The sequence below is a fragment of the Schistocerca serialis genome, chromosome 2, assembly GCF_023864345.2.
Source record: "Schistocerca serialis cubense isolate TAMUIC-IGC-003099 chromosome 2, iqSchSeri2.2, whole genome shotgun sequence".
Taxonomy (NCBI): Eukaryota; Metazoa; Arthropoda; class Insecta; order Orthoptera; family Acrididae; genus Schistocerca; species Schistocerca serialis.
In genome coordinates this window covers 465,234,572-465,522,929 of record NC_064639.1, presented here as the reverse complement: position 1 = coordinate 465,522,929, position 288,358 = coordinate 465,234,572, and the positions used below count along the sequence as shown (strand labels likewise).

General features: G+C 43.4%; 1 protein-coding gene across 1 annotated transcript; it reads right to left on the bottom strand.

The window, feature by feature from the left end:
• Positions 1–136,080: 136,080 nt before the first annotated feature.
• On the bottom strand, positions 136,081–272,132 carry LOC126457375 (sodium/potassium-transporting ATPase subunit beta-2-like). Its single transcript, XM_050093626.1, has 7 exons — positions 271,840–272,132; positions 178,649–178,789; positions 176,596–176,715; positions 169,327–169,508; positions 162,002–162,106; positions 141,930–142,098; positions 136,081–136,976 (listed from the first exon to the last, which is right to left on the bottom strand). The coding sequence occupies exons 1-7, from the start codon at positions 272,030–272,032 to the stop codon at positions 136,873–136,875; spliced, it is 1,014 nt and encodes a 337-aa protein (XP_049949583.1). The 5' UTR covers positions 272,033–272,132; the 3' UTR covers positions 136,081–136,872.
• Between the last annotated feature and the right edge of the window lie 16,226 nt (positions 272,133–288,358).

The following is a 288,358-nucleotide window of genomic DNA, read 5'->3' as shown; positions in this document are numbered from 1 at the left end:
TTAACCACGGTTTGGATTGCACTAGGGCAATCTTCATCAGAGTAAAACGTTACTTGGAACACAACATCACCCGTCACACCAAAGCCCCGACCTAACAATTCTACGGCAAGTCAAGCACTTTTCGCTCATGATAAACGTAACAGTTTATTAAGAATAAGTCAGGTACATTACAGATAAACACGAAAATATGGTTCCACAAATTTCGCCTATACGCAACTGAGTGTAAACAAAAACAACAGTGCAAAGTTTCTGAAACAACAACTTATACTTCACGCTGCTTTCCGGAAATGTGAGTTAAGTAATGAAGAGATACGCTACAGTTAAACTTCTGGAGAGAGCAAAGAACAACTAAACGACATTCTATAGATTTGCTGCGGCAGAAGGTATACAGAAAATACGACTGTACGATCTTTTCGCGTTTTCTGCTATATTACGTAAAGAAAAATGAAACCTTTAATGGTACGCTTAAAAGGCACACTAATACACCTATTTACCACGTAAACAGTACTAAACTATATATTTTCATAATCTAAAATGACTTATCTTTCCGAGACCACGAAAACCCGCGCTAGTTTCCTGGCTGCAGGGCTGAGATATTATATACAGTTTAGTCTGACGGTAGCGGATGTATTATTCCGCTCTTGGCCCTAAGCGACCTTGCAGTTGTCATTACAGGGTTATTACAAATTATTGAAGCGATTTCACAGCTCTACAATAACTTTATTATTTGAGATATTTTCACAATGCTTTGCACACACATACAAAAACTCAAAAAGTTTTTTTAGGCATTCACAAATGTTCCATATGTGCCCCTTTAGTGATTCGGCAGACATCAAGCCGATAATCAAGTTCCTCCCACACTCGGCGCTGCATGTCCCCATCAATGAATTCGAAAGCATCGTTGATGCGAGCTCGCAGTTCTGGCACGTTTCTTGGTAGAGGAGGTTTAAACACTGAATCTTTCACATAACCCCACAGAAAGAATCGCATGGGGTTAAGTCGGGAGAGCGTGGAGGCCATGACATGAATTGCTGATCATGATCTCCACCACGACCGATCCATCGGTTTTCCCCTTACAGAGGCATCCAGAAGCTTTAAACTGCGGATACCATCGCCGAATGGAGTTAGCAGTTGGTGGATCTTTGTTGAACTTCGTCCTGAAGTGTCGTTGCACTGTTATGACTGACTGATGTGAGTGCATTTCAAGCACGACATACGCTTTCACGGTTCCTGTCGCCATTTTGTCTCACTGCGTTCTCGAGCGCTCTGGCGGCAGAAACCTGAAGTGCGGCTTAAGCCGAACAAAACCTTATGAGTTTTTCTACGTATCTGTAGTGTGTCGTGGCCATATGTCAATGAATGGAGCTACAGTGAATTTATGAAATCGCTTCAATCATTTGTAATAGCCCTGTATATTCCATGGAGTGTTTTATCTGGTTGACAATGATGTTTTATATTTAAGTTTATATTCCTATGAAATTTCTGTTGGACGAGAGCACTTTTGCTCAGACGTTTTAAATCATGGTGTGATTACATGTACTCCAAGTAACGTTTTACTCTGATGAAGACTGCTATAGGGACGTAACGCGAGTCTTCCTGATCTGAAAAATAGCATACAACGACACATCGCCCTGATTATAGCAGATATGCTGCGAGCAACTGTCGACCATGCCATGTTATCGATGCAGCATCTTGCTGAGTCAGGAGGCCATGCTGAAATCATGTTGTGACTATCCTAATAAATGTGCCACGATCACTGTTATCATGAGATTGTTCCTCCCCTTTTCCTGCACCCGCACCACATTCTGACTGTTTACAGTGCCATATTTTCACCTGTTCGCAGAAAATGGAACTACTACTTTTTTCATGTATACAGGCTGCACGGCAGCACTCGTAACACCTTCAGCTTAATTATAACTACTCGGCATTATCTTCTAAAAAAGCTCGCCAAACTCGACTCTCACGTTAAACAAACTCTCCAGCCAGCTAGCTAGTTTCTCCTCACTCTGCTGTGACTCCTTCCTAAAGAGCCCGTGTACAACCATCAAACAGTAATTCCTGCCTTCAAACAAGCAGACGTGTCTGCCGAACGCACGGCCACACATGGCAATACACTTGAGAACACTTTCGAAATTTTCCACGTGCGGAGAACAAGTTTATTGTTCGTTGAAGACTACTGACTACCGACTTTCGAAACAATACCACCACCCAAGCGGCATAAATCTTGCCTGCTGCACCCCATGGGGAATGCCGGGCAGCTTCAGATTTTGTGAGCTCCTAAATCACTAAACGAAGTTATATGAACATTCAGCCCTGTTGGCCAATCAGCCTCAATATCAAAAATCAAATAATTCCAACTGCCATTTCCATTTCTCATTAACAGAACTCAACAATGTACTGCTTCCTGCCCGAGTATTCACACAACCTTGAAAAGAGCAAAGCTGGCACACACCACCAACCATTTAGCAGGATTAAGGGAAGACTGGAAGATGCTCTGCTGGTAGGACAAAAATCTTCCTTCACTTGGATCCCAAAATCATCCCTGGGGATACAGAGTGCCTACTGGATGAGTATAAATGTGCACGCAAGAAATGCTATGTTACACAACAGAAAGGCAACTGAAATCACGCAATAGAGGAAGGGTCACTGGGCCTGATGGGATACCAGTTTGATTCTACACAGAGTATACGAAAAAACCTACTCCTCTTCTAGCACCTGTGTATCGTAGGCCTCTAGAAATGGCGAAGTGATCCTAATGATATGGATATAAGCTCAGGAGGATCGAAAGGACGCGCCCTATTCTCTGACGTCTATTTGTTGTAGAAATTTGGAACATGTTTTAAGCTTACGTATATTCTAATAACTGGAGACCAAAAATATCCTGCGTAGGAATCAACATATTCCGAAAACAACAACTGTGTGAAATCCAACTCACTCTGAGAAAGCAGTCATGTGACAATATTAATAAGGGAAACAAAAGTCAAGATTTTTCTTTGTTCAAAACACCCGGCGTCACTGAACCACGTGGAAGTGTCATCAGCCACCAACTGACAAGCCTAAACACTTCAGCACTGTTACCGGGTCAGGCATAATAGCCACCTCATCGCTGTTAAGAGAGATTGTGAGCAATTCAGCACAAATTGTTAGAGCAATGCTGACAGAACCACCCTTCTTACTTTCAATACCTTGTGCCTCTTTTAGATCCTTCTAAGCTTTCATCCAATCACAGCTGCTAGAAAACTAGTCAGGGTTTGACTTAGACGTAAAAAACATGTAACATATTCGTTAAGCAAAGTTAGAGGAATTGAAGACTGCTGACGACTGGGAAAGGTTTCTTCTCGGTCACATAAATACACTGCCCCCCCCCCCCCCCCCGCCCTCCCTCTAGGATCTGGCTATCGATCCTTAGGATCGAGGGCGTACATGTCATTCACATCGATTCTCTGGTTATGGGGTTGGTTTAGAGCTGATCTTGCACTTTCTGCCTACGAGACGAACTGTAACTCCGATTGATGGAGTCCAGCATCCAGTACTGATATCATCACCACAGCCAGTGCTGGTGGGTAGACCGAGAATCTACCAATATTACTTGATCCAGGATGGAAGTCGCTCTGAACTCCAGTGTCGCACAGGTCTGATGTGCGAAGCAAGTCCTCCAAAGGGACTGGTAGTAGCTACCCTACAGGTACTTGATGAAGAAGCGATTGATGGGTCAGTATTAGGGTACAAGTCAGGCAAACCATCAGCACGTTTGTGTTATGTAACAAGGTTAGTCATATAAAAGGTAATGATCCATCAGTCAGAAAGTCATTATTAGTTTGGTACAGAGATTTACTTAAGTCAGAAGGTCCTTTACCAGCCACACCCATAACACTGTATTCCAGCAGGTGCACCATAGGGTTACCAAAACATCTCCAGCCATGAGTAGAATAGTTCACAGATCAACAGCTTAAAGAAAGCGTAAAAGAACACATCTTGGTTGGCAAATATAATAATACTGCTGAAGAAGTCACCAGATGGAACAAGAAAACATATATTGTACTGCGATTATAGGTTTTTAAATGAATGTTCAATAATTTATGCATATCTGATTGCAAATGTAGTAAACTTTGGAAACTGTCACAGATCAAGGAACAAATTTTATGTATGATCTAATGGAACAGTTATGTCGACTACTGAAAGTAAATAAATTGCGAAGTAATCTGTTCCTCCCAGAAGCTAATGATCATCCACAACAAGTCAATCGTACCATAGTGAAGCTGTTAATTCACTATGTGAACAGTCAATATTAAGACTGGGATGTCTATTTAGGCTGTGTGTTGAGTGTGTATAACTCAAAAATTGACACAGGAATAGGTCTTCCACCGTACAAAGTTGGACATGGGTGAAAGATGCTATCAACTTTTGATTTAGTGCAGCTTAAGGCAGGAACGCAGGGCGAACACGCGAAGCAGTCCGCAAAAACATTAAAAGAAGTTTCGCATTAAGTGAACTGAGCAATCGCAAAGGCATTGGATCGTCAAGGGTAAATTGGGCAGGTTAAGGGTAGATTATCACATTACTAAGTAGGACAGTGGGTTCTACTTGCAAATCCATACACTACAAAGAGTCAAATGAAGAGATTCGTGACGAAGTTTGAGGGACTGTACCAGTTAGTGGAGATGACTTCATCGGACAATGTCAAGTTGCAATTACCGACGAAAACATCGGCTGTATATGTTATGCGAGTTAAACCATTTTTTTATGGGTAAAGTTGATTCCTTATCACAAATACCTGCACCGTTACCACAGGGAATGAAATTACCACATGGAACGAGAGTAACACAAAGATGTCGGTGGGGCGTTAAACACTAATCTCCTCCCCCTCCTCTCAGTAACACAAAGTGTACCTTATGAGCGTAGGTCTAGGGGTGCGTGATAAAATGCAAGTGTACTGTATTTAATTTTGTATGGAATTATCTAGATTAATTTTTTTTAGTTTCCTTCAATAGTTTACGGTGGGATACGTTTTCCCTAAGGATGGAGGGGGTGCATGGCAGTTCCTGTCTTCTAGGCGGTGTCAAAGATGACTTAACAATGTATTATCGTGGGTATAATGTTCTTGCGCGTATGTGAAGCGAAGGCGATAAAAATACAACAGTTTCTGTTGGGATTACAAGTGGTTAAAGAATTTCCTGCAGCGATACAACACGTTGTACCACTAGTGAAAAGTAATACAGCATCCTTCTTTCATGTTTTTACATTAAGGTCTGTTCACATCAAGCTAGAATATGAACTAACATACAATTTCTGGTTGCCTGTTTAAATTCCTGTTACCAATGTTTCACGATCCAGCCATATCCTGTCAAATGGAAAATTATCGATTAGTCGGTACAAGTGCAAACTAACGAAATGGCACTTGTTTCAGAATAAGGAGATACACATGTTGTTACGTCAATAGGAAGCCTTATCAATCGTGTGACGGAGCTAGTCACCATTTTCCGGCACAGATGGTTCGAAGCGACCAGTGATCATGTGAAATTCAGTTGTTCCTAACGAATATGGAAGCACCAGAGAGTAAAAAAAAATAGTATAGATGCTGCAGCAACAATTTCAGCAGATTGGCAGTCACTGGTTAAATTCTATGCTTCCCCTGTAAACAGTAGTTATAACCTGTTACAACAATAGGACATTTATGGGTATGGCAAAGTTGGAGGTAAAACAAAGTGGATTATTTGTAAATGAAACCACGTGTGACATAGCCAGAACGAAGTTTCACCTTCCTGCTACTGTTACAGGTACCACATTGAGTACAGGAACTCGACCAATGTTGTACTGGCCGGAGAAACCTTTTAGTGTATTGCTCATGCAAAACGTATTTGAAGCAAAGACGATAAAAGTACAACAGTTTACATTAGGATTACAGCAAGTGGTTAAATAATTTCCTACAGGGATACAACACGTTGTACCACTAGTAAAAATAATTCCTTAGATGCCACTTTGCTACGGACAATACATGAACTACACATAGCAAAAAAAAAAAAAAAAAAAAAAAAAAAAAAAAAAAAAAAAAAAAAATGAAAAAATCGGTAGATCGAATGTTACAACATGTTCGTAGCAATCAATAGAAGCGTCAGCAAAACATCGCGACAATTAGCGTATCAAGCGCTAGTGTTACAGTAATACTAATTTTTATTTGTGCAGTTTGCTTTTGCCTCAAAAAAAGGATAAATGATGCATGCAAAGGAACAACAGATCATAAAATTCCTTTGGAATGGATTCATACTAGGAAGTAAGATATTTTAGAGTAAAATGTAAAAGAAGCAAGCAAGGAAAACAATCTTAAGCTAGAATTAGATTTTTTATGATCAATGGAAAAAAGTTTGGAAATTGAAAATTTGTTCCTACGGGGCCAAACTGCTAAGGTCATAGGTCATAGGTCTCTAGGCTTACACACAACTTAATCTAACTTAAACTAACTTAAGCTAAGGACAATACACATACCCATGCCCGAGGGAGGACTAGAACCTCCGACGTGGTCAGCAGCGCGAACCGTGGCAAGGTGCTTGAGACCTCGCGGCTACTCCTCGCGGCAGAAAAAATGTTCAAAGTTCAACTGTAAGATAATTAATCAAACAGATAGATAAGGGCTAAAATTCAGGACGAATTTTATTTAAGTGGAACGGGACGTTACACAACAAAATTAGTAAGAGAAAGCGAAGTAGAAAGTTCCCTGAGTTCAGGGATTACTCATCCACTGCTAAGAGAGGCTGTTAGCAATTCAGCAGAAAATTGTTGGAACAGTGCATACAGAACCACTTTCATTACTTCCATAATGTTACACAAAAGACACTAGGTAGGAAGCACCAACGACAACCGAGAGTTTGACTAAGCATTAAAGACCCTGTAACAAATTCTTAAAGCAAATATAACGGAACTGAAGACCGGTGACGACTCGGGAACATCAGAATCTATTCGGTCTTTACGAAAGTCGTCAGAGCAGAGCGTTTACTCAGCAATACAGATGCTGCAGCCCCACCAGCTTTTGGGATCAGGAAAATCGATGGATGTCGTGTCGTTCGCACTCGATTTTCTGTATGATATGGTAACAAATTGTGAGTGACATTGATGTTGCGTTGATCTTGCGTTTGCTGCCCTACGAGATGATCAGAGAACCGAAGTCCGACGGATGGAGTACAGCATCCAGTACTGATGTTAGCACCGCAGCGTTCCGTCGTGGGTGGACTGAGGGTCTACTACCAACACCCCGGTCCAGCCTGGAAGCTGCCCTAAACTCCGGCGTCACATGGGTCTGATGGACTACCGTACCGGTAGGCCATTTTCACCAATGATCACGACTACACGGCATCTGTCATCAGAGTCCACCTGAGGAGACAACCCGGGCAGTGATCTGGGAGAGATCGAGAACTCCACAAAACGGAGTGTGCATCAAACTTACGCAAATGTAACGTATTGCGAAAACATACACAGAAAGACCTTTTATTGTATGATTACACGATTTCAGAACAATCATTGGAAAAAGCATATCGGGGAGTACGGGCACGGAGCATTTGAGATGAAATGATCAAATCAAATTAATCCCAAAAAAAGCAGAAGCCAGGCTGAGATTCTTTTGAAGAATCGTTAGGAAATGCATTCCATCCAACAAGGACGTAGCTTACAAGACACTCTTTCGGTCAATACTGAAATATTGCTTGTCATTCTGTGATCCTTACCAGATAGGACTAATAGAGAAAATGATAACCAAAGAAGAGCAGTGCTTTTCGTTACAGGTTCGTTTAACAAGTGCGAAAGCGTCTCTGAGATGCTCAGACAACTAGAGCGGCACACGCTGGAAGAGAGGCGTTCAGTATTACGGTATGGTCTGCTGTTAAAATTCCGAGGGTGCATATTCCTAGAAGTCAGCCAACATATTACTTCCTCTTATGTATATCTCGCGAAAATACTATGAAGTAAAATTAGAGAGACTCAACTCAAGCCCACACGACGACTTACCAACGAATCATACGCGGCTAGAACAGGAAAAGGCGCAGGTGGCAGAGGTACACCATGTACCCTCAGTGTACACACCGAAAGGTGACTTACGGAGTATAGATGTAGATGTTGATATAGATATTGTTTCACAAATGAAGATTTTAACTTCACTCCACATGTAAATTTTAACAGAAATAGATCTGTTGTGATTAGGAATGCAGCAGTAGAGTATGGGAGAAAAAATAGGAAGGCTCTGTTTAATGGCCTGAAATTCCACACTTGTGCCTCATCCAGAGTAGCAAACTGAGAGTATCACTTAACGGCAGAAGGTGGCAGTTTCTGAATTGACACATCTTGTAAGATGTATTTTTTTAAATTGTAGTGGCACGGAGACATTTAAGGAATGTTTCGACATTTGTAGGGTTCTAGCGTTCTTTCATTATCAACTACAATGTCAGAACTACTTCACTGGTTCCTTTACCTTTCCTGTAACCAAACTGATCTTCATCTTTCAGATGGGACAAAAATTTTTAATCGGCTCTGTTCGTGAATCATCTTCTTCCCATTTCGTCCCGCGCATATTTTCTACCCAAAATGTGAACGGCACAGGAATCGTCGTGCGAGAGCGTGAATTTTGGTTCGCCATGAATACGGAAAAAACAGCACTTTTCGCTCCATGACCTTCATCGCCCAAAAACCACCCAATCCACCACATTAAAACACTAAAGACCCAAGGAATAAGAATGAAGTACTAATTTGGAATCCCCCTACTACTAAACATCAGAAAGAAACCCGACAGCAGACTCGCCATGAATACAGAAAAAACAGCATTTTTCGCTCCATGTCGTTCATCGCCCAACAACCACCCAATCCATCACATTAAAACACTAAAGACCCAAGGAATAAAAATGAAGTACTAATTTGGAATAACCTACTACTAATCATCCGAAGGAAACCCGACAACAGACTCCCCACGAATACAGAAAAAAACAGCATTTTTCGCTACATGTCTTTCATCGCCTAGCAACCACCCAATCCATGACATTAAAACACTGAAGACCCAAGGACTAAGAATGAAGTACTGATTTGGAATCCCCTACTACTAACAATCCGAAAGAAACCCGACAACAGACTAAAACTAACAAACCATAGCTACCAGGTTCTACGGCTTTTATCATTACATATAAGATCCTCATGAATATCTCTTCACCGAGGCAGATCTTGTACAGACCTGGTTGTTCCAACAATTTACTACTCCCATGAAGTCCACGAATGGCATGCATTCTGCCTTGTTTTTGGAATGTGACTATCTTCCTCTAAACTCTATCCAGACCCTGTTCATTTCGTTCTCATATCTCTTCGAACACCTTAGTCTATTTTATCATAAGCTTGAAACCCAACACCTTCTTATATTCCTCAAGCTTTAAAATTCTGGCCTGCTACTCTGGCCTCCTACCAGACAAATATCAGCATATACTGTTTTCTCGTAAACACTCCACATTCTCTTCCAGAGTAATTTTAACTGCATTTCCTCCCACAAACAAACCTTGAATCTGCTCATGCTATCAACTGCAAGCTGTCCAACACGTCCATTCGCAGACGAACTTCCCAGACCAATATAATATATTGTTTGTGAGTAAATTGGAATCCATTGGTTCCTGTGTGCACAGCACTATTGAATACTACTATGAATATTTATTGTGTGTTAAATCGTCGATACTAGGTGGATGGTGCCTCTCACTTGTAAACAACAAAAGCTATGGATTAAAGTAAACAATTTAGTCGAGACGAGCTTTTTAACTCATAGATTTTTCTTTTTGTCTTTGTGACTTTTATAAATATTTGTTTGTCATTATTACTTGCAAAATTTTCTTCGTATGTAACAGTTATGTCTACTTCCCACACTGTCAGAGAAAAACTGCTCTCTTTTCCGTGTTTCCACTTGGACCATCAAAGTTCTTTACACAAACATGAGTGCTAATAAATTTACTTGAACAACTCTGCGTTGTTAGACATTCATAATCTAGTATCTTACCAGTTTCAATAAATGTGGCAGTTACAAATCCATTCGGAGAAGTATGACCTCTTTTCTGCCAAGATAAATCAAATGCTGCTACAATGTCTGTATTCTCACACAATGCTACTGCTTCTTCTGCTGCTCTTTACATTGAATGTTCGCTTACACCACATAAACCTCATTGGAGATGAAGGTAAATTCTTACTGGCGATGTCATAGTATCACTGTGCATCTTACACGAGTTACAGCAATCACTAACCGACTTGAAAGACCCTTCCTTCCTGAAATGTCCACAGAAATGTTATTACTGTCTCCACAATTGCAGTACTACACTTCACAGCACTCTTCAAAAGTCTGGACAGCATATTTAGGTTCACAATAACATTCCCGTCGTTATTGCTGCTTACAATACTACTAGGTTTGTTCTTATTTAATTCAGAAAGCGAAAGTTTACGTCTAGAAGCACTGCTTGCAGACACAGTTACTGTGGGCGACTTTTGAAGCAACTGATGTGTATTATTCGGTTATGTTTGGATCTGTTTGCAGCGAAACTTTCATTTGGGGCTGAATTCCTTTACTCATGGCATTTGTAGCACTGGAAACACACACACAGAAACAAAGCAACACACAATAACTAAAAAACCACACGCGTATGAAATTCCGAAATCATATATTCTCAGATCTTTGTTTACATTCGAACCATAGCCTGCTAGACATGCCTGTACTTTGGTTCCGGGAGTAAGTGCCTTCTAGAATACACAAGTGTTAACAATCCTTAACAAACGACAGAAAAAACGGAAGAACAAAATAATGCATCTCGTATTCCGACGCACTTCAAACTGACAAATGGATGTGGCCCCTGTGCAACATTAAGTTCGACCTCAATTTTAGAACGAACGGAAAATTATAATGCCCATAAACTATACATTTTTGAAATCAACATGAAATGCTCTTTTCTGTAGACCAAGAAAAAGTTTTTCAAATTTTTGGTCATTTTCACGAGCATGTCCCCGTAAGGTCTATGTTGGATTCTAGTAGACATTTCTTGACCAGGAATGCCCTTTTTGCCATTGGTGGACTGCTTTTGATGTCCTCCTTGTCCCGTTCATCATTGATTATTTTACTGCCTAGGTAGCAGAATTCATTAACTTCATTTACTTCGTGACCGTCAATCCTGATGTTAAGTTTCTCATTCTTCTCATTTCTGCTACTTGTCGTTACTTGCGTCTCTCTTCGATTTACTCTCATTCCATTTGCTGCAATCATTAAATTGTTCATTTCGTTCAGCAGATTATCTAATTCTTCTATACTTCCAGTCAGAATAGCAATGTCATCAGCGAATCGTATCATTGATATGTTTTCACCTTGAATTTTAATTCCATTCCTGAACCTTTCTTTTATTTCCATCATTGCTTCTTCAATGTTTAGATTGAACAGTAGAAGAGAAACACTAAATTCGTGACTTACACCATTTTTAATCCGAGCACTTCGTTCATGGTCCTCCAGCCTTATTGTTCCCTCTTGGTTCTTGCACACATCGTATATTACTAGTCTTTTTTCTCAAAATATCAAACATCTTGCACCATTCGACACTGTCGAAGGCATTTTCGAGATCGACAAATCATATAAACATGCCTTGACTCATTTTTAGTTTTTCTTCCGTTATCTGGTGCCTTTACCTTTTCTGAAGTCGAGCTGGCCAATATCTAACACGTCCTAAATTTCCTTTTCCATTCTTCTGTATATTATTCTTGTCAGAAATTTGGTTGCATGAGCTGTTGAGCTGATTTTGTGATAATTCTCGTACTTATTGGCTCTTGCAATCTTCAGAACTGTGAAAGTTGATGGTATACTATGTGATCAAAAGTATCTGGACACCTGCCTGAAAATGACTTACAAGTTCGTGGCGCCTCCCCACCAGTGATACTGGAGTTCAATATGGTGTTGGCCCACCCTTAGCCTTGATGACAGCTTCCACTCTCGCAGGCATACATTCAATCAGGTGCTGGAAGGTTTCTTGAGGAATGGCAGCCCAATGTTCAAGGAATGCTGCACTGAGGAGAGGTGATGGTCGGAAGTGTACTAGAACTCCGCTTCTCGTGAATGTGAGCTCAGCAATTTCTCGCGTTCATGCTACTCCAAATGTTTCTCACATGTCCACTCCAATTTAAGGTTCCTGTGGATCCGCTACACCCCACTGGATGACTACCAGTATTGTTCCTTCACCAAGGTCATGGTTCGTAGGTTTTCCACTTATTTTATTTCATTGAATAATTGGGCCGAAACAGAAATTGGATCTCTAGATTAACGTGTCTTCTTCTGGATAATTGCATCATGGAATGAATGACATGTACACTATGTGATCAAAAGTATCTGGAAACCTGGCTGAAAATAACTCGCAAGTTCGTGGCGCCCTCCAGCGGTAATGGTGGAATTCAGTATGGTGTTGGACCACCCTTAGCCTTCATGATAGTTTCCACTCTTGCAGGCATATGTTCAGTCAGGTGCTGGAAGGTTTCTTGGGGAATGGCAACCCATTCTTCACTGAGGATTGCACCGAGGAAAGTTATCGATGTCGGTCTGTGTCGCCCGGCATAAAGTCGGCGTTCCAAAACTTCCCAAAGGTATTCTATAGGACTCAGGTCAGGACTCTGTGAAGGCCAGTCCAATACAGGGATGTTAGTCTCGTGTAACCACACCGCCACAGGTCGTGCATTATGAACAGGTGCTGGAGCGTGTTGAAAGTTGCAATCGACATCCCTGAATTGCTCTTTACAGTGGGAAGCAAGAAGGTGCTTAGACATCAATATAGGCCTGTGCTGTGATTGTGCCACGCAAAACAACAAGAGGTGCAAGCCCCCTCCATGAAAAACACGACCACACCATAACACCACCACCTCCGAATTTTACTGTTGACACTACACACGCTGGCAGACGACGTTCACCGGGCATTCGCTATACCAACACCCTGCCATCGGATCGCCACATTGTGTACCGTGATTCGTCACTCCATACAACGTTTTTCCACTATTCAACTGTCCAATGTTTATGTTCCTTACACCAAGCGAGGCATTTACCGGCGTGATGTGTGTTTTATGAGCAGCCGCTTGACCATGCTGTATGTGTCCCTTCACGTTTCCACTTCACTATCACATTGGAAACAGTGGACCTACGAATGCATAAGAGTGTGGAAATCTCGCGTACTGACATATTACACATGTGACACCCAACCATCTAATCACGTCCGTGACTTCCATGGAGCACTCCGTTCTGCTGTATCACAATGTCTAATGACAACTGAGGTCTCTGATGTGGAGTGACTGGCAGTAGGTGGCAGCACAATGCACCTAATATAAAAAACTTATGTTTTGGGGTGTCCAAATACTTTTGATCACATAGTGTATCTCGCCAATCTCATACATTACACACGTCAATGTGAATAGTCATCCTGTTGTCACTGCCCTCAATGGTTTTAGAAAGTCTATGGAATGATAACTATTTCTTCTGCCTTATTTGATAAGCCTTCCAATGCTGTTTTAAATTTTGGTTCTAATACTGGATCCCCTCTCTCTTCGCTGTCGATGCCTCTTTCTTCTTCTATCAGGTCATCAGACAAGTCTTTCTCTGCATAAGTATTGGGGCAATCTATGTACCACCCTACTCTCCATTGTAGCAGATGTATCCAAGATAGCAGCGATGATGTCATGCAGATGGCAGCGTGTGGATTCGGCAACAGCGCATGACTTCATGTAAGATGGCGGCGATGACGTTTTCCAAGATGGCAAATTTAGGCAGGAAGTTTCAATTTTGACAGGAAGATAGGGCAATTAAGCTACCTCCACTAATCTAACCCCCTCCACTCCCCTCCCCCAGAAAAATGCTGGGAAGTTCAAATTCCAACAGGATAATACATCACACCATGGTTATCTCTACTAACCTATGAAAATCGCGGGAACATAGGTCGCTTGGGCTACCTCCACTAACCTAAGTCATCTAACCACCACCTCATCCTAGGAAATGGCTCGAAGTTTGAATTTCGAAGGTAAGGAAAGATCACTTGGGCTATCTCTATTAACCTGAGAAAATGGCGAGAAAGAAAGGGCAGTTGGACCACCTCAACTAACCTAAGTTATCCGACCGCCACCTCTTCCTAGGGATTGGTGGGAAGTCTGAATTTTGGAGGGAAGATAGGTCAATCGGGTTATCTCTACGAACCAAAGAAAATGGAGTGAAAGAAAGGGCACTTGGGCTACCTCCACTAACCTAAGTCACCCGACCGCCACCTTGTCCTAGGAAATGGTGGGGAGAGGACTCAACCTGTGCTGGACATAAGTCTTTATTTTGCATGCACTATTTAGTTAAACAATTATAGGCACTACCACCTTCCAGTGTAGCCACCATGGGATCAGGAGTCAAACTGACCTAGTACACAGTACCACCACCAGAGGAAGCTGTTGTCCACTCCGTGACATAATCCAAGATGGCGGCTATGATGTCAGCTGATGACACAAGTACCATTATCCAAGATGGAGGGAAACAGTGTGTTTGCCACTAGGTCCAGGCTTAGTACACAGAACTGCCACCAGAGAGAGATATCATCCATTCTATGATGTAATCCAAGACAGTGGGGGAAAATGGCAGGAAACAGTGTGGTCGCCATGAGGTATGGACCTAGTTCTCACTGCTATCACCAGAGAACCTAAGAATTCGGTCACATATATATTTTGTCCCTGTACTTACAACTAAATGTTACGATTGCATTCTCAGCTGAACGACATTCGACAATGAGCGAAGTATCGGAAATACACCCTGCTGACAGCTGTGACTCTGTAAACAGAAATATCTAACATCATTATCACTTTAGATACTCTTCAATCTGCTATCACAGTATCCCACGTCAATTCCATACCTTCCTTTTTGCACATGTCTGACCTAAAAACACATACTTTATAATCCTGATGCTCAAGGCGAACCAATCATGCACCCCCTACTACTAAGTATAATACTTCGTCAATAACTGATCGCTGGCGATACGAAATAATACTGAGATAAAATCAGCGATGAGTGGACATGTCTCATAAGTTTTTCTTGCGAGTGATACCACTATGTCTTAGAAAGATGGGCGTAATCGTTCAGATGTTAGAAAACCCGAAAGCAACAACTACTGCATGTTACTGTCACAAGTGGTCTTGGTTCTACAGGTGCACACTAGTATCCATATTAAAAGCTATACTTGCTTTATAAATCTAGGTGCGACATTACCTCTGAATGAGGTGGTTTTTCTATCCATACAAATAGCGAAATGGTGATCGCTGAAGTGTATATTATCAGACCAGCGGTCCGATTACATGTAGCCCACGATGCAACCTCGTAATAAAACCACTGAAATTTGAAAGTGGTTCAGATAAGGAACATGGTATGTAACTGGTATTTGCAACCCCTTCACGCCGCCGCCACTAGATATTTTTCCAGTATTTGTAATGCATCCTGTCTTGATGCAATGTCAGAGGGTCGGTGAAATGTACATGGGGCTATAGACAATGGTTGATTGAGAAGGATCACAAACAGTAGTAGATGGTTTGATGACTGAGGTCGTAAGAAATGTACACAAGCTTTTCAGATCTCTATTGCCATGCTATCCGTTAGAAATGCTGTCTGGGATTTGGAATTAAGTCTTTCCATTCAAGCGCATATCTTCATTGGATTCTATGGAGAAGTCCATTAATGATTACAGCCACTAGTGAATCAAATTTCTGGCACTCACATGTCTCGAAACGAGTCACCTTTCTTGAACCTATCTACTATAGTAAAATTAGGTAGCCCCTATGCATCCTGCAACTGCCCCCTCAGACTCTACGCTACCATCCCTGCAGCTTTGCGCACGCGATGGTTTCAGTGTAAGTCGGAACTGAGTAGTGGTCAGAGGAAACTATATCTATCACCTCCTGCAGTCCGTGTAGAAACAGGTGAAGCTGAGTTACTGCGACAGAACTGTGTTTTGACCATTCAACGGAAACGAAGCCTGCTCCTGCAACACGAAGTAGTACAAAAGACAAATGGTTCAAATGGCACTGAGCACTATGGGACTTTACATCTGAGGTCATCAGTCCCCTAGAACTTAGAACTACTTAAACCTAACTAACCTAAGGACATCACACACATCCATGCCCGAGGCAGGATTCGAACCTGCGACCGTAGCAGTCGCGCGGTTCCTGACTGAAGCGCCTAGAACCGCATGGCCACCGCGGCCGGCTATAAAAGACAGTACAGGAACTGGGGGAAGGACATGGATTTTTGCTACTGCGTTGTGGTGCTTCTCAAAACTACATAAAAATACTACAGACCCACGTCCATTTACATCTATCTCCCCAACATGGTAACTTGGTTTCATATCAGCGCACACTCCACTGCAGAGTGAAAATCTCATTCTGGAAACATCCCCCAGGCTGTGGCTAAGCCATGTCTCCGCAATATCCTTTCTTCCAGGAGTGCTAGTTCTGAAAGGTTTGCAGAAGAGATTCTGTGAAGTTTGGAAGGTAGGAGACGAGGTACTGGCAGAGTTGTTGCTGTGAGGATGGGTCGTTAGTCGTGCTTGGTTAGCTCTGATGATAGAGCGAAAGGCAAAGGTCCCGAGTTCGAGTTTCGGTCCGGCACACACTTTTAATGTACCAGGAAGTTTCGTAAATCATATTATTATTGTGGCTACCATAACACCCCACAAACACCAATGATTTTAAATAAAAGAGAGTTCCAACATAAGCAAATTGGGGGGAGTTCTGTGGCGTTCTGGATGGTTTCCAAACTACAGTACGAAAGTGATTCACGAGCTCTACATTTAAACTCATCTGTCATAGTCATGGAATAGCTGATGACTCTATGTTCCGTTTCGACTCATTCATCATATTGCAGCCCTGTACGCGATCGCTGTTTCGGTGCTATCCACCCCAGAAGGTGTTGTCCATCCACCAAAACTCTTTCTCCAACTCAAACAAGCGATGTCAGTGAATGATTATGTGGTAACCAACGGAGTGCCAGTGGACGGATTGGGTGGAAAAGACACCATCGATGAACTCTAATAATAAGCATCAAAGTTGATAGTGCAAGCAATTTTAGCAATTTTAGAATAATTTCAAAACTGACCAATGATGCGACAGCATGCTTCCCAATTTCAGTATCATAGCTAAACACCCCTTCACCACTTTGCGAGTATCATGGTGAACGTGGATAGATGACTGTGCAGTAGGCCATTCATTGTTAATTCTCAAACACATACACCATCAATGTATATCAGACAACGCTCTACATATTTCTAAAACCTCGAGCATAGTGCTTAATTTACGATTTATCTTTTTGCGTATGGGAGTCACAGAGAATTCTCGCTGTCTTTGGGTAAAATTAGAGTGTGAAAGACCCTCCTCACTCTGTCTTTGACCAAACAGCCCTTTAGCACTGTTACCGATTTAATCTGCAACCGACCAGAAGAAGGTCGCTACACTCCGCATCTCGTGAATGAATGAAGCTTGCCTAGTTCTCACCCATCTAAGTGCACAAGATTTTTCTAGATGCGCCCATGTCGAGGAGGTTAGCACTCCTTATCGATGTAATAGCAGACGGTTAAGAAGAACAAGAATCGGATGATTATTATGCTTGATGGAGCTCCAGACAGACAGATTTCGAAGCATTTTTTCGTAAATCGACCAAGCTATCAATTTTAAAGTATTATTCCGGAGTCTAGGATCAGGTCCTGGAAGGTATTGCTAAGAGAAAGCATAAACACACCCACTCCTAAGACTACAATGTTCTGCACTTAAAACGGGCTATAATGTTAGATCGCTTGCGTTTCCGACCTATCAGTCGTATGGAATGTAGCGCTGTTAATATTCCTAAACTATGATACCGAATAGTAAAACGAAAAAACTACTTCAGTAAAACATTTACTCTGCGTGATACGAGCACAATATAGCGTTCCATAGATGTATAGCGTCTACTGTTCACATCCGATCACGGTTCAGAAATTATACGATGCCTGCATCAGCCCTATATAAAATAATCGTTAGTAACGGGGGATACCTCTTACAAGGAAACCGATAAACGCATAGCAGCAGCGTCCGACATGTGAAAATTACATATCATTCAGCCGCTAACTCTGTAAACACCACATCTGTCAGGCAAATGTATACACGGGAATTGTAGTGCCTCACAAGCACCCATCGCTGACTTAGTTATGAAGCTGAATTCTCGATTTTACATCCAAGATGCGACAGGAGGGATGGAGTACATCACATAAATCAAAGTTCGTTTAGAGTAAAGTGTCACGTTTCATCACACATGAGATGGAAGTCTTCTGATGACCGACAGGTTTACCGTTAATGATCGCAAGTAGACAGTGCTTTAAATCACATACAGAAGACGTGGCTCTATACAAGTTGAACGCAGGTTATGTCATGTGACTGATGCATCCTGACAGAACAGTGGAAAAATTGACCTGTAGCAACTTCTCCTCTCTAGAATGCATCATCAGTCTACCACTAAATCATACCTCGTTACAGCTGCATCTCATTCGATCAGCCCGTCCACTCTCTGTTAAATGCAGATGCAAGTAGGTTTAGAGGCCGGTGTTTCTGTCTTCCAGAAAAGTGTCAAATACAGTAGTCAACTCGCGTGTATCACTGGTACCTCAATAGGCATACACTATAATGATACCTCGATGGAGAAAAAATTGACTGCTTCCCTGATTCCCTTCGCTTCCATGTCGACGTTTCCTCAGATACCTATTGCTGCCGCATACTTGTCCCCATGTGTAAATTGTTCTGTGCGAACCAAAAGATATGCAAGTACTTCCTCAATTACCCCACATTTTGCAGTATATTCGGCCAATTTATACCTATTGCCCGTCATTTTTTGCAATTCTATCGATTTTTTTACTGTCAGTTCTATCAATGCAGTCATGACATAACATCTCGTTCAATGTTCTAAAACTGCTTGTAAATGTAGCACAGCTGCCAACGCCCAGCTCAAATGCAGTGATCAGGAGGCGTAATATAACACTGTACTCGACTGTATCCAGTCACTTCCACACTTGGAGAGCGTTTGTTCTGTTTTCTGTATGTCTGTGTATAAGCACGTGTCGTGGACGGCTCCCAGTCCCCTGCGCTTGTGGACCAAACTTCGAACATAGAATACGTGTTCGGAAGTAATGCATGGTTGCTCGACCTGCGAACCCTACACCAGATGCGACTCCTTCTGCACATATCGCACCTTTATTTAGTTGAGAGAAGATCGATTTGGTGTGTGCATCTAGCATGTGGAAGACACTATTGCAAGTTCTCTAGACATGGGAAACATCTTAGTTGACTTTGTAAATTATAGGGACGATTTGGAATCTGTTACATCACCGTCATCGGTATTCACGAGTGGAAATATCTATTTCCTCTTTTTGTTTCGAGTTCTCACGTAAACATCTTTCTAGATGGGATAAGTTTCTAGTTAATCAGTGGTTTAGAGCACGTCCCATTTAGCTAAAGTTCCGGGTTTGTTGAAAAATAGTTCCCAGTCTGCATCTTGGGAATTATATTGCGTGAGCGATCGGTAGGATACTGCTGTATGCACACCATGCAAAAATATACTTCTTCTTGTAATCCCAGACTCTGGAGATGGATGTAGAAAAAAGAAAGCATGGAAGCAGGTCAGGACCAGAAGCAGTAACGCGTTTCTGTCGAGGGGGAACGAGCCCGAATTTGTAGAACATTTCTGAGAGTGACTTCGGCCCGCTGAGGGCACTCTAGTCACCTGTTGGGAGTGGATAACTGCCGACCTCGCAGGAAAATATCTAATGCCGCGAGTGTATCTACGGTGGTGTTTGTCTTCGGGGTATATGTACAAATGATGTAAAAGGGGCGATTTCTGTATGGCACAGGATACGAATTACATGTTTACTAGATCGATACAGTATGTGGTGATATATTGTTAGGTTGGAGATCGGTTTCACGTTCTAATATTCAACCCCTGTCCTCAGTGAGAGAGCAGTGTAATTGAGTAAGAGTCTTTCCATATTTGACGATAACTAAGGCACATTGCGATGTTTAGTTGTCGTTGCAATATGGCGATCAGGGTGAAATCGTTTTTTGCCACAGAAAGTCTCATCTGCAGAAAGAAAAAGATAAGGCAGACTGTGCTTACACACCAGTGGCATCAGGCACGTAAATTCGATAAGAGCCATTCATAATCCCCGATTCATTCACAAGACATCCTTTGTGCTGGGATATAGGTGTCTCTACATAGCGGTGAGAACGTTTGTGTATGTTGAAAGCAGGAAGGGTAACATGTGATGGACGGGGTGCCATGTTAGGACAGCTAGGACGAACGAATTCGCATTTTCCTTGTTGTTCTATCGATAGTGATGATAATTAAAGTACACCAACCCACGTTGGGGATGTCTTTCCAAGCATTACGTCTGCAGGTGTGGTATTCATTATGACACATAGCGACTGATGCCTGCCCTTCATAACATTTGTTTGAAAGAAACTTGGCTGGATGCAGCACCTTCCAGAAGCGCAGATTCTAAGACTTTGTCAGATGATTTCCTAGGACTGAGGGGAATCGAGGCATATAGCTGGTGTGAGTGTAGGCATACAATAATTTTTTGGTGCTGTACAGATATAAGAGACAATCACTGTTTGTGTAGAATGTGTAGATATTGCATTGTAAAGTTACTGTGGCTTATGTTGTGGCATGGCCAGAGAAGATGAGTGTGTGTCCTATCGTGGGGGATGTACAGATTGAGCACATCGATAACTGCGAGGGTATAAGAGAGGTTTTTTATGTGGAAAATTATGTGCACTATAGATATTGAGATTCATTCCAGAACCACAGCTGTCAAGAGGATACATTGCCTGTACATCGATCGGCGTCAGACTATAGCAGCAATCATAATATTTAACTGTAGTTACACTGGTAAATATGTTCTTGGCTTCCAATACTCTTGTGATTCTTGTATGTATTTGATGATCCATAGACAACTATTGCGGGGTTAAGTGTCAGTGCAATTTAGCGAACTGCGCAAAATAATTTTACCGCTGAAAGTCTCGTTTGCAAACAATGGTGAACGGTGCTCCCATTGGACCTGCCATGCAGCTATACATCATCTCGCCAGAAACGGTAAACTTTCACCTGCCGTCGGCAGCGGAGTGAGAGTGATGGCTCGCACTGGCTTGCATCCGGCGTCAATGGGCTCTGCAAATAGGCCTTCGCTCCCATCCGGTCTTGTCAGCAATGGTGCCTAGGTGATCACGTATTTCGAGAGGAATTTCTCAGGTACCAAGCATGAAAGGGATGTAGCTGCCTCATGCTTGCGGGCACCTGTGTGTGGCTTGGCAGTTGAAAATCACATCTCTTCTCAGGGGCTGCTGCTAGCCTCCTGTGCTTTTCAATAGTCAGGAGGCGGCTGGTGGCATCTGCGCGTTTCTGTTGCATTATTTTGCGAGTGGGTCTGTAGGCTGTGCTACGTGTTATTTGGACAGTTTTCGAGTTGATTTCATGTCCGCACATCAGTGTACTGCATTATTTAGGAGGAGTTTGCGTATCTATACTAAAAGTATTTGGGTAATTTAAGAGTTGTTTTCATGGTTGCAGAGTGTTGTTTAGGAGTAGTTTACAGCATGGTTGCAGAGTGTTGTTTAGGAGTAGTTTACAGGTCTGTGGGCTGTGTGGCATGACCCCAAGCAAGTCGGAGCATGTGTTTTGTACCAGTGTGATAAATATACCATCTCAAATCCATCCCTAAATAAACTGCTCCAAAATAAATACAGTACACTCCTTCCTCTCTCCAGCAACCCAATGCAGGCTGAGTCATTTTCTCCTCCAGACAGTCATTTTGGGTTATGTCACGGAATGGACGACAGTGCACTCTGGTGACAGTAGTGTGAATTAGGTCCAGACCTCGTGGTGACCACACTGTTTCCTGCCGTTTTACCCCACTGTCTTGGATTACGTCACAGAATGGACGATAGCACTCCCTGGTGGCAGTACTGTGTACAAGGCCTGGACCTCATGCTAAACACACTGTTTCCCTCCATCTTGGATAATGGTTCTTGTGTCATCAGCTGATGTCACAGCCCCTATCTTGGATTACGTCATGGAATGGACGACAGTGCCCTCTGGTGGTGGTACTGTGTACTAGGTCAGTTTGACTACTGATCCCATGGCGGCTACGCTGGATGGTGGTAGTGACTATAATTGTTTAACTAAATAGGGCATGCAAAATAAAGACTTACGTCCAGCACAGGTTGAGTCCCCTCCACACCATTTCCTAGGACAAGGTGGCGGTCGGGTGACAGGTTAGTGGAGTTAGCCCAAGTGCCCTTTCTATCCCTCCATTTTCTTAGTTTAGTAGAGATAGCCCAATTGACCTATCTTCCCTCCAAAATTTAGGCTTCCCACCAATCCCTAGGAAGAGGTGGCAGTTGGTTGCCTTAGATTAGTGGAGGTGGTCCAACTGCCCTTTCTTTCCCACCATTTTCTTAGGTTAATAGAGATAGCCCAAGTGATCTTCCTTTACCACCAAAATTCAAACTTTGCGCTAATTCCTAGGATGAGGTGGTGGTCGGATCACCAAGGTTAGTGGAGGTGGCCCAAGTAACCTATGTTCCTGCCAGAATTCATGCTTCCCCCCAAAATCCGCCATCTTGGATGACGTCATTGCCGCCATCTTGGATGACGTCGTGACTGTTGCCATGTCTACACGTCACCGTCTTGGATGACGTCAGTGCAGCCATCTTGGATACATCTGGCAACAATGGAGAGTGGGGTGGTACATAGGTGGCCCAATACTCTCATAGAGGTCTTCAGTGTACTCTTTCCACCTGTGCACTCTCTATGTAGCATTTAACAGTAGAATTCTCGCTTTTAATTTCAAGGAAGGATCTTTTGACTTTTTTATGTGCTGAGTCTGTACTTCCGACAATTATTCCTTTGTGATTTCTTCAAATTTTTCATGTAGTCATTTTGCCTTAGCTTCTCAGCACTTTCTATTTCTTTCCTTCCTAAGTGACTTCTATATCAGTATTCCCAAATTTTCCTGAACATTTTTGTATGTCCTTCTTTTGTACGTCCTTCTTTTGTCGACCAACTGAAGTATTTCATCTCTTATCCACGGTTTCTTCGCGGTTCCCTTCCTTGTACCTAAGGTTTCCTTTCCAACTTTTGTTATTGCAGTTTTTAGAGATGTCCATTCCCCTTCAACTGAATTGCCTATTGAGCTATTCATTATTGCAGTATCTATAGCCTCAGAGAACTTCAGCGTGTTTCTTCATTCCTTAGTACTTCTGTATCCCACTTCTTTGAGCGTTGATAATTTGTGACTAGTCTTGGACTTCAGACTTCTCTTCATCGTTACTAAACTGTGATCTGAGTTCACATCTACTCCTGGATACGCCTTACTACCCAATATCTGTTTTCGAAATCGCTGCCCGTCCACGACGTAATCTAACTGAAATCTTCCCACATTTCTAAGTATACCTCCTCCTCTTGTGATTCTTGAACAGAATATTCACTATTACTGGCTGAAATTTATTGCAGAATTCAGTTATTCATTCCCCTCTCTCATTCCTACTACCAAGCCCATATTCTTCCGTAACCCCTTCTTCTATTTCCTCACATATAACCGCATTTCAGTACACGTAACTATTAGATTTTCGTCTCCCTTTACGTACTGACTTATCCGTTCAACATATACTTTCTCTGTCCCTTCATCTTCTGCTTGCGACGTCGGCATCGATACTTGAACTGTTGTTATTGGTGTTGGTTTGCTGTCGATTCTGATAAGAACAACCCTATCGCAGAACTGTTCACAGTAACTCACTCTTTGACCCATCTTCCTATTCAAGAAGAGTCATATTAACGTTATACCATTTTCTGGATGACTTCTTGTGACGGAAGTCATCGGCAATTATTTTTATTCAAAATTTAAGTAGTGATGAGGTTTGAAGCCGGGATTGAGGACGTTTTGATTTGTAGTTAAAAACTATGCTCATAGGCCACGGGGGGAAGGTGTACGAAGTGTTACACCACTTTCTCCTGCCTTACTAGATCTCACTCACTCTCCGACGACCATGTCCGCCCTATTATATTCTTCCCCTAGACACACTCCTCATTATTTTTATATAGTATTCAGGCCTCACTTATCCGCATACAAATTTATCACAGTCATCCCCATTGATTATAGAACCGCATACACACATCTGCATCATGGTCTGAATTTCATCAAGTATTCGCTTGTTTATATCTGAAAACTGCCTTTTCAATGCCTGAAGAGCAGCAGCCAGGCCACTGCCAATTCGATCTGAACGTGATTGAATCAATGTTTCTGTGTATTCCTTCATCGTCTTTAGGGTGTTTCAACACAAGGAAGCTGCAAAAAAATTTACAGAAAAGCCAGTTTTTGTGCCCGCTTTTTATATGTTTCCGTCTCCATGACTGGTAAGTATCATTAAAGAGACAGATGAAGATATCATTATATTGTTCTATAGAGGGTACGCATTATACAGTGTAGAAGAAAGAACATCTGCTAAAACACGCAGTTGTAGCATAAAAGACAAGGAATCTTGCAGCTCAATGCCTCGTATATGGAATGGTGACAATGAAGGGATGTAATAAGGTCGTATTTGGAAGAGCATAATTTCTCAGTTCAAATAGGAGAGCTTGTTAACGTATGTAGACAAATATCTACAAAGACCCATGTGAACCTGGAATCTGCCTTAGTGAAACTACGGTTACATTAGTACAGAACAGGTGCATCCACATGGATAATTAATTTTTAATTAGGAAACAGTCTTTTACGGGCAACGCATATGGAACGTAGTGCGTGATGTTGACTGAGGAGCACAGAGGGACCTCGCGTGCACTTGCTGTTTATGACGTCACTCCGACGGTGACGCGCCGTATGGTGTGCCTGCGAGTCACACGCCTATAGTGTTCGCGTTTTTCGCTAGCTCTGTTCATAACAAGAGTTATGGCTGCATATGTGAGACTTACGCTCTCTCTGTGGCATTCGCCAGAGAGTACAATGTGCACAGCGGTATGCGACTACCTACCACATTCTTAGAGAAATCAATTACCTGTATATTCTTTGACACAGTTAAGAATAAATAGTTCCGTAGTCGGGATATGAGGATAGAGAAAACATGCAGGAGTCATTGAATACCCTTCATGATATGGTCCTAGTCGAGGTGGTTTATCGCGGCCCTCCTTCGACCTGTAATGAAGTGTTAATTGTGTATCTGTGTCGTGTGGATGATTGTCTCTTGGGTTTGTTATGGATGAAAGCAAGGGAGAGAGGGCGCATCTCGGTGCCAGCACACACCCTAATTCTCGCTGATAGTACGAAGGGGACGGCGAGCTTAAAGTCCCCATCCGACGGACGACTCATCATCAAGTCACATGCACTCACTTCATGAGACTGTGCGGAGACGCTTGGAACAAAATCCAAGACATCGGCACAAAGATAGGTTATCAGAAACTTTACACCACCACTTCTCTTCCTCTTGCCGACCAAATACCAGAGGTGTACAAATTCCCCCTTTAACCCGCCCATGCTTGCCTGTTAGCCAGGCAGCCAAGCTGCAGCACGTTAGCAGCGGGACGGGCAGGCTGCGTTACTTCCATCCAAGCCGAGCTGTGCCCAACCCAAGCAGGCTAAAGGAATCATAACGATAGAATGAAAGCATTCACGATTGGATGACACTGCTGATGGTAAACCTTTCGGGGTATAAGGTCGTGGTCCACAAAACTCTTCTCTTCATCCTCCGTTGAGTCTCAACGCCTCAGAAGATGCCCAGCGCATTTCTGGACGAAACGTTAGGAACAGAAGAGTTTCGTGGGTCACCATCTTATACCTCGAAAGGCTTACCAGCAATAAAGGGATTTTGCTTGGGTGCTTATCTACCGTCAGCGCTACGCTATGTAGTAATTTATTCTGTACACTGTTATTGTAGCGTTATGAGCAGGTTTCGAAAGTTGATGAAAAGTCTTCCTGAGTATCACAAAACTTGGCTCAATGAAATCTATATACATTTTTGGTGATTGTAGGCCAGGAGATGGTGGATTATATGGGACCTTTTTTTCCTTTTCGAATTAATTTAACTATTTCGATATGAGCCGTTTTCTCCGGAACTTCACCCTCTTTCAACAGATACTGGCTATTCTATCCTCGGGTTATCTCTAGTACATGTCTTCTGTAGTAAGTAGAACCATCTCTGAAAGTCGAGATTCTTTGCACATAAGAGCCCGAAGATGTCTATCGTACTGGAATGCCAACTAAAATAAGGTTTTGGAAGTCTATTTTCTGTACCCACGGTGTGTTCGAGCCAAATGTTACCCCAGTTATAGCCATTTTAATGACTTTTTCCAAGATATGTATTGCGAGTTCGCAAAATTAATTCTAAATGGCCAAAATAGTACATTCTAAATTCCCCAAATGCATTTTAGCAAAAATGTAGTGCGTTTTTCACATCATGTTAATCTAAAAAGTACGTGTCTGAAAGAAGAAGCTTTTCTTTCATGAGAAGCTTTCTTCGCACTACGCTGCATATCAGCAGAATGTGTTTTTTAATATCCACTGGGCTATACTTGTTCCCATTTCAATCAATGATTGTCCTAGATTTATAACGCCTTTATACTGCTAACTGGGCTCAAATCCTTAGCACACGTTTCCACACACTTGTCAGCCACTAAGTCTTTGACATTTTCATACCACTTACGGTGATAGGTGACTGCTGTTTAAATTTACAAACATGTCGTAACATGCTCAAGGTTCCTGAATGAGTGTATAGTAACTTTTTATCAATTTGTGTTGGGAGACATATAACGATTTATTTGAATCTGGCTCATAAACACACGACAACTTTTCCCCTGCTGGACGTGTGCTCCTCCTCAGTCTCGTTTAAGTTTGATTTGTTTATCTTGCTGCTGCCACCGTTATGATAAATGAGTTGCAGTGAAGCTACCTCTGCAACCTTATATCGGGCCAGTTACGTTGGACGTATAGCGCAACCTGTTATCAGCTTCAGCAGGCGGCACGGGTCCCCTGAAACATGCCAGGCTTGCGGAAACCCAAGTTGACCTGCTTTAACCACTGTGTTTCAGTACTCGTGTACACTTTGGTCCCCGTTGCATACCACCAGAACGTGTTGCTTTAATGGCTGCGGCGGAGAAAAGGGCAGCCAGGCTGGAAGGAGAATTTGTACACCCCTGCCAAATAATGGTAGTGAAAATTTCATCCATCACCAGGATTCGAACCGGCTTGCTACCGAGTCGAGAGCCAACGCACAAACATGCAAACATGTCAACGACCTGCCCTCGGAGGGAGCGTTGTTTGACAGAAATGAAGATAGAAATGGCTGCTAGAGGTGACATAAGAAGACAACTTTTTACCGTCATCTCTTCTACACTATTGTATTACAGAGTAACACACCCTACGCATTCTGTTGATAAGGACGATATACTCTTTAATAAAAGTCGTTTTACTGTGGAATTTGAAAGTGCTTTTCGCTTTCTCGTGAGGTACGCGTTATCTAGCTCGACAGGCCGAACAGAGCTTAATTTTTTTCGATGGAAACCGAAACAAGGAAGAAGAGGAATCAAATGTTTCAGACGAAGAACACACCAAAGACGGAATGATTTATGCAAAATACCATTTTTACCGCAGGGGTCGAAGTCAACATTAATGGCTTTGCTACAAGCAGGATGAAACGGCTAAAGCATCGACAAAATTGATTTCTACAGACTATTACAATCTGCTGTTGTTTACATTCTAAAGACTGCTGTGGTGCAGCTCACCATACTAGCCTATCCTGTGGTACTAGCTGAATCAACATACACTACTAGACATTAAAATTGCTACAACACAAAGATGACGTGTTACAGACGCGAAATTTAACCGACAGGAAGAAGATGCTGTGATATGCAAATGATTAGCTTTCCAGAGCATTCACACAAGGTTGGCGCCGGTGGCGACACCTACAACGTCCTGACATGAAGAAAGTTTCCAACCGATTTCTCATACACAAACAGCAGTTTTTTGGTGAAACGTTGTTGTGACGCCTCGTGTAAGGAGGAGAAATGCGTACCATCACGTTTCCGACTTTGATAAAGGTCGGATTGTGGCCTATCGAGATTGCGGTTTATCGTATCGCGCCATTGCTGCTCGCGTTGGTCGAGATCCAATGACTGTTAGCAGAATATGGAATCGGTGGGGTCAGGAGGGTAATACGGAACACTGTGCTGGATCCCAACGGCCTCGTATCACTAGCAGTCGAGATGACAGGCATCTTATCCGCATGGCTGTAACGGATAGTGCAGCCACGTCTCGATCCCTGAGTCAACAGATGGGGACGTTTGCAAGACAACAACCATCTGCACGAACAGTTCGACGACGTTTGCAGCAGCATGGACTATCAGCTCGGAGATCATGGCTGCGGTTACCCTTGACGCTGCATCACAGACAGCAACGCCTACAATGGTGTACTCAACGACGAACCTGGGTGCACCCTTCATTCGATCCCTGTGAAACCCTACATTTCAGCAGGATAATGCACAACCGCATGTTGCAGGTCCTGTACGGGCCTTTCTGGCCAGCACATTCTCCAGATCTCTCACCAATTGAAAACGTCTGGTCAATGGTGGCCGAGCAACTGGCTCGTCACAATAGGCCAGTCACGACTCTTGATGAACTGTGGTATCGTGTTGAAGCTGCTTGGGCAGCTGTACCTGTACACGCCATCCAAGCTGTGTTTGACTCAATGCCCAGGCGTATCAAGTCCGTTATTACGGCCAGAGGTGGTTGTTCTGGGTACTGATTTCTCAGGTTCTATGCACCCAAATTGCTTGGAAATGTAATCACATGTCAGTTCTAGTATAATATATTTGTCCAATGAACCCGTCTATCACCTGCATTTCTTCTTGGTGTACCAATTTCAATGGCCAGTGGTGTATATCAATTTGGACCTGCTTACTCTATTTGACCTTCGGTCTGTTTCTCTCCACTCCCCCTTCCTTTCCCATCTACATTATAAATCTACGTTCTGGTGTTTTTCTGCACGTACCTTACATTAGAATGGTCCCATATTTCTGTGAGCTTGTTTACAGTATTTTAGTCTGTCATCAGTAGTGAACTCTATTGCTATCTACACATTTTATCTTGGTGTTTTCTAGACAGGACCTTTTTTATCATTTGTACCATGATAGTGTACTACGCAAACTAAAATGCCACGGATTTAACAGCATCTCCCTTGGAAGGAACGGAGGAAGATTGGATTCAACGCTCCGTTGACATCGAGTTCATTAAAGACGGAGCATACCTGCATTTGCGTGGAGCGATTTATGGAAACAACAGAAAACCTAAATCTGAGTGGCCTGACAAAGGTCTGAACCTTTATCAACTGTCTTGTAAACTTTAATTAGTTGTTCTTTCTGTACACCAGCTAACTAGAGTCAGTATTCGGGAATCAATAATTCGTGTGGCTAAAGATAGGTTATATCTCTATGCTCAATATAAGTGGACCCCATTCCCACTTTCTTCTATATTCGCGTGTTGTCATATATTGCAAATATTTGTCACTGAAATGAAATGTAGATGTCGTGTGGCTAAGGCCCCCCCGTCGGGTAGACCGTTCGCCTGGTGCAGGTCTTTCGATTTGATGCCACTTCGGCGACCTGCGCGTCGATGGGGATGAAATGATGATGATTAGGACAACACAACACCCAGTCCCTGAGCGGAGAAAATCTCCGACCCAGCCGGGAATCGAACCCGGGACCTTAGGCTTGACATTCCGTCACGCTGACCACTCAGCTACCGGGGCCGGACATTTGTCACTGATTCCGTATATTTTGGTTTCTTTTTTTATCAAGGTGTGTGTGTCCCAGTAGTGCCCTAAGGAATTTAATTTCTATGTCCTGTATTTCTCTGTCGTCTTTCTGTCTTAACATCCACGTTTCACTGTCATATAGAATAACCGGCAATGCCATCATCTTTACTGTTTTCGGTCCGTGGTGTTTCAGTTTACTCTAACAGTCCCGCACACTGCCTGGTACCTCTTATTAATTATATCTCTGTCTTAATAATACGAGCAATCACAGCCGAAATAATTAAAATGTTGAACCTATTCTAAAATTACGTCATGCGAAATAATCTTTGATCTTAGTGGGTCTTTGGTCTTAGAGGGTACTGATTTTGAGATAGAAATTTTAAAATCAAATTCTTTACAAATCTTGTGTAGTACACAAATAGCTCTTTGTAGATTATCTTCTACACAATAACTAAGTCATTGGCATATGCAAGCATATTTAAAGTGGTCCTTTTCAGGTTAATTGCAGGTGGTGCTTGATCCTTCCATCAGTGTAGGATATCGTCCAGACTGTATAAATGTCAAAATGCGTGGGTGATAATACACTCCCTTGCCTTACACCCGGGTTAATAGCTATTTTCCCCAGTGTAATTAGATAAACTGAGTCTGAAAGAGGTGCCTTTACACAGTTTTTTTCACATTATTATGTGTTGAAGGTAGCCCCATTTAGCCATTATATTCCAAAGTTGTGACCTCTGCACCTTATCGAAGGCCTCTAGATCGACAAATGCCATATAGGTGGGCAAGTTGTTCCCATTGACACTTACTTAAAATCCCATTTACGTCGAAATGCAGACGGGCTGCTGCAATATATAACTACAGCTTGCGTTACAAAGATGTAGGGACAGTCTGAACGGATTTCGTCAATGTAGCTGCAATGCTTCATTGTTTGAAATCATCGTACGGCTTAGAAACTTAGCCTAGATGTCATATTTGTGCTTGGCCCAGAGAAAAAGTGCCCTGGTGGCTAATGAGGCAAACGTGCAAGTCAACTGATAACATCTTCATGTCCTATCCAGCCAGCTACCTGGAAAGAGCTGAGTGGGCGCCGTCGTGGCCACAACTCAGTAGTGCGCCGGGCACCAACTGTGCTAGTACCACATACATGCACATACTTCAAGTGAAACTCCCTCTAGGAGGTAGCACCTCAGTGAGAAATAGTGCATGTGTTGAGATTTCTTCAGTTAAGGAAGAATGAACTGAATAACCTCCAATAATCGTAGGCTAAACTTTCACGTTTCATTGCCTCTCGAATTCAACTTATCTAGGATTCCAGTCGGTCCGGTAACGCAAATTTAACAAACATTCTACTTTGTAAGATTTGTAAAGGTTGCTTCACAAGTCAATAGAATCCTTAGAAAGATCCTACTGTCCTGACGTAGCATCTAAACCGAGTCACAGAATTCAGTCCTCTATATTGTATTCCAGTACGCTTCCGAGAATAATTCTTTTCGCATTCTCTGAGGTGCGTAGGACTCAACTTGGTTTCCGCAATGCTCGATGCGTTCTGTCCGCCAGGACACGAGCTTTGTCTGGTCTCGATTTAGCTGTGGCTGTTCTTTCGCGTTTCCGCTTCCCAGTCACATCGCCTTCAGTCAACTTGGGCAGCTTTACGAGCGTTGAAATGTCCCCGATGGATGTGCTACTTAGGTGACATCCAATGACTAATCCACGGTCTACTTTACTGAGCTCTCCTAATCGACCCATTTTGCTGTGAGAGCTCTGTTTCTGTTGCAATCTTGACGGAGTGTTGCATTTCTCTCTGGGCTGCAGTAGAGTTCGAACTAAGTAGCTATGCCTCCAACCTCGAGGGTGGGCTGTTGTCTCCTCTGTTGTGGTTGGCCTAGCGCTGTTACTTCTACTGCCAACACAACACTCCCTGCCTCCTTTTATACTGGCGGGTCTGCGTCTAGCGACATTTAGTGGTTATTTCCGTATTATTACGTAGAGGTGTTCTGGTATATTTCATCAGACAGTGTATAGCATTAAGATGTTAAAGAAGAACATAATGTCATGATGAGACCATAAAATTGTTAGTTACTAGCTTCTCACAATTAAAATGCAAGACTTTAGGTTGAAATTTTAGTACGGCATGTATTGGGCGACCGTAAAGTTCGTTGGCGGAATGTAATTTTTTTGCAGTACGACATTGAAGCATCCAGAGACTTATTAGAAAAATAAAGGTCCGAGTGATTACAAGAAATACTTTTTTAATAGCCTTAAAAAGTAAATAAAAATATTTCTCTCCATGTCTTGGGTACTCTCCACACAATGACAAAATGTTGCAGAGTTGATAAATTTGCCATCCAGCGTCAGTGCACTATTGTAGCGGTTTAGTAAGCCCCAGTGGAAGGAGGGGGGTGGGGGTGGGGTGGGAGGGGGACGGGCTCGTTGTGGACGATATTTTTCGTATCACTGGTACAAAGGAAGGCCATGTTCCCTTATCCCACGTTTTATTACGAGACTCTATCGTATCTCGATCTTCGTAAAATTATATTTGTGCTCAAAAGAGGGATAAATTGTATATTCAGTCCGATACACAAAGTATATTCAAATTAATATCAATAATTATGCTGTGAAACTATCCAGAAACCATTTGTTGGTACAGAATTTTTTTATCTGTTCGTATGTTTCGGATACAACGAAAATTACAACCGCAGTCCACTACCTAAGGTTCCTAAAAAAATTAAGAAGAAGATGAATGATTTTATACTAGGAATGGATTTAAGCCTTATTTTTCTGTGGAAATATGCGATCCTATAGTACTGGAATGACGCTTTGTTCTTGTGACAGCGTCCGTGAACTGACCTGCGGAGAAAAACCGCACTTTTCCTGCATTTGACCTATGAGTTGCTTGTTGAAGTTGCATTCTCAGCCATATGGCACACAAAAACTCGTAAAAAAACTAACAGAGGGAAAGCAACAAAGTGTTAGTTTTGCGTCTAGGAGTAGAGAGGGGTGGGGTCATGCCCTGTTAAAAGGAACCATCCCGGCTTTTGCCTTCAGTGATTTAGGAAAATCACGGAGAACCTAACCTTGGATGGCTGGATGGCTATTGCAACCGCCGTGCACTAGAGATCAGAACTGAGCTCATTATACTCTCTTATGGCGTCATTTACGAACTCTCCTTCTCCGTATGTTCGGAGATAAGAGTCACGAATCTGCGCCGCCCCCCATTTAAGTGAATACCGGTCACTTTGTTGTCAGGTAAACTGGATTATACCACCTCAGAAAGGAGAGCGAGTACGCCAGTTCGCAAGTATAAACGAGGTTCAAAAAATGGTTCAAATGGCTCTGAGCACTATGGGACTTAACAGCTGAGGTCATCAGTCCCCTAGAACTTAGAACTACGTAAACCTAACTAACCTAAAGACATCACACACATCCATGTCCGAGGCAGGATTCGAACCTGCGACCGTAGCGGTCGCGCGGTGCCAGACTGAAGCGCCTAGAACCGCTCGGCCACTCCGGCCGGCTATAAACGAGGGATCGCGGCTTTGCCACTCCACATGCAAACGGGAAACAGGTGTGGGAAACAGGAGCTTTGAAGATCCTATCTCGCCCCTCCTTCCCCCCCCCCCCCCCATCATACCGCCTCCCCCTCACAACCACAGAAGTAATTTAGGGAAGACAGGGTAACCTAAATCAGCAATACTGTGCAGGTATATCAACTCCAATGCTTCTGAGTACCTCAATGGCTGAACAACAGTCTCACCGGGTTCGATACCTTACATCATGCTTGTTGTTTAAGCTTCTTTTTCAAATAATAAAAGCCATATGTAAAGTTTTTGTACTTTTCAAGAATCCTCTTCTCGCTGTGGATCCCTACGCCCGGTAAAAAACGGTCGCGAGGCAGGGTTGGCCGTGAGGCCTCGTCTAGGGAAGTTCGGCCGCCAGGTACAAGTCCTATTTCAGGTGACGCCAGACTGGTCGACTTGCGCGTCGGTGATGATGAGATGACGGTCAGGACAACATCACACACAGTGGAGAAAATCACCAATAAGGCCGGCAATCGAACGAGGTCCGCGGCATCATAGGCATCTGAGTTACCACTCAGCTAAGCAGGCGGACCCTACGTCCGGTGCTTTGATTGGATAACTGTAATTGGCTCGGTTTCCACCAGTCAGCCTAATTGCTCTTGGCTGTGGCATATCCTTACACTTGTTGATGGCCCAGCATTATCTGCAGCAATTTGCGGAAGAGTTGCGCTTCTGTCACGTTGAACGATTCTCTTCAGTCGTCGCTCGTCCCGTTGTTGCAGGATTTTCTTCCGGCCGCACAGAGGTCGGTGATTTGATGTTTTACCGGATTCCTGATATTCACGGTACACTCGTGAAATGGTCGTATGGGAAAATCCCCACATCATCGCTACCTCGGAGATGCTGCGTCCCATCGCTCGTGCGCCAACTTTAATACCACGTTCAAAACCACTTAAATTTTGATAACCTGCCATTCTAGCAGCAGTAACCGAGCTAACAACTGCGCCAGACACTTGTCGTCTTATATAGGCGTTGCCGACAACAGCGCCGTATTCTGCCAGTTTACATGTCTCTGTATTTGAATACACATTCCTATATCAGTTTCTTTGGCGCTTCAGTGTAATATGTAACTGTATCCTCACTGACATTAGCTAACAAATACTGTTGTCACGTTTGCAAGATTCGCAGGCGCAGGACACAGTCGTTAGGATTCAATAGTTACATGATCTGAAGGTTGTAAGGATGGAACTGAAATTGACGAAGTATTCTCTGGACGCTCAACTATTCTTCGAACGCCCCGTCGCCCGTACTGCAATAACGAGGATAAGTTTTCGCACCAAATGATGACGACTCTTTTTGATAGTTAATCGCATGGCATCAGTATTGTCGGAGGTACATACAGAACGCAAAATCCCACTAGGCGTTTTTTTGGAAGCGGGTGCAGTCTCTTAAAAATTCTGAACTCAGGTTGATACTGTGTGCAAGTATCGAACTAGTCCGCAGGTCTCGTCATAGTGTTTGCAAAATGTGCTGCTCTAATAGTGAATGGTAAACAAATGCCCGTTACTGCTGCATTATTTGACACTCATTCCTCCCTCCTCCCCCTCAGTTCTGCTATCACTGCACTCGCCAACGTAAACTTCAAAATTTTCCTTCTTCTTTCTGCCACCCTGCATTTCACACCGTGTATTTACACACGAAACATTTGTTAATAAGTTTTTGGAAGCAGAAGATGTGGTCTCTGTTACGGTGACTGGAGCTGATATCGCAATGATTAAGGCACCATACTGGTACTTTGCGGCCATTTCGAAGTACTCCATATGATGTCGAGATAATTGCTTCGACTAGGTCATCATTATTTATTGTAGTATTCTCATCTGGTCTAGCTAAGCTAATCTAAACAGACCCCGACGTCGACAGGTCGTGAAGTTGTATCTTGCCCCCGTCGCTGCCGTGTGAACTATGCGACGTTCCTAAGCACACCTGCAGAGTGCTGCTAAAGTCTTATGGTGACGTCTAAGCAAAGACACTGTTTGCAATCTCCTCGTGCCCTGGCAAACAAGCATTACAATACAAAGCATGCGAACTCGGAAAGAGAATAAAGCCACTGCCAGATAAACATCAAGGTTGGTACCTACAGGCAGTCACAAAAGTACTTACCCACTACTCACGAGAGTACAGGACTATCAAGATTGATTTCCTAGATATAGTTTAGAAACATTCACCCTGAAGGCTAATAGTATTTCAGTGTGAATCTTATACACTACTGGCCATTAAAATTGCTACACCACGAAGATGACGTGCTAACGATGCGAAATTTAACCGACAGGAAGAAGATGCTGTGAAATGCAAATGATTAGCTTTTCAGAGCATTCACACAAGGTTGGCGCCGGTGGCGACACCTGCAACGTGCTGACACGAGGAAAGTTTCCAACCGATTTCCCATACACCAACAGCAGTTGACCGGCGTTGCCTGGTGAAACGTTGTTGTGATGCCTCGTGTAAGGAGGAGAAATGCGTACCATCACGTTTCCGACTTTAATAGAGGTCGGATTGTTGCCTGTCGCGATTGCGGTTTATCGTATCGCGACATTGCTGCTTGCGTTGGTCGAGATCCAATGACTATTAGCAGAATATGGAATCGGTGGGTTCAGGAGGGTAATACGGTACGCCGTGCTGGATCTCAACGGCCTCGTATCACTAGCAGTCGAGATGACAGGCATCTTATCCGCATGGCTGTAACGGATCGTGCAGCCACGACTCGATCCCTGAGTCAACAGATGGGGACGTTTGCAAGACAACAACCATCTGCACGAACAGTTCGACGACGTTGCCAGCAGCATGGACTATCACCTCGGAGACCATGGCTGCGGTTACCCTTGACGCTGCATCACAGACAGGAGCGCCTGCTATAGTGTACTCAACGACGAACCTGGGTGCACGAATGGCAAAACATCATTTTTTCGGATGAATCCAGGTTCTGTTTACAGCATCATGATTGTCGCATCCGTGTTTGGCGACATCGCGATGAACGCACATTGGAAGCGTGTATTCGTCAACGCCATACTGTCGTATCACCCGTCGTGATGGTATGGGGTGCCTCTTGTTCGCATTGACGGCACTTTGAACTGTGGACGTTACATTTCAGATGTGTTACGACCCGTGGCTCTACCCTTCATTCGATCCCTGCGAAACCCTACATTTCAGCAGGACAATGCACGACCGCATGTTGCAGGTCCTGTACAGGCCCTTTTGGATACAGGAGATGTTCGACTGCTGCCCTGGCCAGCACATTCTCCAGATCTCTCAGCAACTGAAATCGTCTGGTCAATGGCGGCCGAGCAACTGCCTCGTCACAATAGGCTAGTCACGACTCTTGATGAACTGTGGTATCGTGTTGAAGCTGCTTGGGCAGCTGTACCTGTACACGCCATCCAAGCTGTGTTTGACTCAATGCCCAGGCGTATCAAGGCCGTTATTACGGCCAGAGGTGGTTGTTCTGGGTACTGATTTCTCAGGATCTATGCACCCACATTGCGTGAAAATGTAGTCACATGACAGTTCTAGTATAATATACTTGTCCGTTTATCATCTGCATTTCTTCTTGGTGTAGCAATTTTAATGGCCAGTAGTGTATCTAAACATTCAGCCATACGATATCCACTGCAGCGTAAAGGGCTCCTGTAGACTTTCCCATGTATTATACTATAACTACAGCCTTAATGTTGGAGTTCTGCTAATTCCTCCACCGAACTTCCATTCGATCGTCGTTGTCGTCGTCGCCGTCTCTTTTCCAATTCATCAAACAATTTTCTCCGTCATTCTACGAGTTATTCGCCGAGCTAAATGTTCCACCAGTTTCCATTTCATTTTCATTAAGTCAAAATTGTTTTGTTCCAGTGTTTTCCTCGTGCTGTTTGCTAGTTTATCTGTCTCCACTACTCGATTAACAACCTTCGGTTTTCGAGCTTAGCTCCCCTTGTTGGTTACACATACTTTAGTAAAATATGCTTCTTCTTACAATTTACGAATTCCGGGCAATAGTAATGAAGTGTTAAAAATACTTTGACGTTGTAAAATACTTTGATGTTATAAATCGTACATATTATAAAAATAGGCGTATGTGTGTGTGAGTATGGATGTTTCACGTCTCCTAAACCACTGGACCAATTGCAACCACACTTGGATCACATATTCCTTACTGTCAGGCACCAAGGGGTGTGTGGCAAGAACTACCTACCTATCATAGTTCAGGACGTATGACGTCATAGACACTGAGATGCGTGAAAACTGCTACATTGTGCATGACGTTTAAACTTTTTACTTCTTTGCCACTAAGTCTATTCGCAACATATTTCGTAGATAGTATCCACATATGCCGCTTAATGTACCTACACAAATATATGATAGTATGGCGCATAGTTCAAAAGACTAGCGTCATAAAAACTGATATGCCTGAAAAAATACCTCATCATGTGTGAAATTCTAATACATTCGTTCTTTACTGCTAAGTCTATTCAACATAATGAAATCTCTGGCACCCGGCAGCACTTTTTACAGCTTTCAGTTGCAAAGCGCAAACGGCTGCAGGCAAAAACAACAGCCATCTATAGAGCTATGAAGAGGCGTTGTCACAGAGACGTTTACAAAATGTTGTTGAAGACACACGAAGGAGCTGGACCCAGGGTGCAGAAACTGTCCGGAATCATGTCACACCGAGACTACTGAACGAATACAGACTCGTACAAGCCTGGTGGGCTTGTGGTAAGGAGCTAGCACAGAAGCCATAAGGTCGCGGGATCGGATCCAGGTCAGAGGCGAGAATTTTTCCGTCATGCTGGCCTTCACCTTTCAATCATGTGGACATATATCAGGAACGACTCGTAGGTCGGATTTCACGTTAAACATTCAGAGCGCGCACGTCGCCGAATTGGCGTCCGGGTGGAAGAACTTGCAAACAGGCGGCTTAATACGTCTTTTTAAGGACTCCAAAGCAAGTATATCACACGAATTTACTTTACTTTACATAAAAATGATTGAATTAAATAGTAATTTCCCCAATAATCGACAATTTCATGTGTTCCTTAACAATACACTATTTTATGTATGCAGATAATTTGGTAAACCTATTGTAACATTACAGTTTCTTTACAAATATTTTCTTAATGTGTGTTAGAAAACTTGCAAATATTTCCGTGGTGAAATATAAAATACGTAACTTTCAATACATATACAGGATGATTTTTTTCCACCGCAGCGTGTACAAACTATAGCGATTGATCGATGAGAGGATATGGAACAAAAAAGGTCTAATGAACATATGTCCGGAAATGCATGGTTGCCATGCTAGAGACTATTTATTCATCATGCTTTGTCACAGAGACTGCGGTCTAAGAGGCACTGTACCATGCAACTACAGTTACAGTATGTGTTGAAGATGGCTTCCATGTGCCTCAACGCATGCTTGTACACGCCGTAGCATGTTTGTCTCACGTCTTCACATCGGCCGGGCTGCATCCGAACAGTGTGAAAAGCAGCAGGAATACGGTGATCCATTGTCTCCACATCTGGAATGGGCTCTGCACACACGATACTTTTGAGATGATCCCATAACAAGAAACTGCAAGGGTTGAGATCCGGTGAACGAGCAGTCCATGCAACTGGACCCTCTCGTCTGATCCATCGACCAGGGAAGACAGACACGATTGAGATGCTTGCGGACGTAAACGGCGAAGTCGGCTGGAACACCAACATCTAGCAGCCACATAACCCTTCGAATCATCAATGGCACTTCTTCTAGCAGGGGAGGCAAAGTCACCAGCAAGAAACGCCAATAGTCCCGACCTGTAAGGCGATGTGGAAGCGAGACTGGTCCCAAAATACGGTCGCCAATTATCCTGGCTCACACATTCCGGCTGCACCGATGCTGATGATTCGCTGTCACCATACCATGGGGATTCTTCATAATATCCCACAGATGACTGTTATGAAAGTTGAAGATTCCACTCGGCGTAAAGGTGGTCTCATCTGTGAATAGGATGGATGACAAAAATTCCGGAATCGTGGTTGGCTGGTGAAAAAACCAGTGGCAAAACTGCCCCCGAGGTGGAAAATCTGTCGCTAGTAAGCCATGCACAAGATGTAAAATATAAGGGTAGTAACAATTGTCAATGGAGAATGATTCACGCGGTCGTCTGGCTTAGCCTATACTGGCGGACCAACTGCCTGGTACTGAAACGGCTGTCGCCTTCCACTGTGTTAATCACATTTTCCTCCAAGTCTGATGTCCGAACATTTCGGGTGCGTCTTTCAAGATTTCCTACTTCCTGAAATGACCCTGTCACTGTCACAAGGCGAAACACTGTTGCAGAACCACTGTGTACAACGCTGTATCGCATCCACTACAAGATGAGTCAGCAGGAGAAGTGGATTACTGTGGCTGGAGAGGGTGCTAGGGCATGACGCATGTGAAACAGTACCACCTACTGTAACTGTGGCTGCATGGCACAGCGCGCCCTAGACCGTAACAAAATATGACTGAATAAATGGTCTCTAGCATGGAAACCATGCATTCCCTGCCATAAGTTCGTTGGACCTTTTTTGTTGCGTTCCTCTCATCAATCAATCCCTTGAGTATGTACACGGTGGAAAAAATCACCCTGTATTAACGCATTTTTCGGACCACACATAGTGTTATGGCAAATATTTTGAAGCTAATGTCTTCGAAAACATAATGTAGCTCATCATAATTTTAATTATTGCAAGTAATTTCGCATTTGTTGTCTTTGTTGAATGGACTATCACATAAGCATTATTACAAGGTAATAGAGCAATTATCTACAAGTAATTAGGTAATCGAGTGAGGTGGCGCAGTGTTTAGCACACTGGACTCGCATTCTGGAGGACGACGGTTCAATTCCGCGTCCGGCTGTCCTGATTTAGGTTTTCCGTGATTTCCCTAAAACGCTCAGGCAAATGCCGGGATGGTTCCTTTCAAAGGGCACGGCCGACTTCCTTCCCCATCCTTCCCTAATCCGATGAGACCGATGACCTCGCTGTTTGGTCTCTTCCCCCAAAACAAGAACAAGAATTAGGTAATCAGTTACAACAAATGCATCACACATTCACAGACGGTGTGAACAAAAAAATTGTACTTTTTCTTTTAATCTTTGATTCACATACCTGAGGGTGAGTGGGGGGGGGGGGGGAGAGGGGGGGGGGAGATGGTCCAAGTGAGAGCTCTCTGGTTCTTAGTGGCGTATGGACTAGTTTGGTGTGTGATGAGTATTTGTACAAGTAGCTTGGGATTATGGAGTTATGGAGGCCCCGGGAGAGAGGGGGAGGAGGAGATTATTCCCAATTTCCTGGAGTTAATTTGTCAGAGGAATTCCACAATTTCACGAGGTACAGCGAGGGGGGGGGGAGGGGGGGGGGAAAGCAATAACAGAACAAATAATCAAATAGTACAAAGAATTAAAGACCAATCGACCAATCAGTTATAGTACGAAGATTTAAAGTGTAGAAGGCACTCAGATGTGTGAATTGTGGACGGTGAGGTTACAGTGTACAAGTTGGGGGGCGGGTGAGGCGGGGAGGGTGGGGGGGCGGAGAAGGGGGGGGGGCGAGAATGACATAAGTGAAGAAGTGAAGGCTGTATAGATTTCAGAAGTAGATCAGTGTTCCGTACCCGGTGATTGTTTCGGGTTACTACGTTATAAGGATCTTTTTTCTTTTTTGGACTTTTTGCTGTTGACAAAGAGAGACGTTTCTAGTATAAGAATGTTTTGCTTGTGTAACATCATGCAACACAGGGATTCTTTTACAAGCGTGCGACAACAACTGACACTCGTGCGTGAGACTCCATGTCGCGCGCTTAAAATGCTGCGCACGAAACGGGAGACAATTTGTTGATGGAGGCGGACGACTACTACACGGCGCGGTGTCAGCCGCCTGGAGGGGACCGTGACGCCTCACGGAGGTGGCTCCAGCCTGTTACGCAACCGCCCGCTCAGCCGGCAGTCACGAAGGTACAGCGTCAAAGGGAAGCTGTTGACTGCGCCGCCGAGACAAACAGCGTTTCATTATCTGGCGCGAGTACCGGCCGGTAAACACGCGCCACCAAGGACTACTTTCAAATGCTCCTGGTTACTACAGTACGTCAGCGTACCGCGAACTGCTCCTATCCGTCTACAAATCATCTCACACGTCATAGCTTCTTTTTCTTCGTTTCGCACTGCCGTCATCGAAGACGTGGAATGGCTGTCAGAAACCAAATCATCGCTCTTAAAGTGCTGCTCCAATGCGGCGACACCACTCGCGCGGATAAACCGTGCGCCTGTCCAACGGCACTCGTTTCGTGCAAACGAATGTAACCGTTTCGTATGGTGCGTCTATAGTCGTGCGACGAAAGATTGAATCACTTATGTAGAACGAGCGTGGCTTGAATCGACACAGCTTCCGTTTTGGGGTTGCATCTTTAAATCTAAACATCCTTCAAGTTTTATAATAATAACAAAGATTAAAATACAAATAAGACAGTTTTCTGCGTTACTTTCATGCCACTGTGCTTTCCAACGGTTCATGCCGTCATCGAAGGAAACAAGACAGCCTTAAAAGATTTAGGGAAACGACGGAAGACTTAATTCTAGAGGGCTAGAAGGGGATTTAAACCGCATCTCTCTCGAAAACAAGCTTAGTTGTTTCTTAATGGGCTTCGTTAATCGGTAAATGAGAATATATAAAAAAGTGTAGTATTTTTATTACCATGATAGTGATAGGGGGAACGAAACACCTGGCCGTTCTACGACAATGCCTTGAAAGTTATGCTGTCTCGGGTAGTATAAATATAGCCACAGTCATAGTCAACGTGCCTTGCTCTCGATCCATCTCTAATGCAGTCGATAACAACAGACACTGGGAACGACTGGTAAACATTTTCTTGCTACATCTTCCTTGCTAGTCGTGCACATTGAGGTACTAACCGGTAAAGTATAAATGTAGATGTAGAAAACACTGTATAACTGTTTTTCATGTTATCACGGCTAACTTGTTCCAAATATGCATAAATAGAGCATCGTACACCAGGTCTAAACAGTATGAGGTAATGCATTTCTTAAGACATTGGCTAAAGAATGGGGAGGACTTAGGACCATCTTCTGTCCAGTCATTCTGAATTAGAGTTTTCGTGATTTTCGTAAGTCATTCAAGGAAAATGCCCGGGTAGCTCCTTCAACAAGGCGACGACCATGAGCCATACTCGTTAAGCGTACTGTATCTTGTGACGGTACGTCACTTAAATATTGACATTTTTATCGGTTGTAAACCGTAGTTAACGTATTTTATGAATATAATTAGTTTAAAAGATACAGTTAATGTTCTTGAAACAGCTGATATGCAGCGATAATTTAAGAGTAACATCTTTATTTAAAAGATGTCTATGAAAATAAAAAAGGATCGAAAAGAGACGCGACTGTACGGCCGAGGAGGAAGGACGTACTTTATGGGACACACACTGGTTTGTTTCGCGATACGGAAAGGAGCCATTAAGCGACTACACTTATTTTACTTAAGTTATTCTGTATTCTGCTAAAATAAACTAATTATTGTTATCATAAAATGAATTTCCTTGTAATAGTTGTCACCTCAAATACTCGCAGTGACTAGTCATTTTTAATAAGCATTTTTTCAGCAATTTGCGCTGCGGGAAGCTCATCTTCCGATGCAGCCTCTGGTGAGCCATTACACGCCGAAGTATTAATTAATTTTTTTAAAGTGTTAATAGTAACTGTAAATGCGAGAGATTTCGTTGTAAGAACCTTTCTAAATTGCACAGATAATTAATTTACGTTGAAGCTCATTTTTATAACTTATACAGATTCCATGAGTTCAGTAAGTTTTATCTTGGCCGCTCCACGGCAACAATCGAAATTCTCTCGAGCCTTGCTTTGCAATCAATGAATAGAAATTAACAAAATTACATTCAATTCAGTTACCGGCAACTATTTTTTAGTCATCACGTTCAAAATCTGAAGTTGGTACATGAATAACAGCGGCCCTTCAAGAACCCGTTTCATGTTTACTTATGCACGTAAGTAAAAGTGATAAGAAAAGATAATATCCCTAAGAGAATCATGCTCTAACAAAAGAAAAATTCACCTGATAGTAACAAATGGCAACAACGTAACAATCTGCATACAATATGTCTGCATATACCACTTACGCTTTTTCTATGCATTAAGTTGACAAATTTTTCATCACTGTAGAGTAGTCGCTGGACGAATAAGTAACGTGTGTGCCGACCCGCCCCACTCTTCGTTGTCTGCTGCCTCCACGTAGCGGGAAGCACTAGTCAGTCACTGCCAGAGTACTCGATTCTTTTCTTGCATTGCAGTCCCCACTAATGCGTATCGTTGAATTCTGCATAGCGCTGGACTAATGCAGGACCATTCTATGGAATAGGCACGAAATTTCACTTAAAAACTGCAACCGTTTCTTACGAGAAACAAACCAACGACTTTCCTTGACACTGTGGGTTGCATGGAACAAGTGAAGATCAGTATTCGATAGCGCTGTCTCCATCTACATGATACAAAAACAAAAAAATGCAAATTTCTTCAAGATTCCAGACAAAGCGCAAAATTTGTATATTTTCAATGTCTTCTTACTCTACGCTATTTGTTCTAAAGTATCTGGACATCTGTTAGTGGACGTTAATAAGGGGGTCCTCGCCAGTCTGTCGAGCTGAACCCCACGGGCCCACTTTCAGTGAGATGTCTGAACGAGAAAAAACATTGATGCTGCGCGCTGGAGTTTGGAACGAAGTCGTCGTTCTCACTCATCCCGAAGGTGTACCGTTGATTTCATGCCGTTAGTCTGGGAAGGTTGGTCCATTTCAGGAATGTTACTGATGCAGATGCTGTTTCATAAGAGGGTGCGTTCACATGCCGATATAGCCTTTATTTCGAACTGTCCCGCTACTGTAATGTAGGTACAATGCTTTAAAATTTCTTTATACCCTACCACATTTAGTTTTTTCTTCAGCACAATGAGGAAAGCACACTTCAACCACGAAAAATGTTTCCATACCGTAACACCATTTCCTCCGAACTTCACTGTTGGCGCCACACATGATGAGGTAACGGTCTCACGACTTTCGCCAAACCCAAACCGTTCCATCGAATTGCCACAAGGTATAGCCTGATTCATCTCTACAGATCACTCGCTCCAGTCATCCACACTATCCATTGGCGCTGCTCTCGGCATCTTGGCACCGCTTCAAGCGTCGCTTAGCACTGTCTACAGAAATGTGTGGTCTATGAGGAGCTGGTCGATCATTACACCCCAATATTTTTGACTCCTTACTCGCGGTAATTAAGCTAGCTGGACTGATGGTTGCACTTTGCAGCTGATGAGTGATTCCTTTCACTGATCTCATGTGATATTTCGCAACCACTCTCCGCAGTGTCTGACGGTCCCTGTCCGCCCATTCATGAGGTACGCCTGGTCTTGTTTTAGCTGTGGTTGTACCTTCGCGGTTCCACTTCGCAGTCGCAGTACCGACAGTAGAAAAGGGCAGGTTTAGGAGAGTTGCTATGTTGTTGATGGACATTGTTACTTAGGTGACATCCACTGACTTGTCTGTGTTCGAAGTTACTGAGCTCTCCTGAGCGGCCCAGTTTGTTGTTACTGGTTCCCCACTGACAACACAGTACTTCCGACTGTCTGTCCACCTCTCGTGATTCCTAGTGGTCAGCTCCGCATTACAAAGGGTGTCGACACACACATACTATGTATGATGAAGGGCAGTTCGTATGTCACTGTGAGTTCCCTTTTTCCAGTTCCATTCACTAATAATGCATGGAGAGACACATTTGACTATGAGTAAAAAAAAAAAAAGATGGTTCAAGTGGCTCTGACCACTATGGGACTTAACTTCTGACACCATCTGTCCCCTAGAACTTAGAACTACTTAAACCTAACTAACCTAAGGACAGCACACACATCAATGCCCGAGGCAGGATTCGAACCTGAGACCGTAGCGGTCGCGCGGGTCCAGACTGTAACGTCTAGAACCGCTCGGCCACCCCGACTATCACTAAACCCCTGAATAAAGGCGAGTTCTTTTTATGTTCCTTTAGCGGCCAAATCGCAGTATCTATGTCGAGGAGAGAAATATATTGCTTGACTTCTCTTGAAATGAGCGCCTTCGGAATTTTAAGAAAAAACCACAATGTTAAGCACAATGCCGATCTCTGTTGTAACGCCTATTACTGGAGTAGGGTTAGCATCTATGGGAAGCACTCGTTTCTACTGTACAATTATCGCTGCTTTGGGTTGGGTCCTCTCTCTGTCTGTCCTGTTAATTCTACCTGTTTAGGGTGCCAAACTGACGAGCAACATCAAAAATCAGTCGAACGAGGATTTTGTAAACTATGTCCGTCATGGGAGAATTGCATGTCCATTAGACTTTTACAAGGAATGTACCTTTACATTAATTTCCCTTTTACCTGAAGTTGGAATCTTGGTTGTGAAATACTGGGTGTATCAAAGGGGACTTTACAACTTAAAAAATTCGCAAAAACTTATTCATACGACTTAGCCTTGCTGTCATCTCGAATCAAAATAGATCAAGATTTGTCTCACATGGTATGCTGGTACAAAACTGCGCCACTCCAAGTATTAGCGGCAGTTGTAGCGAAGACGGTTCCTTTTAAGGCTCCATTGCGTGAGCGCTGTCTTGTGGTTTGAAGGGTCGAAGTCTGTGCTAACTGTGCAACATATTTTGGTAGGCTTACTATTTATGAGTGGTGTAAGTTTTTCATTGAAAATGGATGTTTGTTAAGACATCGTCCTGTGCATCTGATGCGACTGCTACGGTCGCAGGTTCGAATCCTGCATCGGGCATGGATGTGTGTGATGTCCTTAGGTTAGTTAGGTGTAAGTAGTTCTAAGTTCTAGGGGACTGATGACCACAGCAGTTGAGTCCCATAGTGCTCAGAGCCATTTGAACCATTTTTGTGCATCTGACAATATCACAGAGCAGGTGAAACAAAGCCATACGACAGCACTACGAAATCGACTTGGCGTGCTTCTCTAGAGGTGGGCCTCACATATATGACTGTTTGGCATGTGTTAAGGAAACGGTTGCAACTTCTACATCTGGGATTTCCTAAATGTCCGCTTTCCATGTAAGTTGATGGGTCGAAGGTGTACCAATTACATGGCCCCCACATTCACCCAATTTGACACCTCTTGACTTTGACTTTTGAGGATTCATCAAAAATATCAAGAATACCACGTTTGATCCACCCTTACCAAACTTCAGAGCTAGTATCTACTCCGCAACTGAACAAGTTACGCCTGACATGGTGCAGCGAGTTTGGTAACTAATCGACTTAAGATGGAATGTGTGTTGCATAACAAACAGAAGCCACATTCAATCTGTTTAGGTATAAAATAAACTAACTTTATTTATTTTGCTATAAAATGGTTCAAATGGCTCTGAGCACTATGGGACTCAACTGCTGAGGTCATAAGTCCCCTAGAACTTAGAACTACTTAAACCTAACTAACCTAAGGACAACACACACATCCATGCCCGAGGCAGGATTCGAACCTGCGACCGTAGCGGTCGCGCGGTTCCAGACTGTAGCGCCAGAACCGCTCGGCCACCAGCGGCCGGCTATTTTGCTATAAAATGACACCAAACCTGCGTCTGTAAGTTAAATGAACAAATCAATACGTTTACTGAAAGTCGTAAAGTCCTTTTAGATACACTCCAAATTGAAATTAGTCTCACCCACATAAAATTCACAATAAGATCACACAGCATAACACATGGAACAGGCTCTCATCTGTAAGTAAACTATACAAGGATCATCAAACATCGTGTAGCACTACAATAACGCAAAAAAGCAACAAATTCTGACCAAGCAATACCTGTCTTACTGTTCAGTCAGTCATTTTCATTTACTGCTAGTGCTATTGAGCCAACACACTTGTTACCTTGCGCATATCGTCTTCTTCCGCCAACTGGCACAGCTGCCTTCTGTCGCATGCTTACTGGAAAATGTTCAGCGACGTCTCAGCTCAACTGTGACGTGAGTTTGCAGTTATTGTGCCAGCGGAGTAAAAACATGACACTGATACCCATGTGCTTTTTTCACGATCGTTGGGTTGTGGTATATTGATTGGATGTGCAGGTGTCTACTGAACTAACGGTTGTATATCAGTCACCTTCATCTGTTCATGGCCTGCGCTTGTACTTATTACCTTGCTCCAAGGCGCTAGATATTTTACTGTAGTATCTTCACAAAGTTTCTAAAGGAAAGACTCGAGCTGCTCACAACTCGATAATTTAAAGTACTTTCACCTTCTATTCTGCAAAAAAAAAATGGTTCAAATGGCTCTGAGCACTATGGGACTCAACTGCTGAGGTCATTAGTCCCCTAGAACTTAGAACTAGTTAAACCTAACTAACCTAAGGACATCACAAACATCCATGCCCGAGGCAGGATTCGAACCTGCGACCGTAGCGGTCTTGCGGTTCCAGACTGCAGCGCCTTTAACCGCACGGCCACTTCGGCCGGCTTCTATTCTGCAGAAATATTTTAAGTTCTTCAAGTTTCACCCCACTTTGAAGCGTATGTGGTATTTCAAGACCTTTATTAAGTTCGATTAACGGATGTCCAGTATCACAAAAATGAGTGGCTGACATGGATCTGTCGTTCATTCTTAAGGCACGTATGTCCTCATTGTGTCTTATTTTTAAATCCCACCCTTCCATCTCTCAACACAAGGTACTGAAAATTACCTCGAGCAATTAAACGAGAACCGACTCGTGGAAATAACATCTTGGACTTACAGATAACATACAGACCCGAACTTTTCGACTCTGTAAGTGCAGAACAGGGAATCAGTGATCATAAGGCCGTTGCAGCATCCCTGAGTATGGAAGTTAATAGGAATATAAAAAAAGGGAGGAAGGTTTATCTGTTTAGCAAGAGCAATAGAAGGCAGGTTTCAGACTACCTAACAGATCAAAACGAAAATTTCTGTTCCGACACTGACAATGTTGAGTGTTTATGGAAAAAGTTCAAGGCAATCGTAAAATGCGTTTTAGACAGGTACGTGCCGAGTAAAACTGTGAGGGACGGGAAAAACCCACCGTGGTTCAACAACAAAGTTAGGAAACTACTACGAAAGCAAAGAGAGCTTCACTCCAAGTTTAAACGCAGCCAAAACCTCTCAGACAAACAGAAGCTAAACGATGTCAAAGTTAGCATAAGGAGGGCTATGCGTGAAGCGTTCAGTGAATTCGACAGTAAAATTCTATGTTCCGACTTGACAGAAAATCCTAGGAAGTTCTGGTCTTACGTTAAATCAGTAAGTGGCTCGAAACAGCATATCCAGACACTCCGGGATGATGATGGCATTGAAACAGAGGATGACACGCGTAAAGCTGAAATACTAAACACCTTTTTCCAAAGCTGTTTCACAGAGGAAGACCGCACTGCAGTTCCTTCTCTGAATCCTCGCACAAACTAAAAAATGGCTGACATGGAAACAAGTGTCCAAGGAATAGAAAAGCAACTGGAATCACTCAACAGAGGAAAGTCCACTGGACCTGACGGGATACCAATTCGATTCTACACAGAGTACGTGAAAGAATTTGCCCCCCTTCTAACAGCCGTGTACCGCAAGTCTCTAGAGGAACGGAAGGTTCCAAATGATTGGAAAAGAGCACAGGTAGTCCCAGTCTTCAAGAAGGGTCGTCGAGCAGATGCGCAAAACTATAGACTTAATATGTCTGACGTCGATCTGTTGTAGAATTTTAGAACATGTTTTTTGCTCGAGTATCATGTCGTTTGTGGAAACCCAGAATCTACTCTGTAGGAATCAACATGGATTCCGGAAACAGCGATCGTGTGAGACCCAACTCGCTTTATTTGTTCATGAGACCCAGAAAATATTAGATACAGGCTCTCAGGTGGATGCTATTATCCTTGACTTCCGGAAGGCGTTCGATACAGTTCCGCGTTGTCGCCTGATAAACAAAGTAAGTGCCTACGGAATATCAGACCAGCTGTGTGGCTGGATTGAAGAGTTTTTAGCAAACAGAACACAGCATGTTGTTATCAATGGAGAGACGTCTACAGACGTTAAAGTAACTTCTGGCGTGCCACAGGGGAGTGTTATGGGACCATTGCTTTTCACAATATATATAAATGACCTAGTAGATAGTGTCGGAAGTTCCATGCGGCTTTTCGCGGATGATGCTGTAGTATACAGAGAAGTTGCAGCATTAGAAAATTGTAGCGAAATGCAGGAAGATCTGCAGCGGATAGGCACTTGGTGCAGGGAGTGGTAACTGACCCTTAACATAGCTAAATGTAATGTATTGCGAATACATAGAAAGAAGGATCCTTTTTGTATGATTGTATGATAGCGGAACAAACACTGGTAGCAGTTACTTCTGTAAAATATCTGTGAGTATGCGTGCGGAACGATTTGAAGTGGAATGATCATATAAAATTAATTGTTGGTAAGGCGGGTACCAGGTTAAGATTCATTGGGAGAGTCCTTAGAAAATGTAGTCCATCAACAAAGGAGGTGGCTTACAAAGCACTCGTTCGACCTATACGTGAGTATTGCTCATCAGTGTGGGACCGTACCAGATCGGGTTGACGGAGGAGATAGAGAAGATCCAAAGAAGAGCGGCGCGTTTCGTCACAGGGTTATTTGGTAACCGTGATAGCGTTACGGAGATGTTTAGCAAACTCAAGTGGCAGACTCTGCAAGAGAGGCGCTCTGCATCGCGGTGTAGCTTGCTCGCCAGGTTTCGAGAGGGTGCGTTTCTGGATGAGGTATCGAATATATTGCTTCCCCCTACTCATACCTCCCGAGGAGATCACAAATGTAAAATTAGAGAGATCCGAGCGCGCACGGAGGCTTTCAGACAGTCGTTCTTCCCGCGAACCATACGCGACTGGAACAGAAAAGGGAGGTAATGACAGTGGCACGTGAAGTACCCTCCGCCACACACCGTTGGGTGGCTTGCGGAGTATAAATGTAGATGTAGATGTAGATTCTAAAGTATAACTATTTTTCTTTTTATAACTAGTTTTTTTACGTTGTTGTAGTTCTAACTTTTTAAAAATACCCTTATGTATTTTACTTCAAGGTGAGAGCCTGCTCTTGAAATATGTCATGTGACTTGCGATCTTATCGTGAATTTTACGTGTTGACGTAAATGTTAATATTTTACTAAAAATATGTCTTTCCTCTAACAGTTTTTATGTGATCAATCCATTCTAATTCTCTACAGACGCATTTCCTGGTTTGTGTTAAGGTTGTTACTGTTTCCAGTGATTGGTCGCTAATCATAGAATAATGATGAGTTTTTCTCCTAGAGACGCACATTACAGTACCTTTATTTATATTCAAGATCAACTGCTAATCTTTGCAACAAGTGTCGATCCTCTGCAGGTCTTCCTGGTGTTGTACCTTCCATATATACGATAACATCATTTACCTAATAATTTGTACAAGTATGCATCGTACATAATAACAGTCATACAATAATCGCTAGGAATAAACTTGGAGCTACTTTCACAGCTGACAGTTTCTTCCAGTTAAGAATGAGGTGCTGTCTGCTAGAAAGTCGTTAACTGTATCACAAAATTGGCCTTATGTTTTGTAAGCCTATGTAAGGAGCAAAGTTTTCCACTACCGAACTGTAGGTTTCCGTAATAGTTGAAATTAGTGCATAAGTGGAGACTCCAGATCCTTAAATTCGATGAGCGTATTTCACCAAAGTAGGAGGTGACTTGCGGATAACACACAGGGTGAACATTAATAAAATCGACTAACTGCAGGGGTGGATTACGGACTGGAAATGGAGGGAAAAAGGTCCTATGAACATGTGTCCAGGAATGGACAGTGCGCTTGCAACGACAACAAATCGTTTCGGAACACGGTGCAGATCTGCATCACATTTACACCACAACAGATGTTCAAAGTGGCTTCCACGGGGTGGCCTCCACGGGATGCAATACACGTGTTCACATGTCGCATCATAGATTGCCACACTCTTTAGCACGTTCTGGTCTCTCTTTGAATAGTGTCACAGGCGTCATGAACATACTCTTGATAGATCTGCACATCAGGAAGTCGTTCAGCGTACACAACGCTATTCAGATGCCCACACCGGTAAAACTTGTATAGGGCATTTAAGTCCGATGATCTGTCAGGGCCAACACATCCTGGCCAATGTCTGGGAAACATGTTGAGGTGTCGGCGAACTGTAATGTCGAAGTGCGGTAGTGTTCCATCACGCAGAAATCACATAACTTGTCATATTGTCAAAGGCACATTCTCAACCAGCCCAAGCAGAGTATTCTGCAGGAAGCCCAGCTATGTTCCTCCGTCGAGGCGTTGTGTAATGATAAGCAGTCAAGTATGTGGTCGCCAAGAATCCCTGTTCATACACTGAAGCTGAATCAGTGCTGCTGAGATGCCTCAACCATTCCCCAAGAATTGTTTGTGTGGTGTCACCGCCATACACCACACTTGCTGAGTGGTAGCCTTTAAATCGGCCGCGGTCCGGTATTATACGTCAGACCCGCGTGTCGCCACTATTAGTGATTGCAGACCGAGCGCCGCCACACGGCAGGTCTAGAGAGACGTCCTAGCACTCGCCCCACTTGTACAGCCGACTTTGCTAGCGATGGTTCACTGACAAATTACGCTCTCATTTGCCGAGACGATAGTTAGCATAGCCTTCAGCTACGTCATTTGCTACGACCTAGCAAGGCGCCATTATCACTTGCTATTTATCTTGTGATGCATGTACCGTCGGACCGATGTTCACCAGTTATGGATTAAAGTTAAGTATTCCACAGCTACGTCCTGTTTTTGCTAGTTCATTTCCGTGTCCTGTTCCAGACCTCACGCCAGCCTGCGTGAGCTTAAACGCGTGCCTTTCGGCTTCCTCTCTTAGTGACTTGGCTGTCTTGCCAAGTCACAACAGTTTGTAGCCTACAGATGACGATTATGCAGACTGATGATGCCAGTTCTGGTAAAGGTTGCTTCGTTGCTAACAGAATTGATGACAGAAATCCCATAATTGTGACTTCAGGCTTTCCCGGCGGATAAGTTGTAAATAGTCCTCACGGGTGTGCCGCCGGATGACATTGTGCAAATCCCACAATATTTCTTCGGAGCAACTGTCCGATTGACGTCATTCGCACCTAGCCACCAGGGAGGTTCAACCACCTGATGTCGGACAGTTGCTCCGAGGAAATATTGTGGGATTTGCACAACGTCATCCGGCGGCACACCCGTGAAGACTATTTACAACATATCCGCCGGGAAAGCCTGCTGAGTCACATCTGGTACCTTCACGGGGAGGAGATGGCAAAAAACGTATGTGAATTGGACAAGTTACGTCTCAAGAGAGGTAGACTGCTACGCACCCTCGCATTTTTACTGAGATGCCGCGACAAGCAAACCATCCCAGCGTTTGCTAAATTTAAACACCATATAAACTCTAACGCTGCCGTTAGAATCAAATGACGAGCGAGTGCAGCACTTGTGACAGAAAGGGTACGCTATACACGCCAGGAATTGTGCTTGGTGTCCAGACGATTACTATCACTCCAGTTAAAAATCTCGGCGAACCTTTCAGCGGTATCCTGGAACTGGGTAGATAGCGCCACTTGGGCGCTAGCTGATTGGGCTGAACAGCAAGCCAAGGTTCATCAAATGGCAAAATACGATCGACTCGAAACCCGAACGCAAGAAAACATGCCAAGAAGACGCACCGTGTTTAATCTCACAGGAAAGACGCTGGACGACGCTGCAGTTTCGGTGCTAGAGAAAGGTCTGAATTTTGCTCCTACACCTGGGACCATTCCTATCCGAGATGTGATTAGTGGAATAGAACAGGCTGTTTTGAAACTTCCTAAGGAAGCTGCCGAAGAGATTAGGAGTGATTCATGCCGCATCCTGACTCGGGCGCCACCTAAGAAGACCAGCTTTAACATTACCGCAGCTGAAAGAACTGCACTGCAAGATCTGAGAAGAGACCAAGACATCGTCATCTTGCCTGCTGACAAAGGAAACGCTACTGTTCTCCTCTCACGCACAGAATATAACAGCAAGATGCACAAACTGCTCGACGATCCTGCATACAGTAAATTAAAAAGTGATCCGACGGGTAGGATCCAGAGGAAGACTTTGGAACTCATCAGGAAGAGCTCGATCCCAGCGCAAGTCGCTAAGGGTTTACGTCAACAAGCTGCAGTTCCTCCTAGACTCTATGGCCTACCCAAGATCCATAAGAATGGGGTGCCTCTGCGCCCTATCGTGAGCAACATTGGAGCACTTACTTATTTTGTTGCCGGCCGGCCGCAGTGGCCATGCGGTTCTAGGCGCTACAGTCTGGAACCGCGCGACCGCTACGGTCGCAGGTTCGAATCCTGCCTCGGGCATGGCTGTGTGTGATGTCCTTAGGTTAGTTAGGTTTAAGTAGTTCTAAGTTCTAGGGGACTGATGACCAAAGAAGTTAAGTTGAAATTGGTTCAAATGGCTCTGAGCACTATAGGACTTAACTACTGTGGTCATCAGTCCCCTAGAACTTAGAACTACGTAAACCTAACTAACCTAAGGACATCACGCACATCCATGCCCGAGGCAAGATTCGAACCTGCGACCGTAGCAGTCGCGCGGTTCCGGACTGCGCGCCTAGAACCGCTAGACCACTGCGGCCGGCAAAGAAGTTAAGTCCCATAGCGCTCAGAGCCATTTGAACCATTTATTTTGTTGCCAAATATCTGACGTCACTATTGGGATCTCTCGTAGGCAAGTGCGACCATCATATTCGCCACTCTGAGGATTTCATAGGTCGCTTGAAAACTCTTAGACTGCAATCATCGGATCTCTCAGTAAGTTTCGATGCTGTGTCTTTATTTACAAAGGTGCCCTTGCAGGACTCTTTAGAGCTCATTAGTAACAAGTTTGAGGAGGACATAGTGGCACTATTTAAACATGTGATTACTTCAACATACTTCTTATTTCAAGACCAATATTTTGAACAAGCGGACGGTGTCGCCATGGGGAGCCCTCTTTCTCCTGTGGTGGCCAATTATTTTATGGAGGACTTTGAAGATAAAGCGCTGCAGTCAGCCACTCTCAAACCCTCTTGTTTTCTGAGGTATGTTGGCGATACGTTTGTGGTGTGGCCGCACGGACTGGATACTCGACCTACGTTTCTTCAACATTTAAATTCGCTCCATCCGAATATTAACTTCACTATGGAAGTGGAAAAAGATGGCACTTTACCTTTTCTTGATGTTTTGGTACAAAGGAAAGCAGATGGAACCTTGGGACACAGCGTATACCGAAAGCCAATGCATACAGGTCTATATTTGCAGGCCACAAGCTGCCATCATCCAGCACAATGCGGTAGTGCATTACGTACGCTAGTTCATAGAGCGCGTGTGGTATCTGACTCTGAAAGCCTGCCGAGTGAGATGCAACATTTGAAGACAGTAAGACAGTCTTCCGTCAAAACGGTTATTCTGAGAGACAGATACGTAATGCTTTCAGGCCCAAGCGAGTTCAATCTACGGAGCAGAATGAAGATACGAAGACACCCACCATCTTGGCCTTCTTGCCATACTTTGGTGCCATGTCGTCAAGAATCGGAAGAGTTCTCGAAATACACTCCTGGAAATTGAAATAAGAACACCGTGAATTCATTGTCCCAGGAAGGGGAAACTTTATTGACACATTCCTGGGGTCAGATACATCACATGATCACACTGACAGAACCACAGGCACATAGACACAGGCAACAGAGCATGCACAATGTCGGCACTAGTACAGTGTATATCCACCTTTCGCAGCAATGCAGGCTGCTATTCTCCCATGGAGACGATCGTAGAGATGCTGGATGTAGTCCTGTGGAACGGCTTGCCATGCCATTTCCACCTAGCGCCTCAGTTGAACCAGCGTTCGTGCTGGACGTGCAGACCGCGTGAGACGACGCTTCATCCAGTCCCAAACATGCTCAATGGGGGACAGATCCGGAGATCTTGCTGGCCAGGGTAGTTGACTTACACCTTCTAGAGCACGTTGGGTGGCACGGGATACATGCGGACGTGCATTGTCCTGTTGGAACAGCAAGTTCCCTTGCCGGTCTAGGAATGGTAGAACGATGGGTTCGATGACGGTTTGGATGTACCGTGCACTATTCAGTGTCCCCTCGACGATCACCAGTGGTGTACGGCCAGTGTAGGAGATCGCTCCCCACACCATGATGCCGGGTGTTGGCCCTGTGTGCCTCGGTCGTATGCAGTCCTGATTGTGGCGCTCACCTGCACGGCGCCAAACACGCATACGACCATCATTGGCACCAAGGCAGAAGCGACTCTCATCGCTGAAGACGACACGTCTCCATTCGTCCCTCCATTCACGCCTGTCGCGACACCACTGGAGGCGGGCTGCACGATGTTGGGGCGTGAGCGGAAGACGGCCTAACGGTGTGCGGGACCGTAGCCCAGCTTCACGGAGACGGTTGCGAATGGTCCTCGCCGATACCCCAGGAGCAACAGTGTCCCTAATTTGCTGGGAAGTGGCGGTGCGGTCCCCTACGGCACTGCGTAGGATCCTACGGTCTTGGCGTGCATCCGTGCGTCTCTGCGGTCCGGTCCCAGGTCGACGGGCACGTGCACCTTCCGCCGACCACTGGCGACAACATCGATGTACTGTGGACACCTCACGCCCCACGTGTTGAGCAATTCGGCGGTACGTCCACCCGGCCTCCCGCATGCCCACTATACGCCCTCGCTCAAAGTCCGTCAACTGCACATACGGTTCACGTCCACGCTGTCGCGGCATGCTACCAGTGTTAAAGACTGCGATGGAGCTCCGTATGCCACGGCAAACTGGCTGACACTGACGGCGGCGGTGCACAAATGCTGCGCAGCTAGCGCCATTCGACGGCCAACACCGCGGTTCCTGGTGTGTCCGCTGTGCCGTGCGTGTGATCATTGCTTGTACAGCCCTCTCGCAGTGTCCGGAGCAAGTATGGTGGGTCTGACACACCGGTGTCAATGTGTTCTTTTTTCCATTTCCAGGAGTGTATATGACATCAAATGTGTTTTCTGACCATCTGCAAAACTGAGGAACCTGTTAGGTTCGGTTAAGGATGATCTCGGTCTGAGGAAACGTGGTGTGTACAAGATTCCTTGTCAGTGTGGAGCGGCATATATAGGTCAGACATGCCGCACAGTACAAGAACGTTGCGATGAACATCAGCGTCATGCACGCCTACGCCAACCGGAGAAGTCGGCAATTGCAGAACACTGTCTGAACACAGGACATCACATGATTTATGAAAAGACGGAAGTTTTATCCCCAGCATCCTCTTTCTGAGATTGCGTCATCAAGGAAGCAATAAATATCCGTACAGCTGATAACCTTATCAACAGGGATGCGGGATTTCAATTGAGTACAGCCTGGAACCCTGCATTGGCTGCTGTTAAATCACGACGAGAAGGCAAAGAGCTTCCGATAATAGACCCGTCATAACTTTGGCAGCATGTTAGTAAACACAGCGTCAGCGCACGAGCAGAACGACCGCTCTGCGTTTCCCGGCAGAGGGCGTTTGAGTCAGGCGCCATCTATCTCCAAATTTTTGCGCATGCGTGGTTCCCGCGCCTGCGCAATCTTCACGCGCGTGCTCTATATACAGCAGCGTCGACATGCGGATCTTGTCAGTCGTACCTAGCCACCAGCGAGGTTCAACCACCTGATGATGTCGAACAGTTGCTCCGAGGAAATATTGTGGGATTTGCACAACGTCATCCGGCGGCACACCCGTGAAGACTATTTACAATCCCATAATTGTAGCGATCTATTCGACAAAATCCTTCCCGTAGGGCGAAATCCGTTGCTGATAATCTTCGCACTCGTTGCAGGTGATGGGGAGAGGTGTGGTTGTCATGCAGGAAACACATAATCGCACTTTGTGGCGTGAGGGTACTTGTTTTGGTATAGCCGTGTTGTCTCTCGACCGTTTCCATCTGCTTGGCCGTACAAAAACACCATCTCAGCTTATTCCAGACATGAATACCGGATCACTCTGCTTCTTACAGTTAGTTGCATCAGTCACACAGCCTGCAACACATAGGGAACACGCGGCACGTGGTTACAACTGTCATTCGTCAGCGCTATCTACCGTGACAACGACGCATTTCTGGATTCGTGTTAATAGGACCTTTTTTCCTCCATTTCCAGTCAGGAATCCGTCCCTGCAGTTTGTCGGTTTTATCAATGTTCAACCTGTGTATGAACTACTTGTAAATCTCGACTCTGCCTTATTTGTGTCTCAGAGCGTTATTTACTAGCAGATGTATGTCCAGGATTAGCCAAGGTAGTCCTGATTTTTTAATGCTGACCGAAGTTGTAAAAATGTCCGGGGTTTCAGAATTTCATGGCTGGCGAGGACTTTCTTTCTTTAAATTTTAAACCCTTATGTTCCATGTTGCCTTTTCAAACATTTACTTGTGGGAATGCCTCTCTCGACCGACATTGGAGAAAGCGCCGACATCGATGGGGAAACATTATTACCGGTTCCGCCACAACATTAAGTTATTTGGCAACACAACAGGAGCAATGTGTTTAAGTTGTTCCCGTGTGTGAAGTAAACGTTATATACAACAGATATTTGAGGCTTCTGAGGGAGTGTTGAATTTTCAAGTGAAGGACGTCTTCCCAGTTCTGACTGCCCAGTTTTCCGCTCCACAATCGAAACGGTACCAGTCTCAGGCTAAAATAACATGAAATAAATTCTGAGTGGGGATTTTAGCATCACATTCTTGAAAAATAATGTTGAGGGATTTTCTTGAACCCTGCATTCTGATAGGGAAAGTACTCTATCTAACTTGAGTAGATTTAAGTCACAGATAACAGCTTTACACATTATTCTCCAGTTGACAGGCACACTGAAGAATGTTAATACTAATGTAGCACATGGTTTACCAATCAGTGTTCCGCAGAACACTGTGTTCTGTAGGAACTGAATAAGTGCTCCACAAAAAGCTATTAATAACATAGCTTGTTTTCCGGCAATTTTAATTACACTAAATATATTTTTGGATTTTTTAATGATTTCTGTCTTATTAGTTATGTTCTAAAATTGAAGTAATCACTGATTGAAACAAATTTTCTTCATTTTTTGAAATTTTACTAGCCTTCAAAGTACCAAGATTCGAAAACTGTTCGGTCAGAAGAAAAGTTTGAGACTGCTGGTTTAGTGTATCACGATGCTCAAGATTTAACACTAAAAGAAATCAGTGCGGATCCATGTAAACAGACGAAATGCTGTACCTACATTGCTGAAAGCAATTTCCACTGCCACTGAAACTGAAACGTGAAAACTCGTACGCCGGCCGCGGTGGTCTAGCGGTTCTAGGCGCGCAGTCCGGAACCGCGCGACTGTTACGGTCGCAGGTTCGAATCCTGCCTCGGGCATGGATGTGTGTGATGTCCTTAGGTTAGTTAGGTTTAAGTAGTTCTAAGTTCTAGGGGACTGATGACCTCAGATGTTAAGTCCCATAGTGCTCAGAGCCATTTGAACCATTTGAAAACTCTTACAGCTCGCTTAATTTCTCTCTGTTATCTCCTATGGTACCATACTTGGGAGCAATTCTGTTCATTTACAACTAATATTCTTCGTGCACAAAACGGATATTAGAATGATCAGTTCTGGATTATTGATCAAAGAGGAAGACTTTCACAAGTTGAGCAACTCAATAACGCATTGGTCCACCTCTGAGCGTTATGCAAGCTTGGCATTGCTTGATAGAGTTGTTGGATGTCCTCCTGACGGATATCATGCCTAGTTCTCTCCGATTGGCATGTTAGATAGAATCCCGAGCTGGTTCTCCTGCCCATAACGCTCCGAACGTGCTCAACTGGGGAAAGATCTGGCGACCTTGCTGGTCAAGGTAGGGTTTGGCAGTCACGAAAACTAGCAGTGGAATCTGTCGCCGTGTGCAGGCGGGCATTATCTTGCTGAAATGTAAGCCCAGGATGGCTTGCTACTAAGGGCAACAAAGTGGGGCGTGAACTATCTTCGACGTACCACTGTGCTGTGAGGGTGCCGCGGATGACAACCAAAGGGGCCCTGCTACGAAAAGAAATGCCATCCTAAACCATCATCCCTGGTCGTCTGGCCGTATGCTGGGCGACAGTCAGGTTGGTATCCCACCAGTGTCTGCGGCGTCTCCAGACACGACGTCGGCCTGGAATCTCATTGACTGGCGTAGAGTTGTCTTCAGTGATGAGTCCTGCTTCGAAATGAGCTCCGATGACCAGTAAAGACGTCTCTGCCGGCGAGCCAGACAGCAGTGGCATACTAAACCGACTGTTCCCCGCCATACAACGCGACAACCTGGAGTGGTGGCCTGGGTGCCACTTCTTTTCATAGTGAGACCTCTAATGTTGTCGTCCGCGGTACCCAGCAGCACAGCGGTACTTCGACGATATTCTACGCCCCTTTTGTTACCCTTCGTGGCAAGCGTAGCGGCAGCCGCCGAGCCGAGAGGACGCGCAGCAGAGCAGCACCAGCAGCAGCACTTGTGTGATAAACTGCAAATTAATTTAGTCTTTGTTTTTTGTTCACGTGCTTCTGCAAAGAAGTGAACTGTACGTGTGTATTTTACTGCGTAGCCTATTGGTTAGAAAATTTTGCGTCTTGTGAATCTCGTTGTGTAGGGCGGCTTCCTAGAGTAAATTTTCCATGTAGAGACATTTATCTCTGTTTAATAGCTTGCGGTCTCAGAGTTCAGTGAGAATTCTGCACACCACCTTTTAGTGTTACTTTAATCTCCTTTGGTATATTTTCAAACCCAATAGCGCCATTTGAGACCTCATATCTATTTTATACACAATACGACATGGCTAGGGACTGTGCTTGTTGTGATCGGACACAAGGAGAGTTGACTGCTGTCCGTAAACAGCTGGAAGCCGCGTTGGCTACCGTCGACAAGCTTCTATCTAATGCTCGAAACTGCGGGTGCCGAGACCTGCGACACCTTTGGTGTCACTGGAATCCCCTGGTGGCACGGACGTCACGCAACATCTGGCCGGTCAGTGGGTGGCAGACAGTGGTGGGTTCGCGTGTCACTGGGCGGAAGGCGAAAGAGGGAGCAGACCGTTCCGCTGGCTCCCTACGTCTTAACAACAGGTACGAGGTGCTTCCCAGTGCTGATGATAACTCTGGGCCACCACGGGATGCCTCTCCTGTCGGGCCAGCGGTCGATTTTCCAGCCCAGTCCGGACAAGAACAGAGGGTAGGTATGCTAGTCATTGGGAACTTCAATGTTAGGCGGGTGAAGGAGCCCCTCAGGGAGATAGCAGGCAAGGCGAGAAAGAATTCCAGTGTGCATTCGGTATGTTTGCCGGGAGGTCTCATCCGTGATGTGAAGCAGGCCTTGCCGGGGGCTATCGAGGGCACTGGGTGCAACCGGCTGCTTATAGTGGCACATGTCGGCACGAATGACGCTTGCCGCTTAGGTTCTGAGGCCATCCTCGCCTCCTTTCGCCCGCTGGCTGATTTGGCGAAGGCAATTAACAACGCACGTGGGGTACAGGCTAAGCTGTCTATTTGTAGCATCGTAACCAGGGTTGATCGCGGTCCTCTGGTTTGGAGCAGAGTGGAAGGTCTAAACCAAAGACTCAGACGGTATCGGATGTGAATTTCTCGACCTCCACTATCGGGTGCAGAATTGTAGTGTTCCCCTTAGGTCACGCGTGCGCTACACGCAGGGAGCGGCTACTTGGGTAGCGGAGTACGTGTGGCGTGCACATGGCACTTTTTTTACGTTAGACGACCCCTCCCTTTGGAGCAAACACGATTTGCCTGTTAAATCAGCCACAGCGACCTCAGAAAATCTTGGTCCTTGCAGATCAGAGATAGAAAAGATTAATATGATTTTAGTAAACTGCAGGAGCATCCAAGGAAAGGTCGCAGAATTAGTATCCGTTATTGAAGGTTATAATGCACAGATAGTATTGGGAACAGAAAGCTGGTTGAAGCCAGACGTCAATTACAACGAAATCCTAAGTTCAGACTGGAATGTTTATCGTAAGGATAGGTTAGTCACCAATGGTGGCAGCGTGTTTATTGCAGTAAAAAATTCGATAAAATCTAGCGATGTTATCATGGATTCCGAATGTGAATTAATCTGGGTGAAATTGAGTATCAAAGAACGTCAAAGTTGGTGATCGGATGCCTTTATAGACCACCTGGGTAGGGATCTGTAGTTGTAGAGCGCTTCAGACAGAGCTTGCAGAATATCATTAGTAATTTTTCTGATCATGCCTTTGTAATAGAGGGCGACTTCAACTTGCCAGGTATTGATTGGGAGTGTTATGCCATCAAAACTGGTTCCAGAGACAGGGAATCGTGTGGCATTGTTCTAGATGTCTTGTTCGAAAATTACCTTGAGCAGATAGTTAGAGAATCAACTCGTGAGGGTAACGTCTTAGACCTCCTGTCAACAAACAGGCCTGAACTTATCGAATCAGTTAACGTAGAGGAAGGTATCAGTGATCACAAGGCTGTGACAGCATCTATGACGACGGGTCCTACAATGAAGTTAAGAGAGGTAGGAAGATATATTTGCTCAGCAAGGGTGACAGGATACAAATTTCAGAATGACTCAGCAGTCAGCATCAAATATTCGGTGATGAGGGCGAAGATGTGGAGAACAAATGGAAAAAATTCAAATGTATCGTTCAATATGCCCTAGACAAGTATGTTCCAAGTAAGGTTTTAAGGGATGGGAAAGATCCACCATGGTTTAATAGCCGTTTAGAGAAGCGCTAAGTAAACAAAGAGCACTTCGTCTCAGATTCAAGATAAGTGAAAACCTAGCTAAAAAACAAAAGCTGAGCGAAGTGAAAATGAGCTTGAGGAGAGCAATGAGAGAAGCGTTCAATGAGTAAAAACCCTAAGAGATTTTGGTCTATGTAAAATCAGTAAGTGTGTCAAAATCATCTATTCATTCTCTCAGCGACCACACGGCACCGAAACGGAAGATAATAGAGAGAAGGCCGAAATACTAAACTCGGTCTTCCGAAATTGTTTCACCGCGGAAGATCGTAACATTGTCCCTCCTTTCAACTATCGTGCGAACGTCGAAATGGCAGATATTGAGATAACTGATCGCGGAATTGAAATGCACCTACAATCGCTTAGTAGTGGAAAGGCTTATGGACCAGATGAGATACCTATAAGATTCTATGATTATGCGAAAGAACTTGCTCCCCTTCTAGCAGTAATTTATCGTGGATCGCTTGAGCGACGAAAAGAAAGACCATAAGACAGATCTACACAATTATAGACCCATATCGTTGATGTCAATCTGTTGTAGAATTATGGAACATGTCTTAAGACCAAGAGTTATGACGTTGCTGGAAAATGAACAGCTCCTCTATAAAAATCAACATGCATTCCGCAAATAGAGATCCTACGAAACTCAGCTCGCTCTGTTCCTCCACAGCGCAGTGGACAACGGCGCTCAGGCTGACGCCATGTTGCTTGATTTCAGTAAGGCAGTTGAAACTGTCCCGCATTGCCGTTTAATGAAAAAAAAATTCGAGCTTACGGAGTATCGGAGCAGACCTACGACTGTATGCAAGACTTTCTTGCAGATAGAACTCAGCAGGTCGTTCGTAATGGAACTAAATCGACAGATGTAAAGGTAATATCCGGAGTACCAAAGGAAGTGTGATAGGACCGTTGCTGTTCACAATATATATAAATGATGTAGTTGAAATCATCGGAAGCTCTTTAAGGCTATTCGCAGATAATGCAGTTGTTTATACCAAAGCAGCAACGCCAGAAGATAGTAGGAATTTCCAGAACGACCTGCAGAGAATTGACGAATGGTGTAGACTCTGGCAGTTGACCCTGAACGTAAATAAATGTAACATATTGCGCATTCATAGGAAAAGAAATCCACTACTGTACAGCTACACTATTAATGACAAACCGCTGGAGACAGAGTCTGCCGTAAAATATCTAGGCGTAACCATCCAGAGCGATCTTAAGTAAAAAAATGGAAATGTCGTGTGGCTAGGGCCTCCCGTCGGGTAGACCGTTCGCCTAGTGCAGGTCTTTCGATTTGACGCCACTTCGGCGACCTGCGCGTCGATGGGGATGAAATGATGATGATTAGGACAACACAACACCCAGTCCCTGAGCGGAGAAAATTTCCGACCCAGCCGGGAATCGAACCCGGGCCCTTAGGATTGACAGTCTGTCACGCTGACCACTCAGCTACCATAAGTGTAATGACCTTATAAAACAGATAGTGGGAAAAGCAGACACAAGAATCAGATTCAATGGAATAATCTTAAGGAAATGTAACTCATCCACGAAAGACGTGGCTTATAAGGCGCTTGTTCACCCGATTCTTGTGTTCTGATCATCTATTTGGGATCCCTACCAGGTAGGACTGATAGAGGAGATAGAGAAGATCCAACGAAGAGCGGCACGTTTCGTCACGGGATCGTTTAGCTGGCGAGAGAGTGTTACGGAGATGCTAAAGAAACTCCACTGGCAGACGTTAGAAGAGAAACGTTGTGTTTTACGGAGAGATGTACTACTGAAATTTCGAGACAGCACTTTTCAGGACTCGGACAACGTATTACTTCCTCCCACATACATCTCACGTATTGACCACGAGGAGAAAATTCGAGAAATTAGAGCCAATACAGAGGCTTACCGACAATCATTCTTCCCACGCACTATTCGAGAGTGGAACAGGGTTGGAGGGATCAGATAGTGGTACAGAAAGTACCCTCCGACACGCACCATTAGGTAGGTTGGTTGGTTGGTTTGGGGAAGGAGACCAGACAGCGTGGTCATCGGTCTCATCGGATTAGGGAAGGATGGGGAAGGAAGTCGGCCGTGCCCTTTCGGAGGAACCATCCCGGCATTTGCCTGGAGTGATTTAGGGAAATCACGGAAAACCTAAATCAGGATGGCCGGACGCGGGATTGAACCGTCGTCCTTCCGAATGCGAGTCCAGTGTCTAACCACTGCGCCACCTCGCTCGGTGCACCATTAGGTAGCTTTCGGAGTATGTTCAAGATGTAGTCATTCTGGGCTTATATTTCAGCAAGACAATGCCTGCCTACAAACGGCGAGAGTTCCTGCTGATTGCCTTCGTGTTTACCAAATCCTGCGTTGACCAACAAGGTCACAGGATCTCTCCCCAATTGACTACGTTTGGAGCATTATGGGCAGGACCTTCCAACCAGCTCGGGATTTTGACGATTCAACGCGTCAATTGGACAAAATTTGGAACGATTCCATCAGGAGGTCATCCAACAACTCTGTCAATCAATTACAAGCCGAAGAACTCTTGCATAATTAACAGAGGTGGACCAACGTCTTGCTGACTTGCTCAATTCATGAAGCTCTTTCTCTTGAATAAATCACCCAATCTTTTTCTAAAATCGTAATTTTTTGTTTGTCAGTACATTTACATCACCTTTACCGATTTCTGTTCCATTCGGATAATTATTTAGATTACTTCATGATTTTTCACTATTTTATTTTATTTTTTTAAGAGTGTACATTGAGAACATTAATGGGCCTATTATGCTGCCTTGCATTACATACTGTAACTCTCGTTTCTGTTTTTGATGAAAACTTAACGTCTCACATATCCTTTCACGTGTCTGAGATGATAATGATACTTCATATGAAGGATATATTGCTTACTAGTCGACACTGATTTTCGCACATTTTTATTGAAATACAAGTACTTACTGTACCGTAAGTTGATCGCGGCTATGCTCGCAAATCAGCAGTTTTGTTATGACGAGTCAAGGTGAGAAAGGAAGGTAGTAGTTTATAAATATTTGGATATACAGGTACAGTGCTGTAGATATGAATGTGTGGATCATAATCAAGTACAAGCCCACTGAAAGCCTCCCACATTCTACGTGAGCAAACACGACGCCTCTCTGTTTGCGTACCGTTTTTAAACGACGCCATCGCTCTGAGCCTTCAAGCGTCTCGCTCAGTGTCGCTGCAGGCTTGTGACTGTTCCAATGTCTCTCTAGCTCTTAAGGCCACAACACATTCTGCATCTAATTTCCGGCAGATCTGATACGAGGTGCATTCAAGTTCTAAGGCCTCCGATTTTTTTTCTAATTAACTACTCACCGAAATCGATGAAACTGGCGTTACTTCTCGACGTAATCGCCCTGCAGACGTACACATTTTTCACAACGCTGACGCCATGGTTCCATGGCAGTGGCGAAGGCTTCTTTAGGAGTCTGTTTTGACCACTGGAAAATCGCTGAGGCAATAGCAGCACGGCTGGTGAATGTGCGGCCATGGAGAGTGTCTTTCATTGTTGGAAAAAGCCAAAAGTCACTAGGAGCCAGGTCAGGTGAGTAGGGAGCATGAGAAATCACTTCAAAGTTGTTATCACGAAGAAACTGTTGCGTAACGTTAGCTCGATGTGCGGGTGCGTTGTCTTGGTGAAACAGCACACGCGCAGCCCTTCCTGGACGTTTTTGTTGCAGTGCAGGAAGGAATTTGTTCTTCAAAACATTTTCGTAGGATGCACCAGTTACCGTAGTGCCCTTTGGAACGCAATGGGTAAAGATTACGCCCTCGCTGTCCCAGAACATGGACACCATCATTTTTTCAGCACTGGCGGTTACCTGAAATTTTTTTGGTGGTGGTGAATCTGTGTGCTTCCATTGAGCTGGCTGGCGCTTTGTTTCTGGATTGAAAAATGGCATCCACGTCTCATCCATTGTCACAACCGACGAAAAGAAAGTCCCATTCATGCTGTCGTTGTGCGTCAACATTGCTTGGCAACACGCCACACGGGCAGCCATGTGGTCGTCCGCCAGCATTCGTGGCACCCACCTGGATGACACTTTTCGCATTTTCAGGTCGTCATGCAGGCTTGTGTGCACAGAACCCACAGAAATGCCAACTCTGGAGGCGATCTGTTCAACAGTCATTCGGCGATCCCCCAAAACAATTCTCTCCACTTTCTCGATCATGTCGTCAGACCGGCTTGTGCGAGCCCGAGGTTGTTTCGGTTTGTTGTCACACGATGTTCTGCCTTCATTAAACTGTCGCACCCACGAACGCACTTTCGACACATCTACAACTCCATCACCACATGTCTCCTTCAACTGTTGATGAATTTCAATTGGTTTCACACCACGCAAATTCAGAAAACGAATGATTACACACTGTTCAAGTAAGGGAAACGTCGCCATTTTAAGTATTTAAAACAGTTCTCATTCTTGCCGCTGGCGGTAAAATTCCATCTGCCATACGGTGCTGCCATCTCTGGGACGTATTGACAATGAATGTGGCCTCATTTTAAAACGATGCGCAAGTTTCTATCTCTTTCCAGTCCGGAGAAAAAAAATCGGAGGCCTTAGAACTTGAATGCACCTCGTATTACTCCGAGATTTGTTGGGTTTGAATAACCTTAGCAGCTCGACCTTCCTTAGAGCTATACGCTAAATCAGACTTAAGTTTGTGAGGCGTATCGTAAAATAAATAATGTTAATAATACATGGCCATGCTGAAAAGTAATGCCTCCGAATTTTTAATTCTATTCTCAATATCAGTTGACGTATTACATTTGATGAATATTACTCGGTGGATTTTCCCGCTTCGCTGACGTTAATTGCAGCTCTCTACGACTAGAGAGCCCCGATTTTACCGTGTAACGTGGCTGTGTGTAACGTAACTATGTCTGTGAGTGAGAAACAGCGTGCTGTAATCGAGTTTATAATCGCAGGAAACTTGCCTTCAATTGAAGTCCAAGGTATCATCTGGAGTGTCCCAGGGAAGTGAGGTAGGTCTGCTGTTGTTTTCTATCTACTTAAATGATCTTTTGGATAGGGTGGATAGCAATGTGCGGCTGTTTGCTGATGATGCTGTGGTGTACGGGAAGGTGTCGTCGTTGAGGGACAGTAGGAGGATACAAGATGACTTGGACAGGATTTGTGATTGGTGTACAGAATGGCAGCTAACTCTAAATATAGATAAATGTAAATTAATGCAGATGAATAGGAAAAAGAATCCTGTAATGTTTGAAAACTCCATCAGTAGTGTAGCGCTTGACACAGTCACATCGATTAAATATTTGGGCGTAACATTGCAGAGTGATATGAAGTGGGAGAAGCATGTAATGGGAGTTGTGGGGAAGGCGGATAGTCGTCTTCGGTTCATTTGGTAGAATTTTGGGAAGATGTGGTTCATCGGTAAAGGAGACCGCTTATAAAACACTAATATGACCTATTCTTGAGTACTGCTCGAGCGTTTGGGATCCCTATCAGGTCGGATTGAGGGAGGACATAGAAGCAATTCAGAGGCGGGCTGCTAGGTTTGTTACTGGTAGGTTTGATCATCATGCGAGTGTTACGGAAATGCTTCAGGAACTCGGGTGGGAGTCTCTAGAGGAAAGGAGGCGTTCTTTTCGTGAAACGCTACTATGGAAATTTAGAGAACCAGCATTTGAGGCTCACTTCTGTACAATTTCACTGCCGCCAACTTACATTTCGCGGAAAGGCCACAAAGATAAAATAAGAGAGATTAGGGCGCGTACAGAGGCATATAGGCAGTCATTTTTCCCTCGTTCTGTTTGGAAGTGGAACAGGGAGAGAAGATGCTAGTTTTGGTACGAGGTATCCTCCGCCACGCACCGTATGGTGGATTGCGGAGTATGTATTTAGATGTAGATGTAGATAGAAGAATGAAACCTTCTAACGGTATTGATTGCCTCGACATCGGTAATGTGCGATGTTGCGTTGTTCATGCTCGTATTAAAGGGAAAAATAGTGCTAACATCAACATGTCTAACAGAGCTCGGACGTACGGCAACCGACGAGAATCATCACAGAAAATCGTCTGATAAACTGCAGAGCTGCGGTACAGAAAACTGTGTGCATGGTGGATACCTCGGAAGCTCACTCCTGACATGAAACAGAGGAGACTGAACATCTGTCAACAGTTTACTTTGTGTTGTAAGCGTGAGGGTAATGGGTTCCGTAATGGGTAGAACCGCTGTAGAGCCTTCAGAAACTAATTTTTCTATTGGCTTTGGACGTTTTAAAATATGAGGCAAAAAGTCCAATCCCTGAAAAAAAAGTTATTCTATGGAATTCCGAGCTCTTCCTCTAACACCTCGGACGACCCAAAACGGCCTATTGCGCCAAATCGGTACCGTCTGTAGTGTCTCAGTATAGTTAGAAGAATTTCAAAGTAATAATACGTGAGCCTGGCGTCAGACAGCGTCAGTACGTGTACGAAGAAGACAATTCTTTCGCTTCGATTTTGATTTTTGTGTGCAGTACGGACTTCTGATAGTTTATTTGTGATTTTATAGTATGGATGGTAAGAAACTGTACTCGGGCAGAAAAGCTACGATAAATCGTATCCAACGAGGCATCGAAGCAGTATGTCATAAAAGCGTCCAAAGAATTTTTCGAAACAGCTGAGAGCAGTTCGAAAGGCGTCATTGCTTCTGCTAAGAAAGTGAAAGATAGTGATCGCAGTTTTGATGTGAATTACAGATTGCGATATGGGATTATAATTTTTTTTTTTTTGCCGTTTGAGAGGTGGCATGAGCCCCATCTCATATTTCTATCTTACGATTTTCGTCTCTAATTGTATGCGGTGAAAAGTTTTTATTCCTTCACACGCGGACCTCCCACGCAGCGTCTCTCGTCACCCAGGTGGTCCGGTGACAGGCGGGCTCTGCGGATCTCGAGAGGGTTAAGCCGACGAGTGTGAGGGAGTCGAGTGAATGCTTTCCAGACGCCGACATTATCAAAAGACACGCCCACAGGGGCCTGAAGTAGCGGTTGGGCTAGAGGTTCCGTTACTTCGCAGAAACTTAGCGAAAACACTTTCTGGCGGGCTACCAGCGAGGCGTGGGAATGACTTGTGTACCCAGGCAGTTGTGGCGGGAAAATTCCCGCGCTTTCTGAAAAATAGTAACTGTGATTGGCTTGCTCAGGGCATAGCTCCGTGACGTAGCAATATCAGCGCAGAAATTGGCACCAAGAATCTCCATTGGTGGAATGGTAGTGCTCCGGCAATAGAGTGGAATTTTCCGCCGGTTTTCGAGTTGCTGATTGGAACGTTTAACCACGGCCACTGGGAGTTACTGGGTGACTTTGCTTGTTAAAATCAATCACTGTACCGTCAGTGATTGTGTGGCGAGCTTTCTTCGTCTCCCTCAGAGGCGCATTTGTATTGCTAGGAAGTCTTTAGTCTGGAACAACCAGGCCAGGACAATTTGTTTCGGGCTATACGCGCGACGTTATCATCACCACGACGGGCCGTCGAAGCAACCAGCCATCGCCTCCGGTACGCCAAATCGTGTTCTTGCAGTTAAGAAGACAGATTGGTAATGTATGTCCACAGCACCGGCAGACAGGGATTTTCCTAGGTGATAATCAGAGCTCAGCAGAGCGCGCCTGTTCGTCTTTTTCTAACTTTGTTCTGTCTTGGGTAGCAGCAATTAATGTTGGGTTGGCTATGTGTTTTCTCTTAAGATTTGAGTTGCAAGGAACTGGCTCCACATACCACTTCGTCATAATCCTCACAATCTAGTTCAGGGACAACTTCACATTCACAGCGTTTGTTTGAGTACCCAATTTGAGCCAATTTGATGTATTGTAAATGTTTCATGTGTTTTTGTTTATTATTTTGTGTTTAGTCTTAATAAATCATATTGTTATTTTGGACAGAACTTTCATTCTGTTAATCGGTAGAACAACCCTATCATTCCTCACTATGTTAATGAAACCTTCGTTTATTTAACTTATTTATCAAATTAAATTATTGCAGGTGCCAAACTCTCCTCTACTCCACTGGCAGGGTTGATTAGAGTCAGTTCGCGTATTTTTTTTAATCCTTGTGCAACAGCAAAAGTCGGAGTTAGAATAGGGGGGGCTTAGAGCATCATTTACATATGTAGATTCTAGAAGAATTTAGTGTTAAATACACTGCTAGCCCCGGCACCTCGCATAGAATGGCGACCCTTAGCCTCGGATCTTTCCTGTGAATCACTGATTAACAAACAGTATTCTTAGTAGGAACATTCAAATTTTTTTTCTCTACTATTTTTATGATTAGTACTCAAGTTCTTTTTCTTGTAGTTCCGCGATTAGTTTTTATTAGCGGCGCATGATTACAGTTTTTGTTTTCAGTGTATATATTTTTTGTTTGTTCATTGTTTTTTTTGTGTTTCTTTGATGTGCTGTCCGTACCTCATCACACTTTGTCGGGTTTGTGTGCAGTTTCTGGACCACAACAAATCGTGCTTGTAGTTACAGCGTTGGAACGGCGTTGTTGAAATTTTATGTCTATGTGGAAAAATATTGGGAGTAGATGATTTTTATTGTGAATTTTAGATAAATTTGTTTTTTCATGAATGATCACGAGAAGTAAGGCACGACTATTATCGAGCGAAACTAAAACAAAAGAGGATAGCATAATGGACAAGAGGCAGGTTACTGACGAGGATAGGTTCGGAGATGAGATGGGCACATTTTTAGCAGCACAGGACGACAGGGTCATTGATGAGGAAGGTGATTTGGACGCGATCTTAGAGCAACGTCGCGACCGTGATTATGATAGTGAAGTGGAGGATGGAACAGAGACAGGCACACAGGTCGAGACGGTAGCAGAAGTTTATAGTCAAACGAACGAGTGCAGACAGAGGCCAGCTCGGTCACGTCAGAGCTCTAGCGCCCAGGTGTCCAGAGTTACATCGCCCATGTTTGAAGAGGATAAAAAAGATGACGTAAACCCAATACTGAGCTTCCTACGATCATTGAAAGAAGAAGCTGATGAACAACGTAAGAAGGAGAAGGAAGAAGATGAGAAACGACGTAAAAAGGAGAAAGAAGAAGCTGAAGAACAACGAAAGAGGGAGAAGGAAGAAGATGAGAAACAACGTAAGAAGGAGAAGGAAGAAGCTGACGAACAGCGTAAGAAGGACACTCAGGCAATAATTTCTCATATAGGAGAAATTCGAGGGGAATTACTAACAATAAAGAAAGAATGTGGAGAAGTAAAACAAATGTCAATGGCTGCACAAAAAGTAGCAGGCCTAGCCAAAACGGCAGCAACAGGGGCAATGAAAATCGCAAAAGTAACTTCTCAACTCGTACGGCGCTTGCGACGTGCGACACAAGCTCACTCAAAATCCCTAGCGTTCTTAAAAACCCAAGATAGTATCGCGGTTACGAACATCACGAAACGAATGAAAGAAGTAGAGAGTCGAATAGCAAAACTAGAGCGAAACGGGCACACGAGTACTGCGCGTTCGGATACCAGTGATGGAGTACACAGAATTGTGTCTCCGAGGAAAAGCCCGCCGTGCTCCAGCCCAGTAACAGAGTGCGGAACTAACAATGCATACACAGAAACAGCGAGTAATAGCTCCAATAATTGCAGCCCACTTAGAAGAGTGAATGCTGAATGCCACTCCCAGTGTGATACAGAGGTAGCACATCACAGTTATCAGAAAGATAGATCAGGACACTCAACAGACGTGCAAGTATCGGGAACGAGTGACAACATTAGTGCGAGGATCAGACAGGATTTTGATCACAATCACTTCCTGTCGATACTAAAATTCCAAAAGTTCAAAGAAAATGGAGGGTCGATGCATCCGAATAGCTGGGTGATGCAGTTTACAAATTCATTACCGTCATCGTGGCCAATCCTGGCAAAATTAGAATTCATGTGTGGACACATCGAAGGCCAAGCCGCGGAAAGGATGCGGGGTGTGGCAGCGACGTGCCAGACTTATCAGGAATCTGTTGATGCGTTCCTGCGGATCTACTGGTCAAAGGAAACACAAGACAGGAATAAAGAGGAAATAATATTTTGTCCTGAACTGGAAGAGTCCCGGCAAAGGAGCGCAACCAAATTGTTTGATGATTTACTCAAGAAGAATCAATTTTTAGACAGTCCATACAGCAAGGGAGAAATCATTAAATTTTGCTTTTCCAAATTGCCAGTTAGGTACCAACAGACACTTGTCGAGAAGTGTGGATCTGACATAGAAGCATTCAAGAGTTTATGGCGCGAACTCGAAGATGTCTTTGATAAACAAGACGCAAAGGACAGGAAGAACAGGCAAAGTAACAAATACCACGGGCCAGGAAGGGAAGACGACAACAGATCGCATAATCGCACTGGTCAGTTAGGAAACCAGGGTTACGGAAATCAAGGTTACGCAATTCAAGATTATGGAAACCAGAGACACGGAAACCAGAACGTCAGGGAACAGAGACAATCTAGACAAGGACTCTGGGACAGGAGGAATAACGAACGGCAAAGCGACCGTTTTGGAGAGAGCGAAATCAAGGACAACAGGAGAACCAGGAGATTGAAATTAGACCTGCAAATCCTAATGCACGTCAGAGGAGGGGGAGTCTGACAAGGGATTGGCGCTAGTCCATAGGACTCCACCGCATCTCTCACATAAAGAAGTTCGTGGAATAATAGTAGTTTAAGTGGTGTACATAGTAGAATAGGCAAATATATGAACCTTTCTTCGGGGAACAATAATCGTTGCATTAATAGATTAAGATTGTTAAAGTATTAACACGCTGCGTTTTCTCGCATTAGAATTTACTGCTGCTAATTTTTTTTGTTTATGTTCGCGATCTCCACTGTCGATGCGATAGGAGACTCTATCTTTCAATGAGCAATGTTTTAGTCCTTTCCTGTCTGGTGTCCATGTTGAGGGATAGTGATGAGTGAGGAGATGTCGCACAAACGGGCGCATACAAGAACGTGCTCTTAGAAGCGTTCTGAGAAGTCGTGATACGCTCCATAGCGGCCACAACCAGTTCGTGAGACGTTCATACCAATGCTTGCATATACGCGTCAGTGCACTGCAAGATTGTGGTATATTGCGTGATTTCGAGGATGAACATGGGCAGTATAGTTTTTACAGTGATGCGCCAGCATCGTTGTCTTGCAAGTCGGGGTGAACCTGTGAGCGTCTGACTCCAATGGTGCCCTAGACGGTAGAAATGTGGGCATAAAGCCTACCATGCCAATGTGCTGGTTGGGGATATAGCGTGCTGCTTGTGACTGTCACAGATGAATAACCAAGGAATTATACTTGGAGATTCGTGACATACTGTGTAGCTGGTGTGTGGTGGGCGACGGAATCCTCAACAGGAACCAGTCCAGGCTTGGTCATATTACAGTGACTCTGGAAAGGTGTGCTTGGATCGCGAGTACCGCATAACATAGAAAAAGAAGTTGGAACTATAAATTTATTGTCTTGTATAGCCATGGCTAACCTAGTCTCCGGAGTTTCAGAGAGGCATAATGAAAACTCGGAGGTCATGTCGTACGGCGCGCACATCACTGTCGTCAATAGCGGCGAGCAGCGAGACATCTCAACGTAACAGGAATTACGTAAGAGTATTGTATAAGGTAAACAAAAAAAAAAAAAAAAAAAAAAAAAAAAAAAAAAAAAAAAAAAAAAAAAAATGTACGATATACTAGGATAAGTTAAATTGTAGGATTTAACAGTAACTAGATTAATATTGTGGGGGTTTTCTACCACAAGTGTTTGGCGCGCGCCTGTTGGGATGTTATTTTTCAGGTCATCAAATCACAGACCCGAGATGGAGGGACGACTGGCGAGCGAACGTAGAATAGTTGCATTTTCTTTATAGTTCAGTAAAACTTCAGTCTGCATAATAACATAATTTATTCAGAAGACATAGAATGTAGATCGTTGGCATATGGTAGTTAATTCTTGAGCATGTCTACTGTCGATCTATATAAGTAATAGTAATATTGGTGCGGGCCCGCACATTTAGTTGTTCATCCATTACATAGCATCAGTTATCACACACCATGTACAATACTGACATCGGTCTCTACACAAATATCAAAATAAATTATTTCCATGTCTAGATTAGATACACCAAGATTTTGTTATAATGATAGCTACAGATAAATAACTGCAAAATTAGAATTAGAGTGTCTGAAATGACAGACCATCAATGTATCGTTATGTAAATTTATTATAACATAGAAGGTCATGGGGAAAAGTTAGGCATAAGATTTTTGTAAGAATTGTGCAGATGACGAGGATCGTGGCAATGCAGAGGCCAGCCGGAGCAAAAACAAGAGGTCATCGGCTACCTGCAAGAAGAGAGCGTCAGTGCTCCACCTGACGTGAAGGGCGCGAGAGCATCCGGTCCTACAAGCTGACAGTCACCGGGCCGTATACCTGAGGGATTAGGCGGCAGACAGCCCTCGCCGGGCCACAAGCGAAAGTGAAGCTGGCCGTTGACACTGACACGTGACCCACACGCGACAGCCTGCTAGCTCTCCGGACGCGGCAGCCGTTTGGAAGGATTCCCTGCGGCAGACCACGTTGTCGTGAGTACACGAAGAAGATCACATATCGTGTCAGAACCTGCGCCTCATGTGCCTCAGGACAGAAAGGGACGCTATATACTCACCTGTTTGGGTTTTTACAACTCACTAGCATTGGCCGATCTGCATACACAAAGCAGTATCGTGCCACACTAACAAATGAATGGTCTCATTTCTAACTGCTCCTCTCTATTAGAGAGCAGTTGTAGCAATCGTCGCTCCTAGTTCGATCCACTATGGATGACCTCACACGCTTGTGGAGTCACTCCACGTGCCATCATCCCTCGTCAGACTGCAATATTGGGAAACGTAAAGTACTGTCCAGTGAGAGAAGAGACCTAGACTAGTGATGTATCCCAACAAGTAGACCTCAGAGACAATTAATCGACGTGAGGAGAGCCTATCACTGTGTCTTCCTACCGTACTGCCGTGATCATATGCGTGGGTCTTAGTGCAATCTCAACAGAGTACTGCAGATGCTCCAGCACACCCGATTGCCGTTGCAACAACACCCGACGTTTAGCCCTACCTGTATGTGATGTCAGTACTGTGGAATTTGTGAAGTGCTTCAAATATTTCTGACAATGTGATTTAGTGCCTCATTCTCAGCACAGTCGTAAACATTGTGCAATGTGCACGCACAACTTGATGCCCCATGAACCATGTTTTTTTTCTTAAATTTCTTTCTCTAGTGTTGTTTTTGTAATGTACAGGTATGTTATACCGTGTATGTGTTTGTGTTTTACACTGTAATTCTTATTACAAATTACTGTATTGTTCTCTACACCATATTTTTTTTGTATTTTGTATTTATTGTTGTGTGTATGCAAATAGTGTGCCTGAAGTCCACATAAACTGAAGCAGATACCACCACTGTCATTGAGAATGGACCATCAGTTCAGGGAACATTTTGTAAAGGTTATTCTTGCTGCAGGGAGACAGAATGAATAGGAGGTTGTAACTAGATTCTGAAAGCTCGCAAAGAGATTGTTAACTTAACTAGTATCATGTGTGAGTGAGTTCAGGTTAGTTTCATGATTCAAATTGTTGTAACATCTTGGGCATTTAATTGCGGAGCACTCCAACTCTGATTGTAAAGAATAAACTGCTCCATATTTGGCTCAGATGCCCGGGCCATATTTAGAGCGTGAATGTCTGTGTGAATCAGTGTTTGGAAGAGGCTCCCTGGGTATGGATATGTGATGTGAATGTTAGTGTTCCATATTAAGAAGGTGATGTTGGCTACATCATAAATAATCCTCCCTCTACGAGCTACATTTTTCAGTTGCAGTGATTTTCTTTATAGAGTGCGGCATGTGGAGTCAGTTTGCGAGATTGTTCTTGGGCGATTGACTCACTACCTTGCTCCTAAGTGAGCCAACCGCTCACCAATTACAATCTAAAATGGCGTAGGGGCTATGAGAGGTGGCATGAGCCCCCGCTCATATTTCTATCTTACGATTTTCGTCTCTAATTGCATGCGGTGAAAAGTTGCTATTCCTTCACACGCGGACTTCCCACGCAGCGTCTCTCATCACCCAGGTGGTCCGGTGACAGGCGGGCTCTGCGGATCTCGAGAGGGTTAAGCCGACGAGTGTGCGGGAGTCGAGTGAATGCTTTCCAGACGCCGACATTGTCAAGAGACACGCCCACAGGGGCCTGAAGTAGCGGCTGGACTAGAGGTTCCGTTACTTCGCAGAAACTTAGCGAAAACACTTTCTGGCGGGCTACCAGCGAGGCGTGGGAATGACTTGTGTACCCAGGCAGTTGTGGCGGGAAAATTCCCGCGCTTTCTGAAAAATAGTAACTGTGATTGGCTTGCTCAGGGCATAGCTCCGTGACGTAGCAAAATCAGCGCAGAAATTGGCGCCAAGAATCTTCATTGGTGAAATGGTAGTGCTCCGGCAATAGAGTGGAATTTTCCGCCGGTTTTCGAGTTGCTGATTGGAACGTTTAACCACGGCCACTGTCGTGGGGGCGGGAATGTTGTGTGTTCGGCCTGTACGGGTGCTCTTGTGGGTAGTCGTCTCTCGCCTTTCGGTGGAAGTAGGTTACAAGACTGAGCTCTCGCTGCTCGGGTGAGCCTGCCTTCCGTGGGCTGCCTAATATACTTTTATTTAATTGTAACTGTTTGACGAAGTTGCTGAAGTTTCGACTTCAACGTAACTTTCCGTGTACAGTTGGCAATTGAGCGTTCTGTGTACAAGAGGCCTATGTTGTCTGTCTTGAGCAGTTTTGGCTAATGTTGACTGTATGGGAGTTACTGGGTGACTTTGCTTGTTAAAATCAATCACTGTACCGTCAGTGATTGTGTGGCGAGCTTTCTTCGTCTCCCTCAGAGGCGCATTTGTATTGCTAGGAAGTCTTTAGTCTGGAACAACCAGGCCAGGACAATTTGTTTCGGGCTATACGCGCGACGTTATCATCACCACGACGGGCCGTCGAAGCAACCAGCCATCGCCTCCGGTACGCCAAATCGTATTCTTGCAGTTAAGAAGACAGATTGGTAATGTATGTCCACAGCACCGGCAGACAGGGATTTTCCTAGGTGATAATCAGAGCTCAGCAGAGCGCGCCTGTTCGTCTTTTTCTAACTTTGTTCTGTCTTGGGTAGCAGCAATTAATGTTGGGTTGGCTATGTGTTTTCTCTTAAGATTTGAGTTGCAAGGAATTGGCTCCACATACCACTTCATCATAATCCTCACAATCTAGTTTAGGCACAACTTCACATTCACAGCGTTTGTTTGAGTATCCAATTTGAGCCAATTTGATGTATTGTAAATGTTTCATGTGTTTTTGTTTATTATTTTGTGTTTAGTCTTCATAAATCATATTGTTATTTTGGACAGAACTTTCATTCTGTTAATCGGTAGAGCAACCCTATCATTCCTCACTATGTTAATGAAACCTTCGTTTATTTAACTTATTTATCAAATTAAATTATTGCAGGTGCCAAACTCTCTTCTACTCCACTGGCAGGGTTGATTAGAGTCAGTTCGCGTATTTTTTTTAATCCTTGTGCAACAGCAAAAGTCGGAGTTAGAATGGGGGGGGGGGGGGGGCTTAGAGCATCATTTACGTATGTAGATTCTAGAAGAATTTAGTGTTAAATACACTGCTAGCCCCGGCACCTCGCACGTTTTCTTGCTGTTTCTCAACACGTGCAATACAGACATCACACTGCAAGAACGAAGTCTTCGAGGGGCTTCACAATAATTACTGCTTGTTCAAACTACCCAGAAGTTGATATACTAAGTAATAAATGTATGAGGAATGCATGTGAAATCAATCGTAGTCTTCCTAGAAGTAGGGTTAAACGGAACTGTAAAGTTCTATCTGTTTATCGAATTGTAATTACCGATATTTCAATCGTTCTATGATAAGCTAGTGAATATGGTTTGTATCGCAGCGGCAAGAGTACGACAGGTCAGTCCTGGGACAGTTGATTAATGGTAAGAGATTTCTAAAAGCGGAATTTTTTCATTTGTTCATGTCTATAACTTATTTCAAAACTTCAGACACATTTTCCTCGGAGTATGATTTTTGAAAACGGCACGCAGCATAACTCCAACATTTTTCAGTCTATCAGATGATTTAACAACAACTTCGAAATACCTTTTCGAAGTTAACCACATAGGAAATTTTCGATTAGTTAATTTAAATAATATTTATTAACAAATGACTGTCCTTTTTTGGTGAAAATTGTATGACATTATCCAAGCACTCGCCTGTTTTGCAAATACAAGTATTTGTAGAATCCTCTATGTGGTTGACTAGCTACACTCTTTTTTCCAGATTCAAATTGGAACCACTTATAGTGCGTGCCACAGATCGACTTATATTCAACATGTCTCGGGAGAATTGCTGCAGTGACGCCATTTTTGTAATATTTTCCGAAAAAATTGTTTTGTAGTATACTTAAACATATTATCGTCAACTACCCAATTATTATTTCTCCATCACCTTACCTTCCACAAAAAAAGTCAAGAAAATGCTTTTTTTAGGCCGTTTAAGTGGTGTTAACTCTTAGCAACATTTTACAAGTGACAAAGCTGGGTGCACCGATTTGACGTCGAAAACAAGAAAGTCTCAATGAAGTTCCGCCACCAACGATTACCGACACAGATACAGCTCAAGAACATACCATCAGCAGGTAAAGTCATGTTCAAGGCGTTCTGGGATGTTCAAGGTGTGATGCATTTTCAGTTCATGCTTAAAGGCACGGCCATAAATTCTACAAAATACTGCGAGACACCCATAAAACTTAAGGCACGAATTCGAAGAGTTTGTCTACACACGAAGCTCCCGCTCCTTCAGTATGACAACGCCAGACCATACACGAGCGCTGAGACGTCTGCAGCAATCTGATGCCTCGGGTTCTCTGTTATCGCTCATCCTCCATACAGTTCCGACTAGGCCCCATCCGATTTTCGCCTGTTTACAGAACTTAATGGACACCTTCGAGGGCTTCGCTTTGACACAGGTGGAGTTGCAAGCAGAGGTGAGGTTGTGGCTCCGTCAACAAAGTCACACGTTCTACAGCGACTATCAACAAACCATTCTCTCGTCGGAAGAAATGTGTTCGTTGCCAGGGTGACTATTTTGAGAAATAAATATGTAGACATGGCTAATAAATATGTAGAATTTAATAACATTTGTTCTGTTTTACAAGCATTAACAGCTTTTCGGTGCTCCCTCGTACATTTCTTAAGGCTTTCCCGGCCTAATAGTTTTAATACGGTTCTCGGGCTAAGCGCCGTACTTCATTATTTGTCTCCACAATATTTAGCCGTGAAAAGTGTCCAACTTCGCCAGGGAGCGTAGCAATTCTTTTTAAAGTTTCACGTGTAAACACTGGGTTCGCACTGTCGCAGAATAACCTATCACCACTCCGAGTCGCCGACCTCCGTGCAAGCGTCGTCTGCAATCCGACTTCACCCTTCCAGACGTCAGTCGTTTTTTATTTTTACTTTCTAAAGTAGCCTATGGCCTTCCTTAGGCTTCAAGCTATCTCCATCCCCAATTTCATCAAAATCGCTTAAGCTATTTAGTCGTTAAAACGTACGATTTTAATTCCGAATTTATAATATCAGTACGGATTTTTGATAACTGTCCTCTGTGTTTTCTGAGTGGGGGCGCGTCGCAGGAGCAGGCTAACCGGGTGGCTGCCTCAGTTCGCGGCTGCTAAAAGCGAAGTTTACGATCTAGTGGCCGGTCGGTTGCATGGCCATCTCCTCGGCAGCGACCTTTGCGAAAGGCCACCCGATGACCCACCTACAGGTCTCTCACCCGAGCGCACTGCCATCCAGACGACAAGGGCAAAACCGAAAACAAGGCAAAAGTGATGGAGATTTTTTACTAACCGATGCGGATCACTTTTAATGCGCATGTAGTTGGAGTATCTTCCCTTGCAGAGTTTATTTTCGTATGCTGCTGGTGAATAATGGATTCAAAGCGGAAACAATGTGTTTTCATCGAGTTCTTGGCGAATAATGGGTACAAGCTTTTCAATATCCACAGAAGACTACAGGATTTATAGCCTTCATTATCACATCACTGATAAGATCACTGATCAGAGTGGAGGAAGTTTACAAGAGGGGAAAAATCAGCATTACAGTGGAGAACCAGCAATTGCTTCACTGCTAACAAGAAACGTCAAAGACTGAGCGAGTAGATTCGCGCGGACAGTCCGCTTGCTGCAGCAGCGCCATTCAGAAGACTCCTGAAAGCTCAGGGCATGGGAAAGTGTATGCAAAGCGTAGCTAGACTACAAACAGAGGAAGACAATAGTGAGGTTGTGGTCTGCTTGAAACGTTTGATGCCACTGAGGGCAGTTTTGAGATCTGATGACAGATAAAGAACCGTGGACGTATTAGTCTGTGGGATGGCGTCACACCACTTCTCTAACTATTAAGATTGTTTAACAGCCGGGAAATTGCACAGTCAGGGTAACTGTTTAGTGGTATGATGAGGTCGGTATTTGTGGAACGTGGCCGCGCCACCAAGAGAGAAAGAATTACCGTGAGACACCTCAGAAACTTAGGGAATGATGATGATGATGATGTTTCCTTTGTCAGGTGCTCAACTGCGCGGTCATCAGCGCCCGTACAAAGCCCCAATTTTTACACAGTCCAATCGAGCCACAGTCACGAATGATGATGATCAGGAAATGATGAGGACAACAGAAAGATCCAGTCCCCGGGCAGAGAAAATCTCCAACTGGGCTGGGAATCGAACCCGGAACCCCGTGATCCATAGGAAAAATTAAAAAAAAGAAAAGGGCTTAGAGAAGCCATTAAGAGAAGGAGATTTCACAAGGTTCGATATTCATCAATAGTAATGACTGATTGAAAACCTCTCTGGCAACGAATTAGGTGAATGGTAGAAGAGGCAGGCCCAGGCGAATCACATATATTATAAATCCGAAAGTTTGTGAGTGTGATTGCTAGTATGTGTGTTACTCCTTCACGCTGAAATGGCTGGATGTATTTGTATGAAATTTGGAACAGAGATAGCTTATATCCTAAATTAACACGTAGGCTGTCTTACATACGAGGCTAATCCGGAAAGTGTCCGCAGCTCGCGGTCGCGTTCTTGCTTTCCGAGCAATGGGTCCTGGGTTCGATTCCCGGCGGGGTCAGGGATTTTCACCTGTCCCGAGATGACTGGGTGTTTTTGTTGTCCTCATCATTTCATCTTCATTCATGAAAGTGACGAGACTGGACTGAGCAAAGGATGGGAGATTTGTACGGGCGCTGATAACCACGCAGATGAGCGCCCAACAAAGCCAAACATCGTCATAATCCGGAAAGTAATGTGACAATATTTTTTTGAAATAGAAATCATGAATTTATTTTAATAAAATTTACATGCATTGTCGTATAGGTCTTATATTATTTTTCCAGATAACCACTACTTACTTCAGTATAATTTATCATCCATTGGACGAGTGTTTTGATTCCTGTGTCATAGATGTCCCCCACAGCCTTTTTCAGCCAGTTCTTCACTTCGATTTCACCTCGTCGTCGTCGGAAAAGTGTTTTCCACGAAAGTGTTCCTTCAATATAATGAGATCGGGGCTGTGAGAGGGGTATCTTAAAATATCCGAACCAAACAAAGTCAACAACGCTTGTGTTGCATGAGCAGTGTGCGGACGCGCCTTGTCATGAAGGAAACAGACTCCCGTTGTCAGCATCCCGCGACATTTGTTTTGTATGGCTCTGCAAAATTTCTTCATAGCCTCACAGTATCTTGCAGCGTTTATTGTTTCACCTCTTTCCAAAAAATGAACGAGCAGAACCCTTTCCTGTCCCAAAACACAAACACCATGATTTTCCTCGCTGTTTCCTGAGTTTTGAATTTTTTGACGGAAGGAGAATGAGTATGTCGTCACTGCATTAATTGCCTTTCGCTCTCTGGAATATGGTGATAAGCCCAAGTTTCATCTCTTGCAACTATAGAGTTGAGAAAAGCCTCGCCCCTCAAACTGAAAACGGTACAGATAATTGCGACAGGCACTGACTCAGTTTACTTTCTGTGCTTCGGTAAGCATGTTGGGCACCCATCTCGCCATCCGCCCTGGATATTCCATGTTAAGGCTACACGCCTTGCGACCTTAGTTTCCGAATAACTCCGATCAAAGGGATGGCGTTGGAAAAGAAGTGTAGCCCACGACGAGCGAATACCCATACGTTATTCGTCATGTATTTGAGAATGAAAGTACTTAGTGACTTACAATGAACTTGAAAGGTAACGCTGTTTGGACTACACAACAATGATTGAGAAGGTATGCAAAATTTAGTTTACTAACAACATTTATTTCCCAAATCAAAGACAGACATAAATTATACACTACTGGCCACTAAAATTACTACACCACGAAGATGACGTGCTACAGACGTGAAATTTAACCGACAGGAAGAAAATGCTGTGACATGCAAACGATTAGCTTTTCAGAGCATTCAAAAAATGGTTCAAATGGCTCTGAGCACTATGGGACTTAACATCCATGGTCATCAGTCCCCTAGAACTTAGAACTACTTAAACCTAACTAACCTAAGAACAGCACACAACACCCAGTCATCATGAGGCAGAGAAAAAACAACTAGCAGTTGGTTTAAAACTACAGTGGACAAGGATCCTGGGTGGCAGATGTGAGTCAAGTATTGTGGCCCTAAAATGCGAATAACGCAATCTGAATGGATCAGACGCTGGAGTTTCTAATACAACCGAGGCGGCCGAGGACGTGGGTCTCAGGCCTATTTGCAGTATCGGCAAACATGAAAACTTGTGAATTTTTATTAAGCTTGGCTCTGCACACAATGCCGAGTTTACGACTCTACTGTTTAGACGTGTCCCTTCAGTCTATCACCCTTGCCCAGCCTTCGGCTGGCGCCAATGCAGATATAGCGGCACTGTTCTGCTGGAGACCTGTCTCGACAAGGGGCTGCTCTGTCTGACCTGTACAGCTGTGGGCCTGTCTGGCAAGATTTACTGAGGGATGGGCTCGCTGCCAATTGCTTCCAACTCCCAAAATTCCGTTTCTGTGAACTAAGAACCATAAAAATACGTCATGCTTTTAGCGCCCTACCTGGCCCCAACAGTGTCTGCTCAGGCCGTTAACTTTCTTGAGCACGGGTTCCCAACAAAATTCTCTCGAGGACCCCCTCATCGAGCATGATTGGTGCCTTGTCATATCACGGTATCAAGTACCCAAAAAAGCCTAATTAAGAGTCTTTTTATACGTTTACTATTTTTAGTACTTAGAAAAAACATTGACATATTCATTATTGAAAAAATATTGAGCGGCCAAAACAAAAAATCTGTTATCATACGAAATGTATTCAATATATTTTTTATTCTAATAGCGTCTTGCGGACCCCTCTGGCATAGCTCGCGGACCCCTGGGGGTCAGCGGACCACCTGTTGGGAACCACTGTTCTAGAGCCTCAGGTTGTAATAAAATCTTTTATAAATGTCCATATAGGAAAAATGGGAGAGAGAGAGTAACTTGTCCTCTCTCAAACTTTATACAATACCAAACCTTTGTAAAACGTTTTCTCTTTTACAGCTCCAACAAAATAATAAAAAGCATAAAGTTTATTACCTACTACATTTTCACTATTCATGCAATAAAACTGCCACATGAAACGTGACGTTTTAAACTGTTAACTGTATTCATTACAGATTTAGCAGAATGTCTTCTTATGTATCTCTGAATGTATCAGCAAAATTATATCACTATACGACATAGTTCGCCTGGTATGCCGTCATAAACACCGAGTGGCATGAAAATCTGCTGCATGATGTATGATTTTTAAATTTATTTTTTCTTTGCTACTAACTATATTTGCAACACATTTTGCAGATGAAATATGTCGCTGATGGACCTCTAAAATATATCACTGTACGACATGTAGGTTAGGAGACATGACTTCAATAGTACAAAGTGTGAAGAACTACCACATCATGCATTACGTTTTATATTATTACATGTTTACTATTAACTCTACTCACAACACATTTCGAGGACGGTAGCCATATATACCAGTGAATGTACCGCAAAATTATATTATTGTACGATACATAGTTCGAGAGATACGTCATGAACTTTGAACTGCGTGAAAATTAAATTACAGAGGAAATTCGTTAGATATACAGGTGAATATGTGTACAAATGCGTGCGAAATACGTTAAATACGTGTGAAATATATTTAACACGTGCATATGTGGGCAAAGAGGCTAGTAAAAAACTCATCCTAAACCCCTGTAACGATTTCAACTTCATTTCGTGCACATATTAATTACAAGCAGGAAAGAAATACTGTGGAGTTAAGAACCATTAGGTTCCCATTTATATGGGGATGATAACATGGTGTTCGAAGGATGGAAGAGATGAACAGACAGAAAAGGGGAGGGGGAAGAGGTGGATGGACAGAAGGGAAAGATGAAATGGACAGAGAAAAGGAAGAGGAGGAGGTGGACAAAGAGAGGGGAGAGGAAGAGATGGACAGAGAAAAGGAGAAGGGGGAAACTGACTAACAGAAGTCTGAAATAAAATATAAACGAAAATTTTTATAGAAATAACTGTTTAACCACAGGTAACACTGCCGAGAGCAGCTAGGATATCGTAAATTTCTATCTACCTTGAATCTACGAGGTGTAGCTATGATTCCTAGAAAACATCATGCTGCGACAATGAAACTTCAACCACAGTTGTTGAAGTCTGCATCTTAGCTGTCCGTTAAACACTCCACCTCGAAATCCAACGCGCCATCATTGTGGAAACGCCTTCCTCGCCATGTTTTCTGGTGCAGTGATACCATAAATGCATCAGTTCTGATGGTGTCTTCTGTCGAGTGGTAAATTTGTACAGGGGAAAGGTCACTCAAACTACATGTACCAGTTGAACGATCTACATGTTAATACAGAAATTGTGTTCACTTTTGCACAACTCTCAGTAGGGATCTGGTATGCAGCGTTCAATCTTAAATGACTTTAGACGCCTATTCCTAGAAATTTGATGATTAAGACTTTCCTATGGTTATAGTTATTAATTTAAGATGCTATGTATTTTAATTTTTGAAAGATTACCGGTTTAACATAATAACCACTAGTCAAGACATTCAAACTACCCATCACACTTGGTGTATCAATTCAATTCATTTCGCAAGGAAAAGATTGGATAACTAATGATTAAATCTACAGTTGGACTTATGTATGTTGAAATCAATCTACGTGTCAGTGTGACTGTTTAGACGAGTAAATAGTTAAGTCATCCTATCTTTTGAATACCCTCCCAATTTAAAAAGAAATCTGGGGTGGCTAAACAGTATCTAGTCAAGACAAGTCATGGCAGTGAGTCTTGTCTGCATCTGATCCCCTTGCTGTTTCGAATCTGTTCTGCTCATCAGTCTCATTATGGCTTCAGATGGCAACTCGCATTCATTTAGGTGCTGTCGCCGCAACTGCTTCCCACTCGCCGTACCAGGGAGTATTGGGTCAAGGATGATACTGACCCACTTACCATTATTGCAAGATATATCCAAGATGGCGGCGATGACGTCATCCAAGATAGCGTATTGTAGACTTGGCAACAGAGCATGTCATCATCCAAGATGGCAGCTATGACATCATTCAAGATGGCGGATTTTGGTGGGATGTTTGAATTTTGGTGGGAAGACAGGTCAATTGGGCTGCCTCCACTAACCTAACCCCCCTCCCCCAGAAAAATGGCTGGAAGTTCAAATTCCAACAGGATAATGCATCACACTATGGTTATCTCTACTAAGCAAAGAAAATTGTGGGAAGATAGGTCACTTGGGCTACCTCCACTAACCTAAGTCACCCTACTGCCACTTCCTCATATGAACTGGAGCCAAGTTTGAATTTTAGCGGTAAACAAAGATAACTTGTGGTTTCACTACTAAGAGAATGGCGCTGAAGAAAGGACACTTGTACTAACCTAAGTCACTCGGCCGCCACCTCTTCCTGGGGATTGGTTGGAAAAGGACTCAGCCTGCACTGGGCTGAGGGAGAGAGGAAGGAGTGTACTTTATTTGTTTTGGAACAATTTATTTAGGGATAGAGTATATTTATCACAGTGATACAGAACACACGCTTTGACATGCCCCACAGCATACAAACCTGCAAACTACTATTAAATAACTCATGCATAATGCTCTACACACATGCCTGCTAATTATAAACCATCAAAATAACACACTGCACAGCCTACACACATGCAAACCACCCGTAAATAATACAATACATATACGTTCAGAGAGCCAAACAACTCATAAATTGTCAAAATAACAATCCATCTAAAAGACTCTGTAAACGTGCTTGCTAATAGTCAACTCTCGAAATCATGCACCAGTCTTTATTTATTCGATTAGAGGCAGCACCACCATCCAATGTGCTCGCCATGAGGTCCACACTGCAACTGAGGTCTGGACCTAGTACTCAGTATCACGACCATCTGTTTTGTGACATAACCCATGTTGGGGGGGGGGGGGGGGGGGATGGTCGGAAAACGACTCTGGGGAACAAGTCTTTATTTTTAGGCAGTCTCTCCACAACGAGATTTAGAGTCCAACTGACCTAGTACACAGTACTGCCACCAGATGATGCTGTCATCCCTCCTGTGATATAATCCAAAATGGTGGTCTGTAGGGGGAAAATGGCACAAAAAATACTCAGCCTGCGCTGGGCTGCTGGGGAGAGTTAGGAAGAAGTGTACTCTATTTATTTTGGAACATTTTATTTAGGGATCAAGTATATTTATGAGACTGGTATAAAACACATGCAGGGGTCACGCCACACATCCCACAGACCTGTAAATTACTCCTAAATAATGCTCTGCAGACATGCAAACAACTCCTAAATTAACAAAATAATTTCAGTACACACTTGCAAACTCCTCCTAAATAATGCAGCACAGTAATGTGTAGACAAGCTCAGTACTCGTAAACTGTCCAAATAACACATAGCACAGCTAATAGACCTGCTTGAAAAATAATGCAATCAACGAGCACAAGCACCCTCCAGCACCCCGTGTCTAGTAGAGTGCACAGGAGGTAGCGGCAGCCCCCATGAAGTGATGCAGCCATTAGCTGTCAAACCACGCACAGGCGCCCGCTCAGGTCCCGCAAGCATGAGGCGGCGACATCCCATTCATACTTAGTACCTGAGATATTCCTATCTAAATACGAGTTCACCTAGACAATGCGGTAAACATGAATGGGAAGGAGCGCAGACCCTCCTGGGGGTGCACGCAGCCGTGAGCTGCCGCTGAACACATGTGAAAGTTGACTCTATTTCCGAGTATACAGTCGTGCTTATACTGATGTCACAGAATTCCAAGGCCCAATCATGCCAGTCTCATACCCAGACATCTCCGAGCAGCACTTGTCTTTACTATTGATGACAGAATAGCGCATGCTGCTTTCACACTACGGAACATACAAGCTGCGTCGATGACACCTCACTGCAAAATGCCTGTGTGGCGACTCACCATCTAAACGGTTCTCAATGTTATTCTTACGTCACATGGCTTTGTAAAAAATAACAGCCAAGTCGACCTCTTGGGAACTGTATAGTGTCCCAGAAACAGTAAACGCTCACTTTCTTGATGCATCAACTTGTCTGCACGAAAATTCTTACCCTAACAGAACCTGTTTACGAAAATAATACAGAATAACCCAGTCCATCACGTATTACCCTTCCTTCTCTCAACATATGCAAACGTTCCCTTCACTATGTACAGGCTCCTATATCCCAGCACAAAGCATGTGAATGAATCGAGCATTATGATTGGCTCTTATCGAATTTACCCATCGAATTACTGACACCGCCGATATCAAAGCACTGTCCGCCTTTTATCCTTCTGCAGACGATATTTTACACAGATCGCCATATTGCACTGACAATTAAATCATACAAACAACCACACATATCGTCATATATGGAAAGACTCTTATGATAGGACACACAGTCATCCTCTCCAGTCAGGCCATAACATAAACCATAGTAACTTTACAATGCAGTATATGCACTTTTACACAATGTAAGCCACAGTAACTTTACAATACGATATATACACATTTTACACAAACAATGTAGTTGTCTTTTATATCTGTACAGCATCCGAAAAAATTATGGTATGCCTACACTCACACCAGCTATATGTCACAATGCTCCCCAGTCCTAGGGAAGCACCATTTGCACCGACAACTAAACCTCCCAAAGTGCCATACATATCATGAAATACAGAAAGACTTACTCATTTACACCGCACTCCCACCGAGGACAGGAGCGTGAATATTAGTCCGTGAAACTGATCTCCAACACAGCAATGTATCACCGTGTACCGTGTCAGTGTCATAAACATACAATTATATCCTCTGCCATACAGTATCATCCCTTTTACATCAGAGCACCCTCAGCTGACCCAAGTTGCTCTCAGAACTGTTCTACAAATTCGAGATCCTTTCCCCTTGCCACAAACACATTACTGTTACTGATCCGAACCTGATCGCTTTTCTACAGACATCTACAGACTCGGGGCTTACACGAACACACATATTTTCACCATAATATTGTACCATTTTTGCGGTACTTCTCGACGCCCAGAACTGGGCAGCATCATACCGAGCACTAGCGCAACATACTTCCCAGGATATAAAATGGAAATTATTTCTCTACAAACCCCAAACTTTAGCGAGATGCAGTGTGCTGTAAACCACTGAGTAACTAGAAACAAATAGAGGAGAGTGATATTCCCACTCTCAAATACCGATGTCGGTGATGTAACAGATTCCAAATCATCCCTATAATTTAAAAGCCTACTAAGCTCTTCCCCATGTCGAGAGAACAGGCAAATGTGTCTTCCACATGCTAGATGCACACACCACAATCGATCTTCTCTCAACTAAATAAAGGTGCGAAATATGCAGAAGCAGTCAACTGAACATTTTACATGGGAGGGAATAACAGTCCAGCGCAAATGCACCTCCATACATGATCTTCTCAAATTTCCATTTGATCACAGAGCCATCCAACACATACTAAGTATTAGTTCACTATTCGGTCTTCTAGAGGACGGTAAAGTTAACCGAGATACATTCATATGCTCCAACAGGCCTATGCATTCGGATGGCTGCTGCTGTTAATGGGTAACGTGAATCATTCCCACCACAGGCCATGCGTACACGGAATTATTCCAGAAAACCGGTCACATATATATTTTATCATTATACTTGCAATTAAATGTTATGATCGCAGTCTCAATTGAATGCCATATGACAATGAGCGATGTGTCGGAAATATATCCTCTTGACGGCTGTGGCTCTGAAAATAGAAATATCTGTACCATCCTTACGACTGGACATAGTCATTCCCTTTACACAAACACAAACATTATAAACATGATGCTCAAATGCGAACATATCATGCATCCACCACTACTACTTCTAAGTATAATACTTCTTCAATAACTAACTGCCTACGGTACAAAATAATACTGAATAAAAATCAGCAATGGATGGGCATGTCTCATGCTACCAATGTGTCTTAGAAAGAGAGATGTAATCGGCCAGATGTTAAAGAAAAAACCCGATCCCAACAACTACTGCATATGCATACCTCGCAGAAGGCTCTCAGAACCTAGTACCCTCTGCTGGTGAACCAAACTTCAAACAACGCCAAAATTCAAACTTCCCACCAAAATCCGAAATCTTGAATGACGTCTTGGCCGCCATCCTGGATGATGTCATGCGCTTTTGCCAAGTCTACACGACGCCACCTTGGATGACGTCATCGCCGCCATCTTGGATACACCTGGCAACAATGGAAAGTGGGCAGTACCTCCCTCGCCCCAATACTCTCGGGATATCAAAGACCTGTTACTACAGCTTTTCGCCAGCTGGTTTCAGGAGTAGATACAGTGACTATATGATGCTCTTTCCAACTGAATCAGACCATGCATCCTGATCAGAGGGGTGCAATGTCATATTGATAAATGGGCTCACGCTGCCAATTTTTTGTAAAATTTACTCAAGATTTTAATTACTGTAATAACATCACACATCATCTCAACTCGTGAAGTTTCATTTCGTACCTCCGTCCCCTTCTTGGCGCTTCACTTTCTTTATCAGTCAGTTTATAAGTCGTAAGGTCAGTATTGTCTCGCGTGTCCCTACTGATCTTCCCCTAGGTCGGCCTCTACCAGTTTCTCCTTTCTTCTGTAACTAATTTGTGTCAGTATGTTGCATCCATGACTTGTTAAAGTGATAGTTTGGTAATAGTCGCACCTACCAGCAGCTGCTGGCATTGGAACTATTATATTCTTCTCGAAGCATAAGGTTACTTCGTCTCGTATACTTGCACACCAGGTGGAATAGTCTTTGTATCGTTGGTTCTGCCAAGCATCTCAATAACGCTGAGGGAATGGCATGTTCTCACGGATCTTTTTCCAACTTACACCTTTTAGTCAACTACTTTCCAATTATCTCCATTGTCATCTTCATCACTGAGCGAGGTGGCGCAGTGGTTAACACCCTGGACTCGTATTCGGGAGGACGACTCATCAAACCCGCACCCAGCTGTACTGATTTAGGTTTTCCGTGAGTTACCTAAATCGCTTCAGGCAAATACCAGGATGGTTCCGTTGAAAGGACATGGCTGACTTCCTTCCCCATCCTTCCCTAATCCGATGGGACAGATAACCTTGTTGTTCGGTCCCCCTCCCAAAACCAACCTACCAGTCACTTCATCCACTTTCGTATTCCCTTTCTACAATACTGCCTCCAAGTTTATTCCAATTGTAAAGCCCCTTTGTATACTTCTTCTAACCTTCAGGCTTCTCTTCTTTGATTAGTGCTGCCTTGGCATCTGAGCTCTTGATATTCATACAGTTGCTTCTCTTTTTGTCAAAACTCACTGTAAATTTACTATAGGTGGCATATATCTTAATACAATTTCGCGGCACAGTCAATAAGACGACGCCACACAGCAAAACATCGTGACACATCGGTTGGAAAAGACTGATCTACATATGCTCAACAGTAAAAACTGGAAACCTAATACTGCATTATTTGGGAGGAGTTTATGAGCTCATTGGCATACCTGAATGACTTAAAAATTACAGTGTGCATGAAAACTATACAGAAATACGTTGAAACCTGATAGACAACATACAGTAATAACATGCTGTTGGTGAATGTAAAATTAGTAAATTAGCGAAAGTAACGTAATACAGCATCGGGGAAAGAACTCGGTACTAAGTAAGACAAATTACTACTAATCTTACATCAATTCTGATTGTCAGACGATTTGCTTAGCGGCCTGTGGTTGATGAAAGGATAGGCCCATAAACCCATACAAGAACAAAAGATTTTTAGGTGCAGTTTGTTAACAATGTAAACGGAATTTGTTAGCAACACTGTCATGCAAGTTCGTAGCAATACACAGCAAAGCAGAGTGGAGTAGAAGAGAACGTGTAATTAAACCTCTTGTGTTTTTATAATACATAAAATGTTGTACTGCGATTTTATTGTTCTGGTGTTCTAAAATACAACTTATGTCAGTGATCTAGGCTATTATTTCCATGGCTTTATAAACACTACACAATCTTGCTTGTATATTCCTAAGAGATAGATCTATTATTATTTTCAGTTGAAAACCGCTGACAGTTAATTTAACCCCGATAGCAAAGGGCTCATATCGTGTGTTACATGGATAAGCGGCCTGTTGTGCGTTTCAAAGAACATCTCCAATTACTGTAGAAAAAGCTGTGCATTACTCTACAAAATACATTTAGAATGGACTTCTACATGAATTATAGGCAAGTGACCAATTACAGCTTCTCAAACTAGGTTTGATTACTTGACTCCAACGAAAACCTTAACTTACTGCCAGAATGAAAACTGAAGTTGTGGACAGGGCGCGGGTAAGGATGCTCCAGATAAAAGACAGAGACCAGAAGTGCGTAACAGTACATTTCATTGCTTGGCAGCAACATTTAAGAAAATGCGCAAAGATTGTCCTCAGCATCACTGACCAGAGAATTTTCCTATGTTAGCTTGTCAGATGACGCAATCGCTGCTTAACCGGTACAGACCCCCCCCCCCCATTCCCCCCTGATAATGCGAAGCATTAGGCAGGGGAAAGGGGCAGGGTGGGGGCGGTGATCGACACTGCTGTTTATCTCCTTTTCGCGCAGGCACATATGATGAGCTGTGCTGTGGCTGGATGCCTAAGCAGAGCATGGCTAGACCGTTTCTCAGTGCATCGAGTGGATGGAGCTAGACATAAATGCTATGGGTCAGTAGAGAAGATACTGTATGAGATGAAGAGAAAGTCGGTGTAGTCGTCCATAACAGGATTGCTGATCAAGTGCGTTGGCGCCTCGACTGGTGGAGACAGGGAAACCGTGCCTACAAATGTATTCTGTTCCATTTGATGCCTTGATTGTTTCTTAGAAGCTCTGACCTTGAGATAGGTATGGTGGTTATCGCTGAATCAACCGGTTTTCAATGATACAGATTTTTTCAACGCCAGTTTAACAGGACTGTTAAAATGGGTCAAGATACAGGGTTTCTGAAATAACCGATTATAGGTGTTTCTTTATTCCTGTTATTTTGTGTAATAAACGCAGACTTTGAACAAAGATTGAAAAATTTTGTCTCCCTCAGTTTAAAAACACATGGAATCAAAATATTAAATTAAATAATTAAATAAAAGAAAATTTAGTCTTTCCACTATCCGCTGCTTTTCTCGAAAAGTGACAAATAGTTGACTACTACAAAAACTCACCAGTGTTCTCCTACTGGTTCTAATTTTTTGAAACCCTGCACAGAAATCATGTTGTAAACGGGAATCATACAAATATTTGTGCGTTGTGAGTTGTCAGTGCTAAAGGGCGAAAACTGAGGTTTAAGAACTCTATTTTTCGTGTTAACTTGTCCGTTTCCAAGATGAAGGCACGTTATGTTGACAGAAGCAGCAAATCAACTGCTTTCTATTCTTATTCTAACTCCGAATGGACCGTTAAGTTTTAATTTTTCCCCTTCTATTCTGTCACAAGTTTGTAGCAGTTTCTCCCATATTTAATCTTTTGAGCAAATGGAGCATTATACTTCATTGATAAGTGACTCGTAAAATACTTCCAGACTAGGAATGGTGTCATTCTGTAGTACAACTGATGTCCGACTACGACAGTGAAAAACTACTATATAGACCAGATGGGACAAGTCTTGCACACTGCATGTACAGACGTACCTTCTAACAGGCCATGTCACATGGTAACTGGTACATTACTATCTCAGCAGTGCCGTGCCACGTGTTTGTTGCTCGTTTCTGTCGTCATTGTTATTAAAATAGCACTGATCGCTTTTCCCTTTCCCTTTAATAACGTAATATTTCAAAGCAATGCTGATTTTACGAATAAATATTACCCATTCTTCAAACAATCTTTATTTAAGGACGAAAAATTTTGGCACCGCTGCCACGGCTAATTGATTTGACTTTTTAACCGTTTATTAGCAAAAAATAAGAACACCTCTTATAACAGACCAAGCAGATACCGAAAGATACCAGTTGTTTAGAACTAAAGTACCGGTATCGGTTTTAGCCTACCGAAAGGGATCAGTCCGTCGAAAAGCGAGACGATAGAATACCTAGGTTTACGTCCTGTGGAATCCTGTAATGGCGAGAGCATATTCCCGGAGGTGTTCCTTGTTGCTCCACCGTTCGCCGTACTGTCCTTCCACTACGAGAAGGTCATCGACGAGTCTGAGATCCCTCCACGTCGAAATTGTAGCATGTGTACTCCCCGTACAACTGCCTTGTCATACGGATCAACGAGAGTTTTGTCGTTCATATGGTCAGTGCTATTGCCCGTCTAATCGGATGTATCCTGCAGGAGCCACGTAGGCTTGAGTCTATCGACAGTTATAGTCACTTGTTTATCCTTCAGTAAAATGTCAGAAGTGCTATTTTCCAACCTGATCAGTCTGTGCGGGCCTGAGTATGGCGGCTGCAACGTTGGCCGAGCACTAGTCCATTATTCTGATGGTCGTAAGCTGTGATTCAAAAGCGCTGAACACCGCACACGAGTGACGGAGTTTGGTAAAAGTTGCTGATACAAATTGTTTGCCTTGAACAGTCGTAACTGAATCTGGACAAATGCATGGGAAATACATAAATTGACACATGCTTTTTAAGTGGTCTCTGAAGTGATGTCATATATTGTCATCGACTTGATGTAGCTGGTTACCCCTTGGATTACTGAAAGGACTTATCAAAAACTACTTGAGTCGGGGATGGGTCAGATGAGGGCTAGTTGGATATGTCGAAAGCGGCCCTTGGGGATTGAATAACGGCCGTTTTGTGGTTGCGTATCCTGTCATATTTTAGATCACTGACGGGCAGCACACGCTCATGTCCACGTTTTACAATCTTCTTCCACATCTGGCCACACGAAACAATCTGTGATAAATTTTCTTGTTGAAAATATCATTGGACGGTGAGCCGTACTGCAAGGTCAATATCTCATGATCGACTCTCGAGAATGTCTGTGGTGCTGTGAGGCTCCCCGTGGTTTGCTTAGAGCAGGATGAGGCAACTCGTGGGGAGATAATATTTCTGGTGGTTGCCGTTGAAAGAAGTCATTGGTGGTCTGTTTCGATTACGAGGCGCTCGGTACAGAAAGACTCTGTTTGGAATTCGCTGGGTGAGTAAGGAGGAACAGTGTAAACACCCCAAGCAGGACCTTCGAGCGCAGGGGCGCTCCGTGACTACAAGACGTGGCGGCCTGTGGCAACTTCCGTTCTCCAGATCTCGCTGTTGGCGCTGGTTTATCCGGAGTACGAGGCCTTGCTGCTCCTGGAATTATGAAGACTCGGAGAGTGGTATAATTATCCTTGTGCGAGGGTGGTTTTTTCTCAGATTCGGGCAGTGGAGTCAGTAGCACAGTTCTTGGAATATTGTTCGGCAGCTTGCCCGTTCGCCCTGTTGTGCTGCATCACTTTCTTCTTTATTTCGACGCGTGCCCGTATTGGCTAAGGGGCTTCGTGGTTCGGAGACTACCGGTTGTTGATGTTTGCAGGTTCTCTCTGACCGACATGGCACTGCAGCAGGTGATTGGGCTGGGTGTATTGCGCAAGGAGCAGCATAGGTACCAGCTCAAGATTCGTGGCCAGGCCGAAGACCGGATTTGTGTTTGGGACTTCGCCGCGTCCTCGTGATCCAGTGCAAATTACGCTGGAGCGTCCTGGGCCGCGCTGAAACACTATTCGGCTGTTGTCTGCGACTTGGGCAAAAATATCGACTTCTTAGTAGGCAGTTCCCCTTCTCGATCCCAAAACTATGGTCTTCACTCTCAGATTACTCGCATAAGAATCGCACTGACTGGTAGCAACCCATCCTTGTTTAAAAGGCAGAGTTATCTAATTACTCGTTGGGGTAATGGCCTTGCAGAGGAGGTTCAGTGCTTTAGAGAAGGGAAAGCTGTTACGGAGAAGCGCCGAGTGCAGTTTGTCGAACGAAAAGAAGAAGAAAAAATTAAGGAAGACTGAGGAAAATCGACAGTTTCAACCAAGATGCCATAAAAGGCAAATGCAGAGAGAAGAAGAGATATTATATCAAAAATAGTGATTTTTTAAGTAACAGTGATTTTAATAAGTTTTGTAATTAAATATAAAACTCCGGTCTGATGCAAGAAGGCTCCTGAAGGAATTAATCTGTTTGGGCTAAATGAATAAATAAAGAATTAGGCATGTAGAGGATGTCCCAGGATGACTGGCCAATATTCAGGGATATGATAGGAACTGTCATTTGAAGCAAAATACTTCATGTGGACATATGGACTATACCGAAGGGTTTCCAAGACAGAACATACTTAATGGACATGGTTACTTATTTTCTTTATTATTCACTACATTGTCATTGTTTAAAATATACCATAGTAGTTTATACGAAGTCGAGACGAATAATTTGATGTAGCACACGTGATCTATCAAGTCACGAAACTACCGCAAACATTTACCTACCCCTCAACGCATGTACGTTGCGCAAGATTTCTCATATTCTCTCGCTTTCTTCGCGCAGCCTGTAAGTCTTTGAGAGAAAACGAATAGGATCTTTTCAAAGGAAATTTAATGTGGTTTAATTTTATACTGCAACAAGTTTTCGCTAGAGGCAGCGGATTTCGTGTTATTCATGAAAAAGGCACAAAAGTAACTTTAAATACGTTCCATCTCAGAAACCTTTTGGAATAGGGCATATGTCCATGTTTCGTTTTTTGGTTCAATTGATCATTCCTGTCACATCTCTGAATATTGACCATTTCTCCTGAGACAGCCTTTAAATACGGACTATCATGTATGTTAAAATAATTATGTTACACATACCGTTATATTTAGTATCCTATCCACTGAAAGTAATTAAAACCTTTATAAAGGCTACCAACACACCAACAACAGCTACTACAACTGCAAAAGACATAGAAGAAGACATAATACTACACGTAACAAGAACACACACACACAACGAGAAAACAGAAGAGCAAAAACACAAGAAGACGACTAGAGCAAATCAAATAAGGATACAAAGAATAAGGAGCTGGACTCAGTTGGAGAGGTGCTCAGTCAAGCAAGCGAGTTGCAAGTTGTGTCGAGAGCGCAGAGAACTGAGTGACGCCTGAAGTCGCCGCGTGGTCTGTTCCATGTGATCTCATCCACATTAGCTAGTTGCCTTGGCGGGCAGCAGTGATCAACCTTGCAATCTGGTCTATAAGAGTGGTGGGGAGCAGTGAGCTAGAGAGCTATCTTGCCATCTGATTCCTGAGAGAGGTGGGGAGCGGTGAGCTAGTGAGATGGCCTAGAGTCTGACCAGTGAGAGTGGTGGGGAGCCAGAGCTGGTGGGAGGGGAGTGATGCCTCGATCACCTTACGATACGCTCCGACCGCATGGTGGCTGAAAACCGCAGCTTTTATGATCGCTGGCAACACATTCTGAGTGTTGTGCCAAGTCAAAGGATAAGAAATAACAACTCACTGAGAAGTATACAAACGTTTATTGAACTTGTGAAATTTGAGGTAGTCTTTTGAACTCAAGAGTGGAAACATCATGCTGGAAGTGTTTTCCGCGTTAATGTATTCTACTGAAGCGTTTCTGCTTTGTTTGCCACGGTAACTGTGTAGTCAACGTGACGGAGTGAACAGCAAAGGGGCCCAGGTTCGACTCCTAGTTGGGCTGATGAATTTTTTTCACTCGGAGACTGGATAAAGAATTGTGTTTACTTTCATGTCGTGGTAATTAGTATTACTATTGAAATGGCTAAATGGGTACTGCCCACCAGCTAATAAGTCGGAAAAAGGGGGGCTTCCATTTTCTGTTTTCATGGGAGAGAAAAGCTTTATGTACTACACTGAAAAGCCAGTCCGCCCCCGGTAGCTGAGTGGTCAGCGCGACAGACTGTCAATCCTAAGGGCCCGGGTTCGATTCCCGGAGATTTTGTCCGCTCAGGGACTGGGTGTTGTCCTAATCATCATCATTTCATCCCCATTGACGAGCAAGCCGCCGAAGTGGCGTCAAATCGAAAGACTTGCACCAGGCGAGCGGTATACACGACGGGAGGCCCTCGTCACAACACATTATTATTACTGAAAAGCCAAAGAAACTGGTACACCTGCCAAATATCATGTAGGGCCCCTGAGAGCTCACAGAAGTGCCGCAACGTGAGATGTCATGGACTCGACTTATGTCTGAAGTAGTGCTGAAGGGAATTCACACCATGACTCCCACGGGGCTGTCCACAAATCAGTAAGAGTATGAGAGGGTGAAGATCTCTTCTCAACAGCACGTTGAAAGGCATCTCAGATATGCTCAACAATGTTCATGTCTGGGGAGTTTGGTGGCCATCGGAAGTGTTTAAACTCAGAAGAGTGTTCCTGGAGCCACTTTGTAGCAATTTTGGACGTGTGGGGTGTGGCATTATCCTGCTGAAATTGCCGAAGTCCGTCGAAATGCACAATGGACCTGAATGGATGCAGGTGATCAGACAGGATTCTTGCGTACGTGTCATCTGTCAGAGTCGTATACAGACATACTAGGGGTCCCACATCACTTCAGCTGCGCACGTCTCACACCATTACAGGCCTACAAAAACTTGTACAGTGCCCTGCTGACATGCAGGGTCCATGGATTCATGAGGTCGTCTCCATACCCGTTAATGTCCATCTGCTCAATACAATTTGAAAAGAGCCTCGTCCGACCAGGCAACATGTTTCCAATCATCAACAGTCCCAGCATTGAAATCTGCAGCAATTTGCGGAAAGATTGCTCTTTTGTCACGTTGAACGATTCTCTTCAGTTGTCATGCGTCCCGTTCTTGCGGGATCTTTTTCCGGCTGTAGCAATGTAGGAGATTTGATGCTTTACCGGATACCTGATAATTACGTATACTCGTGAAATAGTCTTACGGGAAAACCCCTCTTCATCGCTGTCTCGGAGGTACTGTGTTCCATCGCTCCTGCGCCAACATCACGTTCAAACTCAAATCTTGATAACCTGCCATTGTAGTAGCAGTAACCGATCTAACAACTGCGAGATACATTTGTTGTCTTATATCGGCGTTGCCGGCCGCAACACTATTTCTGCCTGTTTATCTGTATTTGAATATGCATGCCTAAACCAGTTTCTTTGGCGCTTCAGTGTAGTAAGACATGCAAATCCACATGTGCACATGGCGTACACATTTTTTGTAGCTTGGGAAACGTTTTCTTAAAGGTGTGAGGTAGTGCACCGTTACAGCAGTCTAGAGCAGAATTTTCATTCCGCTCTTTACAGCCACCAGAGACGCATTTTGAAATCAGTCTTTAGGAAGATCTGGCTCTTTGAATCAATTCAGGAGCAAACTGCCTATCTCTACTCTCCGGATGCTGGGAGGTACTAGTGATCAAAGACGATTCTGTGAAAAACAGTACTTGTTTTGATGAGTTAGAACAGTGCAATTTTCTATTCACAACCTGGTTGTGGTGTCTTATAAGGGTTCACATACTTGCGTGGACAGTCAAAGACCTGCCCTCCGTACCATTTTAAGGTGCAGGACTGATTTGTACACTGCCAACAATTCCTTCTCGTAAGCTGACCACTTCCTCGGGAGTCAGTCAACTTTCTGGAAAAGAAGCATGGTGCCTCTTGTTTTCCTGCTACTAAATGTCGGCGAACCGCTCCAGTCACTGAAACGCTCGAATCAGTGGTGATACACAGGTTTGCAGTGGGTAGTTGGTAGTGGGTGTGCCAACATCGTAGCCTGAGAAAAGCAGTCTAATTTGCTCAAATGCCTGTTGCATCGATGGAGTCCAGTGAATCTCTCTTTTGCCCATCGTGTGTTGTGCCTGCTAATGCATTCCCCATTGGTGCCTGGGTAGCAGTTGCGATGAAAATTTACCATGCCAAGGTACAGGAGTAAATTCTAAAGATCCGTGGCCACGACAGTTGACGAATTATCTCGATTCATTGTACTGCAGTTCATTTAGCTTCGCCGCTAACTGAATAACGAGGAAGGTAACTGCTGACTGTTGCAGATGATACTACTGTCACTGACTACAGTGCCAAGTTTATGTAGTAATGCATCTAAAACTAATTTTAGACGCTCGTTGTGTTCATGTTGGAAAGTAGAGAAAACTAAAATATCATGTAAGTACATTTACTAAAAAAAAAAAAAAAAAAAAAAAAAAAAAAAAAAAAAAAAAAAAAAAAAAAAAAAACCTTGGAAGAACATTTTCTATGAATTGTTGCCAAGTTTGTGCAGCAATTTATAACATCCAAAAGGGGTGACGTCATTCTCTTGGCTCATGGGAATCTGCAAATAGACATAGTGACAGTCCAACACCTAACGACTAAAACAAAGACGTTTTCTCGACAATTTGTTTTTTGATGGAAAGGTGATAGTGAAATAATACTTGGGAGTATTACTGAGCACATATTGAAGTACTGAATATTAGAAAACATTTTCGTCGGAATTATATTATAAAATGGCGACACTCCAACAATTCTCACTAGGCACTTTGAATTTGAAGCGATCAGCGGCACGCACTGTAACTAGCGCCAGTTTGAATCTAGAAAAAAAAAAAAAAAAAATCTACGGAATCTACGTGACAGTAGCTAATCACTCATTTAAGGGATTTTAGAAATACAGATTTTTGTGAAATTGACGAGAGTTTGAATAAAGTCGTTCAATTTTCACCAAAAAAAGGACAGCATTTGTTAATGATTATTGTTTAAACTAAATAATCGAAAATACCCTAAGTGGTTCACTTTGAAATATCATTTCAAAAGTGTGGTTAAATGTGTAAAAAGATTGAAAATTTTTTGAGTTATGCTACGTCCATTTTGAAAAACCATATTCCGAGAAAAACATGTTTGAAGTTTTGAAATATGTCATAGACATAAACAAATGAAAAATTCTACTTTTCTAAAAAATCTTAGCATTAATGTGCTGTCCCACTACTGGCTTATCGTTCTGTTACCGTTGCAATCGAAGTCACACCCACTAATTTATCATAGAACGATTGAAATATTGCTCATGGCAGTTCCGTTTAGGCCCACTCCAAGGCGGTACATTGCTAGGACAATGTACAGTTCATATTCTAAGTATTCCTTTTAAGGTTACTACTTGGTGTAACAACTTATGGGCAATTTGGACAAGCAAAAATTATTCTGAAGTCTAAACGTAGAGGATGTCTGCATTCACGTTTTACATTTCACGCGTTGCGAAATGTGGCATAAAAATTTACAATCCTATAGCTCAATCCGTAATTCACATCAAAATCCTAGTCACTTTCTTAGCAAAGGCACTGATTCCTTCCGAATTGTTCTCAGCCTCATATCTATTTTGGATACTTTGATGACATATTGCTTCACATCACATTGGATACTATTTCTTCGTACCTTTTCTGCCCGAGTACAATTTCTTACCACTCATTCTCACTTGGAAGACGTAACTATATACTATAAGATCACAAATGAACTATCGAAAGTCAATACTGCACACCAAAATAAACATTAAAAGCGAATTAATTTTATTTTTATTTATTTATTTTTTTCATACACATACTGACGATTCCCGACGCCAAAATAACGTTTTACTGCTCCGAAATGTTTACAGAGGCACTAAAGGAGGGTTATCGAGTTGGCACAAGTAGGCTCTTTCTGGTCATCGAAGGCACCACAGGAGAATTCATAGAAAATTTTTTAAGGAATTAGACTTTTTGCCTCGTAAATTAGAAGGTAATAAGCATATTTTAAGCCAATAATGATTTTTCTGAAAATTTTCTAGTAGTGTTACCCCTTAATACAGAGACATCTGCTAAATCCTGAGTCAAGTCCTGAATAATCGCCGTTGGATAGTTGGCAAGGATGGTGTTGAGACTGACAGTCGCTGCATCTTCCTTAGATACAATGTGAATTGGTGAGGCCCAGACTGTCTGACGATACCAGTTTGTTATAATTCCTGTATCATCAACTTGGCCACACACGATCTACACACATTATGTTGAAATGAAGAGCCCAGCAAGGTGTTTATTTTAAGAACAAGTCCTTTGGGGACAGCACATTTTCTGAAATGCAGATGTGAGTCTATCGGGACTGGGGACACACAAGCGGTAGGTGCACAAGTTTCTGAACGAGGATTTACTGAACTGACGTATGTCGGCGCTGGTGTAAATAATGCAGGTTGCTGTGATGATGTATGTCTTATTGTTGCCTGCTGTCCCACACTCGTTGACTCGTTCATGGTGATAACGTCGGAATGAAGAGGTTATTAAAAATAGTGAGCAAGTACGCACTCGTAGCAGTGAGTTAATCTGTAGTCACGAGAATTTTATCATGTTCCCTTTTGCGTAAGCCAAGTGTTTCTTGTTTGATGTAGAGATAGTGCTGAATGAGTTGTTGCAGTTTTAACGCTATGCCAGACAGTCTAAGTATTTGTTGATCATGGTTGTGTGTGTCGGCAGAAAAAAAAGCCTTTACAAGCTGGAGTTCGTTGAAGATGGTGGTGTGAATGGCCGTGGAATGCCAATGATCCTGGTTATAGCAGGTCTGCTGGTATGGTGTAGAGGAGTACCACATGTCAGGTCAGGAGAGAGATGAAAATGTCTTAGAAGGAGACCATCCGGGAAACGGACTTTTGTAATTTTGTATATTTACGTAAGTTCGGAACTCGAATATCAATTACCAATAGCAGATGCAACTCTCAAACATACAAGTGGATATCAACTTCGAAGATTTTCGACAAACTTCCCTGCGGGTAAGGCAACTATCACGATGTGCTGCATGGCTCACTTGGTAGTAAGATTGTCTGGATTAAAAAGAACATAACAAATCTCATATTTTTCGTAAGAATGAAGATTAGTATTAATTAGTATACAGGGTGGTCCATTGATCGTGACCGGGCCAAATCTCTCACGACATAAGCGTCAAACGAAAAAACTACAAAGAACGAAACTTTTCTAGCTTGGAGGGGGAAACCAGATGGCGCTATGGTTGACCCGCTAGATGGCGCTGCCATAGGTCAAACGGATTTCAACTGCGTTTTTTTTGTTTTTTTAATAGGAACCCCCATTTTTATTACATATTTGTGTAGTACCGTAAAGAAATATTAATGTTTTAATTGGACCACTTTTTTCGCTTTGTGATAGATGACTCTGTAATACTCACAAACATATGGCTCACAATTTTAGACGAACAGTTGGTAACAGGTAGGTTTCTTACATTAAAATACAGACCGTACGTACGTTTCAACATTTTATTTCGGTTGTTCCAATGTGATACATATACGTTTGTGAACTTATCATTTCTGAGAACGCATGCTGTTACAGCGTGATTACCTGTAAATACCACATTAATCCTTCCTCCCCCTCCCCCTCCCCCCCCCCCCCCCCGCCCCCTTGAACCATGGACCTTGCCATTGGTGGGTAGGCTTGCGTGCCTCAGCGATACAGGTGGCCGTACCGTAGGTGCAACCACAACGGATGGGTATCTGTTGAGAGGCCAGACAAACGTGTGGTTCCTGACGAGGGGCAGCAGCCTATTGAGTAGTTGCAGGGGCAACAGTCTGGATGATTGACTGATCTGGCCTTGTAGCACTAACCAAAACGGCCTTGCTGTGCTGGTACTGCGAACGGCTGAAAGCAAGCGGAAAGTACAGCCGTAAATTTTCCCGAGGGCATGCAGCTTTACTATATGGTTAAATGATGATGGCGTCCTCTTGGGTAAAATATTCCGGAGGTAAAATAGTCCCCCATTCGGATCTCCGGGCGGGGACTACTCAAGAGGACGTCATTATCAGGAGAAAGAAAACTGGCGTTCTACTGATCGGAGCGTGGAATGTCAGATCCCTTAATCGGGCAGGTAGGTTACAAAATTTAAAAAGGAAAATGGATAGGTTAAAGTTGGATACAGTGGGAATTAGTGAAGTTCGGTGGCAGGAGGAACAAGACTTTTAGTCAGGTGAATACAGGGTTATAAATACAAAATCAAATAGGGGTAATGCAGGAGTAGGTTTAATAATGAATAAAAAATAGGAGTGCGGGTAAGCACTACAAACAGCATAGTGAACGCATTATTGTCGCCAAGATAGACACGAAGCCCACGCCTATTGCAGTAGTACAAGTTTATATGCCAACTAGCTCTACAGATGAAGAAGAAATTGATGCAATGTGTGATGAGATAAAAGAAATTATTCAAGTAGTGAAGGGAGACGAAAATTTAATAGTCATGGGAGACTGGAATTCGAAAGTAGGAAAAGGGAGAGAAGGAAACGTAGTAGGTGAATATGGATTGGGGGTAAGAAATGAAAGAGGAAGCTGCCTGGTAGAATTTGCACAGAGCATAATTTAATCATAGCTAACACTTGGTTCAAGAATCATGAAAGAAGCTTGTATGCATGGAAGAACCATGGAGATACTAAAAGGTATCAGATAGATTATATAATGGCAAGACAGAGAGTTAGGAACCAGGTTTTAAATTGTAAGACATTTCCAGGGGCAGATGTGGACTCTCACCACAATCCATTGGTTATGAACTGTAGATTAACACTGCAGAAACTGCAAAAAGGTGGGAAATTAAGGAGATGGGACCTGGATAAACTGAAAGAACCAGAGGTTGTACAGAGTTTCAGGGAGAGCATAAGGGAACAATTGACAGGAATGGAGGAAAGAAATACAGTAGAAGAAGAATGGGTGGCTCTGAGGGATGAAGTAGTGAAGGCAGAAGACGATCAAGTAGGTAAAAAGAAGAGGGCTAGTAGAAATCCTTGGGTAACAGAAGAAATATTGAATTTAATTGATGAAAGGAGAAAATATAAAAATGCAGTAAATGAAGCAGGCAAAAATGAATACAAACGTCTCAATAAAGAGATCGACAGGAGGTGCAAAATGGGTAAGCAGGGATGGCTAGAGGACAAATGTAAGGATGTAGAGGCTTATCTCACTAGGGGTATGACAGATACTGCCTACAGGAAAATTAAAGAGACCTTTGGAGAAAAGAGAACCACTTGTATGAATATGAAGAGCTCAGATGGAAACCCAGTTCTAAGTAAAGAAGGGAAAGCAGAAAGGTGGAAGGAGTATATAGAGGGTCTATACAAGGGCAATGTACTTGAGGACAATATTATGCAAATGGAAGGGGATGAAGATGAAATCGGAGATACAATACTGCGTGAAGGGTTTGACAGAGCACTGAAAGACCTGAGTCGAAACAAGGTCCTGGGAGTAGACAACATTCCACTAGAACCACTGACAGCCTTGGGAGAGCCAGTCATGACAAAACTCTACCATCTGGTGAGCAAGATGTATGAGTCAGGCGAAATACCCTCAGACTTCAAGAAGAATATAATAATTCCAATCCCAAAGAAGGCAGGTGTTGACAGATGTGAAAATTACCGAACAATCAGTTTAATAAGTCACAGCTGCAAAATACTAACGCGAATTCTTTACAGACGGATGGAAAAACTGGTAGAAGCCGACCTCGGGGAAGGTCAGTTTGGATTCCGTAGAAATGTTGGAACACGTGAGGCAATACTGACCTTACGACTTATCTTAGAAGAAAGATTAACGAAAGGCAAACCTACGTTTCTAGCATTTGTAGACACAGAGAAAGCTTTTGACAATGTTGGCTGGAATAGTCTCTTTCAAATTCTAAAGGTGGCAGAGATAAAATACAGGGAGCGAAAGGCTATTTACAATTTGTACAGAAAGCAGATGGCAGTTATAAGAGTCGAGGGGCATGAAAGAGAAGCAGTGGTGGGGAAGGGAGTGAGACAGGGTTGTAGCCTATCCCTGATGTTATTCAATCTGTATATTGAGCAAGCAGTAAAGGAAACAAAAGAAAAATTCGGAGTAGGTATTAAAATCCATGGAGAAGAAATAAAAACTTTGAGGTTCGCCGATGGTATTGTAATTCTGTCAGAGACAGCAAAGGACTTGGAAGAGCAGTTGAACGGAATGGACAGTGTCTTGAAAGGAGGATATAAGATGAACATAAACAAAAGCAAAATGAGGATAATGGAAAGCAGTCGTATTAAGTCGGGTGATGCTGAGGGATTTAGATTAGGAAATGAGACACTTAAAGTAGTAAAGGAGTTTTGCTATTTGGGGAGCAAAGTAACTGATGATGGTCGAAGTAGAGAGCATATAAAATGTAGACTGGCAATGGCAAGGAAAGAGTTTCTGAAGAAGAAAAATTTGTGAACATAGAGTATAGATTTAAATGTCAGGAAGTCGTTTCTGAAAGTATTTGTATGGAGTGTAGCCATGTATGGAAGTGAAAAGTGGACGATAAATAGTTTAGACAAGAAGAGAATAGAAGCTTTCGAAATGTGGTGCTACAGAAGAATGCTGAAGATTAGATGGGTAGATCACATAACTAATGAGGGGGTATTGAATAGAATTGGGGAGAAGAGGAGCTTGTGGCACAAATTGACTAGAAGGGATCGGTTGGTAGGACATGTTCTGAGACATCAAGGGATCACCAATTTAGTATTGGAGGGCAGCGTGGAGGGTAAAAATCGTAGAGGCAGACCAAGAGATGAATACACTAAACAGATTCAGAAGGATGCAGGTTGCAGTAGGTACTGGGAGATGAAGAAGCTTGCACAGGATAGAGTAGCATGGAGAGCTGCATCAAACCAGTCTCAGGACTGAAGACCACAACAACAACACATTAATGCAATAAATGCTCAAAATGATGTCCGTCAACCTCAATGCATTTGGCAATACGTGTAACGACATTCCTCTCAACAGCGAGTAGTTCGCCTTCCGTAATGTTCGCACATGCATTGACAAAGCGCTGACGCATGTTGTCAGGCGTTGTCGGTGGATAACGATAGCAAATATCCTTTAACTTTCCCCACAGAAAGAAATCCGGGGACGTCATATCCGATGAACTTGCTTCGACGACCAATCCACGTGACATGAAATATGCTATTCAATACCGATTCAACCGTACGCGAGCTATGTGCCGGACATCCATCATGTTGGAAGTAAATCGCCATTCTGTCATGCAGTGAAACATCTTGTAGTAACATCGGTAGTACATTCGTAGGAAATCAGCATACATTACACCATTTAGATTTCCATCGATAAAATGGGGGCCAATTATCCTTCCTCCCATAATGCCGCACCATACATTAATCCGCCAAGGTCGCTGATGTTCCACTTGTTGCAGCCATCGTGGATTTTCCGTTGCCCAATAGTGCATATTATGCCGGTTTACGTTACCGCTGTTGGTGAATGACGCTTCGTCGCTAAATAGAAGGCGTGCAAAAAATCTGTCATCGTCCCGTAATTTCTCTTGTTTTCAGTGGCAGAACTGCACACGACGTTCAAAGTCGTCGCCATGCAATTCCTGGTGCATAGAAATATGGTACTGGTGCAATCGATGTTGATGTAGCATTCTCAGCACCGACGCTTTTGGGATTCCCGATTCTCGCCCAATTTGTCTGCTACTGATGGGCAGTTTAGCCGCGACAGCAGCTAAACCCCCTATTTGGGCAACATCATTTGTTGCAGGTCGTGGTTGACGTTTCGCATGTGGCTGAACACTTCCTGTTTCCTTAAGTAACGTAACTTGGGTGATATCGTCCAGGATATCTAGCAGCATACATAGCACACGCCTGTTGGGCACTTTGATCACAATAGCCATACATCAACACGATATCGACCTTTTCCGCAATTGGTAAACGGTCCATTTTAATACAGGTAATGTATCACGAAGCAAATACCGTCCGCACTGCCGGAATGTTACGTGATACCACGTACTTATACGTTTGTGACTATTACAGCGCCATCTATCACAAAGCGAAAAAAGTGGCCCATCTAAGACATTCATATTTCCTTACGTACTAAACTAATATGTAATAAAAAAATGGGGGTTCCTATAAAAAAAAACGCAGTTGACATCCATTTGAGCTATGGCAACGTCATCTAGCGGGCCAACCATAGGGCCATCTGGTTTCCCCTTTCAAGCTAGTCGAGTTTCGTTCTTTGTAGTTTTTTAGTTTGATGCTTGTTTCGTGAGATATTTGGCACGATCACTATCAATGGACCACCCCGTATATTTGTTGAATCTTATATTTAAATTATTATGTATTCGAATTGTACGAAAAAATAAAACAAAGATCATAACGAGATTCGAACCATGTCACCCAGGTAATAACGCTACTGAGTGATCCACACAGACTGTCATGAGAATCGCCTTACTGCAGTAGATTAAAGTGGCTCGGAAAAATTCGATTTTTCCGAGAATTCTATGGAGTTGCATGTAACTGCTTTGGAAGATTGATATTTGACTTCTGAACTTCACATACCATAAATATAAAATATTACAAGAATCCGGTTGCCAGGTAACCTAGTTAGCAAGTCATCCCCCCCTCCCCACTCCCAGTATGGGTTCCTTGACATCGGCAATGAAAAACTTCCATGAAAATATTTCTTTACCCAGGTCCAAGGTTCGAGATGTGCTTCACAATATAACAGTCTGCATGGAGTTGGAACGTGGCTAATGGTGTTTGCAGTGATGCTAACTCTCATGGCATGGCACACACTTCAGACCCAGTAGAGACAAGAAAATATTGGTTTCAAGTAAGATCCAGGAGACTGTCTACTGCCCTGATGTTAGGACAATGTACAACTTGATTGGCTCATGCATTGAGTACCCAGGCAACTGGTACTGCAACAATCTGGAGCGCTTATTGCAGATCATTCTTCCCATCTGAGTGATCACAAGGTGCAGTGCAGTTTCGTGCTTACCGCCATAATGTATAAGAAACCAAGAAAGACGTGGCTGGCACATGGAGTTCTGTAAGCTGGCTACCTGTTCGTTTTGACTGGCTGAAGGTCGCTGCCCTTGTAGGTTGAGTGACATCTTCGGTGGCAACCGTGGACGTTCTGTTCCGCTCAGCTGCGTACTGCCACCTGTCAGGTGGAACTGATCCTTGTTGTCTCCTAAATTAAATGTGTGTTCACCAAACTCAGTTTCCATTCTAATGACTCGTACTCATGCAAGACCATTGCTAGTTATAATTAAGGTGATAACTTCAATATCCACAGGGGGTGATCTGGCAAGAGTGTGACTTAGATTGATATTTGGAGGTGTCCCCAGATTTTGGACAGTGTTTTAGTACCTGAACATTCAAACTTAGTGTAACTGCTGCTCCAGTATTCTGCCAAGGCCTTAGATGAGCACTGTCTTTGCCATGTCACATTTGTTGGGAACTGGGAGTGAAAAAACACTGTCATTAATAATGTCGGCGCACACACTCTTATGTGGCTCAGTAATGTGACAAACACAGAGCTGTCCTCAGAAATGGCATGTCTGTAGAGGATGTACTCATGATAGCAAACCATGTAGCCAGTTGCTCAGGGTGGACAGGTGGTAGTTTGGGTTGCAGACTGAGGTGAACAGTACTGTTGTCCAAATACTGGTACACACGTGGTATCACTGCAGGTCGGAGAGCAACAATGGACAAACTCTTGTGAAATGACCGCAAGGTCATGCATGGTCCAACTGGATAGGCTCCACACAATTCGAAAAGGTTTGGTGGAATTATATTCAATGTCGTAGGCATGACAGAAATCATGTCCAACATGTCTGTCTAAGACAGTTTGTTGAGCAGCACCTTGTTGGCATGCAAAGGAGTTACATTCATTACCAAAGTCAACCAAAAAGATTGGTAGTTGGTGCACATTGTTTGGATACACGAGGGGGAGGGGGGTGGAAGGATTGAAAACACCATTGGCATTGCATAATAAAGTATAATTTTCACATTTCACAAAAGGTGGTGATTGCTCCTGTTGATGCAAAGCACTAAACTGGACAGCATGTAAGTCACTGTCTTGCACAAAAGTTGCATGATCATTCCATTGCTGTTGCGTATGAGATGAGATGAACATGGAATAATTCACAGTAGATACTGTCATTCATTACACTTCACCAATTGTGGAGAGGATCCCAGTGATAATGCCCCAGACAAAATGACAGACCAAAAATGCATAACAATACAAATTATTGCTTGGTAACAATATACATAATGTATGTGTATACTACAGAATCTCGGAATGAATGGCCTCCAGAGATAGTCCTGTTACATTGCTGTGCTGCTGAGCAGAGTATTTGTCCTGTGTTACATGACAACTGTTGATGAGTCACTACAGTGTCATCAAAATTGATGGAATAGTAAACCATACTGTTTTTGTCTGTGCGTGTACTTTTATAACTGCTTGATTGTTTTTGGTAACTTCAAAAGGGGGCTTACATATTGAAAGTACTTTTGTAAATAATTAGGTGAAGCACTATTGAGCATTCTACAGGCTGCCTTCTAGTATATGTACATGTATGGCCCCATGCCACATCACATCCTGTATCAACTTCAGAGGCAGCTCTTATAGGTTACTAGAATCCCACTCTAAGTAGCCTACTGTCCATAAGACTGCCTATCTAGATTTCAGCCTGGGAGGACTGCACCACAAAAATTTTGAACAACAGATACTCTGCAATCCCATTATAATCTTCAGAGATGTGAAAGTAATTACTTTGTACGAGATTATGGAGCTGAGTTTTTCAGCATATGACTGATGCGAATTCTCCTGCTAGAACTAGTGCTCCCTTGTGCACTGTCAAATACGTGGCACTCCAATTGACAAAACTGGCAAAGGCCCATCTAAATGATCAAACCAGTTTGTTGAATCGAATGTTTCCTATCCAAAGGTTTGGCAAAAAAGTTTGCAGATGTACCAACAAGAAGCCTGTCAAGTTAAAAGCTAGTTTTGAAGCAGCTGTCATGCTCTCACATTTTTACTCTAGTGGGAATGACTACTAATGCAGATAAAACATTTGTTGCACTGACTTTATCACTGAAAATAAAAAAGAAAAAGAAAGTAGGACACTGGTTCAGGGAATCATTAAATTTAGAGATAAATATACCCATGAAAATCTTATGAAAGTTCTTAAAATACCATAGTGTGGGAACATATACATTGCCCATAGAAAAACTGCACAGCTTCCATTTCTAATCTGATTGCATCCACACTGGTACACTTTGCACAAAATAGTGATATTTGTTAGTGTCTTCCTGCATAACAAATGGCTGCGAAAGACACATTGTGGTAACTCTGTACTCTTGTTTTTATCCATATACACCCTAATCTCTTGGTCTAATTACATATGAAACACATTCAGAAAGTAAGTGTACTGTGACAATAATGGCTATGGTTTTTTGAGGGCTGGCAACACTGAGTGGTTGAAGGGGATCCCATGATCCGAGTGAGCATTGCAAGAACACGGTAGTAAGTAAACTCATGTTGTAGTATCCAATTTTGTGAAAGATGTTGCTAAGAAATCTCACCAAGTATGAGCAAACCACATACTGTGATCAACAGTTTACTCATGGAAGAAGTAAGACCTACCAAACTCTTTTCATGAATCAAAATATTTAGAGTGACAGAACGAGTGTGTTCAAGTGGTGTAGGGAGTTTAGTAGAAGCAGAAAAAAGTGCATGATGAACAAAGGAGTTGACTGTCCCACATTTTGACTCACGAGTTGGTGAAAACAATTGATGAAACTGTTTGTGAAGGCATTTGATTGACAGTGGTTAAAATTTCTGTGATTTTTTCCTAATTCTCAAGAACTTTCTTATACGAGACACTCACAGATGGGTGGAAAACCAGAAACTGTGCCCAAAGGGCCCACAACAGGTGGCAAAGCAACACAAGAACAATTGCAGCAGTGGTACATGCGACTTTCTTGAGTGATTTGAATTAGAAGTGGGGATTTTCTGAGTTCTGTTGTGACTGGAGAGGAACCATGAGTGGCTCATAGGCTAAAAACATTGTGGCCTCAGTGTTTTGTAACAAGAAAGGCAATAGTTTTGTCGAATTTCTGCCTCAGGGGGAGCCCATCAAAGCACAATAATATTGTGAGACCCCCAAAAATCGAAAGGAACATTCAAAGCAAAAGGAGCAGATTGCTAAAGAGTGGAGTGTGCTTGTTGCACAACAATGATCGTCCTTGCACAGTCTTAGCCACCAAGGCACTCTAAGTCATTTCATTAGGGTATTTTGAACCAATCCCATGTATTCTCCTGACTTCACATCTTCAGATTATCATCTTTTCACTTCCATGAAGGCACACATGAATGGAACTAAATTTTAAACCAACGAACAAGTGCAGAAAACAGTTACGAAGTGAAGGAAGGAGCTGGCAGGAGAGCTCTTTGAGGAGGGCATGAAGAAGCAACTGCGACAGCTCACCATATGCATTGAACTAGATGGTGATTATGTGGAAAAATAATCAACAAGTGCATCAACAACATCCTGTAATCTTTTCAAAGAAACTTTTTTTTCAGGTAAAATATAAAACTCTATTACACTTCTTTCTGAACAGGCCACAGAGAAAAAAAAAAGCTATTCACCAACACACATAGAGGTTAAGGAAATGTGTAAGCTTTTGGAGCCACTGGCTCTGGCAGAAAGGTTGAGGGGGGAAGTAAGAGGGGTGAAGGAAAAGGACTGGCCAGATTTAGGAAATGGGGTAAGTTACAGGAAAGTCCTTCCAGTAACCAGGGCCAGGGGAAACTTACTTGTCAAGATAAGGAATTACGAAGACTAATTATTGGAGATTACATGGGATGAGATTTGGAAACCTGAGAGCTGAAAGGGGGAAGATAGGGTAATAAGCAAGACAGAAATTACTGAGAAAAATATTGTGCAAGACTTAATAGAAGTGGAAAGCTAAGAGCATAAATGGGGTAGGGGTGGGAGTCAGGTTAAAACAGACAGATCAGAAAGTAAAAGAAAACTGAAAGAGAGTAAAGAAAGGAATAGTTACTGAAAAGAAATACTAAGACCAAAGAAATTATGTAAATTAAGGCCAGGAGGATGATGATAACCAAGGACCTAATTATTACAGTACCAGTTCGCACTTCAGGAGTTCTGAGAACCCACATGGCACATTTGGTTAAACAGACACTGAGGTCATGACCATTATGTTGTACAGCATGCTGTACATGTGCTGTGTGCTGCCAGAATACAACCTCTGTCTCTGCATATTCACCCTGACAACTTGATGGTAGAAATAGCAATGTATAGTGACAAGCAATGTTTAAATAACTGCTGGTACATGATGTGTCATTTCACAGGTGACCCCCACCCCCCTTTCATAGAGTATTTTGCCAGGTACAGGACTGGTATAAGTGCTGGAACAGTCACATGAGCAGGAGCTATATTGCAGGGAAATGGGTACAAACAGACCTTAGGGTCTGACCAGGATATTGCAGAGATTTGGGGGAGGGAGGGGGGGGGGGACAAAGTTCTTCTGGGTGGGTTAAGCAAAATGCAGAATGCAGAATGGACCACTCTTAATAGCATGATTTTGGGAAGTCATAGCCTTGTTGAAGTAGCTGATTAATACATTCAGGACCAGGAAAGTACTTAGTGACAAAAGGTGTGTTCCTAAGCTGTTTTTTTGGAGGGATCAGATTGGATGCGATGCCTCAGGAAATTGTCTTCTGAATTATGATGGGGATAATTATGTCCAGTGAAGACAAAGGAGGGAATGATGGGGTACTGCTGTAAATTGTCTGCATCTGAACAAATATGTTTGCCTTGAATGCCAAGGTTCTATGGGAGCGAACATTTAACATGGAAAGGATGGAAACTGTCAAAATGTAAGTGCTGTTGTTTTTAATGGGTTTAATGTGAACAGAAGTGTCTAGCTAACCTCTTTGAGAATGAGGTGAATGCCAAGGAAATTGACATGGTATTCAAAAAAAGAATTATGTGAAACTCAATTAGGAGAATGTATAGTATTCGGAGAATCCAAACTTATAACAGGTCATTCTCACTGCGAGTCCATATGGTAATGATGCCATCAATGTATCTAAGCCAAACCAAGGGCTGAAGGGCTTAGGGATTCCAGGAAAGTTCCTTCCATGTGACCCACAAAAAGTTGGCACAGGAAGGAGCCATCCCAGTTCCCATGTTATTGTTTTTATATCTGCTCCTCAGATTTTAAATTTAAAGTTAAGTAAGGTGAACAGAAAGGCTGTCGTAGGTTTGGAATCACATGTGAACTGGTTGAGTTAACGTTCAGCAATTAAAAGAGCATGCATGTGGGACATTTTGGTACACTGGGAGGTGGCACCAATGGTGACAATCAAGGTGTGTTGTGGGAGTGGGACAGGCATAGATTTCAGACCACCAAGGAAATGGTTGATGTCTTTAATATAAGAAAGGAATCTTTGTACTGAAGCAAGCAACTGTGGGCAGCCAGGGCGACTGGGGTTGTGGATCATAGGGAGGAGTGCATGGTTTTGGTGGAGATAGGAATTTCTATGGATTCAGATGTTAGTCCTTGCAAGGGGCATGAGATTTTGAGGAGGGTCTGTAGGTAAGTTTGTACCACAGGGAAAGGTTGGAGAGTTGTGTTGTAGGGACGTGAAAAAATATATAGCCAGCTGGCATTACATGTGAAGGAAAGCAGGTCCTTCATCAAAGTAGAGTGCTTAAATTCAGGTTTAGGGCTCAAAGTGAAACCTTTGGGTAATACAGATAATTCAGGAGGGCAGAGTGCCATAGATGACAGGTTGAGAACACTATACTGTTTTGGCTGGTTCTTGTTATCATGGCTTAATCATTTTAATCATTTTGGGAACAGTGGTGAAGGCCTGAAGGAAGTAGGTGGGAGGTGTTAAGGACGTTGGCCAAGTCTGGTTTGTATCAGAGAAGTTGTGGGTTGATGGTGTATCTGTTTAGGGAGCTGGAGAGGGGCACCACAAATAAAGTACTTAGCTTTCTGCAATTATTAACTCGTGGATGACGTTTTGTCTATAATCGCTGTCTTGTTTGTTACCCTACCTTTCATCATTATGGCCTCATGTTTTCAAACCTTGTCTGGTGCAGTCCCCAACAATCAGTTTGTCTTTCTCATCCCAACTGGTAAGTCTCTCATGACTTGAGGTACTGGGCAACTTTTTATAAACACCCCCCCCCCCCCCCCCATTTCCTATACATGACCAGTCTTACTTTCATCCCTCTTCCTTCCTCTTACAACCTTCTGACATGAGGAGCCATTGGTTGCAAGAGGTTGCACATTACCTTAGCTTCTGTATGTGTTTTCTCCTGCTGCCACTTGTGTAGATTTTATATTTATCCAATTATAGTATATTTTCAAAAATTTATTATTTTAGTTGATATATACACTCTTTCGATTGTAATTTTTGCAGTTTTTTTTGCTCCAATCAAAATTTCTCATTCATACACCAAACAAAGCCACATGCTACCATATAATTCAACAAACAAGTGAAGTTTGACAAATTATTTGATTATTTCCAAGGGCATTTTTGTTTTCTCAAAAAATAGAGAACAGGTTTTTTGCAGACTGAAATGAGTTTGATTTTATAGGAAGTTGATCTCTACACTGTACCTGTCACTTGAGAACACAAACCACGGTGAAAAAAAGGTCATTTTCAGATTTGAATTCTTACAAGTGAAACTTCCCATCGTAACCCTCACCCCCCTAACGCCTCCTCCCCCCACCCCACCCTCATATGGCCCAGTCGATAGCCAATGAAAAACTGAAGATATATGAAGCATGAACACAGGAAGTAGGTGTGCTGAATTGCAAAAAACAAAAAATAAATAACATACAAATTAGAAACAGTGAATGGTCCAACTTTAACAAGTGGAACATTGCGCAAAGTGAAAGAGCCATGGCGTCATCGTTAAATGTGCAGGGTGTTTTACTACAATACAGGTGAGTCATTTTCAAAACTCCCTCATGTCATTTACTTAATTTCATTATTTTATTTATTTATTTATTTATTTACAACATTATGAACTGTCCATCTGGTCATTGAAATGTTTGTTCTGTTTCTGTAGTCTTGGCAGTTGTCTTACTATACACTGGTTATAGGATACAGGTCATGTGGAAGGAAGACATTATACCAACATAAGTAAATGTGATGTATAGTGAGAGGAGATACCACATAGATGCCTCAGAAATGAAAAACAACTAATAACCAGTGTGATCTATGTTACAATAAAGGAATTCAAGAGTCAAAACTTCCAAAACAGAATTTAGTTTCAAAAAATGTTAAAAACATATTTTTTGTCAGAGCACAGAGAAACTGCATGATTGTGAAACTTTTGTGTTCATTTGTTGCAGCTTATGTGATGAAATATTATGTTTTCATCATTTCCTTGGGAGTGATCACATTCTCATTCATACGAACCCCCAAGTCGGGCAAGGTGGCATACCTCACTCACTAACCAGGTGTACAAATTAGGTGCATCTGTACTAGATTCCTAGCATATGAGACACGTACAGTCACTAATGCTGCGTATGACACATTGGGTGTCTAACGCTGTCACCATTTAACCCCATGCCTTGGCTGTTCCACTTTGCTATATGTTGCACTTGCTGTGCTTAAACCTTTCACTTTTTCTGTTTCACTCTTTTTCCACAGTTCAGTACACCTTACTCCAGTTTCATGCGTGTTCAGTGTTCAGTTATAGACAGGAGTTTCCATTGTTAGGAAACAGGCCCTGGCTTTGCTCAATATTCAAAGTCATATTTTAAGACAGCTTAATTATTGAGATATTACAACCAGCTTCATTAATGAAAACCTGTTAGCCATTAATAGTATTTAAAATGTATTTGAGTTATTTTTTTATTTGTAAATTTTCTTAGCCAATGCATTCTTCTTTATCCTATACTTAACTTACAGTTATACTATCTTATTTTCAAAACAGAAAAACTGACATTTTTCTTCAGAGATGTCAATCTCAATTTTCGTTCTTTTTTTAAGAAAATATAGTAATTCTTAGCAAAGTTAATGAACAGTGTTGTATGCCTTAATTATCTGAATTCTTTTTATTTTTATTTTTAATGTGTCATCAATTTATAAAATCAAACTACACAATAAAATTTTACACAGTTAAGTGATAATCCTTAAATTCTATGTTACAGTCTTTCAATTCAAAAACTGCTCTATAATGCTATTTTTGTGGGTTAACTAACACAAAATTTCCCCCAGTAGAGCCCACACTACAGGTTCAAACTAAAGGTATACAGACCCTAAATACAAGCCTGACTGTTCACATGCTACTATCCATTAAGTTTTCAGATAATTTTAAATTTTTCCAGTTGAGAACAGAATTTTGCGTATTTACGCTATCTGATGAAAGGTATGCCGACAGCTATTAGTGGCCATAAATATGGGAGTTTATCCACCCTTCATCTATGTAATGGCTTTAACTCTGCTGGTGACAGTTTAGTGAGATCTCAATGCCTATGGAGGAATAGCAACCTATTATTTCCTCAAGACATGAAGAGATGCTAATGATGTCAGATGTTGGAGTATGTAGCAAAGTCCACATTCCAGCTCATCCCTCAGGTGTTCCATTGGGTTCAGGCTGGGGCTCTGGGAAAGCTAGTCAATTTCAGGACTGTTATCATTCACAAATAATTTCCTCACATATGTTACTTTATAACAGGGTGTAAGTCTTGCTGATACAATCATTGTCTGTAAATGCTCTAGACTCTCATGTATCCAAGTTAAAAATAGTTAATTCTTGTTCATTTTGATGTGATATAAAGGAATATGATGTTTAAAATGTTTACTTAGATCTCAATCCATTGAAAGAACAGCAATAAATTTTACGATAGATGGAAATTTTGCTATATTGATAATTTTTTATTGTTACAAATGAAGGATGTCAACAGTGAATATGCCATACTTTTTTACCTAGAGAAGCTATTGTGTTTACATAAATATCCTTTGTAGTACTTTGAGAACCTGTCCGAGTTAAACCGATAATACATTGACTTAATATTATTGTGCACTTTTAATTTGTAAGAGGTGATCCTGATTTCATGTCCGCCTTCCTTGAATTAACCTGCATTCAAGTAATTTACAGTTCAACAATCGCAGCGGCCGATGCAGCCAACGACGCCATTACGTGGCGATATTAACTTATGAAAAATTTGCCGCGAATGTAAATATTGACGCTAGCGCTGCTGCACTACATGCCGAATTAACACAGATCAAATCCCGTGTGACAGCGGAGTTGCCAAATTGGCAACAGGAGGTCGCGCGGAGACTGTCTGCGTTGGAAAGCAATGTAAACAGTGGCGGACAGATAATGAATCCGACTCCGCGTACTGATTACTATAATAACGCAGACTATATGCAGGGTGCGAGTGCGCAACCGCAACCTAATGTGAATTATGAGCACGAACAACATGAGATACTGTGCAGCGCACATCACGAAGTAATGAATGTCCCAGAATGTAGCAATCAGATGTGCAAAAAAGAGGACAATGTAATAAAACACAGGACATTCCAACCCTTCAATAGCGAAAAACGAAATGTCCACCCTGTTGTATTCATTAAGAGCTTCAGGAATGTGTTTCCCAGGACATGGATGGAAAGACAAAGAATACAGTTCGTGGTCTCCCTTATTCAAGGTGACGCGGCACTGTGGGCGACCGACGTGTCCGAAAAATGTCTAACGATGCAACAGTTTGAAGGTGCATTCTTGCAACAATTCTGGTCCGATAGCGTCCAAGAAAGACTATGCAAGGAGTTCTACAGTCCAGAAATTCACAATCCTAAGGTGGGAACGTTACGCAAATATTTTGAAAAGTATATAAACAAAACCAGGTACTGGGACGAGCCCATGTCCGATTGTAACATAATCAGATTAATAAAAATGAAGTTGCCCAGTGAAATTAAAAGATATTTCATCAATGTGCCGGAATACGATATAGAACAATTCATGGAAATAGTGGATTCTGTTGACTTATTGATTGAAGACATGAAAACCGAAAACAAGTGGAACCATGCAGGTTGTAATCAACAAAAAGCCGATTAGAATGGCAGCCACAGTAACGGTAGTAACTTAGTACCAAATGGTAACGGGAATAGGCAAGAGCCCCGGCAACAGAATCGAGGCACAAACAATGGCAATGGCAATGGTTATAACGGCAACGGTTATAATCGTCAAAATCGAAAGAGACATCATGATGGACGTATGACTAATGGATATAATGGTAACAGCAATCCGCAATGGCAGAACAACCGAAACCAGTGGCATTGTAGTAATGAACCGACACCACAGTGGCAACAAAACACAGCGCCACAATGGAACGCCAACCCAGGTCCATCACAGAACATGTCAGGGAGTTACAACCGACCAGCGCAAAACCAGAGCCATACACAATATCAAAATATGCCATCGGGGAGGAAGGGTGACCAACCCAACAGTAGCAGCAACAACAACAACCAGAACCACAATGTGAGGTTAGTGGAAGTGACAGACAACTATCAACCCACTAACGCTCATTCGTTAAACTGAAGACAGCCACAATACGCTCTCTGTTGTTGGCTGCAGGATGGGGTAGTGAGGGCACATTCACGGATGACAGCCGTAAACTTTGTATGCTGAGATACAATGAGGGAATAAAAATAGAAAAGAAACTTGTATAGACATACCGCAGAAATGTAACCGAACCGACAAAAGTGTTGTGCAAGCTATATTGCAAGCAGATATGTACGGAGCACCAATACAGATAATAGTCGATACCGGTGCGTCAACCAATGTTATGAGTGCAAATTGTTACAAGTACTTGAGTCAAAATAATAGAATACCAGTATTGCCAGTGAAGAATTGTCGTGTAACAGGTGCAATAGGTGCACAATCTCATATCATAAAGCACCAGGTGCAAGTCGAGTTTACGGTAGGGAATGAAGCAATGAAAAGCTCGTTCCTAGTATTTAAGGGATTAGGTGTTGCTTGCATCCTGGGGATGGAATTTTTACGCCAGAGGGACACAAAAATCGACCTCTTGTGCGGGGAAGTAAGCCTTATGAATGAGGGTAGACGTGTAATTTTGCCATTGTTGAGGTCACGGGAAGTGCATGGTAAATATTTCCAGAGCTTTCAATCTAGATTCGAAGGAATACAGGAAATGAAATTATATTATGACCTTAGTACAAGACAAGCATAATATAAGGAATTTATTACTGAAGACGAAGAGGAAAAAAGGAAACTGATAGCCATGAAAGTCAGGGAGTCTGAACATTTGACTGAAGCACAACAAAACGAATTGACTCAGCTACTTACAGATTATGAGAATGTGTTTCCAGAAAAACCCGGTGTTATCGAGGGCTACACCTACAATATCGAAGTGGTACCTCACGTTGCTTTGTGTCGCGCAAACTACACTATCCCGTGGTCAAAGAAGGAGGCAATGACGAAGGAAACAAGAAAAATACTTACAAAGACTTAAAGACGTTCGCTCAGTAGAGCAACTTTTACATATGTGAATAATAGGTAAAGTTTGCATTTTTTCTGTGTGTAAATGTTCAGATTTTAGTGTAACATTTAAAGACAATGAGGCACACAAGATTAGTGTGATTCAATTTTGTAGATGTTAAGGAATAACAGCATTTTTAAGTAATTGCATTTTTAAGGAAAAAATTAACGTAGGTTTAAGAATAATTTACAAATTTCATTTAAAAAATGCTTTAAAAATATTTTTTTAAAAAAATTCAACAGCATGTAATGATGAAGGAATTTTTCATTAGTGTGTCATGAACGTTTTTGAACTGTAGTAGTAATGAAACTTATGAAATTCAATATTATAGTGTATATGTTGTTCCATGTATTTATGTCTATACCGATCTTGAAATATGCTCAACCATAATTTACTAAACAAGAGTGCAGGGTGTACATCACCCAAGGTACACCATGTGGTGTTGACAAGGTACAAAGCAAATCAGTAAACGCAACTACCGCTAAGCGCTGTTAAAATATATTGCCATCTGCTAAGGCAGAGATTTGCACGAATTTATTGTGTAAACAAAAGTCACAAATCTAACACTAATCTAGGAACTTGCACGCTAGGCCTAGATTATAAAATGTGTACAATAATGCAAGAGGCAAAGTTTTTTTAGAGTCTAGCCTGGCTCTGGAGGGCAAGCACGCAATGAGTGGGCAGACGTGACATGGGGACTTACCTCAGATGAGCTGGAAATACAATTGTATAGTCAAAAGTCTGAAGGCAAGTAGGAATCTGTAAGTGGAAAATGGGCCGAGGTAATCAGGGCTAGAGACTGGTAAAATCCGGCACGACCCAAAATCCAGTTCAGACCGAACGAAATGCATTAATGTTTGTGAACTGATCGAAACAGTTACTTTAAGCAGTGTGAAAAACTGTGAAGGTGAAACTGTGATACGGACAGTGAAGTGCTAGTATTGAATGTTCAACAGCGGTAAGGATACCAAACGCCAATATTACGCACGAAAAACTGAATTTGCTTATGAATTTGAACTGTTAACGTTAAGTGAACCCACAGTCAATATTTTTGGGACAGACTGTAGTTTCAGTGAGCACAATAATGCGAGATTCGAATGCGATGCGTGGACTGTTGCAAAACAGCGACCGCAGAAACTGCGAATGTTTGTGCTAAGCTCGTACTGGGACACTCACCAGTGCCTGCGAGTGCGGCGAAAACATAAATAATTTTACCAAGACAAAAACTGACGTGTAATGGAAACAGTGGCGCACCAAAACTTCATTCATGGGAGAAGATCCATGTCATGTATTCTGCAGGACAGTGCTAGCTCGACACTCGGAAACTGGTGAAAACTTAACAACTGCCGCACTAATAAATGCTTCTTTCCCACTAGCATAACCATCTGCAGCGGGAAACAAATATTACGTTGGTTGTGTTTATGTTTCATGTACTACGTCTGAGATGCGTAACAGAGCTGACTCGTGCCAACAAGTGCGGGGGGGGGGGGGGGGGGGGGGGGGGCGAATATCATCCCACTCCGCCACGCCCGGGCGAGACAGAAGCACATCGCAAACCGTGCAGCCGATCAGCTGATTCTGACATTCCGCGACGGCGAGAGACACGCTGGCGTCAAGCGGGCGTTGACCTCTCCATAGCCGCAGTGAACGCCGAGCACCAAACACACCAACCGACGCCGTCGCGAGCTAAACGTTGCGGCGTAGATCATCAACGACACCGCAATCAATTGTTATAATGACCTCATTTCTTTGCATAGTGCAACAAAAAAATATTTGTAATGTATGCACATCCTGTAATGTATGCACATCCTGTAATGTATGCACATCCTGTAATGTATGCACATCCTGTAATGTATGCACATCCTGTAATGTATGCACATCCTGTAATGTATGCACATCCTGTAATGTATGCACATCCTGTAATGTATGCACATCCTGTAATGTATGCACATCCTGTAATGTATGCACATCCTGTAATGTATGCACATCCTGTAATGTATGCACATCCTGTAATGTATGCACATCCTGTAATGTATGCACATCCTGTAATGTATGCACATCCTGTAATGTATGCACATCCTGTAATGTATGCACATCCTGTAATGTATGCACATCCTGTACTCCAATGACATCCCAGAAACAATTAAGTGAAAGTGACCGAAGCAGTTGGTCTGTCACTCCGCCGAGGTTTTCTCCAGGGTATTCCTACGGCCACGCCAAATGGGGAGCGAACAGTTGACACCCCTGGGACTTCAAATATTCCGGACTAACTCGTGCTTTTATACCTTTGAACACTGCAAAAGTTGCAACCCTAAAAAGAAGCAGCCAAAATGAAACTAATTGTATTCTATGTCCTTTTGTACATGACTGTATATGTAACCAATTGTATATTATATTGTTATGTAAATAACTTCATCTGTATTACACTTTGTGCGCAACACACCTCAGTAATTACAACGGTTCAAACATACGATGTGACATATGTAGACTGTGAAAGAAAAATTTGCGTGTGGACACTGTGGACATGAAAGAGGAAATATTTATGTCAAAAAACACGAACATTTTTTATGACAAACATTTTGGGGGGCAATATAGTGTCTCCAGTGCTATATTACGGAAAGACTTAAAAAACAGTATTTATAAAGAAGAGACATTTAAAAATTGAATAATATATTTTTATCATGTAGCCGTAAAATAATAATTTCTCTATGTAAGTTTTGATTGCAAAGAAATAATTTATGACAAAATGATCTAAAGAGACAAGATACGCTCTTTTGTTAATTTTTTAGTCGACTTCACTACTACTTTTGTCTTGATTGCTTGAGACGGTCATCTTTCGAGTGCTGGCAAATGTAAGCATATTTGTACGAGTTAAACTGATAATACATTGACTTAATATTATTGTGCATTTTTAATTTGTAAGAGGTGATCCCGATTTCATGTCCACCTTCTTTGGATTAACCTGCATTCAAGTAATTTACAGTTCAACAATCGCAGAGGCCGATGCAGCCAATGACGCCATTACGTGGCGATATTAACTTATGAAAAATTTGCGGAAGCGAAACACTCGCCCGCTATTAACATAATATTAATTTTTCCTCCACAGCCGCACGACGTTGCAGAAATACGTAGCTTCAAGATTCTTATTTTCAGCACCATAGCCAATAGCCAGAGCCAGGACTGACTACAATACAATGGTTAACAGAAGTAAGAAAAAATACTCTTGCGCGTGTGTGGGCCGCAATTGTAATTAATAACTAAAGATTTCTTGCTTTAAAGTGAACTGACTAGCCGAGGAAATTAATATGAAAAGTTTATTACATTGTTCAGCTTATATGCTCATGTTTTAAGATTCAGCGAGTCTAACATTCATTAACGTAACAAATAATTTGAGATGAATATTGTTAAAAAGGAGAACTTCACAAAAGCATTTAATCGTAAAATCAAAATTGAATGAAATATCATTTTTATTAAGGCCCACCACGTAAGTCGGCAACAATCAAAAAATCAAAATAACAATAATAATAATAATTTATTAAATTACGATGGCTGACAGATGTGAGAGACTGGAGACCATTCATTGACTCCTCTAAGTTAAGCTTGATAGCTGTTTTGTTTCATTACAAAAACACACTCCCATCTATTCCTGTAGGTCATGCTGTACTATGAAGGAGAGTTACGAAAATGTAAAACTGCTTCTTGGAAAATTAGATTAAATAGTCCATCAGTGGCATATACATGGTGATCTGAAGGTTAGCAATTAGGATATACGAAGATTACTGCTTAATTTACGAGTGGGATATTCCCAACGGAAAATCACACTACATATGAGAATTGTGGCCTGAAAGGAATAAGGTGGAACCTGGAAAAAGAATATGCAGTACTCCCTTAGTTTCCAATTATAAAGTCTTATTGCCACTTTTACACATGAGGTTAGGATATAGAATAATTTAGTGAAAGCAATGAATCAGGATGGAGAATCTTCCAAATATTTAAAGAAACGATTCCCACATCTCAGTAATGTTGAGATTAAAGAAGGAATCTTTTTTTGGACCATATATCTGAGAAGTCTTTAAGGACTGAACATTTAATATCTTCACTATCGGGAAACAGAAAGCAGCTTGGGAAGCCTTCAGAGATGTTATTTGCAATTTATTGGTAAACCAAAGAGCTGAAAATTACAATCTAGCTGTTTATGATTTTCTGAGGACATAGGAGCTAGGTTGTAACATGTCACTGCTTTCCAAGCAGTTGTTGTGTCGTGAGTGAGATGCACTATGACAAGCATGGAGAGTGACTTGTCTAAAATATTTCAGTAATGGAAAGAAGTTATCAGGACAAGTGGAACGCTCATATGCTTGTAATTAGTGTTGCAAATGATGCGAGAGAGGCCCCAGAAGTAGTTAACAAATGAAGACCAAAAAAGCAAACACTCCAGTGAATAAACAGGTAAGACAAAACGGGTAAGTTCTGTACATAGTTACATACAAATATCTTTGATCTAAGAGTTAACAAAAAATTTCTGATGTCTTATTCTTGCTCTGACACCAATTTAACTTGACTGTTTTTGTAAAGGATAGAGATAACTTTAATTTTTTGTAGAGCAGTACTCCGAACTTCTGTCCTATTGTTTGCAGTACACAATGCTGTAAAATGCATTTTTTTAAGAACAATAAAGGGGTCACATGGTAACCGGGATAAACACCCCCATACTGTAGCACCACATCATCTGTACTTCACGATTGGCACTACATACTGGGTGATCAAAAAGTCTGTATAAATTTGAAAACTGAATAAGTCACGGAATAATGTAGATAGAGAGGTACAAATTGACACACATGCTTGTAATGGCATGGGGTTTTATTAGAACAAAAAATTACGAAAGTTCAAAAAATGTCCTACAGATGGCGCTTCATCTGATCAGAATAGCAATAATTAGCATAACAAAGTAAGACAAAGCAAAGATGATGTTCTTTACAGGAAATGCTCAATATGTCCACCATCATTTCTCAACAATAGCTGCAGTCGAGGAATAATGTTCTGAACAGTACTGTAAAGCATGTCCGGAGTTATGGGAGGCATTGGCGTTGTATGTTGTCTTTCAGCAACCCTAGAGGTGTCAGTCAATCACGATACACTTGCGACTTCAGGTAACCCCAAAGCCACGGACTGAGGTCTGGGGACCTGGGAGGCCAAGCATGACGAAAGTGGCGGATGAGCACACGATCATCACTGAACGACGCGCACAACAGATCTTTCATGCATCTAGCAATATGAGGTGGATCGCCATCCTGCATAAACACCGTACATTCCAGCAGGTGTTTATCAGCCAGGCTGGGGATGATGCGATTCTGTAACATATCGGCATACCTCTTGCCCATCACGGTAGCAGTTACAAAACCAGAATCACGCATTTCCTCAAAGAAAAAAGCCCCAATAATGGTAGATATGGTAAATCCAACCCGTACCATGACTTTCTCATCATGCAATGGAGTTTCCACGACAGTTATAGGATTTTCGGTAGCCCAAATTCTGTAGTTGTGGGCGTTGACAGACCCTCGGAGTGTGAAATGAGCTTCGTCGGTCCACAACACGTTACTCAACCAATCATCATCTTCCGCCGTCTTTTGAAATGCCCACACCACAAATGCCCTCTGCTTCACTAAATTGCCAAGTAACAGTTCATGATGTTGATGGATTTTGTACGGATAGCATCGGAGGGCACGTCTAAGTGCCAACCAAACAGTAGTTAAGGAATGCCGGTATGACATGCAACTGCACGAGCACCGACTTCCCCATGCATAGACGAACCCGCTACAGTCTCCATTTCTTCCTGAACTGTCTCAGCAGCATTACGTCTTGTGGTCGGTCGGCCACTACGGGGTCTATCGTCTAAACAACCCGTGGCTTCATTCTCGCCACAGCTGCATTTGTCAACAGACCTTTACCTGTTCGAATCCCCTTCCTATAGCAATAGGATCATAATGCTGAACTAGCATATTCCCCATTCTGATAATACAGCTTCACTAAAAGCACCTTTTCAGGTAATGTCAACATGCTGTGATTGCTGGTGCATCTGATTCTCTCTCTCATTACAGCTCCTTTTATACATGATTGTATAAAATTCTTTCACCCATTTTGAGATCACACATTGTAGATTCTTACTAAAAATTGATGGTTATTACCTGTCAGGGTACAGTGGAAACTTAGTACTTTAGAGTACATTCTACTATATAAGGCTGGAATCTGTGTTACTGGAAATTTCCCTCCACGTTGAACTCCTTAAGTTTCTCTACAACAAATGCATTTTGTTGATGATGCATGCTCGTTGACTTCTATGTGCCTCAACTCATACCGGATCCCATCAACACTCACATCAGGATACAATGATGGTGCAAGGATTTTATACATCTCTCCATGTATTAAATCATGTGTTTATTGGAATCAATAGTAAATTCACATGGCTTTATCTAGGCACTAATTGTTGAGCACTCCCCAGAGCAGCAGCACACTGGTTAACCTCTCACACATAGCTTTTTATTACGGCGGGAGGATCCTCCATTTTGAGATGCTTGTGGTGTGCACATCTCTGTCCGGCACATTTTAACAGACTGCATTTTATACCGTGATGCACGGGCAGAAGCACAAGTTGATGGGGATCTGCCTTCTGTTTTAGCTAATGATGAGTTATGTGTGTCTAGGGTTTTTAAGTTTTGTGACGTGTCTGGACTCTGGCCTCAACTTTTAGGCTGGAGGTTTTAGTGTATTGCAGAGTGGCTGCTCCTCCCCTTTTTTCCTTGTGGTCAGCCAGCCACTTCCATCTGCTACATTGTTTTAGCTCCCTCTATCATTTTCTTCCTGTGTTGTCCATGTTTTACTGTTGACACCCTGCTTCATCCCACGTTTCGGTGGGGATGAGCACATATTTTTCAACGATTGTTACCTGTGTTTTATGTTCCGTTTCATATTCCTGTTCTGGGATTTTTCCTGACACCCGTCTCCCTATGTTACTGAACGGGCGCTGAAGACCTTGCTGTCGTGCGCCCAAAAAACCCCTCTACTACTACTACTACTACTACTACTGGTTAACCTGCACTTCTCAGTGATGATTCCTTGGCTTCCCACATTGTGCCTAACTACATGCTGGACTTACATGTTGGAACTATATTCCTGTGGTGTTAAAGCTTTCTTTAGAGCAGCTCCCAAGTAGCCAGAACAAAGTTAAAGTATTGCACCTGTTGTGCTATCTGTTGGAAAATACTCTAAAGACCATAATAAAATGTTATGACAACCACAAGTGAACTGTGTCAATAATGAACAAAACTGTGTGTGTTTGTATATGTAAATGTGCTATCATGACGTACTATTATTTTTGAATGAGAAAACTCACCACCTGTACATGTTTTGAACATAAAAATGTCAATAATGAATACATTTCTATGTAACAAATACTAAGAATAACAAGGACTAGGAGTATACCACATTGTGGAATTTCTATATAATTGCATGATAAACACTTGGGTGGATAAAATGACGACTCTGGCGGCAGCTATCAAACCTACTAGACACTTTTGTTTGCATGATTTTGTTAATTGTAATTAAGTTTCTTCAGAATGTATTTATAAAAATCCCCATGTGAATGTAATTAAGTGGAAATAATTAATTACTGCTAGAATTAAAGGTTTATCATTGGTCATCTGCCATTTTTTTTTCTTAATGGCATATTGGCAGCCATTATGTGAAATATAATTAATCATGATTTTCGGCCTTCACCCACAAGACAACAGGAAAAAATACTTTAAATATTTCTGCTATCAGGAAAAGAAGTTATTTTGTGCAGAAAAGTTTTCATTAAATACATGTTACAAATGCAAAGACAGATGATAACATGATGCTCAGGCTTGCTTAAGAGTTAATCGCTGACTGGTGAAAAAAAAAAAAAAAAAAAAAAAAAAAAAAAAAAAAAAAAAAATCTTATTTTCATTGCCATAATTAATGGTGTAAAAAGTTGGTGTTTAACAAAGAGTTTATGTAATGTTGAGAATAAGGTGTAGCTACATAGGCAATTGTATTGTCTCTCTCTCTGGAACAAAAAACGAACCTCTCATACTTTTGAGCTAGCCATGTGTGTTGACATCATCAGAATTTTTTACCTACATAGCACCATTGATGATTGTTAGTGTATATTTTAGCTGATACTAAGAGAGTGTGAAGTATGTGTGATGTCACGATACATAAAATGACAAAAAAAAAAAAAAAAAAAAAAAGGGAGAGAGGCAATAAATGTCCACGAGATTACTAGCTTCCTCGAACACTGCCTGTTTTTTAAGATAAAAACTAAACAGGTTTTGTCTTTGACTTTATTTTCTGTGCAGCACTGACATTTTTAGTGTCTCAAGAAGCTTTTGTTCCACTCCACCAAATGAGTGTTTGCCTATTTGCCCTATCATTAGTGTACGAGGTAGAATCCAAAATTTTCAGGACTGGTGCTGCCATCTGGAAAGTAGGAGTAGTGGATCTTGGCACTGCTAGGTGGTGAGACTGCATATCTGATGAGTCAGTGTGCAGAGTGGCATTCAGCTGGGAGGACATGTTGCATGTCAACAGTGATTTCCATAATACTCTGTGTTTGGTGTGTGGTGATTTTATGATGGAGCCCCAAACAGAACATCGTGCGTGTATCAAATTCTGTGCAAATCTTCGGAAAAGTGCTACAGACACCCTAGCAAAGATTCAACAAGTGTTTGGGGGACAGAGCGTTTTGAGTGGCATGCTTGGTTCAGGGCCATCCGTACAGACGTCAAGGATGATGCTTACACTGGAAGGCCCATTAGCCACACAATGCCAGACACTGTTGCCAAACTTCAACAATTGGTTTATGCAGATCAACATTGAACATTCAAGACCTTGCGGGTGAAGTGGGTATTGGTTATGGACCATGTCACCGAATGTTGACTGATGAGTTGGGCATGCATCGTGTCGCCACAAAATTTGTGCCACAGATCTTGACTGTCGATCAGAAGGCACAGAGTGTTTAAGTGTGCACAGACCTTCATCAGACTGCATCTGATGATCCAACCTTCTTGTCATGGGTTATCACCGGTGACATGATTTACTGTTATGACCCAGAGACAAACCAACAATCGTCCCAAAGGAAGAGCTCAGGCTCTCCAAGACCCAAAAAAGCAAGACAGGTGATGAGCAAAGTGAAGAGCATGATCGTTTTCCTTGATACCAAGGGAATTGTGCACAAAGAATTCATCCCACCCAACCAAACAGTGAATTCTGCATACTACTGTGATGTTTTGCGACGGCTCCATGAAAACCTGCAGCAACGAAGGCCCGAACTTTGGCATCAAGGGAACTTGCTGTTGCATCACGACAATGTGCCCTGTCATGGGTCCTTGCTCACCAGGACCTTTTTGACAAAAAGCAACATGGTGGTTGTAACTCACCCACAGAACTCACCAGCTTTGGCACCTTGTGACTTTGCGCTACTCCCAAAACAAACTCAAATTGAAAGGCCATCAGTTCTACACTCTAGAGAGGATTTAAAAAGTGTAGCTGTTGGTGATAAACACCCTCAAAGAACAGAACTTCCAGAAATTGTTTGACCAGTGGCAGAAGTGCTGGGACCAGTGTGTTTGTGTGGATGGGAACTACTTCGAGGGTGATTTTTTTTTTTTTTTGTGGTTTTAGGGCGCACAACTTCAATGGTCATTAGCGCCCTGACTACTCTAAGAATGCACCGCGAGGCACAAGTTGACCACAACAACTAAAAGGGAAAACACGATAAAAGACAGACTGACAGGCATAGGATTAAAAAACAGCATCATCAAATGTCCTTAGCGAGGTTTGTCAAATTGATAAAACGAAGAACACGAGCAGCTGCTCGTGGGTCATCCGCTAAAATGGCATCGAAAGTATTTGGCAGGTTAAGATCGAGGCGCAGTGTGTTAAGATCTGGACAGGACATTAAAATGTGTCTAACCGTCAGCAAGTGCCCACATGGGCAGAACGGCGCCGGCGCAGCCGTCAGCAGATGGCGATGGCTGAACCGGCAGTGTCCAATTCTTAACCGGGCTAAAACGACCTCCTCCCGCCGAGAAGGGCGTGAGGAGGACGTCCAAGCCACGGGAAGAGGTTTTAAGGCCCGAAGCTTGTTGTCGGTAAGTGCAGCCCAATCGGCATGCCACAGAGATAAGATGCGCCGACAAATCACCCTGCTAAAATCGGACGAAGGGACGCAACAAGAAGCTGTCCGAGGCAGGAGGACCGCAGCCTTGGCCGCGGCATCTGCAGCTTCAATCCCAGGGATACCGACATGGCCAGGAACCCACATAAAGCTAACTGGAGAACCGACGTCCACCAGCTGCTGAAGAGAGCGTTGGATCCGGTGTACGAAGGGGTGAACCGGGTACGGATCACTGAGGCTCTGGATGGCGCTCAGGGAATCTGAGCAGATGACATAAGCAGAATGTCGGTGGCAGCAGATGTAAAGAACAGCCTGGTAGAGGGCAAAGAGCTCAGCTGTGAAGACCGAACAATGGCCATGGAGCCGGTATTTGAAACTTTGTGCCTCGACAATAAAGGAACACCCGACCCCGTCATTGGTCTTAGAGCCATCTGTATAAATGAAAGTCATGTCGATGAACTTCGAACGAAGTTCCAAAAAGCGGGAGTGGTAGACCGAACCGGGGGTGACCTCTTTTGGGAGCGAGCTGAGGTCAAGGTGAACGCGGACCTGAGCCTGGAGCCAAGGTGGCGTGCGGCTCTCGCCCACTCGAAAGGTTGCAGGGAGTGAAAAATTATGGTGTTGAAGGAGGCGACGAAAGCGAACTCCAGGGGGTAGCAGGGCAGAGACATACAACCCGTATTGATGGTCAAGAGAGTCGTCAAAAAAGGAACGATAAGACGGATGGTCGGGCATTGACAGTAGCCGACAGGCATACCGACAAAGCAGTATATTGCACCGGTAGGTGAGTGGCAATTCGCCAGCGTCAGCATGAAGACTCTCTACGGGACTGGTATAAAATGCTCCGATCGCAAGTCGTAAACCCCGATGTTGTATGGAGTTGAGGCGGCGTAAGATGGATGGCCGTGCAGAGGAGTATACGAAGCTCCCATAATCCAGCTTGGAGCGGACGATCGACCGATATAGACGAAGTAGGACGGTTTGATCCGCTCCCCACGACAGACCACTGAGAACACGGAGGACATTTAAAGAACGGGTACAACGGGCGGCCAAATATGACACATGTGGAGACCAGCTAAGTTTCCTGTCAAATGTAAGGCCTAAAAATTTGGTTGTCTCCACGATTGGGAGAGCAACGGGACCGAGCCGTAAGGACGGTGGGAGAAACTCTTTGTAGCGCCAGAAGTTAATACAGACCGTCTTCTCGGCAGAAAAACGGAAGCCATTGGCGACACTCCAGGAGTAAAGACGGTCAAGAGAACGCTGAAGACAGCGCTCCAGGACACGTGTACACTGCGCGCTGCAATAGATGGTAAAATCGTCCACGAAAAGGGAGCCTGATACATCAGCTGGGAGGCAATCCATTATTGGATTGATCGCGATGGCGAAGAGAGCGACGCTCAAAACTGAGCCCTGTGGCACCCCATTCTCCTGGCGAAAGGTGTCGGATAGGACAGAACCCACACGTACCCTGAACTGTCAATCCATTAAAAAGGAACAAATAAAAAGAGGGAGGCGACCGCGAAGGCCCCATGTATGCATGGTGCGGAGAATGCCCGCCTTCCAACAGGTGTCGTAAGCCTTCTCCAAATCAAAGAACACAGCCGCGGTCGGGCGCTTCCGCAAGAAGTTATTCATAATGAAGGTCGACAAGGTAACCAGATGGTCAACAGCAGAGCGGCGCCTACGAAATCCACATTGTACATTGGTAAGTAGGCGTCGAGACTCGAGCAGCCAAACCAATCGAGAGTTAACCATTCGCTCCATCACTTTACAGACACAGCTGGTAAGCGAGATAGGTCGATAACTGGAAGGCAAGTGCTTGTCCTTCCCCGGCTTAGGAATCGGGACAACAATAGACTCGCGCCAGCATGCGGGAACATGTCCCTCAATCCAGATGCGATTGTATGTACGAAGAAGAAAACCTTTACCCGCAGGAGAAAGGTTCTTCAGCATCTGAATATGAATAGAATCTGGCCCTGGAGCAGAGGACCGTGATCGGCCAAGTGGTGAATGGGGCATTATAACTTTCACAATTCGAGGAGCGGAAGTTAGGTGGCCTAGCCTCCTCTGCCTGTTTGCGGGGGAGGAAGGCAGGGTGGTAATGAGTGGAGCTCGAAACCTCTGCAAAAAAGCGGCCGAAGGCATTGGAGACAGCCTCAGGGGCCACAAGGATGTCATTCGCGACCTTCAAGCCAGAAACTGGTGAGTGGACCTTAGTGCCAGATAGCCGGCGCAGGCTACCCCAGACAACAGAAGAAGGAGTAGAACTGTTGAAGGTGCTTGTGAAAGCAGCCCAGCTGGCTTTCTTGCTTTCTTTGATAATACGATGACACTGAGCACGTAATCGTTTATAATTGATACAATTCGCCACTGTAGGGTGGCGTTTAAATGTGCGTAAAGCACGTCGAAGAGCACGTAAAGCGTCTCTACATGCTGCGGTCCACCAGGGGACCGGTACGCGACGTGGAGAAGAAGGAGGGTGAGGGATGGAATATTCAGCAGTAGCGAGAATGACTTCCATGAGGTGTGCGACCTGACGATCACAGCTTGTAAAGGTTTGATCCTGAAAGGTCGCCCTGGAAGAGAAGAGCCCCCAGTCTGCCTTGGAGATGGTCCAATTAGAGAAGCACGGAGAGGGGGTATGCTGCAGGAGATGGATAACACACGGGAAGTGGTCGCTCGAATATGTATCAGAAAGTGCATACCACTCAAACCGACGTGCAAGTTGGGGAGTACATATAGAGAGGTCTAAATGGGAATAGGTGTGAGATGTGTCCGAAAGAAAAGTAGGGGCGCCAGTATTGAGGCAGACAAGATCGAGCTGGTTGAAAAGGTCTGCTAACAAGGAGCCCCTCGGGCAGGATGCTGGAGAGCCCCAAAGGGGATGGTGGGCATTGAAGTCTCCAGTTAACAAAAATGGAGCAGGTAGCTGAGCAATAAGTTGCATCACGTCTGCCCTGGTAACGGCAGATGACGATGGAGTGTAAACGGTACAAAAGGAAAACGTAAAAGTGGGGAGAGTAATGCGGATGGCAACTGCCTGCAGGCCGGTGTGCAACGTGATGGGATCGTAGTAAATATCATCCCGGACCAGCAACATAACCCCTCCATGAGCTGGGATACCTACCACAGGGGGTAGGTCAAAACGCACAGAGGTGTAGTGTGCCAAGGCAATTTGATCGCATGGGCGTAGCTTCGTTTCCTGGAGGGCTACGACAAGCGGACGGTGCAAGCGGAGCAGCAACTTCAAGTCCTCTCGGTTGGAGCGAATGCTGCGAATATTCCAGTGAATAAGTGCCATCGTAAGAAAAGGAAGATGAGAGAAGTGGTCACCTCGACGGCCGCTTAGGGCCTGGCTTCGAGCGAGCACTGCCGCCGCTATCAGTAGCCGGACAGTCATCGTCCATTGGGTCTATAGGGTCATCGGCCATCTTGGGAGGATGGCCGGGAGGGGGAGCTTCCTCCGCCAGTGAACGGCCAGATGTACGGCGACCAGCGGTGCGGCCAGGCGAAACGGATGACGGCCTGGGGCGGCAACCGCTGGGTGGCGCAGGAGAAGAAAAGCGCCATGGCAGAGAAGGAGAACTGTGCTTCCTATGCGCCTTTTTGGAAGGACGTGTAGTGGAAGGACCGGTCGAAGGCTGGGAGGTCGAGGTACGGAGGAAGTCTGCACGGGATGGTTCCTTCTTGAAGGCCCGTGCATCTGACTTCGATGTCTTCGTCTTAGCAGAAGCTGAGGAAGGTGCTCGTGTCTGTGGGGTAATGGGAGGAAGAGGAGACGTCGACCGCGCGATCTTAGCACTGGCCGAACGGACGACCGTGGTGCTGAAGGTCAGATCGCATGTCTGGGTTGCTACCTCCCGGGTAGTCCGAGGAGAGGCGAGGACAGTACAGCGTGGGCTTCCTACTAGCCAATAGCTTGCGAGCAGCCGAGGTGGACACTTTCTCTTTGACCCGAATTTCCTGGATACAGCGTTCTTCCTTATAGACAGGACAGTCGCGGGAGGATGCGGCATGGTCACCCTGACAGTTCACACAATGAGGAGACGGAGGTGGACAGTCCCCCTCATGGGCATCCCTGCCACAAGTAACACATTTAGCCGCATTGGAACAAGACTGTCGAGTGTGATTGAAATGCTGACACTGGTAGCAGCGCGTAGGTGTCGGGACATAAGGGCGAACAGAAATAACCTCGTAGCCTGCCTTGATGCGCGATGGCAGCTTAACACTATCGAAGGTCAAGAAAATTGTCCGGGTCGGTACAAGGTCATTGTTGACCTTTTTCATGACCCTATGGACAGCCGTCACGCCCTGCTCAGCGAGGAATGATTGAAGCTCCTCGTCAGTCAATCCGTCGAGGGAGCTAGTATAGACTACACCACGAGACGAATTCAAAGTTCGGTGGGCTTCCACCCGGACAGGGAACGTGTACAGGAGGGTGGCCCGAAGCAGTTTTTGTGCCTGAAAGGCACTCTCAGTTTCTAGTAATAAGGTGCCGTTACGCAACCTGGTACAAGATTTGACAGATCCGGCTATGGCATCTACGCCCTTCTGAATAACGAAAGGGTTGACAGAGGAAAAATCCTTTCCGTCCTCAGATCGAGAAACTACGAGGAACTGTGGGGCAGGCGGTAGTACTTTTGTCACTGTTGGCTGGTCACGTTTCCGTTTTTGGGTCGAAGTCGAAAGAGATGGATTAGAATCCATTGCGGAGGAATGCCCCATGATTGCCAGCGTCTCCGATGGCGCGCTCCTTCCTTGTGGGGACCCTCTCAGAGGGCACTCCCACCTTAGGTGAATGTTTACACCTCAGGTCACACCTCCCGAGAAACAGACGGAGGGACCAATCGGCATGGTCAGAAGGTATCAGCTCAGGCAATCACCCCTCCCCGGGCCTGGCCTTTACCAGGGGGTACGCGCGTGCCTTACATGTCTACCCAGGGCGGGGACTTACGCGTTGCCCCGTCACCGGCTGCGCGTGCGAACGCGTGGGTCGGCCTTCAGGCACGCACAGGGAGGAAGGAAGAAGAGGAAAAAGAAGAGAGAGAGGGAGAAAGAGGACAGACTGTCTCAAACGCCGAGGCGGAGACCAGAGAAGGCAAGGAGAAGAAGGCAATGAGAAAGCAAGGAGAAAAAGGCAATGAGAAGGCAAGGAGAAAAAGGCAATGAGAAGGCAAGGAGAAGTCAAGGGAAAGAGTAAGGAAGACAGTGAGGTGGAGAAGAGCAAGGAAAGGAACCAACAAAAGGAAGGAAGAAACGAGAAGTGAAAAACCAAAAAGACCACAATTATAGGTCGTGGAACCGTCCGTCTCCGGACGCAGGCGCTAACTCCTTTTAGTCGCCTCTTATGACAGGCAGGAATACCTCGGGCCTATTCCAATCCCCGGACCCGCAGGGGGGATTCGAGGGTGATGGTGACCATTAGTCCAAAGGTAAGGTTTTCAACAGATGGCAGCACCAGTCCCGAAAATTTTAGATAGCTGCTAAAGCAAATATTTGTTGGTTCTTTCTGTTTACAGTTTTAGTAATAGGCTATACAAAGTTTTGACCATATGATGACATTAATGATGTTCTTAGTTTTGCCCCAGGATGTAAACCTCTTTTCTCAATTTTTAACATGAATACAACATGAATATTAAAAAATATTTTATTTTCATATAAGATCTACTTCAAGTTAAAACAGAACTGAGAAAATAATAAAGATCTTTCTCCTAAATATCCAAAATTCCTGTTGTGTGAAATAGGTACTAAAAGTGTGTCATGTTTTCTTACATGCTGCAGGAAACAGCATGCACAGCTGGTGGCAGCCTTTTCTTTAAACATACAAATAGTTGTGTTACAACAATGTTCAAGCAATACATATGCAAAAGGCAGAATGGAAAATATTACAGTAGTTCTGAAAACTGATTTGTGTGACAAAGACTTTAAGAAAGAATTGCAACAACAAAGATGATAAATTACTAAATTACAACAATATATTCTGAAGAATTAGAAGTAAAATATCTTAATGAAAATGAATGTGGCATATGACAATATACACATGAAATACCATAAATTTTCAAATTCCCCAGAAATTTTTGAATTAAGGCACACCATTATATAACCAAGTTGACTAGGATTGTTGGGAATTTGTTGGCTGTGCAGTAAAGACAAAATGGTGACACTCAAAACTACTGCAGTTCATGTTTCAGCTGATACACTCCACTACACAGCACTGTACTGTACACTCTTACAACACCAATTGCTAATCCTACATAGTCTAATCTGGACAATCAGCTCCAAAAATATGTTCAAAACACAAATATGTTCTCAGTCAAACATCAGATAGTTGAATTACAGCATATCCGTATCACTTCTACTACAACTGGTGTTCAGCTTGCCATGGTCAAATCTGCAGAATTACATTGTTTCATTGAATTGTGTTACTAATCAATCATAAGTTCAAGATGTACCATGCCAATTCTGTACTGTCTATTATGTTTTATATTTTTTGCCCAAGCTTTGCACTCAATATTAATGAGTATTCCACCTGAAAAATAAATAATGTAATTCAGAAAGTTTATCATGGTGAAATTTCTGATTCTATTTTGTTAATTAATAGAACTTAGACATCACTAGAACAATAACAACAACAACAACAACAACAACAACAACAACCAGTCATCATCATTTTATACATTATATTAATTACTCACACAAGTAGTTATTTAATTCTGAGGCCACCAGCATTAGCAGTTTGTCAAACTTAAATTAAGAGGTACTCAGTTATGTCTTTACTCAGAGCTTGTGATTGCTGTGGAAGGAATGGCATATTTCCATATACAGCGTCAGTGGGGATTATTAAAGCTAAAAAACTGAAGGATTAAATTAAAATAGAAAGTGAGAAACTTTCAGGCAATGCCAGGACTTTATCTCCTGGCCTTCTTCCTAGGTTTGATACTCTGGAGAAATGACAAATGCTTAAGCTTGCTATAAAAATGTGTGAGAAGTCACTCTGAGAATTACTGGATACTCACCAATATCCATTCTTGCATTAATACTACGTGGTACTGACAGTGATTTTAGGTTTAAATGTACGTGGAACTATTTGAATTTATGGAAGAGCCTTTGTTAACATAATATTCAGTCAGCTGGACACCAATATGTTATTGGAGCACTTACACACATGTACATCTACTTATACATACATACATACATACATACATACATATATATATATATATCTAAAAACAAAGATGATGTGACTTACCAAATGAAAGTGCTGGCAGGTCGACAGACACACAAACACAAACGTACACACAAAATTCAAGCTTTCGCAACGAACTGTTGCCTCATCAGGAAAGAGGGAAGGAGAGAAGGAGAGGGAAAGACGAAAGGATGTGGGGTTTAAGGAAGAGGGTAAGGAGTCATTCCAATCCCGGGAGTGGAAAGACTTACCTTAGGGGGAAAAAAGGACGGGTATACACTCGCACACACACACACATCCATCCACACATATACAGACACAAGCAGACATATTTAAAGACAAAGAGTTTGGGCAGAGATGTCAGTCGCGGCAGAAGTGCAGAGGCAAAGATGTTGTTGAATGACAGGTGAGGTATGAGTGGCAGCAACTCGAAATTAGCGGAGATTGAGGCCTGGTGGATAATGGGAAGAGAGGATATATTGAAGAGCAAGTTCCCATCTCCGGAGTTCGGATAGGCTGGTGTTAGTGGGAAGTATCCAGATAACCCGGATGGCGTAACACTGTGCCAAGATGTGCTGGCCGTGCACCAAGGCATGTTTAGCCACAGGGTGATCCTCATTACCAACAAACACTGTCTGCCTGTGTCCATTCATGCGAATGGACAGTTTGTTGCTGGTCATTCCCACATAGAAAGCTTCACAGTGTAGCCAGGTCAGTTGGTAAATCATGTGGGTGCTTTCACACGTGGCTCTGCCTCTGATCGTGTACACCGTCCGGGTTACAGGACTGGAGTAGGTGGTGGTGGGAGGGTGCATGGGACAGGTTTTACACTGGGGGCGGTTACAAGGGTAGGAGCCAGAGGGTAGGGAAGGTGGTTTGGGGGATTTCATAGGGATGAACTAAGAGGTTATGAAGGTTAGGTGGACGGCGGAAAGACACTCTTGGTGGAGTGGGGAGGATTTCATCAAGGATGGATCTCATTTCAGGGCAGGATTTGAGGAAGTCGTATCCCTGCTGGAGAGCCACATTCAGAATCTGATCCAGTCCCGGAAAGTATCCTGTCACAAGTGGGGCACTTTTGTGGTTCTTCTGTGGGAGGTTCTGGGTTTGACAGGATGAGGAAGTGGCTCTGGTTATTTGCTTCTGTACCAGGTCGGGAGGGTAGTTGCGGGATGCGAAAGCTGTTGCCAGGTTGTTGGTGTAATGCTTCAGGGATTCCGGACTGGAGCAGATTCATTTGCCACGAAGACCTAGGCTGTAGGGAAGGGACCGTTTGATGTGGAATGGGTGTCAGCTGTCATAATGGAGGTACTGTTGCTTGTTGGTGGGTTTGATGTGGACGGACGTGTGAAGCTGGCCATTGGACAGGTGGAGGTCAACATCAAGGAAAGTGGCATGGGATTTGGAGTAGGACCAGGTGAATCTGATGGAACCAAAGGAGTTGAGGTTGGAGAGGAAATTCTGGAGTTGTTCACTGTGAGTCCAGATCATGAAGATGTCATCAATAAATCTGTACCAAACTTTGGGTTGGCAGGCCTGGGTAACCAAGAAGGCTTCCTCTAAGCGACCCATGAATAGGTTGGTGTACAAAGGGGCCATCCTGATACCCATGGCTGTTCCCTTTAATTGTTGGTATGTCTGGCCTTCAAAAGTGAAGAAGTTGTGGGTCAGGATGAAGCTGGCTAAGGTAATGAGGAAAGAGGTTTTAGGTAGGGTGGCAGGTGATCGGCGTGAAAGGAAGTGCTCCATCGCAGCGAGGCCCTGGACGTGCAGGATATTTGTGTATAAGGAAGTGGCATCAATGGTTACAAGGATGGTTTCTGGGGGTAACGGATTGGGTAAGAATTCCAGGTGTTCGAGAAAGTGGTTGGTGTCTTTGATGAAGGATGGGAGACTGCACGTAATGGGTTGAAGGTGTTGATCTACGTAGGCAGAGATATGTTCTGTGGGGGCTTGGTAACCAGCTACAATGGGGCGGCCGGGATGATTGGGTTTGTGAATTTTAGGTAGAAGGTAGGGGTGCGGGGTGTCGGTGGGGTCAGGAGGTTGATGGAGTCAGGTGAAAGGTTTTGTAGGGGGCCTAAGGTTCTGAGGATTCCTTGAAGCTCTGCCTGGACATCAGGAATGGGATTACCTTGGCAAACTTTGTATGTGGTGTTGTCTGAAAGCTGACGCAGTCCCTCAGCCACATACTCCCGACGATCAAGTACCACGGTCGTGGAACCCTTGTCCGCCGGAAGAATGATGATGGACCGGTCAGCCTTCGGATCACAGATAGCCTGGGCTTCAGCAGTGGTGATGTTGGGAGTAGGATTAAGGTTTTTTAAGAAGGATTGAGAGGCAAGGCAGGAAGTCAGAAATTCCTGGAAGGTTTGGAGAGGGTGATTTTGAGGAAGAGGAGGTGGGTCCCGCTGTGACGGAGGACGGAACTGTTCCAGGCAGGGTTCAATTTGGATAGTGTCTTGGGGAGTTTGATCATTAGGGGTAGGATTAGGATCATTTTTCTTCGTGGCAAAGTGATACTTCCACCAGAGAGTATGAGAGATGGGAACTTTCTCTTCAATATATCCTCTCTTCCCGTTATCCACCAGGCCTCAATCTCCGCTAATTTCAAGTTGCCGCCACTCATACCTCACCTGTCATTCAACAACATCTTTGCCTCTGCACTTCTGCCGCGACTGACATCTCTGCCCAAACTCTTTGTCTTTAAATATGTCTGCTTGTGTCTGTATATGTGTGGATGGATGTGTGTGTGTGCGGGCGCGCGCCCGCCCGCGTGTATACCCGTCCTTTTCCCCCCCCCCCCCCCCCCCCCAAGGTAAGTCTTTCCGCTCCCGGGATTGGAATGACTCCTTACCCTCTCCCTTAAAACCCACATCCTTTCGTCTTTCCCTCTTTCCTGATGAGGCAACAGTTTGTTGCAAAAGCTTGAATTTTGTGTGTATGTTTGTGTGTCTGTCGACCTGCCAGCACTTTCATTTGGTAAGTCACATCACCTTTGTTTTAGATATATATTTCCTACGTGGAATGTTTCCCTCTATTACACACACACACACACACACACACACACACACACACACACACACATACCCCCACAAAACACCATTTGGTGCATGGTGGAGGGTACTTTATATGTCATTTCCTTTCCTGTTCCACTTGTCTATAGACTATCTACATGCCTCGATACATGCACTAATTTTTTTATCCTCATGGTCCTTATGTGAAATATACATTGGCAGCAGTAGAATTTTTTTGCAGTCAGCTTCAAATGTCAGCCCTCTGAATTTTTTCAATAATGTTCCCTGAGAGATTCCCATCTGAGTTCACAAAGCATCTCTGTAATACTTGTATGTTGATTGAACGTACTGGTAACAAATCTAGCAGCCTGCCTCTGAATTTTTTTTATGTCTTCTCTTAATCCGCCCTTGTGGAGATTCCAAATGCTCTAGCAGCACCCAAGAATGGGTTGCACTAGTGTTCTATATGCAGTCTTCTTTATAGACGAATACACTTAACTAAACTTCTCCCAATGAACTGAAGTCAATCATTCATCTTCCCTACTACCAGGCTTACATGCAATTTCCATTTCATATTCACATAGCTATTTAATCAACATGATTGTGTCAAGCCATACAATATTAATGCTGTATTTGAACCTTATGGGATTGTTTTCTCTACTCATCTGCATCAACTTGCATTTTTCTACATTTAGAGCAAGATGTCACTCATCACACCAACTACAAATTTTGTTTAAGTCACCAGTCACTCAACAATGACACTCTCCCATTCACCACGGGATCATCAGCAAACACTCACAGATTGCTATTCATCCTGCTTCTCAGATCATTTATGTATAATGAAAATAAAAGACCTATCACACTTCCATGAGGCACTCCTGATGACACCCCATCTCCAACCAAGGACAAACTGCTGGGTTCTATTACTTCCTGCATCCCTATAGCAAGAAACACTAACCAAGGCCACACAATGAGTCACTTTTACTTATATCTGACAGGCTATAAAAAGTTACCCGCGAGAAGAGCGAAAACTTTTCTGGAATTACTTGGTAAAGAAAAGAGTTGTGTAGAGTGTTTCAGAGGAAAGTTCTCCATGCTAATGATGGTACAAACAAGGATTTGCAAAATCAGATTTTCAAATAGCTGTACTGTTCTTTATGTGCATAGAGAAATTACCTGTGAATTCTTTTTACTTTAATTACTAATTATGTGATTCACTGTGTCATTTTATAATGTGAAATGAACAATTAAAGTTCATATAGCTGAACAGGAATCTCACCTTTGGGTCTTTCAAAATTGATAGCAACCAGTGGACTGAGATATCCTTCAGAATTCTCATACGGATAGAAGTATCCAGGAAACCCACGATCTGGTATGTACTTCAGAGGACCGATGTTTTCAATGTCTGCAGGATTCTCTCCTTCACAAGATATCCACACTGTATTCCTCTGAAACAAAGTTATTTCACTCACATTGATATTTACAAGAATCAATACCAAGTTGCTGAGTTATCATGATTATGTAACTACTAGTTCACATATATTTTGTCTTATCAATGCATTCAGCTTTACCAACTGTATTGAGATAAATACAAAACTGATACACATAGAAAAAAGTTTAATTGGATCATCAAATTCTCCATGTTTTTTTCCTCAGAAGTATCTTTTAATCACATCACAAGTGGCACTAGACACTTCCTACAGGATTCACCTACATTTACTTTACAAAACAATTAGTACATATAGGGAGCACCGAGTAGATAATGGCCTGAATAGAAACCCCTATCCTGAGATGCGCCATTTTCTTGTAGAAACTATTACACAAAATGTGTTCTAGTCTGCTGTTTCTGCTGGATGAAAGAGAGGAAGAGTAATTTACTGTTTTTCTAGTAATTATTTTATATGTAACAACAATTCCAAATTCTGTTATTTTAGTGGAAGAAGTGATGCAATGAGTGTAATAGGATATGCTTGTTGGTAGTGCAAGTTCCCTGTGCACTAAAGCACTGGAGATTGTTACCTTATTGATTAATTGGTTGTAATGTAGCAATTACTGGAGTTAAAGCCCCCTTACTATTGCTCTTACATGCACCAAATATGAGAGGATGGACTGAGTTTTGGCTGAATATTTACATCACACAAACAGTCTTGTGTCCTTATTCAAATAATTAGGTACTCTATATTGTCTGTACAGCCCACAGATCAGTAAGAAAAATGTTGGAACTACTTACACATTCTCACTTAATCAGACAAGAACTGCTATGGAATCTCTCTAAATTATATCTGTACACTTTGACAATAGAAGACTATCAGTATAATAGAAGTTGCTTGTCTATTTTTTGTTATATTTGAATCTCCATTACAGCTCATTAAAATCATTTGTTGGAAGTTTCCAAAACTGGTCCATACTAAGACATGCTGTCTGTCCATTGGTTAAGAATTATTTGTTGCTCATGATAAGAAAAATAAATTACTGTTACTGATATTATTATTATTATTATAATTTCTTTCTTTTCTCAGACGTTATGTCTGGTCAAAAATGGAAAGTGATGCAGACCTTGATCAAGCGTGACTTCCTTTTAACTGTTCGGTATATGTTATTTTGCTTTTAGGAACTTTCGGGTAATTGAACATGTATCAATAATTACAGATTTCTGTAGTTGTATATACAAGTTTGGATGTAGCTGTATTGCATTGATGTACTGGTGTATATTGTGTGGTATGACTCTTGTAGTTGAAAGTATAATTGGTATAATGTCAACTTTATCCTGATGCCACATGTCCTTGACTTCCTCAGCCAGCTGGATGTATTTTTCAATTCTTTCTCCTGTTTTCTTTTGTATATTTGTTGTATTGGGTATGGATATTTCGATTAGTTGTGTTAATTTCTTCTTTTTATTGGTGAGTATGATGTCAGGTTTGTTATGTGGTGGTGTTTTATCTGTTATAATGGTTCTGTTCCAGTATAATTTGTATTCATCATTCTCCAGTACATTTTGTGGTGCATACTTGTATGTGGGAACATGTTTTATTAGTTTATGTTGTATGGCAAGTTGTTGATGTATTATTTTTGCTACATTGTCATGTCTTCTGGGGTATTCTGTATTTGCTAGTTTTGTACATCCGCTTGTGATGTGATCTACTGTTTCTGTTTGTTGTTTGCAAAGTCTGCATTTATCTGTTGTGGTATTGGGATCTTTAATAATATGCTTGCTGTAATATCTGGTGTTTATTGTTTGATCCTGTATTGCAATCATGAATCCTTCCGTCTCACTGTATATATTGCCTTTTCTTAGCCATATGTTGGATGCGTCTTGATCGATGTGTGGCTGTGTTAGATGATACAGGTGCTTGCCGTGTAGTGTTTTCTTTTTCCAATTTACTTTCTTCGCATCTGTTGATGTTATGTGATCTACAGGGTTATAGAAGTGGTTATGAAATTGCAGTGGTGTAGCCGATGTATTTATATGAGTGATTGCTTTGCGTATTTTGCTAGTTTCTGCTCATTCTATAAAGAATTTTCTTAAATTGTCTACCTGTCCATAACGTAGGTTTTTTATGCCGATAAATCCCCTCCCTCCTTCCTTTCTGCCATATGTGAATCTTTCTGTTGCTGAATGTATGTGATGTATTCTATATTTGTGGCATTGTGATCGTGTAAGTGTATTGAGAGCTTCTAGGTCTGTGTTACTCCATTTTACTACTCCAAATGAGTAGGTCAATATTGGTATAGCGTAAGTATTTATAGCTTTTGTCTTGTTTCTTGCTGTCAATTCTGTTTTCAGTATTTTTGTTAGTCTTTGTCTATAATTTTCTTTTAGTTCTTCTTTAATATTTGTATTATCTACTCCTATTTTTTGTCTGCATCTTAGATATTTATAGGTATCTGTTTTTTCCATCGCTTCTATGCAGTCGCTGTGGTTATCCAATATGTAATCTTCTTGTTTAGTGTGTTTTCCCTTGACTATGCTATTTTTCTTACATTTGTCTGTTCCAAAAGCCATATTTATATCATTGCTGAAAACTTCTGTTAACTTTAGTAATTGGTTGAGTTGTTGATCTGTTGCTGCCAGTAGTTTTACATCATCCATTATTATTATTATTATTATTTCTTTCTTGTCTCAGACGTTATGTCTGGTTAAAAATGGAAAGTGACACGGACCTTGACCAAGCGTGACTTCCTTTTAACTGTACAGTATATGTTACATTGCACTTAGGAACTTTCGAGTAATTGAACAAGTGTCAATTACAGATTTCTGTAGTTGTATATATAGGTTTGGATGTAGCTGTATTGCATTGATGTACTGGTGGATATTGTGTGGTATGACTCCTGTAGTTGATAGTATAATTGGTATAATGTCAACTTTATTATTATTATTATTATTATTATTAATTCATTAATTCATTAATTCACTAAAAATAACCATTTACAGGGAAAGTAAGCAAATGTGTACTTGTTGGCTATCACTTGTTGTGACTTGTCACCATTGACCTTCTGATGTAATTTAGTGAAAACTTCTAATTTCATGTTTTAGATGGAAATAAAATATGTACTTAGGGTCTCTAAAATAAAAAAATAAAAAACCTGACATTGAACCCTGCCTCCAACAGTTGAGACCACGATTCCAACTTCATCCACCACCACTACCACATAACCTCCCTTACAAGCCTTACAAGAATTCCTCACATCCAGCATTGCTTCACAAACCTTCCTCAGGTCCCTACAACATGACCCTACTGTTCTCTGCATAACTCCAGTCACTACATTCCCTAAAAGCTGATGACTCCATCATTATGCTCCCATCAGACAAAGGCTCTACCGCTGTAGTACTTGACCAAAGGGAGTATGTTAGTGAAGGTCTACGCCAGCTGTCCGACACCTCTACATACAGTGTCTGCCATCAAGATCTCATCCCTGTGATTCAAACTGACCTGCAATCCCTCCATAAAACCTCAGGCCCCTCACAACGACTAACACCTCAATCCATAGAACTTCTTGTCCTGCCCAAACCACACATGCCCATCTTTTACCTTCTTTTCTTAAGATCACGCAAACACGACATCCTGGCTGTCCTATAGTTGCTGGCTTCAAAGCACCCACCAAACACATATCTACTTTAGTTGATCAGCCCCTGTAATCATTAGTACAAAGACTCTCCTCCTACATCACAGATACCAACCATTTCCTAGACTGTCTGAAATCCATACCCGCACCACTCCCATAACACATCTTGCTTCTCACCATTGATGCCACCTCTCTCTATACCAACATCCTCCACATACATGATCTGTCTGCTGATGAACATTTGCTCAGTCAGCACCCACCTGATTCCACACATGACATCCTTCCTCCTAGCCTTAATCAGCTTTATACTGACCAACAACTACTTCACCTTTGAGGGGCAGACATGCATACATATCAGGGGTTAAGCCATGGGTACCAGGATGGCTCCTTCCTATGCCAATCTTTTCATGGGTCACTTGGAGGGGGCTTTTCTGGGATCTGTAAGTCTTCAACCCCTGGTTTGGTTTAGATACATTGACAATATCTTAACTGTATGGACTCATGGTGAGGCTGACCTGCTAACTTTCCTGGAATCTCTGAATACCTTCTCTCAGTTAAATTTAATATGGTCCTATTCTGAATCCCTTGCCACTTTCCTTGATGTTGATCCTGTCCCCACCAAAAGTCAGGTACACACTTCCATCCACATTAAACCTACCAACAAACAACAGTACTTACATTTTGACAGTTGCCATCCTTTCCATGTCAAACATTCCCTCCCATACATACTTGGCATCCAAAGCAAACATATTTGTTCAGATGCAGACTCTTTACAGCAATACACCACCATCATCACCTCAGCCTTCACTGCATGTAATTACCCATCAACCTAATTAAAAAGCAGATATCTGGGGCCTCATATCCAATCCTTGTACTGCTGATCCCTCCAAAAAGCAGCTTTGACACACACCATTGGTAACTCAATATTATCCAGGTCTGGAAAGCATTAATCAGCTACTTCAACAGGGCCATGACTTCCTAAAATCATGCCCTGAAATGGGATCCATTCTCTCTGAAACTCTGCCCACTACACCTAGAATAGCTTGCCATCACCCTCCCAATCTCCACAATACTCTTGTCCCTTCTGCACCCATCTCCCTACCCAATGGCCCCTACCCCTATGACTGTTCCCACTGCAATACTTGCCCTATGCACCCTCCTGCCACCCCCTATAATAGCTCTGTAACTGGTGAAACACATACCATCAAAGGGAGAGCAACCAGCAAAAAAACACGTCATATACAGGTGTTATGTAAACACTGTTTGGCTTTCTATATCAGCATGACTATCACCAAATTATCAATTAGAATGAATGAGCATAGGCAGAGGACGTGTACTGGCAACTCACAATATCCTGTTGCAGAGCATGCTCTACAACATGACATTCATGACCTCACTGCCTGTTTCACCACACACACCTTCTGGATTCTTGCTCCAGACACCAGTTTCTCAGAACTCCACAGGTGGAAACTAGCACTACAACATGTCCTTGGTTCTCGCCATCCACCTGGCCTTAATTTACATTAATTTATTTTGTCTTGGCATTTCTTCACTGTAACTACTGTTTGCTGCACTTTTTTTTTTTAGTTTTCCACATCTTTCATTGTCTATTTTTCGCTGCCCCCCCCCCCCCCCCCCAACCTCTGTTACATAGAATGTACTTAACTTCTCACTCTTACTGACTCGACTCGTTTAATATGTTTAAGCAGCTTTGCTATCAAAATTTGTTCACCTGAAATGGAGTACACCACGTATACTGAAGTGTTGAGTATGTGGTGCTCCTGCAAGGGATTGTGGTAGCTGGAAGCATGGTGGTATAAATCAACTTCCATTGGTTTAGGGTATAAACTGTGGGCAAATGAAATGTCGAGCCTGTACTGAAATAGGACATCTTGAAAAGGAAGTTTGCCATCTTTTTCTGTTTCCATGTGTTATATAAGTGTTCAGTGCTCCTATCTGTGTCACATACTGTAGAACACAATACCCCACATTGAATTAATGACACCAACCAACAGTATCAGAACCATAAATCTAAAAACCTAATTCATTTTTACCTCTGGTCAGGGAAAAAACTAGTTTATTTGGAAAGTTGGACACCTGGGGCTCCAAACACTGCCAACAGTACCATCGCTCCTGGACGCTTGCTGAAAAGCTTTCTCCAGAACAGAGTGTGCTCAACTGTTGTTGCTGACCAATGTCCTCTCACCTGAAACCACGTTCCTTTCAATGGCTTCTTGAGTTTGGGAAACAGCTAGAAGTCTCAGGGAGCCAAATCACAAGAGTTAGGAGCCCATTGAAGCAGAGGAATCATCCAAAAAGGCTGAATCAGGTGTGAGAAATGTGCTGGAGCATTTTCATGATGGAGGTGCCAATTTGCTTTTGACCTCATGTCTGGTCTCTTGCACACCACATCATATACGGATGGAGGACACCCCTGTAGTACTCTTTGGTGATTTTGGGGCCTATGGTGCATACTCGTGGTGTACCACAATGCAAGAGTCAAAGAATGCACCACTTTACTATTGCTTTGATGTTGATGACAACAAATGCTTTCACTGTAACTACTGGGATTTGGTTTCTGGGTCATACCTGCACTGCCAGGACTCATTACCAGTGATTTTGGTGTTCACAAAGGTAGGGTCACTGTCTGTGGAGTCAGCATGCTCTGTGATACTTCAACATGAAGTTTCTTTTGCTCTATGAGCAGTAGCTTTGGCAAGAATTTTTCCAACACTCCCTTCATGGCCAAATCTTTGGTCACAATTGAAAGTGCCAAAAAAATTCCTGATGCCCACTTCTTCCTCAGTTCCTCTGATAGTCACACAATGTTCCTGCATTACCACAGCTTTCACTTTGGCCATGGCCTGCTCGTTTCAGCATGTTAATGACTGACAAGAGTGCGGCTCACTCTTCACTGACATGCAGCCATCTGTGAACCAGTTGTACCCTCCTTAATCTGCATGGTGTCCATACCACTGTCACCAAAAGCCATCTGAATTTTCTAAGTGGTTTCCACCTGGCTGTTTCCCGGTTTCTCACAAAATCTGATGTAGTACTGCTGCTCCCACCATTCTGTCGTTTCCCTTGCAATGAAAAACTGATGTGAACACTACACACTACCTTACTCAAATGCTGCCTGCCAGCAACTGGCACTATTGACAGGCAGGAAAAAATTCACATTCAAGGAGTCAGCTCATGCAAGCACACTAATTAATTTGAAATTGTAATTAAATTGTAAAATTGTCACTATTCTAATTTGCATAATTTATTCTGGAAAACATCTGATAACTTCATACTTGTTGATCTGTGTAAGTAGTAGCTAGAAGTCTGAAATGGCAGAAGTTAGAGAATGGTGCATTATGGCTTAAATTGTCATGAAGATGCTAAAGAATTGAAACCAGTTTGGGACATTTTACTTAAATATGTGGCAAAGAAAATAAAAGGAAGGATAAAGTTTCATCATGCAGCTTTGGCATTATCTGTCAGGAACTGTCCCAATCATATTCCTAGATGACAATGATTATCACAGTGAGCCACATTTCAGTGAAGATCAGTGAGAATCAGATGAGGACATTTTACATTTAATTATTATTCTTAACTTCCTTCTCACTTAAAGTGGTAGCACACACCTAGTGTTACAGTACCTAAAAAAGTGCACATAACAGTCAATGATTCTTATTATGAACAGGGGAGTTCATGATATATGGTAAACTGCATGTTTTCATTGATGGAATTCAGATGTTCCAAGAAATTCTCTTATTTTTGGGTCCTGGTGGACAAATATAAGTGTTGTCAACATACTGAAAGAAACAGGTTTTAGTTCAGCAGCTTCCAAGTGCTCTGTCCTAAGTACCCAATGAACAGGTATCTTGCAACTGGGCTGCTTAAAATATTGTGCAATAAAAACAAGAAAACAAAATAATTCCATGACAGAACAAGTCTAAAAAGTTGTGTCAGCTAAGCACTGAACTTCTCACTAGTTAATTTTATGGAGTCTTCTGAAGGAATTTGAGTGGAAAGCAAGACAACATCAAAGCGGAGCATGATATTTAGCTCCTGCAGCCTTAACTCTTTCTGCCAGCAGATAAAATTATCATTTCGTACATGAGTGCCCAACAGACAAGCCACTTGCTTCTCCAGGGACGTGTTGCTCACTATTGTTTGTATGGCCTTGGCAGGCCATACAACCTGGCTGGTACAGTAGTGAGCTGGGGAAGTGATTTGGTGATGACGTTTGTGAGCATACTGTTCTTCAACAGGTCAAGTGTGCTTTGCTGCACTTTGTTGGCTGAGTCTGCTGCTGTGTTCTGATATGCTGAATTGCACAGAAGATATAAAATTTTCTGCTTTCAATCCTTGCACTGAAGGAGAACAGTGGCACTACCCTTATCAGCTGGAAGAATATTGATTTCTTTGTCTTCTCTGAGAATACAAAATGCTGCCATTTCTGTTTTGGAGATGTTGCTTCAGGGTAGAGCCAAATTTGTGAGGGTTTGGTAGGCTTTCTGGTAGATTTCATCTGCAGTATCATTTGGTACTCCTTGGATAGCTTACTCCACAACACTCACACTCTCTATAGTTTCAGGAGATATATCTGTAGGCTCAAAGTTCAACCCTTCTTTCAATACCATCACTGCTTCATCCAGTTGTTTCCCCACAAGATTTCTCACAGTGCATCTATGGGCTGCATCATCTTGTGTTTGTGTAACTAGAAATTGAGAAAACTTGGCAATTTGTCTCTTCATTGATTTCTTGTACATCTACTGTGACTGTGTCCAGGTGACTGTCAAATCATTACCATGAATCTGCAGAGATTATCAAGGACATCCACAGATGAAGCGTCAAAATCTCTCTGTTATTAACAAAGCTGGCATCAAGTATGTTCCCCTACCCCCACCCTCCTTTTTCTTTTCTTGGATGAAAAAACAATTGAAGTCATGTCATAACCTTAGAATACTAATAAGTAAAAGAAGTTAAAAGTGATCATATTGTAAGTCCAGTCAACAAAGGGAAAGAGAAGGTCTTCCCCATGGAGGAAGATCCAAAAAAATATGCCGGAGAGATAGCAGTGGCCCTGAACCAAAGGATAAATGTTCTTCACCATATTGCTACAATGGATAAAAAGTAAAATGTGGTTGACAGCCTAAGCGTCATTTGTTAAAATGGCTGATAAGTCAGATTGCAAACATACACTGGAATGAAAGTGGTTAAAGAAAAAGGGCATTCAGTCAGGAAATGGCAAACCATCAAAGATTGACTTCAATGAGCACAAAGTGGCAAGGGATCACCCCTTAACAAATGGCAATTGCTAAAACAACAGAGCCCGATACATAACCAACCCAAAATTATCTCCTCATGATGAGAGGGCCAAGAAGAGATTGGCCAAGCCACTGAGAAAGGTTTAATTTCCCAGAGCTTGTTCCCATGAAGATAAGACCAGTGGTGATGCCAATGTGACACCATCTGCTGACACACAGCAACATGAAAATCAACCAAAGGAGTGAAAGAGCTACCAAGTTCAGGTAGGAGGACAGCAGCCTTGGCAGCAGCACCAGCAGCCTCATTTCCTGTCAGACTGATATGACCAGGAATGCAAATGAACATCACAGTGGCTCCCTCAACAGCGAACAAGTGGAAGCTTTCTTGAACCCATTGCACTAAGGGATGGACGGTGTACAGCACATAGAGGCTCTGAAGGGCCCTGAGAGAATCAGAGCATGTGACACAATTAAAAAGCCTGTGTCACTGTGTAGCCTGATAGAGAGCGAAGAGCTCTACAATAAAAAATCGAGCAGTTTTCTGTAAGCCAATACCAAAACTGGTTGGTGTCCATTATGAATGTACACCTTACACTACAGTAAGTCTTAGAGCCATCAATGTATATAAAGCTGCTAGTGCTAAGTTGCATGTGAAGGTTGAGAAACACAGTGATAGATCAAATCCAGAGTAGTGTCCTCAGGAAGCAAATGAAGTCCAAGGTGAAGATGAGCCACCACATGAAGCCAAGGTGGTGATGGCGCATACCCATTGGGATTTGTGGCAGGTAACGTGAAGTTAAGCTGCCAGAGCAGTAGCTGAAAGTGAACTATGGGAAGTAACAGAAGTAGGGCATGCCCCATACTGATGGTCAAGGGAGTCACTGAAAAAGATGGCGTAAGATGAGTGGTCAGGCATGGAAGTCAAATGGCATGCATACCCACTAAGGGGGGGGGGGGGGCAGCATGCCAGTATGACAGTCTTAATTTGGTGGCTCCTGCATCATAGACACACTCATCAGGCCTAGTGTAAAAGGTGCCAGTGGCCAAATATATTCCACAATGGTGGATTGTGTTAAGATGGTGTAAGATGGGTGGACATGCAGAGGAATAAAGGAAACAACCATAGTCTAGTTTTGAACAGACAAGGGATCAGTACAAATGGAGGATGTTGGTCCAATCCACTCCCCAGGAAGTAGAGCTCAGGACACATAGGACATTGAGGGACTGGGTATACCTTGTAGCCAGGTAAGACATGTGGGAGGACCAATAAAGTTTCATGTTGAGCATGAGCCCCAAGAATTTTATAGATCAGTTTCAGTGAACAGAAGAGCAACAGGCTCAGGATGTAAATACAGTGGAAGAAACCCACTGTGGTACCAGAAATTCATTCAAACAGTTTTGTCAGTGGGAAAGCAAAAGCTGCTGTCAATGCTCCATGAGTAAAGATGATAGAGAAATCACTGAAGATGTTGCTCAAAGACACAAGCTCATGGAGAAAAAATGGGAGCCAGAGATGCCTGGCATGGGACAATCCATAATAGGGTTAATGGCTATAACAAAGAGGACGATGCTCAGGACAGAGCCTTGAGGCAACCCGTTCTCCTGGATAAAGATTTCTAACAAGGCCAAACCCACATTTACCTTAAAATTGTGTTTCTTAAAAATTCCTGAAGGATATTTGGCAGGTGGCCTCAGAAGCCCTCCAGCAGGTGTTGTAGGCTTTTCCAAATCAAGAAACACAGCCACAGTCTGCTATTTCCACGGAAAACTCTTCATGACTTGGATTGACAATGTGAGGAGATGCTCAACTACTGAATTGTACACTCAAAATCCACATCATGCTGTGGTTAGTAGATTGTGAGACTTGATCCACCATACCAGCTGGCCATGATCTAGTTCCTTCAAAGTAAAGGTGGCGTTTTAGCTTTCATGATTCTGAGAGAAGAAAGGTATCACCCGAACTGTCTCCAATCATTTTTGAGGAGAGAATTTGGGATGATAGTGGCTTGGGCTCAAAATCTCCACAAAATAGCAGCCAAAGGTGCTTGAGATAATAGGGACAACAATGACATCATCTGCTATGGTCAAGCTGGAAATCAGAGAATGGACATTGGTCTTTGAGCCCATGGAGGTTGCCCACATGACAGAAGAGGGACTGAAATGTTGAAAGAAATAGTAAATGAAATCCACCTGCCTTTTTTTTACAGTCCTGAAGAATGCAACAACACTACATGTACAATTATTTATAACAAGTACAGTTTGCCATTGTAAGATGATGGTTAAAACATGGAGAGCATATCCCTGTTTGAATCACATTGTGGCATACCTCAGGCCACCAGGGGCCTGGGATATGGTGCAGTAAAGATGAAGTGTGTGATATGGACCATTCTCGGTAGTAAGGATAATGTTCATAAGGTTCTATATGACGTCATCAAAACTGGACAAATTTTGTTTGTTGAAGGTTTACAGGGAGGTACTCCAATGTTAAGACAAATGAGGTTGAGCTGATTGAGAAGATCAGCCAAGAGGGAACCTCTTTGACAGGTTCTCGAAGAGCCCCAAAGGGGATAGTGGGCATTTATGTCTCCGATCAACATAACAACATGAAGGGAGTGAAGGAGCTGACCAGTAAGCTGGAGTAAGTCTCCCTGGTGAAAGTGAATGACAGAGGGATGTAGATGTTACAAAGAGAAAAGGTGAAATGAGGAATAAAAATGCACACTGCAACAGCTTGCAGCCAGGTGTTCAACAAGATGTTTTGGCTGTGAGCATCATCCTGGATGAGTAGCATGATGCATGACTCCTCCATGAGATGGGAGATGGAATGCCATCATCTTGGAAAGGTAACACTAGAGGTCTGCACAGTCGCAAGCAAACAATTTTGTTTCTTGGAGGCAGAAAACAGGTGGAGGCTTCCAGAGCAGCTGTAATTCCTCCTTGTATCATCTACTGCAATGATATTCCATTAGAGAAGAGTCATAATGGGGAATGGGGAGGAGTGAACAAATAAGGATAACAACCTCGAAAGCTTCCCAGTGCCATCCTTTGAAGACTCACTGCTAAGAGTGCAGAGGCTGGAGGATCCTGTTCCATGAAATCTACAGAGTGTGCCAGCAAAGTGAAGGTCAGCTGCATGAGGGTATCACACAGTAATGACAGTGAAGAGTATATCCAAGTTGGAGAAAGAGAAGACCATTTGCTTTGTTTGATTTCTTGGAGCCTTTGCAGTTGGCAGATGAAGACTCAGATGTTTGTTGACTGGCAGGACATAAAAAGTCCTCATGGAAGTATTGCTTTTGTCCTTTCCAACATGCTGGTTGTGTAGCAGGGGATATTGTTGCTGGGATGAAGATCTGATGGCTTGTTGTGCAGCTGTAGAAGAAGGAGATGCCACTGTAATACCAGGTGATTTCACAACTGCAATACTGAAATGGAGGTCACAAGCCTGCATGGCCATGTCAGTGTTGGAGCAAGGCATATCAAGAATGGTACTGTTTGTACCGGATGGTAAAATGCAGAGCTTTCAACTAGCTACCAACTTGTGAGCAATAGGGTAGGGTACTTTCTCCTTCACCTTGACCTACTGAATGAACTGCTCATCAAGATACATGGGATACCCATGGGATGACGAGGCATGGTTGGTTGGTTGGTTGGTTGTTTGAGGTTAAAGGGACCAAACAGCAAGGTCATCAGTCCCTTGTTTCAAATAGACTCCATTCTGCTAACGGGACATCTCAGTATAGTCAGAAAAATAAAACGGATAAAGGGGAAACGTAAAAGGGCAGTCACGTTGTCATTAGTAAAAACAAATGAGGGAAGTTGGCAAGAGAACGAACCCAACACTATGCTGAAACAGCATAGGCAAGACCACCTGTGACTTAAAAGGTACAACTGCTATAATGCAGAAAGTACGTATGGGAATAGAAAAACTAACCAAGCCTTAAAAAGAAGGGGTAAAAACAGAGTAAAAGGGAAAGAGAAGAGGATTCCGGTCAGGGAGGTGAATCGGGAATCTCTGAACACTGCCTACAGTGGGAGACACCCAAACACTCACCGCCCTGCCCCAACACCAGAGGGAGATTAAAAACTTTAAAACTGAGAATAAAAACCACTCTCCCGGAGGAAACCTAGAACCAGAGAGACCATCCGGGAATCGTCAGCCAACATCAAAGGTAAAGTGTGGGGGAGTCTGTACTTAGCACGCAGAGCCAAAAGAAGGGGGCATTCAACCAAAATGTGGGCCACTGACTGGAAGGCTCCACAACCACATAGCGGGGGTGGCTCATCACGCAAAAGGAAACCATGGGTCAGCCTGGTATGGCCAATGCGGAGACGACACAGTGTGGTCGAGTCCTTGCGGGAGAGGCTAAAGGAAGAACGCCATGGGCCTGTATTCACCTTAATGGCACGAAGTTTATTAGACAGTGGAGTAGCCTCCCAAGAATTGGCCCATGACTGTACAAAGTGGGATTTGATGTGAAGCCGTAAATCCGCTGCAGGAGGGGTTACAGAAAACGGGGGGTAAGTAACTGCTCCCCCAGCCAAACGATCAGCGAGCTCATTACCCGGGATACCCACATGGCCCGGGACCCATAGGAAGTCAATGGAACAAGCAGCACGGTGAAGATCAGCGAGATGGTCATGGATGGCAGAGACCAAGGGATGGCGCGAAAAACACCGGTCAATAGCAAGAAGGCCACTCATCGAGTCCGTACATAACAAAACGCGGTTGTGTTGGGATTGTTTAATAAAGGTAAGGGCCCGGGAAATTGCCATCAATTCCGCAGTACACCCCACATGAGGGTGGCAGTAGATGATTTTCCGTTCCAACAAAGGACGTGAAGGCATACCCAACATGATCAGCAGATTTAGAGCCATCAGTGTAAAAAACAACAGCATCCCGAAACTCCCATAAAATTTGGCGGAAAAAGGAACGGAACACCACCGGGGGGATGGAATCTTTCGGACCGCGGCGGAGATCCATCCGAATTCGAGGCCGAGGAACTAACCAAGGAGGGGTGGAGGGGAGGGAGCGAGGAAGACAGGACAAAGAAGGAAACCGAAAATCACGGGTAAGAGACGCAAGGCGCAGCCCAACCGGTAAACCCGCCCGAAGGCGGGAGTCAGGCGGGCGACGTCCATGGTCTGGGAATAGGATAGAATAGGAAGGATGAGCGGGAGAAGAACGGATAGTAAGGGCATAAGACACCAGAAGCTGGGACCGCCGAACAGAAAGGGGGGGGATCCCAGCTTCAACCAGGAGACTATCAACAGGGCTAGTAGGGAAGGCACCGGTGGCCAAACGGATACCACGATGGTGGACTGGATCCAGCACGTGCAGCGTGGAAGGAGCAGCTGAACCATAAACTTGACAACCATAGTCCAAACGTGACAGAACTAGAGCACGATAAAGACGGAGGAGGAGGGAACGGTCCGCACCCCAGGAGGAGTGGGCAAGGAAGCGAAGGACATTGAGTTTACGGAAACATCCTACCTTCAGGAGTCTGATATGGGGCAGCCAAGTGAGCTTGTTGTCGAAAAGAAGACCTAGGAAACGAAACTGTGGAACCACAGGCAATCTTTGTGCAGCGAGATAGAGCTCTGGATTAGGGTGGACCGTAGTACGGCGACAGAAGTGGACCACCCGCGATTTTAAAGGAGAGAATTGAAACCCGTGGGAGAGGGTCCATGCAGAGGCACGCCGTATAGCCACCTGGAGCTGCCGTTCTGCAGATGGCATCGAGGAGGAACTAACCCAAATGCAGAAATCATCCACATACAGGGCAGGGGCGACCAAGGGACCGACAGAGGCCACAAGTCCATCGATAGCAATGAGGAAAAGAAGGACACTCAAGACAGAACCCTGTGGGATGCCCGTCTCCTGGGTCCGTGGAGAACTAAAAGCAGTACCAACTCGAACTCTGAATGACCGATGGATCAGGAACTGGCGGATAAAAATCGGGAGTGGGCCCCGAAGACCCCACTGATGAAGGGTTAGTAAGATGTGATGGCGCCAGGCCGTGTCATAGGCCTTGCGAAGGTCAAAAAACACTGCAACCAAATGGCGGCGCTGGGAAAAAGCCTGCCGAACTGCGGATTCCAAGCGAAGCAAATGATCGATTGGAGATCGTCGCTCTCGAAAGCCACACTGGTAAGGGGACAATAGATCCCGAGATTCGAGGACCCAAGTGAGCCGACGGGCTACCAGCCGTTCAAGTAACTTACAACCAACATTGGTCAAACTAATTGGCCGATAGCTGTCAACAGATAGGGGGTTCTGACCAGGCTTAAGGACAGGAACCACAATGCTATCCCTCCACTGAGAAGGGAAGTCACCCTGGAGCCAGATACGGTTAAACACCCGAAGAAGATGGTGCCGTTGTAGAGCACTGAGATGTTGAAGCAGCTGGTTATGAATGGAATCTGGGCCAGGAGCTGTATCATGAGAAGCAGATAGAGCAGAAAGAAATTCCCATTCAGTGAAAGGTTCGTTGTAAGATTCTGACTCACAAGTGGTGAAACATAAGGTGACAGCTTCAGCCTGCTGTTTTTGATGAAGGAAAGCAGCTGGATAGGAGGCCGACGCTGATGCCACTGCAAAATGGGTTGCAAGATGTTCTGCGAGAACTAATGGGTCCGTACAAATGCCATCTGGGAGGTGAAGGCCTGGGAGGGTGGACTGCCGATGGCAACCTTGGAGAGAGCGAAGTGTAGCCCATACCCGTGACAGAGGGACAGTGGAACCAAGGGAAGAAACGAATCGTTCCCAACATATCCGCTTGCTCTGTTTGATTAAATAACGGGCTTTAGCGCGAAGGCGCTTAAAGGTAGAAAGGCTGGCTACAGATGGGTGCCTCTTAAACTGTTGCAAAGCTCGACGGCGATCACGGATGGCAATGGCAATGGCCGTACTCCACCACGGGACTTGCCGACGACGAAATTGTCCAGATGAGCGCGGGACAGCAAGGTTAGCAGCGCGAACAATCGCGTCAGACACGTCACGTAGGACGTCATCAATACAACCCGACAAAGAGGGAGAAAACTCGACCTGTGCAGTATATAGAGGCCAATCGGCGCGGTGGAAAGACCAACGAGGTAACCTCTCCATCGGGGAGCGGGAAGGGAGCGTGGTAATCAACGGGAAATGGTCACTATCACAAAGGTCGTCGTGTGGCGACCAGTGTAATGAAGGGAGGAGAGAGGGAGAAGAAAGAGAAAGATCAATGGCAGAAAAAGTACCATGACCAGCACTGAAATGAGTAGGGGAGCCATCATTAAGAAGGCACAGGTCGTGGTCTGCAATAAATTGGTCGATAAGAAGACCTCGTCTAGATGGAAAGGCACTGCCCCACAAAGGATGATGAGCATTAAAATCCCCAAGGAGGAGGAAGGGAGGAGGAAGTTGCTGAAGAAGGGTGGTTAAGGCAGCAGGTGTAAGAGTCCTGTCAGGAGGGAGATAAAGATTGCATACTGTGACTGCAGAGTCTAAGTGGACCCTAACAGCAACTGCTTCCAATGTAGTTTGGAGAGGAATCCACGTGCTAGCAATGTCTGTACGGACCAACGTACAAACGCCACCAGAAGCCCGCAAGGGTCCGACCCGATTTCGACAGAAAACACGGAACCCACGGAGGGTCGGTGAGTGAGCATCAGTAAAATGAGATTCCTGGAGAACCACACAAGCTGCAGAGTAGGACGAAAGAAGGGATTTCAATTCCGGAAGGTGACGATAGTAGCCATTACAATTCCATTGGAGAACCACAGAACGATGGTTTAAATGAGGGCTGAACACGCTAAATCCAGTCATACCGCCGGGTCCCCACCCGTCACCGACAAGGAGGGGGCGACATCCATAAACGACAGGTCAGAATCCGGTTGTGAAGCCGGAGAAGGGACCTCCGGTGACACCAGAGGCTCTTTGTCCCGGGACTTATGTTTCTTCTTCTTTTCAGGCTGAGATCGAGGAGGGCTGTGTGGCATAATGGAGCCAGCTGCAGCAAGATCAGGAACAGAAAGAGACCGGGCGACCTGGGGGCCGATAGACCGCGGCTCTCGCGGTCGCCGCGCTGCAGCAGACCTTTGACCTGGAAGGTGCCGGGAAGGGGCATCCCGGGAGAGGCGCCCTTGACCGGCAGACGCCGAAGGAGTGGGACACTTCTCCGGCTGGGGAGGGGGAGCGGCGCCCAGAGGAGAAGGTGTGGGAGCCGCAGGGGAGGGGGGAAGGAAAGGGGTCCGGGACGGGGGTAAGGAAGGGGGAGGAAGGGATGAAGATGTAACCAAGGCGTAACTAGATGTCATGGACACAGGGTGCAATCGTGCATATTTCTTACGGGCCTCTGTGTAGCTTAAACGATCAAGAGACTTATACTCCTGTATCTTTTTTTCTTTCTTATAGACTGGGCAATCTGCTGAACGTGGAGAATGACTACCATGACAATTTACACATACAGGAGGGGGAACACAGGGACTCCCCTCATGGAGTGGACGTCCACAGTCACCACAGAGAGGGTCCTGGGTACAGCGAGAAGACATGTGGCCAAAACGCAAGCACTTAAAACACCGCATAGGAGGTGGGATGTACGGCTTCACATCACAGCGATAGACCATAATCTTAACTTTCTCAGGAAGGGTATCCCCTTCAAAGGCCAGGATAAAGGCACCAGTATCAATACGATTATCTTTAGGACCCTTCTGAACACGCCGAACAAAGTGAACACCCCGCCGTCCGAGATTGTCCCGAAGTTCCTCATCAGTTTGAAGGATGAGGTCTCTGTGAAAAATCACACCTTGTACCATATTTAGAGACTGGTGAGGGGTAATGGACACGGGAATTGTGCCAAGATGGGTACAGGCACGAAGGGCCGCAGATTGGGCAGCCGAAGCAGTTTTTATCAGTAATGAACCCGACCGCATCTTGCTCAGGGAGTCCACTTCGCCGAACTTGTCTTCAATGTGTTCCACAAAGAATAAAGGTTTGACACTGGTGAATGTATCTCCATCAGTCCTGGTGCAAACTAGATAACGGGGGAAAGGTTTTGCCCCTAGACGACCGGCCTGACCCTCCTCCCAGGGGGTAGCCACGGAAGGGAAGGCCGAAGGGGCAAGAGAAGCAGCACTTGAGGAATCAGTACCACGCAGAGAGACGGCCGCAGAAGAGCGGCCAGAGGTTTGGACCCTTATGCGTTTCATCTGCATAGCGTCCGCCCTGATACCACCCACTCCGATCAGGGGCTCTCCTCACGGGCGCCACCCAGCCACAGCAAGGGCCGTCTGGCACGGCGGCCATTGCCGGGAGTTCCGATGCTCCAGGATGACGAGCAACCACTCCAAGGCATGCATGAGGAGGTCACAGCTCAGGTATCAGAAGTGTGATCCCTGTGTGTTCAGGGGGCTCAACCAAAAGGGTACATAGCGACCCCACCACACGGGCTGGCTACCGTGCTGGCTATGCACCCTAGCATCAGACAACGACGTAGAAGAAAAGGTGGAATATACTAGGAGGGCACACGTCGGAGACACTAGGTAAGGTGCTCTTCCCCAAATGGCTCACACTACGGAAGAGAAATTTTGGAATGGAGGTCAAACCCCAGAGGGGGACCAAGGAATGCCAAAAGGAGGAGATGATTACGCAACAAAGCCAGAGTGTAAAACCAACAGAACCAGGAGGATAGCGGGGGCCAACATAAGCAAGGACACCAATAGAGGGAGAGGAGAGGGCGAGGGGAAAGGGGTATGGAGGGGAAAGGAGGGGAAGGGAAAGGAAATGCAGCCCGGGAGAGAAAGAAGGCTGCAATGGCTCGGGGCCCCGTGCTCGCCACGCACGTATCCACAAAAGAGTTGTGGACCCCCTGGGGGGACGAGGCATGGTCACCATTACAACTGATGCAGTGGGCAGGAGGCGGCAATCACCCTCATGAGCTTCTCTACCACAAGTAACACATTTCACCACATTTTGATAGAACACATGAGTGTCGTTATAACGGTGACAATTGTAGCAGCACATTGGGTTGGAATGTACAGTCAGACTGTGATGACCTCTCAACCTGCCTTAATCCTTGATCAAATGTGAGAAAAGCAGTGCATGTAGGCACTAAGTCTCCATCAACTTTTATCATTACCCAATGGGCCACAGTGACTCCCTGATCAAAGAGGTAATTTTGGATATCTTCCTTAGTCAGACCATCAGGCAGCCTAGTGTAAATATCATGTGAAGAATTCAGAGTATGCTGGGCATTGACATGAACAGAATGTTGTTGGGTTTGAAAATCACAATTGGCCTTCAGACGCGAAGTGCCATTACATAAGCATGAGCAGGATTTCACAGGGCTTAGAACTGCATCAACAACTTTCTAAATAGCGAAGGACTGACCTCCTTTGGTATGTGGTACCACAAGGAACCTGGGTGCATCTAGCAGAATCTTTGTATCTTTAGCCTCATTTTGTTTACATTTAGTATATGTAGATGTAGACTAAGATGGTGATTGGCTCATTGTGAAAAAATCCCCCATTATTGCCAGCAACTCTGGTGGTGGGCTCCTTCCAACTGGGGAACCTCTCAGAGGGTGCTCATCTGCCTTAGGTGATCGTTTACACCATGCTCAAACCTCCTAAGCTCCTGACAGAGGGGCAAGTAGGCAGTTGAGAAGGTAACAGATCTACTTGGGAACCACACACGTTAATATCAGTATGACCTTAACAAGGAAGTTTTAGAGCTAGTTCATATCTTCCTAGATAATAATAGTTGATTGTTCTCTTGCCTCCCTCCACCCCCACCCCCACCCCCCTTTCAATCTCAAAATGTGCCAACATGAATTGAATGTAGTTACAGAAATACTAAAGCCAAGAAGTTAGGAAAAAAATTGTTTTACATTTTCCAGATTTAAGGAACTTCTATACATAGTTGTCTCAATAACAGAGTGAAAGATTCAGTCTTGTTCTTTAACTCTGCTCAGATGTCTAACTACCTATTTCTTTACTGACATTCATCCATTCCTAATAGAGTGTATTGTAACATATACATATGCTGTACCTTTTCAGGAACCGTGATTGAACGAATATGATCTTTCAGATCTTCAGGCATATCTTCAGGGAGATTGTTCGTGTCATTGTAATACTCTGGTACCCAACCATATATCTGTAATGAAGAAATTTTACATTGAAAGCATGCTTATACACAAAATATCTTAGCAATTTAATGGGATTGTGCTATAGAAGTTTTGTAAGCAATAACATTATTGAGTATTGTAACTTATTTGACTGTATTGTAAACTGAAAGATTTTAAATGAATTCTGTCTGTTGAACAGCTTCATCTATTATTAACTGTCACCTGCCAATGTCCATTAATAGTGTAGACATATCTGCTGCATGTAGCTACAGACAAAAGCAGAAACCTGGTGTCACAATGAAAGACAGTTCACATGAAAAATATGCACAGTAATGTAGTGAATTTTAATGTTATTTTATCCATGTTTGATCTTATGAAATCTGAAGCCATTAATGATGTTGGTGAATATGCAACCAGCCATGAACTCTTAAAATGCTTTATTTTGATGACATAATTGGTTTCAGGCTACCACAGCCAATTGTAATGTAGCAAAGTGGGACAGCACAAACAGATTGATACCAAGGATTTCAGGGTTTGTAATAGTATTATGCAATTTTTACACCATGTTATGTACATGCACAAATTTCAGTTATATTGTCTTACAATTACCATACATACGAAAATTACTTACTTTACTGATATAACAAAATTCGATGCCTAATATTTAAATCTGATTGACGTATGGAGATACTATACTTTAAGCTCAAATTACATTAGACCAAACATAAATACACACTAAAAATATTATTTGTAAGATCAGGACATGAAAATGCATTAGTAATGATGAGAGAACACTATGTAAAGACACCAAAGTCATTTTAGCAACAAAAGTCATGGTGTAATTACAAAGTAACTGACTACATTCATCAATAAATTGTTAACACAGAATATTTCATGCGATTTCGATGTGAAAACTTATTTATTTCAACACAATTATTATATCAAACTTGTTGCCACTATCTGTTTAACTAAATTTATACTCAAACTCATGAATGTTAATACATTTCAATTGTATGTTTAGTTATGTTCAGTTCAAACAATACATAGAAATCTTCTGTAATTGTTGCACATTATGTGAGAACCAGTGGGTCTTACGTCACCATTAGGTAAGTCTTACATCAACCCTAGATAAGACTAGGATGATAAATCTGTGTATGCCTTTTTAGAAATAAAAAGGTGAAAGTTAAAATCCAGTGTGCCGTCTATGTCATTTAACCCTCGACCAGGCATACCACCTTTCATAACATGAACAAGCATGCAATTCAATTTGTACACATGTAAAAAATAACTGTATTTAGGTTACTAGGGGAAATCTGTATTACAGTTTATGTTAGTTTATTTTATTGCTGTTTTATTAAACTACCATAATATGAGCTAAATCACTGTTTAATTAAATAATAATAAAATAAACCTGCCATTGTACTACTACAGTGTTGCACACAAATGGTACCCCAGTAAGCATTCAATAGCACAGCTGCAACAGATTTATGACATAACTGCCTCATTATGGGATTGTGCTACTAGCTCAGAACCTAGGTCATTTTCTTGCACAGTTCGTAAATTTCTTCTCACCTATCTTATTGTTTATTTTATGTTTAGCTACTCACTTGAATGTATTCTGTGCTAGCTGAAGCAATAATGAAATAATAGGTATGGGCTCCCAATTTTTAAAAAAATGAAATGGTACAAAATAATGTTTTTTGTGACTAGTACACTTTACACACAGGCATGCCCCTTGAGGGTTAATAGTTCATGTACCACAAAAACTATCTTAATATTGCTAGATGTGGACACCAGGCATGCTTCAAAAAGGGGAAGAAATTTACTTTTGAAGAGCTACACCATCCCTTCAGTGAAGTGCAAATCTGAAAGTTAAGTATTCAAGGCTGTTCCAAGAACCATCAAAACATTTTAAGGTTGCTAACATTTCCAATTGTGGTGATATGCTCGTGACCAAAATGTCAATGTTACTGGAAATGTTTGCCTTGTGAAGATGGACATGGTAGTTCATTCATAACTGGTTATGCACTGAAGTAGAAAACACACACACACACACACACACACACACACACACACACACACACACACACACACACACACACACACACACACGAGGGAGGGAGGGAGGGAGGGAGGGAGGGAGGGAGGGAGGGAGGGAGGGAGGGAGAGAGGGATATTAAGATTTTGGGCAAAAACAATTGAGGTCATAAGTGCTCATGTCATAACTTGAAATGATCAATTACTGCATGAATTTGCAGTCAATAACACTCACAGCCCAATTAACTGACTAAAATTGACAGGAGGTTGCTCAAATGGTTGAAAATTGAAGTTCCTTCTCCATATTATTACAATGAATAAAAAGTGAAACACCGTCTACAGCTCATGCTGTATCTGCTAAAATACCTGCTAATTCAGATGGCAAACATACATGAAAACATAAACAGTTATAAAATCAGCATTGGGTCAGAAAATGGCATACTGTCAATGGTGGGTTGCAGTAAGGTCAGAGGGGTGTGGCGTCTCCAGTTCACAAATGACAGCGATTAAAATGACAGTATTAAATATGCAGCATAGCTAAAAGTATTTCCTCACGATAGGAGGGACAAGAGAAAATCACCCAAGCCATGGGAAGGTGTTTAATTTCCTGAAGTTTGGAGAAGAACAGTGTTCATGCCAGAGAGATGCAATGTTCCCGAGTGCAGCAACACAAATATCATCTATAGGGACAGAACAGATGAAAGGGGTAGGTAGTTGGACTGCAGCTTGAGCAGCAACATCAGCAGCTTCACTCTCCAACACTCCAACATGATCAGCAATCCACATCAACAACATGGTGGCTCCATCATCAGTGAGTGAATGGAGGCATTATTGGATTCATTGCACTATAGGGTGGTAAGTGTATAGCAGACTGAGGCTTTGGAGTGAATGAATCTGAACATAATACAGGATTGAGAAACCTGTGCCGTTGGATGTACTAGGTGGCTTGATAGAGTTCAGAAAGCTCTGCAGTAAAAACAAGCATTGTTCTAGAAGCTGGTATCTAAAATGTTTATTGCAAATGGAAAAGAAACATCCAACATCAAGGTCAGTCTTAGAGCCATCAGTGTAGATGATGGTGCAAAGTTTGAGAACCTTACAGTAGTGGTAGGTTGAATCTAGAATAGTATCCTTGAGAAGTGAACTAACTTCTAGATGAACATAGACCTCAGCACAAAGCCAAAGTGGTAAAGGGCACTCACCCTTCGGGAATGTGGCAGGTAACATAGGGCCAAGCTTCCAAAGCAGTATACGAAAGGGAACTCTGGGAGGTTGCACTGACCCTGTATAGGTGGTCAAGGGAGTCGTAAAAAAAAAAGGATGCATAGGATAGTGGTTGAGCATAGAGAACAGACAGCATGAGTATCTGCTGGGGAGAGCATCATACTAGTATGACAGCAGTAGTTCAGCAGTGTCCGCATAGAGACTCATAACCAGGCTAGTGTAGGAAGCCCCCAATGACCAAACATATGCCTTTATAGTGTATTGTGTTGAAACTGCATAAAATAGACAATAGTGCAGATGAATAAATGAGACAGTCCATTTTTGATTGGACAGGGGATTGGTATAAATGGAGGATTTTCTGATCTGCTCTCCTTGAAGGACCATTTAAAACACACAGGATATTTAGAGGTCAGGTACAGCATTCTGCCATGTAAGATATGTGGGAGGACCAGCAGAGTTTCCTATCAAGCAGGAGCACCATGAATTTGTGGTTTCAACAAACAGAAGTGCAACAGGACACAGATATAAGGATGGTAGAAGAAACTCTGTACATTGCCAGAAGTTAAGGCAGACAGTTTTTTTCATGGAAAATTGGAAGTCATTGTCAATACTTCGTGAGTAAAGGTGTTTAAGACATCACTGACGTCATCACTCAAGTAAACATGTCCATTGACAGCTGCAGTAGATCCGAAAATCTTCGACAAAAAGAGAGCCTGAGATGGCTGGCTGGTGACAGTCCACAATACAGTTAAATGCTATGGCAAATAGCATTACGCTCAGGATAGAGGGCTGAGGCTGAGTCAAACCCACACAAACCCTGAAAACCCAGTGTTTTAAAAACTCGGGAATAAAATGGATCAGGCAGCCCTGCAAGCCCCATGAGTGAATTGTACAGAGGATGCCCCTTGTCCAGCAGGTATCATAAGCTTTCTCCAAATCAAAAAACACAGCTACAGCCTGGAATTTCTGCAGAAAATTGTTCATAACAGGAGGTGACAGGGTGATGAGATGATCAACTCCAGAGCAGTGTTTATGAAATCCACATTGTGCATTTGTTAGCAAATTCACAGACTTAAGCCACCATATCAGCCAACCAGTGATCATGTATACCACCATCTTGCAGACACTGCTGGTTAAGGAAACTGAGTGGTAGCTGAATGGAAGATGTTTGTCCTTATCAGGCTTGGGTATGGTCATTAGAGTGGCTTCAAGCCAGCATCTGGTAAACATGCCATCTGTCCAGGTGCAATTATATGTATGAAGGAGAAAGTGCTTGCCACCAAGAGAGAGGTGCTGCGCCATCAGAATGTGAACATCACCTGGCTCCGGAGCAGAGGATCGTGATGAAGTGAGAGCATGTTTCAGCTTCTTCATAGTAAAAATGGTATTGTAGCATTCATGATTCTGAGGGAAAGTATATCTCTCAAGTTGCCTATTCTCATTTCCAAAGAAGGAAGGCAGGATGGTAATGGGTGGAGCTTGAGATCTCTGCAAAGTATCTAACCAACATGTTGGAAATATCAATAGGGTCCACAATGGCATTACTCATTACCATCAGGCCAGGAACTGGGAGATGTACTTCAATTCCAGAAATCAAATGTAGGTTACCCCAAACTACAGAAGAGGTAATAAAATGGTTAAAAGAATTAGGAAAAGAGATCAAAGTAGTTTCCTGGTATCTCTGATAATGTGACAACACTTTGCATGAAACTATTTGTAATGAATACAGTTCTCCTTTGCGGGATGGTGTTCGGAGACACACAGAGCACATCTCCACAAGCAAATCACATCGCAGCATTCCTCATTCCATCAGGGGCCTGGTACACATCATGGTAAGGAAAAGGTTCTAGAGATTGAACATTCTATGGCAGTTAGAACAATATTTGTAAAGTACTCTACCTGCTCAACACTGCTGTAGAAAGGTTGTAATTTAATGTTGCCAATGAAGAGAAGGGCCTCCAATCAGCTTTAGAAAGCTGACAACTGGTCTTGCACACAGATGGTACATGAGTTAGCAGATGAATTACACACAGGAAATTATCACTAGAGTATGTATCGAAGAGGGTGGATGACTCTAGAAAGTGGGAAAGCTGTGCACTAAAGAATGCGAGATCCAGGTGTTAGATACTGTGTGTGTATGTGCAGATTCTGAAATAAATGTGGGTTTACCAGTATTTAGAGAAACAACAGTAAGATGGTTGAGGATATTTGCCAGGAAAGAGCCTCTTGGGCAGGTTCTCAGAGAGCCCCAAATGGAATGGTGGGTACTGAAGTCACCGAGTAGCAAAATGGGTTGAGGGTGCTGAGCAGTAAGCTCCAATGTGTGTGCCACGGTGAGATCAGATGACGGTTGTGTGTAGATATTACATGGAGGAAAGGTATAACTGGAGAGAGAAAGATGAATAGCAACAGCTTGTAGCTGGCTGTTCAATGAAATGGTCTGACTATGGTTGTTGTCCCAAATGGGTGTCAGGACACCCCAGTGAGCTGGAGTTAGTTCTTCAGAAGGAAAGTTGAAACATACTAGAGTGAAGTGTAAGAGATCAAAGCAGTCTTGGGGGCATAATTTTGTTTCTTGGAGGCATAAAACAACTGGGAGTTGTGATTGCAATATCAGCTGTAGGTCTGCCCTGTGTGATCTGATGCCATAAATGTTCCATTGGAGAACAGCCATATTAGATGATAGGAGATATTTCTCTTATAATGGGTAATTACTTTGGTGGCTTCTGAGTGGCAGATTTAAATTGTGCACTCTTACAGGGTTCTGAGGCTTGGGGATCACAATCCTCTTTCTTCAGAGGTACCTGTAACCTCCCTGGGTCAGTCAGATGACTTCAGAAGAATCAGTTGGTGATTCGCACTTGTCAAATGGAGGTTCATGGGACAAAGGTGTCATGCAGTATTACTGTTGTTGAGGATGTCCAAGTTGGTGAAGGGGAACTACATTCATCTTTGTTCGAATTCTTAATATCTTTGCATTTGACCGACGTGGACCCAGGTGTTAGCTGACCTGAGGCAAACAAGAAGTCATTGCGGGTGTATTACTGTTTCAATTTCCTTTCTGTTGGTTGCAGCACAAGTGACTTTACTGGTGTGGATGAAGGTTTCTTGGTGTGTTGAGGATTTGTAGGAGGGAGGTGATGATACCACTTTAGCACTAGGTGATTTCACAACCATAGCACTGAATTAGAGGTTGCAGTTCTGTGTGGCCATATCTTTCATGGGTTGTGATCCTTACACGATGATCTAGATGCTGGAAGTTACACATTACTCAGTCACCCTTTACATATCAAATGCATGGGCTGGCCTTCAAGCATGCACAGGAAGGAAGCAAACAAAAAGGGAGACCTCAAGTGTTGGAGGAGGCGGAGGAGGAGGAGGAGGAGGAGGAGGAGGAGGAGGAGGAGGAGGAGGAGGGGGGGAGAAATCAGAACAAGAAAGGAAAGAAAGACAAAAATGAAATCCACCTAGATCTTCCAATACTTTTACAAGTTGCAGTTTACTGATTGTGCAGAGGACACGATCCCCAAGGGAGAGGAGAAAATAGTAGGAGGGTAAGATATGCAGCATATAAAAGGAAAGAGTATTGCAAGAGCAGGATCCCATGTAGAATAAGTGTTACACATTCCACACACCACATTCGCTCCAGCTTTGTCCACCCTTTGTTGAGCACTATACCTTCCTTAATGTAACAGTTGCTGTTTGGACTGTCCTCAGCAAATGAAATAATATTAAAATCACATTCATTTTACTCAAAAAACTCAAGAACCTGATGTACTTTGTGAAGGATCCTGTTTGTTTATAAGAAACAGTTTATCCAATTTATCTATACCTGGACATGACACACTCTACTTAACACAATAGTGGGTGACTGATGGTGTGGCTGTGAGAGTGAATGAACACTATTTTACTAGTACTATTTTGTTACCTATTCTTTATGTTTACAGCAATATTACACACTATAATGCAAGTACAGATCCAGTTTTACCTTGTTCAATTTTACAAATATGCATGGAGCTGCTTTATGATAGTTGTACATGTTCTCGTGAGTGCATGGGTCCCAGGTTTTTATGTCAACATCACAAACCTGACCAGGACCAGGTGGCTTGTCATAATCACAGTTATATATGTTCTGTCCACGTCCTGGTGTGAGACCTGGGGTTTTGTATACTGTAACAGAAAGAAGTTCCTTAATTAATAACGGTAAACCAAAAGAGGTGTGTGTGTGTGTGTGTGTGTGTGTGTAGGAGGACTTTGCCTGAATGCTTTGATACTATAGCAGTCTTTCAACTGTTAGTAGTTCTGTGTTATTCTCTATGCAGCGAGTTACAAATAAAGTTTTTCTATAACTGTGTAGCATATCTGTATTGTTAAACCACATCCCAACAAATTTTGGGCCCAAGTTATACAAATCGTAAAAATGACACTTTTTGACTATGTGGAAACTTAAATTCATAAGCTGGAAAGTGCAGTGATGGATTTGTTAATATGACAAATATGTTGCATATGCCTGCTGCACACAGATTTCAACTACAAATTCTGTCATGTGATAAAGAGAACACAAGTCAAAGCACTACTCATCAGAAACAAGATTTGGGGATCGTATGTGGAGGCATGCTGCAACCTGCTTTGGCTGGTGAAGGGTCTCTCAGCTGCTGAAACTGCTTATGAAGCATGGGCAGTGGCAAATGTAAAAGCAAAGAGCAGACTTTATTTTACCTATCAATCACACTGAGCTGGAATAAGTAAAGAAATGCACTAAATCGCTTCAGGTACATCTTAAATTTGAATCATCTATTCCTCCAAAGGATTTGCTCATGAAACAACAATTTTCAAACTCCTCCCACTTCACAAAATGGAACCCAGTAATGATGTGACATAATATCTTACTGAATTCTTCAATGCTGTGGACAAGTTACAAGCAATAGATGTCAACATAAATGCTGACCTGTTGTCAGTCGTGCTGCTCTGCAGTCTTGCAGATAGCCACAACAATTTTAGTGCTGCTATTCAGCCCTGTGACAAATATAGGATGTCGAGATACTAAATATAAAAGCCTTGGAAGAACACAATGCAAAGATTGAGAAAGACAGTAGAAGCACAAATACCAAGGTGTTTGTTAAACTGGGTATATGTTTCATGAACAAGCCAAAAAATACTGTGAATTACAGTGGAAAATCAGTACAAAAATAAATAAACCAAAAAAAAAAAAAAAAAGGAAAAAAAAAAAAAAAAAGAAAAGAACAGTGTAGAAATGTGGCTTTCACAATAAGAAAAGATACATGAAATATGAGTGCTTTTTTGAGAAGAAACTAAGGGGCAAGATGTAAACAATGTCAACAAAGCTCATTGTTGGGGCTCTGAGCATTATGGGACTTAACTTCGATGGTCATCAGTCCCCTAGAACTTAGAACTACTTAACCCTAACTAAACTAAGGACATCACACAACACCCAGTCATCACGAGGCAGAGAAAATCCCTGACACTGCCGGGAATCGAACCCGGGCGCGGGAAGCGAGAACGCTACTGCACGACCACGAGCTGCGGACAAAGCTCATTGTAGTTTCTCTCTGAGTGAGCCTGCCCTGAAGCTTTGTGACTACAAGATTTTGTAGTGCATAGACAGTAGTTACACATCACACATGTGTAATGATCCTAAAGAGTTCACACATGTGACAGAAATACAGAAGACAAAAGCATTACACAACTAACAGATAACAATGACATATGCATCACAACTGCAGCCAATGGCATCAACACCGTAACACCAGGAAACATTATGTACTTGCCAAAACTCTGAACAAATCTCATTTTGGCAGCAAGTGTAGTCAATAAGCACACAGTGACATTTGAGAAAACGTGTGCAGTTATATGAGATACTAATGGTAAAGCAAAAATTTATTTTATTTACAAGAAAAAGGTTCAAAGGCATTTGTCACTGCTGAGCTAAAAGTTACGAAACGTGATATGCAGATCTGTCATGCTCAGTTAGACCACTTGAACTTGTGAGATATGATCAGAATACTCAAAAATAAGTATGTGACAGGTTTGAAACCTGCTGATTTTGCTCAATGCACTTTGTGTCTTGAAGGAAAAACTATATCAACTCCCTTCATTAAATGAGAAGGGAACTCAGTTGAACTTCTGGAGTTAATCCACTCTGACATCTGCAGACTGATGAGAGAAGCATCTTGAGGTACTTTTGAGATTTTTTGTGGGCTTTGTATACGACCCATAACAGATTGCGTCAAGGCCATTCTCTTTGACGTAAAGGAGAAGTTGTCAATGAGTTTGTTGTATTCAAAAACCTAGTTTAAAATCTGACTGGTAATAAAATTAAATCATTTTGGATAGTGATCTGACAATGGTAAGAAGTACTGCAATGAAATAATGAACTCCATCCTCAGAATGGCAGGCATACACCAATATCTCTCAGTTCCATACAGACCACAGCAGAATGTTGTTGCTGAATGAAAGCACCTTTAGTTGGGCGAAGTGACTTGTTGCATGCTGATTGAGGCTGGACTACTGCTATCCTTTTGGACCAGAGCCATCAACACAGTTAGCTTCATCTGAAATTGCTGCTTAACTGAAGGACTTTGTTATGGAACTCCACATGAGAAGTGACTGGAGAAAAAGCCTGACCTACATGTCTTTATGTGTTTTGTCAAAAGATGTCATCCTGAATAAATTGCCAAACAAAAGAATCTTCAATCCTAAAGGACATGTCCAAAAGAACAGATGCAATTTTGATCCTGCTGCCATTATGAATCAAGACTAAAAGGAATTAATGACATTTAACAGCTACAGGGCATTTATGTACCTCAGTGAGTTGAAAATTTGTGCTCAAACAGGATTTGAACCCACATCTCATGCTTAATAGGCAGATGCTCTGACTAACTAGCCATCTGGACAGTTTTCATTGCAACTGCGTGAACTACCTTATCATGCCTCCCATCAGACTAAAATTCACAGCTTGTCCACACACTACTTATGGAGTGCCTCTACCCATTATCCTGACTATTTGCGACATTTCATCAATAATCTTAAGAGGAATATTCAGTTTCACAAATGCTGACTGGGGAAGTTCTGATGTTGCTAGGAAATCATACAGGCTACAGTTTCACTTCATCCAGATCAGCAATCTCATGATGTTCATGCAAGCAGAGTGATGTTGCTCTTCCATCAACTGAAGAGGAGTACACAAGCCTCACTGAAGCAGCAAAGGAAGTGATTCATCTGTCAACATTCATGAAGGAGCTGCATTTAGGAAACTGTCATTCAATAACAATCAGTCAGCTGATACATTAGGACATAGCCCAGTTTTCCACTCAAAGGTGAAGCACATTAATAGAAAATATGACTCTACAAGAGTATCTGCTGAAACTGGAATATCAGCCAACAGAAGATCCTATGGTGATATGCTGAGGGTGGCTTTTCCTGCACCGAAGCAGGAGAAATGTGTTTAAGGACTTGAACTTAAATCTTAGAGCTACAAATGGAAGACTTTATTCTTAATTTATAACTGCCTGCAAAAATTGTGGGGGCATGGTGCAATCCAAATTTTACCACCGAGTAATTACAGTCAATTTGCCGGTAAAATTTTAAAATTCACAGTATTTTTTGTGTCTATACATGTTGCTACATGAAAATTGTCAAGTCAATTGTTCATAGATGTGTGTTATTCTCCATGCAGTGAGTCTGAATAAAGTTGTTTGCTAATTACATGTTGTGCCTGGACTGTCAAACCACATACCAACAATTATAGTATTGTCTACCAGGTCATTTCAACACAAGCAAGGGTGCCAATATACTTTTCTGTGGAATGCATGAAGCTACTTCTACATTTGTTGGCGACTCTCCATTCCAGATAAGACATTGCATCCTCCATACAAAGTCCCCAATCTAGCTGCAAATTATGTTCAGTAACCCACGATTGTACTTCTCCTTATGGATTTCAGTACATCACATGAAATAGCACTGAGTAGTGTTTCATATTGCCATTGTTTCGAGAATCCATATTGGTTGGTATGGATCAGGGGGAGAGGGGGGGGGTGTTGTCCATCTGTTTGGAATACCTCATTATGCAGTTATAGATTATTGCTGCAGTATTTTAAATCTTAAGAGTACTTGCTGAAGATTACATAGGAATTCATAGACATGTTTCTAGTATAGAAATTGTTGTTTTAGTCCAATCAGAATTTCAACACAGATGAACAGGGAACTGAGCCATGCTGCGGTTCACGTTGGTGCTGTTTGTAGATTTCCACACTCTGTTGGATGCTAGACGGCATTGTTTAGTTGGCATGGTTGCTGTTTGTCTTCTTCTCATGTTGACTAGCACCACTCAGTTTCGCAAGCATTGCCTGTCTGCTAGTGGCAGCAGTGGTGGTTATCTATGTGTAGTAACTGTTGCCCTATCTTTGGGGCAACATTGTCATTTTTCCAGGTCGTGTGAGTGGGCTGGTTCAGTTGGGGACTCAGGAGGAGGCAGGTCCGTGCAGTGCCAGAACACGCCGGGACCGCTGGCAGCACGCATGGACTGCCAGACAGTAAGAATGTGGTCATGAGGGTGTATGACCTCATCGTAAACCAGATGTAGCAAGCTTTAAGAGGAAAGCATTTCAATCCAAGTAGAGAAACCTCCACCATTGTGATATCTCGCAATTCTCCAGTGACTTTGGTTCGTGTTGCTGCTTGTAGTGTTGCTGAGGTGAAGAGCAGCAAGCAAAGTGCTTGGGGAAGGCAGATCTTATTAGCTTTCCTTGACTTCTTATTACTGTTTACTGCATTCAACTTGTTACAATTTGTCAAGTTCAACCAACAGTAATTTTTCTTGCCTGGTGGCCACTAACACCTCAGTTACCTGCCCTAGGGTTAGTGTATGTAACGGCAGTGTATGTTTCCTCATCTTGCCACTGCTGTCCACTAAGGCATGTAGTTTTGACAACTTTCTGGGTTGTAGGCCAGGGCCAGTTCGTGATTCTTCTACTCTTGTGGTAGTGATTCCTTTCTTGTTCTGGGCACTCTGAACACAGTGTTCTGGGAAGTAGTGCAGACCACTGGTTCTGGCCCTGGCATATTGTTCCATTGTTGAATTTGGTTTATTGGACGTCAGGTAGCTTCAGCAAGATCATCATTAGTCATTCGTTAGACTGCCACTAGTCTGAGTTACGATCTTGTGAAGTGAATGCAACTCTTGGCTGCCTATCTCATCGCTCGCGAAAGTGTTTGTTGGCAGACCTTCTCAGAGGTCAATTCCTGGAGCACTGTCTGTGGCCCCTTGGTTCTTGTAAGACGTGTGTGTTCTAAAATGAGGTCTAATGGCCAGTAGTTCAGTGTAATGCTCCTTCAGCCCTTCTGCAGGTATAATCTGCCTCAGTACCCTTTAAGCACCTTATGTACTTGCCCTTGTGTTTTATTATTGCATTATTTATTATAAAACCTCGTAATGCCTACATTAAATGTTATATATGTCTAGTTAATGGTTCTGGTCACCTTCTGGAATAAATCTAGCAGTGGAGTGTTTAGTGGGTGTTAAGGGTTGTGTTACAAAGATTACCATTATCTTATTTCACCCATTTGGTGATCAGTCGCTAATTTTTTAATTATCTTTGCTATTGTACTTGCTGTTTTACAGCAGGTTTCTAAATTTTTATATTATTGCCATTCCTGGCATGTAAGGCCTTCAGATCACAGTGGCTCGTTTTTAAAACCTTATCTTCTGTATCTGTATTTAATGGTGATTTGCTAAATTGTAACGCACTGAAAACACTATTATGTACACAGTTGTTTATTCCTTTATTGACAATGAGTGGTATTTTATTTATTGTTGAGTCTGGAATTACTGGTTTAAAATAAATTGTGTGCAAATGTGAAAGGCAATCAATAGTAACTGATCACGGCCCCATCCACAATCTTAACTGATTCCTGCCTTTCCTTGACTACCAGGTTTCAGGAACTTTAACAGAAACTGCTATATGAAAGAGTATTTTGGAAAACTGTTTGGTAAATCAAGATAATTTGTATTCAAGTTAGACTGTGCAAGATGTCTTACATAGGTATCTTGAAAGTAATATGGAAAGATGTGATACCTGACAACTCTCTTAAAATTGAATATGTTGCATTGATGACATCCACAGACTTACCACAATTATCTTACTCTGGGTAATTCAATGACCAATGAGATTTTTAAGAAATCATTTCATTGTGAAAATTATTGTTATAAAAGTAATTTTTTGTTCTTTTTTCTTTTCATTTTTTGGCTGTGAAAAAAAATGTTTGAGGACAGATGACTGTACATGTTTTGGATGTAAGGGTACACCACAAAGGTGGGGGTGTGGGGTGGGGGGAGTGTCTGGTTTTTAGCTATAATTTTGCTATTATGTTACATAATTTTATCCATGTTGACTCCCTATAACAATTACACTTATCAGATCACTGAATAGTATAATAATAATAAGTTGTTATTATAATTATTCTGTGAGAACTCCAACTTTTACTAAAGAGGGGCTGAATGCAAATGTCTGAAACCTAGAATGATTTGTTACAATTGCAAGGAATGACAAAAAAAAAATTAGTAATAAAACTGTCCAAAAAGTATGTTAAATTTACCACAAGTCAGTCACAGAAATACATTTCACGTCCATTATGAAAAGATTTCATGTTTTAATACAATTACCACTAAAATAGATGAAAACTATGAATAACTGCGATTGGATGTGACGGTTTTGTGTAATAGCAAGATCTTAACATAAACTGAAGTAAAGGAAATTGCACTGACACATAATTTGTGGACACCAGTTAAGAACACGAGTAATGTACCGGTATCAGATTGATAAATATATTTAATCTGAATAGCATGTTATCAGCACAAAAAGTGATTAAATATTTGCTTTTGTAACAAGCAGAGTTGTGAGATACATCTAAATTAATCTTCATGAATGGACCTTCAATTGATATTTAGGTACAGACGAAAAAGTCTTAAAAATGGCATTCCCATAAGGAAGTATGTCACATAATTATCAATTTTACTAGATAAGCACTAGTTTATAACTGGATGATTCCATACTTAACAGTAGTCATCTATACTGGCAACTTCTGCCTGTTAATGTATAACTTGACTCATTCCACATCCTTGAAGATACTCTTTCACAGTGTGCTTTACGAAATGATATACGAATGAATGAACAAGAAAAATCACTGTTTAATATAAATTTCATTAAGTTACAGCCTCTCAAAAAATAGCACACAATACCTTCTAAAAATTTATCCAAGCTGTCTGTCCAGTGTTGGAAATTAACTTTCTGAGTACCTTTGTACCAAATTAATGTACTCTCCACATTTTCTTCTGGTGGCATAGGGCGGAATCCAAGACCTATAACAACATTAAAAAAGATTGTTATGAAATTAAAAATAGTGACAACTTGCAGAAAATAAGTTATGTTGCAAAATATAATTGTATCACTCCATAGTTTTGACTTGCGTAATATTTTGTTTGTGTCTCAAACAGGACAGCAAAAACTGTGCACCTCTCCCACTCCCACTCACACATTCATTGTAGACTCTGGCAGTTTCAAAAGGTAATTAAGTGTAGGTAAATGTATTTGAGGTTAACTAACCTTATACTATGACATACTTCAGAGCAAATGTAGCCACACACCAAGAAGCAGAACTGTTAAGTTAGCTTTTGGAATAATCCTTATTTGAGCGGGAGTACACACATGGGGGAGGAGCGGTGAGGCAAGAGGGGTCACTTGGTCCCTGCCGGAGTCTGTACCTGGACATTTAATGCATTACTGAATTCACATGTTTCTAGAAATAATGGTGTGTGATGGGAAGTACAGTGTATTTAGCAATAATTATATAACTTAGGACTGCTTGTATTTCATGCACTATACAGGAGAAATTGTGTCATTTTTTGGTGTGGTGACAGTTCTCACATCATTGGACACAAACAGCCACCATGCTCTTTTGTCACTTCCTTGGACAGTCTCTATTAAGTTGCTGGAAAGGACAGACCTAATATACTGGTGTGCAGAGATCACAAATTCTCAGGGCAATGCTATCCTCCATTACCAGTGCAACATGAACTAGACTGTAATCTATCTATCTATCTATCTATCTATCTATCTATCTATCCTAAAAATATCAGTCCCTAGTTTTCACAAGGACACTCACATCTGTACATTCCATAACTTAATCAGAACAATAATTAACCTCTCTCTGTGCACAAGCAATACCTATCCTGGCTTAGTGGTACATTCAGTTATGAAGTGAGTTATTTAGACCCCAAAGAACAACCTTATTTTGTACTGTGGGTGTGCTCATCTGTGCTTCATGTGTGGAGATCAGAAAGAGAGAGAGCCATTTTCTCTACTACAAAAGGGACAAAAGTATGAAATTTTAAGGTTGAAAAACAAGTCCTCTCCAGGAATAGGCATTTTGTTGAATTCTGTCGAGTCCAATACATCAAACATGCAGTTATACTGTTATAAATACTGCAACCAATCTGGCATGGCTACACAGTAATATGACCAATCAGGGAGACAAGAATCTTTTTCATTCAGTCTTTGACTTAAGTCTGATCTATTGGCCACTTTAACATTGGCTTTGGGTGGCTGCTTCTTTATAGGTTACAATTCATGCAAACAACCCAAAAATGAGCTTTGGCATCATTTTTTTACAGCATCAAAGTTGTACAAGTAATTTTTGAAGTTTATGTCTTGTTTCTACATTCTGAAAAGTATTAATTAGGGGCATTTTAGCTCATTTTGTCACCTTTCAGTCATTGTAATTCAGTTTCTCAAAAAATTTAGTCTGTGAATAACTGTGACTCCTTTACTTCTTGTTGAATTACTTCTTGGCACATGGATCACCATTAAATTAACCAAATCAGTTATGGCATATAAAAAAATGGCAGCTTTAGACTGTTGGCCACAACTTGGATAAATTTCTGCAGATAAGCATTTCTGACATCATAGAGCACATGTGGATTGAGATGTTTATGCATTGGACCTAACTCTGATCAACCTTCATGAACTGTGGGCAGAAGTTGTGTGATCATGGATCAGAATGATTTCCCCATCATTTGTTGGCTGTTCAAGTCCGTGTCATGATTGGTTGCTGCTGTCAGCAGGACAGAAGAGCTACAAGCTATTAGTTAAGTGTGTACAACTCAACTGCTCATGAGTTTGTTACATAATTCACATATTTTTAATAAAACTAACACCTCTTATTTTCTTATATCTACAAACAAAAATGGCTAAAGTTAGAATTTATACAGAAGTACCTGTACTTTTGAGGTTTACCTGGTGATGTTCCAATCAGAGAACTTGATTGAGTCCATCTCGGTATTCTAGGATCCAATGTCTGATAAAATACCCACAGACAGATGGCAAAGAGGGCAGCAAGGCACGTGTAGAATATGAAGTAGAAGAGCCCAATTTTAGCTGAAAATTAAATGAATTTAAACTAGAAAATTGGCAAGACCAAAATCTAACCTAAAACTAAAATTATATCAACATTACTGAGAAAACAGATTTGAAACAAATACTGGAACTTTAGCTGCTTCTATCAAGTGAAGCACAAACCTATATTGCTAAGGCAAGCAATTCATTTGGGGAGCTTTATTCTAAGATATATTTTTATTACCATGTTTCTATTAAGTTATATTTTAGCCCAGCTCTTCTGTAGCATGAGGAAGAAAATTTATTACTTCAGTCAAATGGAACATGCAATGATGTATTACAGTGCTTAGCTTTTACTTTGTGTCAGTATCCAAGTTATACATACAGACAAATACTGAATCAGGAAAACAGCTGACACCTTATTTATGAGACTGCTTCAAGTTGGACACAAAACCTTGCTGATTTAAATCATTGAGATACCCACAAGAATTCTAACTAAATATTGGATCAGTTTCTGTTCTAGAAACTATTCTTAATGTAAACCAGACATCTATGCAAAAAACATTTAGCTGGAGAACAAAGGAATCAGCATCTGTCAGAACTGTATACTTCATTGCGAAATAGGTCTATCAAGAACAAAAAACACCATTATGCTGAAACTACGAAACCATAACACAACTGTTTAACAACAAGGTATTTCATTCTACATAAATTAACAGTAGCATTCTAATTTCTAATACAGGGAGATGGGCCAGACTCACACTGAATCCATGCACTGATTTAATAACCAAAGGTACAATAGACACAGTGGAACATGTGTAATTTTTTTCCAGTGTTTCTACATGCATCTAGCTAATCGGGAAGCTGTTTTCCTGTCACCACCTTGCAATATTTTTTTAACAGAACTCATTTCTTCTAGCCAATAGTTAACGAGTTATACAGAAGAGACATCCATAAGAATCCACAACAACAATTTTAACAAAAACTGTGTTTTATTATGGCATGCCCTGATTCTTATTACATATGTTGTAGATTTACACCAATGACTACTCAACTGTCAATGGTTCCTTCTATTGCCAGCTACCTGTTTCTGGATACCTTGTCTGCTGCCAAAATAATCTGTCCCTTTTTATGGTGACCCCCACTCCATGGACCATCTCACCTGTTCTTTCTAGGGATTCCCAGTTTTATCTTTTATCTACCAATATAATTTTAAGATCCTTAAATATCGTATAACCCCATCCTAGATTCAATTAATAACTTTTTTTGTTTTTGTTTTTTTTATGTTTTTTGTTTTTTTTTGTTTTTACTTTATGGTACTGCATTCCATATGTACAATTTCAGAAATCTTGTCCACGGTACTGTTCAGTATTTGACACAAGCAGTTTTCTGTGAAAACAATCATTGGTCACTATCTTCACATAATGCTTCTGTTTTGACTATCTCATATAATCTTGCATCCTTCATTGTAGATTTGTAACATTTCTATTTTCATTTCCTGCTTCTGATGATGAGAGTCATTTTCCTTTCTATTCTTCACTACTTTCATTTCTCTGTATCTTTGTTACCATTGCACTGTTATCAAAATATAAAAACTCATGCATAAATGGTGATCACATAGGAAATGTGTATCATATTTGACAGTAGACATGTTCCATGTCTAGTGAGTTATGACCATAATTACATAAACTTTAAAATACGTACTGGTAAGTAACCAACAATATGAAATTTTGTAACAGTATTAGGTCACCTTAATATCACTCAATTTGAACTAAGTTCCCATTTGATATTCTGCTAAATTCATTTTTGTCTGTTTTCAGTATAGGGTCTAGCACTTTGGCATTTGACATTCAATTTGTAATCTGATATTTGCCTACAACATTTTACAAAAACTCAGACAGAATGTTTTTGAAGGCTTAAGGAAAGGAAGAAAAAAACATTAAATTCTAATGTTAATAATTCATGAAAAGCACCTCAGCAATGTTACTACACATTTATTGTGCTACAACTGGTTTCGTTTATAGAATATCTTTAGGTTGCAATCTGAAGATGTTCTACAATTGAAACTAGTTGTAACACCATAAATGGTTAATAACACAGCTGAGGTGGCTTTCGTTAACCCTTAATGGTATTGTCAGCCTTTGTGCTCAACTTGATCAAGATTAGAATTTAACATGCCACCAGGACGTGTGGTCTTTAGAGCCACAGCAAAAGCTCTGTTTAGGGAAGGATATTGCCCATGTAATTTCAATGGAATCCTGCTCACATCTGCCTGATGCAATATTGGGAAAGTAGGAAAACACAGTTTGTGCGAGGAGAAGGGTATCTGAACGACTACTGTACCGAATAAAGTTCTCATGTTCTGTGTTTAAGAAAATGATCTGGTACAGTAGGTTTTGGATAGCCAGCAATTTTTTTTTCCTTCTGAAGCTCTTCACTTGGTCTTCTTCAGTATCAACTAGCTCCATAAAGATGTTTGTAGACTGTAGCTGCATATTTGGGACTGCTAAAGATAATCTAATAGTCTAAAGTTAACTGTTGGCAGTGTTTTCTTTCGGAGTTCATGTGAATGCACAGGCTGTGGATGGGTAGAGGGAAGAGGTATTTTATATTCATACACACTTTTGCAGATGTATGCCACTGAAGGATAGTTACTGAGTCACTTAGCAACGTAGGCAGTCTTCTAAGTTAAATATGCTGCCATGGCCAAAATCAATTTTAACAACATCCTTTTGGGCATCAGGCAGGGTCAATTTTTTAAACACTAAAGACACAGTGCCCAAAACTAATTTATATAAACTGACCATTTTTGTTCCACTTTCCAACCTTCAGATCATACCACACCATTTCAACATAGTACATGGTACTGACTTCAAAGAGCTTTCACTCACCAAGCACTAAAGCAGAAATTAAGTTTAAAACCTGTAGCTACATCAAGGCTAATAGAAGCTTATGAAAGCTTTAGAGTATTCACAGAATAAATCACTGTGTTCACCACCATTTTCTCGTCCCTGCGAAACAATATTTACACTGGAGGATGGAACAGAACAAATAAAAAGGAGCATTGAAGCATTCGATCAGAACACTTAAGTTTATTTGTAGCTAAAATTGTCGGCTAATTGATTTCTTTTGACAAAACGCTAGTTATAGTCGCAATCCAGTCCTTGAGATTCACATCCTATTATTTTGTATGGTCGGCGATGGTGATGAAGCAGGAAGCAGCTAGGAAACTAAGAACGTGTGCGCGTTTGAATTTTTACACAAGCGTGAAAATCGCGGTGATCCCGCAATCATCACCGAAATGCAGCTGCAGCATTCTTTAGTCTTCTTTGAAATTATACAAATTTTGGTTGACTCTTTTCGCTCGCTGTTCACAGCAATTAAAGGATTACTGCATAGCAAGACGTTAACTGACAACTGTTTTGCTGCAGTAGTAACACGAGTTCCCGTCAGATCACGAAAGTTGATCGCTGTCGAGCTTAGGTCGCACTGGATGAGTGACCCCCGGATCTGTCCTTTTAGGAAACGGGGTACACTCGGCGCTCGGAGGCCAGTTAAGAAGCTACTCGACTGAGAAGTAGCGGCTACTGTCACGAGAACTGACAATGGCCGATAGAGCGATGTGGTGGCTACGTGTCCCACCAAATCCGCATCCAATGAAGCCTATCGGCGAAGGATGACAAGCTGTCAGTCGGTACCGTTGGGCCCTCCGAGGCCTGTTCGGAGATACGTCATTCTGTACTCTTCAAGTCACCGTAAGGTACGTGGTTGAGGATATTTGTGATACCACTAACTTTTCTCCTTTCCCTTTTCCATCCGCGAATGGAGCGCAAGGAGAATGATTGTCGGTAAACCACCCTCACATAATTTATTCGATTTTCGTCTGGTGTCCATTTGAAGAGCCTAAAGGAAGCGCACACGCGTTTTATGTTGCCCGACTCTTGCGGAACATAATCTCTCAGAAATTTAACAACACACTTAGCCGTGATGCACAAGACCTCCCGTGTAGCGTCTGCCAGCGTAGTTTGTTCAGAATTTCCGTGACACTCCCGCTGACTAAACGATCCTAAACGAACAAAAAGTCTCTCTCTTCGCTGGATGTTATCTCTTCTATTAAGGATCCCACAGTGATTATCGATATTCAAGAATTGGTTGCACGAGTGTTTCATAAACCATTTATTTCGTAGATGAATTATATTTAGTTATGATTCTTCAAATAGTTCAAATGGCTCTGAGCACTATGGGACTTAACATCTTAGGTCATCAGTCCCCAAGAACTTAGAACTACTTAAACCTAACTAACCTAAGGATATCACACACATCCATGCCCGAGGCAGGATTCGAACCTGCGACTGTAGCGGGCACAGTGCCAGACTGAAGCGCCTAAAACCGATCGGCCACATCGGCCGGCTATGATTCTTCCAATGAATGTCTGGCACCTACTTTCCTCAAAAATTGTTTATGTGGTCATTCAACTTCCGGTCGCTCAGAACGGTTGCACTTGTACTCCGATTAAAACTGCTCTGTGACTGACGGTTGAGAGAGTCGCTTTGTGGGGGCCAACAGCCATCCAATCTTAATTCTTTCTGGAACTCCACATTCTCGTTGTGTTCAGAGTAACGTACGAGTACTTCAGTGCCTTATGAAGTGCGGCTGGCTGCATGCCGGCAACGCTGCGCCACACCACTGCAAGAAGTTAATCACAAAGTAAATTTGACCAGAGTACAGATATTTTATGCTGTTTACAATGATCCGTCGGCAATAATGTGATCTAACAGTAGTAGATTTCTTCGGCTATTTAAGCGTATTAGTTAGGGTCAACTGCGACATACCCTGCAGCAATCTTCAATCCTCCGCAGGTCTTCCTGTAGTTGGCTACAGTCTTCTGGCCTTTGCTACCTTCCTACAGACAATAGCACAGTCTAATATATATATATATATATATATATATATACTCCTGGAAATGGAAAAAAGAACACATTGACACCGGTGTGTCAGATCCACCATACTTGCTCCGGACACTGCGAGAGGGCTGTACAAGCAATGATCACACGCACGGCACAGCGGACACACCAGGAACCGCGGTGTTGGCCGTCGAATGGCGCTAGCTGCGCAGCATTAGTGCACCGCCGCCGTCAGTGTCAGCCAGTTTGCCGTGGCATACGGAGATCCATCGCAGTCTTTAACACTGGTAGCATGCCGCGACAGCGTGGACGTGAACCGTATGTGCAGTTGACGGACTTTGAGCGAGGGCGTATAGTGGGCATGCGGGAGGCCGGGTGGACGTACCGCCGAATTGCTCAGCACGTGGGCCGTGAGGTCTCCACAGTACATCGATGTTGTCGCCAGTGGTCGACGGAAGGTGCACGTGCCCGTCGACCCGGGACCGGACCGCAGCGACGCACGGATGCACGCCAAGACCGTAGGATCCTACGCAGTGCCGTAGGGGACCGCACGGCCACTTCCCAGCAAATTAGGGACACTGTTGCTCCTGGGGTATCGGCGAGGACCATTCGCAACCGTCTCCATGAAGCTGGGCTACGGTCTCGCACACCGTTAGGCAGTCTTCCGCTCACGCCCCAACATCGTGCAGCCCGCCTCCAGTGGTGTCGCGACAGGCGTGAATGGAGGGACGAATGGAGACGTGTCGTCTTCAGCGATGAGAGTCGCTTCTGCCTTGGTGCCAATGATGGTCGTATGCGTGTTTGGCGCCGTGCAGGTGAGCGCCACAATCAGGACTGCATACGACCGAGGCACACAGGGCCAACACCCGGCATCATGGTGTGGGGAGCGATCTCCTACACTGGCCGTACACCACTGGTGATCGTCGAGGGGACACTGAATGATGCACGGTACATCCAAACCGTCATCGAACCCATCGTTCTACCATTCCTAGACCGGCGAGGGAACTTGCTGTTCCAACAGGACAATGCACGTCCGCATGTATCCCGTGCCACCCAACGTGCTCTAGAAGGTGTAAGTCAACTACCCTGGCCAGCAAGATCTCCGGATCTGTCCCCCATTGAGCATGTTTGGGACTTTTTTTTTTTTTTTTGGTAGGGTTTAAGGGCGCTCAACTGCTGAGGTCATTAGCGCCCAGTCACTGGTGTCAGAGCACAAGGAACCTGCTAAAACTCAAGGGGATGGGGGGACATCAAAAGGACCGGACAAAGATGCAGATGAAATAAGTAAAAGGTTAAATGTCTTTTGTCAAGCCAGTTAAAGTTATAAAACGCAGAAGACGAGCAGCTGCTCGAGCGTCATCAGCTAAAACATCCGGTAAGGTAGATGGCAGGGACAGGACAACACGAAATTGACTAAAACGGGGACACGACAATAAAACATGGCGCACCGTTAATGCCTGACCACAAGGGCACTGTGGGGCTGGGTCACCAGAGAGCAGGTAGCGGTGGCTAAACCGGCAATGCCCAATCCGCAACCTGGTCAGAAGGACCTCCTCGCGCCGAGATGGTCGGGAGGAAGTTGTCCAAGCAGTTGGGAGCGGTTTTACTGCCCGGAGCTTGTTTCCTTGGAGGGATGACCAAGCATCCCACCACAAGGACACAAGCCTCTTACAGACATCCCCACAAACGTCAGATGACGGGACACAATGGGAGGCTGGGCGAGGCTGGAGGACTGCAGCCTTGGCTGCAGCATCCGCAGCCTCATTCCCAGGCACTCCCACATGTCCGGGGACCCACAGAAGGCTGACAGAACCGCCATTATCAGCGAAACTATGGAGGGACTGCTGTATTCGGTGAATCAAGGGATGGACCGGATAGGGAGCCCCAAGGCTCTGAAGAGCACTGAGTGAGTCAGTGCAGAGGACATACGATGAATGGCGGTGGCGGCGGGCATACTGAATGGCCTGATGGAGAGCAAAAAGCTCGGCCGTAAAGCTGGAACATTGGTCAAGGAGCCGGTATTTAAAGGTGGCGGTCCCGACGACAAAGGCACAGCCGACACCATCGTCAGTTTTGGAGCCATCGGTGTAAATAAAGGTGTGACCAGCAAGTCGAGCACGAAGTTCGACAAACCGTGAGCAATACACAGCAGCCGGAGTACCCTCCTTCGGGAGTGAGCTGAGGTCGAGATAAATACGAACCGGAGCCTGGAGCCAAGGTGGTGTCGGGCTCTCACCCTCTCTGAAGGTGATAGGGAGGGCAAAATCCAATTGTCGAAGCAGGCGACGGAAGCGGACTCCGGGGGGCAGCAGGGCAGACACATATAACCCGTACTGACGGTCGAGAGAATCAGCGAAGAAGGACTTGTAAGAGGGGTGGTCGGGCATAGACAACAGCCGGCAGGCATACCGACACAGCAGTATGTCGCGCCGGTAGGTCAACGGTAACTCGGCAGCTTCAGCGTAAAGACTCTCGACAGGACTAGTGTAGAAGGCTCCGGTCGCAAGACGTATCCCCCGATGGTGGATGGAGTTGAGCCGGCGTAAGAGGGATGGCCGAGCGGACGAGTAGACGAAGCTCCCATAATCCAGCTTCGATCGGACTATGGACCGATACAAGCGAAGCAGGACAGTGCGATCCGCTCCCCAAGATGAACCGCTAAGAACTCTGAGGACATTAAGGGAACGTGTACAACGGGCCGCCAAATAAGAGACATGTGGAGACCAACACAGTTTCCGGTCCAACGTGAGCCCTAGAAACTTAGTTGTGTCCACGAATGGGAGAACAACGGGACCAAGATGTAAGGATGGCGGAAGGAACGCTTTATATCGCCAAAAGTTGATACAAACCGTCTTCTCTTCAGAGAACCGGAAGCCATTTGCCACGCTCCATGAGTAGAGGCTGTCTAGACAACGCTGGAGGCAGCGCTCCAGGAGGCATGTTCTCTGGGCACTGCAGTAGATCGCGAAGTCATCGACAAAGAGAGAGCCTGAGACATTAGGTGGAATGCAATCCATAATTGGATTGATCGCGATGGCAAAAAGGGCTACGCTCAAGACGGAGCCCTGAGGCACTCCGTTCTCCTGGAGGAAGACGTCGGACAATACGGAACCCACACGTACCCTAAACTTTCGATCCGTTAAAAAGGAATCAATAAAAAGGGGCAGACGACCGCGTAGGCCCCACTTGTGCATAGTGCGGAGGATACCTCCTCTCCAACAGGTATCATAAGCCTTCTCCAAGTCGAAGAACACGGCGACCGTTTGGCGCCTTCGCAAAAAGTTGTTCATGATGAATGTCGACAAGGTCACAAGGTGGTCAACAGCGGAGCGGCGGCGACGAAAGCCGCATTGAACATTAGTAAGTAGTCGTCGAGATTCAAGAATCCAAACTAACCGAGCATTAACCATGCGCTCCATCACCTTACAGACACAGCTTGTAAGAGAAATGGGGCGGTAACTAGAAGGAAGGTGTCTATCCTTCCCGGGTTTGGGTATAGGAACAACAACGGCGTCACGCCAACGCGTGGGGACCTGACCTTCGGTCCAGACGCGATTGTAGGTACGAAGAAGGAAGCTTTTGCCCGCCGGAGAAAGGTGGGCCAGCATCTGAACGTGAATGGCATCTGGCCCCGGAGCAGAGGACCGGGACAGTGCAAGCGCACGTTCGAGTTCCCGCATGGTAAAGGGGGCATTGTAAGTCTCCAGATTCAGCGAGTGGAAGGAAGGTCGCCGAGCCTCGTCTGCCTCTTTCCTGGGAAGGAAGGCAGGATGGTAATGGGCGGAGCTTGAAACCTCCGCGAAAAAGCGGCCAAAGGCGTTGGAGACAGCCACAGGATCAACAAGGACCTCATTACCTGAGGTCAGGCCAGGTACCGAGGAGTGGGCCTTAATGCCCGACAGCCGGCGCAGGCTACCCCAAACTACGGAAGAGGGAGTAAAACTGGTAAAGGAGCTCGTGAAAGAGGCCCAGCAAGCTTTTTTGCTGTCTTTGATGACTCTACGGCATTGCGCTCGGAGTCGTTTGTATTCAATACAATTCGCCAACGTAGGATGGCGGCGAAAGGTGCGTAAAGCACGTCGTCGAGCACGGATAGCGTCCCTACAAGCCTCGTTCCACCAGGGGACGGAAACGCGACGTGAAGAAGAAGTAGTACGAGGTATGGAACGTTCGGCAGCATTGATAATAACAGCCGTGAGGTATTCGACCTGACTGTCACAACTGGAAAAATCGCGGTCCGGAAAGGTCGCCAGGGAGGAGTAAAGTCCCCAGTCAGCTTTCAGTATGTTCCAGCGCGAAGGACGTGGGGATGGGGTGTGGTGCAGGAGACGAACGACACAGGGGAAGTGGTCGCTCGAATAGGTGTCAGAAAGGACATACCACTCGAACCGACGGGCAAGAGTGGTAGAACAGATCGAGAGGTCCAAGTGGGAGTAGGTATGAGTAGAGTCCGAGAGGAAAGTCGGGGCGCCGGTATTGAGGCAGACAAGATTGAGATGGTTGAAGACATCCGCCAAGAGTGAGCCTCTTTGACAGGATGCAGGAGAGCCCCAAAGGGGATGATGGGCATTGAAGTCGCCAAACAATAAGAACGGCGGGGGAAGCTGATCGATCAGGTGCATCAGGTCAGCCCGACTAACAGCAGATGACGGTGGAGTGTAGACGGTACAAACGGAAAAAGTAAAAGCAGAAAGAGTAATGCGGATAGCTATTGCTTGGAGTGGGGTGGTCAATGGGATGGGATGGTAATATACATCGTCCCGAACGAGCAACATGACCCCACCATGAGCTGGGATACCGTCCACAGGGGCGAGGTCATACCGCTCCGAGGTATAGTGGGAAAAGGCAATACGGTCAGTCGGGCGCAACTTGGTTTCCTGGAGACCAAGGACGAGCGGACAGTGCAGGCGGAGGAGCAGTTGTAATTCCTCCCGATTAGATCGAATACCCCTTATGTTCCAATGAAACAACGCCATTGCTAATCAAAAAGTTGGGGGAACGAGACAGGGAAGAGCTGGTCACCTCGATGGCCGCGGAGGGCCAGGTTGCGAGGCAACAACGCTACAACTGACGGCAGGCGGATCCGGTTCCATCGACTCGTCGCCAGCTGCGGCCGCTGTCCCTGATTGTGTAGGAGGGGCCGCATCATTTGCCGACAAAAGGCCAGCGGAACGCCTGGCAGCAGAGCGTCCCGGCGAAACTGAGGACGGCCGGGAGCAGCGACTCACGGATGAAGCGTCAGATGAAACGCGCCGGGGTGGAGAGGGGGATAGAGATTTCTTCTTGGAGGCCTTCTTGGAAGGCCGAGGAGGTACAGGGATGGTGGGCTGGACCCGAAGAAGGTCCTCACGCGCGGGGTCCGTTTTGGAACGCCGGACCTCGGAAGCCGGGGTCCGGAACGTTTCCCCGATGGACGCCTGAGAAGAGGATCGCTTCTCAGGTGGCGTGGGGGGAGGAGGAGGAGGAAGGGTGGCCCCTGGGGCAGGGGGGGTGGGGGCCGCGGGGGAGGAGGATTTGGAAGGGAGGGATTTGGGAGGCGGAGGCAGAGCCCCCTGACGGGCAGAGGAGGCGGAGGGGGGACAGGATAGAGGTGAGGATACAGCGGAAGGAGTGGACACAACGGAGGCAAACGAAGTGGCCAGTGACACGGGATGAAGGCGGTCATACTTCTTCCTGGCCTCAGAATAAGAGAGCCGATCCAAAGTTTTGAGTTCCTGTATCTTTTTCTCCTTCTGATAGGCTGGGCAGTCCGGGGACCTAGGCGAGTGGACGCCAGGACAATTAGGGCACCGAGGTGGTGGGGTGCAAGTATGTTCCTCACGAAGAGGACGTCCACAGTCGCCACAAAGGGGCTCAGCCTCACACCGGGACGACATGTGCCCAAAGCGCAAACACCGAAAACAGCGCATAGGAGGCGGGACGTAAGGTCGCACGTCGCACCGGTAGCACATCACCTTTACCTTCTCCGGGAGAACGTCCCCCTCGAAGGCGAGGATAAAGGCCCCGGTGTCGATGCGTCGGTCCTTGGGGCCGCGCTGGACTCGCCGGACGAAATGCACGCCGCGGCGCTCCAGGTTGGCCCTGAGCTCCTCATCAGATTGTAGCAGGAGGTCACGATGAAAAATGACCCCCTGCGTCCTATTGAGTGCCAGATGTGGGACAATGGAGACTGGGATGTCCCCTAGGCGGTCGCACGCCTGGAGTGCCGCCGATTGTGTGGCAGAGGTGGTCTTGATAAGAACAGACCCCGATCTCATCTTGCTGAGAGCCTCGATTTCCCCGAAGACGTCCTCAATGTGTTGAACAAAGAACATGGGCTTGGAGGTGGCGAACGTCCCCCCATCTGTTCGAGAACAGACCAAATAGCGGGGGAAGTACTTCGCCCCAAGCCGGCGGGCCTGTCCCTCCTCCCATGGAGTGGCCAAGGGGGAAAGGGCAGGAGAACCAGAACTAGAAACCGTACCTTTTCTTTTGGAAGACTCGGCCGCAGAGCGACCTGATACATGCTGACGTTTCATGTGCGAAACGTCCGCCCCGATACCACCCACTCCGACCAGGGGCTCTCCCCACGGGCGCCACCCAGCCGCAGCAAGGGCCACCTGGCAGGATGACCATTGCCGGGAGTCCTGATGCCCCAAGGAGACGGGCATCTACTCCTTGGCCAACGTGGGGAGGGTGCAGCTCAGGTATCGGCAGTACGATCCCTGTGTTGTCAGGGGGCTACAACCTAGAGGGTACATGACGACCCCACCACAACGGGCTGGCTACCGTGCTGGATTTCTGGTGCCATGGAAAGTCCATCATGATCGCTGGTGCAGATGGAGAGGCACTATGGGCGTAACGTGGACAACCCATCAGGCGTTTAGGCCCAATTTGAGGAATAATGGGTATGGTGACAACGCCGGTGCAATGCTGAGTGCCAAGGTCTTAGTGCACTTAGGACCAGTGGTACACCATGTAAGGTGTCCTTCCCCAAAAGGCTCGTACTTCTGTAAAATTTTGAAAAATGGAGGTCAAACCCCAAGGGGGACCATCACATTAAGGCCAAAACATTTGAGACTCCTTTTAGTCGCCTCTTACGACAGGCAGGAATACCGCGGGCCTATTCTAATCCCCGGACCCGCAGGGGGGATGTTTGGGACTGGATGAAGCGTCGTCTCACGCGGTCTGCACGTCCAGCACGAACGCTGGTCCAACTGAGGCGCCAGGTGGAAATGGCATGGCAAGCCGTTCCACAGGACTACATCCAGCATCTCTACGATCGTCTCCATGGGAGAATAGCAGCCTGCATTGCTGCGAAAGGTGGATATACATTGTACTAGTGCCGACATTGTACATGCTCTGTTGCCTGTGTCTATGTGCCTGTGGTTCTGTCAGTGTGATCATGTGATGTATCTGACCCCAGGAATGTGTCAAAGTTTCCCCTTCCTGGGACAATGAATTCACGGTGTTCTTATTTCAATTTCCAGGAATATATATATATATATATATATATATATATGAAATATTCCTCACACACAAATAAAGAAAAGATGTTATGTGGACATGTGTCCGGAAACGCTTAATTTCCATGTTAGAGCTCATTTTAGTTTCTTCCACCTACGCTCAATGGAGCACGTTATCGTGATTTCACATGGGATACTCTACCTGCGCTGCTAGAACATGTGCCTTTACAAGTACGACACATCATGTGGTTCATGCACGATGGAGCTCCTGCACATTTCAGTCGAAGTGTTCGTACGCTTCTCAACAACAGATTCGGTGACCGATGGATTGGTAGAGGCGGACCAATTCCATGGCATCCACGCTCTCCTGACCTCAACCCTCTTGACTTTCATTTATGGGGGCTTTGAAAGCTCTTGTCTACGCAACCCCGGTACCAAATGTAGAGACTCTTCGCGCTCGTATTGTGTGATACAATACGCCATTCTCCAGGGCTGCATCAGCGCATCAGGGATTCCATGCGACGGAGGGTGGATGCATGTATCCTCGCTAACGGAGGACATTTTGAACATTTCCTGTAACAAAGTGTTTGAAGTCACGCTGGTACGTTCTGTTACTGTGTGTTTCCATTCCATGATTAATGTGATTTGAAGAGAAGCAATAAAATGAGCTCTAACAGGGAAAGTACGCGTTTCCGAATACATGTCCACATAACATTTTCTTTCTTTGTGTGTGAGGAATGTTTCCTGAAAATTTGGCCGTACCTTTTTGTAACACCCTGTATATATATATGAGACAGTAACTAATGAAATATTTATTGGAAACTGAACCCCTCCAACCATTTCCGAGACTGTGTCATCTTCCCACCTGGAGGTACCAACTAATGAATTCATCATCTTTCTCATACTTCCCCTTTTCCAGATGGAAGGTCGAGTCTTCAGCAGCTTCCTATCATCTTTTTTTCTTTTGCTGTTTTGTTCTACTTCTTGTGCTACGTATTTTTTGGATACCACACGCACGTGAGACTTGTTGGCAACATCAAATTCTCTTCCAACCACTCCATTGCTCACGTAACACATATTTAATAACAAAGGTAAAAGACTATTCCATCTGTTGTATCTAAGCGAAAGCTGAAGCGTAAAGTGCGCGCACTTCCTTCGATGACTCACTGGAGATGGAGAGCCGCCTGAACACGAGCGAATGCGAACCGAAAACGCTCAAATGGTGTCTTCTCGTACTCTCATACCGTTTGAGCCCTACATAGTGCTTGTTCGATGAACCTGGTTCTTGTGCTCATTCCAGTGCAACCCAAGCTTTAAGTGAAAGCTCCTCGGGCTTTTAAACATAACGTTGCTTCCTTTCATAAGCCGTGTGTGTGCGGAACACTGGCGTGGAACCATGAGCGTGCTCCGAATTTCGTCCAGGATTAGGCGGCCAAGAGATAAAACTCTAAAAGTGATATTTTTCATATACAGGAGTTGGTCAATTTTGAGATGCTTCATGCCACAAAAACTAAATCTTATAATTGACAAAAGACAAAATGAAAAAATTATATTCCAGGGAATTGGTGGTTTTTCGCTCAGTATATGAAGAACACACTGTACTCCAGTGCCTCCTCTCCTCCGCAAACGCCTAAGTGTGTCACTCGTGCCCTGGGTGCGTGGGCGGCCCGGCGCGCGGTTGGCAGCAGTGTCGCGGGCGGCGTCCGGTGTGTTGGCCGCTGCAGTTGACCCGAGGTTCAGGGCACACTCACTCACACTGGGATCAACTGGGGGCAGCCACAGCCGGCACTGAATCACCCCTGACTGTGAATGGAGCTACACACCACACTACGGCTGCCCCGCCCATTAACGGGTCGCGCGCGGTCAGCATCACTGGACAACTCTGGTTCTCGCTTCTGTTCGCTGCCACCCGTCAGTACTCTTTTGCCTTCAGTTCCAATTCGTTAAGAGACTTTCATCAGAAACTATGCGTGTATGCACTGTTTTGCACCATTTATCTCTTACCTGGACATTTTTTCGTGAAGCTAGTGTAGCTTCTTGTGGGTATTTGTAGACCGATGTAAGGTAATTATTTCAACACAACAGTGAACTGTTTATTTACTGCCAACGTAATATTTTTATTACAGGGATAACGAAGAAAATGTACAAACAATTCAATAATTGTGCGCACAACATTATTCAGTTACAGTTTCTGGCTCAGGTATCCGATCATTTAATATTCGAGAGAAAAAAGCCACACCCAGAAAGCATTCTCTATTTGATAATTTCAAATTTTAGCGAGCCATTTAGACAATCTGTGACAATTGTGTACGATCTTACAATATGATGGCATTGCTGTCCTCAGTGGAGTGAAATAGTATTACAGGATCTGTTGAATGGAATGAACGGTGTAAGGACTACAGAACATGGACAGGTAAACCGAAGAAAGACAAAAGTAATGACAAGCAGCAGAAATGAGAAAACCAAAAAACTTCAAATCAGAAATGGTGGTAAGTAGTAAATGAAGTTAAGAACGTCTGATACCTAGACAGCAGCAAAATATGCCACGATCGACGGAGCACGGAGGAAATAAAAAGCAAACTAGCACTGGCAAAAAGGGCATTCCTGGCCAAGAAAAGTCTACTAGCATCAAACATATGTCTTCATTTGAGAAATAAGTCTCACAATGTACCTTTGGAACACGCCGTTGTGTGGTAGTGAATCATGGACAGAGGGAAAACCGGGATAGAAGAGAATCGAAGCATTTAAGAAGGGGTGCTATAGATGAATGTTTAGAGTTATGTTGACTGTAAGACAATGAATGTGGGGCTTCTCCGCAGAATCGGCGAGGAAAGGGACAAATGGAAATCACTGACAAGAAGGAGAGACAGGGTGATTGGACATCTGTTAAGATATCAGGGAATGACTTTCATGGTACTAAAGGGGGCTGCAGAGGTTAAAGACAGAGAGTGGAATACATCTAGCAAATAATTGAGGATAGATTGGTTGATCTGGGGGAGGGGGACCAAACAGCGAGATCAACGGTCCCATCGTATTACGGAAGGATGGAGAAGGAAGTCGGCCGTGCCCTTCCAAAGGAACCATCCCCTAATTCGCCTGAAGCGATTTAGTGAAATAATTGAAGACTTAGGTTCTGAGGTGGACAGGTTGGCACAGGAGAGTATAATCCTCTTTTTCACAATCTAGGGAAGTTACAATGATGATACACAACATTTACTCGCTAATAAGGTTTGTAATTGACATTTTAAACTTTTTTGTGTAAACGCTCTGCCAGATACTCAAGTGCGTATTGTAGGTTCATCACATATGCGCGGAGAACCAACAGCAGCATCCATTTAGCGAACACAGGACAGGAAACATGTTGTCATTGCGAACTACTCCTGAACTGTTCCTCACAATCGCGTGTGGCACATAGGAAGAATCTTTTTCAAAAGGCTGACTCAAGAGATGAATAGTGTGAATGACGAACAGCAGTGTTTAAAACACAGATTCAAGGCTTTTCTCGTGGAAAACCGAGGTTCCTTACGGGAGCCGAAAGGCTCACTTTATTCTGCTATGAGAACATATTTAACTGAAAATTATAGAATAATATACAAATCTGTTCCTCTCCACAGTGACCTTCCTCTCTGCAGTGGAGCAAGCGTTAGTTTCAAACTTCTTGGTGTTCCGGAGCGACTTGGTCCCAGAATCTAACCTTTCGCGGGCGAAGCTGTTGCCGAATGAGATATCCAGACACTTCCGTCCCACTAAATCCAAGGTTTTGGGGATCAACCACTCGCCACCCTCAGACATGAACTTGATTGTCATGAAACCGGTCTGACGATAACAAGAAAAAATTAAGATGTGAAGAGGGGGGGGGGGGGGGGGTCGCGAGTCGCGTGTGAATAGTTCGGTCGGAAAGAGAGTTTTCCGAAAAACGCAAGGTTCCCTGCACACGAGTTCCAGACCGGCACACAATTTCAACCCTCGGAACACCAGTGGGCGCGGGGGAGGGAGGAACTATCTTTTCAAAATGTAATCTAATCGGTTTTTTTATACTTTAAAATTGTGAAGAAAATATTCACTGCTTTTAATGAATTCCTCTACTGGGTTTCAGAAATGCTTTAAAATGTTCAGTTAAACTTAGCCCAAAATTTTAAGTAAATGTCACCTTTCCCAAAGAACGTCATATTTCAGTATTTTCAGGTTGATGACCTTCCTCATACATCACTAATTCTTTAAAAAGTGTGTTGTGAGTAAAAGTAAACAACAGTTAACGAAATCTATGATTTAAATTTTTTGTGGTGGTCGTAGTACAGTTATTAGTACATGTTATTAGTACATGTTATTAGTACATGTTATTAGTACATGTTATTAGTACATGTTATTAAAAGTGCCTTTATATTGCTAAGTGTGTTCGAAACGATATTGTCAGGTTGTGGACCCTACTTACCCATCAGTACCTTTTTAAAAAGATTGTTAATTTACGCCAACAATAATTAAAGAATTTTCCTTTTTTTAGATTTTTTTAGGGTGGTTGTAAAGGATATTCGTACAAGTTTACGGATGGCATGCTGTGCAAATACTTAGAGCCTTATGTCTTCGCATTGTGCTATGAATGTAACGGAACGGTCCGTTTTTACTCTTACACACTTGGGAAAACCTCATTGAAATAGTTGCTCTCCTCTCCAAGCGGTGTTCAGTTTCCTTTTAGTTCTGCTTTTTTTTTCCTTAAGTGCACGAACTAGAGTCTTTCCAAGTTCTTGTTTCAGATGCCCAGACTTTCGAGAGCTTTTGTTAGCTTTATCTCCACTTACTCAAACATTTTATCTTGGGCAGTGATCGCTGTATTATTAGCCTAAATAAATGCTTTAGTTCCAGAGCTAATTCATCAACGCATAAAGTCGGAGCTATGGAAAACTTCCGAAAGCATTTCTGTAAAGGCTTCTCTCCCTACCGTCTAACTGAAATATTTTAGGCTTAAGCATATTGGTGATTTTCACAGCTACGTGAACTCACATAACACTGTTTCTTCCTGAGGATGTAACGGTTATTGCTAGTGAGATGGGCACGTCTCTCGTTGATGGGCGAAACTAGTCATTCTACGCTACACTAGAGCGAGTGCCGATGCGAAGAGGAGAGAGAGTGGAAGATCTCATTGTCAAAATGTCAGTGGAACAGGGGGGCCGATTAGCTGGATCAAGTGTACCTCAATCTGCCAGTGTGTTTGGTGTGTGTACAGCAACAGCAAATAAAGCGATGATTGTGTTCGTCTCTCGTGGAAAATAATCATTAATGAGAATGAAGCAATCACGAAGAAATTGTCATGAAGCATCTTACAGTTCATTCGACTGCGTCAGTCAGTCTTGTGCACTGTTTTGGTACTCCCGTGTTTGGATGTGGAAATACAATCTTGTCCGAGTCTGTCTATCTTTGTTCATCAGTTTTCCTTATATCTTCTCCTTGCGTACCCTCTAATTGTATCCTACACGCCTGAATACACTTTTAGTCCGAGAAGACAAACCTATCGTGGTATCACGACGATAGCGCCACATTTTTAGCATACGCGACATTCGGGCACTTATCTGAGCTCTAAATCTCCAGCAAGACACTGTTTGTACTGATATCTATTGTTTCCTATTGCGCGCTCCTTTAACAGTGTGCGTAATGTTTATAAACACATTTTCCAGGATCGAGAATCTAAGGAAAACTTGTGGATTTGAATTAGTTATTTTCTGTCATCACGACATGAGATCAAAAAATACGTCCTAAAGTTTGTAAAAAGGATACAACGGGGAACCATTGCAGCTTTCATATAAATTACCGTTCTACACCACTCACTCCAGTTTGAACGAGAATTTCTGATTTCGTTACGAGCTGCCCGGTGTCAGAAAAACAAGAACAGTGAGGCCCGTTCGGTTTTCACACAACGTCGAGTGCATTCTGTGTCTACCGAACAGTATTGGTTGCAGTCAGTTTTCATAGCTCACGCGGGTACCTATGAGGCACGCGCGGATCCCGTTTCCAAATTTCGTATCAGAATTTTTCAGAATAAAGAAACATTACTAAGTGCCAGAATACTTTTCAGTTTCTTGCTTCAGGCCATGCTAACTTGGATAGGCGTGTATCACGACTGGTAACGTACTAGCCAGGTAAAGGTGCATTAAGCACAGCCTGACCTACCTGTTGCCAACAACTACTCTGACACGGCGCGTGACTCCACAGGTAGAACCGGCGACTCATGGGGAGTTGAGTAGGAGTAGACGTAAGAGAAAAGATCCTCCACTAACCGACGAAAATAATGAGAAACGGACACGGGACTCGCGCCCTGAGCGTTCCATACAAACTTAATTATGCATATAGATGATAAATTTCTGTGGCTCAATGGCCTGGTGCAAGCCTTTCCACTGAACGCCACTTCGGCGAATTGTGTGTCCCTAACCTACCCCAGTTATCCAGCCAGAAAAAGGAGACCTGCAGCGTAACGTGGAATCCTAACCATGTGTTGTTTCAGACGGCTTCTCACGTCGTTGAGAGGTGGAGGGTATGTTAAAACGAAGACTAAAAAATCTATGATCCGACCGAGATTTGATCCCGCGACGTCTCTTTCCGGACAAGCGCCTTACCGCTAGACCACCAGGCCCGACACGTTTTTTGATAAAAAGGTTTTGATGAGTGAGTGTGCGAATATCAAAATAAGAGACATATATGGCCGTATCTTTTGACTGCATCGACTGCATTATTCACACAGGCAGAAGCTTTAATTCTTCACACAGCCAAGACACCGTGTATTTGACATGAATTCCAAGTTTCTGAGAAATGGAGACTTAACAGAGGCGCGGACCGACAACAAAGTGATAGTATTAGAGTTCTGTTTTTATAGATTCACGGACGGAATATTAAAACAGACAAACCGATTTGCCTCAAATAGGCGGAAACGATCGAAAGAAACCCTCATTTACACGCTCATACAGGCAGACCGGCGTTCACAATTTTAGTGGCTATTGAAACACTGATAATTGTGAGGACACACTTCCGAATTTATGTTGTGTAAATTGTGATAGTAATGAAGTTGTGCGCGTTTCTTACTGTTATAGTTCTTAAATGAATTGTGTCACGTGTGTTCAAGATTTTCGAGTGTATACTTTTCAAAAGCTATATTTTTACTAATTGTTGTTTCTTGGGAGCTATGCTAAAACAGTGTACTATTCACTGGGGCAAACAATCGTCAATCATTATCTTAAAACGTTTTACACACTTTACTCTTACTAATATTAAAATCGTAGTCATAATTATGTGTCATATTGAAAGTGGGGATGACCGCCAGTTACATTCCTTGAAGGAGGAGGGGATGGGGCGGGAGAGGGGGGGGGGGGCGCTTACTTAGGAGGACGAGTCAGTAAAACTGTGAGCTCCCAGAACCGAACCTTAGATTTATGAAGTAGTCTTGTAACACAAAGGTCGTAATTACACGGAGTTCAATCTTGGCAAATTATCAACCTGACTCAAAGGCTGCAAAGTAACTCTTAACGCGAAGAAATGTTAAGTTGTACAATTTGCTGTCATTTTCGTGTTAGTTCTGGAGAAAAATCACAGTCTTTGTTCTGGTAATCGGAAAAGTTTTATAGCGTAGTTACAAAATTTTAGTATTTTTCACAATATTCATGCAGTGTTATTTCTTTCTTTTTTCTTACTGCGAGGTTGGCAAATGTATAGGCATCAAACTAACCTAAAATGGCCACCTCGTTCGCTAAGAGTATATAGGAGTCTGGGTGGTCCATCTCTCCCAGACAATTGGTAGAGATAGTCCAGAGTTATTTGGGAGTGATGGGCCACTTGTTTTTAAGTTAAAGCAGACAAAATTTTTTGAAGAAATATGATGTGTTGCTTCTATTGATAAAGCCATGAATTTTAAGAGTAAGGCAGGAAATGTATCCAGATGGTTAAACTTTGTTGAAAACTTTGATGATGATGATTATGATGATTAGTGTTTTAGGGCGCACACCAACGAGGTTATCAGCGCCCTTGAAAACTTTGAAACTGTGAAGAAAAAGAGGGATAAGAAAAGAAATGAAGCAGAAAAAAGGCAGAAAAAGGTCGCCAAGGAAGAACACTAACGAAGAGAAAATAGCTCACCATGTTATCAGATGCAGAGGTTTTATAAGATTACGAAAATAACTTTGATGAATGGGATGAAGATGAATGTGTCGGGTGTGGTGAAATCTATTACGACGCTCACAAAAATGACGATTGGATTCCGTGTTTTCCCTCTTCACGATAGTGAGAGAAAGACGTGCAACAGCTTAAAAATACCAACGACTCAGTAGAAAAGTCAAAGTTCAATGAAGATTTATAATAAACTGATAAAATTGTTTTCGACTAAAATCTTTAATAATATAATTTTGTATTCATTATGTCATATTCCAAATACCTGACTTTTTTCCTTCATGTATAGCCCTTTTTTACACGGTCCGTCTCTCCCAGAACACTGGTCCACCTCACCCATACACCTATGGATGAGATGGACCACTGACGTATATTTTCATTTCATCATACCTCTTGTACTTTAATAATATATTACTTTATGTGACACTGTATACGAACATGCTGCCGAAAGTAAAAAAAGTTGAAAAACACAAATTTTATACTGAAGAAAGAAGTGGTCCAATTCTCCCAGACTGATCCTAATATAGAAGTCACGTAGGCTCAGTTGTGGGTAATGCAAACGGCATGATTCCCATTCTTGGCAGGATTCCGGGAAGTTTATCTACGAGACAGATTTTTTACAAAATTTTTACGGTTCGTAATGGAAACGAGGGGTGTGTTGTAAGATAATACCTACAAATTTTTTTATGTGAAAACTCTTTAATCTTTCTAAATGAAACAGAAGTTACTAACAGTATACGAGTAAATCTTTATTTTTCCATTTCTACGTACTTATTTTTCAAGAGAGTCATCCTGGCGACAAACACACTTCTCCCAAAGAGAGACCATTTTTTTGATATCGTCAGTGCAGAATGTATGAATTTGTTGATACAACTACCTCACCTCTGCTTGCACCGCTTCAAGACTAGGAAAGTAAGGTTCTGGAAGGCTTTCTTTAAGTTTTGGTAACATATGGGGCCAAGTCGGGACTGTATGGAGGAGGATGATCGGTGAACCGATCCCAAGGCGTCTGATTGTTGCAAACGTCACATCTCTCCTGTGTGGTCTGGGGTAGTCAGGCTGAAGGTGGGGAGCATGCTTCATGCGTGGATGAACTCTTCGACTTCGAAACTATTACAGCACGTTTTCTCTCACCCACCGACATAGTTACGTTACAAATTGGCTTCTTTCACGGTACATTTCTCAGCCCTATAACTTAAAGGGCTGGAAATATGTAGACATGAAGAATGAGGAAAAAGATGTAGAATGTTAACAACGTTTGTTCTATTTGAAAAGCCTTAAGAGTTTTGAGATAATTTTCTGCACGCTCTTGTAAGTTTTAAAATGGACAAAAGCCGAAACTGGCTAATGTATCTATACCACTACTTAAAGATAACTATCATATGTATAGAAAAATTTGCAGCAAAATGTCAACACTTCATTGCTTCATATTTTTACACGACACACTGATACACATTCCGGTGGCCATACGCTAAACCTTTTGCCCGTTTGCAAAAAATGGTTCAAATGGCTCTAAGCACTATGGGAATTAACATCTGAGGTCATCAGGTCCCTAGACTTAGAACTACTTAAACCTAACTAACCTAAGGACATCACACACATCCATGCCCGAGGCAGGATTCGAACCTGCGACCGTAGCAGCAGCGCGGTTCCCGACTGAAGCGCCTAGAACCGCTAGGTCACATCGGCCGGCTGCCCGTTTGCAGATTTAAACTGTGTCAAATACTGCCACTGAAACTGCTATCCTCTCAGATCCAGCATCGTATATCGATGATCACAATCGATTTCAGTTCCTAATCTGGGTTTCGTTAGCTTTATCAATAAGCAAGTCCAAGGTCATCGGGAGGAGGAAGAGGTAACGGACGGAGAGGGGGGGGGGTAGATGGAGAGGGTGGCAGGAGGGGGGGGGGGGTACACGAAGAGGGCGGGTGGCGGGGGTGAGGGACGAAGAGAGGAGGAACCTGGAGATGGACAGAGAGAGGAAGTAGGAGGGACACAGAGTGTTAGGTGGAGGAGGAGGTAGGCATAGAAAGTGGGAGGAGAGAGGCGGCCCAAGACGTGTAAATAAACAAAGATAGAGAGGAGAGGAGGAGGTGGACAGAGACAATTCCCATTCATAATTAGCAATTGCGAAGCATTATCGGGTTCGCTAGTATACAATGAATGCATCTTGTATAATGGACATGACAGCCTACTGAGTTTTATTTTTTTTATTTTTATGATTTCATCTCACAGAAGTTGCGGCGTGGCTGTGGAATCACACATAAAGAAATTGACAGACGATGTGCAACATTTACAAAGGACAGCCTCACTGGGAGAGACCACTTAGTATACCCCGGAAAGGGAACTTCGATACTTTGTAGCGCAGATCCACAGGTAGTCGACTGGAACGCTGAATTGCCAGATCTTAATTCCGCAGAAAATTCTTGGTACAATTTAGAACAGAGGATGACAAGTAGCTATCAACGTACACGCAGTTTGGTAGCTCTACGGTATGTAATGATTTGGCTTCAGCTGGATGTGTGTACCTGACGAAACGAGTGAAACAAACAGGCTGGTTTTCCACGATATTAGCTTTATGTCTCCGGGGATGACTTTTAATCTGGCATTTTCATGTAAATTTACCAGCGTGGTTTGTAGGGTACTTTGTGAATCCGTTCTGTTCATCTTATGAGTGTTCTCCGAGTTTGGAAATAAACTGCTAAGCCAAACAGTACTTTTAAATTACGAATGGAGCAGTGATAGAAGTACACGATAGACGAAACATTCGCTGCGTCAACAAATTGCAGGAGAGTGGATTGTTGCGTGGCGTAGAGGAGGAGAGATACGGGCGAAGGAAAGTTGTTGACGTGAGGAAAGGCAGGAAGCAATAGAGGTGGTATGCTGACGCGGACAGCGCTTAGCTGAAAACGAAGCCCGGCGTCAGCGGCAAGGTGCGGCGAGCGTCCCTGCGCCTGCAGTTCGCAGAAACGTGCCGCTGTGTCAGCGCGCCTGCAGTAGTTTAGTGTGTACTACTGCGGTAAGCGAGGCACGGGTATAAGGCGGAGCGGCGCCGTTGCCACGTCTGGCCAGGCAGCAGGCAGGACGGCAGGTATGCTGCGCGGGAGAAAGAGTCGCGCCTCTTCGCAAGGTCGCCCGCCGCCGCCTTCCGGAACGCGGCTGGCGAAAGCTGAAAGCTCGCTCCTGGCTTCTTGTCACTGTCATGATCACCTGTGTGAGGAGTGACAGGGCGTCTGGACAGCTACTTTTCCGATCTGTCGTATGTATCACAGTGTATCTGATGTCTAGACCACTGCTCTACAGGTCAGCATTAAGTGCTTCACGGATGGTTCACAGGACCACTTTCAGACTATTTCTCGACCACTCTGCTCTCGGATAGTACATGGAAAAACAACACTAAATCTTTCCGTGTGAGCTCTTATTTCTTTTATTTTATTGCGATTGTCATTTCTGTCTTTGTAGGTGGGAGTCAGCCAAATAAACGGTCAAGTCACTTTAATGTGACCAGTGACCACCGCCTATGTTCGAGTCAAGTACTCATAGACAGGTCCGCAGCTTGTGGTCTAGTGGCTAGCTTTGCTGCCTCTGGATCGCGGGGTCCTGGGTTCGATACCAGGCCAGGTTGGGGGATTTTCTCTGCCCGGGGACTGCGTGTTTATATTGTCCTCAACATTTCATCATCATTCTTCAAAGTGGCTAGATTGGACTGTGTAAAGATTGGGACTTTGTACGGGCATTGATAACCGCGCAGTTGAACGCCCCACAAACCAAACTTCATCACTCTCAGACGGCTGGTGGTAGAACTAGCAGTGGACAGTGTATAAGGCGTGTATGGGGGACGCGGGGTAACAGTGCAGTCGTTTTCACAATGCGGAAACGGAGCGATTTATCTGACGTCCAGAAGAGCACGATCATTGGCTTTCGGGCCAAGGGTGGAAACATTTCCGAAATGGCTAAGTTTGTAAACTGTTCGGGTGCTGCCATGGTTAAAGTATAGTGTGCATGCCAAAATGCCGCCATTCAAAACGGGCGCCGAGGCACCTGTGGAACGGCACGGGCTTTTGATGACGGTGGTGAACGGCACTTGCGGAGACTTGTACGAGAGAACAGATAAGAAACTGTTGAGCGAACATCCACCCAGACAACCCAATGGGCTTCGAATAGTGTGTCCTCAACGACTGCTGCGTATTGACCACCACAGAAGGCAGGCGCCTGGTTCATGTACTCATTCTGACTACTGTTCGTCGGCGGCAAAGGCTGGAATTTGCACACAACACCGCAGCTGGATCACCCACTTAGTGGCGACAAGTGGTCTTTTCAGGTGGGGTCACGTTTTATATTCCATCTGACAGAATGTCGTTGGCGTGAAACGACTGAAAGCAAACACCTAGCAACAATCATCGATATGTCCAGCCCGGAGAAGGGAGAATTATGGTCTGGGGAAAGACAATGAATCCTTGGGGGACCGTGTCCACTATTACACGAAGTTAGTTTTTCACCGGCACGATGGCATCCACCAGCAGGACAATGCGACGTGTCGCGCAGCTCGCAGTGTACGTGATGGGTTCAAATACCACTAGGATAACTTTGCCATACTCCCCTGGCCATCAAACTCCGTGTTTAAACCCAATCGGAAATCTGTGGAACTACATCGGTCGAGTTGTACGCGCCGTGGATCCTCAATCGAGAAACCTAGCGCAGCTGGTCGCGGCACTGAAGTAGGCTTGGCTTCACATCCCCGTCGCTACCATCCAGAACCTCACTGACTTGCTCCATGTCTCGCCGAGGTCCGCGCTGCCAAAGGTGGTTATGCAGGCTTTTGACAGGTAGTCACAGTAATGTGACTGGGCAATGTACAGGGTGTCCCAAAAAGAATGACCCGATTTTAAAGAGTTATTTATTAGAGAGAAAGGCTTAATACCAACAAATTGCATACTGAATTACTCAGAAAAGATAGAAGTTTATAAAAATCCAGCGTAATGTTCAATGTGTCGTCCATTGGCTGCACGGATAATATCCGCTCAAATGCTCGTCGGATTTGTTCCACTGTTTATTCAGGAACGCTTGGCCGGCCAGGGCTTTTGCCTTTGCAGAAGCACCCTGTTTCTTCAAACTGTTTATACCACCGTCGAATGTTCTTCGGTGATGGTGGTTTAGCACAAAATCGAATATGAAACCCCCGCTGAACTGCGATCACTGATAGAGTACGATTAATTTCAACAACACAATACACCTGCTGTTGCGCGGACGCCATATTGCACGAGACTGGCTACACGGTCCAGGTCACCGCTCTTAGCGACATCTAGCGGATTTTTTTCTGAAACTCTAGACTATACCGATTACATCTAGCGCTGTTTCCGTTACCTAGTGAGATTTGTCTCAATATTATTACAAGTTAAAATCGGACCATTCTTTTTGGGACACCTTGTGTTTCCCCCGCTTATGAAAGAGGAAGTTGGCGATTGAATTTTTTTGAAAAGATCGCGCCGCAACGAAGAACGCCATTTTTTAAACGATTACAAATACTGCCTTCAGGTAGAGCAGAAGTCACGACTCTTGTACACTTTCTGCCTGTATGCTATTTGACAACATAAACCCAGACAATAAATGATCTACTCATATGCTAATTACTAAGCGCCATGACAGTACCTTGGTAACATTTAAACGGAAATAGCTCGTTATTAATCCTCTGACGTCCTTACATGATGAAATCATTAAAGCGGTCATTGACCCAAATGTTGATTTGCGCAACACAACAATTAATGAAAATGTAAGTTCTCTCTTCGAATTTCACTGACGAATTATTAATTGCAGGGCACGTAGAAGGATCAGGTTCAGTTAAATAATGAACGTCCCCCCCCCCCTCCTCTACTTCTATTTTTTGGAAGGGTCGCAGTACGTTCTAGACCTCTTCCTCTCTGTAAACGACTGGCCGTGGATTGCCGCGACACTGGGAAGTCACTATTCGCCAACCAGTACGACTGTTTAATTCTGGTACGCAGCTGAAACAGCATCGAATGACACCCTTGCGTGCTATCCACGCTCAGTTCGACTCGATGCGAGGCCTGACTGGAGCTAATGTTGCTACCAGAGGTGGTAGCTCTGTGTACCGAATTACGTAACCAGCGTACCTTCCTATAAAATACCAGTTTAATCGTATATTCTTTCACCACTATACAGTCACACTAACGTGACCACCTGTCAAAAACCTGAATAACTCTTTTGCTGCGCGGACCGCTGCAAGACGTGCAGGATCAGCATCAGTGAGGTTCCGGAAGGCAGTGACAGGGTTGTGGAGCCGTGACAACTCTAGGGCCGTGGTCCGCTGCACTAGAGTTTTCGGGTGAGCATCCACAGCGCGAGCGGCCCGATCGAAGCAGACGTTCCACGCCGTACACGCCAACGGCCGTCTGCCCGATGGAGCATAAAATGAGAGTCAGATGAAAAGGCCGTCTATCGCCATTCAGCGGATGTCCAACTGCGGTATTGGCGTGCAGCTTTCAGCCTTCGTCACCTACGAATAGAAATCAGCGTGGGTACAGGAAGCAGACGCCTACTGTGACGACCATACGCAGTGACGTCCGCCGAACGGTCGTTGAGAACACGCTATTCGTAGCCAATTGGTTCGTCTGGGCGACGGTCAGTTGCTCAACAGTTGCATGTTTATTCGCCGGTACACACGTCCGCAGCCGTCGTTCATCCCTGTCACCCACGGCCTGTGGTGCACCACATTTGCCTCGGCGCCAGTTTTGGATAGCCATGCGAGGTATACTTTAATCATGGCAGCACACGAACAGCTCACGTATCAAATATAAAAAAAATACAAAAATCCGATTTTCGTGGCCAGTCATTGAAGGGGTTACAAAAAAAACTAAGCATGAAAGCAAGAGCCAACAACCCTCGTCAACGGCGGAGCATCAGCACACGAGTTGGAAGTGGGCAAAAATATGTCTCCAGTAAAGTGGATCTGAAACGGTATTTGAAGATTCAGTCTTAAGCAAAACTCAACTGCTTGTTTTACTCTGTTTTAACGAGATGTGTTTTGGTAAAGTTACGCTATTATTAGTAAGATTCCATTTGTTCTAATTAATAACATTTAATTATGTTGTTGGCTGTCTTGCGCAGTACTATGAGATTTTAACATAATTTGTCATTTGTAATTTTCTTGTTGGTGATAGTGACGACTACGTTGTCTCACTTTTTTAAATTGTGTGTACATGAACAAACATTGTTTCAATGTTTACGATACGCTTTAATTTAGTGTCGTGGCTTCCATAATCAGGCAGTCCTTTACATATCCACGCTCTAGATCGTTTATTGGCGACTGCTTCAATATTCCTGCAGTTTAATTAATACCATCGGTAAAATGGTAGTTATAGATTTCCAGTTATACAGATTTCTCGTGAAGCGAGGAAGTTCACTTCCCAGGGTGAAGCCCGCAGGCGCAACCCGAAACCGGACTGGCGGCCTCAGCGGGGCTCGACGCGGCGACTTGCAGTTCCCCCCCAGCACGGGGTCCGATTGTTTAGCACCGCCTCATCCAGCGGAGGGAAGGGGAGCGACTCAGCAGGGCGTATAAGAGGCAGCACAAAAAACCACAGTCACTTTGCATGCGCGGAAGGAGGGAGTGTCGCTCAACTACTAAGTCTCGTCCGTGACTGGGCACGCTCGCCTAGCGATAATTCATCAGCAGTGACTCCTTATTAGTCATTAAATATAGATAATGTGGGAAACGTGGTCACGATGTGAGGGTTGACGAATGGATAGCCTTCATTTTCATTAATTGTGTTGAATATCCTGTAGCATTTCTGGTTCTGGAAGCCATTGTATTCACTCCCAAACCTCAGTAACTGAGGTAGGTTAATATCAGTTGTCGGGTGTCGTAAGAGATGGAGTCAGGTGCAGCCATATATATTCGGAGTTGATTCACCATGGCTGCAGCTATCCTCAGTAGTAAACTGTCATTCACAATGTTTACATTCCTTTCATTACCTGTTTTCTTTTAATAGTAATGGTGATGGTGACATTGCGTAATGCAGACGAAGCACTCCTTGCATCCTCTGCGCGCCAACTACCAGAGGCGAGCGAAGTGCCTCGGGCCGACTACAGCACTTCAGTGCTGGATAGAACCGAGGGAGCACACGGTTAGCAGCGGCTGCAAGGTTCGGTGTAGCCAAGGGGGTATGTATACCTTATTTTGTATTACGTAAATATTAATGTACCGCGAATCTACGTGGAGTGCAGAGCAGGTGTGAGTATAGGAAGCAATTTTGTTAAGTGATACATGCAATATTTTATGAAAAGTTTTAACTTCGACACAGCGTGAACTTTTAACAAATCGTGTTACGAAACTTCTCAATACAGCCACGTGTACGAGCACGTGCGTGCCTGCGCAAGGCCGGAAACACATGATTGGTCGAGAAGTCATTAATGAAGATTAAATCAGGTGACAGATTCGGGACCTTTTGATGAGGAAGAAACAACTACTCTATCCATAATTTGTATATCAGTTGTGTTTTGAAGCATCTAAAGATTCAACTGCGAATTAAAGCACCTAGATAATTACAGAAACGAAAGAAACGTTGTAATAAATTTCGGCTGCCGTCATTTTAAGAGGAATTACTTAACTGTTCAGTATGGTGATAGCTACTAAAAAGATTCAAGTTGAAACGGAGCGTCTCCTTGGTTTTCAGACGCACGACCATAGAAAAGCTCTCTGTCCGAACGGCGGAGGCTGCGCCAGGTAAGAAAACCTCTGGTCCAAAAAGGAAACAGTGAATTCGATGGCCCAGCAGGCGACAGTTAGCCGCTTGACCATCCAGCAAGTTGGCAACAGAACTACTGGGTTCAGCCGTAAGCACGCTATTACGATGTGCTGAACATCTAACAAAAGCCCTGAACTTCGCTGCTCCAGCCAATTCTATAACGTCGTCTTGGAAGGTCACTAGCTGCCTTCTCGCCCTCGACCGCATCTTGTCGATGGGAACGCTCCGTCACACTACGGAAATTTTAACGGATCACTGCTTCGGGCACAGTCTAGTAATGACGCTCTGTTTCGATCGCCATTTCGGTCGTTTGGCGATCGCGATACTACGGAGGGCAGCAGTGCCAACTATGTGGTAAGGTCTACCGAAGTCTGCCGTTCCCCTTTTGTTGCCGAAACCTAGTTTTCATGGTTCAGTGTTCTCTCTCCAAAGTGTTCTCAGCTAAGCTTGCGTAGCAATATGTGAAGGCTGTTCCTATATGTTGTTCTGTGAATGTGTATGTCAGTGGAGGCTGCCCTCTGTTCATAGTACGTTATTGTAAGCTAATATGAGGACATATCTCTTTGTGTTGTTTTCTGAATACTTTATTTATATTGCGTTTTCTACTATTTTCCCCCACAGCATCCATTCAAATCGGTTGCTGCCTGCAAGTAGGGTCGTAGTCCATGCCTTCCAACGGTCTGATTCTGGCTAGAATAATCTGACTATGGGTAGAACAACAATATGGATCTCGACTGCCTACCAATATTCATCTCTGCCGCTAAATGGGGAAGCTCTTTTCATTCAGGCCTCCTGGCAAGCGAGAACTGTGCAATCATTTTAGGTGTGGTAGCGCATACTGTATTATGTGTGACATTTAGTAGAACTTTTATTATATCCTCTCCGTATTTGCTATCCTATTGTTGGTGCCACGATACAACGCACTAGACTCATTTCACTTCTGTGATCTGTGACAATTCCTGGATAATGCATTCTTGCTTTGACCCTATCGCTTAAATTTTGTTTCGCGCGATTTCGTGATATTGCTGTTTCTGTACTGGGTTTCTGAAACGGAGGTAAGGCAGTCCCGCTTTTGCGCAGAACGTTAACCAGAAGGTCTAAAATCATTCAATCTCTCCGGCGAAATCACACTAATGGTCGTCAATCTAATGCTCGGATACTATGTTCTTGTGGAAACATTAAAATGATGACTAATAACGGAGCACATAGTACCGAATTAATCCATGTATTCTTCGTACGGTGTGTGCGCGCGCTAATGTTAATCGTTGGTTCTAGAGCAGGGACGAGTTCAACCCTGCATCACAGGTCAAAGTGAGGTTAGCGATAAATGAACTGTGTCGAGTGCAGAGAACTGATCCCGGTCCGGTAATGAACGCTTCCCAGTTAAATCTTCGGAGTAATAAGTCGCGTAATGGGTTTCGAGCGTCGAGAATGCGCAGAGGGGAATGGCCGCGGACGATGTGGGGACAGACTGAGGAATGTTTCTAGGCTAACTATGATTAGCAGATGGGCCCCTTTTCATGTTCGTCAAAGTCAGTCAATTAATCACCTGTTTTTAAAAACTGATACTTTGAACTAGAAGTATGCGATCTTTTTAAATGTTTGTATAATTATTTATTACGAGACGATCGCTTACATACATAAAAAGTATTCACATTGCCGGTTTCGGCATGTGGTTGCCATCTTCAGCTTTTTGGTGGATTAATCACATATGAAGACGCAACTACTTTCCGAAACCTGCAATGTGATTATTTTATATATTGAGGTGATCGTGATATAATAAATTATTATACAGATGACCTATGTTTATAGTAATCGAAAGCACTTTGTGCAGCACTGAATTCGCTCCTTCATGCGACAAACTATTTATCACATGTGGGGGAAGAACAAAAGAAAACAGAACAATGCGAAGACCTGTTAAGTATAACTGCCAGGAGATACTGCAACCTGCATAAAAATGCTACGCCAGTACGGCAAGTTTTTTTATGGCCAACTTCGTTTACAGCCAAACCCGTTTTCCTCTCTACGGATACCAGACACACTGCTGAGTTCCATAGAAGTAGCCACAGTAGTGTGGCGAGGAGATAAGAGCGCTATCACACACTATGGAAGACTACTCGTAAATAGTTACATGTAGTGGAATTTATGCATATTTGAATCTGCATACGAGCTTGATAACTTTGTAAGCGCAATGTCTTTCTTATGTAGAAAATAATGATGAGCACTAGCCATCACACGGAAGGTTCACTCCGCGCCTACGAATCCATGACACACCGCCGCTGTCGCCTACAGCGCATAACAATCTGCGAGCAGACAGCCATGTCGCAGGACACGCATTTATCTCCAGCCTTGCGCAAAGGCAGTTAGTCAGCGATGTGGGAAACAACGTCTCAAGGGCGCCACAAACGAGGGAAACTTCTTGGTGTTGGATAACGACACGTACCTCACTTCTGCATATTGCTAGCTGAAGATAACTAGTAAGTTACCGACTCCCTAAAGTTTTTAGATAAGAACATTTAGTATGTTAATGGCTCCTTCGAGGTTTATTCGAAACATCCAGAGTTTTAAATTGATTGTCATCTGGCTTTAACGATTATCCAACAAGGCTTCATGAAAGACGATTCATATACGCTCCAAAGGAGGAGCTACAAATGTTGCGCTCCAGTGTATAAAAACTACAGTACTAAGCGACTATCCCGGAAACGAGAACCAGTCGCTAGTTGACTAGCGGTTTCCAGGGGCAACAAAACTTAATTTTCAATATTTTATATAACAATGACCAAATTTAAGATACTGACGCAAGCTACTAAATCATACGAAAGGTTGAACAAAGTAAGGAAAGTGTTACGGTTATAAACTGTGTATGTCTTGAGGGAGCGTGACTTCCAATTTCAAATCTTTACGAAATTTTTTTGCTGAAGCCACCCACAAAAATCACAAAAAAATGTTTATGGCTTACTACATTTTCGCTGTTCATGCAATAAAATTGCCGCATCGGGCCTGACGTTTGCAATTTATTACTTCTTTACTGCTAAATGTATTCACGACACCTTCTGCAGACTAAGTCCACATACAGGACTGAATGTACCTGCAGTATTGTTGTACGACACGAGGTGCAGGAGACATGAGCCACAGACAGTGATGGGTGAAAAACTATCTTCTGCTTAAAACGGAGCGCAAATTACCTCGAACGTTCTCATCCAGTGTGTGATAATGAGAGCACTTAGCAGCTTCAGAGAAACTTTAAACGTATTTTTATACTTTTCTAAACTTTTTCTCGCTTACATACTTAACGTCAAATAGGTGATACATTAATTCACTCAAAAGAAATGTAACACAGAGACTTTGCTGGTCTCATACAGATGTGGTTTTATGTATGTAGACTGAAGCGGCGAGTGAAAATTTGTACGAAGGCCGGTATTCGACCAGATCTCCTTCCTACTGGGCAGATACATTAGCCACTAAGCCACCCTGCCACAGTGGTTCACATAAATGCACTGATTACCCTGGCACACCTCCCTCCTCGATCCAAATTTTCGTTGCCACCCCAATCTACTGTTAATTCCTTCATTACTCACGAACAGAATTGCCGAGGCTCTCCATGTTCTCCAATAGCACTTTAGCACCGAACGTAAGTGGGGGGGATATAGCCCAGATACGTGAATCGTATCTGTATGAGGCCAGTGAAATCTCTGATGATGGGTCATTTCATTTGTGTAAGTATCTGCACCTGCGTTTCAGGCTGGATTGCCCTTTTTCACGTTCGATGGTGAGGTGCTATTCCAGAAAATGGAGAGCCTCGGCAATTCTGTTCGTGTCTAAGGGGTAATTTAGAGTATACTGGGGTGGAAGCGAGAATTTGGACCGAGCAGGGAAGCGTGCCAGGGTAATCCGAGCAGTTGTGTTAACTGCTGTGGCAAGGAGACTTATTGGCTGACGCGTCTGCCTAGTAAGCAGGAGACCCGGGTTCGACTCTTGGCCTTGGTACAAATTTTCACTCGCCGCTTCAGTCTGTATACATAAAATCATTAACTCATTTGTAATCAGACGTTTGAAGCTGTTTTATGCATGGGAGTTCGATTCTTTAAAGAATCAGGAGTTTACCGGTTTCCTGATAATTTGGTAAGTATCCTTGAGCGCAACTTATGACAGTCTGAAGGTTGTGAATATACTGGGAAGGAAAGTAATGATCATCACTTGTCCATTTGTACTTTAACTCGACTGGGAGTTCATTTGACGAATTTGGCGAAAGGGTAATTGTGGATAGTAATGAAACTACTTTGAATGAAAGAATGATCAGTGTTGAACTTCACGTGGGATGCAAGCATAAAATTGAACAGGACACAATGAATGCATTTGTTGACCTAGTGAAAACCCTCAGCAAACTGAAGTAGAAGAATTTTTATAGAGAAAGAAAGCATATTACTGAAATAGGCTAATAGTACGAAGTACCTAACAACCAAGTGGGAGTAACAACAGTACTATATAAGGAAGAGAATCTCGGGTTAACGGTGGTATAAAGCAAAGCTGCAGACTACTGTGTTGTTTAACTGAGGTATCAAAGTAGTACCGAGACGAAGTTACGAAGAAAGTTTCACGATTGAAATAGAAGTAAAAAGGCCGTCTCCATAATTGTTGGCCAGCGTCGCTGCCTTCGGTGCGGAAGTGCCTCACGCTTTTTTTCTGAGTACAGAGGTTTGGTACGGGGTCCACTCAAACCGTGTGAGGAAAATGTGGAGCTGCTCGAATAAAGTAGTAACGGCTTCATCAGAATTCATGACGGCTGGAGGAACGGGCGACATGCTGGTCACGTATCGCAAGGTCATAGATCGCTTTTTGTACTGCATTGTAGACAGCACTCGGCCAGGTCTAAGGTACAACCAACGAGAGGTGTGGAAGTTAGAAAATTTCGTAATCCTATGAAAAACAAACTCGAAGCATCGAAAAAATGATGTAAAGCAAAATAGTAGACTAAGTAAACAAAGTCGTATGTCATAACTAGCTGGGAGACTCTGAAGGGCAGGTTAAGTTGCGTAATTGGAAAAATTTTCCCTATGCTCAGCGCCCGCAGGCACCTTTCCGTCACGAGGTACGAGAGCTGTCTACGGAAGTACGTCTGGTCTACTCCTCGCAAATAGCACCAAGGGGGCCGCCAAGCTTAACATTCCTATCCAATGGACGGATGAACATCAACAGTTTCACATGCCCTCACTTCATGAGACACTGCGGAGAGGTTTGGTATTTAATCCAGGGCATTTGGACAAATACTGGTGATCAGAAACTTTACGCCGCTACCTCTTCTCCCTTTGCGGGCCAAATAATGGCAGTGAAAATTTCATCCACCAACGGGATTCGAACCGACCTAATCCTCCAGTCGAGCGCCACCGCTCAAGGCGTGCGTTAGTGACCTTCGCTGAGGAGGCCGGCTAACAGCCAGATGAAGAAAAACCCAAGACCCAATCCACAAGCGGAGAAAATCTCCAACCTGGCCGGGAATCGAACTCGAGCCCGCTGCATGGTAGGCAAACGTGTTACTACTCAGTTAAGCAGGCGGACTATTGCTATTATTTCCAGTAATAAACTTAGACATCGTACAAAGATTGAAAAAAAAAGAAAAAAAATCAAGACTCCCTCAGACTTCTGCTTTGTGTGTTTCACGATACGTAGAATCAGAAGTCAAATTACACACGTAAATAAAAGGAAACCTTGTCTGTCCATTGTTACCTGATTTTATTGAAAAGAAATGAATTGAATACTATAAAAACACGTCAATATTCTCCTGACTAATTTAGTGAAACTCTGATCAAGAATCATGTTTTACTTGAGGATCACACCAGTCTTAGGGAATTACCAATATGCAATACTAAAAGGTGAAAATTTTGAAATTAAATTACCCGTTTCCAAAGGCTGCAAGCCAGTAATCAGCCACTTCCTATGTGTGTTATAAACCATTAATTAATTGTTAACTCTGTAATTTATTACTACTGCCGTAATTTCCCGTCTCTCTTCTTATTACACAGAAATGGCAGACGAATAGTAAGCTCTTTCTGTAGTCACATATATTTATTTACTTTTCAACAGGAATCTGAATACAATTGAGTGTTTGATGAGAAAACTGAAAATGCTGTTTCAACAGATTCAAATGAAAAGTTTGGGTTAGTAGGCAAAATATAACATTTATCAGGAACTGCTACATAACATTAGTTAATATTTCAATAATTAATTAGTCCATTAGCCAATACCTATTGTTCTATGTTTTAAACCAAATGGACCGTTTTTCTTCACTGCTAAACAACATCCAGTCCGCCCTCGTGGTCTCGCGGTAGCGTTCTCGCTTCCCGAGCACAGGGTCCCGGGTTCGACTCCCGGCGGGGTCAGGGATTTTTCCTGCCTGGAGATGACTGGGTGTTGTGTCGTTTTCATCATCATCATCCATCCCCATTACGGTCGGAGGAAGGCAACGGCAAACCACCTCCATTAGGACCTTGCCTAGTAAGGCGGTGCGGGTCTCCCGCATCGTTCCCCTACGCTCTGTAAAGAAGCATGGGACTTCATTTCATTTCAAACAACATCCAGATTACGGATGGCGCCTTACTGCAATGCAACCGATGTCCTGTGACTACAGCAAGAAATATCGTATTGACTAGATGGGGAAACATCTTGCACAATGCTCGTGCGCGCATCGTCTAATAAGCTACGCTGCACTGCAACAGGTACACTATTCTGTGTGCAATGAGGTATCAGTTCGTATGCCATGTTTTAGTTGCTAGTTGCTGATTGTTGGCGTTATGCTAATATTGCAATGATTGATTTTACCATTTTTTACAACAAGCCAATTTCAGATTAAAAATTTCTCGTTTTTAAAAGAAGCTTTTTAAATAAAACTCAAAACTTCATCGCATTTTATGATAAATTTATAAACCACTTTTTACCCAGTTGTCACTAAATAATAAAATATATTTTATAATCGAAACCAAACAAGTACCGAAAAATACCGGTTATTCGGAACTATAAAATCGGTATCTGTTTTTCCCATCCCTATCTGTACGTGTCGTTATGATCGACATCGAAATTGCTGTCTTCCAACCAGCTAGAAGTGTTTCCTGCAACAAAGATTACGGGTTGCAATTTTCATTTTAATAATGTTTGTGAAGGTAAGGACAGTGTTGCCGTCTTGTTCATATGTCTAAGAAAAACGAAGTAATACGCTGTGACATAAAGTGTTCACCTCTAGCACATATTCCCCAGGTAATGTTGGAGGATGCTTGGTTGGGTATTTAGGAGTGCACACCTGCAAACGAAAAGCTTTAGGCCTTCTCCGACTTTATTGTGGACCAATCGCTCGATTATCAGAATATATCAAAATACCGGGTGATCAAAAAGTCGGTGTAAATTTGAAAACTTAATAAACCACGCAATAATGTTGATAGAGGGGTAAAAATTGACACACATGCTTGGAATGACATGGGGTTTTATTAGAACAAAAAAAAAAAAACGTTATCGGGCCTTTTTCTTCGAGGAAATGCGTGATTCTTGTTTTGTAACTGCTACCGTGACGGGTGAGAGGTACGCCGATATGTTACAGAATCGCATCATCCCCAGCCTGGCTGATAAACACCTGCTGGAACGTACGATGTTTATGCAGGATGGCGCTCCACCCCATATTGCTAGACGCGTGAAAGATCTCTTGCGCGCGTAGTTTGGTGATGATCGTGTGCTCAGCCTCCACTTTCGTCATGCTTGGCCTCCCAGGTCCCCAGACCTCAGTCCGTGCGATTATTGGCTTTGGGGTTACCTGAAGTCGCAAGTGTATCGTGATCAACCGACATTTCTACGAATGCTGGAAGACAACAACCGACGCCAATGCCTCACCATAACTACGGACATGTCTTACAGTGCTGTTCACAACATTATTCCTCGACAATTGCTATTGTTGAGAAATGATGGTGGACATATTGAGCATTTCCTGTAAAGATCATCATCTTTGCTTTGTCTTACTTTGTTATGCTAATTATTGCTATTCTGATCAGATGAAGCGCCATCTGTTGGACATTTTTTGAACTTTTGTATTTTTTTGGTTCTAATAAAACCCCATGTCATTCCAAGCATGTGTGTCAATTTGTACCTCTCTATCTACATTATTCCGTGATTTATTCAGTTTTCAAATATATACTGACTTTTTGATCACCCGCTATAGACTGACAAGCCGAAACATTATGTCCACTGCCCACCGCGAAATTTGATTCCACCTGGCTGCGTTGCGGACACGTCACGCGGTAACAAATGTAAGCAGAACAGACACGGACGGGGATCACCCTAGCGAAAATACGGGCTGCAAATGGGGAAATCCATTGAAATAAGAGACTTTAACAAAGGGCAAAATATTATTAGGCAGAGCCTGTGAGCGAGTATCTAGAAAACCGCGACACTGATCGAATGTTTACGTGCTACTGTCTAAGCAACCGCAAAAAGAGGCAGAAGACAGTGAAGCTACCACTTCGGGCTGAATGGTTGGACGTCCACGATCCTTCACAGAACGTGGCGTTCGAAGGCTTTTCTCCTCTGTAAAGTAGGATAAACATTGATCCGTGGCATCTCTGCCGTAAGAGCACAATGCTGGTGTACGCACAAATGTTTCGGAGCACACAGTTAATCGCACATTGTTGAACACGGAGCTCTGCAGTCTTCAGACTAGCCTTACGTGTTCACATGTTGACAACGATATTGTCAATTACGACTGCAGTGGCCACGGAACCATCGGGATTCGACCGCCTATTAATGGAAACGTGTCGGCTCTTCGGGTGAATCACATTTTTGCTACACTAGGTCGATTGTAGTCTTCACAAACGCCGCCACTGAGGTGAACTGCTCGAAACGCGCAGAGCGCTAGGGACGCAGGTTGATGGGAGCAGTATTGTACTATGGGAGACTGTCCTGCGCTTGCATAGGACCTGTTACTAGTAACGTAAAGCCCTAACGAAATGTAATGGACCTGACAGAGGCAAGAATAATAGTTAGTACTAATCTACGGGACCACTGGAGGAAGGTACAAAGAAAACAGGTTTCGGGTCTAGTAGATGAAGTGATGAGAAATTCATGCCTACGACGTGGAAAGGGCTTCTTTCAAATCTGACCAATCTTCCCTACGATTGTAGTACGTAAGTGCAAATGCTTTCTAGAGGACCCGCTGCAATCGCTGTTGACGATTAAGATCCCAGATACCGTACCATCTGGACTACATTTACCCAAGAAAAAAAACGTACTCCTGAACACAGGATCGAACCACGACCTCCTGCAAGCTAACCCAAAACTCTAGCTACAACACTAGCTGTGCAGTACGGCCAATGGGTGCTGACAGAGATAGTAATCATACTTGTGGTTACAGTGTTGCCAGATTGTCACCCTTTAACGTCCTTTTTCTGCTGGATGTACTCGCTGGACGAAATTTTGTGAGACTTTTTTTTTTACTGCAGGCATGTGAGGAGTCAAAAGCCAAAGGCACTCGACACAGGGAAACACACATATCCCTAGTTTTGCGTCGATGATAAAGCTCTCTACTACATATCGACTGGACGGAAATCGACCGAAACTATAGTCTACTCGGCTACAGTACTATCCCATCTTCGCCTGTCTGCAGCGTCACATTTAATGCAGGCACAACTAATACGCAGTTAAAATCTGCTGGATAATTGTTTGAGACCCGTCTTTACATATCTGGAATAATATATTGGTTTTGCTCGGTATCCTTTTTATTTTCGAATCTCTTCTGTTTTAGACTGCCGAAATGTTCGTTTAAGGGTTACCTATACAACAGTACAATGCTCCTTCCCAGAGCAGCATCTGTGGATCAGCAACCATCTCTGTCAAGCACTCACCCCACTAAGTGAGAGAGATTCGTTGCGACAACGCCAAAGCCACAAGACGCTGCAGTAGCCGAGGTGCGGCCAGTGGCCAGCCGGAAGTACGCTACAGGCGTGTCGGCCGACGCACCCACTCACAGCGCGTTCCATTCCAGAGAAGCGTCTCCCAGCACTCTGCTTAGCGTAAACACAAGGGAAACTACATTTAATTTACAGAGCGGAGAAGCACACAGAATTATGTAAACCGCCCTCTTCATTTTGCCATACAATTTACAGGAGGTCTACCAAACGATAGATATCTTAACACCAACCCCAACAAACACCAGGAACGAAAACATCCACCCCTTCACACAGCCGTTTTGGCTGATCAGCAAAAGTAGTAACAATCCCAGGACATACTTAAGAGAGTTAGAGAATGCACGAAAAACTATACCCCACTTGGTATAGGCCTGCTGTCATTGCGTAACCTTGTAAGACGTGTATATTTCTATTGTCTATTGTCAAATCACAATTTTTTAAAGATGTTTATATTATATTAATAGGATTAAGTAGGAATAATTAATATTTGTCATGTTGGAAATAATTGTGGTAGCAGGGAATGTCTGCACCAAAGCATTGTAGGCACGAAAGACAGCACTTTAGCGTTCGTAGGAAGTCAGTAGTAAGCGAGAAATGAAGCGAGAGGTTGAGTGGAGCGGTGTGCCTGCCAGCCACCAGCTACAATTTACAAGAGATTATAAACGGATGTACAGGGACCTCAGTAACTATTATCATAAGAGGAACTAATATTATTGAATTTTTTTTTTGAGAAACTCAAGACTACTGAAGGTATGTTTGCGCAATGCTAGTTGTAAGATTATTGGAAAAAGTCAGTCTCATTTGAACGTTTGTAAAATCATTTCATTACCAACAGTAAATATTTGAAGCGTTTTCAGAATATAATTAATTTTTGCCAGCAATTTTGCATTACTGATTATAATCCATCCCAAAAACCAACATAAAACTTCGCAAAAATTTTATTGTTGTCAAGAAAAAGTGTAACTGTGAATTACGTAACTTCAGTCAAATTAATTAAAGAATAACGTCAGCTTTGCTATTAAAGAATAACGTCAGCTTTGGTAATAAATACAGCCAGTTATTATGACAGCCGACCAGCAGTTAATAGAGTATAGTAAACCAGAGTAAGTATATTCATGTCGCATTCCGATGTAGCAGTCAGATGGCGACCCAGTAATAGTAAAAAAGATAAGGAACAGTTTTGGGTTATTGCAGATAACGACTGAGGGCCACGACGACGACACATTCTATGTTTCGTCGAAATAATCAGAAAATCACTTTTAATAAGCAGCAATTAAATTTTTATGCTAAGATTGAGAAAGAGAATAAATTTCAAAGGGAAGATTTCATTTGTTGTTATTAAGCAAGAGAGAGAAATCCTAAGGGAACGTTACATAGGTTATTGTAAAAGGGAAGGCTATCAATAACAGAAGAGGTATAGAGGAGACGGGAAGGTGTCAACGTCACTCTGCGGTAGGACAGAAAGAAAACAAAATTGGCAACGAACACTCGCTTCACAAACGCATTTACTTGTTGCCTCTTTAATATGAGAGTACAAACACTGTTTTCAAACTGATACAGCGCAGTTCAGTTGACCCACCAGAAGATGGAACAGATTTTAAGAAACGGTTAGTCTAAATTTATCATGGGCCTATAATGTCCAAAAATATACCTAATGTTAAATACAAGGTAAGTATGCTGCTGTCTCTTATTCTTGCCTACAATGATGAAAGAAAGTATCCCTTCACCGAATCAATATCTCTGAGCACAGAAATATCGAAGGGTCACATCTGACAGCAAAATAAATCCATAGCTAATTATACACGCACCTATTTAATCCGCCCTCTCCCCACCTCCTCCTAGACAATGCCGACGAAGTGATCACATATGACGTGTCCCTCTTTTCAGGTAACATTTCGTTGAAGCTCCAAGAAATAGTCTTCGAGATTGTTGAAGTGAAAATGTGCTGAAGAGAATTGCACAAGATTACAAATGCTGCAAAGGTGTAGCATTTAAAAACCAGCGGAAACAGTAAGTATCCTCCGGGACAACGAAGTACTTCTTATGCCTTTAATTTTATCTATTTTCTTGAACACGGAAAGTTTACGACAAAAATACAGTGATGGAAAAATTGCAACACAAAAAAAAAAAGATTTTAGAGGAAAAGAATTTCGGCAATGCATTTGTCTAGGTAACAAACTGATTAACAATGCAAGATCACAGGTTAATTTAAGCGTGAGATAAGCCATTGTAAATGTGAAATTCTGGTACATTAATAACCGTTGTAACATCCAGAAACTTAAATGCAAGCATGCAAACGTGCAAGCATTGCGTTGTACAGCTGCCGAATTTCAGTTTGTGGGATGGAGTTCCATTCCTGTTGCACTTTGTCGGTCATCTCAGGGGTGGTTGAGTTGTCGTCCGCTGATGTCCCAAATACGTTCGACTGGAGGCAGATTCTGTGGTTTAGCAGGCCAAGACAGCACGTGGACACACTGCACTGGTTGCAATAACGGCACCTGGACATGTGTTATCCTGCTGGAAAACTCTCCCTAGAATGCTGTCCATGAATGGCAGCTCAGCGGGTCAAATCATCAGACTGATGTAGAAATTTGCAGAGAGAGTGCGCGGGATCACCACGAGAGAGGTACTGCTGTCATACGAAATCGCACCCCAGACTTCACGAGGTGTCTGGGGTGTGTGTGTGTGTGTGTGTGTGTGTGTGTGTGTGTGTGTGTGTAGCATGCAGGCAGGCAGGATGGCTGCAGGCCCTTAACTAGCCTCCTGCTAACTAACACGTGGCCATCACTGGCATCGAGGCAGATCAACTTTCATCAGAAAACAACTGACCTCCACTCTGCTGTCCAATCAGCTCTCGCTTGACACCAATAAGGTCGAAATGGCGGTGGTTTGGGGTCAGTGGAATGCACACCACAGGGCGTCTGGTTCGGAGCTACCCTTGAACTAACCCATTTGTAACATTTCTTAAGGGACATGGTATTCGCCTTTGATTGTAGAAATTATTTATTTCGCAATTGCAATTTTGGCCTTTGAGCCATTTTCAAGTGGTATTGCAAAAGGTTTTGCTTCAGAACATGTCAGACTTAAAAATCCTCCTAAATATATACATGTCATCGTCAAAGTAGGCTCCCTCGCTGTAGAAATAAAACAGCAGCAGATGAGTGCAAAGCTCTGTACATCGTTAAATGATGATAATTACGGACACAGCTTCGCACTCGTCTGATGTTACTGTATTTTTACAGCGAAAAGGCCTATTGCTACGATGACGTGTATACACGTCTGAGGATTTGTGGAGTCTGATATGCACTGAAGCAGCATCTTTTGCAGTACCACTTGAAAATGGCGCAATAGCCGAATTTGCAATTCTGAAGTAATTTCTACACTCAATGGCGAATATGATGTCCTTTAAAAAATTCTACATGGCAGTGAACCCCGACCACGAGAAGTTAATGTATTTGTAACAGTTCGTCGTGTCACTATGTTGCCAATTGCTGCTCGAATTGCCGCTTCAGGTGAAGTAAGATGTGCGAGAGCCAAACTGCGAACGCGATGGTCTTCCCTCTCGGTTTTGCGACGTGACCGTCCGGAGCCCGGTCATCTTGCAACCGTACATTCACGTGACCGCCGATGCCAGCTATCACAGTGCCTACATTCCTGCTAAGTCCTTCTGCAATATTTCAGAGGGAACATCCAGCTTCCCGTAGCCCTATTACACGACCTCGTTCAAACACAGTGAGGTGCTGATAATGGCGTCTTTGTCGCCTTAAAGGCATTCTTGATTACCATCGACTCACCACGTCCAATTTCACAGGTAACTAACGCTCGCGACCGTTACAGCGCTTATTTAAACCGAACCTAATTTGCGTCGCCGTCGTCTTATGTGACTGGTGTGAAATTAGAATAGACAAATGTGTGTGAATTCCTAAGGAACCAACTGACCAAACTGCTGAGATCATCGGTCCCTATACTTACACACTACTTTAACTTATGCTAAGGACAACACACACACCTATGCCCGAGGGAGGACTCGAACCTCCGGCGGGAAGGGCCGCGCGATTCGTGACATGGCGCCTCTAACCGCGCGGCCACTCCGCGCAGCTTGAATAGACATCTTTGAGATGTAGAAACGCACCTACCAACTTTTTTTTTGTCATATTTCTTGATGTTGCGATTTTTTCTGTTAATGTAATTCGGGTAGAGCAGTAATTTCTGGGTGTGAGGGACCAGATACGCAGATAAATCAATATGATCCCTCGTTTGTCAAAACTGGGGTAATGTTTCCATATTGAAATAAACAGGGAAGATACTGTAGCCAGGCGAGTTTATTATTCTTTCCACTGCGCGTTTTGAAGGATTATACCTCACTGTCGTCACTATACGTCTTTTGCGATCGTTATCTCCGAATCAGTTCGACTCACAAAAAGTGTATGATATAAATGAGTTTCGGAAAAGCAGCCTGTGACCGCTGGAAAGTAACTTCTTACCTATGTAATAAAAGCATCAGATAACTCTTAGCCATATGCCGAAACGTGTGTGTTTCCTGTGCTGCCAGATAGTGACACCGGTCCAGTAATCTTACGAACAAACCGTCCATATAATCCACCTTGTTTAACTGCATGCGATGAGCGCCTTTGTGGTAATTGGTTTGCGTCGAAAACTTCAGTGCGGAAGGACCTGGGTTCGATCCTTGGTACCTCAGACTTTCTTCAGAGGTAGAGGGGTCTAGGGTCTAGGAGCAGCCCACTCAGCCCTCGTGGGGCCAAATGAGCAGCGACATCAGGATTCGTCTACTGGTAACAGTTGGAGGGATTGCCGACACGCTGATCACATTTCCTGCGGTAACTCATCGGACTGCATTGTAGGCAGCATCCCACCAACCGAAATAGACCTAACGCCTAATGGTGAATGATGTTTACTTCACTGTACTTTAATTACTCTGTGATGCGGGAGTAATCCTTCAGACTGTGCAGTGGAAACATCCACGAATCTATCTGGCTTGAATTATTTGCGTATTTCATTTAACATTTGGGACAATAAATCACAGAACTAAGCGAGAATTTACATAGTTAAAGTTATCCTTAAATCGATCACTTTCAGAGGAGATTTTAACCAACGCACATTATTTATATAGGTGTGCGATTTGTAGATAGCGTATCACGCTATAACTACTTTCAGAAATAATTTACCTCTGCCACTTTGAAGGTTCATCTTATTTTATTCTTAGGTCGTTACTTACAACATACTGATCGTAAACACGACGATAGAGTGAAATATTGCGATAGTTCCCGCCTTGTTTGAAGTCTCGTATTGCGGATTTTCGTTTTGGAAACAGCAAGGTAAGGGCTGTTGGAAACAGCACTTTGTCGCGTGAGAGCTGCCAGCGGCGCCCTCGCGCTTTTAGGCCGTCGCCGTTGTGGCGGCGGGTTGACGAGCCGTGACGTGACTTGCGTGGCGTCGTGTCGTGTCGTGTCGTGTCGTGTCGTGTCGTGTCGTGTCGTGTCGCAGGGCGCTGCGAGCCGCAGGACACGCGGCGCCACATCACGCGCTCTGGCCTGTAGCGCCCCTCCTGAAAGACCGGCCTCAGTACACCTAGTTACACCACTGAAAATCGACTTTTACTAGTTGGACGCCTTCGATCCACCGACGATACACAATGAGCGCAACGGAACCGTCAAACGGTGATGTGTTCACACTACACGGATCGTCAAAGTGATGTCACGTCGTTGATATCAGTATTTAACTGTGATACTAAGGTTATGAATGCTTGTCCGCATTTTAAAAAATGTTACGTCTCTTCCTCTATTCCGATGTTCCCAATTTTGATGCTAAGGAAATCCGTAATACCCTTTCTATTACCCCTCATCTTCGCTTGTTTTGTTTACTCTTGAGCTATAATGTGCGTTTAAGCATGCGGCCCATTCGTTTCCATAGGCATCACAAGGAGACCACACCTACTCGTCATCACCGATTTCCTCCAAATTTGTCGTTTATGCAGGACTCGGTTGGAAATGAAAGTGACAGAAGTGGGAGTGTGGGAGCTCCAGACGGCCAAGCGGATCGGGGGGAGGAGGGAGGGGGGGGGGGGGGGGAGGCGTGAGTGTCTCGTGTTAGCATAGTTTCCTGACAGTGGTTCGCGCAGCACCTATGGGTTGTTGGATCGAGACCCTACGCGGAAACTTTATTTTCATTTATTACGTTGCCTTTATATTATATTTATTTATATGTTCATAAAAGGCATAAAAATGAAAGGCAAAGGAAATTTTGGGACAGAGGATTCAAGAAACCGTGGCTGAGTATGCGGCAAAATCTTGGAAACTTAGAACAGCCTCATACAAACAATGTCTGATGATGTGTTTAAGTCCTACGACCAGAAGAACAAACTTATTTTTTTAATGGATAGTTGTTTGACGTATTTGAAATCAATTTCGCAGTTTTCCTAGACAAAACTCCAATCTCTAAACTCACATGACGAGATTTTTCAAGATGAGGAGGGGTTGCCATCGTGCAGTATTAAAGTTTTCCTCTTTCACTCTAGAAAAAGGGAAAAAAAACCTCCACTGGTGCAATCCTGCGATGCCTGCTTTTATCGCCAGACAAAGACTTTGATCAGAAAGCTTGAAACTGTTCTTGTGTCACAGAAAGAAAAAGAAATCACATCTCCGGAAGTCTGCATCAAAATACATTCCATTGCTCAGTACATCACCAGCTATCCTCGTCAGTATTTGGCGAAATAATGCGGTGCGTGTGATTTGCTGACAAACTGTGCCGTGAGAACGAACCTTTTATGAATGTAAATGAAGGTTGTTTTTCTACATAAGCTTTAAAATAATCAAGTAATTGTAACAATGCAGAGTGTATAATGTGTGCAGTATGCCTAGAAAACTACTGCTTCCCTTCTCGTGTACGTCTTACACTCTGTTCCTGGAAACTTATTTGCAATCCCAAAATTCTTTTGACCTTTCTTCTTGCCGCCTTTTATGAAATTATTAAGTAATACAATATATTGAGGATTATTACTATTTATTTGCAGTGCAAGGTGAAAACTGGAAATAAGGACTCTAACAAACGACTCTCGAATTTCCGTTATTTACTCTTCCCGCTACGCCAATCGCTGCCTGAAAACTATGGTAACATAAATGACTCTTTCATTGTTCGACCTGCGCTAAAAATGCTGTTCTTCTAAACGCTTGGCCACCTGGAGCTACCGCTTCCGCTACTTTCATTTCTGGCCCAGATCAGCATATACCTGTACCATAAATTTGAAGGAAATCGGTGACAAGTAGGCGTCGTCCCATTGTTAGAAGTCTCCATTACATCTTGCCAGAAGGACAAAGTTTAAGAGTAACAACTCATTCAGCTACCACGTGTTGATATTTCCTAATAGGAAACGAACACTTCTGCATCAGTCTTTAGATGACATCCGGAAGGAAGAGTCTTTGAGCAGCATACTAAGCGTACTGTAATGACTACAATTTTTTTATTTCGATGCTTTACTGACGCTAGTTCCCAAGCCCGGTAGATCAGCAACGATGATTTTGAAGCCAATTCAGAGTTGTCACAATACCGTTCGTATTCGTGGCAGTCTTCGAGAAACGAGGTCGCGCTTTGAAGCCCCAAAAAATTTCGGCCGTTGGCGGCCGGCTCAGCTCCACCAATCGATCCTTGGCCGTTCCACCATGCCTGTCTACAAAACGGCTTGTCGCTGGACAGCCTGGAACCAGTTTCCGCCGGTATACGCCTCGAGACGGGGGAGAAGCCACTGCAGGCTAGACTGCCGCCTGTCTGCGCGTGACACAGGGGCGTGGGGGAGCGAGAGGGCCAGGGCGACGGCCTACCGGACGAGCTCTGAGCCACGAATGTGACGCCAACGTTCAGTTCCTGGGACAATGTCCGAGGGAACCAGTTTCAAACAAGTGTGTGCTGCTCATTTCTAATTGAAGGAGTACTACATGTAAATCACTTCAAAACTGGTTCAATAGAAAATTACCAATCTTAGAATTGAGTCCGTTTCATTGTCGGCATATCTTGTTGTAGCACTCACCTGGCACATAGCCATAAAGACAAGTTGTCTTACGTAAGCATAGCTAACAATTTTTCTCCAATTACCCCGTCAATATTCCTACTGGTTTAATGTGCTTTACTCATTTCTTCGACTCCTGGTACTGCCTGCTAAATGTGAAGTTCCAGATACGAGCTACGGATGTTAATTCGACTTTTCCACCAACCCCCGCCTCCCCCACCCTGCAATCCCGTAATTTGTAATGTACGATTTTGTCTAAATATCAAATTTAACATACATCCTACAAACTAGTTATTTCTAAGGTAGTCTTCTCTTGTGTTATCTATCCTACATCACTTGAATTCATACTTTATTTAGTGTCTTTACTTTGAACATTTTCACGTATAACTCTCTTCCAATACCCCCTCTTGAAAGTTCACTTTATTAACCCTTTGAGTCCCAACAATGTGAAAAAATATTACATTCACAAAATTAACTTCTATCATCATAGTGAGCAAAGAAGAAATTGGCAAAAATAAATAACAATTTTGAGGAAGTGGTTTCACTTTGGAACCAGTGAGACATACAGTTTTTCAGTTGTCCATCACATCGTGTGACGTATTAGAAATCAATTTCGCATTTTTCCTAGACAAAATTCCAATCTCTAAACTCATATGAACTCATAAAGCCGAAAATAAATTGTGATCCGAAATAAAGAGCAAAAATGGGCCAAAACTTTAATATATTATATCAAAAGTATCTACTACTCTAGGGGGCTTCATTTCGAAACCACTCACTCATAAAAGCAGTAGTACAAACTCAAATTTACGTTTAAATAACTTTAGATAGCCTTACTTTCAATGTTGTTGATAATCTCAGCATGACCACTAAGAGAGAGAGAGAGAGAGAGAGAGAGAGAGAGAGAGAGAGAGAGAGAGAGAGAGAGAGGGGGGGGGGGTCTCTCGTTAGTACAGACACTAATATATCAGTCCGAACATTTGGTGCCCTACTCAAGCATCCTGCTTCTTAAATCAGCTTACTGGCGAAGAACAATGGTCACCAACGCCTGTCGCAACCCCTACGAGCAAATTTATCTTCGAGGTGATAATCTCTAAATGGTCGACAGTAACTGAGTATTGATCCCAAAAGTTTAATTAATGGATACTCAGTAAAACTCTAAGGTATAATTACTGGTGAACGTGAAATACGGAGTATGAACTATCCAAGAGTGTATTTGCTGAACACATTCTGCGAACTCTATGTGCAAAACAGGAAGTAGCGTTTTTCGGATAACCAAGTTAGAGACTGAACATACTCCTCGTTATTTTAATAGCTATACTCTGTGCTCCTATGAACATTGCTGCAGTGGTGTAATCTGCGTGCCTCAACGATACAGATAGCCGTACATTAGGTGCAACCAAAGGGGAGGGTTATCTACGGAGATGCCAAACTAGTCTGTGGCTTCTGTAGAGGGGGCGGAATCGTCTCAGTTGTTGCAGCGACAACAGCTGGAAGATTGACTGATCTGGCCTTTTAACATTGGCCAACATGACATTGTGCTGGTACTGTGAAAGACTGAAAGCCAGGGAAACTACAGTTTTGGTCATGCACCGCTTCTGTTGATGATCGCATCCTCTCGGATAAAATATTCCGGAGGTACAATAGTCCTCCGTTCGGATCTTCAGGCGGAGATTACTCACGAGGACGCTGGTATGAGATAAAACAAAATGTGGTATCGTCCAGCAGTTCACAACGACATATGGGAAGTGCTCTTTAAGACCACGTTTCTCCCCCAGCACTGCAGCGGCCTCACGCTCAGGTCAATATAGCGCCAAGTATACAAGATCTCTGAGCAGTTGGAGACATCAGCTACAGTAGTTAACATTTTAGTCTAAGACCAAAGTTGTTAAAGTTAAGACAAACTTGTACTGTTGAAAAGTCGAATACTGTACTGCAAGAGAACGGTTGTTAATCTGAACATCAAGCGATGTTTTCCTACTCGATGAAAATTGTAAACTATCAAGGATTTCTCAGGCAAAAACTGTGGCAAAGTAAATCTTTTATTCATTTATGTCACAAATTGAACTAATATTTCATATCCTGCAGTTTGATGTGCCTCCTTCCAGAGGAATCAAACACAGTTATGGCCAGAGGGAAAGTAGTTTCGTCTGTTCATAACACAAAACGAGCATTTTAAGTGTCAAAGTGTGGAATGGCAAGCTAGTACTAAGCCAAATCAGGAAAGCTGGAAGGAATGTATTGGAGGTCTATGCAAGGGCAACAAACTTTAAGACATTATTAGAGAAAGAGTAGAGAAAGTAAGGAGGTGTGACACTACGAGAACAGTCTGACAGAGCACTGAAAGGCCTAATCGGAGACAAGGTTCCAATAATTGACAATCGTCTCACAATTATTGAGATCCCTGGGAGAGCCAGTCACGACAAAATTATTCCAAGTGGTGTGCAAGATATAATGGACACGTGAAATATCCTGAGGCTGCAAGAAGAATATGCTAACTCACATTCCGAAGAAGGTAGTTGCAGACCGATGTGAATACCACAGCACTATCAGTCTAATAAGTCATGGTTGCAAAATACTGACACGAATTATTTTCAGGTGAATCAAAAACTGGTGGAGGCTGACCTACGGGAATAACAGTTTGGGTTCTAGAGAAATGTAGGAACGCGTCAAGTAATACTGACCCAGCGACTTATCTTAGAAGACAGATGCTTGGAGAAGTGTTTTGACAATATGGACTGAAGGTAGCAGGTATAAAATACAAGGAACGGAGGTTATTTACATTTTTGCAGAAACCAGATCGCAGTTACCCTAAGAGCTGAAGGACATGAAAGGGAAGCAGTGGTTGGGGAGAGAGTGAGGCAGGATTGTAGCCTATCGTCGATGTTATTAATCTGTACATTGAGCGAAATGTGAAGACATGGAAAATTTAGAAAGGGAATTAAATGAGAAGAAATGAAAACATTGCTATTTTCCGTGGACACTGTAACTCTGTCAGAGACGATAGGGAACTTGGAAGAGCGGTTGCGCCGAATCGATGTCTTGAGAAAAGTAAACAAAGGGTAATGATGTTTAGTCGAATGAAATCAGGCAGAGTGGCAGGATTAGATTGGGAAATGAGACGCTGAAAGTAATCAGATATGTTATGTGGACTGCAAAATAATTTATGACAGGAGAAGTAGAGAAGATACACATTGCCTACAGCAAGTAAGCAATTTCTGAAGAAGAGGAACTTGTTGACATCGAATAGAGGGATAAGTGTTAGGAAGTATTTTCCGAAGGTGTCTGTCGTGAGTGTAGTCTTATATGGAAGTGAAACGTAGACGATAAACTCTTCAGGGAAGAAGAGAATAGAAGCTTTCGAAATGTGATGCTACAGAAGAATACCGAAGATTAGATGGGTACATCGAACGACTAATGAGGAAGTACTGAATGGGATTGGGGAAAAATGTATTTATGGCACAATGTGACTAAATGAGGGGACTGGTTGATAGGACACAAATCGAGGCATCAAGAAATTGTCAGTTTGGTAATAGGAGGAAGTGTGGATGGTAAAAACTGTAAAGGGACACCTATGTTTGAATACAATTAACAGGTTTAATTGTATGCAGAGATGAAGAGGCTTGCAGGGGATAGAGTAGCACCAAAAATTCTTCATAAATACATTGTTACTGTTTCCAATGAATTATCGCCATTTGCCCAAGATATATAAAAAAATTCATCCGATTTTACGAGAATATATCTTCTACATGAATGGAGTAAAATTTGGGTGTAATTTTAACTTGTGAATAGAAACGAAAAGCTAAGCTTGTTGTCAGTTGGAAGTTGCCTATAGGGCTCTCCCTCGACCAGCTAGCCTTTTGGTCGTTGCATCAGGGGCGTTGAGCGTGGATGTCGATAACACAGCAATAAAAGATGTTTTACGTTGTCGTTTCACGAGTTGCAGTTCCTTTACAGTTGTCGAGAGCACGTCACCACACCTACCGCAGCTCAAAGCATTCGATGACAGCACCAGTGGTTTCAAGACGCTGCGTGTTTATACAGGGGGATTCCCACAGGTTGCCCCCGTGTGCTCAGCGAAGACGGCGTGCACCCAACAGCACTACACGTTGTGGTGCCTGTCTGACATGTTATGCGGCGAAGTGTGTGTTTCGAACCATACAGAATTCAGTTGCATACAAACCCTTTATGATGGTAGTAAACAACTTGTACAAGTGCGTGAATTCATTCCAAACGTGGACATGGAAGAAAACAATTTCCTTTATTTTTAGTGTTGAGCGGTAACACCTAGAATGTTTTCCCTTAAGTTTTGGAAATAGATGAAAATCGCACTGGCCCAAATAGGGACTGTATGGAGGACCGTCGATCACAGTGAACCCAAGGCGTCGGATTGTTGCAGATGCCGCAGCGCTCTGGCATTGGCATGCTGAGGAATAGGATGGTCCACGTGTGGACGAACTCTTCGAATTCGAAACTCGATTACAGCACGCTGATCCTCATGCACATTACACACCACCATACAGCAACTCCGGATCCTCTAGCAGCAGAGGGCTGTAGATTTACGAACACGAAAAATAAAGATGTAGAATGTTAATAAAGTTTGTTTCATTTAAAGAGTTTTCACATACGAAATTCGGAGGCATTAGTTTTCGGCATGTCCTCATATATAATGTGTGACTTTCCAAGGCTTCGGTTTTATGTGCTGTTTCGTAAGAGCATATTTACAGTCCATTGTTTTGGGGATCTAGTCCACAGAGGGAATAGATATTTTGGAGAACAGACTTGATCCACAACTATGGGAACATGCTGATTATTTCATTTTTCAACATCAAGGAGCAGAAGCGCACTGGCACCTACATGTAAGAGCGTTTATTCAGAACTAGCTGTTACCTGCTGCTGCACTCGCGTACCAGTAGTTTTATTATTGTGTGTCATGGAGAGTAAGTAACGTACTGTATGTACAGTAACATCAGCTGCACTCACGAATGCTGGACATTTGCCACACTCGCCCCTTGGCCAGGTAGCTTGAGTAGCGATCCCTCAGGTAAGGGACGCCCTTCCTCGTACTACTTCCGTCCGCTTTCAAAGCGCCGTCTCCACGTCTTACTCGATACAAGCAGTACGTAAGGGACTTCGACATCTTGGCGAAATACAGAGCTTCTTTTCCGAAATCGAAATGTTTATAACTTTGGGGAAACGAAAGCAATACTGACGATTATGTCAGTATGTAATTAGTTCTGTCAAGTACAAATATAGATCCCTCTGTCTGTACGGTAGCTTCCTTTCACGCTTACTGATTGCGATAGAAACAGTCCATCGCCATGGGAGCAACAAGAAAGGAACGATGTAAAGACAATGCGAATGTTCGCTAATCATTTCTTTTTGATCACTGCATTTATGCCTACTTTAATTACTACAACTGCATGCCCAAAAGACAATAAGGAAAGAAGAAACGGGTATGTGAATGTTTGAAAAGAAAAACGACATACTCCACATTAATTTACTCTCTAAAATCCGATAGCTCTTGCCGCGAAACATTAGTTGATAAAGTGTAGCGGGACAATGTTCAAAACATGACTGAAAATACGTTCACTAAATAGAGATAAGAACATCTATGATTGACATGTCATCTACAGTCGACGTACAATTTTCAAATGTTAGAAATAAGGAAATGAAGTAATACAGAATGCTATGCTTGCAACGTACGTTGTTGTTCTACATTGTATAGCTCTGGTATTTACAGGGTCACAGAGAAAGCATCCTAGGTTCTGGAGGGAAAAAGCGTAATTGTAATGATCTGCACTACAACAGAAACAAGAAGCACAACTTAAGGAAAAATAATGTAAATGGTGTTCCAGCTGACAAGCGACATTGAGGCAGATAGTTCCTGTGACTTAGTATGGGCAGGGGTTATATTCGACAACCTGAATAAATTAGTAACTGGCTCCTTTTATCGACCCCTGGTCTCAGATGAAACTGTTGCTGAACAGTTCAAAGGAAACTTGAGTCTCATCACAAATAGGTACCCTAATCATACAATTATAGTTGGCAGTGACTTCAATCTACCTTCCGTATGTTGACAAAAATACATTTTCAGACCGTAATGTAGATAGAAAACAACTTCCGTAATTCTAAAAGCTTTTTTGAAATTATTTTTAACAATTAGTTCACGAGGCCATACAACTTGCAAATGGTTACGAAAACACACTTTACCTTTTAGCCACAAATAATGCTGAGCAGCCGCGCGGCATTAGCCGAGCGGTCTCAGGCGCTGCAGTCATGGACTGTGCGACTTGTCCCGGCGGAGGTTCGAGTCCTCCCTCGGGCATGGGTGTGTGTTTGACCTTAGATGTTAAGTCCCATAAGATTTTACACATTTTTAATCCTGAGCATCACGACGGATACTGTGATTAGTGAACACAGAATCGTAACGAGGCTCAATTCCATAACAAAGAAATTCACCAAAACTAAACGCGAAATATATTTATAAAAGCAGCTAAAAATTCGGTTGACGTCTTTCTAAGAGACAGTCTCCAGTCCTTTCAAACTATGTAAGTAAAGACCATATGTGGCTTAAGTTCAAAGAAATAGTATCAACAGCACTCGAGAGAGTCATACTAAATAAATTAATAAAATACGGAACTGATCCCCCATGGTACACTAAACACGACAGAATGCTGCAACAGGATCCCCGAAAAAGGCGCGTATAACTTAGACGAACGTCAAATCTCCAAGATTGGTGGAGTTTTGCTGAGGCTCGAAATTTGGTGCGGATTTCAATGCGAGATGCATTTAATAATTTCCACAACGAAACACTCTATAGAAATGTGGCGGAAAATCCAAAGAGATTCTGGTCCTATGTTAAATAAACCAGTGGAAAGGCTCAGTAAGTACCTCTGCTGCACGACAGCGACGGTAATGCTACTGATGACAGTGCCACAAAAGTGGAGTTACTGAATGCAGCAGTTCCAGGGGTCGGGCGGCGGGTGAGCAGGAGCGGGAGACATGGGACCCAACCCTTCGGAGCAGGTAAAATCGTGGCAGATGTCCGGCGTGGCAAATGGCCACATACCGCACTCACATGTCTGCCTTTTCAGGTAAACGTACCTTGTGACGTGCATCCCGCTCCCCCTCCATCCCCCCCCCCCCCACCCTCCTCCTCATCATCCAAAGCCATCGTAACGCACGATGCGTCGGCATTCTCAGCTTTGCTGCAAAGCATTGAATACAGAGGGGCACGGCAGGAACTCGCATCCGTGTATTGGGCTATCGAAGCAGCTATACACTATACATTCTATAAGCATTATATACATTGCCTTGAACTGCACCACGTAGCACATATCAACCAATAAAAGCATTTTCACAAGCGTGATAGAGATTAAAAGCCAAAGAGTGAATACTTTTCCTTAATTCGCGTAATGTTCTTCACATCAATAGGTATATTGCACTAACTCACAGACTTTCTGAAATACCCTGTGTTGTTCTTCAGCTTCCAAGCTACCTCCATAGCAAATTCCATTGAAATCGGTTACTTTGTTAGTCGTGTAAACTTGATCAAGTTACATTCACATTTATAAAATTAGTATGGACAAAACCATCAATTACGATATCTTTATCTCCATGGACTAATCTTGATGAAATAAAGTCACAAGCTGTTCTGTAGTTACCTGCGAAAACCTATGAAAATTCGTCAAGTAATTTCGGAGAAGCGAACCGACACGACAGTTTTACAGATTTATTATTAGTGTAGATGAGTTGCCCCGACGATGGATCAGCTGGAAGGGCCACAAGGATGTCATGTCACATTGCACCATTGGTCCCCAAGATTGTGCAATCCTCGTAAAGTGACTTTTTGTTTGGTTTCGTGAAAAACATGTGCCGCCTCTTCCGTCAACTATGAGTTAACTGCAACAGCCCACTGCAACAGCAGAGAATGCGGTAACTTCAGACAGGCTAGCGAAAGTCAGTCTGTTCGTCGAGCTCCAGTGGAGGACACACCCAACATTTGTGAAAGATAATTCAAAACTAATCCTTAATACGACTGTAAGGAGCACCGAACGTAAGGAGTACTCTAAAAACTTCATTCCAATTGCATCTTCAGTCATGAATAAGATGTAGTCTTGTGAGGCAGGAGGTTGATTTTTGAAATACACTGCATAATCTAACAACCAGTGTTCTACGAGATCTTTAGTTAGAAGTGTGTATATTTCTGCGTTTTTAATTACCAACAACTCACTAACATTCCACTCTAGATTATCGTCTGTCACTTAGAGCAGAGTCAGACCAATGACTTGGTCTACTTTCATCCAGTTTCTTAAAGAGTTAGCGTTTAGCCTCAGTATTACTGGATCTAGCGCCTTTAAAAACAGAACCCATTGTTCCTCCTGGTGCATAGAGCGAGAGGTGCTTTGTCGTAATAGCAGTACTATACAGTCGTCATTCCGCCGTTATCGTCCCTGCTGCTACCGTCATCTTATTCAGAATGCGGCTTTTAACGACAGCAACTCTTCCGGCGGCTATTACCTCGGGCAGCGCCCGGCACCGACGTGAGTAATAGCGAGTTCCGTGCAACGCTTCCAGCGTGTCCTTGACGCATTCGTGTCTCCGTTGAGTCACGCCCAGTCCGCGACGCTTGCGTCCCGCTGCTACCGGCTTTCACTCACAACGTTAATGAGGCCGTGTTCAGCAAAGGGTATTTCAGCCGGAATGACGAATATTCAGGGATAGGACACGAACAATCACTCGATGCAAAACTGTCCAGTAAACATTGGCTTTAAAATACATACTGTAAGAGCTATGACCACTTGTTCAGTAGAAGATGTGTGTTTCTTAGTAGCGAAGATGATCAAGTGCTCATAGCTCTTGCAGTAAGTATTTTACAGCCAATGTTAACTGGACTTGTTTTCTATTTTGGTCCATACTACCATCTCTCAAAATATGGAAAGCAACGAGCTTGCAGTGGCAGCAATTTGCTTCAGAGTATCGAAGATGAACATGTGTTTACAGCTCTTAAGCTGTGCGTTTTAGAGAATACGCTTATTAAACTTTTTTGCTTCGAATGTTCGTTCATTCGTATCGCTGAATATTGACTATGCCCCCTGCGACATACTGTATTTGGACAGGTGCGACTACAATCAGTATTGACTCCGCAATGAAATAACGCCACTAGTACATCCGGAATGTAACCTCAATGGTGAATGCTGTAATTAATTGCGCAGGATTTCGGAAAGCCTCAGTTCCTTTGCGAAACAGAGGTGGGAGAGGACGCTGTAGGTTATCTTTTGCAACAAAGTCCTCAAAACAGAACCAAGCTGCGCTACATTATTGTGTAGCGATACGAAAATGTCAAATCTCTGAATCTATGTATCGTTTTCAAACATCATTGAACTATTTGTACATTAAAATGGTAGACACAAAAATACATTCTGCGAGAGCCAAGCATGACACGTATTGTTGTCCACTACTTAACGCCAAAATAATTTATGTTAACAAGTTTGACAGAAATTTGGGTTATGCTATCAACACTGCACGAAAGCAGTCCATGTACAGACATGTTACAGAGGTTGTGTTCCTTAGCTACTGTCATCGTTGGTACCAATATTAGTTCTGGTGTCAGCGGGGACCCAGTGATCTCTGGCTAAACGTGGGAGGGGGAGAAACTTGACATTACCAGCTGTGGATTCGCCAATCCCGCTGTCTGCGACGGTCAGTTGCTTTCCTGACGAACAGCTTGCAACTGTATCCGGATCTAACGGCACAATTCACCGAGCTCTTTTAAAGGAATCCTTCAGGACCGCAGTGTCACGTTGCACTAATCTTGCTAACAGTATTCTCATCAGTGGCATCACGACACTAAATCTAGTGCAACGTCTGAGTACTCAGCTCATGCGTAAGAAGATAAATGGGAATTTTCAAATTAATCAGCCATACGACATTCAGTTACAAAGTTCGGAGAATCGAAAAACGCCAAATTATTACATCCTACTACATACTGTGGCACAATTTAACATTGGCGTACTTGGTAAACAGAACAGATAAACACAATATCATACCAACGAACTAAGGGGTTCACACAAATCCATTGCAGGATTAAAAAAAAAATATTTCTTTCCAAGCGCCCTAAGAAAGTCTAAGCATTATTCAAGGTCCAGTGGACGATACCTTCAGACGATTAAGTGTAGCTCAAAAACAAAATAGCATACGAAACAGCTCCATTGCAGTCACAGGCCGATGACTTTTATACATAATTTTGTGTACATAACGAAGTGGTTTCGGTGTCAAAGATATCTGTCGATTTGGGGCACATTAGTCAGCTTGGGAGCGGCCTTCCGCAACGCACACTACTGGAGCGTAATTGTGCCTGTTCAATGAAGTTTCCACTGTTTTCCCTTATTTCCGTGTCTATGTTTCTGAATTATTACAGGAGATAGCGTAAGTAATACGTTGGGGTTCAAGTGCACAAAAGACGTTGTCTTGGACGTCCGCAAATTCCATTGACAGCTATCATGTTGACGGCGGTCTTAGGAACACCGTCGAACCGCAAATCACTTGTGTTCATCACGCATCGAGCAGGGAACAGTCTGAAAAGTAGCACACGAATGTGTGGGGTGACAGGGAACACCAAGAAGCGGATGACTTGAGTAATGCAATTCCACTGTCACGCGGCTTCGATTATCTATTTTATAGTAATTATCTGGTTTTAAAGATCAATATGCACTTCCGGCATGAGAAGTCACCCCTCATTCTGCCAATGGCGTTTTCAAATAGGATGGAGGAGCAGACAGAGGTTCAGGGCATTGTCCAGGGTAACTGCCCCTAAAGGCGGAAGAATCAGCAATGATCAACTGCATGAGGATGCAGAAGGCAATGGAAACCACTGCATTAAAGACACGTAACTTGTATCCACAGGACTTGGGGCCTGTAATTCAAGAAGTGTCATGATGATCTCTCCATTGGCAAAAGATTCCGAAATAGTCCCCTATTCGAATCTCCGGGAGGGGACTGCCATGGGGGAGTTTACCATGAGAAAAAGGTTGAATAATCAACAGAAGGATTAGATCCTACGAGTCGGGCCGTGGAATGTCAGAAGCTTGAATGTGGTAGACAAACTAGAAAATCTGAAAAGGGAAATGCAAAGGCTCAATCCAGATGTAGTAGGGGTCAGTGCAGTGAAAGAAGACAAGGGCGGATGAGTATAGGGTAATATCAACAGCAGCAGAAAATGGTATGACGGGAGTAGGATTCGTTATAAATAGGAAGGTAGGGCAGAGACAGAGGTACTGTTCAGCGATAGGGTTGTCTTCATCAGAATCGACAGCAAACGAACACCGACAACGATAGTTCAGGTACACATGCCGCCGTCGCAAGCTAGAGAGAGAGAGAGAGAGAGAGAGAGAGAGAGAGAGAGAGAGAGAGAGAGAGAGAGAGAGAGAAGAAGATATTGGAGTAATACAGTATGTAAAGGGATATGAAAATCTAATAGTAGTGGGAGACTAAAATGCAGTTCTAGGGGAAGGAGTAGAAGAAAACGTTACAAGAGAAAATTGGCTTGGGAAAAGGAATGAGAGAGGAGAAAGACTAATTGAGTTTTGTAACAAGTTTCAGCTAGTAATAGCAAATACTCTGTTCAAAAATCACAAAAGAAATGGCTCTGAGCACTATGGGACTGAGGTCATCAGTCCCCTAGAACTTAGAACTACTTAAACCTAACTAACCTAAGCACATAACACACATTCATGCCCGAGGCAGGATTCGAACCTGCGACCGTAGCGGTCGCGCGGTTCCGGACTGAAGCGCTTAGAACCGCTCGGCCACAACGACCGGCTCAAAAATCACAATAGGAGGAGATACACTTGCAAAAGGCCGGATGATACGGGAATATTTCAGTTAGATTACATCGTGGTCAGAGAGATTCCGAAATGAGATACTGGATTGTAAGGCGTACCCAGGAGCAGATATAGACTCAGATCACAATATAGTAGTGATGAAGAGTAGGTTGAAGTTCAAGACATTAGTCAGGTAGAATCAATACGCAAAGAATTGGGGTATGGAATGACGAGATACGGTTGAAGTTCTCTAAGGCTATGGATACAGCAAAAAGGACTAGCTCAGTAGGCAGTACAGTTGAAGAGGAATGGACATCTTTAGAAAGGGCAGTCACAGAAGTTGGAAAAAACATACGTACAAAAAAGTTAACTGTGAAGAAACCATGGGTAACAGAGGAAATACTTTAGTTAATCGATGAAAGAAGGAAGTACAAAAATGTTCAGGGAAATTCAGGAATACAGAAACGCAAGTCACTGAGTACTGAAATAAATAGGAAGTGCATGGACGCTAAAACGAAATGGCTGCGTGAAAAACGTGAAGAAATCGAAGAAGAAATGATTGTCGGAAGGACTGACTCAGTATTATGAAAGTCAGAACAACCTTCAGTGACATTAAAAGCGAGAGTGTTAACATTAAGAGTGCAACGGGAATTCCACTATTAAATGCAAAGGAGAGAGCGGGTAGGTGGAAAGAATACATTGAAAGCCTCTTGTCTGATGTGATAGAAGAAGAAACAGGAGTCGAATTAGAATAGAGAGGGGATCCAGTACTAGAATCAGAATTTAACAGAGCTTTGGAGGACTTAAGATCAAATATAGCAGTACAGATAGATAACATTCCATCAAATTTCCAAAATCGTTGGGGGGAAGTGGCAACAAAACGACTATTCACGTTGGTGTGTGGAATGTATGACTCTGGTGACATACCACCTGACTTTCGGAAAAGCAGCATCCATACAATTCCCAAGACGGCAAGAGCTGACAAGTGGGAGAATTACCGCACAATCAGCTTGACAGCTCATGCATCGAAGCTGCTTACAAGAATAATATACAGAAGAATGAAAAAGGAAATTGAGGATGCGCTAGGAGACGATCCGTTTTGCTTTGGGAAAAGTAAAGGCACGAGAGAGGCAATTCTGACGTTGCGGTTAAATTGAAGCAAGAATAAACAAAAATCAAAACACGTTGATAGGATGTGTCGACCTGGAAAAAGATTTCGACAATGTAAAATGGTGCAAGATGTTCGAAATTCTGGGAAAAGTAGGGTTAGGCTATAGGGAGAGACGGGTCATATATGTACAACAGCCAAGAGGGAAAAATGAGAGTGGACGAACAAGAGCGAAGTGGTCTTATCAAGAAGGGTGTAAGACAAGGATGTAGCCTTTCGCCCCTACTGTTCAATCCGTACATCGAGGAAGCTATGATGGAAATAAAAGAAAGGTTCAGGAGTGGAATTAAAATTCAAGGTGAAAGGATAGCGACGATACGATTCCCTGACGACATTGCTACCCTGAGTGAAAGTGAAGAAGAATTAAATGATCTGCTGAACAGAATGAATAGTCTAATGAGTTCACAGTATGGATTGAGAGTAGAAATGAGAACAGCAAGAAACTTATCAGGATTGATGGTCACGACGTAGACGAAGTTAAGAAATTCTGCTACCTAGGCACTGAACTAACTAATGATAGACGGAGCAAGGGGGGACATCAAAAGCAGGATAGCAATCGCAAAAAGAGCATATTCAGCCAGGAGAAGTCTACTAATTAATTTGAGGAAGAAATTTCTAAGAATGCACGTCTGGAGTAAAGCATTGTATTGTAGTGAAACATGTACTGTGGGAAAACCGTAACAGAAGAGAATCGAAGCATTTGAGATGTGGTGCTACAGACTAATGTTGAAAATTAGGAGTACTGATATGGTAAAAAGAAAAAAAAGCACAACACGTCACGAGTATTTAACAGACGACTATTTGGCAACAAATATTAAAAATTGTGGAATCTGTGATAAGTACAAAAGTTTACATCCATGAATGATAAATTTACAGAGACACCAAACGCAAGAATAATCCGAAACCTAAATGTATTGCTCTATGAGGTAGATGTTTTCCTCGAATAACCAGATTTATGTATGTGTTATTTATTCAAATGTCACAGCTGCACGTTCTCAGACCGTCGAGGCGATATAATTGTGAACTAACAAGGACGAAATTGTTGCCTGGAAAAAAGTGTCGTAATTTGACAGCACGTGTGCCATTCACGCATTAAAACAGACTGGCGAGTTAACGATGCTTTTAGTCCTGATTCGCAGGACGAAAATCCACTCTCACGTCCCGAGCTTGATTTCATTAACAGTACGACCTTAAAGCCTGTTATAGCTCGTACGACGGGCTCGATGCAGTGCCTTATGGGAGTGGAGCGCGTGCTACTAATACCACAGGCTCTGATGTACGGAAGAAAACGTGTTACGCACACAGCCACTGACGCACGAACGGATGTTTACTTCATACTGACTAATAACTGCAACACAGATGACGAGGTTCTCCATTAATGCGTATGTGGAATTTTCGCCTCACTACCACTAACGGAATAATTACGATAAATATTATCCTAATATTTAAATAAGGGGAAAATAACTTAAAAATTACATGCAATTGTTAACTTTCTATTCTAGTCATAAGAATAGAAAGCACATCGAACATGATTCAGAACTGGCATCGGTGAAATCTGATAGGAATGAAATGAAATGTCGTGTGACGAGGGCCTCCCGTCGGGTAGACCGTTCGTCTGGTGCAAGTCTTTCGATTTGACGCCACTTCGGCGACTTGCGCGTCGATGGGGATGAAATGATGATGATTAGGACAACACAACACCCAGTCCCTGAGCGGAGAAAATCTCCGACTCAGCCGGGAATCGAAACCGGGCCCTTTGGATTGACAGTCTGTCGCGCTGACCACTCGGCTACCGCGGGCGGACATCTGATAGGAATAAAAACTATAGTACAGAAACAACGAATGCTGCGAATTCCAACAACACACCATGAAAATTGTTTTTCTTTTATCGTATACATATAACACGGAGTAAAGGATTCACTTCTCAACAGAGACTAAACAGTAAGATGTTTATATGACATACGCATTTCATATCGCTGGTATATGCAACGAAGAGGGAGATTTTGTTTACGGTTGAAACTAAATTCGAAATTGCTGCGTGGGTGAAGTTAAATTCTGGGCATTTGTAGCTTAGAACAAGACGATTCGTTTCTTGTGTCCTCAGTTAGCAGAATTTATTGATTCTAAGAACCCATTGAACGTGGATCGGATTGACAACGGAATCGATCTGGATGAAATATGTGGATACCGAGTAACTAATGCGTGCAGTGTTTCTTATTCAAGAAACGGAAGTGAGCGTTTAATGTACTGCCAACGTTCTTCTTCGTGGAATAGTGCCCAACAAAAAGGGGATGCCTTGTTCGAACTTACTTTGCCTCCCGTGGCTGGTATATGCGGTGACTTTACGGTGAAGTAGTACAGTGGTGAGTAAAGCACTAAGGGGAAACGCATGGCACTGGAATTTACTTCAAGACAGTTGTACGTATACTACCACTTGTTTCACCGCGTCCTCGTGAAATATTGAGATGAAAATTCGCGATAAGCCGATCGAAACTATCTCACTCCAAGGTGCAATAATATCGTGGTCGACTAATACAAATGAATATCAAAATGATTCAGTGCAGAGAGCTTATATTCCTCCCCCATATATCCTCCCTCCTCCCCCCCCCCCCCAGCTCTAACTTAAATCTATTGCCATTTAAAAGCCATCGAACAATACCCTTAAGCAAATACATAGCTGCATAAACATACGCTGATATGGTCCCAGCTATTGCTGGAAACGTAGAGGTCTTCGCTAACTGCTTCAACATGTCACCAACGACAACCTTCTTAATTAAGCTCGGTCGTAAACCTGCTTGAGTGAGTTTAAGCCTACTTATAGCCGCGTAAGCGTTACGGTCTTAAAGACGAACTACAATTTACTACTTGGTGGGTGGAATCTGACGAAATGTTGAGGAATTAGTGTATGTCCGTGCATACTATTCGGTCATATCTTTTCTTGGTATGTTTGTGCAAAAATAAGACTTCCTAGAAATTACTCTATGGATGTTAATGTGAATTTTCGTAGTAAAATAGAGATTGAGGATGGACAAATGGGGTATTAAATTGACAAGCGTGAGGTCTTGTTTTATACCCATCATTTAATTGCTTGAAAGAAATCAGGGTGATTAAGAAACAATTTTGTATTTGAGGAAAAATTGAAACATTTCTCGCACAGTTGTTGCTCCTCTGCTACTTCTTGAGGTATACATTCTTAATAATAAGCAAAACGTGAAATAATGAGCAAAACATGAAAATAAAGAGATTTTTAAAAGTAAGAAATGAAGTAGTTTAGAGAAATTTCTTACATACCTCATTTGCTGCACATGATTTCGAGCGACAAAGGAGCATCAAATATTTCTGTATTTATTTCTTACTTTTAAACAAATCATTTCACAAACCATTTGGCCGTTATTCTTTTCATTTTCTCACCGGTATTGCATTCGCCACTAACATAAACGTAACACTACGACCTAGTCATCTGTTTCGGACGGTACTATACCTCTACCATATCTCACCGAGAGCGTTTGTTAATGTCGAGTGAGATCAAGAACTGCTCGAATTTATCTACGAGTTGATGTCAACCGATTCCGTTTTACGCAACAAAACCAACACTCCAGACAACTAGTTTGTAATATTCAATAACTGCCCTGCTAAGAGGTATATGTTCTTCAAATTTATTTAGAACAGAACGTGACAGAGGGAGCACCAGTACACAAGTAAACGCAACGTTGATGAATCATCGTCCATCACACTCTCCCGACACATTTTGTGATCAGAGTCCGTTCATAATCAACAAACACGCGTGTCTGTAAACGAAAGATTCAGAACTTACATACTATGAATTACTGGAATAGAATGTGATACTTTTATGAGTAACAGTGTGGTTCTCACTTAATCGTAGAATATTTTAGGGCACTATAGTACTCATACTGACGCCCTTAATTTTATTTATTAAAATTTTATTACTACACTCTTTTCTTTTCGAAATGATATCTCTGTGATTAGCATCACGAGCTATGGCCACGAAGAGATTATATCGCTGGTACCAATCCATGTTCCGGCGCTTGTTTTAAATTCATTATCCAGTTACCTGTCGTCTGGGTGAGCTACAGAGTGTGGTAAGCATTCTAACTGCTATCTCTGAAACTGATATTTTATTACGTCGAAGAATAGCAGTTATTGGACTGCTTACTCACTGCAATGTCAGTCTTCGCAAATAAAACTAAGGTAAAAGATTAATCCTGTTCTCTCATGATTGTTCAACTTCTCCTGTTCTATGTTTAAGAATTCGTGTTGCCTATCTATTTAGTCACCACTGTTACTGCCAGACAAGTATTGAGTATTTATGAAGTTATGTATGTTCATCCTCTAACATAAGCGCGGACATCAGTGTGTAGTGAAGGAGATAAAAAGAAATTCATACCTAAAGTACATCATTCAATTACTTATTAATTTTCTGTCATCCTTTTCCGTTTAAATTTTTAACACTGTTTTTAATGAAAGACATCACACGACATCAATTTACTTTCTCATCTGAGAATGTTTTGGGTAAGTGAAAACTGCCACTCGCACGAAGTTTCAGATTTAACATTAAGATTTATTTCTCCACAATGCATGCTGAGTGACTTGACGGACGGGAGCGGCGTAGTGAAGTTAAATTATTTCTAGGTCCTCTGCCATACAAATGGTATTCTACTAGCGTTATCTCTCCTGTAAATGTCTTTAGATCCTGCTGGAGAACATACACACGCAAATGACAAATATCTGAATATACCCTGATGCTTAACGACTGTAATATATACTTTATAATTTATTGCTAATTATGCTCGCTTTCCGGCGACACGCAGTAAATCAGTGAAACTTTTTAATAATTACGTCAAATGAAGCTACGTGTTTTTGCCACTACATATAGCAATAGCGGACTGTGCATAATGCAGTGTCGTTTGTGTTTGGTATGATGTAGCCGCTCGCAGTGGCCGCGTGGTTAGAGGCGCCATGTCACGAATTGCGCGGCCCCTCCAGCCGGAGGGTCAAGTCCTCCCTCGTGCATGGGTGTGTGTGTGTGTGTCTTGTTCTTAGCATAAGTTAGTTTAAGTAGTGTGAATGTCTAGGGACCGATGACCTCAGCAGTTTAATCTCTTTGGAATTCACACACATTTTGATATGGTGTAATGAAAGCAAAAAGCGTGAACCATATTTGAGGTGATCACAGTACGAGTATATGAAAATGGAAGATACTTCCGCTGGGAAACTGAAATGCCTATTCGACTAGTTTCGGTTTAATAATAATCATGGCAGCGTTATTGATTTACCACTGGCTATGAAGAGCCATCATCATATGTGATAATTCATTAATCATTATAGGAAATAATATTATAAGTGTGCAAAACTCCTTATGTATAAGAATTGTTACTTCCCTATTGTCACTTATGTTGGAGAAACATGGACAATGACAGAAAGGGACTGGAGCAGACTGCAAGCAGGGAAAATGAAATTTCTCAGAGCAGTTAAGGGAAAAACAAGAATGGACAGAGTAAGGAATGTAGAGATTAGAAAGGACCTTAAACAAGAAATTATGAGAGAAGAAATTGAAAAAGATATTAAGATGGTGTGGGTATGTTAAGAGGATGCCTGGGCAGATACTCCCCAAAATTATGGAAGAACTAAAGATGGATGGGAAAAGACCTAGAGGACGCCCAAGAACACGGTGGAAAATGGAGAGGTGTGACCTGGCAGCAAGTGGAGGAAGAAAAGTGGTAGGAGGACCGAGCCAAATGGAGAGGACTGGTCAGCACCCAGAACCGGCAGTAGCCGGAGCGGGATTGGGATACAGATAGATAGATAGATAGAAAGTATATTTATGACAATGTCACTGCTGCGACGTGGGAACCAAATCCGGGGAGTATCTGTTTAACAAGCAATTCCGATTGCGGCAGCTGCGACTCCAGCGGACGAGACAGACAACGAATTCAACTGTTACCTCGATTGCTCTGATTTTTTAAGACGATTCAGGCTTTTTCATACGTAGCGGTACGGTATTAGCAATAGAAACGTTCGTTCTCTGCAGTGTTTGTCTCAACATTCTGCTTAGTTCACGGCGTAGTGCGAAGTGATGTGCTTAGATCTTCTACAACCGTAGCATGCTAGTAATTAGTGGTAAGATTCAACTCTGAACTCGACGTGGGCTTCAAGAGTTAGGATGAGTAACGATAATGTTAGTCTACCTTCGAAGCTGAGTGGTCAGTGTAGATGTCTACCACGCAGAGGACCCGAGCACTTTCAGGGATTTTTCCTTGGTGAGAGGACTGGCACGGGGTGCACTTAGCCTCGTGATGGGAAGAGCGACTTAACTGGGTAGTGGCTGCTCCAAGGTTTGGAAAGTCTGCAAGAATGCCGGGAGAGCGGTGCACGTACCACATGCCCCTCCATACCGTAATCGCATGACTCCACAAGGTAGAGGATGACATGACGGCTGTATACATACTTTGGAGCGTCCTATCCTGGAAGAGGGCTCGTTAAGTTAAAATGTTAACTATTACCTCGGAAAAGAAAGTTGCGTAATTGATATTTTGAGGTTGCAGGTACATGCCTGAAGTTCTGGTACACATTCTAGTTCCCGTGCCACTTAGCAGGCTGCCAGAGGCGAAGGAAAATGGCACAGCTTTTGAAACAGACCAATACTGCAACAGTCCACGCTGAGATAGTGCAGGAACAATTAATTGACACAGTGACTAGGTGCGCGCACACACTTCGAGTCTGGTCAGGCTAGTGTGAATGACGGAGAACGAAATGGCAGACTGTCTCTGAATGAAGAACTGGGAATGAAAGTAAAGTGTAGTCCATCGTGCTCGGGGAGCGGCGTATTACAATTGAGACGGTATTGGAAAAAAAAGTGAAAGATGACCTACCGATTAGTTTTCTACAACTTATATTTTGAATGTGGCAAAAGTCGCTCCCCAGTGAGATCCGCGAGCGCATGGTGGGAAGGGAGGGACAAAGAGAAAGAGAAAAAGAAAGACAGAGGGAGAGGGAGGGGGGAGAGGGGAAGGGGGAGACAGAGACACACACACACAGAGAGAGAGAGAGAGAGAGAGAGAGAGAGAGAGAGAGACTAATTGAACGCATTCACGCCTTTCTCGCTACCGTTCACCAATTAACTCCTTCGCTGGCCGACGAGTCACGACACTTCCAGCCCTAGCATCTCCTACTGGCAGTTGTTTCTCTTCTCGAATCCGTTTTTCAAGATAATATCTACTACAAACGCTCTGTTCTAATACATATGTTCTCGAGAATGTCAACTCCGGTACTTTAAGGGGCTCTAAACTTGAATAAAAGACCACCTATGTTGGAGAACAACATCCGCACTTACGGGATACAGTTAGTCATCCTACATGTTGATGTAATTGCTGCCTTCCAATCTTCATGTATGGCCGGCCGGTGTGGCCGAGCGGTTCTAGGCGCTACAGTCCGGAACTGCGCGACCATTACGGTCGCAGGTTCGAATCCTGTTCTCGGGCATGGATGTGTGTGATGTCCTTAGGTTAGTTACGTTTAAGTAGTTCTAAGTTCTAGGGGACTGATGACCTCAGACGTGAAATCCCATAGTGCTCAGAGCCATTTGAACCATTTCTTCATGTATGGTCAAACTTCGGAACGCTGTTCCTGAACTTCGTTTGTACTACACGAATTCACTTGGCGTATAGATTCTAAGAGCAAGAGAGAGAGAGAGAGTACAGAGCCATGATACAGATCCTGCCAGTGCACTATAAATCCCGAGATGCAAGTTATGTTGAGAAGTCTCAACAGAGCAAAGAAATTCAATAAACTAATTATTTACTGTGGACGTTGGGTTGTGTTGGTGTAAGGAACAGTGAACACATGGCCCAACTGGGAAAAATTTTGCAGCATCTACTCCCCATTGACATACCCTGCTGTTTGCTGATTTTCACAGCGCACCCATCAGCCGAACAAGCAAGCAAAATCGGAGTAGAATAAATCAGAGAACTTTGACCAGTCTGGAACCGATTCTTTCCCTCCATTCTTGGTTTCTCAACATGGGGCTCATGAGGGAAGAATTAATAATTAAACGAAGATCTGGTCAAATGAACACTAATAAATCGAAACATTTGTTAAAATCAATATCCTCGCGAAACTGTGATTCCTGTCTCATCGAAGAGGACATTTTACGCTGTCCAGTCACAATAAAGTAACCACATGTCGAAAGTCTGAATAACCCCCTCATGTGTTGTGGACAGCTGCGAGAGTTGTAGGAAGAGTCCAGGAGGTACTGGAAGGTACCGACAGGGATGTGGAGCCATGCTTTTGTACAGTTACTCTAGGTTTCGCGGTTTAGGACCCATATGCGAACAGCCTGCTCGAGGTGGTCCCCCAGCTTCTCCATTGGGTTTAAATCAGGGATGAGGGGAGTTTGTGGCCAGGGGAGTATGGCAGTAAACTCATCCTGGTGCACTTCGAACCACGGATGTACACAGCGAGCTGTGTGACACGTTGAACTGTCCTGTCAGTAGACAGCATCGTACCGACGAAAAACAAATCGCATGTAGGGGAGGACGTCCCTCATTGGACGTTTAGTTGCAAGATGCTAGTCTTAGTCGCCGATGAACAGTAGTCAGAGTGGGTGCATGGGCAGGCGCCTGCAGCAGAAGCCCATGGGCAGCAACGTTCGCTGAATGGTCATTGAGGAGATGCTGTCAGTAGCTGCTTCGTTCGTCTGGACAGTCAGTTGCTCAACAGCTGCATTTCTATTCGCGCGTACACATCATCTCCGCAGCCGTCGTTCACTCCTGTCGTCTGTGCCCTGTGGTGGACCAGGTTCCCTTGGCACCGATTGGCTAACGTCATTTTGCCATCCACGTTGTACTTTGACCACGGCGGCTCGTAAATAGTTTACAAACGTAGGGGTTTCGTAAATGCTTCCACCTTCGATCCGAAAGCCAATGCTTGTACCCTTTTGGCCGTCAAATCTCTAAGTTTCCGCATTACAACAACGACTGCACAAATTTTACATGCCCTCCACTGCTAGTGCCGCCACCTGGAGTCTGTGAGTGATTACTGCACGTAGACGCCGTGCGTAGGTGGTGGTCACATTAATGTGACTGGCCCGTGCATTTTTCATTATTACGGTATTATAAAACGACGGGAATGGTAGACTAAATTCAAGTATTGTAAATGACCGTACAATCAACTGGTGAGCTAATTATTTTTTTGTACACTGAATGAACTGAAGTGTGTTAGTTAAGAGTGATTAATTCGACGTTTGACATACTGAGCCGCAAGAATGAAATTCAGTTTACTGTACTTTCACTCATAAAAACCAAGATCACTAAAATTAAATAAATAGCTTTCTCTGGTATTAAACATGGTCGCCCACAAATACACTGATCAAAAGTATCCGACCTCGTCTCTTGACTGACAGAGACCGCAGACAGTTGAAGGCAGTGGTAAAGTGTAATAGGCAGACATCTATCCAGATCATCACAACAAAATAAAAGGAATTAAAATTTTCACAAAACTGTCAGAAAAACTAAAGTCTGAATCATTAAGTTACCAGAGTACAAGACGATACTGACCAAAAGCAAACAATTGTTTTAAAAGTTGTGGTTTCACTTTTGGAACCACTGGTCTATACAATTTTCAACCACCCATCATTTCGTAAAACACATTTGAAAGCAATAGGTCGTGCTGTTACATTTGACCATTAACGGCACCAGTGCAACGTCCTCAATACCCTGCAAGTGTCCGTCATGTTCATGTTCAGGACAGTGTTCCGTGCAGTTTTGAGTGCGTCCTGTTGGAGCTAAGTGAATTCGAACTTGGCAGACTGTTGATGTCATATGGTGGGTGCTTCCGTAACCAAGGTAGGCGAAATGTTTAGTGTTTCGTGAGGCACCGCATCGAAGATCTATATCGCATACAGGAGAGCGGAAAATCATCTAGTAAGATACAAAGCGGACGAAAGTGTGTACTGAGTCATTGTGACTGACCTTTATTAGAGAAGATCATCAGTAAAGATAACAGGACGACAGCTGCAGAAGCCAATGCAGAACTGAATGTCGCACTTGCGAACCCTGTCAAGCATGCATTTTTCCCAGACGCAATCCGACATCTCTAAACTTCCATGAACTCATAATGGCTAAAACTAATTTTATTTCTGAATAACAAGAAAAAATGAGCGTAAAATTTACTAAATTTTTATCAGAAGTACATACTGATCCAGCGGTTTCATTTCGAAGCGATTTATAACAGCAGTAGTGGCTGGCTCTGAGCACTATGGGACTCAACTGCTGAGGTCATTAGTCCCCTAGAACTTAGAACTACTTAAACCTAACTAACCTAAGGACATCACAAACATCCATGCCCGAGGCAGGATTCGAATCTGCGACCGTAGCGGTTCCAGACTGCAGCGCCTTTAACCGCACGGCCACTTCGGCCGGCTAACAGCAGTAGTGTAAACACAAATTTACTTTACAGTAACTTCAGATTTATTTACTTTCACTGTCAATCTCAACACGATAACTATAAGAAAAACCACGTGTCACTAGCTCCTACAGACGCGTAGCAGCATCAACACGCCGCCTGTTGCTTTGAATGCTGCGAATTACTGCTAAAATGCACTGCATTCGTAGGAGTACCACTAGGTATCACTGTGTCGCAACAGCATCGGTGGTTTTATGCCAAAGGCACTGGTACTTAAAATAAATAAATAAAATGGTTTCAGGCAGAAGCCACTGGTACTCAAAGGGTCAGACCGGCTGTTTATTGTAATAGTCCAGTCCCTCTTACACTAATTTTCTCACCTGATTCTTAGCTTATCCTTATACAATTTGGTTTTATGTTATGCCTTGTATAGTATTGTTTCATAGTGGAATAACGTACTTTACCCCACACAGCCATGCAGACAATTTACTTAGAGGGTGAGCTGAAAAGTAAGGTTTCCGAATTTTGTGCGTGAGAACTCAAAGCTTTTTAAATAAAACAAACGTTATTAACATTCACAGCTTTATTCTTCATGTCTACATATTTATTTCTCAACATAGTCACCCTGGTGACGAACACATTTCTCCCAATGAGAGACCAGTTTGGTGATAGCCTCACTGCAGAATGTTTGACTTCTTGACGAAACCACAACTTCATCTCTGCTTGCAACGTTTCATCACTTTCAGAGTTAAGCCGTCGAAGGTGTTCTCTAAGTTTGGGAAACAGAAAAATCGTACGAGGGCGAAGTCGGGACTGTATGGAGGATGATAGATGACAGTGAACCGCAAAGCATCGGATTTTTTAAAATGGTTTTTAGGGCGCAAAACTGCTACGGTCATTAGCGCCCGGTCTGTTACTCAGGAACAGGTAAAAAAAACGAAACTGGAAACCAGCAGCAATGGGAACAAAACTCAAAAAAATTGGAGAAACTAAAAACAGAAGGAAAGTTTTAAAAAACCACTATAGAAGGGGGTTGGTTGTCCCCAAAAAGAACTTCAAATGACGTGCGTCATCTCACTGGCACTAATAAACTCGCGAACGCGATCGGCTGAGCGCGTGTCATCTGCTAAAATGGAAGATATATCAGGTGACAGCTGTAGACGGGCGCGTAACGGAGTAAAATAGGGACACTCAAGTAAAAGGTGTCTTACCGTCCACAGCTGAGAGCAGTGGGGACAGAGTGGGGGAGGATCGCCACTTAAAAGATGTCGATGGCTAAAAAAAACAGTGCCCTATCCGGAGTCTAGTTAAAATTACCTCCTCCCGACGAAGAGTTCGGGAGGAAGAGGCCCAAGCGCAGGGAAGAGCTTTCACGTCCCGCAATTTATTATTGGGAAGTGTCGACCAATGTGCGTGCCATAAAAGAGCAACACGACGACATACATCGGATTTTTGCACATGCAACGCTCGAATGTGGTCTGGAATTGTCATGCTGAAGAAGAGGGTGCTTCATGTGTGGATGAACTCTTCAAATTCGTGCTTTCTGTTTTCTGCGGGTGTGTCACACACCGACAGTTACGGTGCACACCGCCACGTTACACGCTTCAATTCGGTAGACGATAGAGGGTAGCAACTAGCGTCAGCGAAGCGGTGAAGTCGACCGAAACTGAGAACAGAATAAAAAATTGGGAGGCATTACTTTTCGACAGTCCCTCGTAGATTGAACTCCTTGGTCTCTACCTACCGTGTAACTGGTGGAACTAAACAATTGTAGCGCAAGCATTGTTTAGCCCTTTTGACAGCTGCATTCGATTAAGAGCAACTGACAAGCTGTTTAAGTTCTCAGTATCATCAGTAGACAGAAGGTCTGCTTCAGGTTAGTCAAACTGTTGCATATGGAGCAAGTTATTGCTTCTGTAAATAATCCCTACCGCTGCGTGGACGTCAATGTAAGACAGAAAAGCGTCTCGTTTGTTTCATAAAATCTAATGTTCTTTACTACTGTCTCAAGGTGTAGCTCCCGCGCAACGCGAAGGATCCCAACATTTTATAAAAATGTAAATTGAGGAAAATTAACTATTCGACAAAGCGTGGTAGGTAATTTTACAGCTAGTTTGCAACTGCGATTTTGAAACGTCACCGATTGGCTTAATAGCAGCGTACGAGAGTATTGAAAGGAACGAGAACAGTATTACGAAGTTTGTTAAGGTCTGTTATTACGAAGCTTGTTAAGGTTTATACTCTACGTTTCAAGAGCAAGAGACAAAGAGTGCATAAAACAAAAGTCAAGACTGGCAGCATAGAGCATTCAGATGTGAAACGCGCTCTGCGGGCTGCAGTGACGTTCACGGCGCGTCTCCTTCCGCAAAAAGGTGTACTGCACACTTTAAATGTATACTTGCACTTAAATTCGCGTTAGTGCCGTAAAGGGAAACAGCACGGCCCTTGCAGTGACATTTAAGGCATCACAAGGGCAAAGTTTTCCAACAGGATGCTACAGGGAACCTCCTCTATTATTATCTATGTAATCTTCGTTTTGGTACGAAGGGTGGTCTAAACAATCTACTAACTTTCTGTGAACACGCGTTCGATCACCTAACGCCTGTGCAGCAACATAATAGGCAAATCAACGAAGCGCAGGTTAGGGGAGGGATTCATGAGTGTGTGTGTGGGGTGGGGGGTGGGGGGGGGGGGGGAGAGAGTTGATGGGGCGCGGATGGCCTTCAGTAGTGCAAGTCAGTACTTTCCCCAGTTTACACTTTACGACTGTCGGATAACTTTAGATCAATTTTCGAATTAGCGAGTTATAGATATCCTCTAGTTCCAGAAATTTTATAGAGTTGTCCTTACATTATCGAAGAAAATGTAGTTGCTTCAGTATCTTCATAGATAAAGTTACTAGAGTCGATGAGCTCGGAAGACATTCTGATGTTTCAGACACCCAGAATATATGTGCGTCATCTAACACAAAACTATAACGTCCTGCTAAGAGGGTCATCGGAAATTTAAAAAGTGTCGTTTTCGACTATGACTGTTCACTGTACGTGACAAAAGGTGCTATACTGCTGAAACTGAATGGATGGGTTGCCATAATGAAGAGAAGTCGCAGAAGCATTGTCGTTCGCCATTCAGTATAAGTGATGTAGGAAGTCACGAACAGTGTGGCTCAATCCTGTTTGATAATAATGTTGGTGTCATTACCTAATTTCCCCCAGTGAGAAGAATGGGTCATATACATATCACGCCAATGTACGCGTAGAATAGTGTCGGAGATCTTTGACTACATTGTTTTGAAGGCTTCTGTCTTCTGTCCTTGTCTCTTGAATGGTTTCAAACCTGGCCCAGTAACTTCCTGTTCTACATTAATCTGCGTTACTCTGCATACTTGCTACACTCAACATCTCGATAATTTATGCTGCTGATTCCAGTTCTTCTTAATCTCTTGCTCGTAACACTGTCAGATAAATTACTTCATTTTTGCCTGAACAAGCGCAATGCATGTGTCCTTTTTGTGTTTAGCACTTTACTTGTATTACTTTAGTTACAAAACTTGATTTGATACTTATAGGTCCACTTCATCTTTAGCGCGATCCTTTGGTATACGTGCCGCCAATTCATTTCTAGATTCCTACCAACCACATATGATCTCTTATGCAGGACCTAGTTTCTTCGTCAATATTGATCCAATGTTTGTTACATGCTTTGCTGAATAACGCTAAGCATTGGGAGACGATAAATGAGTGCAGAAAATAAAAAACTAAACGATAACAATGGAAATATTAAGAATATAACATTGGGAACTGCGCGTCTGCCTTGACGCAAACGCTTTCGTTTTATTTATTTTCTCCTCAAACTAGTTTCAGCGACAATATAATCAGTGGCTTTTTTGTTATTCTAAAAAATGTAAAATTAGCGTCGTTATAAACATTCTAAAACATTTTTACATATGTACTGTTTGGTTCCAAACGCTGTGTTCTCTGATTAGTTTTAGAATACCTACTACTCAAAGAATAGAATACAGTGCTTTTTAATGTTTGCAACGACTAATTTTGCATGTTTTAGAATAACGAAAAAAATCACTGACGACGAATATATTGTCTTTGAACCTAGATCGAGAAGAAAATAAATAAAACGAAATTGTTTTGCATCAAGACGAACCCACAAACCCAGTTGTTTTTATGGAATTACGGACAAATGGAAGAGTTTCAAGATAAAATGACTAAGAATAAAGCATGTTGCTGGTGAGTACGTTACTCATTTCAAAATAAATGCAAACGGCATCGGCCTCATGGACTTTCCCCAGAAATTGTGGTCTCATACGAAACGGCGAGACACGTTCGGTGGCAGGGACAATCTAAGCAAACAGATCCTCGAATGTCCTGGTTTTCACATTCTACAGGTGCTCGCAGGGTGGAATGAGCGAGGAGGGGGTGGGGGTGAGAGGGTCAGAGGTGCAGTGGTTTCTATGTCTCTAGCATGCAAGGAGAGTGCAACTTTGGCTAAACAGTGCTTTGAGTCTTCCATATTGTAGACAAATATGCCATGGCACTCTGAGTTGATTAAACCACATTAACAAACGTCCTATACATCCGAAGAGCGAAACAGGTACACTGTGTTATACGATGAACACCTCGATCGGGCGCTGCCAGATTGATAGTCTAATGCCTCCATGCCTGTGGAGTATATTTAAATTTCATCCTTGAGCTGTTACACTGAGGAGACGAAAGCGGTGGTATAGCGATATGCACGTATACAGATTGCGATAGTATCACATACAGAAGCTATAAAAGGGCAGCACACTGGTGGAGCTGTCGTTTGTATTCAGGTGATTCTGGCCGCACGCCAGAAATTAAAAGACTTTGTTCCATTTGACTGATGAAGTCTTCCATTTCCAGGGCCATCCAGACTTTGCATGTATTAATTTCATGGAAACGTCTTCATCGCTAAAATCGATATGACGAGTTGCGAGTAATCATCATCAGATAAAAGATGCTTAGGAAAGCTCATACAAGTGAGCAGTACAAGAAAAAGGTTCAATCTCACGTGAAATTTATGTTTTTCTTGTATTGCTCACTTGGATGAGGTTCCGTAAGCATATATATTATGTGATGAGGATTACTCGAAACGCGTCAAAGTTTCTACCGACCAAGGCGTTTCCATGGAATTATTACATAACATACTTTAAAATCGGAATGGTAGTTGGAGCTAGACGCATGGGACATTTTGTTTCGGAAATCGTTGTGGAATTCTATCTTCAGAGAGCTACGATGTCAAGAGTGTGCCGAGAATACTAAGCTCAGGTATTACCCCTCGCCACGGACATCGCAGGGGCCGACTGCCCTCACTTCACCACCGAGAGCAGCAGCGTTTGCGTAGATTTGTCACAGCTAACAGACAAGCAACCCTGCATGAAACAACAAGAGAAATCAACGTGCAACGTACGACGGACGTATCCGTCAGAACAGCTCGGCGAAATAATTCGGCGTTAATTGGCTATGGCAGCAGACGACCGACGCGAATGCCTTTGTTAACAGCACAGCATCGCTTGCAGCACCTCTCCTTAGTTGTGATCATGTCAGCTGGACCGTAGACTGGAAAACCACGGTCTGGTCAGATGAGTATTTCATTTGGTGAGAGCCGATGGTAGGATTCGAGTGTGGCGCAGACCCCACGAAGCCACGGAGCAAAGTTGTCAACAAGACATTGCGCAAGGTGGTGGTGGCTCCACAATGGAGTGTGCTGTATTTACATGTACTAGGCTCTTTGGTCCATCATTGATTGAAAATGGTTCGGGTACTTGGAGACCATTTGCAGCCATTCATGGACTTCACGTTCTCAAACAACGATGGAATTTTTATGGATGAGAATGCGCCACGTCGGCAGGCCACAGTTGTTGGCGGTTGAAGACATTTTGGACAATTCGAGCCAATGATTTGGCAATCCATATTGCTCGACATGAAAATCATCGAACGTCAATACACTGAAGAGCCAAAGAAACTGGTACATCTGCCTAATATCGTGTAGGGCCCCAGCGAGCACGCAGAAGTGACGTGGCGTGGCGTGTACTCGACTAATGTCTGAAGTAGTGCTGGAGGAAACTGACACCACAGATCCTGCAGGACTGTCCATAAATCCGTAAGAGTACGAGGGGGTGGAGGATCTGGATAGCACGTTGCAATGCATCCCAGATATGCTCAATAATGTTCATATCTGGAGAGTTCGGTAGCCAGCGGAAGTGTTTAAACCCATAGGAGTGTTCTTGGAGCCACTCTGCAGCAATTCTGGACGTACAGAGTGTCGCATTGTCATGCTGGAATCGCACAAGTCCATCGGAATGCACAATAGACATGAATGGACACAGGTGATCAGACAGGATGCTCACGTATATGTCGCCCGTCAAAGTCGTATCTAGACGTTTCAGTGGTCCAGTATCACTCCAACTGCACACGCCCCACACCATTACAGAGCCTCCACTAGCTTGAACAGTTCCCTGCTGACATGCACCGTCCGTGGATTCACGAGATTGTCACCATGTCCGTCCGCTCGATACAATTTGAAACGAGACTTGTACGACCAGGCAACATGTTTCCAGTCAACAGTCCAATGTAGGTGTTGACGGACCCAGGCGAGGCGTAATGCTTTGTGGCGTGCAGTCATCAAGTGACACGAGTGGGCCTTCGGCTCCGAAAGCCCATATCGATGATGTTTCGTTGAATGGTACGCACTTCTTCATGGCCCAGCATTGCAATCTGCAGCAGTTTGCGGAAGGGTTGCACTTCTCTGTCACGTTGAACAATTCTCTTCAATCGTCGTTCGTCTCGTACTTCCAGGATTTTTTCACAGCCCCAGCGATGTTGGAGATTTGATGCTTTACCGGATTCCTGATATTCACGGTACACTCGTGAAATGGTCGTACGAGAAAGTCCCCACTTCATCGCTACCTCGGAGATGCAGTGTCCCATTGCTCGTGCGCTGACAATAACACCACGTTCAAACTTACTTAAATCATGATAACCTGCCGTTGTAGCAGCAGTAGCCGATCTAACAACTGCTCGAGACACTTGTTGTATGATATAGGCGTTGCCGACCACGGCGCCATATTATGCCTCCTCTTATCTCTGTATTTGATTACGCATGCCTATACCTGTTTCTTTGGCGCTTCAGTGTAGCAAATAATCGAGAGGTCAGTTCGTACACAAACTCCTGCAGCAGCACACTTTCGCAGTTGTGGACGGCTACAGAGGCGCCGTGACTCAGTATTTCTGCAGGGGACTCCAACAACGTCTTGAGCCCATGCCAACTCGAGTTGCTGCACTACGCCGAGCAAAATGAGGTTCGGTACGATATTAGAAGTTGCCCAAGACTTTTGCAGCCTCAGTGTATCTTCAGTATACAAGAATTACTTCTACAGACGTAGAGTGTCGTTGGAACCGTGCGTTACCGGAATTATTCAGGTTGGCATCGCAATACAACATGCCCAGAATGCGTACACGTGTAGTTTACAGCTCTGTTTCATGCTTTGAGAAAGGTCAAATCGTCGTCGCAAGGGACATGAGGCCATCAGACTCATTGTAGAGCAATGACTGCAGAATGACTGCTGACGACACGAGGTGGACTCAACAGAGTGGTGAGGCCAGTAGGCTGGGGTCCTTTCAGAAGTACTGCACCATGAGAAGGTCTTAGGACTATTACACTGGATCAGAAGAAGGTGAGACAATAACTGAAAAAGACAGAACTAATCGTGGAGGACAGCTTACTGAATGCTGTGTTGAGATCTTCAAGAGTTGTTATGCCTGCATTTACTGCTCACACCACGACACGATAATGTAGACTTGCATGCCAGACTCAGCTGGGACATTACGTGACATTCTGAGGTGAGTCTCTTTTCTGTTTATGGTGGTGAAACCGACGGTAACGTGTCGATAGACGACCAAGCAAAAGGTTACAGGAAGGAGTGTTTATACATATCTCAACTCGTGGGACCAATGTGTGAGAAGCACTGGATGTGACGACAGAACTGATACGGTTATTTTTGAAGGAACGCTTTGTGCTCGTCAATGAGTGGTAAGAAAGGTAAATTTCGTTCGCTGACACTTCATAACCAGAGTATGTGTTTATTAATATTAACACAAACAATGTATACATATCCTGTAAACTGACTCGTTGCACATCATTTCAATGAAGCAGTCTTTCAAATGATCTACGGAACATGCAGCAAACCAACCAACCGGTCATCCGAGGTCCCACACTGAAGTTCACATCACAAACGTCTTGGGGAATGTACCTATTCTTGACTGGACTTCCCAGTCACCTGACGTTGTCGGGTACGCGGTGTTAAGACATACTTTCACACCACCCTCCAACCAGCGACGTTAACTCGCGTTTCAGGCACTCCAAGAATTTCCTCAAGATGAGATCCAGAGGCTCCCTGCTGGCGCACCACAACGTATAGGAGTGCATTCGTTCCGTGGGAAGCGCACTTCATACTGATGACATATCAATTCCGACTGGAAAGAAAGTTTAATCATATTTGATAAATGATCTTCCACTTCGAATAATATGACTGATGCTCCATGCTGTAACCATCAATTTCAATCAGTGTGTAAAGCAGTAGTACAGGCTGTGGGGCATGAAAAACAATCTTCTGGGAATGCCCAGAAATTAGTCACCGGAAGCCGTTTTCCAGCCACCTCTCTTTAGGATCTTATGCATACAATGTGTGACGAAACGCTGTATTTACTGGGAATAGATTCCGGCTCTTAGCTATTTCTCTATCAATTGAGACTTATCTAACTTATGTATCACGAGTATTTTCCGTGGCGTACTTGTGACACCATTGTCATTTACCCATTTCCTATTCGTCAGTGGCGTGTGTGATGCACGACTGCCAGCAATTCTCAGTGTGAGCTGTAATTGCTCTGAATTTTTCGTCTTGGCCATTCCGCGAAGTGTACAAGAGGAAGTAACATGCGAGACTCTTCTTGGAGCTAACGCTCTCTGGGTTTCAGCAGTAAAGCTGTTCATGATGCACAACGCCTCTGTTCTAGCGTCTGCCACTGGAATTTGTTGAGCGTGTCCGTGAAGTTCACATGCTTGCTAAACGATCCCTTGACGTACCATGCTGCTCTTCTTTTCTTTTTCTTCTATGAACCCTACCTGGTAGGAGTCTGAGGCTGACGAGCAGACCTCGGTGGCCACGGAAGCAGTACCCTGTGCAAGGCCGTGTTGCAGGTGCAAGTCGCGGTCCCATTCAGTTTGAAGTTCCCCATGCCGTCATGGCGCGTGAATGATCCTCTATTATCACAAATAAGTCTGTTTTAAAAACGATGTCCATGGACAAGAAATCTGAGAGGTCTCAAGCACAAACCTTTGGAATAAATCTTTTCTCCCCTATAAATTAAAGGAAAACTACCAAAATTTTGTTACCGTTGACATTCTCTAACTTTTTTTTCATTTTGTGCACTCCAAGCAGGAGATCTGACTCTTTCAGATCCAGCCCATTATAGCGTCGCTATTCCTTTCTGTTGCATACCAGGCGATATCTGATAGTGGGGCAGAGGGCCTCCCAAGTGGGAATGAATGGGAGAGGATTATCAGTTCCGGAATTTACCTTAAAACCGATGAGAACCTCCCAAAAACCCTTGTCGGATTTGGGGGAATGGAGATATTGTAATTTTATATCTGGGGCAATGTTTTCCATTGCTACCCAGTCCGAATGAGAAGAACATAGCTTCGAACACGATCTCTAAGAGACGTTAAATCTACATTCCTTTACATGCAGCAGACAATCGCAAAGATAAAGCTTTCCTGGTAGTGGGTACAATGTGAGCTATTTCCGTTCGTACGGGAAGAAATATAAATCGTTGTATCCATTGTGTCTTTATTGTCAACTACTGTACTGAGTATGCGGTAATATGGTCTGCTTACTAAACATATTATTTTGAATACGAGTGTAAGGAAATTGTGTGTTTCTTGGCGTTTACTTAGACGTGATTTCTCCGAATTCTGAGCGCAAGACTCTTCTGGATGCACTGTATCACTTTTGATGGGTCTCATTGGAGTTTGCTAAGCATGTTTGCGACGCAGTCGAGTCAAACCTTTCGGGCAGTGTGCACTTCGCTTACCTATCTTTACTATGTACACTGCTCTGCAAAACTTAATGACGAGATAGATAAAGTAACACAAGAACTCGATGGAAGTGAATGAAAGCGCGGAAGCACGTTGCTAGAGATCTCCCAGTCGTCTCACACGGTATGAGGCCAGTGCGACTATGCTGACAATACGAGGCAATTGAAGGAACGGGAAGACGCCGAAGGAGAGGATGACTGCTACATCGTGCAACAGCCAATAAGAGACCCACGTCAAACAGCAGGTGCTGCTGCAATCGAACAAAACTCCAAGGTACGCACCCTCACGGATCATACCGTCACAGCGACTGCATGGGGGTTCTCTCTCTGCACGGCGACCAGTTCGTTGTTTTCCGTTGACACCTCCACGTCGGCGGCACAGTTTGCGATGGTGCCGAAAACATAGAGACTGGACCAGCGAGAAGTGGGATCGCGTGCTCTTCTCGAATGACAGCAGATTCAGTCTGAGTGGTGGTTCCGGAAGTACCCTCACACGGCGAGAAGTGGGAACACCTAATACACCCAAGAACGTTGTCAAACATGATAGTTTTTTGGTCCAGGTATTACGCTCTGAGGAGGCATAATCTTGCATGGGTGTCCTGACCAAACATTTGAGCACAATACTCTCTCTGGTCAACGTTACTATGACACGTTATTCCCTCCCTATGACCGTCTTTCCAGGTGTGCATGCGGCCCTAACAATTTTTTTGTATTTTTTGTGGATGACAATACCGAATTTGTCGACGTTACGGGACCCGAACTTAGAAAATAATTTGGGCTTGCTATCTTTATGGGAACTGTAAAATAGGTGAGGATCGATGATTATTGGTCAACCAATCCGTTGACAGACAACGAATTTCGCAAAATGATGTCCCGCAACCGATTCAGACAAATATTTTTACATTTTTCCGACAGCAGCAATAAACCGGATAATGCCGACCGGCTTGTCAAAGTGCAATTCGCAATTAATTATTTTTCCAAAAAGTTTGAAGAAACGTTTAACCTAAGTTAAAACATCTCAATTGATAAAGGAATGATACCGTGGCGTGGACGGTTAAACATTAAAGTTTACAATGCGTCGAAAATTACGAAATGCGGCATACTCATTCGGATGCTGTGAGATTCGAGTACGGGATACATTTCCTCATTCAAGATATATTCCAGCGCTGGTCAGCCTTTAGCATAAACAGTGATGGAACTATTGACACCTTATGATGGAAAGTGGCATCACCTCTGCATGGATAATTATTATAACAGTGTAGAGCTTGCAGAGAAGTTACTTGAAAAGAAAATCCGAGTTTGTGGAACGATACGGCAAAATAGAGGATTTCCTGAAAATCAAAGCGCGCAAAAGTCAATGTGTTTGAAGCTTGTCATCAACGGAAAGGTGACAAGCGGCCGGCGACAAGCCAAGTAATCCGAATTAGCGATGCCGGCGCCAAGCGAAGAAATTTGTACGAGACGTGCAGACGGCAAAGTGTTAACAGTCCTGTGGCCAGTATGGAAACATGTTGCAAAGTATGCATGACCGTCCATGGTGATTACACGCCATACTAAGAGACATCTCTCGCTATTTTTAATGTGCAGGGGAACATGATTAATCGGGTTGACATCAGTTCGTCTCATTGCGTATTTCTTTCAGTTATCTTCTGTACAGTTCTACAACAATTATTTTTATGTATGGCCCAAGTTCAATAGAATTACGTCACTTGTTAGTGACATCATTCCAAAGTTAGTTTTGTCCTTTATTTTCGCAAACCCGTGTGTTTCGTTAATCCACCTTGGCAAGGTTCGACGAACAATGCTCAAGAATTGGTCGAACGGGCGTTTTGTAGGTAGGCTCCTTCGCTCATGAGTTACGCTTCCTTAGAATTTTTCCGACCAATTTCAGTTTACCAGACGCTCCTAACTACTTTAAGATTGTGACTGATTCCATTGACATGACTGACGGCACAGTACAATCATGCCCAATCTTTTAGTTTATTTTTGATCATTACATTAATTTTGTGTGTACTAGTTGTTGCGTTCAGCACTGAGTAAGTCTTCCATCATTTCGTAACTATTTTCGAATGATGTGCTCGCCTTGTAAGGCCCTACTTTATCCACGAACAGCCTTGGACAGCTGAAGAAGTCTTTCAGGTCATTTATGTATCCGCGAACACTTTGCAGTTTCACAGGGGACACTAGGAACGGCGTTTCGACATAAAGATGTACTGGGTTCTGTTAGAAAATCTTCAGTCCAATCGCATACCCGTTTCTTTAATCTATAAGCACGTACTTCGTTTAGTAGGCGACATTGCAAAACTGTAGCGAAGGCTTTCCGGAAGTTCAGAAATCTTGCTTCAACATGGGGTCTCCTTAACGATCGGAGTAGAAGCTTCACTTTCTCAGTATGGGAAAGGTATCACTACTCTCAGTTCCCCAGGTCGACAAGCAGGTGACAAAGTCTGAGCAAAGTACCTCCTACCTTTATTATGTCACAAATTCTTTCAAATCATTATCGTCACTATTATCGTATTAGGTACGAGAGATGAGTAGCTACTTATTAAACGAAAGGGCGAGAAACCTTTCATTTGGACTGATCACTTTACTCCGCCCCACTTTTCATTCCTCAAAGAACGTACCTTCGGTTTAGTCCGCAGGACACTTTGAAATAATTTGACAGATTTGTGTAAAACGTCAACATTCTGTAGGGATACTTTTATGTCATTTTTTATAAAACCTTGTCTGGACTAGTGTTTATTAAAGATTTGTGAATTCTTCGACAGTGTAATGTGGGCACTTGAAGCATCCAGTGAAAGAGCGTCTGATTTACTAGCAAATGGGTGCTCCCAGGGCGAATGGCTGCAGGCTGATGTACCTGCAACTCTAACTTACATGACTGTGAAGATGGTTTCAAAAAGTCGGTACCACACCTGGGGACCTCTCCTTGTAACGTCAGAACAGCTCTATAAAAGGTGATAAATATCTTTTTAGAGATTTTTATATAGTATGTTTGTATGCTGGTGTACATTCATATCTTTTATACACTTTTGATTCTGGGCCTTGTTATAAAAACTTTATCAAGGATCTTAAGCGCTGTCATAAGGATCTAAAAATCATTGTGGTTAAACGGAGAGTAGCTGTCATTTCGAGCTCGATTTCCATAACAGTAATCTTATGTGACATGCGAGCTAAAATTGGTATGGTAGGGATTTCTCCTGAAGTAAGTAATTAGCCATGCAGAGAAACTAAGTGGAAACAACATGTATTCTTTTGGAGAAGTCGCGTTTGCTACACGATTTCGTTTCCTTTTTAAATAACTGGTAGGCCATTTAACAACACTGCTAACAAGCACTATTTGGATTAACTCTGTACAGCGTTGGCAGGAGGCGTGTTTAAGGCAGGACCGAATGCATAGCTTCCAGCACGTCCCCAGAACAGCGGTGAGCGGCCGCTGCTTATCGTCGAGTCCTAAACAAGAAACAAAGAAAGCCACTTATCGCGGATCACGAGAGAAACCGGTGCCTACCGGCCCGGCTTATAGGGTTCCATGGAAACCTCACTCGTCACCGCTAACTAAGTGCGGAAGTAGGAAAGAGCATCGCGTCGAAACTTACTGCGGTTAGATTTCGGAAAGACTGTAATAATTATTTTCAAAATAACGATGCTGGCTTGGTTTTTGATCTGAACGCTACCAATACACTTTCCTATGTGGAGGGTTATTTTTCTCTCATACCAACAGCAAATGGGCAACCAGCAGCATCACAAACCTTTCTCTTCCAAGAACTCTGCAGAGGCGTTTAGAAACGCGAAATATCATGTACAGTACTGCGTGAAAACTCAAAATCCTATACAAGATAATTCATCGCCGGGCTAAGGTCTATATAATCCGTGAGCCACCTTGCGGTTTGTGATGGAGGGTGATTTGTGTACCATTGCCCATCTCCTTTCTCCCATTCCTGAAGCGAATGTTTCGCGGGTAGAAAGACTGCTAATAATTTGAAGAAATGCATCTGAGCCAACAGCTATACAAATACACTTTTCTTCTCTACCAGTTTCGGTTAAATAACCACCTTCACAGGAGAAAAAGCTGTACAATGATGAGTCATGAATAAATTATTAGCTGTAACAGCTACGGATAACGTTTTCTATTGGTATCAACAAGATAATTTTAGTTCATCGGAATTTATGGAGCTATTGTATGAGCGTTTGACTGGAAAGTATTCGTGACTCATCATTGTACAGCTTTTCCTCCTATCAATACGGTAATTTAACCGAAACTGATAGTGAGTAAAGGTGTATTTGCACAGCTGAGAGGTCAGAGACGCATTTCTCAAAATATTTGACAGTTGTAAACATAACTTATAAAATTTCTGATTGGTAGGAATACTCTGTACGGGCTCGAATCTCTCTAAATTTATCTTCTTTGTCTTTCCGCGAGATATATGTATTAGGAAGCAGTATGTTGGTCCATGAACCATGGACCTTGCCATTGGTGGGAAGGCTCGCATGCCTCAGCGGTAATAGATAGCCGTACCGTAGGTGCAACCACAACGGAGGGATATCTGTTGAGAGGCCAGACAAACGTGTGGTTCCTGAAGAGGGGCAGCAGTCTTTTCTGTAGCTGCAGGTGTGGCAGTTTGAATGAATGATTGAACTGGTCTTGTAACATCAACCAAAACGGCATTGCTGTGCTGGTACTGCGAAAGGCTGAAAGCAAGGGGAAAGTACAGTTGTAATTCTTCCCGAGGGAATGCAGCTTTACTGTATGGTTGAATGATTATGGCGTCCTCTTTGGTAAAATAGTCCCCGATTCGGATCTCCGGGCGGGAATTACTCAGGACGTCGTCGTTATCAGGAAAAATAAAACTGACGTTCTACGGATCGGAGCGTGGAAAGTCAGATCCCTTAATCGGGCAGGTAGGATAGAAAATTTAAAAAGGGAAATGAATAGGTTAAGGTTAGATATAGTGGGAATTAGTGAAGTTAGGTCACATAAGGAACAAGACTTATGAGTGAATACATGTGTACAAATACAAAGTCAAACAAGGGTAATGCGGGAGTGGGTTTAATAATGAATAAAAAAAAATAGGAACGCGGATAAGCTACAACGAACAGCATAGTGAACGCATTATTGAAGCCAACAGAGACACGAAGCCCACGCCTACCACAGTAGCACAAGTCTAAAGGCCAACTAGCCCCGCAGATGACTAAGAGATTGATGAAATGTATGAGGAGATAGAAGAAATTATTCAGATAATTAAGGGAGACGATAATTTTATTGTCAGACGACTGGAATTCGATTGTAGGGAAACGAAGAGAAGGAAAAGTAGTTGATGAATATGGGCTTGGGGTAAGGAATGAAAGAGGAAGCCACCAGGTAGAATTTTGCACAGAGCATAACTTAATCATAGCTAACACTTGGTTCAAGAATCATGAAAGAAGGTTGTATACGTGAAGGAGGCCTAGAGACACTAGAAGGTTTCAGATAGATTATATAACGGTAAGACAGATTTAGGACCCAGGTTTTAAGTTCTAGGACATTTCCAGAGAGCAGTTATGTACTCTGACCACAATCTATTGGTTATGAACTGTAGACGGAAACTCAAGAAACTACAGAAAGTTAAGAATTAAAGGAAATGGGACCTGGATAAATTGAAAGAACCAGAGGTTGCAGACAGCTTCAGACAGTATTAGGGAACGATTGACAAGAACAGGGGGGAAAGAAATAAAGAAGAAGAAGAAGAAGAAGAAGAAGAAGAATGGGTAGCTTTGAGGGATGAAATTATTAAGGCAGCAGAGGAAGTAGGTAAAGAGACGAGGGTTAGTAGAAAACCTTGGGTAACAGGAGAGATACTGAATTTAATTGATGAAAGGAGAAAATATAAAAATGTATTAAATGAAGCAGGCGAAAAGGAATACAAACTTCTCCAAAATGAGATAGACCTGAAGGGCAAAATGGCTAAGCAGTGATGGCTAGAGGACAAATGTAAGGATGTAAAAGCATGTATCACTAGGGGGTAAGATAGATACTACCTACAGGAAAATTAAAGAGACCTTTGGAGAAAAGAGAACCACTTGTATTAATATCAAGAACTCAGATGGAAAACCAGTCCTTAGCAAAGAAGGGAAAGCAGAAAGGTGGAAGGAGTGTATAGAGAGTCTACATAAAGGCGACGTACTTGAGGACAATATTGTGGAAACGGAAGAGGTCGAAGATGAAGATGAAATGGGAGATATGAAACTGCGTGAAAAATTTGACAGAGCACTGAAAAACCTGTCGAAACAAGACAATATTCCATTCGAACTACTGACAGCCTTGGGAGAGCCAGCCATGACAAAACTCTTCCATCTGGTGAACAAGAGCTACGGGACAGGCGAAATACCTCCAGACTTCAAGAAGAATGTAATAATTCCAATCCCATAGAAAGCAGGTGTTGACAGGTGTGATTGGCCATGTTGACTGGAATACTCTCTTTGAAATTGAAAAGGTGGCAGGGATAAAATACATGGAACGAAATGCTACTTATAATCTGTACAGAAACCAGATTTCAGTTACAAGAGTCAAGCCGGCGGCTGTGGCCGAGCGGTTCTAGGCGCTTCAGTTCGGAACTGCGCTGTTGCTACGGTCGCAGGTTCGAATCCTGCCTCATGCATGGATGTGTGTGATGTCCTTAGTTAGGTTTAAGTAGTTTTAAGTCTAGAGGACTGATGACATCGGATGTTGAGTCCCATAGTGCTTAGAGCCATTTGTACCATTTTGAACAAGAGTCAAGGGGGATTGTAGGCTATGTTATTCAATTTGTACATTTAGCAAGCAGTAAAGGAAACAAAAGAAAAATTAGGAGTAGGAATTAAAATGCATCGAGAAGAAATAAAAACTTTGAGGTTTGCTGACGACATTGTAATTCTGTCAGAGACAGCAAAGGTCTTGGAAGAGCAGTTGAACGGAATGGACAGTGTCTTTAAAGGAGGATGTAAGATGAACAACAACAAAGAGAAAATGAGGATAATGGAACGTAGTCGAATTAAATCAAGTGATACTGAGGAAATTAGCTAGGAAATGAGACACTTAAGGTAATAAATGAGTTTTGCTATTTGAGGAGCAAGATAACTCATGATGGTTGAAGTAGAGATGATATAAAATGCAGACTGGCTTTGGCAAGGAAAGCGTTTCTGGTGAAATTTGTTAACATCGAGTATAGATTTAAGTGTCAGGAAGTATATTCTGAAAGTATTTGTATGGAGTGTAGCCATGTATGGAAATGAAACATGGAATATAGCTAGTTTAGACAAGAAGAGAATAGCAGCTTTCGAAATCAGATGCTACAGAAGAATTCTGAGGATTAGATGGGTTGATCACATAACTAATGAGGAGCTAGTGAATAGTATTGGGGCGAAGAGGAATTTGTGGTGCAACTTGACTAGAAGAAGGGATCGGTTGGTACGGCATATTCTGAGGCATCAAGCGATCACCAGTTTAGTATTGGAGAGAAGCGTGGAGGGTAGAAATCGTAGAGGGAGACCAAGAGAAGAATACACTAAGTAAATTCAGAAGGATGTAGGTTGCAGTAGTTATTCGGAGATGGTGAGGCTTGCACAGGATAGAGTAGTGTGGAGAGCTGCATCAAACCAATCCCTGGACTGAAGACAACAACAACATATTGGTAGGTTCTAGAACCGTACGCTCTCAGAACTATAGCAGTTGACAATTCCGGGGAGCAGAATGTCCCTCTTTCTGTGTGTGCGACTGGAGCTGCTGACAATCTCCGTGCTAATTAAATGAGCCTCTCCTTTTAATCTCTGTTTCTTCTACCAATCCTATCTGGTACGCATCCCATACTCAAGAGCAATACTGAAATATCAGTGGAACGAGACTTTTGTAAGCTGCTTCATTGGTTGACTATATTTCCTCAGTATTCTTCCAAAAAAATCTCAGTTTGGCATCTGCCGTAACTGCGATTAGATATTTTACGGAATTAGCTGCTTCCAGTACTGTTCTAGAATCATATAATTATAATGAATCTTTCTGGCTATGTATGCGCAATATGTTGCATTTGTTAATCCTGGGCACCAATTGCTACTCCCTGCACAGAGCACCTATCTTCTGCAGGTCTTCCTGCATGGCACTACAATTTTCTAGCATTGCGACTTCTCTGTATACAAGAGTATTATCCACGAAAAGCCTCAAGGAACTTGTGATATTATCTATAACGTCCTCGGCTAATTGTATATACCGTGGAAATTAACAGTCCTCCCTTGCGTCCTAAGATTTCGTTGATGACGTACTGTATACCAGTCATGCAGTTGGTCTGATATTCCGTAAGCTATTTTGTTCATTAGATGGCAGTGCGGAATTTTAAATATGTACTTTCGGAAGTTAAGGAACGCAGCATCTACCGGGGCGCCTATCTTAACTGCTTCTGGGTCTCGTGGGCGAACTGAGTGGGCTGGGTTTGATACGATCGTTGTTTCCGTAACCCGTATTGATTTCCACAGAGGATATTTTCGATCTCCACGATGTCATATTACGTAAGAGTAGGTAAATCAAGTTGTTTTCGTACACTGCGTCGTGGTCTATTTACATCATATCGACTCTTGAATGCAAACAGTTCTGAAGAATATTGACAGACATCGGGAACCTCTTAGAATTCAGGGCGAAGGCGTTCAGTACACGTTTTCTGTATTATCTGTCCTAAACGACTCCACATAATGATACAAATCGGAGGGCTGCGATGATTTACAGAATTAAGAGCTAAAATCGTCTAAGAGAAAGAAGAGAGAAAGCGTCTAAAGTCGCGAAAGTGTTTCACGAAGGTCCGAGGAAGCAACGAACATCTCAAAAACGCTGCTTTCGAGAAAGCAATCTCACTAGAACTTGATAAACTTGGTCATATTTTACTGAGGGCTCCTCTTCGCGACCAAACAGAAGTTCAGTGCCACACAAAACTACAACACCAGTTGACAGAGCATTTCACACTGGTCACTGGGCGTATTGACGCGGAGGAAACGCCTGAATCATCTTCCAGACTGCTTGCTTCTTACTGTAAAATATGTATCCAAATTTCTCGTGATTTGAAAGGCAACACTAAGATATTTTATCCCTTTTACACAGCCAAATAAACGTCTCTCAACTTCCACACTTACATGGCAATAATAGAACGTCGGCCGTTACTGATGCTTCCCAGCAAGCCCATATCCACGTACTGCGGGCCAGCTGCACTACACCCAGTATGTTACGGGAGCTAAGTGCGTCCTGTGTTACAGGTTGAGGCGGCGAACAGTACACTTTTCCTATCTCCATCCTTGCTATTGGAGGTTGAGAGACTTTGATCGTTCACTTATGTAATAACATGGAACAAGTACGGCTTTGCGGTGTCATTAATTATACGACCAACGAAAACCAGTTATCGAGGTTAGCTACTGATCAATCGTGTATACGGATGGTGTTAATCCCCTCAGCGCCAGTTAATGACTGAAGATGGTTCACAGAAACGCAGAAACTGGTAGACATACAATAAATGGCACCGCAAGGACGGCTGTAGATATTCAATTTTATTACATAAGAAAACTTTTCAATTGGACGCCTGAGAGTTGAGTCCACATGAATTTGCTTGTGGACTGACCGACATCGGATAGCTTTCCACACAGGTAAAAGCGCACATTCGCGGGCCGACACTGTACCTGGTGCCAACAACAAATTCTAAACAGTCCAGGGGTTCACGGTGGCAACTGGCTAACAACATGACGTAGAGTACGGCAAGTCAGAAAGGGAAAGCCCTACTCTATGACAGGGTTAATCACCGACTTCTCTGATCGACTGAATGAAACAGCATTCACCCGATTTTCTTGCCTGCATAACCACGGTGTGCAGACATAGATTCACAATCGCAGTAATGAGTGAAATACTGATGACACTGAGTGCACACTTCAGTTTCATATTCCTTACTTGATTATTACAGCAAACTATATTTGGGGAAGGGCAGGGTAGGGTGAGGAGAAAACTCACTGTAACAACCACCCCAGAATGGATCCGCGCCTGCACAGATGATTAACAACGATGCAGCTATTCCAGACGGCAGTGCACCAGCCTCTACAGTGACAAATACAACTACTTCATCGTCTCTGATTTATTGAACCATTGCAACACTTTTTTTTAGTTGATGCCAGGAGAAGATTTCTTCGCCCGTCTTCTCTAAAGTAAATAGTTGACAAGTTATTTCTAACTAGTTAATTTGACTAATTAAAAGAGTTCTTCAATGGGTCTCTAACCTTAAAACGCGGCTTCTCTCTTGAACGCCAATGTGTGGCAGGCACCTTTCCTCTATCAAAGCTTCAGAGCTGAAGTTTCATTCTGCTTGCGATATCAATAAGTATAGAAGGGAATACAAGCTATTATGTAAGCAGTTAAAACGTATGTCCCGCACTCGGTAGCTTGCAATATTTTTTTCCGTAGTTCGGTTTCTCCCATGTTTGAATAATTATGTGTACACACAGCTAGAAGCTGTTAACGCTGATTCGCGAGACGTTTCGACGGAAATTTTAAGCGTCTTGTATTAAGACAATACCAAACTGGAGGATTAGTCATACTGTGTCAAAATCAATGGTTTACAAGTGGGCGACAGAGGGGTAGGTACTTCCTCGGGCCTGTTCTCCAGTAAGAAGTGTCAAATGGTGCGTGAAAAGCTCGAGGAGACGCCCTCCCACGCCACCCCTTCCATCACATTTTCTCTCTCTCTCTCTCTCTCTCTCTCTCTCTCTCTCTCTCTCTCTCTCTCTCCTGCATATTCTTTTCATATAATGCTTGTGCAACACAAAAAATTGAAGAAAGTAACGAAAGAGAGACCTCCACTTACAAGTCTGAGAAAGCCAGTGTCTACATCAAGTGGATACATTCAGTTGCTAAGTAATGAGAGTGTAGTAATAGCCAGTTTTTGAATTTCTTCAGTATCCGCGAATCCCGAACTTAAGAATTTCAGCTGTAACGCTGTCACATTTTTGTAATTCCTTAAAGCTGTTGTAACACTTTAACATTCTGAATGATAAGTTACGGCGTGACCAGCACAGTTGCTTTACAGTAACTTAACAGCTAACCTGCCAACAAAGTTACACACAGTTGCTCGCCGCCTTTTTGGCAGTTAGAAACAAAACATTCATGACTGCAGCTGCCTGCATCCCGAAAACAAGGGGTGACATCCCGTACTTCGCACGAAACAGTAAGGATCCCGTCGATGTTCTGTACTGAGCGATGCTTTCCTCCCTTGGTTCTGCTTCCCATCTGTGACTAAATCATACAGGTTGTATGCAGAGACTGAAATGAATGGGCTGGATCACTGTAAATATCGCCGCAATGGCTGTACACTTTTTGTAAGCAATTTTCCAAAGTTGTTGGTTCTGATGAAAACACTATAAATACTGCAACTGCTCTTTTTTCAAAACGTCCTTATATTAGCGCCGCACAGAACTAGTCAGACAATATGAACTGAAGCTCCATATTACATCAAACGACACCATCATCGCTGAACAGTTGAACAGAAAAAGAAAAATCCTCTCCGTTGTAGATGACTGAAATGATAAAAAATCTAGTAATACTGGTACTCGCAAAAGTTTTGTTAAGACGATGAAACACTAATATGGTCATAGCTCCAACTTTACACCTTGTTGTCTCCATAAAGTGAGCCAGACAAAAAAACGTCATACAGAATAATATTCACTTGCGACCTCACTAACAGCACGATTTAGTTTGATCGACATTATTTTAGCTTTACATTTTGCTATACACTAATATTTTAATCATTATTCCTGAACACTGAAGAATTTATTCGGAATTGTTATATTCAGAAATGCTATATAGGGCATTAGACTGCTTGTTGACAAACACTCTGGGCTAAGAAATTCAGGAGATACCAAAACACACACACACACACTCAAGACGACAGCGAAGAATGTGGTTGATGCATTGGGTCTGTGCTGCATAAATAAGGCTGTGTCTTTGTTTAAGACAGGTGTGGTCATTACAGTAATTGTGACTGCAGAAGCGTTCACGGCGGCGTCCTGCTTCTGCCGCGCCTCTAGAAAGCTTCGTCACAAACAACGCCCAACGTGGACGCCACAATCACGCCCAAAGATGGCTTCACGTACGGTAAAAGGGTTGCCTACTGGATGATGACATTTAACCAATACGTATATGGTACTTAGAAAGAAATATGCTCCACTGGCAGAATCGAACTTTACAAGTTGCACTGAAAAACGGCGAACAGGAGCAGTTTGGAATCTGAGCTACATACAAAGTACTGAGCTATAGACTAGTACTGGCGGCACAATTACAGCAAACAATTTGGCAGAATGTTCTCTTACCCCAGCTGCGACCTCCTCTGCCCAGAACGGTGCCCTCGTCTCTGTTGTAGAAGAATCTCTGAAATTTCTCCTGGCCACTGAGTTCCGGCGGTCTCCTGAAGCCTCCGATCTCGTAGCCGTCCGGACCGTCTTCGAAGTCGCGCAGCTGGTACGGCATTTTGGTTTGTTGCTGCATCATGGGCCGCGATGACATCTGCACTGGGGCTCGGAACAGGCACGCTCGCAAGTTCGGCACACCTCTACCTCACCGCTCCCTCGCCCTACGCTGACTGGAGCAAGAACCGTTGCGCATAGTCGCGGCACAGCCAGGTTGCGAGTCGCTGCCGCAGGGCAGCCAACTTAACCCGTGCGGGCAACGCTGGCGCGCTACCTTGCGTTTTTCCAGCCTCGGTCCAGGCGTTGCTTCGATGTTGCTGAGTAGGAAGGCCTCCTTTTTGTTACTTTCTCTATGCAGGACGAGAGTTTCGGTTACTTGCAGCGAAATAGTGTAAAAATTCTGTTTGTCGCCTTCTTATGCCGATTGCTTACCTGTACGCTGTGAAATTTGAACCAAGCGCTGCGCGAGCCAACTGTCTTACTTAGTGAAGAACGGTCGTCTACCTCGCAATTGGATCAACAATTGCGTTTGCAGTTCGCCTTGGAAGACACTAAAAAAGCTGAATACCATTGCAGTATATCATATCCCGTGCGCCGTGGATAGTGGTCACTTTACGGTCAAAACAGGCAGTGGTCTCAGGTTTTGACGTAACGGCGCCTTACCCTAAATCGCGTATACCCGAAAAGTTTGCGTTACGACAGCTACCATGTCTGTCCTCGTATATTTATGAGAAACTATGTAAGTTAGTTGGATGATGTACAGACCTGCACTAATTTACAAGATGTGTTTAAGTGGAACGTATAGGCATGTGGCTATCGTAATTGATGTTGTTCCATAGCTTAGTGGATGACTTGATAATGAGTTAAGCTCGAAACTAGTCATCATGTAATAAAGGAAAACTAATACTGTAATCTGGACAGCTCTCTGCAGTTCATTCCTTAATTTGGTCAACTGTATGAGTGACACGTACAATACCCTTACACAATTTTATGGCTTAAAGGGAGTTACATAAATGCCCCTCCGCATATTTCATGGAGCGTTCCTATTAACCAGTAGTGGAAGGGGACTTTGAACTTGCTTACTGACGCAAGTAGGTTTCCTTAGGTCATATTGATGCAGCGAAAAGATTAGCTAGTTAACCAATTTGTAACAATTTATTATTGAATTTATCAGCATTGCTCCTAATAAACTTGAGGGATGCGAACGTAAACAATTACCGTTGGTACACGCAAGTGCGAAAACTAAATCACAAGGCGGTAGGTTCAATGAAATCATTTATTAAACACTAGGCAAGGTAAACCGCAAAAGTTTGCGTATCTCGCATCATGTCGAGCGCAACTATCGCTAGACAAGTCATCGTCATCAAAAAGAATATCCCGCTTCAGTGCAAGTACGGAAAGGGGAAAAGTGATGCGCCAACGATACAAGAAATTAAAGAAGAGATCAGACGACTTGGCTTATACTACCTATGATTACGGGAACAGCGCGCGCACGGTTTATGACTTTTGATCAACTAATAAAATGTTAATCCCAATGCCAAGCGTGTAATGTATTAGCTCGAGTTACAAATGCATCGAAATAGTTGCTGTAATTCAGTGGCAAGTACACATGTCTCTCAACGAAACGCTGATGCACGATAACGTTGAGATCCCATTCTCGAACATAAAGATGAATGTAGCATACTATACATACGAACAATTGTCCTCCTTCGACTACCAATGTGTCAGTACTACGGCTATTTGTAAACATATTACGCCGAATTCTATATGCACTCGCACCGTTGTCACATTCATCAACAGTATGATATACACACATCAAAAAAAGTTTTGCCTCACCCCGGTTCCCAGAACTCCTTTCAGAGATTCCACTAAACCCGTCCAAATATGTAAACAACCATGCATGAGCAGCGCCCATTACACGGTGGGGGTCCGACAGCCGATCAGTTCCAGTCATTCCTCCAGGAAGGAGGTACAAGGCTCGTGTTGTCTGTAGTTCAACCGCGCCTAGACGGTGAATACCGCCGTTCGATCGCGTCCGCATTGTTACTTTGTGCCAGGAAGGGCTCTCAACCAGGGAAGTGTCCAGGCGTCTCGGAGTAAACCTAGGCGATGTTGTTCGGACATGGAGGAGATACGGAGAGACAGGAACTGTATATGACATGCCTCACTCAGGTCACTCAGACCGCCCAAGGGCTACTACTGCAGTCTGCAGTGGATGACTGCTACCTACAGATTATGGCTCGGAGAAACACTGACAGCAACGCCACCATGTTGAATAATGCTTTTCGTGCAGCCACAGCACATCGTGCTACGACTCAAACTGTAGGCAGAAGGCTGCATGATGCGCAACTTCACTCCGACGTTCATGGCGAGGTCCGTCTTTGCAACCACGACACCATACAGCGCGGTACAGATGGGCCCAACAACATGCCGCATGGACCGCTCAGGATTGGCATCACATTTTCTTCACCGATGAGTGTCGCATATGCCTTCAACCAGACAATGGTCGGAGACGTGTTTGGCGGCATCCCGGTCAGGATGAACGCCTTAGACACACTGTCCAGCGACTGCACCAAGGTGGACGTTCCATACTGTTTTGGGATGGCATTATGTGGGGTCTACGTACGCCGCTGATGGTCATGGAAGGCGCCGTAATGGCTGTACGATACGTGAATGCCACCCTCCGACTGATAGTGCAACCACATCGGCAGCATATTGGCAGGGCATTCGTCTTCATGGACCACAATTCGCGCCCCCATCGTGCAAATCTTGTGAATGACTTCCTTCAGGATAACGACATGGCTCGACTAGAGTGGCCAGTATGTTAACCAGACATGAACCCTATCGAACATGCCTGGGATAATGTGGAAAGGGCTGTTATGGACGACTTGACCCACCAGCCACTCTGAGGGATCTACGCCGAATAACCGTTGAGGAGTGGGACAATCTCGGCCTTAATGAACTTGTGGATAGTATGCCACGAGGAATACAGGCATCCATCAATGCAAGAGGACGTGCTACTGGGTATTAGAGGTACCGGTGTGTGCAGCAATCTGGACCACCACCTCTGCTGGTCTCGCTGTATGGTGGTACAACATACAATGTGTAGGTTCCATGAGCAATGAAAAGGGCGGAAATGATGTTTATGTTGATCTCTATTCCAATTTTCTGTACAGCTTCCGGAACTCTAGGAACCGAAGTGACGCAAAACTTTTTTTTGATGTGTGTAGATAGATGAAATATATTCTCAGTTGCGAATAGGAACAACTATCACCTGCATAACGGAATGACGACAGTGAAGATTTGTGCCGGCCCTGGGCTCCAAGCCGGACTTCCCATTTATTACGAGTGATTTTATTTGGTTCAAATGGCTTTGAGCACTATGGGACTTAACATCTGAGGTCATCAGTCTACTGACTGGTTTGACGCGGCCCGCCACGAATTCCTTTCCTGTGCTAACTTCTTCATCTCAGAGTAGCACTTGCAACCTACGTCCTCAATTATTTGCTTGACGTATTCCAATCTCTGTCTTCCTCTACAGTATTTGCCCTCTACAGCTCCTTCTAGTACCATGGAAGTCATTCCCTCATGTCTTCGCAGATGTCCTATCATCCTGTCCCATCTCCTTATCAGTGTTTTCCACATATTCCTTTCCTCTCCGATTCTGCGTAGAACCTCCTCATTTCTTACCTTATCAGTCCACCTAATTTTCAACATTCGTCTATAGCACCACATCTCAAATGCTTCGATTCTCTTCTGTTCCGGTTTTCCCACCGTCCGTGTTTCACTACGATACAATGCTGTACTCCAGACGTACATCCTCAGAAATTTCTTCCTCAAATTAAGGCCGGTATTTGATATTAGTAGACTTCTCTTGGCCAGAAATGCCTTTTTTGCCATAGCGAGTCTGCTTTTGATGTTCTCCTTGCTCCGTCCGTCATTGGTTATTTTACTGCCTAGGTAGCAGAATTCCTTAACTTCATTGACTTCGTGACCATCAATCCTGACGTTAAGTTTCTCGCTGTTCTCATTTCTACTACTTCTCATTACCTTCGTCTTTCTCCGATTTACTCTCAAACCATACTGTGTACTCATTAGTCTGTTCATTCCGTTCAGCAGATCATTTAATACTTCTTCACTTTCACTCAGGATAGCAATGTCATCAGCGAATCGTATCATTGATATCCTTTCACCTTGTATTTTAATTCCACTCCTGAACCTTTCTTTTATTTCCATCATTGCTTCCTCGATGTACAGATTGAAGAGTAGGGGCGAAAGGCTACAGCCTTGTCTTACACCCTTCTTAATACGAGCACTTCGTTCTTGTTCATCCACTCTTATTATTCCCTCTTGGTTGTTGTACATATTGTATATGACCCGTCTCTCCCTATAGCTTACCCCCACTTTTTTCAGAATCTCGAACAGCTTGCACCATTTTATATTGTCGAAAGCTTTTTCCAGGTCGACAAATCCTGTGAATGTGTCTTGATATTTCTTTAGCCTTGCTTCCATAATTAGCCGTAACGTCAGAATTGGCTCTCTCGTCCCTTTACTTTTCCTAAAGCCAAACTGATCGTCACCTAACGCATTCTCAATTTTCTTTTCCATTCTTCTGTATATTATTCTTGTAAGCAGCTTCGATGCATGAGCTGTTAAGCTGATTGTGCGATAATTCTCGCATTTGTCAGCTCTTGCCGGCTTTATTTTATTTTTTTGTTTTATTTATTTACTTTTTTTTACAGAGTGCTCTACCAACCTTTTTTTCCACGGAGTGGAGTCATGGAAGGGAGGGAAAGGAGGGAAGAGTGGGCAGGGGTCGTAGCCGGAGGCCTGGCCACAGTGTCCCACTCGCCCATCAAGGTGTTAGGAATGGCGAAGGAATATCAGTGGGAAATTCCTTTTTCGACATTTTGAATTTGTATTTCCTTTATACCACACCGAAAATTCATGTATCTAGCACCGCATCGTGCACTATGTAAATAAAACAAATATTCGTACACGATACAGAAGGGTGCGTCGGTACTCTCCTTACACTTCATCATCCAGGTATGCCTTCACGCACGTCGTACGCTATTTCGCCGATAATGGGACATGTCCTTGTCAGCCTAGTCAGTGAGTATCTTCTCCTACCTGGTGATGATCGAGCTGCGTGGAGGGTCGCGTAGGGCACTCCATAAGTAATAAGAAAAATAATGTCCACATTTTGCGTCCCGCACAATCTTGTAGTCACATTCTTGAATTCCAAAACTCCAATACGTCTTCAGCTCCACCGTGAAATAAATATTGTACAGTGTGCCCACAGACCCACGTGACGGCGTTGGTTTTGGTGCCGGGGGGAAATACTGTTCATCCGGAAATAGCACAAGGCGAAGTGTGGTATGTGCCGGAGTCAATCGTAGAAAATACGACAGAATTTGTCGCACCAAGCGCCATACATCTTCTGCTGCGTTACATCTGAGGCAGTGATCGTCCGTGTACTTCGCAGTCTGCACACAGAGGCGAATGCGCCATATTTATCTTGTGGAGGCGTCATCGGGTGATCTGTTTACCGTTGACTACGATGTACGAGGTTGATCGGACGTCTGTATCCAGTGCAGCTGCGTGTATCGTCCGCCACACCCCCTTCTAACTAACATGAGGGTTTTTGGTTTTCATGACGTTTGGTGGGCACCTCTGTTGAAGGACGCGATATACCTCCCGGGCCGTCGCCTGTTTCGTCGGTGGTATTGCGATATGGACATAACTGTGTTCAATGTAAAAACACCCGAAGTAGTAGAAAGGTGGAGGTATGTCTTGCGTCGTCAGTGGGGGCGTAAGGGAGGACAGAGCTAAGGACTCCAGCAGCAAACCCGCCAAACTTTCCGAGTGGTGGCGCCACAGCTTGATGTGAGAGCTGACAAATAGGGCCACCGCTCTATCGTGGACATGGCCAAGGCCTCCTCTTTCTGGAGGAAGGTGTTATGGTGTAAAGTCAAGCGCCGGCACGCCAGTCGGGAACGATAGAGCGAGAGGGCTGTGACAAGACGTCAGCCAGTTACACGCTGACCGACCCCTCTCCAGGAAGACAACGCGACTGCAGCGGCCTCTATGCGAAGCAGACATAAGCACCGCTCCCAACTGATCGTGGTCAGTTCTACGAGAAGCTTCAAGATCAGCGACCTGAACAGAAGCGTAAGAGCTCACTACTTTGCTCGTACATTCTACGTAGTTCAAACTTGGAATTGTTATACTGAAGAAACTCGATTATTTTGTCTGTCACCCTTTGCTTGCGACACATCTGTGTAATATTAAAAAAAAAAAATGTGTGTGAAATCTTATGGGACTTCACTGCCAAGGTCATCAGTCCCTAAGCTTACACACTACTTAACTTAAAATATCCTACGGACAAACACACACGCACACACCCATGCCCGGGGGAGGACTCGACCCTCCGCCGGGACCAGCCGCACAGGTGTAATATTCAAAGTTAAGTATTGTCGTTTACTTTTCGTAATAAAACTCATTAATAAGACTTGTGAATTGTTAGTCTAGCGATCCGAGAAAGCAGGTTTCCTAGATACCCCATATTCGACGACTAGGCTGGATTCAACAGAAGGGTCAGCGAATGTTAACTGACTTTGAATAGCAAGCCAATACTGACGTAGGCTCCGAATGCCGCTAATAAACGTCGAGCTACCAATAACTGCATTGTAAGGACGCGTGCTGTGTGTGGGAGGAGCGATGCTAGGTAAACAATGACGAAGTGTGTCCTTTGAAGAATGTTGAGGGTCCGCAGACGAAGGGTGGTGATCTGGACCCGAATTTGTTGTAATAAGCGGCGGTAAGATAGGGCCGCAGTGCGCCGTATGTCGTCGTGAAACTCTACTTCGACACGTTTGATAGTACCAGTAAGTTGTAGGGGCCCGATATACGCTGGGGTCGACCCGTCTGCTATGGCCATGGTGACCGATTTGGTGACGTTGGGAAAGCTGCCTGCAACCACACGGTACGTGGCAAAAGATTCCAGCTGGTTACATCGTCATGATTGCGGAGCACGAGAGCCTGGTCGTCTGCATATGCTGTACGGCGAAATGTGACGTCACGTAAGGCGATCCGGTGAGGCATTGACGGAGCGGTTCCAGTGCCAGAGCGTAAGTAAGGTCGACAGGGGGCAGCCCTGACGCACCAATCTGAAAATCGAGAGGGACTGTATGGGACGCCCGTTAACGAGCACCTTGGAGGTCGCACCTCGGAGAGGGCGCATCACGACGCCTATGAATTGCTGTGGGTACTGCATGTGTTGGAGAACGGATGTCAGGCACATGTGATCCTCTCGATAGAAAGCTTGGCTAAAATCTAGTGACGCCAGCGCTCCCGGGGTGTGGCGTGCCCTCGCTAGGGCTATTACGTCACGATATCGACACAGTGCTGTGAGGATGTTACTGAAACCCTAAAGGGAAGCCTGACCAGGTCGGTCGTATACGGTTTGGTAATAGTCTAGTCAATACCTTCATGTCACAGCTGACGAATGTCAGCGGGCCGTAATGTTGTCTTCGAGTCCCACCTTTCGGGTTGTGAATCAGTATAATCATTTCTTCTACGAAGGCTGCGGCGGACGGCACTGAGGGGGACATAAGTTCCCATAGATGTCTGTCAATTTGGGACACACCGAAAAGTTCTATAAACTTCCACGGGGAGTCCGTCAGGGCCAGGCTGCACCAATACCTCGTAGCGTGGTGTGACGACAGACGTCCACAGTGGTGATGGCCTATATCAGCGCCTCTCTTCGTAGTTAATGTTCTCGAATGACGTGGTACATGGTGGGCCGTTCCGTTGCGAGTCTGTCTTGGGTTCGAGCTAGGACGATGGCCGTCGAGGTGTCAGCGCATATGGGCTACGATCTGTGTCTTCACACGCTATACTGTCCTATGTCGTACTGGTGTGGGTGGCAAGGAGGGATATTTGCGAAGGACGGTGAAATAAAAATCAAGGGTCTGCCGCCTCCAAGAAGCGATCTCACGACCATACGTAATCAAGGTTCTCCATAGGGTCGGCTTGGCGCAGTTTAACATCCAAGTGATCGATGTAGGATACGTCGGGAGGCTTCGGACGCACGAACACTACGTATCGTCGATGGCGCGTCGACAATCCGGAGAAGCGAATGAGCAACGTTTAACTTCCACGGATGTCGGCTGCGCCACACCCGTTGGCGACGAAGGGTGACGCCACATATATAGACCTCGTGATCAGAAAAGGCTACTGGCCACACCTCCGCTTCGCTCACTGTTGCTGCGAGAGAACGGGATAGATAAATCCTATCAATGTGGCTAGACGAGTGAATTTCCTCGGACATGTTCCCATGTATCTACCAGCTGGAGATCGCTGATGAATGTCTCAAGTTCGGGGCAAGGTGAACGTCGTGGCAGTCGATTTTTAGGTACTCGGGTGCTATTGAAATCGCCCACTAATACCAAGTCATCGTGCCTGTCCTGAAAAAGTGGTGCTACTCCTTCCGCGAAGTAGAGCGATCGGTCGCGACGGCGGTTCGTTCCGGAAGGGGCGCACACATTGATAAACTGAACGCAGAGCACCGTTACGGTCATTCACTAGCGTCGGGGAGATATAGTACATCGTCCGCCTGCTCCCTGAGCAGAACTGCGACTCCACTGTCAGTTGGAGAGGTGTAGGACAAATGAGCCGTAAACCATACATACCCGGGAAATCGTCGAAGAAGCCTTCTTGGAGAAAGACAAGGTCAACATCTGCTGCATTGAGCATGTCTTGGAGGAGCATCTTCGTACGTAAAGGTAAAATTTTATCAGCTCCACACCTCTTTGGTGTTTTCAAAAGAGTTACCCCTTTTGGAAACACCATATATTACCTTCTCCCTCTCATAGCCACCAGCAGCACAAATACGATGGCACAATCATCGCACTCAATGGAACTAGACATTTACACATAAATATTCATTTTTCACAATGAGACGTCACAGTGCGCGGGAGAACGGAAAACATTCAAATTAGGTGACAGTTCAACTTTACTTTACAAAACTCCCAAACTATGATTATCTTCTTCCACACTGCGCCACATTATCATTACGTTGTCTGTCAATCTAATATCCGACAGAACAGATATTTTATATATCTGAAAAAGAGGGTAGAGGCACGTCGACTTTTTTTTCAGTGTGAATGCACAAATATCGCCTGAAATCCTATGGAAATCAATATTTGCGAGTATACAGTTTAATGGACGAGGACGCTGCATGCAGAGTGTGATGATAAGTTAGAAATTTGAGCCCTTCAGGAACCGTGTCCGGATGGCCGAAGCGATTAATACAACCGCTCATAAGAACCAATCAATCCGGGCTCGAGTCTCGCTCCGGCACAAATTTCCAATTTTCGCCATTGCATTACCACAATGCCATGTGCGGCTAGCCGTCACGATTTCCCATTCAGCCTTCCCTTTCCTTCGCCTTCTTACATTTCATGTTTACATGCGTTTACTAAAGTCATGCACGAGATGCATGGGGGGTCTTGCCCACTCGTCTCGTATAGAATGCCTAAGGGATGCTGTGTTCTCTGAATGCTATACAACAATTCAAGCAAACAACATTAGTAGTTGTATTTCGTTAAAGAAGATTGACAATACTTAACTTTGTACTAACAGGTATTGCAAGCGATGGGTGACATTCAAACAGTAATCTTCTTCTCTATAGACAAAGTCCAAACAAGCAATTGATATGGATCACTAATAACTGTTCTCGTAGCACTTTCTGCTAGGCCGTGCTAATACTCCGCGAATACTGTCCACTAATGTCTGCCCGAGGCTGGCAGGAGCGGCGCTTATATTATCTCCAACTAGATGACGCTCCTATCGTGGTGCGTTCCTAATCAGGACACGATTGGCAGACGTCGTTCCACCGCCTTCTCTTTCCCTGCGTTCTACATCTTCGTTCCGGCGCTTGTTGTTACGCCAGAACAATGCATGTTGGCCAACTCTTCATCAGTAAATGTGTCCATAATGTTGTGTATGGTTGCAAACGTACAACTTACACTGCCTGAAAAACAAACCCGAGACAGAACCGAGCATTACTGGATGCGAATTTGAGGTCGAAGATAATTTTCTGTCTACTATTTTATGTCTGCTCCCTGTGTATTTTATTAAATTTACTATCATCGCCAACCCTTTGTTTTATGTTTTAACTTTCCACAATTTTCCGCCGTTTTACAATTTAAGTCACCGTTATATCGCCTGCTTTTATTGTTTATTATTCTCTTATTGTGTTTTAAAAATTCTGTAGGCTGGAGAGCGGCGTACTAAGTTGCTGCTAGCCCGCCCCCTTTGGGGGGAATCGAAAATCAGTGACGGAAAAAAAAAAGAAAAGGGAATTAATATTATCAGCAGCAAGTAAAACGGGTGAAAGGAGAAAGTTTTTTTCCAAACAAACCACACAGCACATACTGTCAACATTTGCAATCATTCGGCAGTGCAGTACAAATACAAAGATAAACGGCGCTAAAAATCGAACAAAATGCAATTACTCTGTAATTAGCCACTGGAGAAGTCCCATACACCAAAATATACCAGGAGAACCCCTAAACTTTTTTCGGTGGAGTAGAATTTACCCTGTATATAGGTAGGGACTACTTCTACTTCAAATAGGTACGTGACTCGTATATAACGGAAAGCGGCGCATTACGTGTTACAAGGTGAACGTACCTACTCATCGCCACCAACTTCGTGCAAATTCACGCTACATGCAGGACTTGGCCAGAAATGAAAGTGACAGAAATGCGCAGGTTCGAATCCTGCCTCGGGCATGGATGTTTGTGATGTCCTTAGGTTAGTTAGGTTTAACTAGTTCTAAGTTCTAGGGGACTAATGACCTCAGCAGTTGAGTCCCATAGTGCTCAGAGCCATTTGAACCATTTTTGACAGAAATGCGAGCTCCAGGGTGCGTGAGTCGGTCAAGGCATGAGCTCCCAGGCAACGGATGGTGCAGCGGAAAAACAACGGGTTGTCACATGGGTACCTATGCAGAAACATTTATTTTCTAATTTTCGACTGTTTCGTTACTAATGCTGCAAATAAACAAAAAAATGTCCAGTATATCGCATTTATTAATATTTTCATAAAGGCATGAAAAGAAAGGCAAAGGAAAATTTTGTGGATGTGTACGTGGCAAAATGTAGGAACGTCCTCATCAGTTCATCAGAATCTGGAAACTTACAGCAATCTTATACAAACAACTCTTGACTGATGTGAGGAAGCTTTAAATGCAGGAATACAGAAATATTCCGTTAATTGACTCGTGAGGATGACAGATCAAATCCACAATGATACCATGAGAGATTTTTTGAAGACGAAGGAGGATTGCCATCTTGAAGTATGAAAGCGATTCCCCGCAAATGCACACTACTATTTTGCAACCCCGCAATGTCTGACCAGAAAGCTTCAAAACTGCTTTTGTCTCATCGAGAGAGAAAAATAAATCACATGCCGAAAAGACCGCACTTAAATATATTCCGTTGCCAATGTTTGGTGAAATGATGCATTACCCGTGGTTCGGTGCCATACTGTGCGATGAGAGAGAACGTTACATGAATGTAAACCAAATTTATTTTCCTCTGGAACTTTTAAAACCACTATGTAATCGTAAATATGCGGCGTTTATATCGTGTGCACAATGTCAAGAAAACTGCTGCTTCACCTGTTTCTATGATAAATATCTACCGAGCACGTGTAAATCATCAACAGTAACATAACAAAAATATCTAATTTTGTATATGACGTTCTCGTGTACGCCATGCAATCCCCGTTTAAAAATCTATTTGCAGTTCCAAATTTTCATTGACTTTTCTCTTCAGGCCTTCTTGCCTTCCATGAAAATACAAACAGGGAGATAACGAGTATTTTTTCTGTTTTTCCAGCCTAAGTAACGTAAAAACTGAAAATAAAAAGAGTTTCCCCGTAGAGACTTGATCCTCGAATCACCATTCTGGACTCTCTTCGCTGCGGCAACCACCGCCTGGAAACTCTGCCGATATAAATGGCTGATGCATCTTGCTGCTAGCTCCAAAAAGGATGTTTTTTCCTGAACGCTTAGCCATCTGGAGCTCTCTCTTCTGTCACTTTAATTCCTGGCCAAGCCACGCATATGCCATGAATGTGGATGAAATCGGTGATGACAGGTAGGCGCGGCCCACTTGTCAGTAACGTGTGAGCAAAGTTCCGTAACATGGGAAATGTTCGGCGCATGCCGTTGAAAGACCAATCAAAAGCAGCTGCTCACCTTAACTGCTCGAGAAAATCGAACGTTACCTGGGAAACTATTATCTGCAACCACGGGCGGTTAGGTGGCGTATCGAGCTCGCTCGTTACTCGTGGCCTTGGCTGAGGGAGTGGGGCAGCGAGAAACTCATGGCACAAAAGCTCACGAGACGACTCGGACACGTACGCATCCAAAGGGCGATGTGTAATAATGAATTATCTGTGACTGAAAATTGCATGCATTACACTGAGGTGACAAAAGCCATGAGATTTCTCCTAATATTTATTTGGTATCCTAACTGTGCCCACTCACAAAACAAAAAATTTTGCAAACTCCTTCTCAGTTGCCGCTGTCCGCCTCTGGAACTAACTGCCCATTACCTTGCGCAAAATTCAATCTCCTGCTGCTTTTAAGAAGAAGTTGAAGCATTTCCTACTATCATCCTCATAACGTTCTCCATAAAATTAATGTACAATGCCAATCCTCTCATCTGTCAAATAGGAAAGCTAGCGTCTCCTATCTTGCTCCTGAGATGCCTTCCTCTTCATCTATCTCTATTAGCCACGCAATCTTCTTTTCCTTTACATTTCCTTAATTATGTTTCATCATGTTTCTCTATCCTTCTCCTTTCTTCACCATGAGTCTCCCTCATACCCCCTGCAGCTAGCACTCCTATCTAAAATCTGTCTCTTCAATAATGTCTAATTATAACAGTACTTATGATCTACGAATACAAACTCTATATGTATGTATTTTTCCAGGTGTACCTTTCTAATTGTTTGTTTCACTTTTTGTACTAGATGTAGTTTAACATGCCTACTAAAACATATGAACGTAAAATAAGTAGAATGCCTAGTTAGATGTAAGAGAAGGCCTGATGGCCCTAATCTTGCCAGGTTAAATAAATAAATAAATAAATAATATCGTGCCTGATTCCTTTTACCAGGCGTAGAGCAGAAATTCGACTTGGCAAGGGCTCAAAACGTCGTTGGAAGAAATATTGAGCCATGTTGCCTCTATAGCCGTCTATAATTACGAAAGTGTAAGGGTTTTGGGCACGAACTGATCTCTCAATTATGTCCTATAAATGTTCAATGAGATTCATGTGCCGGCTGGTGTGGCCGTGCGGTTCTAGGCGCTTCAGTCTGGAACCGCGCGATCGCTACGGTCGCAGGTTCGAATCCTGCCTCGGGCATGTCCTTAGGTTAGTTAGGTTTAATTAGTTCTAAGTTCTAGGCGAGTGATGACCCCAGAAGTTAAGTCGCATAGTGCTCAGAGCCATTTGAGCCATTTTTGAGATTTATGTTGGGTAAGCTGCGTGGCCCGACCATTCGCTCGAGCTGTCTAGATTGTTCTTCAAACAAACTGATTACAGTTGTGACCTGGTGATACTGCCCATTGTCACCAGGTCCATCGTTGTTTGGGAACGTGAAGTCCATGAATGGCCGCAGTTGGTCTCCAAGTAGCCGAGCATAACCCGAGGACTGAGACCATTCCATGTAAACAGACCCCACACCGTTATGGCGCCGCCACCAGCTTGCACAGAGACTTGTTGACAACTTGGTTTCTCAGCTTCGTGGGGTCTGCACCAAACTCGTACGATACCATCAGCTCTTACAAACTGAAATTGAGTGCCATGGACTCCCAGTCGTCTAGGATCCAACCGATGTGGTCACAAGCCTAGGAGAGGCGCTGCAGGCGATGTCGTGTTGTTAGCAGAGGCACTCGGTCATCAGCTATAGCCCATCAAAGCCAAATTTCGCTGCATTGCCCCAACGGATGCGTTAGTTGTACATTGATTTCTGCGGTTATTTCACGCAGTGTTGCTTGTCCATTAGTACAGATAACTCTACCCAAACACCACTGCTCTCGGTCGTTAAATGAAGGCCGTCGGCCATTGTGCTGTCTGTGGTGTGAGGTACTGCCTGAAATTTGGTATTCTCGGCACTCTGTTAACACTGTGAATCTCGGAATATTAAATTCCCCAACGATTTCCGAAATGGAATGGCCCTTGCGTCTAACTCCAACTACAATTTCGTGTGAGACGTTTTCACATGAGTCACCTGAGTGCAAATGTAATACTCTTTCAGTCCTCATGTACGCGATACTACCGCCACCTGTGTATGTGCATATCGCTATCCCATGACTTTTTTTTTTTTTTTCACCACCTCAATGTAAAGGTAAACGTTAAATGACAACATTATTTCATTACCGTAATGTAATGGTGTTTTTATTTTCTTGCGCCCCTGTTTAGAAACATGATAGTGTTATACCGACATCGTGGCAGTCGGCCGCGACCGTAAACAAACGGTAACTTAGACACACCGGGGGAAGAGGAGCGGCGCGGGAGAGTAAGCCCGCTTCCCTCTCGAAGGGGTGCCATCCTGTGTTCGCGTTCTCTGCTTCCACGTAAGAGTCATAGGGATCGCTGACTCCTTTTGTTATGGTCAGAGTCGCATTCGATTCCCGTTTGTACAACAGGATGTCTCTTCATTATTTTTTAAAAAAAAGGCATGCTGTCCACAACACAAAGCAAACTGGAGTACGCAAAGCATTTGGTAGTAACTACAGCGCAATTGTATGCTGCGGTTGACAGTGGTAGTTTAAGCCCGACCTCTACCAGTATCTTGCGCAACTATAGTTCGAAATATTCCCCACCTAAAACTGCCAGGAATAGTGCCCGCACAATATCAGAAAATGATCACACGATTCGTTCGTTGAGCGCTTGTCTAGATAGAAATCTTTTATCTACTGTAATCATATTCCGTTTATGAAGCAACTTCATGATTGTTCAGGGGAGGTATTAACATCCTTTAAGAGATTTAAATGAAAAATAAAATTAAATATGCAAGATACACAATCATAAAACACGATAAGTTACTTTAATGTAGTAGAGGTTGAAGATAAAGTAATACAGTGCATGACAGGTTTGCGTCTAGAACGCACAAAAAGTAATTGTAACACTAAACAGGGAGCTGTGTATCATATGAGTACAGGGCTATTTACACAAATTCTTTATGTTTCGCGTTGTCAGATGTGGTTGTCTTTATAAAACAATTTACTTGTTCCTCTTAGCTTCATGAATTATCAAAATGTCATTGACACGAACTGGATCGATACAACAGCCCTTCGCGGACACAACTAACAAGGCCTGCCTTGCTAAAGTTTCCTTCGATTGCAGCGCTACTGGCGGTAAATTAAAGGAATTCTTTCGCCACATTGGATAGTTTGTGAAAGCACAATCGTTAGCCTTTCGCCAACACAAAAATCATCATCTGGGCAATCCACGTTCAAATATCTCTCAGGTTCACTTTTACGTTTAGAAGTTGATAAACGCCAGCTCCGGTAGAGGAGATAGGATTTTTTTTCTCTTCTTCCACAACTACGCTATCTAACTTCATACGAATTGTAAGAGTTCCTTGAAACTGCTTGAAAAAATATGGCCATGTAGTGAGAATCCTTAGTTGCCTAACGACTTTCTCTTTTGCGAAGGTTTCTATCCGTCGTTTCAACAATTTAAGTACTGAATTGTCCTCTCCATTTTGTCAGGAATCTGGTAAACTAAATGCCCATAGCGCTACGAAAGACAAGGTCTGTTCCATTTCATACTCCAGCTCATTTAAGTAATTTATGACTTGTTTGAAATGTTTCGGGGATTTAATTATACCATTCATTATGTGAGGTTGAAACGAAGATCCTCTTTGTTTTTCTCCAACAGCAAATTCTCAATGTATTTTTTTGAGACTGAAGTGAATCATGTAGATGCTATCCAATTTCAACATCTCACCGTAATGCTTGTTTTCTGATATTGGTATGAAATCGGACCATTTCATACAACCCTACAGTTCCACGCACTGCCCAGGTTGATTTATGAATGTCAGGCAATTCTTCGCTTAGGATTTTTTCATACACTATGTGCCTTACGCTATGTTCACGCAGTGAACTGCACATGGCGTACGTTTTTGTTGCTGAAATGCTTGCTTGAAGTTCGGTTCTTTGTCCACTACAAACGCCATTTTGCTTGGTTTCAGAGGATATGTATCTCAGACACTTTTCCCTGTAACTCTGTAAGAACATTATCACTTGTTTTTATAACAACTCGAAACTTTGTTGTGAGAAATATCAGCTCACACCTGTCAGAGTCTACGTTAATAGTGGATATGCCAAATAAGA

Coding starts and splice junctions, on each gene's coding strand:
- LOC126457375 (XM_050093626.1), bottom strand. CDS start 272,032: ATGTCATCGCGGCCCATGATGCAGCAACAAACCAAAATGCCGTACCAG. Junction 176,716..178,648: donor TCTGATTGGAACATCACCAG/GTAAACCTCAAA, acceptor ATGTTGTTATAG/GTCTTGGATTCCGCCCTATG. Junction 162,107..169,326: donor TATTTGTAAAATTGAACAAG/GTAAAACTGGAT, acceptor TCTTCATTACAG/ATATATGGTTGGGTACCAGA.